At 40.6% G+C, this 246,221-nt stretch overlaps 1 protein-coding gene across 9 annotated transcripts; it reads left to right on the plus strand.

Moving 5' to 3' along the window:
• Positions 1 to 96,840: 96,840 nt before the first annotated feature.
• Positions 96,841 to 235,160, plus strand: SSBP2 (single stranded DNA binding protein 2). Of its 9 annotated transcripts, none has more exons than XM_056847809.1 (18): positions 96,841 to 96,978; positions 137,884 to 137,956; positions 140,427 to 140,488; positions 145,031 to 145,115; positions 186,758 to 186,847; positions 202,580 to 202,663; positions 205,310 to 205,369; positions 207,520 to 207,586; positions 208,246 to 208,316; positions 211,696 to 211,787; positions 215,033 to 215,081; positions 215,507 to 215,542; positions 221,214 to 221,268; positions 224,605 to 224,675; positions 225,339 to 225,417; positions 227,777 to 227,805; positions 229,869 to 229,967; positions 234,438 to 235,160. In XM_056847809.1, the coding sequence occupies exons 1-18, from the start codon at positions 96,920 to 96,922 to the stop codon at positions 234,465 to 234,467; spliced, it is 1,191 nt and encodes a 396-aa protein (XP_056703787.1). In that variant the 5' UTR covers positions 96,841 to 96,919; the 3' UTR covers positions 234,468 to 235,160. The 9 variants fall into 9 exon arrangements, with proteins under 9 accessions (XP_056703787.1, XP_056703788.1, XP_056703789.1 ...); XM_056847810.1 differs by having other exon boundaries at positions 211,720 to 211,787; XM_056847811.1 differs by lacking the exon at positions 202,580 to 202,663.
• Positions 235,161 to 246,221: the final 11,061 nt, after the last annotated feature.

Below are 246,221 nucleotides of genomic sequence, written 5' to 3' on the forward strand. Positions count from 1 at the left end.
TAATAGAAAAATAACATTTTTCTAATATGCTAGAATTAATTTAATTAAAATCTTACACACCCCACAGCAGAAGGGGGATGACACGGAGCTCAGTAATGTCATGTGATAATTTTTGTTTTCCTGCATGTTACAGGGGAAAGTGGACGAAGAGATACAAAACTGATGTTTGATACAGCAACCCTAGATTTCCATTAACATCTAGTTCTGGCTGAAGAGTGTCATGTAAAATTTGTAGCTATGGACTACAAAACTATACATACTGTTCATTAAATGATGTTATTACGCTGTGGGAGCAATTCAACAATACCCTATTTTCAAAATAAATAATTTCATTATACAAATAAAAGGTTAAAAGCTGTTTAGAGCAGAATTAAAGGGTAGAACAACTGCAATGCCTAAAAGGAATGGCAATACTGATTTTTAAAAACCCTGTTCTCAGAGGCAAAACTTTGCTGTTAGTTGGCCAGAATTTTACCTCATTGGCCGGCTGCCAAATTTGAGGATCCAAAGTCAAAAACATCTTTTCCAGCCAAGGGGTATAGTTTAAGATTCATACCTATGAGCTAGAAAACTACATTCCATTCATAAAATGATTTTATTGTGCAGTGGGACCAATTCAACAAGGATGCAAAGCCAGAAAACATTCCTTGTTCTTGTTGTTAGTGTTACATAATGGTGCCATAAGCCCTAACCACATGGGCAAAATATATATTATCAGAGCAGTAAGGAAGCAACTACTGAGAATTCAACAAGCATTCCATGCCAGGTAATGTATAAACCAGTTGTAAGATGTCGTATGAGGTATGGCGTGGAAATGCTACGTATGTTAGCATGGCTGTATTTTATTTCTTTATTATGTTTTGAAATGTATTTAACCCCCACTTCCATTACAGAAGCACATCCTCATGACAGATTATATCAAATTTAAAACAACAAAAGCAAATGCGTTAAAAAAACAATTTCTCCATCTATCAGCATCTTTTTAAAGCATGTTAAGATTGTACGAAAGACAATCTGTAATTGAGCTCAACAATATAAACAGCAAAAGCCTTCCTAATGTGAGCATTTCTTTAGCAACCAATGGAAAACCAACAGTGGTGGGTCTAGGCAGATTGCTCTTGGGAGAGATTTCCATAGCCGCACTCTACTATAACGAAAGCCTGATGTACCATAGCCAACCACTGTACTTCAGGGGGTGGGTCACATAGGCAAGGATCTCTAATGGAAACTTCAATGCCCAGGAAGATCTATATGACAGAAGATAATTTCTTTAATGACTATTTAGCACTTTAAAAGCTGTAACCATCACTTTGAATTGAGCCCAAAGATAAAACGGACATCACTGTAGCATTAAATGTAATGCTTCTGACCCTATCAATGCTCTGTCAGACTTATTTTGGACCAGCTGGAGTTTCAGAACACTCTTCAAAGCAACCTCACGTACAGCACATTATAATAGTCTAGGTATCACTAGAACATGAGTAACCATGGCCAGATTCCTCCTGTCTAGGAAGGGAACCAACCAAACCTAAAGGTGCTCCTAACTATGGCCACCACTGACCATATGGAAGCAGCAGCAGATCTAGAAGTACCCTCAAGCCACAATCCTGTGTCTGTAAAGGGATTACAGCTCACACCAATGACAAAACAGCACCTATTCCCAGGTCAGTCGTGTACTCAATCTAAACAACATCTTGTCTGGATTGTTTCAATTTGCAGTTTATCACTAACACTAAATGCCGGTTCTGAACTTTCATGCCTCCCTAGGATCAGCTAGAAATAAGAAAGTGAGAGAGCTGTGTGACAAATGCATACTGATAACAAAAAAGTCCAAATCTGAACAATCTTCCCAATGGCTTCATGTTAATATAGGGGACAAGATGGAACCCTGCAACACCTACAAGCCAAAGCTATGGGGCAGAGCAATGGTTTTCAGCAGCAGCAGCTGACACATTTGCCAGGAGGAAAAGGAGTCACTCCACAACAGTGCCACCTAGCCCAATCCAGCTTGGTGATCTAGAAAGATCACACCACAATCTCCTCCAGGTTGGGAGCTCTGTTTTCTCTTACAAAGCCATTTATTACACACAAACCCCAACACACACACCCAAATGTCCAATCCATGCTAGTGGCTCTAATCTCTCTAGTGTTGAGAGTGCGATCCCGAAGTGTTTAACAGGAAATAGCTCTAGTGAAAAGAGTGGTCTCAGGCCAGTTTAAAAAAGAAAACTGGGAAATTGTGTACTATGTTACTCACTTCTCCAACTTAAGAACTACTGTTTGAAGAAGTAGTAGAAAAGGGCAAGAGTCCAGTAGCACCTTAAAGACTAACAAAAATATTTTCTGGCAGGATGTGAGCTTTTGTGAGCCACAGCTCACTTCTTCAGATACAGCTAGAATGTGAATCCATCCGTCGTTAAGTAGAGGAGAGTGAATTCAGACAAGCATCAATATGTAAATGTTAACAGTATGTAAATGTGAATAGCAGGCGTGATGGGATTAGGCAGGCCTAGAAGGAGCATGAAAGACTTGTGCTCCATGAGCTCCCCAGGCACCACTCTCACTGGCAATGGGAGATCAGTCCAGAGATCCCTCAACAGTACAGGGCCTCTGGGGCAATCACCCATTCCCCATGGGTGAAGCACTTGAGATAGAATAGCATGGCTCTGTCATTAGGGTTGCCAGGTCCCCCCTTAGCTCCAGTGGGAGGTTTTTGGGGCAGATCATGGGAAGGGATCACGTGCATGCGGCCAGACGTGATTGCGTCACTTGCAGTTTATACCCAGAAGCGCCACATTGCAGTGGGCCTTTTACAACTCAAACTGGGAGGTCCAGTATGGTGACAAGATGGTGGTGGGCCTAGAGGGAACCAATCCCTGCTGATGCCAAAAAGTACAGAGCTATCACTAGGGTTGCCAATCTCCAGGTACTAGCTGGCGATCTCCTGCTATTACAACTGATCTCCAGCCGACAGAGATCAGTTCACCTGGAGAAAATGGCCGGTTTGGCAATTGGACTCTATGGCATTGAAGTACCTCCCCTCCTCAAATCCCACCCTCCTCAGGCTCTGTCCCAAAAATTTCCAGGTATTTCCCAGTCCGGAGCTGGCAACCCTAGCTGTCGCTCTCAAACGTTTATAGAAATCTGAGAGGCAGCAATGAGCCATCCTGCAGCTGTGGGCCCTCAGCAATTGCCCAAAGATACTTTTAATACTGGGAGAGGCAGTATGAATGAACCCCTGACACCATTTACCAGGTACACTTGCCCAAACTGTGTGTGAGTCGCCATGTGAGTGCCACAGGTATGACTGTGATCTGAGTTGTTGTATCCACACTAAGTGGCTTTCAAACAGTGTGCCCTTCCTTGTATGGGGAAGTACATAGCAACCTTTTTAATGGTTACATGGGAGCCATATCATTTGAACTAAGGCTAAGCCTTTTAGAAGCACAATAGGCAGAGTGAAGGCAAGTTCAGGGAAACTTGATTTTCTTAGGGTTCTTTGAGAGGGTATGCTTCCTCATTAAGTGAAAACACAGCCATGTTCTCATTATGTTGTCTAGAAAGTTAATGTATATTAAATTAATTTTCCAGTAACTGACTTTTAAGTGTAACCAGGGGTAGTCTTAGTGATTCTGGAACCCCAGGAAAAAGTCCACCACTACCCCCCGTTGGGGCCACACAAGGGGTGGTTCTCACCCTGTGCATTGTGGGTGGGATCTGCCACCGCCAGAAGCCAGCTGCCCAAGCCCCAGATGGTAGGATCCTGATCTTCTTCCCCCACCCCTTCCTTTGGTGGGTGGAGCCATAGATAATCAGGGCCCCTAGGCAGCTGCTCCTGTTGCCCGTTGGCAAAGGCCGTCCCTGGTGTAACTTATTTAAATGGCCAACTTCCAAAAGAAATGCTGAAAAAGTTGAAAACGTGTTAAGGTGACAGAGCAAACTCCAGTCTTTTGCTACTAATTTACAGCATAACTTCACTAAGGAAGGTCTTACACAGACATTGCTCTGTAATAAAAATGATACTATCATTTGCAACAATAATGCATTATCCAGAAATACCATACATTTACTTTAACCTTGAGAAGCAGGGTGAATGTAATGGCTGCATTGCCCCGACTGCTAGGGTCATAATGTTGCATGCTCACAGTTATTGTGTTCAGTCTATCATTTGAAGTACAGCATATCTTTCATACTACAAAAATGTGATCTATTCTAGTACATTACTGCTAGGCCCTAGATATTTGTCTGCAGAGGTTAGCTTGCAGAGATTTGCTTCTTTTTACTTTTGCAGATCTTCTGCCTATGTTCCCAAGATAAGATATTACAGGAATGTGACAGGGATAAAATACAGAAGTTCAAACAGGTATTTTATGGAAATGCCACCGATATTTTTAGCATTTGAATTAGTTGTCAGAAGTGTCTGATATGGCAGAAATTAGTACAATAAGTGATTATTATTACTAAGCAATTAACTGGATGGTGGGATCTTATAGCTTTCGTCATAAGTTAAACACGGTCTTTCTCTATACTTGCTGCTATATAATTAAAAACAATATACTTTCTTTTCAGCTCAGTTTGCCCTGGTATGTGAAATCACTTTAACTACCTCACCAAAAATAGCCCAACTTCGGGAATAACTGCATAAGCTTTTGTATAACCTGTGAATTAGTGCTTTTAAAAGACTCATCACATCCATTCAATAGTTAAGGCTAAAGATAGACCGAGTTCTGAAATCTTTTCCATTGTCTGGAAATTAAGTCTTCATAAAAGTCTCAATGCCTACTCCAATAAAACATTGGTGCAATAAAAATATTCATGTCATTTCCTTGGGGAGCAAAGATGAATCTGTTTATTTATTAGATCACTGCAAACTCTGGAACATATTTAGTGAGGAATATTACTTTGTTATGTTTATGAAGGAAAATGCATTTCCTCAATCTGAACATAATAATTAATCAAAAAGATAGCTCAGTTAATTTATTTGTCAAAGATTTAACATGTAGAATTGTAGACACATTTTAAATGGTGGCGTCCCCTATAGAGAATACTCAATACTGATGGCACCATTTAAAACAGCTCCACATCTCTGGATTCAAGCAATGTGTTTTAACAACCAGATCTGCAACCCAGATGAGCCACTTTAATCCCACTGAAGCTGATTAAGGCCTCTCCACATGATCAGGTGTTTTTGCACAATAAATGCACATTTGTTGTGCACCATCTGCATATATTCCCACAGGCAGTGCTTCTGCTTGGGGAACATTGTATTTGATGAGTGTTCAAGCTGCATAATTTGGTAGCTGGGAGAATGTGATTTTCCCCCAAAGTAGTTCTATTGTGGGTTTTTATGGTGGATATACTTGAGGAAGTGTTAAAGACACTGTTTGGAATATTGCTGTTGTAAGATTAGTGACCAGTAACTCAAAACTACCCACCCTGTTAATAAAAAGTTATAGAGTTTCTAAACATGGATTTGGAGCTTTGATATGGGTTGTACTTGTTTGTCGCATCTAGAAAATCCAACTCAATGTGCAGGCTTGCACAGGCATAATGGAGTTGCTACTCGATATTTTGCAATGATACATGAATGGTTTCCAATTGACCAAAAAAACAAATCAGTGGGTTATAGATCAAATCAAGCCTGAACTGACCCTAGAAGCTAAAATGACTAAATTGAGGCCATCGTATTTTGGTCACATTATGAGAAGACACTGGAAAAGACAGTCATGCTAGGAAAAGTTGAGGGCAGCAGGAAAAGAGGAAGACCCAACAAGAGATGGATTGGCAAAGATAGGACATTTTGGAGGACATTGATTCATAGGGTCACCATGAATCGGAAACGACTTGATGGCACTTAACACACACACGAGTACACGTCTAGGGTTGGTTCCTAAGTGGCCATTCTGCCAGCGTAACAGCAGCTACACCCGAGGAACAGCATTTCTATTGGTGGAAGACAGCGTGGCAATTTCCAACAATTTTTCTGCTCAGTGCAAACACTTGCTTTGCCCTATAATATTCCTGAATGTCCCATGATTCCCAGGAGCAGCATTTTGGGCAGTTCAATGGGCTGCAGTAAGAATGGAGAGGTTGGAGCTGCAGCATATTTCTTCAACAGTTTGAGCATCTTTTATTCTTAATGCCAATTACAGATGTACAAATCAATGCATCAGACGCTGTTGCATTCAATGGTCTTGCCCCATGTTTTAGATGGGCCATCCACCTTCCTTATTCTATAAAGCACAGCATGTACATTCACTCAACTGAAAGTTCAGTCCTTGTCTTATTCTTTAAAATATTTACATTTTAAAACTGTTCTGAGGAAAGAGGAATAAATGATCTCATGACACAGGGAGTCAGCTAATCAGTATTATCCACATTCCACTTCAGGAGCAAACATGAAGAATGGGTTTTGCTAGAATTCTGACCTTATTATTATTATTTTCCTGCTTCCCCATGCCATCATGGTGTATTCATGCACCAAGCTAGGTTACCCAGCTAATCTCCAATATTTCTCGAACCTCCTTTGCTTCAAAGTTTTGGGAAAGATCACAGCAAAGCCACATAGCAGCCATTTTTCCCATAGTAAGAGCCCTGTGGCGCAGAGTGGTAAGCAGAGTGGTAAACTGCAGTACTGCAGTCCAAACTCTGCTCATGACCTGAGTTCGATCCCAATGGAAGTTGGTTTCAGGTAGCCGGCTCAAGGTTGACTCAGCCTTCCATCCTTCCGAGGTCGGTAAAATTAGTGCCCAGCCTGCTGGGGGTAAAGGGAAGATGACTGGGGAAGGCAATGGCAAACCACCCTGGAAACAAAGTCTGCCTAGGAAACGTCAGGATGTGACGTCACCCCATGGGTCAGGAATGATCCGGTGCTTGCACAGGGGACCTTTACCTTTTTTAACCATTGCAGCTCCATACTGTAGCTTTTTTCAATCAGCAATCTAATAGCGTTATATCAATATACCATTACACCACAATATGTATCAGGTTATCTGGGAAAGCAGAGAATCTAATACATATTTTAAAATAATGGTATAATGATGTAACAGTATTAAATCGCCAATGGGGAAAAAAACTGTCAGGGAAACCTGCTGTATGGAAGCCGCAGCAGCGACTGGGAAACTGTACCTCTGTGGAAAAACCATAGTGCACTCTAACAGGTGTCTTACCACTCAGATTATGTACATTTGGACACACCTTTAAATCAGGCTGTCCTCTTTCGCCAGTGGCCTCACCATTTTGTGATCCTTATGTAATAATTTTAGAGCTTTAAAGAAATGTTTAGAGAATTCCTGTCTTTCTCCTGCATGACTCCTGTGTAGCAGTGCACATCTAGCCAGATTGGTGTTTTTTTTTGGGGGGGGGGGGTTAAGAACACAAACACAGCATGCCTATCTCTGCAGCAAGGTTATGTACAAGAATATCATACCATATATAAAATGCATTTTTGGCATGCTTTCAGTTAACCTACAGAAATGCACTTAGTCACACTGAAGTCATCTTACTTATATCAATAGTATTGGCTTGGCTTAAGTCCAAGGATTTGTGCTTAACTGCATTGCTGCCCAATGATTTTCCAAGCAATAAATTATGTATATTGCTCAGTCAAGAGAAATCATCTTCATTTAATATCTTCCTAACATCAGCTACACTGGGATACTTTTTCTTCATCTGAAATGAAGCTATGTCTGTAACTGGTAAGGACTGGAGAAGGGGATATGCTTTAGTTTGGCCTCTCTTGTTGATCTCTGTGTAGGTTTCAGTGCTGCTGCAAATGCAGAGGTAACAGAGCATCTATGTGGCAGTTTCCCCTGCCCTTTCCTTGTCTGAGGCAGCTGCCATTCCTCCCTGCCACTGAAGAGCTTTTTCTGGACTTTTTAAAAATCTGCAATTAGTAGATTGCCACAGTGCAATAACATTACGACTATCTATTGCCACAATTTACTCGTTCCTGTGAATTCCCAACTTTTATTTTTTTAAAAAGTCTAACTCTTTTTGTTGCAGAAATATAAACAGTGCGTCTTTCCCCTTATATCTCCTTGACAAAAAGGGCTAGAGCCTTACTTTTTAATTAATAAAGCTCAAAGCAGTATATAATTTATTGTAACTCTATGATAGGTTCATAGATAATTACTTGTTGAAAGAGCTTTATGGCTAAATGAATTCACAGATTCTTGCTCCAACTTCACAGATACCAAATTCAACCAGTTTCTTGGCCCTCAAAGAAGCCACAGTAGAGCATAGAGCTGGGAAAGCTTCATTCTTCTCCTCTGACTAACTATTTCTTGAGGCATCACTTGGGGGCAGACCCTTGTTAATACTGTATATCAGCTTTGTGATTTGGCTCCCAGCTATCTAACCATTGCTTGCCTTGTGCTTTGGATCCCAGTTAATGTAAGCATGAAAACCACAGCTTGTCCAAGCAAACGTCTTAACACAATTCAGTCACATCATCACAAACTTATTTTCTTCTTTTTTAGATTTTGATTTGATGTACTCACATTTAAAGTCTGGTTCCCAACAGGTTTCTAGGACCTTTACAAATACTTCCTGAAAGGTTCTATTCCTGGTGGATGGAAAGGTGCCATTAGGACTGAAATGCTTTGGAATCATAGAATCATAAAGTTGGAAGGGACCACCAGGGCCATCAAGTCCAACCCCCTGCACAATGCAGGAAATTCACAACTACCTCCCCCCATCTTAAAGCACTTCAAAACCTAACAACTGTAAATTATCAGAATTGGTCTAACAGTTTTCATAGGAAAATACATTTTTAATATCAAGCACTTTCCTCACTTAGTGAAATACATGTGGTTCAGAACCTGCATATCCACAATTTTTACAATTTTTTTTCATCTCATTTTAGTTGTATGTAGATTTGAGCTACATTTTAAAAACAACAACAACTTGGGCCTATCAGAGTTCCAGAGGAGCATATTTTCCCATTAGCAGTTCTGCTAGACATGTAAAAACATATTACAAATTACAGAAGAGCTACAAATTTGGTAATCTCAGATTAGAACAGGCGGCAGCAGAATACCCACTGATTTGTCTACAAAACTGGTCTCACATGGTTATCAGCAGGAATGTAGTAAGGAAATACAGGACAATAGATTTTATAATACAAATATATTGGTCTCTTTTTCCCCATAGGCCACAGCTGAATAATACTTTCAGGAAGAGTAAGCATTCTCACTGGTACAACAGTTCTTCAGTTTTCTTGAGGAGACTGCATATCTCTGCATGTCTGGAGTGAAAGGGGTAAAGGGCTATGAATAGAGTCAAAAAATCCATACAGAGATTAGCTATAACTCATCTCTGAAACTGATGGCCAAACGGATCCTATCAACTTTACCCAGTTACCAATATTGTCTCCACTCTCTGGTGGGTTATTGTTTCTTTTGTGTACTCCATAATCCAGAAGGATATAATTTGATTTTTAGACCTCTCTATTCTAAAGATTCAAGTAAAGTAACATTTTAAATTATACCTTAGACAGGCCTCTTTCTGTATATTCCCCATCATTTATCAAGATCATCTATGAAGGTCAGGTCTGTTCACTTTGGAACATTATAGCTACTGGATGCTAAACAGCATCCAGTAAATGGAAATAGCACTGATATTACAGATAAGATTGCACTGTTAACAAGGGAATCGACATCCGTTGAAGTCAGTGGGTTTAGAAGGATGTAACTCTGTAGGATTACACTGTAAACTTGCCAGTTCCCAACCCTTACAAGCATCTAAAAATGCAAGCAAGGCCACCTGCTCAGTCAGGCTAAAGATAAGTCTGTGGCCAAGATCCAGACTGGTTTGTATCTGTGTGCAAAACAGCTGAGGGAGAATTGTGGCTTTCCTGTTTCCAGTGGCAAATTCTCATGCCTTGCATTGTGATGTTCCAGAAAACTTTTCAGAGGATGTCACAGCTACTGATCACACTATAGGTTTAACTGACCCTTTCACCCTCCTGCTCTTTCAATTAAATTAATGCCCCCTCATATCTGAGGTCTTTTATGAATGGCTGTTTCCCTCACCATCGTCCATTTTAAGTCATGACAACAGAGGAATGGTTTCTCCCGGGGATATAGCGAAAGGGGGCGGGTTCAAAGCGCATGTGGCCAAAGCACGCGCATGGGGACCTCACCAATTTGCTACATTCTCGGGAGAAAGCGGCCATGCATTAATGGCGGGTGACTGTGCTGGTGCATAGCTTTTTTACAGAAAAGTGTGGGACGAGCGAGCATCAAGCCCCAGGTAAAATTCCCATGCATAAACTACCTTTATGTTCCTTATACTGTGCAATGATCATGAGTGTTTTATTCTTAGAAGAGAGTAAGTATTTATTAACAAATCTTGTTTCTCGAGTCTTGATATAAATTAAATGTCAATACAATACCAATTGAACCTATGGTGTGATGTATTCTCCTGATAGGTTACTAGTTTCATGAGTAATCTAAAATTAATCTAAACACAAGGGTATGCTAATTGTCAACTGTGACAGGGGCTGCCACCAGAAGAGGACGTTGAAAAGTTCCTGTGTGCATATATGCGTATGCAACTGCAGTCAATTTGCTGTTTTATGCTCATGCATTATTTTGGATGTAATTTTGGATTGGCAGTAATTATGTGTATTTAATCTGTTGTTGATTGCCACTGAATTTTATATTTTAATTTTATATTTTAATTGTAAGCTGCTTTGAATTTTAAGATAAAGTAGAATTTTAAAAAATAACACTATATTTATATGACAACCGTATTTTTGACAGGCAGCCATCAAACAACCCCTTGTTATCCATTAAATGCTTGCATAGATAAAAACAGCTCACAATGCATCCAGAGAAGGGTTGCCAACCTCCGGGTACTACCACAAGAAAAGAAGGCTCAGTGCTGTAAGGATAATTGGAGCAACCCAAAACAGCACTATAACACTATAAAGCAAATAAGTGAATTTTATAAAGTGCAAAGTGAATAAATATATACAGCATATACAAAGGGAGTACAAACAGATACAAAATTTACAATAACAATCCAATAAGTATGACTTATCAAGAGGATGCCAAGGATCCTGATTCAACAGGTAAGTTCAAATAATCAACCAATTAAGGTATCATTTGATATTAGAATTTTTTGAATCATTCAAATTCTTTTTAGGTTGCAGTTATTGGAACAAAGCCACAGGAAAAAGATGTCAGACGTGTTGTCTAGATCGGGACCACGTTTCGCATATGGCTTCTTCTGTGACCTGTATCTGTGTATCAAAAATGCATGTATTCAACTAATAAATCAACATTTATAATAGACATTAAAACATTATTTAATCAATAATAAAAAGACTATGCAAGCATAAATATTCTTACCAATAATAGATATAAGTATAAGTGCCTTAGTAGGTGTTGTCTCATAGGGACCGCAAAGATTTGTATCCAGGTCTCCAAAAGGACAGAATAGTCAAGGAAAGATAAGGATGGTATTTAAAAGTAAAAAGGATTTGGCTCTTAAATGATCGCAGCTGTAGCAGACAGGCTCAGAAAAAACTCAGAAAAAAGGGTTCTTAAAGTGATGCTGTCCTAAAAAACAGGAATAATCTAATTCATTGTTTAGACCATTGGGAGACAATGTTCCCATAAGGAAAATAAGTTTAGTCTCCATTTGGTGCAGTGTTTTTTTGGATATTTTGCGAGTCATAGGGTCGACCACGGAATTGCCATAAAACACAAAAGGAGAAATCCCTATCTCCATGTCCTTTTTCCAAAAAATGGGCAGTGAGCGGGGCTTCTAAATTTCTGGAGCGAATTCTAGAAGAATGTTCAGAGATCCTGATCCTCACGGGACGTATGGTGCTGCCAATGTATTTTAAACCACATTTACATTCCACGCAATAAACAACATTTTTTGAAGCACAATTAAAGAAATTTTTCCAGAAATTTAGTTGAATACATGCATTTTTGATACACAGATACAGGTCACCGAAGAAGCCATATGCGAAACGTGGTCCCGATCTAGACAACACGTCTGACATCTTTTTCCTGTGGCTTTGTTCCAATAACTGCAACCTAAAAAGAATTTGAATGATTCAAAAAATTCTAATATCAAATGATACCTTAATTGGTTGATTACTTGAACTTACCTGTTGAATCAGGATCCTTGGCATCCTCTTGATAAGTCATACTTATTGGATTGTTATTGTAAATTTTGTATCTGTTTGTACTCCCTTTGTATATGCTGTATATATTTATTCACTTTGCACTTTATAAAATTCACTTATTTGCTTTATAGTGTTATAGTGCTGTTTTGGGTTGCTCCAACCTCCGGGTACTAGCAGGAGATCTCCTGCTATTACAACTGATCTCCAGCTGATAGAGATCAGTTCACCTGGAGAAAATGGCCACTTTGGCAATTGGACTCTATGGCATTGAAGTCCCTCCCCTAACCATACCCTCCTCAGGCTCCGCTCCAAAAACCTCCTACTGGTGGCAAAGAGGAGCCTGGCAATCTTAATCCAGAGGGATATCCAAACTCAGGCTTTTGTAGAAGCAAGCACCAGCGATTGGGCGGGAGCATTATCAAGAATTGCCCTCTATATACCTTTATACTTCAGTCCTGACGCATGCAGAGTACCACCAAGAGGTAACCTACCTGACCTTTGAGACTGCTCAGTGGGATAAAGGAAGTGGATGATCTCTATGATACATAATGTCCAAACCATTTCAAGATTTGTAGGTTAAGTATGAGACAAACTATCAGTGCCATCCAAAGAACACTTTGCTGACAGTAGGCCCCACTGAATAGACTTGAGTATAACTGCTGAGTAGATCTGCTTAGGATTGCTTTCTATTGAAAGAAGGGCCAGTTAAGCTGGAGGAAGGCTCCTTAGGCTGAAGCAAGGCTACTTGGAGGATGGTTAGATCCTCCCCAATGGGACATTCCCAGGAAAGAGTTCTTACGTTTGCACTATAATGTAGTATATATACTATATTTACACCAACTGTTAAATGTATTCAATACATCAGCAGAGAGATCAGACATGGAAATACGTTAACTGAACAGGACAAAATAAAGCAAAGGTGTGTCATGAGCCATGTCAACTCCAACACGTCTCGAGACCTGGCAACAGCAAGACGGCAGTCTCCAACGTCAACAGCCCCCCCACCAGCATGAATTACCTTGCCCTGGCACCGGGAAGGCATGAGAGGTGTCCGTAGGCGGCTGCAGCTCTGATGCTGAAGAGGAAGGGAGGTAGTGACAACAAATGGGCACAGAAGAGCACAAGGATGGCATTAAGTGCCTTAAGTCGGCTGTGACCTGCCAGCACTTTCAGCCACTACCAGTAAAAACAATGGCTCCATTAATTGGCTAACACAAGTTGGTTATGTCTGATCGCTCATTACTCGAGTTCTTCCAAAATTGAGGCCAGATGCAACTCTAGGAACAGTCTTAGAACATTTACAAAGAATAAGGCAGATACGTGGGTTGTGTACTGAGGAGCTCATATAGCGGTGGTATGGTTTCTGCCAAAAAGATATAAAGAAAGGTGGGGGGAATATAAAAATTATTCATATAAAAATAACAAAATTTAAATAAGAAAAAAAGGTGGGGGGAAGCTAGGAGTTTAAGATTAAAAGGCAGACAAAACCGCTGGTGGAAGTGAAGAAGACATGGTAAGAAGAGATGCAGAAAGCTCATGTGAAGGAACCCAGAGCTGAGACCCAACATGCGATGAAAGGAAGCCACTGTCCTCCGTTTGCAATACCTGAGCAGGCAGTCAATGATAGGACATTTTGGAGGGCATTGATTCATTGGGTCGCCATGACTCGGAAGCGATTTGACAGCACTTAACACACACCCACACTTTTGTCTAGAGAAATTCTTGTATTTTTGCCCATTTATAACCTGCTGCCTAAACCTATTTATAAATCTATGCATAAATCTATGTTTGTTATAGCATATATTTCTATGTACGTATTATTACAACTATTTAGGGGAAATATTTCAGTTTAGAATATTTCAGATTAATGAAGAATTAATTTAAATCAATATCGTAATACTAGAATTTATCTTAGCTTCCTTCTCTTGTGAAAGTTTTAGATAAAAACTAGAAAAAATCTGCATATCTGTATGCTTAGAAAATTGCTGGTATATGTGTTGGAGCAATTGCATTTTTATTTATGTGTCTAGTAATCAAAATTATGGGAAGGAGTGGAGCTTTAGCTCAATAATTCATTAATCATTTTTAAAATATACATATGTAGTCAGTTCTCAATATGGCAGGGCACAAGTAGACAAACTAACGAGACATCTCAGTGGTAAGTTGCTTTATATATTATATGTAAATAAATAAAACTGAAATGGTTTTGTTATTCATCTCAGCTACCTAACATTTCATTCTTCATTTCAGTTTTGAAAAGGAATATTGTAGTACAAGAGTAAAAAAGCATATCTGACAGATAAGAATTACCAGAACTCAGCCACAGTAAAAATTTTAACGATCACTTTCCTTTTCATAGGGGTATTGCCAATACAAACATATCCCCTTTCTAAGTATGATTGCTGAGGTCTCATTGATTTCAATGGAACTTACTTCCAAGTAAACATACTGAGTATTACTGTTGTCCTATTCAAACTTACTTGTGTTTACTTTAAAATCAGTCTCAATCTATTTAATGATGCTAACTCCTAAGTAAGTGTACAAAGAGTTGTAGCCAGACAGCCCAAACATTAATGACTACATAATTTGGCTTCAATCGACTATATATATAGCAGCAACATTGTAAATCTATCTCCTGAGAATTTTGAGCAACTTCTACTCTTCTACTCTTGTTTCTGAAAAGAGACTTCAAGCCTTAATGGTTAAGAGGAAGATTAGGAACATTGAGAGGAACTGTTGCTATGGAGGTTGTTTTATTGCCCCCTTGCTTTTATGGTCCCTGACCAGCAGTAACCTCAAAAACCTAAATCTTTTCTGCTTGCCAGAAGTTCCACATCTGGCATGAGAGGGACTGAAGATCATGCTGCTGTGAATAACCTGCTTTCCCCTCCCTGTTTAAATTTTTTGTTACATCTAGCCTGATGAAGAGTTTTGGGGAACTCGAAGCTTGCAATGTGTCATTGGCTTGGTCCTAAGAAAGGTATTACACAGATTGATTTCTTGCCTTTCTGGGATTTTACTTTTGGACCAACATGGCTACTAACAGCAGCAGTTCATAGGCACCCGTGCTAAAAGAAGGAGCCTGTCCCATTTGTCAAGGCCAGGGGTGGGGAACCTTTTTTCCACCAAGGGCCATTTGGATATTTATAACATAATTTGTGGTCCATACAAAATTATCAACTTAAAAATTAGCCAACCAAGTCCCAAGCAGGCAGCTGCCCCAGATGACCCCCCCACGCGTGGGCAGGCAGGCATCCAACTAGTGGCACACTCTCCCACCTGGTGGCACAGGATGATCTGTTGCAACAGCCAGGCATAGCCATCCAGCTGCACACTGGAGTTGCTCCTGCTCCACATGGTCGGGGCCGGATTCTAAAGCCAGCTCCTGCTACCTCCGCCTGCAGGGATGAAATGAGGACACACTGGCTAAGAATCCCCCCCCCCCCCGCGCGCGCATGCATTCTGGCCCTGCCTCCTTTAACCCCTCTATTGTCACCACTTCCGCCCCCAGCCCTCTTGTAGTACAGAGGGAATACGTTTCTCCATGGCCTGGGTGGGAAAGGGTTAACACAGTTTCTTGTGCGATCCTAGCAGCTCCATAGCTAACGACTCTTCTGCAAAGGGGGGGGGGAAGGTTCCTTTTCTCAGCAAAACAAAGTCACATCTGCCTTGAATAGAGGCTATTCCTGTCTGCGGGAGGGGGCAGATCACCAGTCTTAGATCCTTCTGAGCTAGAGATCTGCCAGGACCCACGAAGGGCCAGACCAAATTATTTCACTGGCCTTAAACAGCCCCCAGGCCTGACGTTCCCCACCCCTGGTCAACGCTACCATGCCTCTAACAACTGCACTGCAGGCAGACATGCAGAACGTGCAGCCCTCCCCTGCAGAAATGTGGAAAGCACTACCCACTTCTCATGCAGCCAATGACTTTGCTACTCCTGTGGGGGCCATGACAACCACAGCTGACAACCTGAACTCACTTCCGCAGCTGCACTACAACCAGCCAATTGTGTTGACCGGCCTGCTTCACTACAGGCTGCCAGAACAGAGACTGGTACATAGCCAATGGCAGGTAAGTTAAAGCCACACAACTGCCACCCCCACATAAAGTGAAGCTATATGTGAGATTTACTGAATGGGAGAGAGGCCACCACTGTCAGCATCATGTGGCATCTTGAACACCCAAGCTGAGGGGAAAGGATAGGGTTATATTGGCACTGAATAGGTAGCAGCATACTGTGATATGAACCTCACCACACCCATCCCATGCACATAAAGAAGATGTCAGTGGTCCCCCTGCAATATCAACAAAGCACCAGCAATAATGCAGGAACCCAGCAAAAACTGGACAGCGAAGACAACTAGGTTAGGAAGAAAGGTATAACTGCTCTAGATCACAGGGTTCTCTTCCCCGGCCCTGAGAATGGGCACTGTAACATCCACAAACCAGAAAATTTGCTCATCTCATTCTAATGTTTTATTCTATTCTCCAAAATGTTTTCCAATCCTCTCCCAGTTTCCCCAGTAATTAATAAAAGAGCAAGAACTAGGGATGAATCTGTGGTGAAACCTCCTCCCTGTTCAGCAGCAACACATTAATTAAAATCTAGCACATTCTTTTATTGATTTGCCTTTTAACCAGTTGAATATCCAACTACTTGCAGCAAACTCTGGACTGATCCAAACAGCAACAATTTGTGATCAGGCGTTATATCCCCTATTTGTGGCTGAGGATGCTCATGATGTGCTGAAAGACTTACCCCAAGCTCAAGCTATCAATTTGCTTACACCAAACAACTTCTAGATTGTTGTACAGTGGCACAAAAATCTATGTGTCTGGGGGCGACACCGCCACCCCTGCACTTACCCCAGGAGACTGCAAGCTCCATCAAAGGCACGCTGTGCCAGCAAGCCCCACAGCTGGGGAAGGAACCTGGCAGGTTGCAGCAGGGCCTGGGTTGAGTCTACTCAGGAGTTGGCCAGCTTGAAGGAGCCCAGCCAACTCTCAGCAGCCCTAACCTTAGAGGTGGTTGGGCAGGCAGGGCAGCCAGCTATTTAAAGAAGTCCAGGGGGAAGGGCCAGTGAACTCGCCACTCCAAGGCAAGCATCCATTGGCCCAGGGGTTTGTCACTCCCCAGGGCTCTGTTGGAGAGGGAGGATTGGCTGAGCCCAGGGTTTGCCCTCCCTTGGGGCAGCATTTAAAGGCCGTGCCCAGACCCATTCTGAGGCAGCAGAGACTTAGTGAAGGGCTGAGCACTCTGGGGAAATTGGGTGAAGAGGAACCCTGTCCCTTTGCTCTATTCTGAGGTTCTGTCCTGGGACACTAGCCCAACTAAAGGCAACCCTGGAGATGGAGGGTGAAACAGCCCTAGATTTAGACCCTATGGCAGCAGAATCTAGGGTTGCCAACTGCCAGGTAGTAGCAGATCTCCTGCTAATTCAACTGATCTCCAGCCGATAGAGATCAGATCACCTGGAGAAAAATGGCAGCTTTGGCAATTGAACTCTATGGAACTGAAGTCCCTCCCCTCCCAAAACCCTGCCCTCCTCAGGCTCCGCCCCAAAAATCTCCCGACAGTGGCAAAGGGGCAACCCTAGCAGAATCTGACACTATATTTTGTGCTTGTAGCTAACAAGATGATGTTTGCAATTTCTTTAAAAAAGTTCTGGTTAAGTTTATTTGTTCAATCCATAGGCCATAACAAAATTGCAGATAAATAGAAAGGTAAAATCAAGAGAAGAACAAATAAGACTACATGTAATGAACAGAAAGAACAATTTGTAAACCTCACAAGAACAACTCTCCTTGCAGAGATTGCAAAGATCATAAATTAGATAACATCACATTAACCCAAGTAGCAGCCAACCACATGAGCATCAACAACATTCAGCCATGTTTTAGCCAATGCTCGGGCAAAAGTAGCTACATTTGCATGTTACTCAATTGCTTAACTTGCAAGCAGGGCACCTATTTTTTGCAGGTGTGGTCATACCTGTGACGATCGTGTCCTGCTTGAATACCTACTCTCATTTTAGAAGGTCAAAAACACAGGATGGAAGAAAGCAAGGCCAGTTTCCACATTGTCTAAATAATGACACTATTAATTCCACGTCCAGATTAGATCCTTCAAGAGAGGTGAGAACTGGATTGTCTTCCTGCAATCACTATTTTGAATTAGCCTGAACAGTAAGTAGATTGCCCTACTGGGCTTCCTTGACTGATGTCCGGGAATGGACTCCAACGCTGTGGTCTGTGCCGCAGCAGAAGAGTCCATCCCAGCCTTCAAAGCCGACAGCCCAGGCGTGGAGGCCTTCCTGCCTTCTTCTACCAGCCCCTACCAGGAACCCCCAGCCCCACTTACCGGCAAGAGCAGGAGCCCACAGTCCAGGAGGGTACCAGTCCTGCCCACTTGCTGCCTCAATGGAAGGTGCAGCAGCAGAACTCTCCTTCTCAAGGCCAGCAGCCTTGCAAACGCACTGGGAGGAGAAGCTGATGAAGGCCAGCTCCCAGGTGAAGGGAGCGAGGGAAGGCCAGCAGAGTTGGGGAAGACAGCTCATGAGTAGCCCTGGAAGGACAGGGAGAGACAGACCAAGGCTGAGACAACCATGGGTTAACAGAGGCACAGGGGGAAAGGAAAGCACCTGGGAGAAAGGGGTGGGGGCTGGGATTGAAGGGGGAGAGAGGGATAAAAGACAGCAGAACGAGCCATGCCAGGGAGGAGAGTGGACTGAAGCCTGACCCAGAGAGAGCGAGAGGCAGATGTCCTGGGCTGTAAGACTGGGGAAATATTGTCTCCAAGGTCTGCCCCCATTCTGAGGCTGGCTCGAGCCAGGGATTCTAAGACTGTCCAGACAGGAAAAGGAGAGAAGGATCGCAAGGGTAACGCCCAGACTTACAACTGGGTTTTCAAAAGACCTCTTGTTGTATATCTAGAGTGATCAGACCTATGGTTTATCCAGTCCAGCTTCCTGTTTTTTCCAATGGCCAACCAGAGCCATAAACAAGGATACAGAGTGCAAAGACTATCAGCTGCTGTTTTTCACCTGGTGGTATTCATGGTCATCCTATTCAACCATCATAACTTACAACCACTGGCAAATGAACATGTCTGATCCCTTTTTTTGAGAGGGTGGGTGGGCTCTGATCCAATTTTAAAGCCATCCAAACTGGTGGTCATCACATCCTACAGCAATAAGTTCCACAGGTTAATCACATGTTGTGTGTGTGAAGGGCTTTCTTTCAACTGTCCTAAATCTATTGCTCATCAATTTAATTTGGTGGCCCTGAGTTCTAGTATTTTGGGACAAAGGGGAAAGGATCTCACTATACACTTTCACTGTACAATGCATAATTTTATAAATCACTACCATGTTCCCTTTTAGTTATTTTTTTTTCTAAACTGGAAAACCCTAAACTTCTGAGCATTTCCTTCTAGGGGAAGTATTCTTGATCTTGGTTTCTCTTTTCTATAACTCTTCCAACTTTTGAGACACAGTAACTAGAACAGAATACAGTATTTAAATGCATACAAACCATAGATTGCAACAGAATGCAAAGATATTGCAATACACCATTTTAGTTTCAGTGCCTTATTTAAAAACCCCTACTGTAGATTTTCTGTTTCTTCTTTATCACACACTGAGGAGATATTTTCATTGAACTATCTACACCCACCTCAAGAACTCAGTTGCTTGCAATTCAGGTTGCATCAGTGAATACATAGGATTTTTTGCCCCAGTGTAGATCACTTAATACTTGTTTGGTTTCATCTACCTTCCTGTTGCCCACCACCTAGGCTCATGAGAACCTCTCTGAGATCTTCATGATCTGCAATGGTTTTTACACTATCCTGAATAATTTTGGCAAACTTGGCCACTCTTTTATGAATTAAATAGCATTGACCCTAATATACGAAGGGATACTGCTTCCTTCCCTCCATTAGAAATATGTCTATTTACATCTACCCTCTGCTTCTTGTTTAACCAATTACTAGCACATGAGAAGACCTGTCCATTTATCCCATGACTGAGAACCCCATGGTGCATCATTACAACTGGACTCAGGGAGATGATATGGGTTTTCCAGTGATAACTCTCTGTGTCCTTATTGTACAACACTTGACCCCTGTCAAGTGTTCCCAGTGGTGTAGAAGAATAACATGGTAACCTTATCAAAAGCTGCTGAAAGAATTAACGAGGCTTTTTCTCCTGCATCCATCAGCCATAATCTCAGCCAGAAAAGGCTAAAAAGTGGGCTAAATTGGCTTGGATTAGTTTTATCCAAAAGAAAGCTATGAGGTCATATAACACTGGGCAACTGATGGGGAGACTGTACACGTGAAGCTACCTTATACTGAATTAGACTATCAGTCCATCCAGGTCCGTTTTGTCTACTGAGACTGGCAGCAGCTCTCCAGGGTCTTAGGCAGAGGTCTTTAACATCACCTACTACCTGATTCCTTCAACTGGAGATGCTGGGAAATGAACCTGGGACTTTCTGCATACCAAGCAGATGCTCTACCACTGAGCCACAGTTCCTCCCTTAGACTGTAGAATATTGGGAGACAGCAAGAAGCAATATAACACCATAACAATCTATGGTTCCAGAGAAACCATATGACTGAGTCATTTGCAAAGGTCTCTGGCATTATCCCACTGTATTTGTTTATATAACATATTTTCAGTAGTTTGTTTTCAGATATAAATTTAGTTCAATAATTTAAAAGGTAAAGATGGCTATAATTTCCATCAGTAAGATACTGGCTTGGACTTTTTTGGAGAGTGAAGTTATATTCCTGGAGGTTCTTAATACATTTCTAAAGATGTTGTTCTGAAAAGTTCAAAATCAGAAGGCCTTTTTTTTATTCTACAGAGGACATGAAAGAGTTTGTTTTTAAAACAGAGACAGACTTGCTTGCTCTCATAGGGTCTTCAAAATTTGAGACTCTCTATCACTGACTTCTAAAGTCTCACCTTTGCAGCATTAAGATCTAGATCTCACATCAAGAAAGTAGAACCCCAGATATCAACATGACTTTGTTGAGTTTTAAATCTAGACAATAGTGTGCTAGACTGGTTTATAAACACTTTTGTTTTGTTGTAATTAATATTCAACATATTCACTTATCAAAAGATACCCGAGGCTGATAACAATCTCTGCAGGCCCACTTACAATGGGGGAAAAACTGTAGTGAATCTGTGGAAGAAATGGCCAAGTAAAAGTTAACCCAGGGTAAAAGGCAGGCTGTTAACTTATACCAGTTGCTATGGGAACTAGAGAACTCAGAGAGGGAGAGGTCAACTGGGAGGGAGCCCTTAGAGAGAGAGAGAGAGAGAGAGAGAGAGAATGAATGGAAAGTCGTAGCTCAAAATGGTATAGAAATATCCCTGAAACCTGCAGAGGCTCACTAAGAAAGCTGGAAGGCGCTGCCAGAAACACAAGGGGATGCTCTGCCTGAGTGCAAGGAAATCTCAGCCTTCTGATGCTTTCAGACTAAACATAGACAAGAAGATTCAGAAGCTAACCAGAAAATGGTGCCATTGAAGGTTCCACCAGAGTTCAGCAATTATAGATGGACTGAGAGGCATGCTACCAGCTGAGCCCAGTAGATGCAACAGTAACAGTCAAAGCTGTGAACCAGCTGTATGTGCATTCTGAGGAAATGCATATGGACATATGAAGCTGCCTTATACTGAATCAGACCCTTGGTCCATCAAAGAAATGGTAAAAGAGTGACACTGTAGAACCTATTCTCTCATTTGTGTGTTGGTTCAGTTCTTTTTGTTAGTCAGTATCTATAACTTAAGACTTGCTAATATACATAATTTATTTGCTCTTTAGATCAAAATCCATACCGTGGAAGCTTGATCCACCACCAGGGAAGTATTAGAAATGAAGTACTAGAATTCATCAATAGCAACCATGTAAAGCAATGTAACAAAGAGTCTTGTGGAACCTTGGAAACTATCACAATTTTTGTAGCGTAAGCTTCCATGAGCCACAGCCAACTTTGTCCGATAGAACTTCAACCAGCATCTTAGATAATAGGCTCTGGCTCATGAAAGCTTTTGTGTGTGTGTAAAGTGCAATCAAGTCGCAGCTGAGTTATGGCGACCCCATAGGGTTTTCAAGGCAAGAGATGTTCAGAAGTGGTTTGCCATTGCCAGCCTCCGCGTCACACCCCTGATATTCCTTGGAGGTCTCTTATCCAAATACCATGAAAACTTAAGGTAAAGGTAAAGGTCCCCTGTGCAAGCACCGGGTCATTCCTGAACCATGGGGTGATGTCACATCCCAACATTTTCTAGGCAGACTTAGTCTGCGGGGTGGTTTGCCAGTGCCTTCCCCAGTCATCTTCCCTTTACCCCCAGCAAGCTGGGTACTCATTTTACTGACCTCGGAAGGATGGAAGGCTGAGTCAACCTTGAGCCGGCTACCTGAAACGACTTTCGTCAGGAGCGAACTCAGGTCATGAGCAGAGCTTTGGACTGCAGTACTGCAGCTTACCACTCTGCGCCTCAGGGCTCCTCCATGAAAACTTACACTTCAATAACAGTGCAGTGCTATACAGATTTGCTGTAGTCTAATTCCATTAAAGTCAATAAGCTTAGACTGGAGTAACTTTCCTTATGCCCCCACTGCATGTTTGTTTAGGTGCTCCAAGGCTCTTTGCTATTTTGGCTACAGCAGACACATAGTGCCTTTTATCACCTGCAGCTGATTTGCCAGCTATGGTGAACTACTAGGCTTGCCAACTTCTGGTTGGGAAATTCCTGGAGATTTTGGGCTACAGCTTTGGGAGGGTGAGGGCTGGAGAGGAGAAGGGCCTCCATGGGGTATAATGCCATAGAGTCCAACCGTCGAAGCAGTCATTTTATCCAGAGGAATTGATCTCTGTAGTCTGGTGTCACGACTGGCCGCCCTCTCCTGAGCTCCAGTCGTGTTGTAACGTAACCGAGTCAGGTCAAATAACTCAAACCACCTCTTAAATGAAAAGGTTTATTAAGAGTTTAAAAGAAAATAATTAAAATGCGAGTACAGTAATCTTAAAGACACACTGGCAAAGAAAATAACAAAGTCTTGCTGGTTATACTTACAACTCTACTAATTAGCTGAAGTTCTTTACTCTTAAGCTAAGCTGGTTCAGGCCTTAGTTTCTTGCATTGCGGCATTGCTGTATCTGAGCAGAGTAATGTGCCAAAGCAGTTCAGGTGGTGATGATAGATAGTAGTTAGTATAGCATAAGCATGGCTAAACTTATGGCAATCTGAATCCCAGTCAGATGACCCCTGACTTCCAATCAGGAACAGTGATTCTCCGAAACCTCTAGATGGTTCTGGCCGGTTCAAGCTGGATTGGGTTCAGGAGTGAAGAGTGAAGTCATTCCCCCCTCCCAATTTCTCACAGATGAAAACTGTCTCCCAATTAGGCTGGTATGCTGGTTCGGCCTTGCACAGCCTTATCTGCTTGGCAACAGGCTGCAGGTGCACCTTGTTTCTCATGGTCTCTGCTAGGCCTCTACAATTATAACAACGGTTTTCTAAGCATTCAAAATGGAAAATAGTGATGCTAAGCAAAAGTTGACACTAAATGGCTTTTCCTGCCTTCACATCTGGAGCTTAGTTGTAATTCCAGATCTCCAGGAATGGTGGCAAACTAACCAGTACCTCAAAAGGTATGATTTGGCCATAGTGATCCATGCTCTGATTACATTCAGGTTAGATTACTGTAATGCACTCTGCATTAAAAATCCCTGTTCAAAATGCAGCAGCCAGGCTGTTGTCAGGGCAGGATACAGGGACTGTTATCATTCAAGTGGTGAAAGATCTGCACAGGTTGCCCATTTGTTTCCAAGCACAATTCAAAGTACTGGTTCTTACCTTTAAACCCCTAAATTGAAGGAGCTGGGTATGTTTAGCCTGAAGAGGAGATGACTGAGAGGGGATATGATAACCATTTTCAAGTACTTTAAGGGCTGTCATATGGAGGAGGGTGCCGAGAGGGTGCCCCAGAAGGTCGGACTAGAACCAACGGGTTAAAATTAAATCAGAAGAGTTTCCATCTAGACATTAGGAAGACATTTTCTAACAGTTAGAATGGTTCCTCAGTGGAACAGGCTTCCTTGGGAGGTGGTAAGTGCTCCTTCCCTGGAGGTTTTTAAGCAGAGGCCAGATGGCCATCTGTCAGCAATGCTGATTCTATGACCTTAGGCAGATGATGAGAGGGAGGGCATCTTGGTCATCTTCTGGGCATGGAGTAGGGGTCCATGTGAAATTCCTGCATTGTGCAGGGGGTTGGACTAGATGACCCTGGTGGTGCCTTCCAACTCTATGATTCTATGATTCTATAAATGGCTTGGGGGCAGAGTACTCGAAGGACCACCCTCCACCAATATTGTCTGGTCTGCCGGCTAAGACCCTTCTCACAGACCCTGCTCTATGTACCCCTGCCTTTGGAGGTGAGGCGAGTGGCGACCAGAAATTGGGATCTTTCAGATGTGGTGCCTCTCCTGTGGAATGCCCGTCCCCTTGAGCCCACCTAGACCCTACGCTGCTTTCTTTTAGGCACGAGGCCAAAATGATTCTGATTGGCAGACTTTTAATTAAAGAGCTTTTTAAAAACATCATTTTATAATCCTTTAATATGATAAATGTTTAAGGCCCATTTTAAGCTGTTACATGTTTTATATTGTTTAATGCTCTGAGTATATTGAATGCTGGGTTTTAATAACTTCTGTTTTTTTCCATAATCCACCTGGGGCAGATTTCCTGGAGAAGCAGCACAGAAATGTTCTAAATAAATAATAAAATAACAATCCTGAACAGGTCTACTCAGAATCCCACCCTGCTCACGCCAAGGAAAGTACGTTTAGGATTGTACTGTAACACAGCTAATCCTGTGCAACAAAACAACTTTAATTTTCTTTTTGCTATAACAGTGGAAAAGAATTTATGGGTGCTGTCCAAAAACCATTGTATTTATGAAGAAATTAAACAAAAATGGGTCAAGCATACATCTCTGATTCATCCTCTGAGTCATTGGTATGGTGTAAAAAGATCACTGAATGAAGATCAAAATTTTAGAAAAGGAGAAGAATACAGAGCATTTAATAATTGAAATAAGCAGCTATCCAGGGAGCAACCCTAAGCAGGTCTACTCAGAAGTCAGTCCAATTTTATTAAATGGGGCTTACTCTCAGGAAAGGGTTTTTAGGACTGTAGCCCCAGATTGGTAGACAGTTTTCCCCACTGATGGTATGAAAAACAAATCTACAAAGGCAGCAAATACCCATCTTGCCTGGCACGTTTTATGTATTATACAAGCAAGTACACAGCAGTTTTCTATGGCTGAATGAACAGCTCTCAGTCCAGCCTGCTCTTAGCAAAGATATCATTGGCAACTAACCAGCTCTCAAGCTTACAAAGTAAATACTTAATATTTCTTAAAGGCATGGGTCTACTAAGGGGAGGGGGAAGCCAATGATAAGAAGAGTCATCTTTGCAATCAGACCTTTTCTAGGTTTCTTATAAGAAACTATTTTAAAACAATGCAGAAAACCCTACTTAAAAAAACTGAGCCTTTTATCATCATTGAAGTCCCCATCTGCTAAACCAAATCTATTGATTTAAAATAGTCTTTTTTAAAAAAAAAAAAAAACCATACCTTTCTGCCATATATGGCTTTTAAGGTAGCTTACGAAATCTACCAGAACAAATTAGCAGCCTGCATAAACTGCTGGGCAGATGCTATTTTAATGTCCTCAACATAGTCTTCCTTCTACTTCTACTCTGGCTGTTCTTCCTGCTTTGGACTGTGGCACCCATGAGACAAAAACTCCTCCCTCCCTCAGAAACAGTCTGAGTTTACACAGGATCCATAGTATAGTGTGTAGTGGTTAAGAGCAGCCGACTCTAAACTGGAGAACCTGGTTTGATTCCCCACTCATCCACATGAAGCCTGCTGGGTGACCTTGAGCTAGTCAAAGTTCTCTCTGGACACACTCAGCCCCACCTACCTCACAAAGTGTCTTTTGTGGGGAGAGGCAGGGGATTATAACCGGTTTGAGACTCCTTAAAAATGTAGAGAAAATCGGGGTATAAAAACCAACTCTTCTTCTTTTGGATTGTTTTGGCATGATCTATGCTTGTAACATTCCCATTGGCTGCCAGAAATGTCCTTTTATTAAACTTATGTATAAAAGAATGTTGGGTGAGGGGAACATTAGATCTTATCAAATTTCATGTACTGAACCGGTCTAATACCCCTTCAAAAAGCACAACTATATGACGGCTGTATTACCTCAGGAAAAGTCACCCTGTAATTATGGATCTAATTCCAGAAGTAAACAGTGTGCCCTTCCGATGGCAGAACAACCACCAGCCACAAGGGAGTCTAGAAAGATCCTGAAATGATATGCTGGGAATGATGTCATCTGGCTTCCCCACACAACACCCTGAATACAAACATTAATGGTCATCTTGAAGAAGCAGTGAAAGAAAACTCAGAAAAACATGGCTTTTCTGTTGTATTTGACAACAGGCAAACATCACTGCTAAACCTGGAGGGTCAGCAGAACAGCTAGAGAGACCTTTCTGTAGGGCAGGGCAAAGCCTTGCAGTCATTTTCTCTCAACTATTCATGTAATTTTTCAATAATATATAGAGAGGACGGTATTTTTTTTAAATAACTGTCTCAAAATAGGGCAGTGCTGCAACAAACCTTTGACAAAGGGAGGTTTGGATCTGAGCTGTCCCCACTTTCCCTCAGGGGAAGAGCTCAGAACAACACCAAGTTTCTATGGGACCCAGGCCACACTCTCTATGGATACATCCTGTCTACCAAAATCTGTGATTTTTAATTTCAGTTCTTATTTTATTGTTGTTCATTTATGTAAATATCTGGAAATAAGACAGGATAAAAATATAATAAGTATTTATTTTTAAAATGCATATGTGGTCTCTCCAGAGATCTGATTGAGACAGCTATTCTTGCTCTTCTGGGATTTTACTTGCCATATATGAATTGTCCCCCAAAATAGTGACAACATTTTCCTAGCAAGTTACTATGGCAAGCCCTGCTAACGTTGAAAGAAGTTAAATTGCCTCAGCATTCTTTGACATGTTTCTTTCCTATCCTAACCTGCATACACTTCCATTCCAGACATGAATTTGGGGAAGGTTTATAATTAGCTCTAGTTCGAGCATGTTCAACATTTTCTCATTATGTTGGAGAGGTACATTATCCACCTCCTTTTCCATATTTGCATTTGGCTCCTAAATTTCCAAATTCAGAGTACTGTGTGTTGCAGATGGCTACATGCCCATTGCTGTGATTATACCACCAAATGGGGCTAGAGGTAAAACACCTTTTGCCACTTTTAACCAGGGAAGAACTGGGCAGAGGGAACACCCTTTATCTTCCTACTCTAGTAACAGACCTGTATTTTAGGAAGTTCTTCACAGCACCAATGGCCAGTTGAGCAAAGTAAATGAAACTCTCCCTCCTGCTGCCGCATCTGACAGTGATTAGTAGAGATTATGTGTTAGTTCAAAAGTCCCTCAAACCACCAATCTGCTACCTGTAATAATGAAGCTGAGTCTATCCCCTGACATTTGTTGGGTACACAGTCTGGATGCTGTATCCCTCTCCCTCCCTGAGAGCGTGGTGTGGTGGTGAAGAGTGGTGGTTTGGAGTGGTGGACTCTGATCTGGAGAACCGGGTTTGATTCCCCACTCCTACACACGAAGCCAGCTAGGTGACCTTGGGCTAGTCGCAGCTCTCTTAGAGCTCTCTCAGCCCCACCTGCCTCACAGGGTGTCTGTTGTGGGGAGGGGAAAGGAAGGTGATTGTAAGCCGGTTTGAGTCTCCCTTAAGTGATAGAGAAAGTTGGCATATAAAAACCAACTCTTCTTCTTCTATTAGACCCATTAACAATAGTATAACTCACTGTGTCTGCTCCAGCAAATATTCTTGTCATAAGAGTTATTCCCACCTAATATCCATAGTGCCATTTCAGTTGGGGGAGGGGGACTATGAAACAACTTAATATTTTTCCTAAAAATATGTGACATATTAGCCTCATACATTAACATATTTTGTTTCTAAAAAAAAGACACAGTGCTTAGGAATGTCATGATAGTCATATAAATTACGGTTCCAAATGTACCAAATCTTTTTATTTCTTACACAGTGCTTAAAACCAAGCCGAACATATACTCAAACATGCATTACAATACACACTTCCCTTGTTCTTTTGACTGATGGAACAACTTCAACTGTAATGTTTAATGATGGATCAAAACGACCAGGCTATATATTGTCCCCACCAGCACCGCCTCCCGCCAGCGTTCACCTGGTGCGAGTCCCTGCACCAGCATCCCAGGAGGCGTTCTTGGGGGCCGAGCTGCCTTTAGGCAGCTTCCTAGCTCACCCCGGGAATGACCCTCCCGTGACAGCGGGGCCATGACACCTTTTTAGGTGGCCTAGCCCTGCTTTCCCCTATGGGGATTTTGGGGCATTATTTTGCTTTTTTCCCCTCCTACAACATTTCTTTCCCTCTGCTGCAGAAACACTCCCCCTTAGGAATGTGCTACCCATCTGGTTCCTTCTCCACCATTCAACCACTGATGCCTTCTTTTGGCCCCTAAATTGGTGGCCAGTGATGCTGGGCCGCTATATTGTCCTAGTATGGGTGTATATAATACATATGCTAGTGTAAGGCGCTGATAGTGCAATCTTAAATAGAGTTAAGGTAAAGGTAGTCCCCTGTGCAAGCACCGGGTCATTACTGACCCATGGGGTGACGTCACAACCCGACATTTACTAGGCAGACTTTGTTTACGGGATGGTTTGCCATTGCCTTCCCCAGTCGTCTACACTTTACCCCCAGCAAACTGGGTACTCGTTTTACTGACCTCAGAAGGCTGGAAGGCTGAGTCAACCTTTAGCCAGCTACCTGAGTTATACCCTTCTAAATCCATAGCTTAGAATGGTGTAACTCTGCTTAAGATTGCACAGGTGGCCACTAAAAACATGAAGTCTTCAAACAAACTTAGACAAAGGACTAGGGTTTTCCAATTCATTGTTCTGATGGAATAGCTCAGTCTTTGTTACAGACTCCTAATCAATTTTACTAAGAAAGATAAAGATAGGTTTTTGCTCACATTTTGGTAAGAATATTGTCATAATACATTAAAGGTTGATTTGTACTAAGTACAGCAAAGTACTGTAAGTACAGCAAAGAAATCCTGCATCTTTCTGGCCCACTTTAAATGGCTGTGCTCATTTTTTCTCTAAGATATCCCTTTCCACACAACACGCCTCCTTCAATATATAAAAATAAGCATTTTTTATATTCCTCCTTTTTCTTTACTATCTTCCTGCTATGAAAAGGGAAACAGGCCAAGATGATCTTATAGCATTGTTAGGTACCGACAGATATTTGTAAGTTACAACACTGATAAAGCTATCACCCTGGAAAGTGTAAAATGAGTTTGACATAAAGCACAGATATTGCTTGAGCTTCTACCTGTGTGTACCTTTTCCCTTCCCTCCCTCCAACCCATCAAAAGCAAAGAAAAAAATATTTGCAATGCAAATGAGTATACTAGATAAGTAGGTTTTACATTTGCGAGAGCTACAAAAATGCCCAGAGGCTGCAATCCTGTGCAAGCTTAACAAGAGCCAGTTTGTCCAGCTCATTGGTGGGCATGTCATAGATAGCTTTTTCTCACAAGCTCTTCACTGTCCTAATGAATCCATTCTTGGATCCTAAGCATATTATCTTAATACAGTGTTTCCCACCCTTTCTCCCTATAAACTTCACTAATGCTCAGAAGCAAGTTCCACTGAAGTGAATGGTGTGACACTCTTTAACATTTGCATTACAAACTTGATTGAATGACACAAGAGACCTATTAAATCTCCTGTGTGAAAATGCCCTTGATACATTTAAGGGCATTTTCACACAGGAGATTTAACAGGCCTCTTATGTCACTCAATCAAGTTTGCAATGCAAATGTTAAAGAGTGTCACACCATTCATTTCAGTGGAACTTGCTTCCAAGCATTAGTGAAGTTTATAGGGAGTAAGCGTGGGAATCGCTGTACTAGGATGATACTCATACAGTCCAGTGATATCCATGTATTTTGCACATTTTTTCATAGAGCTAAATCCCACTATAGAACTTACTCCCAGAGAACTCTGCATAAGATTGCAGCCCTTCGACATTTTAAAAAATGTGGTTGAAAACAGCTCTCGCTTTGATTAGATTTACAACACAAACTACTTGGCCAGAATGTTCATCTACATTACAAACCATCAGGAGTTGAGTGACACCTTAAAGACTGGCACATTTTTATTCCAGCATTAGCTTTTGTGGAGGACAGAGCCCACATCATCATTGCATCTGAACTCCTTCTGCTACAACAGACTACCCCTCTGAAATTAGGTGCCTTATGAATGTCTCTTCCTTAACACAGAATATAAATAGTGCATGAGAAAAGATTAAAAGTTATTTAAGCCTCATGTGTGAAAATGCCCTAACAGTATTCTTTGTACCTCAAGAAGGCTTTGAGTCCGGTTGCAAAGTTAATCTTACAAACACTAATGAATGCTGTAGCCACCTACTACAGAAGAGTGAGCTTACTGTAGTAAGCTTACTATAGAGTTACTATAAGATCTCCATGGTAATTTTCCACCTGTCTATGCACAGCGGTTCATCTCCTACTCCTAGGGTTGCCAACCTCTGGGTGGGGCCAGGACATCTCCTGCTATTACAACTGCTCTCCAGACAATAAAGATCAGTTCCCCTGAAGAAAATGGCTGCTTCGGAGGATGGACAATATGGCAGGTTACCCTGTTAAGGTCTCTCCCCTCCCCAAATGCTGCCATCTCAAAGCTCTTCCCCCCCCCCAAATCTCCAGGAATTTCCCAATCTGGAGCTGGCAGCCCTACCAACTCCTGTCCTCCTTCACAAGGGTGAGCAGCATATATCCATTCAGGTAGCCGGCTCAAGGTTGACTCAGCCTTCCATCCTTCCGAGGTCAGTGAAATGAGTACCCAGCTTGCTGGGGGTAAAGGGAAGATGACTGGGGAAGACAATGGCAAAACCACCCCATAAAACAAAGTCTGCCTAGGAAACGTCGGGATGTGACATCACCCCATGGGTCAGGAATGACCCGGTGCTTGCACAGGGGACCTTTACCTTTTTACTGCTAGTGTAGGAGCCTCGTGGCGCAGAGTGGTATGCTGCAATACTGCAGTCCAAGCTCTTATCACGACCTGAGTTCGATCTCAACGGAAGTCGGTTTCATTTAGCCGGCTTATGGTTGACTCAGCCTTCTATCCTTCCAAGGTCAATAAAATGAGTGCAATATGCAAATATATTTAAATTTATTGATGATTCTATTGAAATCTAATCAATTGACTGCTCTACTGTGGATTAACTATAATGTCACTAGTCACGCATGTTAAGATAAACACATACTAAGAAAAATTCTCAAGGACTTTTTAGGGTTGGGGAAATATGTCTAATAGGATTGCCAACTTCCAGGTGGTGGCTGGAAATCTCCTGGGATTACAACTGATCTCAAGGCAATAGAGATCAGTTCACCTGGAGAAAATAGTCACTTTGGAAGATGGATTCTATGGCATTTTACCCCATTGAATTCCCCTCCCCAAGCCCCCTCCTCAGGCTCCACCCCCAAAATCTCCAGGTATTTCCCAACCCAGAGCTGGCAACTTTAGTGCCTAACAACTAGACAATCAAGCCCAAAGTACCCTATAGGGCTGAAAACGTCAAAATCACTACAAAGAAACATTTCCTAATAGATTATACAGCGTTGTACTTCTGGATTACTTGGAGGGACCTTTTTATTTTGCTTTTTTGCTTCTCAACAACCAGTTGGCCAGTTTTAAAGCCAGGTTTGTGTTTTGCCAAGGCCGTAGCAACCCGGTGGATAGGACCTTGCACTGTTACTTTTAAGGAGAAGAAAGGGTTAACCTTTCACTGATCTTCAGAAGCTTTGGGAAACTCCAAGAGCATTAAGGCTATTTTTTTTAAAAAAAAATCTAAAAATCATGTAGCTACAATGTGAACAAGACCTGTTTGGATTAAGACAGTACTTGGTCGACGTTCTGCTGCTTTGTAGCTAATCAAGGTGCCAAAGTGACTGATTCTTCCCACTAACTAGAAATTCTCCCTTTGCAAAGTTTTTCTTTTCTTTTCTCTGGTTCACTCCAGAAGCATAAGGAGAGAACGCCGTTGCCCTCCCCCTCTGTATGCAGTGACTGGCAAAGGCAAAGGAGGTCCCGCCACTTCCTCAACATTTTTGCCCTTGCCTCTGCTATTTGCATATAACCTTTGTTCGCAGTTTATCAGTGCAATCCCACGCAAGAGTCACTCCAGTTTAAACCCAGGCCATTTATGCAGGGGAGGTTTTGCCTTGGATTTGCCGCTCTCTAGATGCCCATTTCCCACATCCAGATTCTCAGAACTCTGCATGGGGGGGTGGGGGGCTGATTGTTGAGTTTGGAGAACGTAGATGGGGGAGATGCGCATCTAGAGAACAGCAAATGCAAGGCACAACCCTCCCGTGCATAAATGGTGCGTTGAGACTGGAGTAACTCTGCATTAGGATCGCACGATTAGGCGCCTTGAGATTTGCCACGCACACTCCCTTTCCCCACAATTTTTTTTTAAAAAACACCCCATTTAAAAAAAAAAAAAAGTTGACACGATCTGTCTGTCTCTTGTTCCTCCTCTGCATGAGGCCGAGCTATTGTTCCAGTCCTGACCCCTGACCATGTTGGGGGGGGGGGGTGCGCGCACAAACCGGCATCACACGCTTGCTTGTGCGGGGGTGCAGATGCGCGCGCGCGCCCTACTGCCGGGGTGGTGGTGGTGGTGGGGAGGTGCAGTGGGGGGGGGGGGCGTTGGCGACCTGTTGCCGCCGCCGCGCCGCCTCGCGCCAGCCAACAACCATCGCTCGCGGGAGGTGAAGGCACCGCGCGCGCCGGAGAAGTTGGATGTTGACAAACTTCTTGCGGCAGCGAGCCTGTGTCAGCACAACTTCCAGGAGAATGAGAGAGCTGCTCTGGCGGAGGGCGGAGGGAGGCGGCCGCGGGGACGGAACAGCAAATGCTATTCAGCCCGAGCAGTTTCAAGCCGCCCATGCTGGGGAATTACTGTAGTCTAGCTACGGCTCTTAGCACTGGCGCTGGCTCGGTGTGTGTGTGTGTGTGCGCGAGCGAGCGAGCTAGCTAGCTAGCTAGCGCGTGCGTCGGGAGAGGAGAGGGGAGGAGAGGAGAGGGAGGCTGCAGGCGAGGGAACCGAGCAGGGAGCTTGCAAGTTACTTCGCTCCAGCTCGGTGCGCGGCAGACGGTTGTGTGTTGCGCGCGGGGAGGGACGGGGGGGTCGGGCCGGGGGAGAGGGAAGGGGCCCGGAGTCGCCCCCTCCAAGCCTCCCGGTCTCTCCCGCACCCACAAACGCCCCTCTTTTGTCCCCCCCCCCCGAACACGACTCTCTCAAAAATGTGCGCTCGGGCAGACTGACAGCCGGGGTCAAGAAACAGCTGTTGGAGTTAATGTTTCTTCCTCCTACTTCGTCTGATGGCGGGTGCCCTGCCAAGAGAAAGTGAGCGGGGGGGGGGGGAGAGAGAAAAGAGTGGGCGCTGCTGCTGGTGCCTGCCTGCCTGCCTGCCTGCCTGCGACAGGCGGTTTGTTGTAGCGGGTAGATGGGGGGGGTCTTGATGGCACAGACGCAGAGGGCACGCGGGACGCGCCAGCTGTGCCACAAGCGAGCGAGTCCACGTTCTCGCCCGGCTCTGGTCGCCTCCCCCCCCCGCCCCCCATCACTGTTACCAAAGGAATAGCAGCCGTGTGCAGACGTCCCGGTGTTTTCTGTACAGGGGCTACCCCGAATAGCTAGGCGCAAGTGCTGCCTCTTTTAAAAACTTCTGCCCGGTTCCTTCACACCTCCCTTCAGTCCTCAGCCAGGGAGGAAAAGGTTGCCCTCAACTTGGATGCCAAGAATAGAAAGTTGGAGCTTGAGTCCCATGCTGCTCCCGATGGTTCTTACGTCCAGGTCATTGGATTGCAGCCATGGGGAGAGAGATCCTGGTGATTTTTGGAACAAGAAATTCGTCCAGAAATTATTTTGGGATAACAAATTTGCCCGCCCGTACCTGCTCTCAAGCCACGTTCATAAGTTCTTCCCAAACTGCGAGTTTGGCCACCGTTCCTCACGCTGCCCCCTATAGGCCCAGTCGTGTGCCACAAGAACACAATTCGAAATCCTGATCATTTACCCATCAAGTAAAAGCAGCCAGAACCATAATGAGGCATCTCAGTGACTGACACATTTATCCTGACATCCCTTTCGTGAGTCAGAGCCCACTTCATTAGAAACATGTCGCGGTACCCTCACTTGGCAGAAAGATAAAGGTATGTGGGTAAAAACTCATTAAAAGGGTCAGGAGAGGGGGAGTTATTACAGAAGAAGGTCAGAAGGTCAAGCAATCTAAAAAAGAAGAGTTGGTTTTTTGACCCCACTTTTCTCTACTTTTAAGGAGTCTCAAACCGGCTTACCATCTCCTTCCCTTCCTCTCCTCACAACAGAGACCTTGTGAGGTAGGTGGGGCTGAGAGAATTCAGAGAGAGCTGTGACTAGCGCAAGGTCACACAGCCTGGCTTCATGTGTAGGGGTGGGGAAACCAGATTAGAGTCCGCCACTCTTAACCACTACACCATGCTGGCTCTCACCGAGGGGGCATCATGTAGGTCCTATAACTTACTCTTCTAACTGCTTTTTCTTTTCACTCATACTCTGCAGCATACCTGATTGGCTTTATTTTATTCCCTTTATATCCTTCTTGTTATTCAAGAATATCTAGCCCATTTGAATCCCACCCTTCCTTCAAGGAAGTCACAGTGGCAAAGGGTGGTTCTCCCTTCCCCAGTATATCCTCACAGCCGTCCTGTGAGGTAGATTAGGCTGAAAGAGAGTGACCAGCCCAGGGTCACCAACAAATTTCATCCCACCCTCCTTCTGTGTGTATGGCCACAGCCCGTTTTGTCAGATGCACAAAGTGTTATCCCAGCTGACAACTGATTTAGATATATCTTCCCGCTCAGGTGACATTTCATGGATCTGACAAAGTAGGCTGTAGATCACAAAAAAACTTCTGCCACAATAAACCTGTTAGTCCTTCAGGTGCCGTGAGACTCTTTGTTGTTTTGGCTGCAGCAAACTATCACAGCTACCCCTCTGGAATCCTTCAAGTCAAGCTATTGCTCTTCTATAGATAGCTTTCCTCCCAGTGGTGTCTCATACTCCAGGCAAGAATAAACCCTGTACACAGCTCCAACTAGCATACAGTGAAGAAGGACAAATATTGGATAATTTTGAGGAGGTTTTCTTAGGGTAGAGCAAGAAAATGTTTGAAATAAAAGACAGTTGCAAGTCTGTATCGGTAAGAAGTCAGAGTGAGATTCTCAAAACTACACAATAAAATGGCACTGTTGTTTTATTGCCACCAGGATATGAAACAAGGTGGGTCAGCTAATATATTTTACTGGAGCAATTAATAATTTGATTTGATATGTGTTGCTTTCTAATAATAAAGGAATAAAATGCCAAGTTACTCTTTTTTTATTAACTTGTCCCCTAGACCCTAGCTTGGTAGTTCTCAGGTTTCTTAGATCTTAGTCCTAAACTTTTACTTGGAAGCTCTGCTGATTTAGGCCAGTTCAACAAGTGAAGTGATTTTTCTTTTTGTTTCCCTTACCTGCTGTTTGAATGTAATACCTTGAATAGTTGTTTTTTGAAATCAATGAGATTTATACAAGCTGAGCTTTGGGTGGATCATGCCTTTGATTACTGGCTAAATTTTACATTGGATTTTACATTTCGTTCTCCTCTGGCTTTTGGATTTAATGTCATGCAGACAAACAGTGCAACACTCACATCAGAGAAGGGATGAAACATTACCATAGCCATGGAGCGAGAAGAACCAAGAAGCCCTTACGGTGCTGGTAGAGCTCTTGGCTCAAACCTGGGCTGCAGTGATAATGACAACAGGCAAGTCCATACCAGTTCTCATAATCATCTCAGCCCAGGTTGGACTTGAGGAGCCTCTCAGGTGCTACCAACCCTGCTGGGTCCTCTTGGCTCAGCTTGTTCCTGGCTCACAATTGCCCTCTGGGGCAGCAGCCAACCGGGAACTTTCCTTGTAAGTTAAAGGGCCAGTCCGTTCACACAAGTTGCGGGTGCATGAAAACCTTCTTACATGGAAATTTGTTTCCGTGCAATTGTGTACATGACTTCTGGCCTTAGCCTGAGAATCCATGGAGACATGTCACTTCCAGTTCCAGACCCAGAAATTAACATTCTCATGTCCCCGTGTGTTACATGGTTTCAAAGAAAAAAAGAAGAATGTTATGGATCTTACCATTTGAGCATTTTATTTATTTCATATTATTCTTTAAAAAAAAAAAAACTTTATCCTCCTTTCCACCTGCTAGTTAAATCTCAGTAATCATTCCGTTTTGCTCCAGTCTGAACTCTAGGAGTTTTTTATGGACTCAAACAACCAAAGAGTTGTGCTCAGAATACCACATGCATATTAGGCAATGCTACATGAATACATAGCATAGTTAATGTATTCTTATTGCAACAGGTGAGAGGGTTGCTGGTCTTTTATTAATTAAATTTGCAAATTATGGCATGGAGGAGGGCTGGGACAGAGGCTTGTATCATTAGAATATAGGAATTATTGTACCCTCTTGATAACTGTACCCCTAAGGATGCAGGAAGCAAAACAGCCAGGATAATCTTTCTTTAGAAAACCTATCTCAGTCACTCTGACCTTTGCTCACATGTTCTCAAACTTTACCTGCAACCATAAAGAATAGAAACTTGATCTTTTTTTAGATTGTCATAGATTTTTCTGAGATTGTGTGTACTTTAGGCACAGACATTTAAAAAAACCAAATTCTGATATTATTCCTAGCTTGAATTCTAAGATTATTAGCATTAAACACCAGCATTGCTGTACCTTGATCCAATACAATAACAGATTGTACTCTATAAACAGGCATGTAACATGCCATTTAAAAAATATATAATTCTTTATATTTCCAATTTCCCTGTTAAGATATCTTTAATTATTCCCTGTTAAGATATGTTTAACTATTTCCCCCTTTCAATAAAAGATGGAGTGGTATGGAGTCAACGTTATTGGGTTTGAATGTGGGAAACCCTTACGTTGTTCTGCAGCTCGTGGCTAAACTATACATTATGCTGGCAGTGATTGGAACTCTTTAATCATTAAAAAAAACATTTGGGGGATTGAGACCATATTGCTGGGGGAAATGATGGTCAACACACCTCGCCATGCCATTTCTTCAGTAAAAATCAGGTTCTCCAGAGGTAAAATTAGCTCCAGTAGGAAATAAATACAGGGTTCTTATAATGCCTATTTCTCCCTTTCTGGAGCAGCTCAAAGGAGAAGGCAATTTCTATCAGGAAAATATTATGCTAAAAGATTCCTTCTTCCCCTAAGGCTGAAGCGTCAATCCAAGTTGCCCCCCCCCCCCAGCTGTTTGTTTAAAGTGTAAAAAGTACATTTAGAGATCTGATCACAGATCTCTCACATAACATGCAGTTTAACTCCCACTTGATGTTCTTGAAAAGGTCATTGTCTCTCAACCTAATCAATCTCATAGGAATGTTGTGATGCTAAAACAAGCTATGAATTCTTTGGAGGAAAGGCAGGTAATAAATAACTAAACAATAAATTTCCATTCTAGCACAGAGGCACAATCCAGATACAGCAATGATGTGCAGAGAATACTCAGGCGCCCAAGAGAGTTCTCGTTTCCCCTACTGTGACCTGTGTGTGTGTTCACATGAATGTATGTAGACAGCACCATGGACTTTAAGGGCTGATAGAAGTTTTGTACCCTGTTACCTTGAAAGCACTTGATCTATTCCATCTTTTGGTGCAGTGCTCCAGAACTTGAGTTCCTTTTATTGAAGTAAGGAGGAGGGCTGGGTGAAGATAAGGGAGGCATACACAAAGTTCCGATCCCCCACCCGACAGCCCCTAGCTTTGTCTGCACACACCCCATGTGCACATGAATGCAGGAAGATGGGAAACAAGTATATAAACAAGTATATATATGAATCAGTCTTGCACATGTGTTGTGCCTGCGGTAGACTCGAATTATGGCACTGTATGTTTAAAACTCACGTACTGGCCTCAACCAACAAGCACCCAGCAGTTTCCTATTGTTTTTGGTCTGACGGCTAAATGAGACAGAGAATCCAAAAGTAAATGGTGTGCCTCCAATTCACGGCACACTTTAACCTGGACGATCAGTAATCACATACCTCCTCTTGTAGGGGCTCATCTGTTAAAGATATTTAGCATTCTTTGAGCTCCTTTATGGTACAATTTAGTCAGTTAGGGCTGTCACTAACTCATTGTTCCATATCAGTGTTTATGATTTGTACCATAATATTTAGTCATACATTATTGTCATTATACTACCTACAGTACTCAGGCGAATGAAAACCAACATTATGTTGAACAGAACCTTGATGTAGTCCAAGCTAAGGAATCACACACACCCTCCTCATTCATAGGATGCATATATTCAGGGCTATAAGCTTCTCCCTAGCTCAGTATACGATACTTCTTCCCTACAGCAGCTTCATACATTTGAGTTTGTTTCTGTTTGTAACATACACAGCATACATAAAAAGTATATATCAGAGGAAAGGTCTAAGACTGGGGAGGATACCACAGGAATTCTTATATTTAAATATCTTTATTTTTAACTTGGGGGGAGAGAGAGAGAGACTTCATCAATAGGGTTGCCAACCTCCAGGTGGTTGCTGGAGATCTGTTATTTCAGCTGATCTCCAGGTGACGAAGATCAGTTCACCTGGAGAAAATGGCCACTTGAGAAGGTGGACTGTATGGCGTTATACCCCACTGAAGCCCCTCCCCTCCCCAAATCCCACCCTCCTCAGTTTCCACCCCCAAAATCTCCAGATATTTCCCAACCTGGAGCTGGCAACCCTGTTCATCAATCTTATCAACATCAAGGGTGACTTGCAAACTGAGCTTGGTTGGTCCCCACTGCTTCATAATTTACACCTTTTCACTTAACGCCTTCTTTTCCTTAGTGGAACATAATCCTTAGGTTATGATCCTCAGATTGGCCCATTCTTATTTTCTGACGTTTTCTTAACTCTGCCTCTCATGTCTAATTACTTTTCATTCTTTCTTTTTACAAAGAGTAGATAATGCCTTCATTGGTTGCTGATATATAATCAAAATTAATATGTGTGCTTTTTAGAGAATATAACCTTCCTAGAGCGTTATGCATTTTATTTCTGTTCATTGAACTTTCCTCTCCAGTTAACCTAGTTCTGCCTTCATGCTTATTAAGTTCCTGACTTTGAAAGTACTCCACCTGGTAGCTATACTACATCTACAGATACCATTTCTGCATGTTTTTTCTATTAATGCCAACCAAAAATAAAATAATTGAAACTGTTTATTGCCTTTTTATGTATTTTATATACATAATAGATAAATAATGAAAATATATATTTGAATCTTAGCAGACTCTTCCCTTTTTAACCTTGACTTGTACAAAAAAAATTCTGATATTATTCCTAGCCTACATTCTACAATTATGCACATTAAGAACCAGTATTTTGGTACTTGATCCAATATAATAACAGTATTGCCCCGTGGCGCAGAGTGGTAAGCTGTAGTACTGCAGTACAAGTTCTACTCACGACCTGAGTTCGATCCCAACGGAAGTCGGTTTCAGGTACCAGGCTCAAGGCTGACTCAGCCTTCCATCCTTCCGAGGTCGGTAAAATGAGTATCCAGCTTGTGGGGGTAAAGGGAAGATGACTGGGGAAGGCACTGGCAAACCACCCCGTAAACAAAGTTGCCTAGAAAATGTCTGGATGTGATGTCACCCCATGGGTCAAGAATGACCCGGTGCTTGCACAGGGGACCTTTACCTTTACCTTTATTGTGTTTCTTAAGAGGGTTGATATTTGAAAGACCTAGGTTCATATTCTGTTAATCTCAAATTAAGAACTTTTAAGTACTATTTATTTCAGATGGGAAATTAATACTTAAAAGTATAAGTTTGATTGGATCATATCCTTGCTTTTTATTTGTTGGCCTTGGGAAAGGTGCATTGCCAGCTTCAATGCCCCCATGTGAACTTCATAGAGTTTGTACAAATAAATATCCAGGTCTCCATACAGTTTTCTGCCCCCCTCCCCACTCTCTGACCTTCACATACCTCCTCCTCCTCTTGCCATGTCTTTCCTCTCTGCCTCTACTACCACTACTACCACTGCTTGACTTGCTCCTCTACTGCCGCTCATCTGGCTGGCTCACTTGCCTTCCGGGAAGAGCACTTCTTTTGCTGCATGCTTCTTCTGTTCTGCTGCCTTGTTCTCCTGTGCCACCTTTTTCTTTCTTCCCTCACATGCTGACCCAGCAGTGCACATCCTCTACCCTCCCTGCCACTGCCTCCTTCCTTGCCCACTGCCTCAATCATCCCTTCACAACTGCCCATCCTACCATGCAATCTTTTTATCTCATATATTGTTGGTGCACCTGCTCCCCCTTCCCCACAGGCAAGCACACAGAAAGGAGGATTCTCACACCCCCTCCCCCAATCTGCCTCCTAGCCCACCATTTCCCCCCACGTGTCCACCTCTACGTCACTTTGTCTGTCCCCACACTCTTCTGTGGGAAGCAGTGAAAGGGGTGGCAGCAGCTCTGGTCCTCCCTCTCCTATCTGACTCCTATTTGTTTCTCCACCGGGGTGAGGAGGTGGAGGCCACCAGGTTTGCCTAGAAGCATTGTCTGCACAAGTGCAGGTAACTTTTCTCTTGTTTTGGTAAACCTTACTCCATATTTTTAAAGTTTTCATATGTTTATGCAAACCTGGAGGTTCCCTCAAGTTTGTAGGGAAATATCCCTTCTTTCTATATGGCCCCAATCCATGGATTTAAGTATCCACGGATGGGGCCCCATTGAGAGAGATAGTGATGTTAATATTTTAATGATAATCTCCTTTTCTTAAAGCTCAACCTGTTGTTCCTTTCTTATGTCTCATTGTTGCAATTTGTTTCAATTCCATTTTAGAAAAAATAATTATAGTCTGCTAGTCCTGTGATTTTTCAATAGTCTGGTGCTACCCATTCCTCCCATAGGACGATGCTACCCATTATTCCTGGTGTATTTCAGCTGCTGTTTGCTGACTTCAGCTGAGTGTCCTTCTGTTATGTCTTCCGTTGTCAGGTATCAGTTCACCATCACAAGGGTTGGAGACAACTATACACAAGAATGAACAATTTATCAACATAATTCCCAACCAAATAGGAATATGTATTGTTGACTAATATTAGATATTAATTTTATCATCTCTCCTGTTAAAAATGCCTCCTCGCCATTCTATAGAAATCTGCATTTAACTTATGGGCAGTTTTAGAATACCATATGGCCCCGGCTAGCCTGATCTCGTCAGATCTCAGAAGCTAAGCAGGGTCAGCCCTGGTTAGTATCTGGATGGGAGGCCACCAAGGAATACCAGGGTTTCTGTGCAGAGGAAGGCACTGGCAAACCACCTCTGTTAGTCTCTTGCCATGAAAACCCCAAAAGGGGTCGCCATAAGTCGGCTGTGACTTGAAGGCACTACACACACACATACAAAAATTAACAGAGAAATAACTCTATCTTTCAGAAATAATGTGCACCTTAAAGACTAACAAAAGTTTATTCAAGCATAAACCTTTGGGATGAACCCAGTTCTTCAGACACTGTAAGTGGATCTTCATGATGCGGTCTTTTTTTAGATAGGTAGTTTACAGCAAAATCCGATGCAGAGTTACACCCTTTATCAGTCCATTGAGGTCAATAAGCTTAGAAGAGCATAATTCCACTTTGATTGCCCTATATAAAAATAAGCAGCAGGGGCCAGGGGCCATAAAATACAGAACAGTATGGAGTGGAATATAACTACATATCCAATAAGGAAAAATACAGAGATCATTCACTAGTTATGCTAAACTAGTAAATAACATCTGTAATGGGTAGGGAGTCTCTGATTTCAATAAGATGGTCATGGTCATAGGACAACATCTTAATTCCTGGTTCAGGCTGGGAAGGTATTGTGAAACCTCAAAACATATCCCAATTCAGTGATTTCATGCTGGAGCCTCCTTTTTAAATTACTTTCTTGAAGGATGCTAGGTCAAGTCAGAAAAAGGGTGTCTATTGGCCCTGACCTGGATAGCCCAGGCTATCCTGATCTTGTCAGATCTCAGAAGCTAAGCAGGGTCAGCCCTGGTTAGTATTTGGATGGGAGACCACCAAGAAAGTCCAGGGCTGCTATACAGGGGAAGGCACTGGCAAACCACCTCTGTTAGTCTCTTGCCATGAAAACCCCAAAAGGGGTCTCCGTAAGTTGGCTGCGACATGACGGCACTTTACACACACACACAGTATCTACTGAATATATTTATCAGTGATTTATATTGTTCTTTTTAATGTCCATTTTTTAGGAATTTACTTCTTTGTTCTACGTAGAGAGCAGAAGGGCATTAGTACTATGTGATGGCATACATATCATGTGACATAATTCACAGTCACTTGACCCATGACTTTCCTATATAAAATGTTGACATATTGAAGATGTTCTCTGAAGAACTGTCTCTAGTCCATGAAAACTTAGTTTGGAATAAAATTGTGCTGATGTTTAAAGTGCCATAAGAGACCAGTTTATTTTAGTTGCAACAAACTAACATGTCTACCCTTCTGGAATTATAACTGTCGAGAATCTGAAGGCATATGTAATGGTTCCTTTATCTGGGTCAATTACAGCTACTTCACACATTGCATTTCTCCTACGCAGATGTCCAAGGCGTAGCATATTTACGGAAGTCCATACTTAGGGAAGGTTCCTAACAGGGGTACATGAAATAAGATATATGCTGCAGTTTTCACACTAAACTAATTATTTTCATGCATCCAGTGAACATATACAGGAGAGGAGAGGGATTGCACTTGCTTTCCCTACTCCTCACTGTAATGTGTGAATAGTCCTTGTGTTCTCCTAATACATTAAGAAAGCCTAATGTCTGGGGTGGCCAGATGATCTTTCTGATCATCACCATCATTGTCATTTCTGTGTCAGAGCTTCTATAATACCAAGGTGGCTTTTATTAAATGCTCCTTGTTATGTCAAAGTTATAACATGGTGCCTCATTCTGGACATGTATATATTGCATATAAGTTGATATTTTCCCTGAGCTGGTTTGAAAAACATAAGTTCAGGGAAAGAGTTGATTATTGCTTTGCCAGTAAAAGTCATACTGGTTCTGCAATATGATTTAGTGTTGTTGTACTACTGGGTTTCCTCATTGCCACATTTGCAAGCATGTTGCATGATACAAAATATTCCACAGAAAAACTGGGGCATCAAAATCTGTGAGCCTAAGGACCTTGTAAAAGCAACTTCTCTACCATAAAACCAGTTAGAGCAGCATAAACCTATTCACTATTATTTGTTAGTGAATGAAGCCATGCATTGTGTCATTACATTTTTCTGTAAAATTAAGGAACATTTTTCCAGCCACCTTTTCTGATGCTACTACTAGAGGAAAGGCGAGAATGGTAGGCCGTACTAGTAATATACTGTCTCCAATGTATTAATCCTTTCTCCTTTCATATGGTTCCTATCCCCTTGCCTCCTACACAATCTCCTATAAGCAAAACGGCAAAATCCAGTCCTGGAAATTCTTTTGGTTTTTTTAGCTGACTTATGCCAACCCCATAGGGTTTTCAAGGCAAGAGATGTTTAGAGGTAGTTTGCTATTGCCTGCCTCTGCATCACAACCCTGGTATTCCTTGGTGGTCTCCCATCCCAATACTAACCAGGGCTGACCCTGCTTAGCAGCCAAGATCTGATGAGATCAGGCTAGCCTGGGGCTATCCAGATCAAGGCTTCTAGAAATTCTATATAGAGATAAATGGGTTCCTTCCTCCCAACCTTTAATTCTCTGGTTAGAGTGGAATAGAGGAACCTATTATTTTTTGGGGGAGGGAGAGACAAACCATAAAAACACTCAGTTGAGTCTTTTCCTCTTTGTTTTAAAAAAATGCTTCTCTCCTAGACAGCTGTGCTGGAATGAATTCTGTTAGTTTCTAATGTGCCACTAAGCTCCTATTTTATTTATGTTATAGACTAACATGGATACCCATCTAGAATTCTCTCAAATTCCTAATCAAAACCAGTCCTTTACCTGTTGGTATTTTCCAGGGAGTTCTAGCTGTTTCTGGGGTACATTGTGTATATGACACTATGCTCTGTCCCCCACTTCTACATTTTCTTTTAGAGTAGCTAGATTTACAACTGAAATCCCACCGGTAAAAACTGATTTGCTACAGTGCATTCCTGGGGGGGGGGGACCACGGTGGCCGGGATGGCGCAGCTGAGAAGCCCCCTCAGAGGCTTCCTTGCTGTTGTGGAGGGGGGAAAGCCTTTTTTCCAAAATAAAATAAGGGAAAAAGGCTTTTTTCCCCCATGGGGAAAGTGGACTTGCGCCACCTAAAAAGGTGGTGCAGGACCGCCGCCATCCTGGGAGGCATTCCCAGGGTGAAAGGGGTTTGGAAGCTGCCTAACAGCAGCTCCACCCCCCAGAATGCCCCAGGAATGCCTCCTGGGACACCAGTGCGGGGGCTTGTGCTGAGAGAACGCTGGCAGGAGGCCCTGCTGGTGCTTGAGCCTCGCACTGCCACCGTGGTCCAGGGGGGCTGGCGTAAGTGGCACTATGGCAGCATCCATGCCACTTTGCATGGCACAAGTGGCACAGACGCCAGCATAGGGGTCACACTGACTCCTGAGAGCATTTGCCCCTCCCCCTTCAGGAATGCACTGTGAGTTCTTTAACCTCCCTTGAGAGGCAATTTTAGGTTAATCTCTTATGATAAATAGATTGAAATTAAACATTTCCCACCAAAACTGATAATTTTAACACAGGTTATCAGCAGGGTGAAAAAGTCATTCCATCACAATCAATACATTGTATTGTGCTCAAAGAAGGAAATATTTTAATAACCATTTATTTTACATTGGATTTTTAAAATGGGTCACATCTTTCATATTTTGAATCAAAACTAGACTTTGGACAAGCTTAACAGTAAGGATGTGCACCTGGAAAAAAATCATTATTGCTTGGATTTGGATTTTGGAAGCAGGTTTCATACTGACATTCTGAAGTATTTGAATCCTTCCACACCATTTTGAAATTCTGATTCAGGTTTTTATTTGGGAGGGGAATTTTTTTTGTGAGGGTCTGATATTCTCTATGGGGGACTCTTTCTGGAAGGCTGGAGTGTCTGTTTTTCAACCAAATGACCCCGATATTTCAGGGAATCTAGTCCTGCCTATAAAAACATGGGCTAGAATGTAAAATATTTGATAGTCTTTTATATATATTTAATGAGCATGTAAGGAGGGTAAGTCTCCATGTCTTATTTCATCCTTGTACTTTGTATGAGCCTGCACAATCGTTGTGGTCGGCAGTCAAACCCCTCCATTGCAGGAGACAACTGATTTCCATTTTTGTTCAGCAGTCCTTGGGAGGAGGTATGGACCTGTTTCATAAAGGGTGCCAAACCCAAGTCTTATTTTGCAATACTTTGGATGTCAAATTGATTTCCTGGTTTTATGGCTTCTATGCTAATTATTTCATTTTATTGTACTATGATCTTTATTTTTTTATTGTGAGCTGCCTTGAATGTAGAAAACATAGGGATAGAAATGCTTTAAATAAATATATCAACAAACTAATCACGTCATCTTCTTTGAAACAGAACCATGGTCAGTTTTTTGGCTGAATTTACTGTCACCTGTTATTTCCTATGCTTCCTGATCTGTAATAATAGTTCACTATTTATGAAAGAATGAATGAATGGTTTTATTTGCATGTAGCCAAAGGCCATGGTTCAAATGTATATAAACCTTTAGGTTCTCTTCAGCCATGAAATTAATGCCTTTAGTTAAGCTCCACCATACCTTGTACCATAAGAAAGAGAGGCGAGAACATATTGATAACACTGAAGTGGAGAACTTTACTTTTAGATCTTCTGTTGGCACTGATTCTGAGGAAGTAGCTTGCTGATGCCTTCACTCGGTTCCAAGGCACCCTACAGCTACCCTTTGCCTTCAGGCAATGTAAACATTCATTGTTTACCATTGCTCTCTTCTATTTGGCCATATGCTGATATTTTGTTGTGCTGTTTACCGCACAACACCTTCGCATTCCTGGTTTACCCTGCAAGGCCTACAGGTTCCTATGTTCACCATTGCCCAGTTATTTTCATGTCTTAAGACCCTATGCCAGCTAAGTATATCTCACTTCTTTAATACAATTGCATCATAACTGTTGCTGTCTTCTTTCTAGAGGAAGTGGTCTGTGTGGGTTCCAAGGAGACGTACAGAGATAAAGGGCATAACATGTTTATGGTAAAAATTTTCATTGAGTTTTGTTCCATGCACTTACATGTCTTTCATGCATAGAATATGTTTTGTTATAAAGCTTCCAGCATTTGCAAAGACAGTGTGGTGCTCTGGGCATCAAAACTTGATGCATGTATTTCATCTGTCCCTATTTGTCTTGTATACTAGTACATTGCTGTCCCTACTTTCCCCTCTATTTTTTGTGATTAGTTTGTTGATATATTTATTTAAAGCATTTCTATTCCTACATTTTCTACATTCAAGGCAGCTCACAATAACTGCTAGAGTTGTCATTTTTTAAGGAGTTAAGCCTAATCCTCCTGGCCCTAGCAGTCAAATTTCTTAGCTTGTGATGTGCATTTTGGCCCAGTGCACATGCATGTATGTTCATGCACATAAACCCTAAGGCCCTATGCAATGCACACTGTACCATTTCACACACTGCAGATTTTGAATCGTATTTTGAACTGTTGATAATAAATTGAAAGACATATCTTTAACCAGAAAGACCAATACCTTCTGGATTTTTAAAAACAATGTATCACGGGAGAGAAAATGAATACAGCATATAGTGGACAAAGTTGAACCTTCAACGATATGTTGTGGATTAGGGTAGAAATGGTTCCTGAAATGTCCCTGTTTTCATTGGTGAAATGCTAGAGGGTATGTCAATGTTTTGTAAATGATGGCCCTTATCTTCTTGAGCCTGAGCCTTATACTGCTTTGATCCATGTAGGATCTTTTATTTGATCTCGCCACAGAATATTTAGCCACATTCCAAGAATTTGTTTCCCTGCTCTACATGGTTTTACCAGATCTGTTCATATGCATGCATAAAGCTGAGTACATTTCATCTTCCCCTTTTATTACCACATGGTTCTGATTTCATGCAGAAATGTATGGGTTTTTTTTTTTACTTCCTTTCCAAATTTAATCATCCAGCAGCAAGATTACTTTAATGTTCCATCTAAATATGCCTCTTTAAACAATCGTATGAAGTGTGAAAAGCCTTTGAGCATTTTGGTGAAAGACCTGATGAGCAGGCAATGGAAAACCTGTGCTGAGAGAGCATGAAAAAAGAGAGTACATTTCCTTCCTGCATTGGAGAGAAAAGGAGACATGATATAACCAAACTACAGAAAATGAAGATGTATCCAAAAAAGAGATTAATATTTTTCAGTAGGATAGGCTCATGCGGCAAATGCCCATTAACCCACAGGGTAGCATAATAAAAACAGTCACAAAATGTATTTATGCTTTGAGCAAGAGAACAAAGTATGAACAGGCAGGAGAAAGGGGTAGAATTATATTTATTTACCATGTTTTTTGCTGCCTGTCCCCTGACTTCTCAGAGCAGTTTATATTTAATTCACAGACAGTATCTACAGACAGCTTTTGGGGCCACACCTGGTTAACTTCAGCAGTAGAATCACATTACATGCCTTCAGACCATTATCTGGTCCAGAAGATGACAATGGGGTGCATTCAGATCTCACAACCAATCACAATTTGTTTATAATGTGAATAATCTTGAAACCATTGGGCTTGCCTGCTCCTTTGACCCCCCACCACCACCACCACACCTCTTCTTGCTTGCTTTACTGAAACTGAAGACTGCCTAATTTAGGAAATATTTGATCTAACCACATTTTGTTATGACATCCACATTCAAGCACTTTAACAAATTAGGACTTGCCCACAAACTGGGATTTGAAACCAGAATTAAACTATGGTTTAGAATCATGGTTTGTGGGCAAAACATAAACCCCAATTTGTTAAAGCTTAACTGGAATGTTACAAGAAAGTGGGATTAGATCAAAGAGTTCCCAAACTGCCAAGGAGAGAAAATGTGCGAGTCTCAGTAGTGTGTTTGTAACATCTGAAAGTAGACACTTAGGTATGTTGAGAGTTTATTAATCCCTCCTCCCCACACTATTCATTTGAAAAGGCAGAGCTGTTGAGAGGGTGGCTACTTTGGATGTGGTAGATATGATTGACATAGCTCAAATCTTCATCCCTCTTAGGTTTTGCTTATGAAAGTTTGCACCAATGCTGAGTATACGGTGGCTTTCTTAGCCCTCTGGTTCAGTTGTGCTAGGCACCATGGATGGGCATGTCATTTTTCGACAGGCCCAAACTTGATCATATGGTCTCCTGCTGCACATCAGAGGATATCGCAGTCTGAGAACGAGTACAGCATCATGTATAAAGTTTGACTTGGAAGTCCACCCCATGTCTTTGTGACAGCTTGCAGATGTTAGTATTGGTTACTTGTTTTATGTTCAGCATGGATCCACTCTAATGCAGTACAGGCACTTGCTCATACCCCTGGCATGATTACTATAATGTTGGCTATCAGGACATGGGTGGAATTTTGTGGCCAGAAGGTAGAACTGATCCAGGGTGAAAACTCAACTGAAGAGTTTTTAAATGAATAAAGGCAGAGAGTTTCTGGAAGTCAACAGAGAGAAAGAATCAATCACAGTCAAGGATAGGTCAGATTGTGACCATTGTGTGGGTCAGCAAGCAGAAGCAGATATCAAAAACATCATTCAGCCACAGACAAGGTTAAGAAAACAGGAGGGTCTTCCAAGTGGGCTGTAGGGTATAGAGAGAGCAAGGGCCAAGAGAGAGTGACTGCAGGACCAGATAAAACAGGCGGAAGCACAGAAGAACTTTGTTCTAGCCCTCATAAATTCTTTAAATTAGCAAACTATGTAGTTTCTGATACTTATGTATCTTTTTTCCTTTGTAAAGTATTTCTGTCCATGGTTTTGAAAAGAAAAATTTATATTTGGGTCTTTATAAGGGAAACAGAATTAACGTCAGTGCTATGTGAGATTAATGCTGCCTATGGAAGAAAGAGGTTTACAATTAAATCATGAGTTTGTTGCTGTGCAGTTCTAAGACATTAGCTTTGCTTACAAGACAATAGGTTTATATTCCATATTCCATAGATTCTCATTATACATCTTCTGTCAGCAAAATTAAATTAGACAATCTCACTACTTGCATCATCTCAGTATTAATATTATTTAGAATACAAAATGTTCCTTTACTTTATGCTTGGGCTCATTATCACAAATCATTTCGCTCTTGAAGGATAATATTACAGTTTATGGATGATAACATTACTTTGGGTTTTAATATTTTCTAATAAAAACCTACTGTTTTAGTGCCTCATAGGGTATTTTTTTTTTATTTATAACCAAATACTGCATGCGTTTTAAGAACTAAAAGTAAGCTGTATGGAAGTGAATGTGGTCAGTTGAGGCAAAACTCAGTTATATCAATGGCTTCCAAAGGAACTCAGAAAAGCATTTTTTAAAATCATTTTTAAGACATCTATTATGTTTTGGCAACCATTATTATCTGAATTAAGTGTTTTTAGATGTTTGAAAGGAAGTTAAGAAAGACAAAAATAGTGTCAGAAAATAGTATGTGTCTCCTTGGTAACATAACGTATCAGCCTTGCCACACAAAATGGCAGCCAGTGTTGACAGCCGTTTTCCAATATTTATCTATTACTTGGATCAGATTGGGTCCAGCTGATTTTATAGGGAACTCTGGTATCTTTAATAGCTCTACATTGCAAGGGGAAATTTAATCGTGAAGCTTTGCCTACCACCACAGCGCTGTGACTGGAAGAGCTTTGGTATTGAAACTCCTTTTTCTCCCTCTCTCATAATACTAGAACGCAAGGTCATCTGTTGAAGCTGGAGGGTGAGAGATTCAAAACAGATAAAAGGAAGTATTTTTTCACACAACGCATAGTTAAATTGTGGAACTCCCTGCCCCGGGATGTGGTGATGGCTGCCAACTTGGAAAGCTTTAAGAGGGGAGTGGACATATTCATGGAGGAAAGGGGTATTCATGGCTATTAGTTAAAATGGATACTAGTCATGCTGCATACCTGTTCTCTCCAGGATCAGAGGAGCAGGCCTTTTTATATTAGGTGCTGTGGAACACAGGCAAGATGGTGCTGCTGCAGTCGTCTTGTTTGTGAGCTTCCTAGAGGCACCTGGCTGGCCATTGCGTGAACAGACTGCTGGACTTGATGGGCCTTGGTATGATCCAGCAGGGCCTTTCTTATGTTCTTGCCTACACATTTCCATTATATTTCTTGAGTTGTGGTTTTAAAGTACACATAAAGAAACAAACCTGATGATATTGTAAAGTTGGACTGGTCAAATGTGATTGTGAGATAAACACACTAGAAAATATCCTCAGTGCTACACAAATCACTGGACTCATTCTCATATTGAGCTGTCTGTTAGGACAATTTCATGCATATTTCATCTGGAGGGGGGGCTTTTTTGCACATGCATTTAAAAAATAATGGTGGAATTAATGTCACAGGCCATCCTGAGACGATTACACAGCTGGATGATGCTTCAGAGAAACACCATTTTAATCATTGTTCACTATACAAGTGAATAACTTGGCCAGAATCAAGTTCTGATGAGAATTGCAAAGAAGAATGAAATCTCCCTTTGAAATTTAAAATTTAAAGCTGGAATGTTCACTAAATCACATGGAAAGTTTTATTCATGAACAAGATACTGCTAAGTGCACATCTGTTGCTAAAAGGCAGTTGTATGACAAGCACCAAGTTTGTTTTCTAAAAAAAAAAATACTGTTACTTACAGGCATAGGGATGAATACAATCAGCTTTTTGGCTGGTAAAAAAAGGAATGAGTGGGCCCCTTTGACCACTCAAAAGACTACACCAGAGATCATGGCTCCTGCATGGACAAAAGCCACAGGGGGCAGCAACTTTAGCAAGGAGAACATTTCCAAGGCAAGTGAGAAGCAGAGATGGTCTCCATTGCCTTCCTCTGCAAAGTCTTCCTTGGTGGTCTCCCATCCAAGTACTGACCCTGCTTTGCATCCAAGATTTCACAAGTTCAGGCTATACAATACCATTCCACATCCACAATTTGATAGACAGCTAGTATTAAGTTGTTTTGTTTGGTCAAAGCCAGCATGGTGTAGTGGTTAAGAGTGGTGGTTTGGAGCGGTGGACTCTAATCTGAGAACCGGGTTTGATTCCCCACTCCTCCACATGAGCTGTGAAAGCTAATCTGGTGAACCGGGTTGGTTCCCCCACTCCTACACAGAAGGCTAGTTGGGTGGCCTTGGGCAAGTCACAGCTCTCTCAGCCTCACCTACCTCACAGGGTGTCTGTTGTGGGGAGGGGAAGGTGATTGTAAACCAGTGTGATTCTCCCTTAAGTGGTAGGAAAAGTCTGCATATAAAAACCAACTCTTCTTCTTCTATTAGACCCATTAACAATAGTATAATGGTTATATGTGGCGTTGGAAGGGCTTCCTGACCTACTGCAATAGATTTCTTGCTAGTGCATTTGTTCTAATGGAGGAATATATTCTGGTATCCTGTTCTTCTCCTACACATTTATTTGGAGGTATGTTCCAGTGCTTGTAGCCTTTCTGAAAGAGATGAGACTTTGCGTACATTTCGGGGGGGGGGGGTGAAACCAGCCAAACTTGGCAGGCAAAGCTGAAACCAGAGGATAGATTTTTTTTTAGCTCACTTTCCCCTCTCATATAAGCAGACACACATTCCCAAGTATCTCGTAAAATCTGTTACAGTTCTACACATGCATGTACAAGTGCAGGGCTGTTTTTACAAGATATACAGAAATTCTTACTCACCCACATATCTTTGTGGTGACAGAATCAAGTCACCACTTCAGATCTACTCATAGTTACTTGCTATCAGAACTGAAAATGAAAAGATGTTTCCAAGTCCATGCGTTAGCTATTTCATAAAAGGCCCAGCATGCAAATTTGTAGGAGTTATTGATACTAGTTCGCTTCTCCTTAAACCCCATAAAGCTCCATTGCAACTCCCATCTTACAGATCAGAACAGAGACCAAGAGAGAAAAGATTGTCTAACATAACCCAAAGTGCAATCCTAAGAAGAGTTACAGTGGAGTCCACTGAGTCCACTGAAATCAATGAGTGTATTTTATTTTTATTTTATTTAGATATCTATACCTCACTTTTCATCTCAATGGGGACCCAAAGCAGTTTACATCTTCCTTCACTCCTCCATTTTATCCTATGCAGTAGGTTAATCTAGGGTTCCCAATACTAGGTTGGGAAATTCCTGGAGAGTTTGGGGGTGGAGCTTGGCGAGGGTAGGAGGGACCTCAGCAGGGTATGTTATACAGTCCTCTGTCCAAAAGTTCATTTTCTCCAGGGGAACTAATCTCTTTAGTCTGGAGATCAGTGGTAATTCTGGGAGCCTCCAGGCACCACCAGAAGGTTGGCAACCATAGATTAGTATGAGAGAGAAAGTGACTGGCCCAAAGTCACCAGCAAGCTTCTGTGGTAGAGTGGGGGTTCAAACCTGGGTCCCTCAGACCCTAGTTTGAGCAGAATGGTGTAACTCTGCTTAAGTCTGCACTCTAACAGCACAATCCTAATGGGGGGGAGGGGATAGGAGCTGGCCTGACCTCTGTGCCGACGTTAGTGCCACTTGTGCCAGCTAAAGTGGCACCAACACTGGTGCGGGGCCACTTACGCCAGCTCCAGGAAGCCATGCAGCAGCACAAGCCTCAGGTGCCGGCGCAGCTTTGCCAGCAGCATTTCCCCAGTGCAAGGGCTCGTGCAGGCATCAAAGGGGGCGTTCGTTGGACTTGCTTTCTGATTACGCTCTCTGCCTCAGGCCCTTGTGTCAGCTCGCATCCCGGACAGAGGAGCTGATTGCATTTTTGTAAATCTTAGTCCTAGCATTTTAGTGAGAACAATTCTGAGTGAAGGTTATTGATAGGGCTGTCGATTCGGTTCATCCCGAACCGAAAAACAGCCGAATTTCTCCCGATTCGGCGGTTTTTAGTTTGGATGGAACCGAACTCAAAAAAGGCGGGAAAACGGGGAGCCGAATTCAGCAAGTTCGGGGTGTTCGGCGAATAAATTCAGCAAATTTGGGGTTCGGCGCAGCAGCATAACCGTCAGTTAGTAAGCAGCATTCTCCCGAGGCCAATCGGTGGCCAAGCAGGGGCTTCTTCTGGCCAATCAGTCGCGATTGAGCACGTGAGCCCAGGTGCTGCGTGGCCCGGGGAGAGAAAGAGAGAGTATCTGTTTGTGTGAGAAAGAAATCCCCGTGGGGGGGCTGCGTGTGCACATTCGCTCCTTTCCGTGGCTGCAGGGGGCGCATTTTTGGGGGTAGAACCCCCAAACTTTCAGCGTAGCTTCAAAGGACCCTTCTTGCAAGAACCCCCAAGTTTTGTAAAGATGGGATCGGGGGGGCTGAAATATGGGCCCCAAAAGGGGTCCCCCCCCTTCATGTGCATTTTTATTCCATTTACAGCACACATTCGAGCCATTCCATGGCTGCAGGGGGTGCATTTTTGGGGGTACAGCCCCCAAACTTTCAGTGTAGCTTCAGAGGAGCCTTCTTGCAAGAACCCCCACGTTTTGTAAAGATGGGATCAGGGCCCCCCCAAATATGTTCCCCTTTTCCCTATTGGGATGAATGGGATCAGCCGATCCTGTGTGCATCTCGAGAGCGGCAAATCCAACGCAAAACCTCCCGTGCTTAAATGGAATTGTATTGGATTACCCAGTCCTCCCAGTCCCTCCTGATGGAACAGAAGACATCCACAGTAAGACCCCTTTGGGGGCTTTAATCTATAATTTTTTCCCATGTGTATGTGGGGGGGGGAAAGCAGAGTCTGTGTGGGGGGGCAGTTTCTGTGTGGGGGGGTGGAAGCCAAAGGAGGCTTTCGCCCGTTCTGCCGAGGGGTGTGTGACTGCTCACCTCTGTGGGAGTGTGTGTACTGCTTTTAAAGTTTTAAAGTTTAAAGTTGAGTCTGTGTGGCGGCTAGCGAGTCTCTCTCTGCTCGACACCCAGGCCGCGTCTCCTCCTTGGTGTTTTTCCCTGTTTTTGCCCCTAGCCTGGGGTTGAGTGCAACGGGGCGGCTTGCGTGAGATCCCCTGTGTCTTGGATTTTTTCCCCGTTTGGGGGGTGCACCACGGCGCCGTATTGGTTGGAGACATGGGTGGTGGTGCTGGTGAGACTTGCTTGAGTTTGGTGGGGTCGTTTGCATAAGGGGGGAGCGTCCATCCACCATGAGAAGAAGGAGCAGGGCAGAAAATACAAACTCTGGGTTTGTTTGTTTTTTGCACTGTCTGTTTTGCTGCTCGCTCAAAAATGTTTTTGCAAAATCTGACTTTCACAATACATTTGCACGGTCCAAGTCACCTGCTCCTATTTTTCCTTTTTGCTGAGTTAATTAATAGCATGCAATGCACAGCTTGCGTGTTGCTTTGCCGCTCTCTAGATGCATCAGATTGGCTGATCCCATTCATCCCAATAGGGAAAAGGGGGGACCCCATATTTCAGGGGGCCCTGATCCCATCTTTACAAAACTTGGGGGTTCTTGCGAGAAGGCTCCTCTGAAGCTATGCTGAAAGTTTGGGGGCTGTACCCCCAAAAATGCGCCCCCTGCAGCCACGGAATGGCTGGAATGTAGTTTTTATGGCCTTATTCGGCCGAATTTTCCCCCGAACTGAAATCTCGCGCTGAATTCCACGGATCCGAAGCAGGGGAGTTCGGACTTCGGCATTTCCTGAATTAAAACAGGCCGAATTTTGCCGAATCCGAATTTTACCGATTTTTTTTTCAACAGCCCTAGTTATTAATAATGGTCGAAAACAGTTATTTCTCAGAGTCTGGGGTCAGACCTCCCGCCCCAGACCATGGCGAGGGAGCCATCCAGGGAGGACCACAGAAGCCTCACCTGATGCTGCAGAAGAAGCTTCCTAGTTCACCATGACGCCCACAGGCGCCGGGCAGGCCAAGGGACAGCAGGAGAGGCACGAGGCAACAAGGGTGGCAGAGGAGCAGCAGAACCCACAACAGGCGATGGCCTGTTTCTCATCTGTGGTGGGAGCCAAGAAGGCTTCTTTGGCGCAGTGACCTCCTTAGGCCAACAGGGGCCAGAGGAGAAGCCTTATAAGGCTTCCCAGTGGCAAGGGGGAGAGGAAATGGGATCTCAGGCAGGCAGCTGCCCATTGGGCCAAGGACCCACCACTCCCATAGGCCCATCCCTCAGGATAAAGGGAGTGGGTGAGGCCAGAGTTGTCCCACCCCGAGGCAGCCCTTTAAAAGGTGCACCCTGGGAGAGCCAGGGAGGAAGGGCTAGACCTTACCTAACACAACTAGGGAGATGTTACTGGCAAGAGCAGGAGAGGGAGAAGACTAGAGGGTGCTGTAAAAAACAACAACACACCCTCCTCACTCTCTTCTGAGGTTCTCACCCCAGGGCAATCCCTACTAAATAAACCCTGGAGGAGGAGACAGCCCAGATTTCAGCCAGAGACTGGAGTCTGACATGCAGGTATCCAGGTGATGAACTGTGTACAAAAGATAACACATGCCTATGCACCCCCACTGTGCAAAAAGGTCCCGTCAAATAGCAGTTGTATTTCATTTACTCTGTTGATATAAAGCAGAGAACCCTTGACATCCCACAGAAAGTAGTTTGTACTTCCGAGAAGAACCCAGTGCAATATATCTCGCCTTCAAGGTGAGGGACAGGTCATTTTACTATGCATATTTATACATTAATATGCAGAAAAGTGTCTTGGAGGGTATTTCTAGATATCTTAATTCTGCTGATACAAAGATAGAGGGAAATTACAGGTATCAGTTTGGAATGTAGACTGCTGATAAACAACTTCCATTTTGTAGTGGCTGGTCACATCTGCAGTCTTTTGGGATGCAAAAGTACTGGAAGGATTATTGCACAATTTAAAGATACTTCAGTTACCCCAAGTTTTATTTTTAAACTAAATTAATAGATTTTTTTCTGGAGAATTGCATTGCTTATATTAAACTTTTTTAGCTAAACGTCTGAATTCAGTCACGGAAGCAGAAAGAAAGAATCAAACATGCAGCACTTGTCAGAAAACTTTTTAGTTTGACCTTATATGAAGGCAGGCTGCTATAAAACTATGGACAAGTGGATTGTGCTTGATTAATACCAGAATATATATTGAAACTCCACAAATGTCCTACTTTAATCTGATCTGTGAGTAACACTAAATTGTCATGTAATATTTGAATTATGCAAAGTATACATTACTGTGCATAGAATAATAAATGCATAAATCCTTTGTTTTTCATCCTGGTGAATAAATACTATCATATTAGGAAAAAATAAACGTAGCAGGGAGTATTATAATCAGAGCATTTTAAGCTTCCATCCTGTGATGTATATGCATCTTCAGTTTCTGAGCCAATGTGAAAATATTCTGTTGAATTTGATATATTGTTATTGTTTATCAAGATTTGTTGAAAAATCCCGTGGAAACAATTGGTTTGTATTTAGTTTTTATATTAGGTGTTAAGCATGCTTGATTTAAAAGTGTACACAAGCATGAAAAAAAGGGATTTTTTATTATTTATGCCCCTCATATTACAGCTGAGCAGTCACACAGCTAGAGTTAAGGTTATAAGAAGTATTTTTGAAATCCTTGCAGAATATCCATCAGGTCACTGTAGTAATAATTATGCATGTATGCAGTTAATGTTCCCTGACTGCTTCTGATCCTCTTTGTCTGTTCCCTTTCTGTGCTCTCCTGTTGAGATCTTACAGTCTGAATCTAACTGGTCAGAACTCAAAAACCCAGCAAATTATATGCATTGCCTATGGAACAGAAGGTTTCCCTATCCCCATACAACAAAAAAGAAAGAGTAGCACAAGAGACATTTCTTGTGTAATTGAATATATATTCTTCATGTTAGAAATGTCGGAAAGAGCTTTGGTTATATTCCCTATCGTTGTCCAGGAATGATTTTCTGTTACATCAGGCAGAACATTCTCCTGAGAATTTAATTTTAAGTGGGGGCTGAGATGAAATGTATATCCATGTAAATGAGACAATGAAGACTTTCTTTTCTATTACAGCCACATGATTTTGTCAATATTTACAGGGGGAAACAGAACACCAAGAAAAAAAATAAAACAAATATTTTCTTGAATGTAGGAATTCATTGTATACAATGAAAGACTAGTCTGTTCAAGATGTAGATGCTAATTTGGATGCTAATTAACATTAAGGACATGTTGTGGGTTTGCTGAATGCACCTGACCTTAACCTGGACCTGAAATTCATATTAATGTGTGTAAATCTAAAATGTTGTGCTGCAGAAAACTCCCATTTCTGTCTTTTTGACGTGCTTCCTTGATAGTATTTGACTTCTATATGACAGGTTTTAGAGCTGCTTGCAACTGCATTGAACCAACAATTCACGTCATATCAAGAAACCCTGGGCTGTAAAGTATCAAAACTGAGGTAGGGGGAACCTGTCAAAGGACTAAGACCTCATGCTGAAATTTTCCTAGCGGAAAGTACAGGATTTCTAGCAATATTAAAATAATTCTTTCAGAGACAACAAAACACTTTGAAGGGTTTTCCGGCATAATCAGAGTTAATTAAAAATAATATAAAATTCTCGTTGCAGTCTGCTATATATTATATAGCTAGGCACCAATTACCACATATTATTTATTTATTTGTTTATTTTAAAGGTGCCTACTCCCACCTTTCTACCATTTAGATTTTTAAGAGGAGAGTGGACATGTTCATGGAGGAGAGGGCTATCCCTGGCTACTAGTCGAAATGAATACTAGTCATGATTGTCAAAGAGCTCCCCAACCTGTCTCCACCAGTTGGAGGCTGCTTTGGTTTGGTCAAAGGTTTTTCAAAAGACAAAACCTTGAACTCCAGGCTTTCGCCCCAAGACCAAGGAGTAGCTGCCACCAGTCCTTTCAAAAGATTGAGCTCCAGGGGGAAGATAAGGGCAATCCTCTCCCAACTCACTCCAAAATTGAGTGCAACGCTTACCCTGCAAGGTAGAGGCCTGCCAGGGAAAGATTACACTCCCAAAATGTCTTAGGTTTTTGGTAGGTGGTTTTACACTCACACAAGGCACTTAGAATTTAGGCTTGGAATCCCAAAATCACAGACACAAGCCATTTAAAGGCTAACAATTTATTTATAAGATTCAAGCTGGTTTACAGGAAAGAAAAGTCATGAAGTGTTAAGCAAGAAAACAATAAACTATTTAGCATAACTAGCTAATACATTCAAAAGCCTTTTTGGTTCAAAAGGATTGGCAAAGGTTTCTTGCATCAGGTTTATAGTTACCAACTTCCAAAGATGCTTCCAGCATTCAAGAGTTTCAAAAGGTTGTCCAAAGGTTTCTCCAAGCAGGTCAGCTTGACCAGAGTTTCCCCGTAGGGCCAAAATCAAATGGGTTGTGATGCAGCCAGCACAGCTCTCCTGCTGTACCCCAAAGCATGCATAGTTTTCTCAAGGGTTGGTTTGTCCTTATATTCGTTTTCTCAGTGGCATGAGCTCATAGAGGCCAATTGAGAAAACGCAAGCACTTAGCTGTTAATTAATCGCTTGGTCAGAATTGCTGACTCACTCAGATGTGTTCAGGTGAGGAAGCCTGCAGAACTACCTGCACCTGGACATTGTCATGATGGCTGACCGATTGGTTTCTAGGGCAATGCACGGCCTTGCATTCCAGAAAGGGGAAAGGTTAACTAGCACCAGCTGGGGCTTACTCCCTCCACAGAAGCAGTTTTCCAAAGGAAACTTATTTTTCTGGTCTAAAATCCCAATAACAGAAAATTCATAGGCCTCCCAGGCCTGAACCAAAAAATCATGCAATCCAAGAAATTGAGAGGCCTCAACTTCTTGACAATGATGCATACCTATTCTCTCCAGGATCAGAAGAGCATACCTGTTATATTAGGTGCTTTGGAACACAGGCAGGATAATGCTGCTGCAGTTGTCTTATTTGTGAGCTTCCTAGAGGCACCTGGTTGGCCACTATGTGAATAGACTTCTGGACTTGATGGGCCTTGGTCTGATCCAGCATGGCTTTCTTATGTTCATATGTTCTTAAGGTGGGTTAAAATAAGGTGGTGTTTCCCCCCAATTTCAGTAAGTATAGCCTTTCCGTGCTTGCACACACGCACACACAAACATTTGTTCTACTCCATGCCATTGGGAATATGCACCAGAGCACAAACATAGCCTCCGGGAGCAGGGCTGATGACAATATATCGTAGGTGGGTAGATCAGGGCAGTTCCTGTGACATATCAGCTTGTTATCTATGCAGGGAGGGACCGGGATACCCAGACAGGCCTTCAGGGCAAAGTGGTCTGACCAGGGCACTCTATCACTAGAGACCAGATCCACATCCACCCCCATGGCAAAGATCAAGTCCAGTGTGTGGCCCGCTTCATGTGAGGGACCTGAAACAAACTGCAAGAGTCCCAGTGTTTCCATGGAAGACAGTAGCTCCACAGCCTACAAGGAGGCAGCCACATTGGCATGGACGTTAAAGTCCCCCAGAACTATCAACCTGGGAAGTCCAAGGCCCACCCCGATATCACATCGAGCAGGCTCAGCAGGGTATCTGCTGGTGTGCTAGGCAGCCAGTACACCAGCCAGATAGCCAAACTCTCATCAGCATCCCACACCAGAACAACACAGTCAATGCGTGAGATCGTTGTGACAGGGAGTGCGCTGAAAGAGAAAGGCTCCTAAAAAGCACCACCACCCCAGCCCTTTGTCTGAGACTGATGGAGGACCGAAAAACCTGGGTGGGGGAGCTCTTTCAAGGTGACTGTCTCACCCTCCCTCACCCAGGTCTATGTTATGCATGCCAGGTACACTTCATATGTTGCAGAATAGTCTTCTTATTAATGGACCTGGCATTGCACTGCATCAGTGTCAGAGAAGGGTTTTTAATCGTAGCTCCACCACCACTGTATCTTGGGATGGGATGAAGATTGGAAGAGGAGCTGCTATCAAGAATGATAAGGAGAGAGAGCCATAGCCACAAGCTTGGCCTGATTGAGCAAGTCACGTGGGACAGCCTTAAGCTGAATCACACCACTGGTCCATCAAGATCAGTACTTCCTTCTCTGACTGGCAGCAGCTTTCCAGGGTCTCAGGTAGAGGTCTTTCATATCTCCTACCATGTAATCTTTTTAACTGGAGATGCCAAGGATTTCAAGCAGATCTTCTGCCATTACAACACTGAGCCACAGCCCACCCATAGCTGCTATTTACTAACATCTAGTGGGGAACAGAAAGACTGCAGTAATAGTTGCAGCAGCCAAGTCAGTAGGAGGCTCAGGGAAAGGACAGTAACTGAACATTTCAGACTTTGGAACAAGGACAAAAGTTCTGTCCTTTAATCAACTGTTCCCCATCAAGCACTGAGGAAGGCTCTCTCTCCAGTGCAGGCAAGGGTTCTCTTCTCTCCAAAAGAAAAAAAAACTTCGAAATTCCCATCACTTGGAAGATTTCTGCAAGTTCCTTCTATGCCATTAATTGTTTCCAGTTGTTTGAATCTTCCTTTCTTACAGATTTGAACTGTAGTCTATTTTGGGAGCCAATCTGGCTGCAAAGTGGAGCATAATTCATTAATAATATTATTTCCTGCCCATTTTCCTCCACATCGTGCACAAAGAGAATAAATAAGGATATATAGTTAAATCAGTTTCAGGAGGGGAAAAAATCCCATATTTAGCTAACAATGGCAGATTAATACAACTAGATCTTATCTATTCTACTCTGACACAACAATTTTCCAGTCATCCCATAGAAAATCTCTGTGTGCATCCTAGTCTGAATGGTTCAGTATGTGTTTATTTCAGAGGCCAACCTATGTGCAGACGTTTTGGTTTCCAAATATGTTCAAACATGCAGTGGCCCACTCTCTGAGCCAGTCTCAAACCATTCACAAGATTACAATGCATTTGGCTATCTGAGTCATCTTACTGAGGAAAAAAAAACCTACAGTATAAAACAGCCATAAAAGCTCCACTTTAAATTTCTGTGCCATCTGCCAAACTCTGCTGTTACTGCAGTCACAATAATTTCTGTGGTACTGGCACAAAAGCAGGTCTCCATGGATTGTATCCTTTGTTTTTGACATGAACATGCTTAAATTGCAAATAATTTCTTCTTACGGATGGTACCCTTATCACTGTCTTGCCCAGTATATGCCTTCCTATCTGTTACTTGCTGAACATTTTAGTATCTGCAAGTCTGTAAGTTACTGCCCAGCGCCAAGTTTACACTCTAAGTAGCACACGCAGGATGAAAGGGATGGATGAAAATGCAGCAAAGACAGGAAAGGAAAGCTTGATTTGTACCACCAAAGAGCCAAACAAATTATTTTATGAGTTGGAGTAGCTCACTGAATAGTGTTTTGGACTTTGATCCAGGAAGCTTGGCTGCAAATTTGTGTCCTGCTTTGACCTTGGACAAATCTTATCTTCAATGTGGAAATAGTAGTGACCAACATTTCAGAGTTGTTAAAATAAGAGCTGCCTTTCCGAAATATGGTCTGTCATCCACAATGCTGTCACTTACAAAAATGGGCCTTCATTTGATGCCTGATTAACAGGGATGGCAACTATTCAATGTTAGTGCTATTTACAACCATAGAATCCTTTGTTAGAGACCATAATGGTTCTTATGTACATTTCTCTTTGTGAATGAAATGGAAACTCACTGAAGTTACTTTCTGACCATATACCTTTTTTGTAAACTGAGTATGGAGTACTGACAAATGTATGATGGGCGACTCTTGGAATGGATGCTAGAGATAGTCATAATTTGCCAGTTCACAGCGGTAGTAGAACAGTGAAGACAAAGGAAAAGACTGAATCTTTGTTTGTAGCCACTGTAAAGATTCATCTTGTTGTTGAGGATATATATCCTTGAATGGCCAAGATCAAAAGGGGCACACGATACAGCCATTGCAACCCATAATAGTAGGCTATTAATAGATTATGACGAACTCAGCAAGCCCATACAGCTGGGGGTTTGGGCGCTGCAAGCCCAGGATTTTATAGCTTCTTTGTTTGCCTTGGGACTCACCCAAATCGTGACTAGCCCAACACATGAAAAAGGCAACACCATGGACCTAACCTTTTGCACTGAATATTTGAGGGAAGGTTTCATTTCAGGGCTGGTGATTTGCCCTGAACCATGGTCTGACCACTATCTACTGAAAACCAAGGTTGATATGGCTCCAACATCCCACAGAAGAGGGGCCCTGATTAAAATGGTCCACCCATGGAGGCTCGTGAATCCTACTGGATTCCAGAATACTCTAAGGGAATTTAGGATTCCAAACACATGCTCTGTTGAGGTTGCAGTAGAAGCATGGACTTGAAACTATTGAAGCTCCTTGAAACTATTGACAAGGTTGCCCCTCAACAACCTCTTCCTCCCTTGGGACGAAAGTCAGCCCTCTGGTTTACCTGAAACGGGTTGGGAAACATCCAGAATGGTGCTGGGGGAGAATTCGTACTGAATCTAAGAGATCATGTTGTAGAGTTCACTATAAGACTTATAAAGCGGTTGTGACCACAGCTACTATTGCATCAGCTAGTTCTCTACCATCCTAATTGTTTAAAGTAACATGGCATCTACTGACTCCGAAAACTGAGCCTTCATTGGATCAGGACCAGACAATAAGTTGTAATACTTTTGCAAAGTTTTTTGCTGATAAAATATCTAGAATACACACTAGTTTAGACAACTCCACTGGCTGCCGATCAGTTACTGGGCTCAGTTTAAACTTTAAAGTATTGGCTATTACATATGAAGCCTTGGACCCTCATATCTGTGAGACTGTCTCCCTGTACACTCTGCCAGACAGCTTTGCTCATTGGAGCACGGTCTTCTGCAGGTGCCAACCTGCAAATGAGCAAAATCAACAACTGTTTGTAGACGTGCCTTCTCTGTTGTGGCCCCCACCTTGTGGAACAGCCTGCCTGAGGAGGTCAGAAAGACTCCCACTCTCCTAACTTTTCACAAAATATGCAAAATTGAATTAGTCAGGAGGGTTTTGCTATGCAGGCAATAGGGTAGCACTGTAGAAAAGGCATCACAAAGTTACTTGGATAAATTATTGGGGACTGTTGTCTGTATGACAGTGTATAGTTTGCTGAGGGTTGGGTCCTATTTGTAATTTTGCATCATTTAACGTGTCATGTTAACACTCATGCCTTGTTTCAGTTCTGTTTTTAGACTTCTAGTAGGTTCTGCAATGCAAATCCAACCCAAATTAATTGTTTATTGAATATTCCATCTTGTTGATTGTATTGACTCACTCTGCGATCTGCCTTGAGTCCAAGTGAGAAAGGCGGACTATAAGTAATAAGAATGTAAACAAGTTGGCTCTTACCAGCAGAGGGGGGGAAATAGTAGGTTTTGGTTCTTGTAGGTTATCCGGGCTGTGTAACCGTGGTCTTGGAATTTTCTTTCCTGACGTTTCGCCAGCAACTGTGGCAGGCATCTTCAGAGTAGTAACACTGAAGGACAGTGTCTCTCAGTGTCAAGGGTGTAGAAAGAGTAATATATAGTCAGAAAGGGGTTGGGTTTGAGCTGAGTATTGTCCTGCAAAAGTATTGTCCTGTAAGTATCAAGATAATGTGCTAATGAGGGTATGGTATGTTAATATGGAACCATTGTATCCTGAAGTGATCTGTTAATGTGTGTAATCCAAAACTAATCTGTATGGCTATTGTTGAATGTTGTCTTTGTCTGGAGGTGTTTCAGGGCAGGAAGCCAAGCCTTATTCATTCTTAAACTCTCCTCTTTTCTGTTAAAGTTGTGCTGATGTTTGTGAATTTCAATGGCTTCTCTGTGCAATCTGACAAAATAGTTGGTAGAACTGTCCAGTCTTTCAGTGTCTTGGAATAAGACCCTGTGTCCTGTTTGTGTCAGTCCATGTTCAGCCACTGCTGATTTCTCAGGTTGGCCAAGTCTGCAGTATCTTTCATGTTCTTTTATCCTTGTTTGTATGCTGCGTTTTGTGGTCCCGATGTAAACTTCTCCACAGCTGCAAGGTATACGATATACTCCTGCAGAGGTGAGGGGGTCTCTTTTGTCTTTTGCTGATCGTAGCATTTGTTGTATTTTCTTGGTGGGTTTAAACACTGTTTGTAGGTTATGTTTTTTCAAAAACATCCTATCAAAAACATTCTCCATCCTATCAGTGACTTTTGAAAAAACATAACCTACAAACAGTGTTTAAACCCACCAAGAAAATACAACAAATGCTACGATCAGCAAAAGACAAAAGAGACCCCCTCACCTCTGCAGGAGTATATCGTATACCTTGCAGCTGTGGAGAAGTTTACATCGGGACCACAAAACGCAGCATACAAACAAGGATAAAAGAACATGAAAGATACTGCAGACTTGGCCAACCTGAGAAATCAGCAGTGGCTGAACATGGACTGACACAAACAGGACACAGGGTCTTATTCCAAGACACTGAAAGACTGGACAGTTCTACCAACTATTTTGTCAGATTGCACAGAGAAGCCATTGAAATTCACAAACATCAGCACAACTTTAACAGAAAAGAGGAGAGTTTAAGAATGAATAAGGCTTGGCTTCCTGCCCTGAAACACCTCCAGACAAAGACAACATTCAACAATAGCCATACAGATTAGTTTTGGATTACACACATTAACAGATCACTTCAGGATACAATGGTTCCATATTAACATACCATACCCTCATTAGCACATTATCTTGATACTTACAGGACAATACTTTTGCAGGACAATACTCAGCTCAAACCCAACCCCTTTCTGACTATATATTACTCTTTCTACACCCTTGACACTGAGAGACACTGTCCTTCAGTGTTACTACTCTGAAGATGCCTGCCACAGTTGCTGGCGAAACGTCAGGAAAGAAAATTCCAAGACCACGGTTACACAGCCCGGATAACCTACAAGAACCAATGAACTCTGACCGTGAAAGCCTTCGACAATAGTAGGTTTTGTTTTTAAGATCCATTTAAAAGCACCCTTCTTATTCATGCAAATACTTTAAAGAATCTCTTTTGAAAAAGTATTTCTGTTACTTAGACAGTAGGAAAGCTGTTTATATTCTGCATCACCCTCAGATAACCCAAACTGCCAGAGTCCAAAATGATGTCACCCTTTTTGGAATTGTCACTGCCTGCAGCACGCTCAGAAGTGCCAAGTACTATAAAGAATATTGGGTAACTCTCTTTTCCTTGTTTGTGCTAGCAAGATTGTCACTGAAAACAAGAGTTTTTTGGGGGAGAGAGTCTCTTAATTTTAAAACAGGTATAAGACTGTGTTAGAAGAACAACAGAACACTCATCAGCAGAGTTATATCCTTGTAAGCCCATTGATTTTAATGGGTTTTGAAAGATGTAACTTAGTGAAGGATTGCATCATTAAATGTATTTAAAAGGGTGTAGCTCCCCTCAACCTTGAGCCGGCTACCTGAAACCAACTCCTTTTGGGATTGAACTCGGGTCGTGAGCAGCCTTCCATCCTTCCAAGGTCGGTAAAATGAGTACCCAGTTTGCTGGGGGTAAAGGGAAGATGAATGGGGAAGGCACTGGCAAACCACCTCGTAAACAAAAGCCATTTATGCATGGGTAGTTTTGCCTTGGATTTGCCGCTCTGTAGATGCACATTTCCCCCATCTGAATTCTCAAAAGTCTGTATGGGGGCTTATTTTTGATTTCTGAAAACTTGGATGGGAAAAATGTGCATCTACAGAGTGGTGAATCCAAGGCAAAACCTCCCATGCATAAATGGCCAAAGTCTGCCTAATAAACGTCAGGATGTGATGTCACCCCATGGGTCAGGAATGACCCGGTGCTTGCACAGGGGACCTTTACCTTTATCTAACTCTCCTCAGGATTTCATTGCAATTTACCTTTTGCCTATCTGACCCAGGCACTGTGACAGCAATGGTGGTTTGTAGCAGCTAAGGAACAATGTGATGTGGTATCATGGGCACTAACTGGGTTATTGCTTATAGACAACAGTCTACTTCATCAGAAGCATGACATGAACTGGAAAAATGCTAGACAGCTATGTTGTATTGTACTGAGCCCATCTCCTATATATCTGTCTGCATGCTGCTCTCTCCAGCTGCAAGTTGATGTTCTCATAACCAAAAGCAATTTCTATCATCATCCCAAATTTCTATTATGTATTTTAGTGTTGATGAACTGCTAGCATCAGAGAAATATAATTTGAGTAAGAACAGAATTTTACCCACTTACAACTAACGATGGGCAATCACCGTTTTGCACAAATTGGGATTTTATCACAAACTGTGAGCAGCACCCTTAAACAACCATGAAAACATTTGCTTTTTATCAAGCACTGGAGCAGCCCATTCCCGAATTGGGGGGGGGGAGCGGATCTGCGGCCTCCTCAGAGGCTTCCCGGCTGCTGCGGAGGCGGGGGAAGTATTTTAAAAAATAAAATAAAGAAAAAAACCAGCAAGGCTGTGCCACCAAAAAAACTGGCATAGCTCTGCTGCCGCTCAAGGAAGTGTTCCCAGAGCGAAAGGGCTGTGGAAGCTGCCTAAAGGCAGTTCCACTCCCGGGAACATCCCCCATGCCAGCATGGGCTTTCCCTTCTGGGAAATCCCTGCCAGAGTGGCTGCGCTGGTGGCAGGGGCCGGAGGCATCCAGATGCCAGCGTGTTTGCCCCTGCATCAGCATAGGTGCCAACTTCTTCCATGATAAGGTGGCACCTGCTCTGGCGTATGGTCACACCAGCTCCTAAGGAGCTTTGCCCCCCACTTCAGGAATGGGCTTGAAATAGTTCTCAATTGTATTGCAAATGATTTACACACACACACACACACACATTCTCAAATTGTTTGTCCTCACCATACAACACCCCCATTCACCACCTGTTGTCTACCTAACCACTAAAAACGGATAAAAAAGATGTTTTTCTTGGTTATCTTGCTGGGGTGTGAAGGAAAGCTGTGTGGCTTCTCTGCCTTGCATATTTTGCCTGCTTGATTCCCCAAACTGAATTTGTTCACTGAGAATTCTAAAATGGATTGCAGATTCTTTGCATGTTCATACACTGTTGCCTTGGGACTATAGTGAGATCAAGTAAGTTCTGAGCATGCACCAACGTAACGAATGCTGCTGTTTGCTTAAAGCCACTGACTGCATTGGTGCAAAAGCAGCATATAAACACAATTTTAAAAAACTATGCATGGCTGGCCCATCATGACCTGGGGACCACTGTTACCACAGCAATCCTGCAAATCATGAGCTCGTGCCAACTGTAACTACCAGGATGCTCCCATACTGAATGCTGCCTGGTGTAAAATCACTCAAAATACTGCTCATTTTACAATGCAACCAACATCTAAATGAACATACTTGACTTAAGAGAAAATGAGCATGTGCAAGCAGGATGATTTAGCCAAAGTCATCCAACAAGCTTCCATGGCGGAAAGGGGATTTATAGATCTCCCAGATCCTAGTTTGATACTTTCACCTCTACGCCACACAGGCTCTCAACGTAATAAGAGGTTGGGGGCAAAGAATCTCGTTGAAGAGAAGGGGGGCAGAATCAGCTGGCAAGCACTGGGCAGTGCTTGAATATGTGCATTATATATAAATACAAATACAGAATGAGAAACAACTCATTAAGATGCTTGACATAGTTTAAAGGGGAAAGTCACTGTCCATACTAATAAAGATATTGACAAACTTCTTATATTGTTTCAGAGGGTGGCTGTGATGGTCTGCGGTAGAACAGCTACATTCGCATCCAGCAGCACTTCAGAGACCAACACAATTTTGGGAGTATGCGAGAGTCAAAAAGAGTCTTCTCACAGAGGCATTGGGAGGCAAACCTTTTCTTGCCCACAGACAGCCTCCTAACAACTTCTCAACCACAACAATGCCCTTCCTAACATGGACACGGCTTCTAGGACCAGGGCCTGCCAACTCTGTCCCCATATTCACTATGAACCTAACAACACCAGACATACCATCTCAGGCTTATTCACTTGTTCATCTTCCAACATTATATATGCCATCAAATGTCAGCAATGCCCTTCCACTCTTTACATTGGACAAACAGGTCAGTCCCTACTGAAAAGAATAAATTAACATAAAGACAGTAAAAAACCACATCACTCAAAAACCAGTGGGAGAACACTTTAATCTCCCAGGTCATTCCATCACTGACCTAAGAGTAGCACTCCTCAAACAAAGAAGCTTCAAAGGGAGATTACAATGTGAGATTGCTGAACTTGAGTTAAGTCACAAATTCAGAACAATGGACCCTCTGGGGCTAAATTGGAACATAGGATTCTTATCTCACTACAGATGCTAATTTTCTGCCCCAAGCATTTCCTCTCTGCACTAAACAAGATGATTACATTGCAAGTTGTACCTCTGCATCCTGAGTTCCTTCTTTGCAACACCCTTTCCCAGGGGCGGATCTACTATGAAACCAATGAATCTTAAACTTCAGGGCCCCAGAGAGACCCTGAAGCATCTTTTTTTTTAATGAGTGAATTTTTCAGCAAAATCAGTGGGGTTTTTTAAAGTGTTTATTATTAAAATAAGGGTATTTTAGTGATAAAATCATAAGCCAATGGGTTGAAGTACTTAATATTGACCATAGAATATGCTCTAATACCCATTTCATATGGCCTCAAAATGGTTGATATAAAGTTTCTCATACTAAAATTCTCCGATTAAATATACTTCCCCTTAATTTGTCCATCTTGCTGCATAGTGGCCTTCCTCTGTGCTACCAGACTGCTGGCCTTCACAGGTGCTCACCTTCCCTCAGGTCTGACATTTGACCACTAGTTTGTTTGACTGAGTGATAACAGATGAATCTTCTATGCACAGAAGTCTTCAAAGACAAATTCCAGAAAGCTAACACACTTTCATGGGCAAGAACCTGCTTCATCTCCTGGGGGAAGTGTGTATGTAAATTTTCCCAGTAACTTCAAAGTGTCCTGATAATACTAAAGTAGGGAGGGATGAGATGATATGATGGGCAAAGGAACCAGTGGAGAAATGGGACAAAAGACACAGCTGCAGTCTTAACAATTTTCAATGTTCTTCTTCCTTATGTGTCCCTTGCTTTCTCTTTATGGTAATCCTTTTAGACTCTGTAAGCCTATAAGCTGAGTTTGTATATTTTTAACTCAACCATTATCCAGAGCCTACTTTTTTAGGCACTTTATAAATAATAAACATTATGACATGGATTTGAGTCTTGTCTAGACTTCCAGAGGGTAAGGAAGGGGATGATTTTTGTTGCTTTCCTCCCCATATTTTTGTCAGTCTTCTCCCCAGATCTCCTGAGAGGGGTCTATTGTCCCCCAAGAGGTGGTTTTGGGCTGCTATGGGAGGGATCAGCTAAAATTGCCCTCCCAACACATCTGAAGAAATCTAAGCAGGATCCAGCCTTTAAAAAAAATAAGGATAGGCAGGATTTCCAGATAGGGAGTTGGAGTCTTAGGCTGTAGTCTTAAGCACATTTACTAGGCAGTAAGTCCCATTGAACTCAGTAGGGTTTACATTTTAATATACATACTTAGGTTTGCACTGTTAAAGCATCTCATCTTGCTTGTTGCTTGGATCAGTTTGTAAAACCTGTACTAGCTGCAATACCCATTCATTATGAATGCTTCTCATCATTTGTTTTCCTCATTATCAAACACCAGACATTGCATAAATAGCATGAGAGAGAAACTCAAAAGGCAATTTAAGCCTCATGTATAAAATTATCTGTCAGTGTGTGTGGCACCCTGGAAAGATGGTCTAAACCTTCCTTCTAATCTTTTATAAACTAAAGGAACTGAGCAACTTCAACCCAAGCTCATTCCTTCCATTTTCATGTAATATAGTTACCATTCAAAACTCCCTCTGAAGACAGAATACTTCCTGTTTCTAAAGTAGTCATCTACTGCCTTCCACCATAGATGTTTTGTTGGATTAATCTTAAAATGTATTTGAAAAAAAGCTTTGCAGAGTTTAGTTGAGGTTGCTTTCAAGTACATATTGTTGGGTATAACAGCCTATGGATGAAATCTGTAGAATGGTAATCACATTTGAAAAATCTCACCAATGTCATTCAGAACTAAGCACACGTAATATAATACTGAGAACATTTTTCTAGGAGTAAGCCCTATGGAATAGACCCAAGTCAGAGTCTGAGTAGACCTGCTTAGAAAGGCACAGATTTGAATGGATCCCTAGCTCTCTTTGGATTCCATTGTTAATATAAACTATTGCTTAGTGCTGCTTGAATGAGCATTTTAACCAACTGGTGTTGAAATCTCCCCCAGCACTCATCAATTACTGTGTGGTTTTTAGCATCCTTTAGTACTTCTTGGTTTCAAGTAATAGTGAGCAGAATGGCAGCTGTAGATGATTGGGACACTACATCATAAGGGTATAAAGAGTCTACAGAGAGACACTCAGATACAGACAAAATTCTAATGTACTGATTTGCATTGCTTGAGTTTGCCGAGTAAAGGGCTAGATTTGCCTCTTAAACAATCTCACAAAAATAATGGTTTCTTAGGAAATACTTTGCCAAAGGCTTTTTAAATGCAAAAATAATTCTCCACTCATAACTGGATAAAACTTTGACAAAGAGAGGGTTATATAGACAATGTTATATGAAGGATGTTTTTGCTCTGAATGGTTTAACTGAGGCTGTGTCCTTCAGTGGAAGCTAGTTCCATTGGACCTCCAATGAAATTTGTTTCCTGGAGGAAAAGAGAAAGGGGATTCAGAAAGACTAGATTTGAATATGAGAGGGGATTTTTACGCTCATGAGGACAGATCCAGGATTTTATAATAAAAAACTGTAATTTTTTAATCTACTGAGCTCATTGACATTTTATATGACTGCGTTCCTCTTCAATCAAATGGAGTTAGTTTCCCCCCCCCCCCCAGTATGAGGTGAAGTACCGTGTGCTTTACTGGGATTCAGACTTGTCCTAACTTGTCACCAGGCACTAATTCTGTAATTTTATATATTTTTAAAAAACAATCAGGTTAGTCTGACAAGGTTTATTCTTTATAAACCCAATTATATTAATTCATCTATTTCTGCGAACTGGGTCAGCCCAGTGCAAGTCTGATCAAACTTATTGAAACATCTATGCTCAGCTGCAGCTCTTGTGAGAATAAACAACATTTGTGTCACTTGTTTTTATCTAATAGAACAAGACAGGAAGAAATGGTTTCTATTCCAGATTTTAACATTTCCACATTGGGCCTCACAAACGAAAGGACATGCATAAGATTCTTCAGCTATTCATTAAGAGGTAAGCCAAGTTTTTTTCAGTCCCCACAAAAGTCTGGATTTGGTTAAAGTTTGGAAAGACAAAGAAAATGCACATTACGTTGTCTTTAAGTGAATTGTTTCCCTGTATTTAAACGACAGTAATAGAAAAGCATAATTTATAGCCTGAATTAAACTGGCTTTACATAACTTTGACTAAGTCCTTCAGTAATACATTATGGGCATTCTACTCTTCCTCCAAAGACACATCTTGGAAAAGCTGTGGTTATGCCAAGTTAAAAAACTGCTCGCTCTAACTGGTAACATAAAAAAATGAAGAAATGGTGACTTGAAATGGGATGGTGAGATCTCTAGAGGTAGTTGAAAAAGCCAGGGAATACTGGCTTAATGTGGTGGTAAACTGTTTGTGTTTATGCTACACACCAAACACAGCTTTGAGTTGGCTTTTGACACCTATTCACACCTATAGCCTTTTGAGCAATTGCAGTTGGATTGGAAAATCAGCACATAGTTCAGTTTGTGACATCTGTATTCACATGACTGATACATATTCCTTTCTAAAACACCCAAGAGTGGTCATGGGAACAGGCCATCAGAAATCTTACCATCTGATTTCAGACTAGGGTTGCTAGCCAAGGGCAAGCCCTGGGAAACTGGAGAGGACATGACTTATCTGAATGGCATCCATCAATGTCATGATGCCACTTTTGGCTGTGTAACCAAAAGTTATGTCAGCTGTAGCAGTCATCTAAAACTTTATGGTAAACCAAAGAGTTTCAGGTGACTCCTAGAGCATCTTGCGCCATGCTGACATAACTTCCTGTTATGCAGCTGGAACTGATGTTGCAGCATTGATGAATTGAACACCATTTCACTCTCCCCAGTTTTATCCTACTTCCTGATGAAGTAGCAGCAGGGGCTGCAGGTGGCTGCCTGCCTATTTTAGACTGTCATAAAATATATTAATATAATAGTAACAAAGATTACTTGTTTTAAGATAGTGTTTTCCAAGAAATTTACCATCCAATTTCTGTACAGAATATTACCTCTGATCCAGCCATAAGCACACATAGTAGCCTGGTCTGTTCACAAAGAGACTTCTCCAAAAAGCAATAATTGTATCAATTTCCAACAGGGATGGGGACATACTAGAGTTTAGTAGTCTCAAAATCCAAGCCACTTGTGTGCTCCATCAGCTGATATACATGATTATGATTTCATAGCCTTGGGAGATGGGAAAAAAACCTTTAAAATGAGGCAGTTTGAAAATAATTTCAGTAATAAAAATTTCCCAACAGAAGTGATATGGGTGAAAATACTAGGCCCTAAGTGTTACTTAAAAATGTGGGTGTACTATTGCCCACCTGATCAAACCATTAAGGTGATCTTGAGATGAAGAAGATAATAAGGCAGTTGACTAAATCAGATAATGCTGTGATATTGGGTGATTTCAACTACCTCACATTGACTGGGTAAACATGTTCTTGAGTCATGCTGTAGTAATGAGATTCCTAGACATCATAAATGACTGTGCACTGTGACAGCTAGTCACAGAGCCAATGAGAGGGGTAGTGATCTTGGACTTGGTTCTGAGCAGGGCTCAAGCCATGGTGAGAAATGTAGATATTGTTGCACCAGTAGGGAACTGTGACCACAATGCTATTAAGTTCAGCATTCATGTCAAGACTCACTAGAAAAGACAATAACGCTATGAAAAGTTGAAGGCAGCAGAAAAAGAGGAAGACGCAACATGAAATAGATTGATTCTATAAAGGAAGCCATGGCCCACAGTTTGCAAGGCCTGAGCAAGGCTGTTAACGATAGGACGTTTTGGAGGACATTGATTCATAGGGTCGCCATGAGTCAGAAGCGACTTGACAGCACTTGACACACAAAGAAAATACTTTTTTACTCAACAATGTAGAATTTGCTGCCAGAGGAGATAGTGATAGACACAGGTATAGATAGTTTAAGGAGGGGATTGGACAGATTCACAAATGATAAGTCTATCAGTGGCTACCAACCATGATGACTAAAGGGAACCTCTACATTCAGAGGCAGTAAATCTCTGAATCTCAGTGCTAGGAGGCAACATCAAGGGAAGGCCTCTCTGTCTCTATGCCCTGTTGTTGGCACCTCAGAGTAACTGGTTGGCCACTATGAGAGACAGAATGCTGGACTAGATGGACCACTGGTCTGATCCAGCAGGGCTCTTCTTACATTCTTATCCTTGGAGCTACTCTTTGTGCACGTGGCTCCGCATATAGTACATGCAAGAGTGTTTTCATACTCATGTGGTTCCTCGCTAGATCACACCCATTTATCTTAATTTTTAAAATATCAGTAGGCTTGCTTTAATTGTATCATAACTTATTGTTGTGCTTCAAAACACTCCCAATGCCTTGAGCAGAAGATAAGGAAAGAATCAGTAAATAAAATGACATTAATTATTGTTAAGTGCTCAGCACTTGGGAGAAAATTGGGCCAAAGCTATGGAAAGCAGTGGGTTTTTTATGTGAATCTATGGCATAGCAAATAATAGAGAAGAACGGAAATAAAATCTGAGCTTGAAATAATCTAAAAGGCATTAATCTATTGAATATTATAGAATGAAAAGGAGTCACCTTAAAGAAAACCACAGAGAGCTTCTGAACTTTAATGAGATCAGCTCTTTTGCAACATTACGGTTAATGAAGCTATGATATAACTGTTCTATAACTTTTGGGCAAATTCTGATCCTCTGTTAGGAAGATCTGGAGTTAAGCACTGAATTTAACGGAACAGGGTTTGGTTTACAGATGAAACACTTCTCTGTGCAATGCTTCACACCTTTGGCACAGCAGTAAGATAGCTCCACAAGTACAGACAGATTGTATAAAACATCCTGCATCATGCAACCCCAGGGGTATCTCTAAATATAGGAATATCTGGAACGTCATCTGCATTGCACTGCTTGTCCTGGAATTTCCCTAAAGAGGACGAGCCTTTTCATTCGTGCATCATAGCTTGCATACATTCTTCTTCACATGGATTCTGGACTCCAGTGGTGTTGCCACAGTTAGTCTGTTTCAGCTGCAAAAGCAAAAAAATGAGTCTTTTGACACTAAATATTTATTGTGGCACCAAACTTTATGCTGCAATAAATCTCAATCTTGAAAATGCCACAAGGTACCTTTTGGTTTCTGGGGTTATTAAATCAGGGGATTTGAGGCTGGACACAGCTTAGTGAGCTACAATGGACTTCCATGTCACAAAGAGTAATGAGGACGAGTTTCCACTTCTCCCATTGCATGTAAAGCTAAGACTGAAGACTTTACATATTCATACTAATCAATTGCATGGCAGTCCACTCCTGAGGGCTGCCATGGCAGAGGTGGCCGGCCGGTCACTGGTGCAACAGCAGAACTGCTAAGCCATTCCCTAAGGGGATACTACACAGGCTGGGCAAATGCCCCCACCCCCTCCTAGTTAAGGAAATATTTGACCTAATCACAGTTTGTTATGACTTCTGAATTTGGGTGCTGTAACAAATTGCAGTTTGATCCATGCCCACATGCCATGATTCTAAACCAGGATTTACCTGTGGTTTAGAATCCTGGTTTGTCAGAAAGAAATAACCATCAATTTATTACAGCACCCGAATTCAGACAGCACATCAAACTATTGTAAGACTGAAGACTTCTTAAACCAGGGCGTCTTTGATTTTGGCTCTGCAGACAAGGCCGGGAGGGAGAGCATGAACCCAAGAATAAATCAGGCTCCTTCTCTTCATGAGCAAGTGAAAAAATGTCTGAATATAGCCTGTGCTCATATGACTAAGAACTCTCCTTTTGGCACAAAATGGACCATAGGTTTGCAGCAGGGGCGACTGCAATTGGCAGGCAGCAGTATGAAGCCTCTGGGTTGATCAGGCCTTGTCAAAACACTAGGAATTTCTGCATTTGCCTGATCAACAAGGCATCATTTACTGCTTGATGAATTTCAGGCTCAAACTTCTTCAGCATCCAAGTTTGGATTTTGGAATTTGGCACTCCAGGCCAAATTGTAGCTAGGGTTGCCAACCTCCAGGTGATAGCAGGTGATCTCCTGCTATTACAACTGATCTCCAGCCGATAGAGATCAGTTCACCTGGAGAAAATGACCGCTTTGGCAATTGGACTTTGGCAAATGGCATTGAAGTTCCTCCCCCCCAAACCCTGCCCTCTTCAGGCTCCACCCCAAAAATCTCCCACGGGGGGGGGGGGAGAGGGACCTGGCAACCCTAATTGTAGCATTGCCCCATTCAACTGGTTGTCCTGCAAGAGATTTGTGAGACAGTGTAGAATGGGGTTAAACTGTCAGACTAGTATCCTGGAGACATGGATTTCAATCCCAACTCTGCCATGGGAGTTTACTGGGTGACTCTGGACCAGTCACTCCTTCTCAGCCAAACCAACTTCACAAGGCTGTTTTGGATAAAATAGATGAGGGGAGAATAACGTTGTAAGCTGCTTTGGGCCCCAAACTGTCAGTATGTTTTACCTCAGAGCTTCATGGTAGAAGGGTATCCATTGTTTTCTCTACATAGCAGAGAATAATCACTTAGCCCTAGAAAATGAGGGAGATATAGTAGGGATCTGAGAACATTAAGGCAAAGTTCTTATCAGGCTGAAGGGCAAAGGAAGACTTAAGAGAGGCTAAGGAGACCTTGAAGGTATAAGTTGTATGTATTAAAATTATGGGGCTAAAAGTCCACAGAGAAAGGACCACAAAATATAAGCAAAGAAATCAAGTTGATCAAGTATACATCAACTTGATTTCTTTGTTTATCAAGTATAGAAGTCTTCAGGCTTGGTAACAGGAAGGCATGTGTATGTCATGGGCTGTCAAGTTGCTTCTGACTTACGACCTTCAAAACCATCCTTTCTTTAACAGCCTTGCTCAGGTCTTGCAAATTGAAGGCCATGGCTTCCTTGGTGGAGCCAATCCATCACATGTTGGCTCTTCCTCTTTCCCTACTGCCTTCAACTTTTCCTAGCATTACTCTCTTTTCCAGGGAGCTATTGCGTATTAAAATTTGACATAGTCATACTTATCAATTACACCCAGTGAACTTCAAGCCCTCTTTCATCAGGTTAGCAATATATGTATATACAAGGTCACACTATTTTCCTCTATATTAAATAACCAGAATTATAGCTGAGTTTCTTCTCACAATAACTGATTAAAAACCCAACTGTTTTTCCTTTACCACCTTTGCAAGTACAATGAGGAAGACAACTAATTAACTATAAATGATTTGTTTTAAGGTGAATGTTCACCTATGAAGAATTTGCTAAGACTATAAAAGCCTCCCCCCCCATTTCTGCCTTCCTATACAATGAATTTTCATTTTAAGACAGTTTCCCACAATATGTGATTTTCACAATATTTGCATGTTATTATCCATAGTTGGCTTAATTGTACACTACATTCCCCATTCCAAGGAGCAGGCATCTTATTCAGCAAATTAATGTAGAGTTATAACCATATGTGAAAAATACTCTGCATTCCCAGCTTTAATTTTTAAAAAGTTGCTTGCCTCTTCCATTGTGGAGATATACCTTCCCCCTTATGTCTCTGCACATGAAGGGATTAGAGACTTTTATTTTTAAATGAAATCTGGGAATTAGGAGAACATGTTGCACATATTGTTATTATGTTATAATGATGTTCTAGTGCCAATTGTTTAAAAAAATTAAAAGTCCTTGGGCTTGAAAGGCCAGAGAAAATAACTACAAAACCTGTTGAGTGCTGGACTGGCTATCTTATCTCTCTTACATATCGGGAGTCTCCTTTGTCTCTTTCTCTCAATTTCTTTCATGGAATCATGCCCTTATTTTTATTTGTCAGGGAAAATGACTTCCATGTAGGTGAGAAAATCAGAATTTTCTATCCAAGCTCTGCTGGGATCTTTCCTAAGAAAGCCAGTTTGAGATAGGTCAGAGAAAAGCTGGAGAAACCCTGGGACGTACACAAATGGTTCCATATAGATACTTAGGGTTGCCAACCTCCAGGTACTAGATGGAGATCCTCCGCTATTACAACTGATCTCCAGCTGATAGAGATCAGTTCACCTGGAGAAAATGGCCGCTTTGGCAATTGGACTCTATGGTATTGAAGTCCCTCCTCTCCTCAAACCCCACCCTCAGCTCTGCCTCAAAACCTCCCGCTGGTGACGAAGAGGGACCTGGCAACCCTGTAGGTACTGGAAAAGCCATACTGACTCATGCAAAAACACAACAACAGACAAACCAGCTTCCCAACAGCATTGAACTTGGGACGGATAAGCCAGGTTCAAATTGTCAATAACAGTCTGAGGGCAGCTCAGATCTGCAGTTTGTTGGTACATTGATCTCTGGTATGCTGATTAATGTAGGTGATTTGGATTGGGACCAGACAGAAAATATTGCCAACATGAAATGTACCATTCTTTAACTAAGGAACTTCAAAAGGAGACTCCAGTAGGAAGTTTCTAAATTTGAATTTATCATGCATTTTAACCAGGCCATAAACAGAGATGACACTTTCTTTAGCCTCCACAGGTGTTAAATTCCTTTACTCTCTGTGTGTGTGTGTTAAGTGCCGTCAAGTCGCTTCCGACTCATGGCGACCCTATGAATGAAAGTCCTCCAAAATGTCCTATCTTTGACTGTGTAGACCATGTTATTATGAACTACAGCTATTGAGAATGGTCACTGTGCTTATCTCATACTTCTGAGTTTTCCACAAGAATGCCACAATCTCTGTATCTGGGCAACATGGATGGTCACAAATGCCACAATAAATCTATTAGTCTATAAGGTGCCACAAGAGACTGCAGTAAAAGGAATTGTCCAGAAGGTCAATTTTATAATTGTTGTTTGTTGCGCTTTTCATTGTATGTATTACCTTGTTTTTACTGCATTGTGTTCTGATTTTGTAATCCAGTCTTATTGCATGGTTTATTGTAGATCTTACATTGTGTTTATTGCATTGTTTTTGTAACCTGTAATCCGCCTTCAGTATCAACAAGAAAGCCGGACTATAAATAAATGTGTTGCTTTTGTGGCAAAAGATTAACACAATAAGCCCAATGGAATTTGTAGCTACTACTTCAACAAGGAAGGGCTGTTTGTTTTACTTACTGGAAAGTGGATTCTCTTTGCTTTACTTGGAGGTTTGTTTTTTTCTGCCTACATACATAATCATTCTTCCACAAGAGAAATTTGTTTTTGAAATATTGCAACCAGTTTTAGGGAGAAAGCAGCATATATGTTAATGTATTACTTGTTTATTAACAGGTCCTGACAATCACATGAGGCACGATAGACTTTCTGCTACATTTTCCTGCAAACCTGCTCTCAGCAGGTAGCTTACTCAGTCTGAAAATTAATTTCAAGAAACATGACTGACCACTGAGTAATTTTAGCAATAGTTTTTGCTGAACCTTTTGTGGTAAACAATGTTGTTAGCCGAGCAGAAGAGTGACTAGACTTCAAAATGAATAGGCCTACAGGCAAGTACTGAAATACTCCATTGCCCAATAGTATGCTAGAGATTCTTTTATTATGAGCAAAGCACATTAAATTCCGAGGCAGTCTCCACACTACCAACACGAGAAAAACAGAACCCTACATTTAATTCTTCTCTTTAGTTCAGGAAAACCAGAGGCATGCTTCAGAACTCTTTCTCACACAAATATTTTGCAAATTAAAATGATTTAGAAAAGCTGTCACACAGTTAAACAGCGATTTTCAAAATAAAGACTCAAATGCGCAGCAGACGATCCCCAGCAATGCCTGGGTTTGTAGTAGCACTTATGCTGCAGCTGCAGATGAAAATACTTCCCCTTCTCTTCATGACTTGGGGGCCCACATACTCGAAGGACCGCCTCTCCCTCGTGTTTCTGTGCAGAAGCTTTGTTCTTCCCGGCAAGATCTATTGCCAGTGTCCCTTGTGTCTAAGGCACACTCTGCAACAGCCAGGGCTCAGGATTTTTTCAGTGGCTTTTTCAGATGCTTGTATAACAGCCTCCCGGAAGAGGTCAGGGTGGCTTCTACCCTCCTGGCTTTCTGGAGAGGCTGTAAAACAATTATTCAGTCGAGCTTTCAGGGTATTCTGAGTCTGCGCAAAAGGGAATTATCTCTCTAGCTGTGCATAAGATATTTTTAGATGAGTGCTGTAAGGTCATTTTAATGGATTTCATATTTATTCTTTGAATGTGTAACTGTTTTCCCTCTGTATCCAGAATTGTTTTATTTCAGGGTTGTTACCCACCTTAGGTTCTGAGCTCTTTGGTGCAAAATGTATATCTCCTGTCAGGAATAATGAGGGTAAAGAAATGGCAGTGTTTCAGCCCTCTCCTCTATGTCTTGCTGCAAGTTTGCGTTCTGGTAAACAGTCAACACCAGGGATCAAGAGACCAAACAAATACCGTCCCTCTCTTCCATGCACCCCCTTCTCCTCCTCCTCCAGATTCAGCTCTTCTCCGCTTCATCACTCCTCAGCACTTCTAGAAAAAAAATAACAAGTCTCTCCAAGCTCCAGTGTGCTTCACAGGCTGTTTCTTTCCTCCTCCGTACTATAAGTAAATCTTGAGTAAGTTCAGAAATTCTTTGGAGATAGTTATAAAATGAATAAAGCCATGCGATCACAATGAAAAATGGGTAACATATAATAAATATGCAGCCAAGTAATATAGTCACTCTCTGTCGAATAAGTGCTCCTGAGGCCATGACAACTGTCAGGAGCATTGGTGATGGAGACATGGGGGCATAGGCATTGTGTGTGCTGTGACATCATGTCCAGGAAAAAATGGAAGTGTTATGTTGCTCTAGGAATCACTGGAAACTCTATGGTAAGACCACAGACTTTCCAGTGATTTCGAAAACATGACATCACTTCTGGGTTTTCCCTGGAAATGGTGTCATGTGTGTGATGCTGGTAGGTTTTTTCCCCTCCTGCTGCCATTCTGAGCTGTGATGGGAAGCAAAGGTAGCCAGCAGGAGGTCTCCCACCACAGCAGAAGTCCTGGCAACCCTAAAGGTAAAGGTCCCCTGTGCAAGCACAGGGTCATTCCTGACCCATGGGGTGACATCACATCCCGACGTTTACTGGGCAGACTTTGTTTACGGGGTGGTTTGCCAGTGCCTTCCCCAGTCATCTTCCCTTTCATCTTCCCTTTACCCCCAGCAAGCTGGGTCCTCATTTTTCTGACCTCGGAAGGATAGAAGGCTGAGTCAACCTTGAGACGGCTATCTGAAACCAACTTCTGGCAACCCTAGTTGCTATTAAAATTAATTTATCAGTTGTAGCACACAGACACTCACACATCACAGTTCATAATCACCTCCCTTTTCTCAGATCAGAAATGGAGTTCAAAGGACAGACGAAAAGAGTGGGACAGAGACAATTTGTTCACTGCATATCTGGGCATCTCCTGTATGGGTGATATGTACAACCATTCTTCATTCGCCATCAGAAAACAAACTGAACCACATGACTAGTTAGTGGATTTGTTTGTCAGGAGAATTGCACGGGTTCTCCTTTAAGTTACAGGGGTGAAACGACGGTATCTGTCAAGGGAGGGTATCTAAAGTCCAGGGTCTCAATTTATTATTGGGATTATTATTTTTTAAAGGAAGATTTGCATGGAGACCCTGCCCTATAGGAAATAGTTCTCTTCTCCTTTGAAATTATCAGACTGTCCATTACATTTATTTCATGGTATTCATGTCCACTTCCAGTATTAATAGCCTTCCAAACCTTCAGAACAGTGCTAGGCATGGAAACACACATTACTACTGTCCTGCACAAATTATATCTGCTTTCAAATTTTCAACAACATTAAAAGAGAAAAGCCATTTAAAACATATAGGAAAAGACACACATTAAAAAAAACATGTCTGAAAAGGATACATTAGATAAACATCTCTTAAAATGGATTAGTTCTTCCTTTATGACACAGCTAACATCGCCACTCATATTATTGTAATCTTTAATGCAAGCAGTTTAACAGGGCAGCACTTGGAAGTGGTTAACCACAGTTATGCTGAATCAAATCCAGCAGAGCTTTAAAGATCAGCACATGGGCCTATCATGGAGAAAAAACTATATCTGAATAATCAAACCAAGAGGTTGGCATTATTTCCAGTAACAATAATGTAAAATCATATTCTGACTCTCATGGTGGATTTGTCTTTTTAAAGAGAAGGTAAGATCCCAACTAGGAATCCTAACAAGTTTTTTTCCTATAAGATACCTGACTCAAATACAGAAGATCCATAAAACTATTACTCTTTGCAAACCAGTGACTGACATTACTTAATCCAGTTATTGTTCACCACAAATTATTACTTTAACTTGATTCCTATCCACACACTTACTTACAAGTGAACTAACATTACTTACTACTTGACACACAAGATAATATGACAGTCTTCAAGATGAAAACCACATACGTGACATTTCCAGTAGAATGCATGAGTGTCTTTGATTGTATCCACATGGAGATTTAATTCCAAACTGCAACAGATTTTTGGAGCATCTACACAATGTCATTCTCCAGTTCATACCAATTATACCAATTGATTGGTATGCTCTATTCAGTTCTATTCAGCCATTTATGCATGGCTATTTCCTCGCGGTCACCCCTACGGGGCTTTGCCTTGATTATGCATGCATTTTCCAACTGCCAGAAGTCACCCTGCTCTCCCCTCACATTTCCATGCATTTCCCCAGCGTTTTCTGGATTCGTGTTTAGCCAGCATCCAGAAAACCTCGGTAAAACGCACAGAAACGCATGGGGACAGCAAGGCAACCTCTAATGGTCGGAAAATGCATGTATAATCAAGGCAAAGCACCGAAGTAGTTGGCAGTGTGGCCATGAGGGAACAGCCATGCATAAATGACCCTAGTCTCTCTTAATTCCAAACTTTCATCTATTTTTAAAACAAGCCTCTAGCTCTTTTTGTTACAGAGATATATGGGCAAATATTATTTTTTAAGTCTGAAAGGTGAATAGTAAATACAAAGATTCTTTGTGCTGTCTTTTTTTCATCTACAATGTACATATAAATGAAATAGTTACAATATATAGACCATTACATAAAGAGGTACTGCATAAAAAGACATATATTCCTGAATTGGTTCAGTTATTTCAGCACCATGTATTACCATAATATTGGAAAGGCATTGTTAAAGAAAAAGTTTAAAATGAACTTAGCAGTGCAAATTGTAACGTAGACATCTCTTGTAGTGTTGGCTCTGTAGTATAAATGACTCCATGTTGACTAAATTATATATTTATTCTTGGTGTTATGCCATCAGAGGTTGGACCAAGAAAAGAATCCCATTTCGACAATTTGCCAATCCAAAAACTCTGATCCTTAGAGAATTAACAATGCAGTCCTAATTTAGAGTTATACGCCCTGCGTCAGGGTAGAATCACCACTAAATTCTGCTACATCAGTGTAATGTGAACTTATGCCGACACATATATCTGCCCACATTACTCCAGTGTTGCACCAATGGTCCATCCTACCAGTTGAATCCCTGTGCCAGTAGAATGCATGTAACATAAGAAAACCAAAGTGGAGTTGGAGCACTCCTGTTGGAGGGGGTGAACGGCTCCAGATAACTGTTGCCATCCTACCACCATTGCACCCACATCAAAAGATGGAATTTTGATTGACTCAGTAGCAAATCATGGCAGAGCACCAGAATGATGCATAGGGTTGCAGCTCTGGGTTGGGAAATACCTGGAGATTTTGGGGGTGGAGCCTGATGAGGGTGTGGTTTGGAGAGGGGAGGGACTTAAATGCCATAGAGTCCAATTGCCAAAATGGCTATTTTCTCCAGGTGAACTGATCTCTATTGGCTGGAGATCGGTTGTAATAGCAGGAGATCACCAGCCACCACCTGGAGGTCGGCAGCCCTAAGTATGCAAGCAACAGCAAGAAAACACTGATAATCTATTAACAGGGGTGAAAGTATACCAGTACCAAGTACCGGTAAGAAAGTAGTTGTAATTATGGCATCCGGTACTGAAACAGAATAGAACTTTATTAGAACATAAGCAAGGCCTGGTATGGGGCCTGCTACGTAGAGTTGCCAGCTCCTGGTTGGGAATTACCTGGCAATTTTGGGGGTGGATCCTGAGGAGGGCAGAGTTTGGAGAGGGGAGGGACTTCAATACCATAGAGTCCAATGGCCAAAGCGGCCTACTGCTAGGCCACAGCCAGCAACCAACAAAACAAATGAAAAGTGAAACTAAGCTTTTACCTTAAGGGATCATGTTAAAATAACTATAATATATAATAAGGCAAGGCCAACAAATTCACAACTGCCCACGATATAATAGTGGTACCTCCCATCTTCTGCATCAAGACCAAAGAGACACAGTACAAGTAAGAAATTTAAGTTATTTTCCCTGCTACCTATCAAATGTGTGGCACTGGGAAGCATCATTTCCCCCAGTTCTATAAAACTGCAATGGGGAACTTTGATGAAAAGGCAATCTGCACAAACAATGAACCGCAAAGGCTAACAACAGAGATGGAATGGTGGAGCCTCTGAAGTCCACTGCTGAAAATGGGCTGCAAGAACAAGGTAGGTATGTAAAGGAAGGGTGAGCATGTGCCTCACGGTATGGCCTCAGGGCATCTTCAATACACCCCTCCTAAGCAAATCAAGGTTGTTTATGCATGGGTACTTTCACTCACCTTCACCCCCGGTCTGTCTCAGTTGTTCCTTGGAGTTATGCCTGAGTTTTCTGTCCATTAGAGATGACCTCGTGGCCAGCCCTCACAAATCCCGGGACTTCCTGTTCCTCTAATAACCCAAGTCTTCAATCTCCTCTGAGATCAGCCCAGTTGAAATCACCATGCAACTTGGGTTTCTCCCCCACCCCCTGGTTCCTTTTAGAGAGCTCTGTTTTGTTTTTAAAATGCTTTTTAACACAGCACTTGGGTTTCCATGGGGGGGGGGAGACTTTTCTCCCACAGTAAACACTACAGCCAATTACAAAGCAGTGTTTCCAGAGACAGGAACTCGAATGCTTCTTAATTTGAGCTTGGAGACTGCTGGTGCATTGATTTGCAACAGGAAAGTGTGGGTCCAACGAGCAACAAACCTCAGGTAAAACTCCCATGCATAAACGTTTCTCGATGCATGAAGCATTCAGACAAATCCAACTATGGAATGCCTCTCCATTGCCCCTTGCTATGTTGCCTCTAATATAATTAGAATTGCCTGGGACACACAGGGGATGGCTATTGGTGGTGTTACATTGTTTCTACAGGTTTTGTTTTGTATTTTGTTTTGGGGAGTACATAGGGTTGTAACTATGCTGAGCTGGTGTAATGCCCAGTGTAATATCCCTGATACAACAACCAGTGACATAGCAGGACCATTGAATTGGCCTTTGAGTATACAGCAAGGACTGAAATTATCTTGTACTATTATTCACAGGTTATTAAAAATCTCTCACATCAAGCAAGACAAAAAAATGCACAGAGCTACTGTATGCTTGAACATGTTGGTTCAGCATAACTGATGTGGCATACCACTGGGATACTATTTAATTCACCAATATGTGCTAAGTAAATATGAGGATAGCTAGAACCATTTTGCTCATTTCTAATGTTGGATATGGATATATAATAGTAAAATGCTACCTGGGGAAGACAAAAACACCCAGCTTGGTTTTAAAGGTTTTCTAGAGCTGTGTGGTGGTTTTGACCATTTATTTTACCACTTTAAATGCTTCCATTTGTTTCAGAATCTTTTATGCAAACACAGATTAATAGTTGTTTTTTTTTTAATGTAGGCACACAGAAGAGATTATGTATCCCAGTAATGATATGTTACTGGGTACAATCCAAATTCTACAATCTGATACACCTGAACTACCCCAGTCTCATACCAACCTTAAGCAGCTTCATTTGAAAAACCAGGCACATTTGGACCTGTCCCAAAGACTAAACTAACAAAAGGGCTTGCTTATTACATGACTCTTGTGAGGTTATCGAAAGTCATTCTCTTATCTGTGCTGGACAGAAATCAGAAGCTGATCCATATTTATTTCATTCTTTGTGGAGTTTCTCTGTCCCCTTTCTTTCATAATACACCAGTGCTTTTTATGAAACCAGAAATAAAAGGTAACCAAGAAACTATGATCCTCTAATACAATAAACTGTTTTAATACATGATACTAAATGCTGTCGAGCAATCGTTCTGACCCATCACCAGTACTTGGGCTAATGGTTGCAACTGTGCAAAGGTCCTTTGCTAAAGGTGATGATCTACAGGATCTGCTGGCACAGCACAACCTGTATGAAAGAAGTCAAAAGTCAGCAACAAATTAAATAAAAGGAACAAACATCTTCCCACAGCACAAAGCTAACCTAAGGAACTCACTGCTACGGGACTTAAAAATGCTGGTGGTTGTTTGTACGGTCATCATCAGTGGTTAATGTGGCCAAATGTGCATGTGATATTTAGGAATAAGGGTAAAAAGAAATCTATTTTGTATAGAAAATTAGTCTCTTTTGTTGTTGCTTTGGAGAAAAAAAGAAGAGGAACACACTAAAATGAGAAAAGTATCACCTTAACTGGGACTTTCCAGCCCAGTTTCTGGGGATGGCTACAGTCAGTGTAAAGACAGATAATTCATCTAAATTGCTGTTTTAAGTTTAAGTAAGTAAAGGTCCCCTGTGCAAGCACCGGGTCATTCCTGACCCATGGGGTGACGTCACATCCCGATGTTTACTAGGCAGACTTTGTTTATGGGGTGGTTTTCCAGTGCCTTCCCTAGTCATCTTCCCTTTACCCCCAGCAAGCTGGGTACTCATTTTACCGACCTCGGAAAGATGGAAGGCTGAGTCAACCTTGAGCCGGCTACCTGAAACCAACTTTCATTGGGATCAAACTCAGGTTGTGAGCAGAGCTTGGACTGCAGTACTGCAGCTTACCACTCTGTGCCACCGGGCTCTTAAGTTTTAAGTTTAGCCCAGTTTTTTTTTAACTATTTATTTTCACTTTACAAAACAATAATTGTAAATACCCATTTATTCCCCCCTCTTTCACTTCCATTATTCAGCTTGTTCATAGCACTATTGAAAGCACATGCTAGTTATAATATCAGGATAGACTTTTATTTTTTATATATTTGGTTTTCCTGTGTCAGTGGTCAGCTGTTGTTTCAAAGGTGCGATTTACAGGTGTGCACATCCAGAGGATCACAAGTTTCTATAAAGCTATCTTCAATTAAATCAGTGTACTGAAACCATTTGTAAATTAGAACTTCCAGCCCTTCTGTAATTCAGCCCACCAAATGTGAAGCCAAAACTCCCCACGTATGAGCTCAAACTTAGATGGGCTCTTCTTTTATTCCTGTACTTATTTGTTTAAAAATTCTATGCTGCCTTTTGGCCCAACTCAGGGTCCCCAAGGCAGCGAACATTAAAACACGTCAAACATTAAAAACATAGGGTTGTCAAGTCTCTCTTCGCAACTGGCAGGAGGTTTTTGGGGCGGAGCTTGAGGAAGGCAGCAGTTGGGGAGGAGGGTCTTCAATGCCATAGAGTCCAATTGCCAAAGCAGCCTTTTTCTCCAGGTGAACTGATATCTATCGACTGGAGATCAGTTGTAATACCAGGAGATCTCCAGCTAGTACCTGGAGGCTGGCAACCTTACTCTGGCCTCAGATGGCAGGGCACCCGAAGCAGGCCCTCTGAAGATAACTGGAGATACTGGACTGGATCCTTTCTCTTCCACTAAGTGAGGAATGATGGAATGAAGGAAGCTTGCTTGCTTCAGAGGAAATAGTCTTTTGCCTCTGGAGCAAGACTACTATCTTAGCGAAAAGGAATAATAGAATCCAGCACAATGAAATAGTATCAGCAAATTCTGAAGGGTAAAAAAAATCCATTTAGTATTTCAGTTCTTGGCACATACCAATTCAAAATTTATAGTAAAATAAATAATTACTATGTGGTATTGTTGATATTTGGAGCCCCTTCTGTTCTTATGGCCTGATAAGAAAATGTGATAGCATCAAATATGCCCTTATGGCACAAATAATAAGGCAAGCATTTAACTTTGCAAATTAGTGGCTGGACACCCAGTGATTCTTCTGTGCTTACATTCAATTTTACATATATAATTCTTCACAATTAAGGCTTATACACATAGCAAACTCAATAGCATCTTGTTTGTCACTGTGGCTTCTACAAGCTCTCAGAGGGAGGTTCTGATCTGAAGCACTACTTTAGGTGCATTCAAGAACTGTGCATACTCAGTGGCGTTTTTATTCTTAGAAATACAGACCCCCCCCCAATGGCATACCACAAACTTCTTTTTAAGCTTCCCACAGTTTGAAAAAGCAATTTGCTTTGCAGCACGAGGACGCCCCTCCTGTTATCGAATACAAGTCCAACTCCCCTTGAGCACTCCACATTAGTTATGTGTTTCTTTGGATCTGGGCCAATAAGTATATAATGCTACCCAAATTGCAAAAATACGAGGGTAATTCATGCCTACCAGACAAGGTAGTCAGGGAATGTGCTTTCCTTATAAAGACATGCCTTCTTCTGTATTGACGCAGCTTGTAACTACATGGGCTGGATCATCTCAATTTCTCATGGATTCCCTTTGATGCAACCAGCAGCTACTGAATTATTGGCCAGACCTAATATAGCAGTTCTTATTTTCTTGAGTAATTAGATGCTAATGATCAATGTCTTCTCATGGAAAAAAATGTCTCCCTGGTGTGTGTGTGGGTTCATTTTTATGCAGTCTAATCATACAGTCAACTAAGCCATTTCTTTGCATATTACTCAGAATTGATTTTCCAGAGATGAGGGTTTTGTTTTGTAGAAATAGGTTGATTCATAGGAATTTGTATGTGTCTGTCCTTTAGGCTGGAATGGTACAGATATTGGAAAAGCCCCACTGACCCATGTCGTTTAGCAGCAAACAACGTGCAAGGAATTATTTAGTGAAAAATAGAGTAGGGGCTGACAGAAGCCTCTAATAATCATTGTAAAGCTGTGTCATATTGTTCTATGGTTTATTAATATTTCTGACAAATAAAAATACTGTGCTGGACTTGAATTTTCATTTTAGAGTAGTCCTACGTATGCTTACTAAAAAGGCAAATTTCACTGAATTAAATTTAGCTTATTTCCAGGCATATGTGTATGACTGCAATTCTGAACATAGTTGGTGTAAATCCAGTTGACTTCAGCAAAGTAAGATAACCAATGTATAGAATCAGGCAGCAACATGAACCCCATTGAACTAAATGAGTTTTACTTCTGAGAAAATGTTTTTATTATTTTGCTGAAAAGTTCATGGATCTTGCAACTTTTTTGTTCAAGTGGTTACACTAAGTTTTACAGAATAATTGTAGGAAATATATTTTTATGTGTTTCTGTGCTTTATACAGTTTGATCTTCACTTGGCCAGGAAAGGTCAGCCTATAAATCCAATAAATCAAACAAATCAAATCACTGTATACGCTTTCTCCTCTAACAAATAATCACAGGAACAAAAGATCTTAATATACCTTCTCTAGCAGGTATTAGTCTGCATCTGTTGTTCATTTCTTATCTGAGACTCCACTCAATATATGAAGAATCAGGCCACAACTTAAACACACTGAAACTCAGAAAGTTTATTTTCAACTGTGGAACCATGGACTAGTTCTGGCTCATTGAAGTGGAATGGTATGTGAACCTTAACAAGGCTTTTCTGAGTTTTCTTCTGATCGTTTGTATGTCCTTCTCCTTTGGGAAATGAAATTACGGTTTGGGGCTCTAAGTACTGGATGGAATACAGTCAGTAAGGAAAGCTACTATAGAGATAGCAAATCGAAACATATAAAGTAACAGACATTACTCCATTTGATAATGGCAAATTTTGTTATTCAAAGAGCAGTTGAGCTGCCAGACACCTGGATAGTAAAGAAATAAAGAAATAAGCTTCACTTTTTCCTTAGGTGCTTATTAACCAGAGAACCTTTGGGAAAACATGAAGCTACCATATGCTGAGTCAGACCATTGGTATGTCTAGCTCTGCATTGTCTACTCTGACTGGCAGCAGCTCCCTAACCTCTCAGGCAGGGAGAGGTCTTTCCCAGCTTGTGCATTTGTCTTTAGTGGACAAGAGAGGGACTGATCCCAGGATCTTCTGCCTACAAAACATGGACACAGCGATGGCTCTTCCCTCAGTATTGTGCTTCTACACTGATAGTGTTAAGCTTGTGGTCATCAGCAAATCACATCATGGTCTATAAATAGGCATTGGGTGAAGTGGTATTTGCTTTTTTCTGCCCTCAATCTACTGCCAAGCAATTACATTGATACTACCCTATGTAGTATTATGGGAGACATCAAAATTCTCACCAAGTCCTGTATTATTTGCAAAAATCTCAGCAACCGGCAATTACAACTGGATAAACCTCTTTATCAAATGCCCTTCTTAGCTTGTTTCTAAGGGGGGTGGGGAAACCCAACCTCTTAGTATTCCCTTGTAGGAAAGATTCTGAAGTACCCTAATGATTCTGGTTGCTCTTTTTGAATATTTTTTCCCAGCTCTATCATAGCCTTTTAGATAGTGATCAGAACTGCACACAGTATTCTTAAGAGGGCAGCATCATAGAGTTATGTGATATTATTATGCATAGTCTCTTTTCCATCTCTTTACGAATCATTCCTAGCACTGATCCATGTCGCTGTAGCAGTACTGCAGAGATCATGTCTGTTACAATATCTTTTCTGGGTAGTCACAATAAATGTAGACCTCTCAAGTGTATGTGTGAGACTAAATATAAGGACTTCTTCAAGCTCCTGAAGGATTGCTGTTCCACTTCCATGTAGAAATTAATTTGCCATGGCAAATCCATACCATGAGCAATACAACATTCTATCCGCAGTGACAACTCGCAAGTTCCATACACACATATGCATACATGCATTTGGATTGGGAATTATGTATAGATCATAGGGTTGCCAGGTCCCTCTTCACAACCAGTGGGAGGTTTTTGGGGTGGAGCTTGAAGGGGGCAGTATTTGGGAAGGGAAGGGACTGCAATGCCATAGAGTCCAATTGTCAAAGCAGCCATTTTCTCTAGGGGAACTGAGCTCTATTGGCTGGAGATCAGTTGTAATAGCGGGAGATCTCCAGCTAGTACCTGGAGGTTGGCAACCCTAATAGACCAACATGCTTCTCCCTCTTTCCCCCATCACAAACACATAGCAACCCAAACTAACATTCACCCCTTGCTCTTTTTTCATAGAGAACTTTCACTTTTTCCCTTTAGGAATGTGGAGGTGACCACTGGTTGCATTAATAAATCATGCTTCTTGGAGTCAAAAAAGATCATAACCTCTTTTTGTACCCACTTAAATGCTCACAGGCACTCTTTCCATCACCAGTCATACGCTGGTTGGGATAAAGATCTCTGGATCACAAGGAAGTAGGAATTGGGGAGAATTCTAAGCTAGTTGGTTTAAAGACAACCCCTCCACTTTTTAGTGATGGGATTGTCTCTTTAATTTCAATCAATAGCAGCAGGCAAGCTTCTCCAGGTGGAAGTGCTTAATCAGAGGTGCACAGCAGCAGCCTCCAATTTAAAAAAGAGAGAGAGAAACACCCACTTTTTGCAGTGCAGTGGTAGAAGTTTGAAGGAGTTTTGTGCATGCATTTGTTGGAGCAGAAGCCACAGAGATGTGGAAGGGAAAAGAAACTGACTGAGGTCATTAATGACCTCTACCAATCCTTCCTTGTGAATGGAGGAGAAAGTAGCTCCTCAGCAGTAATAGTGTGTTGCTCTTGTACTACCTATGCTAGATAAATTGTGATGAGTGAAGTTTGGGACCAGGGCAAGGCAAGCACAGGGAAACAACAGGTGGGCATGAACATTATCTGGTCTGCAATAACTGAGGGAAACAAGCATCGGGAGATAACTTGTGTAGATTAGGGACTTCTCCCTCTCCTATAATACTAGAACGTGGGGTCATCTGCTGAAGCTGGAGGGTGAGAGATTCAAAACAGATAAAAGGAACTATTTTTTTACACAACACATACAACACATAGTTAAATTGTGGAACTCCCTGCCCCAGGATGTGGTGATGGCTGCCAGCTTGGAGGGCTTTAAGAGGGGCGTGGACATAGGAACGGTGTATTCATGGCTATTAGTTAGAATGGATACTAGTCATGCTGCATACCTATTCTCTCTAGTATCAGATCAGCATGCCTATTATATTGGGTGCAGTGGAACACAGGCAGGATGGTGCTGCTGCACTCGTCTTGTTTGTGGCTTCCTAAAGGCACCTGGTTGGCCACTGTGTGAACAGACTGCTGGACTTGATGGGCTGATCCAGCAGGGCCTTTCTTATGTTCTTATGTTAGGCCTATATGGCTGAATTATTTTGCCCCAATACTTTTTTTTGCTCTGTTTTCTGAGACAGGAGTTAGATTGACAAGGCTGTAATTTCCTCCCTGGATGCCACAACGGTAGTCTCTAAGAGTATACCTCAAAGCCACCCTTTATTTTGCTTTGTGAAAGCTATAATTTTATTGCTCTTGCAAAGTGTCCAGTGTATCCCAAAACCTGATACTGTATCCTTGTGATTTTTACATCTGATTTGATACATTTACTGGGTAACCACAGTGCATCTGTTTATACTGGTTACATCATAAAATTTACATATTTAGCAGGTCCTGATACCTAGGGTTGCCAGGTCCCTCTTCACAACGGGCGGGAGGTTTTTGGTGTGGAACCTGAGGAGGGCGGGGTTTGGGGAATGGAGGGACTTCAATGCCATAGAGTCCCAATTGCCAAAGGTGGCCATTTTCTCCAGGTGGACTGATCTCTATCGGCTGGAGATTAGTTGTAATAGCAGGAGATCTCCTGCTACGACCTGGAGGTTGGCAACCCTACTGATACCACATTGATACAGAACCTCAAATGCTTTGCACAGATGTTCTTCAGTATTAATAATTTTTTGCCTAGATTTCCCAAGCCCACTCTCTAATAAATAAATAATAAACTCTGTAGGGGTGGTCTGGCCTTACTTTTTTATGCTGTACTGTGTTTTAAATGTACTAAAGCAAGAGTGCACAGTTAGGATATCTTTAGGCAGAACTAATCTGTTATGTGATGGGATCAAAGGTGGGAGTGTTAGGACGGCCATTTGGCTGGAGCCTTACATTCACAGAGGGCCTGAAATTTAGGCTTTGGACATTGTCTCCAAATGAAGTTATACATTCAGTCACAGAGATACACTGACACGACTGAAAGAAGAGAATTTTCATCGTGAAGCTTTAAACTTGTGTCCTGTTGCCGGGCTGCACAGCCTGTCCTGCACACTATGAATTAATCTCCTCCTCCATCAGTAGGGTTGCCATCTTCCAGGTGGTGGCTGGAGATCTCCCGCTATTACAACTGATCTCCGGGTGACAGAGATCAGTTCCCCTGGAGAAAATGGCCACTTTGGCCTTTGGACTCTACAGCATTGAAGTCCCTCCCCTCTCCAAACCCTGCCCCCTCAGGCTTCAACCCTAAAATCTCCAGGTATTTCCCAAACTGAAGCTGGCAACCCTATCCATCAGTGAAAGTGAGGCCAGGAGGAGGCTAGGCCAAGAGCCCCCCTACCCCCACCCTGTATTTCCTCATTTTTGATATGCTGGGAAGTGGCCCAGGCCTCTCTTGTCCTCTGAGAGATCCTGTGTGATCCTGAGCATGAACTCTTGCTTGGGAATATTAGAAGGGCCTTACTGGATCATATAAAGATCCACCTTGTCAAGTATTCTTTGTAAGAATCCTAGCAATCAGAAGATACTAGGCAGTGAACTCCCCCCCCCCAAAAAAGGACAGTGATTCAGCAGTGAACCTTCTACTCATCATTTTTAAAGCATCCCTTAAATAAAGCCATTCTGGTTGCATTGTAAATATCACAATGTAGATCCAGGAAGTTCTGTGCTGTGCATGTCGTGTCTGTGTCACACTGGTGCTAGGAAAACCAATGTGTTTAAAAAACTACACAGCCTTGTTGGCAGCAGAGACAGATGTGACATGTATTTGCATAGTGATCTTGCAGAGTCTGCATTAAACACCATAGGGGTCTATGTGCTGGACTGAAGTCTTGCATGTAGCACCAGGATGTTCCAGGTCTTTGATCTTACATATTCATTCAGCAGTAATGGATATGAAATCGGTGGATTTATGTGGTGGATATATGGAGTTGTTGTATCAAAATTACCTGGATCCCTGTGGATCTGTGTCCCAAGATCTATTTTGCCATTACCACAAGACCAAGATGAACGATGCATTCAAGCAGGAGTGGAAGTGGGCAGGTTTTAGGTGGGCCATCCAAACCAGGATCAGTGGGCCTCAATCTTCATGATGATGGGGCTTACTTTGGGGCCTTGAGATCTTTTGGAATTACAACTGATCCCCAGATAACAGAGATCAGTTGCCCTGGAGAAAATGGCTGCTCTGGAGGGTACCCCAGAGATATCCCTCCTTCCCAAATCCTGCTCTTTCCAGGCTCTACCCCCAAATCTCCAGGAATTTTCCCAACCTTGAGTTGACAATCCTAGCTAACTACCATCTGTAATTTGTGGGACATAACATAGCTGGTGGATATGAAAAGTTGTTTGTGTAGGGTTTTGTGTAGGGTTTTGCTAAGGAAGCTAAACCACCAATTGGGCCTGTTAATGCTCATGGTGCTTGCTGGCAGTTAACTATGACTAGACATAAGGGAACCTGTATCTAAGACTATATCTCTCTTCAGTCATTATGTATTACCATGTGTATTGGGAAGATGGTATGTTGTATAATCACAATTTTATCAGAAAGGGGCAGTGTGTGTATTTTCAGAACCCCAATTTTTCCAGCCCATTTTCAATTGTTACACTTTACAACGATCCACAATCCTCCCAATACATACGGGTGTAAGGAGGCCGAAAATGTGTGTTGCTCCTTTGAGAAGAAGAGTTGGTTTTTATATGCCGACTTTCTCTACCATTTAAGGGAGACTCAAACCGGCTTACAATCACCTTCCCTTCTCCTATCCACAACAGACACCCTGTGTGGTAGGTGCAGCTGAGGGAGTGTGACTTGCCCAAGGCCACCCAGCTGGCTTCTTGTGTAGGAGTGGGGAGACAAATCCAGTTCACCAGATTAGCCTCCCCCACTCATGTGGAGGAGTGGGGAATCAAACCCGGTTCTCCAGATCAGACTCCACCGCTCCACACCACCGCTCTTAACCACTACACCACGCTGATACAAAATGGTGATCCTGTGTATTGGCAGAATTGCATGTGCCGCATTCTCACTGTGTGGTGAACTGTCACAACTGAACAGGGCTTCTTATGGCAAGGAGACATGCCTGTTCTCCTGGCTGTGAGGAAACTGGTCTTGAAACAACAGGCAGCAGCCTCTGTGCTTGGAGCCTGAGGTAGCCTTTTCTATTGACTAATGTGGGGATCAGTATGCTTCCGCTGCTGCCTTTTGGGGGATGGAAACTCTCTCTTGCCGTTAATGCACGGGAGGTTTTGCCTTGGATTCGCCACTCTCTAGATGCACATTTCCCCCCATCTGCATTCTTAAAACTCTGCATGGGGGCTTTGTTTTGAGAATTTGGATGGGGAAAAGGGCAAGAGTCCAGTAGCACCTTAAAGACTAACAAAAATATTATCTGGCAGAGTATGAGCTTTCGTGAAACCACAGCCTTCAATTTGCAAGATCTGAGCAAGGCTGTTAAAGATAGGACATTTTGGAGGACTTTCATTCATAGGGTCACCATGAGTCGGAAGCGACTTGACGGCACTTAACATACACATGAGCTTTCTTGAGCCATAGCTCACTTCTTCACATACAGCTAGAATGTGAATCCATCTGTCTTAAAGCAGAGGAGAGTGAATTCAGACAAGCATTAGTATGTCAATGTTAACAGTATGTCAGTGTGAATAGCAGGCGTGGTGGGATTAGGTGTGGTATGCAGAAGAGTCTGTGATGTCCAGGGGAGAGGGTGTGGAGAAATCAGCATTGGTCATGAGCCATGAATGCAAGGTCTTTATTCAGCCCAGGTAAACGCATTGACTTTAGTTGGAATATCAACTGTAATTCAGCAGTTTCGCTCTACTTAAAAGACAGATGGATTCACATGCTAGCTGAATCTGAAGAAGTGAGCTGTGGCTCACGGAAGCTCACACCCTGCCGGAAAATATTCTTGTGAGTCTTGAAGGTGCTCCCGGACCCTTGCCCTCTTCCACTACTGCAGACAGACGAACACGGCGACCCACTGTGAATTATCTTTGATGGGGGAAACGTGCATGTAGAGAGCGGCCAACTGCAAGGCCAAACCCTCCCGTGCACCAATGGCGCCTGTGTGCTTGGACGTGCTCGCGCGTGAGAACGGGGCAGCGACGCCTGCAAGCGGAGAGGCTAGGCTAGCATTGGCGGGCGGGTGGAGGGAGACCGGGGTCGTGCCTGGCCCGAGCAGGCGGGGGACCCGGGCTCTTGCGGGTTCAGGGGGCGGCTGGCAAGAGGGCCAGCCGTGGCGGCGCGGCTGGGGGAGCGTCCCGGCCTCCCCGCGTGGCGTTCCGTTCCGGCCGGCTGCGGAGTCCAGGCCGCAGTTTCCGCCTCTCCTCCGTCTCCGGCAGCGGCGGGGGGCGGCGCGGCCCGCGCTTGGAACAGCCAGTTGTTTAAAATCCTTCTAGAACCGTTTCTAATTCCCCCTTGCGCCGGGGAAGGGGGGGGAGGAGCCGGGGGCCGGTGGGGGGAGGGAGCCGGCGGAGGGGAGGAGGGAGCGAGAGAGCGAGCGAGCGAGAGCGCGAGCGAGCAGCCCGTCCGGGTCCCCGCCTGCCAATCACGGGGCGGGAGGCGTGCCCGGCCGCGCGGCGGGCCAATGGCGCGCGTGTGTGGCGGCGTCTCCATGGCGACGGGGCTGTTCCCGGGGAGGCTGTGATGGGTTGACAGGTGCGTGACAGTCGGAGCTCTCTGCAGGCATGTACGGCAAAGGCAAGAGCAACAGCAGCGTCCCGTCCGACAGCCAGGCCAGGGAGAAGTGAGTACAGCCCGCCGGACCGCGCGGCCCGGCTGGGCGGGGGGGGCGCGCGGACGCCCCGCACAAAGTAACTTTCCCGCTTGTGGCGGGGGGGGGGCTCCACGCACGCGCTCGGGGGAGCGCAGCCCTGGCGCGGGAGGGAGCGGGGACGGGGGGGGGACGCCACAAGTCGGGGTGTAGGGGAGGAGGAGGAGGAGGGTGTGTGCGCGTGTCTGCCTGTGCGCGTGCGTGCGTGTAGTAAAAGTGAGACTCTCCTGCTCAGGCAGCGGCAGGGGGTCGCTGAGCCCCTGGGGCGGGGGGCGGGGGTGCCTGGCGCTCTTCCCGGGGCAGAGGGTGGCCGGGAGCCCCTCACCCACCTGGGAAGGCTGAGGCTCGGTGGGAGAGGAGGAGGAGGAGGAGGGGGGGATGTGGTTGGGGCGGGCTGTGGTGCCTCACGCCGCGGGGAAGCTTGGGGTGGGGGGTAGGGTTGGCGTTTAGGCTCCAGGGACCCTTTGCTTGGGGTGGGGTTTCTCTTCTTCTCCCCCCCCCCTTTCCCCACCAAGGGTCGTAGCGTGGGGTTTGGCTGGTGAGGAGGGGATGGTGTTGGAGTAACTTTGGTAACAAAAGAGGTTGGGCTGTGCTGGTGTGAGGCTTCCGCTGGGGAGAGAGGGAGCAACAGAAGCCTCCTCGCGCCGCCTGTTCAACTCCACGACGCTCAACTTTTCCTTTAAAGCCAGGACCTGCTCTCTTCCTCCTCCTCCTCTTCTCCACCTCCTTGTCTTTCTTTCGCCTCGAGCACTTTCTTTTGGCGCATCCGGGCCTAGGTTGGGAGTAGGAGGCTCTTGTAGTTCATTGCAAAGAGAAAAGGGGCTGCTGATTTCCCCTACTTTAAGTGTGGGAGTACAAAAGAGCAAGAGGCCAGTAGCACCTTAAAGACTCACAAAAATGTTTTCTGGCAGGTATTTTTTATTTTTGTGAGTCTTTAAGGTGCTACTGGACTCTTGCTCTTTTCTACTACTGCAGACAGACTAACACAGCTGCCCACTTTAAATGTGGGGTCTGCGTGAGGCGGGTGGAGGGCTTTGGGGATAGGACATGTTTTGAGTGGGAGGTGGGATCGGTTGTCTGTAGAGGGAGGAACAGCAGTAAAGTTTGGGACTGGTCTAAGAGAAAAATGGCAGATTATTGGCGGGGAGGGGTCAGGGTACTAGTAGAAGCATGCTTGCGTACCTAAGCCTGTAATAATTTTGTTGAATGAAGAGAGATCCTGACCTGGAGAAGAATATATTATTTCGCAGTGCTTTGATTCACCTATTTTGGAAGCACTAAAAACTTTGTTTTTCAAAAGTAGAATAAGTTTGTTGTAAACAAAGTTCATTCCATATTTACCTAGTATGCAAAACAGCGCACCATATTTTAATCCTTTTGTATATGCTGGACTCTTGATGGTAAGAGCTCTTGTTCTCTCCAGTTTGTTTGCAAGGGTGTTTTTAAACCAAAGAACTGGACCAAGTGATTAAGTCAGAAAACGGTGTCAACAAGTTAAAAGAACACAAAAATATGGAGATGTGTTTTTTGAAGTTACGTGTAATCCTAAAGCATTGCTAAATATGGATTTCTGAAGTTGTTTTCGCTTCAAACTGTAAACGCAACTACAGCGTGCCTCATTGACATAGTAGAACACAGGGAAGAGGTGGTTGTGAAGCGGAAAGGTGTTTCTGATAGGATGAGTATTCCTGGGGAAGGTGAAAAGTAAGTAGTAACTGTTTTCTGACTCACTGCACTCACTTCTGTCTCACTGCACTAGTCATCTGCACAGGTTTAGGGCAAGGTGCGTGGGGTCATGGGCTGCTGACCACAAATTTTCTTCTAAGATGTCATTGTGCTTTACGCTTAGAACTTCACTCAGCATGAGAATGAGTATGTTAACCATGCTGATATATTTCCCTCGGGGCAGTTTGCTGTGAACCTTCACCTAAAGGGTTTCCTTGCTGCAGCATTTTGGAGAGCATTACTTCCTGATTCCAAAGACAAAGAAGTAGGCCAGAACCTTAAATCAGTTGTCAGTTGTTTGATTATTGTATGCCTCACCTTATGCAAGGGAAGAGTTCAAGGGAGGAGACAAAAAAGTCAATAGTATGACTAAAATTTAGAACATAAAATAGTGAGCAGTTCATAAACTTCAGTGTGCTGTTGCAGGATAGAATGAGTGTGAATAAATACATAAAATAAAGACCTCTGTTGAATCTTTCTGTAGAAATTGGGTTTGAGTGTTTTTGTTTGTTTTTAGAATGTGTGTTCGTTGCTCTGTGTAGTTTTTCTTTTCCCCATCTTCTTCTGGCTATACAAATATGTTGTAAGTTTGTGTGTAATATAAATAACGTTGTTTTTCACTACCCTCTAAAGTGAAGTTAGGGGAACTGCTAGATGGTGCTATTTGATATGAATACATTCACTTTCCCATTTATTACACCTTTCACCAAGGAGTGTGTATTGCTGTTGTACAGTTTGTGGGATCCTATACAATATTTTAAATAAAACAATAACTCTAAAACATTGGATGTGATCTGGCCACTGTCACCTTTGTGTCAAGTAGGGAGCATTAATGCTGTATACTTCGTGCATATAATGTTTTCAAGTGACGTCTCAGTAGATCGAGGTGATATGATCACTCACATGCCTTCTTTAGTGAAGCTTTAAATTAAGAGTTTTGTTAATTTGTTTTCTTATGGTATTTTCCGCCACAGTACTGTTCTCACCCTGGGGATATGGTTCTATTGAGAGCAGTTGTCGTCATATCAAAATGAGTACAGTTAGAGTTCAGGGAAGCATCCTTCTGCGCTCTTTAGAAACTAGTGATGAACTAAACTTCTCCAAGTATAAGTGGAATTGAAAAAAAATTCATATCTAAAGTACTGTTTTGAAACAAAATATAATTCTTGTTTTGACAGAAGAATTAAGTGTTTACACACAAATAAAGTATTTGCAGTGATACATATGTATAATACAGCACTTCTGAGTATAATCTGGGATCTAGTTATGTTTTCTTAGTCCATTTTCTTAAATGAGGTTACAAGCATGCTCCCTTGTCTCCAGGATTAGAGAGACTATTTTTAAATGATCTTTGTGGAATGCAGTGTGTTTACTTAATCAGATCAAGAAGAAAATATATTTGTGCCTGAAAATACCTCCCAGAGTTTTAATATAACAATTTTGCGAATATAAAGTTGTACCTTATAGTTCTGCTTGAATTTGTGGTCTAAGTCAGTCTGAATGTTGATACAGTAAATCTGTGGATGAGGCTTGTGTACATGCAGAGAATAGAATGTTCTTTGTTGTGGTTTCAGAGTGGAAACATAATGGAGTTGACTTTCTTTTTGCTTTGCTGCCATACCCTGTTTTAGAAAATAAGTATGTTACACTCTAAATTTGGGATCTCTGTGTTGTAAATTCTACATGTATAATTTATCGACACAAGTTGTTTTTCAGGCAAACTTTTTGTATCCTTCCTGATGTAAGACACTGCTAGCTGCAGGGGAAAACATACAAAGAGTTTATGCAGGCACTTAATTCCCTGGCATATACTGTGTGTAGATCTCTTGTCCACACAGAGAATCTCTATTGGGAGAAAAAAGCAAGCATGTGGATATACTAAAGATTGCACTTAATGATCAGAACTACCATTGTTAAGGCATGCTTCTGAATTCAGTTTTAGTTTTCTTACTGCTTTATTAATTACATTTGCTTTTCGTGTGTCCTGACTATCTTTAAGTGAACTTAATTTTAACAGACTTTGTAACCAGCATTCATTACAATTGCTGATGAGTGCATATGAAACAACTTGAGGAAATTTTTGCATATTTCAGCAAACTGCTAGATTTGTGCCTCTGCAGGAGGTCTTTGGATGTGGGTCTATAATTACAAGTCAAATAAATAACACTTCCTAGAGGTACCACAAAAATACTAAAATAAATCTTCAGAATACATTTATAAGAGTGCCCAATAACCGCTATTCTTGAACATATAAATGATCTTTTGTCATGTTGTGGTATTATTATGGTCACATACATACAGGTTGTTCTCCCTGACTTAGAGGCTGCTGTGAAGCATGTTATTTTCTTGCTTCCCCACAGGATGATGGCGCTTCTTGTTTTCTCCCTCTTTCTGCAATCTTTCCCAAACCTGCTTTTGTGATGTTTTGGGGGAAATTGTAGCAAAGCTGGGGTGGCACCCTTAGAGATGGAAAACTCTGGTTCTTCCCAGTACTGCTCATATCACTGCCGTTTTTCCTACCCCAGTCCCCCACCACCATTTGAGTTTTTTTTAAAAAAAGCAATGGAATATTGTTATAGCGTTAGTTTTCTAATTGTTTGTCACATTCTCTGAATTCCAAGTATATTTTTTTTAAAGAATAAGTCTCTAGTCCCTTTCACTGTGGAGGTAATGCCTTTCCTGTATATCTCTGCTAATAGTCTAAAGACTTAAAAATGAAGTCTGGGAATTCAGAGCATTACTGGAATATTGTAATGCTGGATGGCCCAGGCTAGCCTGATCTTGTCAAATCTCAGAAGCTAAGCAGGGTCGGCCCTGGTTAGTATTTGGATGGGAGACCACCAAGGAATACCAGGGTTGCTGGGCAGAGGAAGGCACTGGCAAACCACCTCAGTCTCTTGCCATGAAAATCCCAAAAGGGGTTGCCATAAGTCGGCTGCGACTTGACGGCACTTTACACACACACATAACAATGCTCAGTTGTCGACACCTTTTCAGGGGATTTTTAGGGGGGTATAAATATGGGGGAGCTACTACTGGGGCAGAGAAAATGAGAGGGAACCCTCCATGTGGAAACCCTGTTTCTGCTGTACTGTAGTAGCAGCTACAGCAGTGGGGGTTACCGTACTTGTATTCCCAGCAATGTATTAAGAGTTTGAAAATGTTATAAAAAATACTGTTCGCACTTTCTATGTATTCCCACCGATGTATTAAGAGTTTGAAAACATTATAAAAAATACTGTTCGCACTTTGTTTGGCCCCTTTAGCTGTGAAGACGTCTTCTAACCATTTATAAGCCGTGGTATCCAAAAACCCTTTTAAAGCGATGCTTTTTACAACATTTTCAAACTCTTAATACATTGCTGGGAATACAAAGTCCGGTAACCCCCAGTGTTGGAAAAATGGCATGAGCTGGTTCATGTGTGAAAAACCCCTATATGAGATCAGATCCTGAGAATTTTCTGATAATGAGCTGCTACAGTGAACAGATAAGCCAATTTTTTGGGGGGGAAAGCTCAAATTTTGGAAACACCTGTTAGCTTCTTCTAGTGTAATGGAAGAGACTCCTTTAAAACTTGGCTTTAAAGAAGGGAGATAACAGTAAAGGTAACTCTTTTTGTAAATACTTGAATGTGTTTCTTGCTGTTGCCACTAAACATTTACTTAGTGCCAGCACAAAATGATGTTAGTCCTTGACCAGAGGGCTTAGAGTCTGGATTGTAGCTGTGAGTGAGGGTTTAAGTTTAGAATCTTTTAGAGTTGTTGTTTGGCTCTGAATATTTTCCTCAAAAGAACACATAAATACAATGTTTTAAATAAGAGGGGGAAAGTTTCAGATGTAGAGGTAAACTCAGATTCATTGCTCACTTAAATCAGCACCTCAAAAAGAAGCTTCCTGTATGTAATCTAGGAAGTCACTTTAAGAAGCTCAAGGATTCCTGTACTACAGCCACTGTGCTAAGAGGTGTCTTCTGCGCTGATGTAATCCAACTGCTACCACCAACACTGACAAAACCCCACGAGTATATGTGAGCTGGATACAGCATAGCCCACAAACTAGCTCAAGCAGTTATAAACCCTCTCTACCATAAGTAAGTCAGTGATGCTGTGGCATGTGTCATGCTCACAAGTTGTATAGCTTGGATTCACAGGGACTCAACTTCCTGAGCCAATGCAGGTAGGGTTGGAAGGAAAATTATTGTGCTGTGTTGCATATCAACTGGTTTTAATTGCTTTTTTGGGAGGTGGCAGATATGGGAACTGAAGGAAAAGTGAATGCTAGCAGACTAGCCTCTGTATATGTATGCCCTCAGTGTTTTAATAGCTCACTTTGTAAGGCTTTGTTCAAAATATTTGGAAATGCACCCACAGGAGCTGGTGTAGTGATGACTTCTGGCACCTTAAAGGCTAGTGGCTAGCAAAAAGCAATGTTAGCATTGAAAGTGAGAACAGGATTGACAGGTTAATCTGCTTTAAAGGTTCTAGTAGATACTTGTTCTGAGTAGCTTTTCAGTTCCTTAAGCTTCAGCATGTCCTAGACATTTGTTATACAGCTGCACTAGGTTTGATCTGAAGTAGTGGGCAGTTTATGTCAACCTGTTATAGGTGCCTGTAAATAGTGTTTGAGGCTTGAAAAAGGCCTCTCAAGCTTTCCCCGCATATCTTGCAGAGAGCTCGAGGTACCACGTTAGTAGATTCTTCAGTGAACAAAGTGAAAGGTTGTCTGTTTGGGGACTTTTCCAGAGATGAGGAATCATTGCACTGAAGTTTGTTTCTGCGACCAGCACAACACAACTAAATTCTTATTGATATAGCTTAATTTCTGTTATTTAATCATAATTACTGTTGGTATAGCAATGGTATTTAACGTTTTTACATAACCAAATTCTTGGATGGTCAACTTGTTTTTGTTGTGGTTGTTAAGATAAAAGCTTCAATTACTATTTTTCTTTTAACATAAAATTTTATTGTAGTTTTAGTTTACCTTCCTATACATAAGCACTAAAGCAACCTGCGAAGTCAGAATTAAATGTATATATAATATGTAATCTGTACCATCCTATTTTGTCCATCTTTTTTTGATATTAGTTAGATAACATCATGGAATAGTAGGTTATATATAGTGTTACCTACAGGGGTGAGTGAGAGCCAGCATGGTATAATGGTTAAGGTGTCGGACTAGGATCTGGGAAACCCAGGTTCGAATCCCACTCTGCCATGGAAACTTGCTGGGTGACTTTGGGCCAGTCACACACTCTCAGCCTTGGCCCTGGCAAGTATTTGGACAGGAGACTTCCAAGGAATACCAGGGGCGTGACGTGGAGGCAGGCAATGGCAGACCACCTCTGAATGTCTCTTGCTTAAAAACCCTTCGAGGTCACCATAAGTCAGCTGTGACTTGACAGCAAAAAAAAATATGGGTAAGCTGCCAAATTCTGTGGGGCTCCAGTGAATGCATAGAACCTTTAATTCATATGTGATTTCATAGAGAATGGAAAGACCTCTGCATAAGTGGAGATCTGTGTATATAGTGGAGTCACTTTGGCACACAAGAGTGCCTGGATTAGGATAGCCGTGTTCCCAGGCATAGTCTTGAGGAACTCGATTGCTTTTAAAAAATTGGGATTCTAATGTATTTAAAGAGGGTGGTCCAATTAAGGAATGTCTTCCTTGCCTGGAAATATGTGCTAATATTTTTCTCAATTCTAGTAACATTAAGCAAATCAGTTGTACACTTTTATTTAGAATTGGGCGGTAAAGCCAGAATCCTCATTATGTTTTCAAATAACCTGTAATAAGTAAAGTATATGGCATCTACTGGCTGTAGAGATTAGCAACTAAAAGCTTCTAAAAACAATAAAAATTCTATTTTTATGTTATCCTGTGACAAATTGTGGTTCTTATACTAATGGCAATGTTTCTTGGCCCTTTGTAAAGGCGTCAAGACACTTAGCCACTTACTTATCTCCTTAAGTTCTAATTAATATTGAGTTGTTCTCACAAATGATTGTGTTTCCATTTGCTGTGATTGCACTGTAATTTGATTGTGAAGCCTATGGCAGTTAGAATCTACATTCAATTTAAAAATGGCTTTCTTCAACGTTCTATTCTATGTTAAAAATGTTCACACATGCAGTTGCACGAAAGAGACTCAAAGGTACTTAAAGGTAGTGTGTGAAAACACTGTCTTGAGTCTGCACGAGGGAACTAGTTTTCCTGTTACCTGACATCGCAATAAGAAGCTATTTCAAGTCACTTCAGAGTCAAAACCCAGTATCTATACTCCAGGTATCCAGAAGAAATGCCAGAATCCAGTAATCTCATTATCAGCCTTTTGTTATGAGTTTGGTCTTAGCGCAATAGAAGCTTGTGTCTGGGTACGCGCCTTTAATTATTGGTTCCATCTATTCTTTGAGTCCCCGGAGGATAGCTTGGTAAGCTTAATCCTCAAGGACTCTTGTAAGCCTCCCTGGCTCCAGCATTTTGAACATAAGCTATCATTTGTAAATTTGAAGGTGGAAGACCTTTACTCTTCTTCTGTAGATCAATGTAAAAAAAAAAAACGTGGCCAAATTGATCTGTGCTAGAGATAAGAGTTACACTCATTTTGATGCTTGGAGGACATGTTCTCCACTTGCCCTGGGCCTGTTATCTAAGGGTAATCTTCCTTCCTATATGGATTCTGTGGTTAGTCCAAAGTTATGTAGAATCTTTATGAAATCAAGATTTAATTGCCCTTTTCAATGGTTTTGCTGGGCCCTATGCTAAAGATCCCTTTTTCGGACCAGCTATGTCCCTGCCTTCTTCAGTCAGTGGACTCCTTGGTACATATCCTTTTGCACTGTCCTTACATATACCAACTTAGGCTAAAATGGATTATACCATGTTTTAACAAATAGTCCACATCTTCTTGAGCAACTTTGGAGCAAAAGGTTTAGTTCCTCTTAGAGGACTCTGACCCTCAGCATACTTATTTTGTTGCTTGTTTTTTGGAGGCTGCAGAGAAGAGACGAAGGGAGGTGTTTTTAGAGATGGGTCTTATCTAAGTTTTATGGTTTTATTGTTCCTCTGTCTAAGAACAAGGGGAAAGAAAAAGAAATCCAGTCACCTAACAAAATAGTTACTTGCCGTTCCTTAATTAATTATTAATTATTGGCTAAATCTAGAATAATAATCGGACAAATCTAAATATGTTTTTGTTTTCGTAAATCACTTATCTTTTTTATTCCTGTGGATGGGGGCAGTTCTGTTTGCTGTAAATGGCAGTAATACCTGTTTTCTGTGCAATTGTGAAAGAAAAACCAGGTTCTTCTCTGTATTCTGCCTCTCCACTTTGAAGTCCCCCCCTTGTTTTCACAGCTGTGTTACGCATAAAACCAATTCTGCATAAAAATCCTTTAAACGGTGAATTGGCTCACTATAATGAAATTACTTTGTCTTGCAGCATGAACTACAGGTTGTAGATTTGTTCCTGCTGGTATGCTTATTCTTCAGATTTAAGCTGTGATCCATGAGTCGCTTAAACCAGTTTAAGTGCAAACATCCAGCTTAAGTTGTTTGCTCTGCTCTTATTTCCTTCATAGCATTTGTGGTATTTTCTATGCTAGTGGTGGCAGCCCTCCTCTTCTCTGAAGCTCACCACTTTAATCTTGTTTTCTTCCCTAACATTCACATTTATCATGTCAGCAGGGAGGCAAACCATTACACTTTGTGATTTGGTTCTGGTTCAGCTATAACTAAAGTAGCTTCAGCTTGATTCTGGCTCAGGCCAATAAAGTTCACGGATAAACTTACTAATCTGAACCAACCAATTTTGTTTTAACTCACATGGAAAAACATTAACATGTTTTGGGAAAGGATGCTGAGAGGCAAGCCACTCCTATTGAGTGTTTCCCCATGTGCTGCTGCACATTTAAAAGGAGGCCTGCACCAGAATCATAGGCAGGCTTGTGGGCTGGGGGCCTGACCATTGCACACTAGAAGAAGGTCTGTCACTTCTGGAGAGGGAGAGTGACAGTAGTTAATTACTTGAAAACCAGGAGTTGTACTGACGTAGAATACCTGTTGGACATCACTAACAACAGTGCGTCATGACTATAGTGCTGAAGTGCTGTATGGCTTCTCTGTGGATGCTGGCATGTTGAAAGCGTGGAATGTGGGGGGGTATTAGTGGTGCTGGGAGGATCTTTACCTGGAGCAGGGTGGTTGATGAATGCACTATTAAAGTGCAGATTGGAGCTGGTAGGTTTGGGGTGTACTTTTATCAGAGATAGCCGGAGTTTGGCAAAGATGCTTGCCACCTAGCTAACCTCCATAGCATCCTGAGAGTTGGCGATGCAAGGGCCAGTACTTCTTCCACCTCCACTCTAATACTGTGCAGTACTAGATCAGTGAGGCACACAAGTGCATGCCTCTGCAGAATGTTACAGAAAGGGAAAATTGACTTGGCTTGCATAACAAGCGTGGTTGGAAGAAAATGATGTGGTTTACCATGGAGCTGGGAGATGTCTAGAATGATGCTGGTGGAAAACTCATACAAACTTCATGTCCATAGAGCCTCTCATCTGTAGGACTGCCTATACTCCACCATGACAGTGTGACTCATCTGAGCAGGGCCTTCTGCAGGTTCTACCCTGAAAAATGGGCAAAAGCACAAGTGCATCAAATTTATTTTAGTTGGTAGAAAAGTTCTGACCTATTTCTGTTAGCGCAGATATTTGTGTGCATGGAACTGCATTAGTTTAAAGGTGCAAAGACCTTTAAAAAAAGAAAGAAAAGAAAGCAATATTTATGCCAGGGGTTTCAAACTCAATTGGTACAAGGGCTAGATATGACATAAATGTCACTTGGTTGGGCCAGGTCATGCCTCACCATCCCAGATTTAGAGTTTGGGGTGGGGGGTGGCTACCTTGGCTGGCTCGTGGGCTGGATAAGAGCTCTCAAGAGGCTGGATCTAGCCCACAGGCCTTATGTTTGACACCCCTGACATGCAAATCATTCCCCTCTTAAAGAAAGCATCTGTTCTGGTGATGACTGAGCTTTTTTATTTTTATTTATAGTCCGCCTTTCTCACTGAGATTCAAGGTGGATTACATAGTATGGTCCACCACAGAAACCTGAATGATAATATCTAAGAAACCATACTCCCCATTCTGGCCCTTTCTGGGTTATCAATACCTGTTTAGTAGACAAAGCACCTATTTATGATGTCTGATAAGTAAGAATTAGCAACCTGAAGAATGTTAGGGCTCATCTAATTCCCCATTCTAATAAACTAATCAATTGATTTTAAATGGGATCATAGACAATTCAGAAACTTCTATCTGTACCCAGAATGGTATTAAAAATTAAGAGGGACAGGCACACGGCTCTGCACTTCTGTTTTAAAGAAGAGGGAGAGGTGGTTTCTGCACTTTTAAATTAATGGGGAACACTAAGTGCATTGTAGCATGCAAATAAGGTTTTTTAATTGCATGCTGTGGGCAGAAGAACATATAAAATGCTTGTGATTTGCTAATGTGGAGGCTTGCCATTGTCCATACTTTTATAGCTAAATGGAAAAAAATAGTTCATGTGAACAAAAGGAATGAAAAGTTTTAGTAGTAACAAAACACACGTGCACAGCAGTCTTTACAGGCTCCAGAGATCTGAGCCATAAAAATAACATAAAGCAAATACCTTGGTGACACTTCATAATCTGGAATCAGTAAATTTGATGACTGTTGGGTTGAAGAAAATGTGAAAGCATCCCTTTTAACTATTATTTCTTTTTAGTTGAGGTAAAAAATAGTTCTAGCCTATTTTCTCATTGGTTTCATTCTTCCTGACTGCTAACCTCTAGTCTAGTAGTTTAGCTTTGATTCTGTTTACTGCGAATATAGCTTTTGCTTTAAACTGCCTGTCCGTTTTTAAACTAATTTCCCTCTCTCCATGTATAGATTTGTCAAATATGTACTGCTGATTCTTTGGGAAAGCATTTTAAAAGAAAATGGAACTACTTCTAAAGTAATATCCCATAAGATTATCTTCCTTATAAATTTGATCTTTATTGCAGTGTCCTTCCTTTGAAGCAAGTAGACAATTGTCACCAGCACCCTAATCTGAACAAATTAAATGGAATTAACTCTTCTTGGATATTTTTTTATTTTTCATGTGGGTAGCTGGGTTAATTTGTAGTGGTAGAACAAAATTAGAGTCCACATGCACTGTAAAGACCAACCAATTTTCAGGGTATAAGCTTTCGTGAGTCAAAGTTCCCTTTGTCAGATATTTATCATATAAGCATGACTATGCATGCTGAGGCATGAGTCTAGACCTCCACATACTCCCTTAAAGCACATTAAAAGAAGGGAAATATGGAAACTTTGTTCTTCATTGATTGGTCCTCGTGTGAATTTGCAATCCTCTGTAGTTGATATCTTGCAGAGCCTTATCTTGAGAATCCACATACATTCCTTTCTCCACCATGTGTCATTGAATCAAATGGGTTAAGGTCAGTGCGATGAGGATGAGGTCTTCCAGAGAGTAGAGGGAGTGGTACTTCTCGCTCCTTTGCTTTTATCAGGGTGCATATAACAAAGGGGGATAGGTGTCATTTTCTTTCTGTTCTAATGGCTCGTGGAAGGGTCAGTGGGAAGATTAGAAGCTTGTGCGAGATAGCTACATAACTATTAGTAATGCCACTCTGTGGTGAGGGGTGGGGGTTAGCCGTAGTCATCCCGTATGACACAAATTTCAGGGGTTGTGTTGGCTTATTGCATTCTGCACCCAGTGGGTGGGGAGGATGAGAGAGATACAAATTAACTTAAGTTTCCTGTTGCTTATTGCATCTCAGTAGCAAGTTCCGTCTCATGATTGAAAAGCCACTGCTATACGTAAAGTTTAAACGTGCTTATTTCATTGACTAGAGGTTCTGTGGCTTCAGAATATTAAGTACAAATGCAGCACTGCAATGAAGATTCAGAAGCCATTTTTCATTTATGAGAGGAATGTGTTTAGAAATATTTGTGTAGGCATTATGATGGGATGTGCACTTTGAGCACCCCTGGGGTTTTGTGTGTGTGTGTGTGTGTGCTGGAGCTTGAGCCCCCTGTTGCCACTCTGACCTAGTCTCTGGCACAAAGCTTCTTTACCGTCTTCCAGCCCCAAAGAACTGCTTTAAATAAGGAATGAATTTCAATGAAACAGAATGAACAGTAAGGCCAAAAACGCATGGTCGCTGTAGCCTCCTTCATTCCCTGTTTCAGCCAAGATCGTATTTTTGCGAACGGACGTTACCTTATTGATTGTCAGCTCAGCCCTGTTTTGACGCAAAATGAACCCGGCTTTTCCCATTTCTCTTCTGGCCCAAGTCAAACCGTTCTTCTTGGCTTGTCATTGGTCAATTTGAAACGACCAGTAACCGGGGGGGGGGGCGTGGCAAACTAAACAGGAACTCCACATCTCCCCCATTTTCTGTTTTCATGGATCGATTTGCAGAGTTTCGTCCCTGTTCATTCAAGGTAATGCCTCCAGTTTCCCCCCCAGCTCAGGTTACTTCGATCCTGGCTGAAACGGGGAATAAGGAAGGTTCAGCGACCATGCATTTTAGACGTAAGAGTTTTGAATATACAGTAGTCCAGGGTTTACATTCACTTTTAATGTGTTCACTATTCTTGTCCCCTAGGGAGAGTGTCTCTTACTAAAGTCCTGATTAGTTTTCTAGCAATAAGTTAATGTGTTAAAACTGTGAACATCTACGAAGTTACAAGGCCGCACACAAATATCCTGTTTGGCTTTCTGAATTGCTATTTTTTCCCCCATGTTGATAGCAGTGAGGACCTCAAAATGAGATTGAAGTGTAACATTTCAGTAGAATAAAGACTGGATTTTTATCATCAGTATCTACTAGGAGTCCCCAACTTTTTTGACCCTGCAGGCACCTTTACAATATTGAGAAGGGGTAGTGAGTGCTTTGGTGCTTTCTGGGAGCATTTGGCTCTTAGAAGGCAGAGCCAGATGGAATGCCTCCTGGGAGGAAGGGGGGATGGAATCACACACTGACTAAGGAAAGCCCAGGTGGTAACCAGTCATTCTGGTCCTCCGGTGGAAAATCCTTTCATTTGATTGAGAGCACCCAATAACAAGTTCTTACAATGGCCCTGTCCACTTTCAGAAAAGCTTAGTAGGTATCCTGGAAAGTAAGTAATTTTAAGTGCAATGATGCCCATGGGCACCATGCTGGGGAACCCTGATATATACAATTAGTGTGCATTTTTTCTTGATATGGAAGATTAAAATTTGGCACTTTCATAATGAATATTAAAAGCCCAGCTAGATCAAACTGAGGGTTTATCTTGCCATGTCCTGTTTCTACCTGTGGCCAGCTACATGCTTTCGTAGTTCTTCAGCTGTCGTGTAGCCTGTGTTATGCTCAGTATTTGAATCTGATTCTGATGTGTGAACTGTGTAACGTCAGTTAAACATATTTCAGTGAGTGAGAATGGCTGCTATGCGCTTCCATAAGTCTTTGGAAGAATGGTATGACGCGCCACATGGGAGTATAATGTTTCTATCTTATGGTTCTATCTGTATAATTACAGATTTTATCCAGAGAGTACCTAAATATCTGCTACATGATTTTGGGTTCAGTCAACCAGTTTGGTCCAGTTGCATAAGTTAGTGCAGAAGTGTTTTAATTTATGACTGCTAGATCTTGTGATCTCTCCATAGCTTTTGGTCAGTGGCTTTTTTTCATAGTTGGACCATTATGCAGTAACATCTATGAGACAATAAACAAGATACACTGGGTATTCTTGAAAATCAGCATATAAAGTCATAACTGTCTTGTCAAGTAGCAGTAGTTTGCTTCCTCATAAGTTGGTACATTTCAACACCATTGGCATTGTCTCTTCTTCGTTGGCTGTTTCACTGTGGCTTGTCCCCAGGCTGAGTAAAAAAAAAATGTGTGGATGTGTCTTCTAAAAGGTACAACTACTTCTTATCAAGAAAGACAAAATGGAAGTATGCTTGACTTAGAAACTGTGAGCCCAAACAGGCTTTAGACCTGTGTTTCTCGGCTGCCCCAGGATTGCTCCCCTGCTCCAGCTGCATGTTGAACTGATTGAAACTGACAGTAACAACTTGTCATATATTATGGTGTATATATTATCAGTTAATGTCTAAAGAAGATTTTTTTTTAAATTCCGCTGTACAAATGTAGGGCACCTTATGTAAATACAAACATTGCTTTGGTCCCAATTTTCAAGAAATCTAAGGGAAACAGCAGTAAAATAATGCTGGATCTTTCAACAGTAATTGAACACAAAACTAGAGCTATTGAAGTGTGAACCCGATACTGGTCGGAGCATATCCAGCAGTAAACTACTGGTAAATTGTCAGTGTAAACACGTCTTTAGCTTGATGTGAAAGGCCCTCAATTTCATTATACATCCAGAAATACATAGTTTCAGTTGTCTGCTTCTGTTGTTGCTTATTTAAACAATCTGCAGACACATTGCATATTGTATGGGCTTTGAAATAAAAGGTGTGAAATGAGGATTTTGAGAAAGTGACTTAACTTTCCTGCATCTTCAATTACTGTATATTTGCTGAATCTGTTATTAAGCGACATGTATTGATTTAATTCTCCAGTGTCACCCACCAAAAATAGCAATGGTATATTAGAAAAATTGATACCCCCAAATTTATTTCCTTTATGTTACAACAATGCTAATAAAATATTAAACAATATAAATGTAACGGTTGTAAATCTGATGGCAAATATTCTGTTTGGCACCTGTGGTTTAATTTATAATATGTGATATGAAAAGAAATTGAAGGCCCTTGCTGTATAAACTGCCTTCTCAAATCACACTGTAGACTTTTTGGGATAGAACTGCTGGTAACGTCTGCTGATAATGCTATATCCTGTCCCCATGTGATAGACATAATGTATTATTTTCTTTTAATTTAGCTGGTTAGATAAATTTTCCAGCTCAGGGTGTAGGGCTGCTCAACCCCCCCATCCCCATGAAGCCAAGAAAAAAGTTCATTGCTACAGGAGTTAGCCTTCCTCTTGTATTTACATGCCTTACGTGTATTTCAGTTGGGAGGGGGTGGTTTGTGCACAGCCTCCACCTACTTCTGGACAGTCTCCAGAGATAGTCATAAGAGCCCTTCTGTATCAGACAAGTGCTTTTTTATAGCTGTTGACTGATGCTCTGTATACTAGGACATTTCTTCCCATGTTCCTTTCCAAGCATCTTCATGTGATAGAGGAGGTTGGTTCATGCGAGACAGTTGCATGAAAACCGCCTGCATCCATTGCAGCAGCTGCTACTGAGTGAGAGAGGAAAAGAAGATAGCAATCAGCACACCACCCCAAATCCACCCCACTTCTACATTGCTAGGCATCAGTACAATGAAAAAGCAGCGGTCAAAGAGGTGTATGCATCTGCTACAGAGGTAACTGTGATGCTACTGGTTCAAGGTTCTGAATGCCCAGATTTCAGTCATTGCCCAGTGCCTGGATGATATTGCTGGGAAATTGTGGCTATGGGTGGGCTATATGTTGCAGTATCTGCTCAGCTGTTTGGGGTTGACACAGGTTCTGGGGAAGGACTGGGACTGAGGAAAACTTTCTGAAAAGCCATCCTTCCTTTTAGTGGAAAGTGGTCATTTATTCTTGACTTTCTTAGCGTACCTGATATCTGGAAATTCCAGATTTTAAAAATTCTGGATCTAAAGGGTCATTCTTCTTACTAGAAAAGAAATTGTGCTGTGAGAGTACTCTTGAAACAAGGTTTGTTCTTAATTCAAAATATATTGTGTTAGAATGATATTGTTTGTCTTATTCTTAACCTCAATTATACCTTTTAGAATTGCGGTTTTAAAAAGCTAACTCTTTTTTTTTTAAAGACAAACTTTCTTTCTTGACCTTCAGATACATGAAATCAAGTGACTGTAAGGTTAGAAAAAAAGAACTACATAATTGGGAACCAGAATGACATCTCAGATGGATTGCTAAAACTGATTAAAAACACAACAAAAAGCAGGATGTGCCTACTTTCAGTTGTATTGGTAGTGATAGTACAGTTTATTTTTCCAGTCTTTGCAAAATATTCCCAAAAGAGGCACATAATCTGTAGTTAATTATTTAAAAGTTCTTCAAAATACCTTTTAAGCTTTCAAGCTCTAGCCTTCAGTTTTACACAGGAACCATTGTGTAGCTCACAAAGCTTTCCTTCTTATTAAAGCGGGAAAGAAAACCCAATGTGGGCTTAATCCACAACCTTGCTGTAACACTGGTAGGTACTCCCCTAATTACCTTCTGGTTCTCTTGGACTTTGAAAGCCTTAGGTAAACATCTGGTCCTGAAGTCACACAGCGCTTACTACTTTTGCTGCAGGAAGCTGCAAGCTCATGGCAATCTGTTGTTTTTTTTACTTGTAGTTATTATGGTAGTCCACACTAGTCACATATATACCATTGTGTGGTAGGTCAGTTGTGTTTTGACCACTACTACTACCACCCTCCACTGGTATGCTTGGATCTTGTCGTGGCCTATCTGCCTGCATTGGGGTAGATGTCATGCCATACCAATTCATTCGCTAACATTCAGTGTGTACCCTTTGATGCAGCCTTAATTACATAAAACACAGTGAAAAGGAAACCTATTAAATGTGAAGATCATTCAGCGAAGTGCCAATACAGCTTCAACTTTTAATATACTGAACTTCAAGCACCTAACGAAAAAAAGAAAATACTTAGAGGTACTAAAAAGTACAACATGTGCTTTTTAACAGTTCCCCAAATACAAAGACCAAGAGAAAAAGAACCACAATAAATTATTTGTTTATTGTCCTATTTTTGTACCCAACTTTTCTAAAGATTGGTAGCTTTGTATGAAACTTGCCTTAAAATCAATAGCATTTCAATGTTCCTGATGAAGTAACCAATTAAAAATAATTGTTGCAAAGCTAACAACATGATACTGGTGGGGGAAATTGATTGTGGTACTGGGAGGCTAACCAGAAGAGGACATGGCTAAATAGTAGTTATCACAATCCGTGCTTAGAAAGTGACTGCTTTCCAAAATGTTTGATTGGAGTTTTAATTTTTCACTTTTGTTCCTTTACTTATTTTATCTCAGTAGAAATGAGACACCAGAGGCTTTTTCAAGTTAACAACCAACAAACAGATTTATTAAACACTGTACAAGGGAAGGACTTGGAGAGAAAACTGTACTTAGGGAAGGCATAGAACCAGAGCTAGTTTATAAGTTTTACTACAGAGAAGGCATAGATCTTAGATGGCTTAGTTAGTACAGAATTACAATTCTTAAATTAGGTTCCCAAATTCAGATCACAGAATTTCCTATAGATGTTCCCATTCAGACTCTGCTGCCTAGCTAACAGGGAAGTATGGAGATTATACAATCTCCCCCAGAGAACAAAGAAGTATGGAGATTGTTCCTCAAATCTCTCTTCCACTTCTCTCTATACATCTACCCCACTTTTGTGGCAGTAATCCTTTAACAAAACCCTGTATCTGGGATATCTCCTTCCCAGAGCTTATTCCCTTTCGGTGACCTGAGAAAGGGTCCCTTTCCTCCCAATCTCTGCCTGTCACTCCACAGGAGTTGTTTCACAACCGCTTAGGCAAATTTGAACCCTCAGGTTCCCAGAGTCAAAAACAGCTACTGAACATGCAGGTTACCAAAAACAGACTCTCTCCCTTTTTCAGAAAAGTGAGAGTAAGCTCCTTAGCTCCGCCCACTCCCTGCCAGTTTTTTTCCTGAGCTTCTCTCAAAGATTAACTCTGTCACAGTAGGCTATCACAAACCTGCATTAAGTAACTTTAAAATGAACAAAGGCATCTTTCTAGATAAGTGTGCTCCCCTCCAATTACTTCAAATATACTCTGAGTACTGGGCAGACTTCTAGTAGTTTAAAAGTCCTCCAGATGTTGAATTCACCACCACCATGCTCATTACCCTTGGCTGGTCAGCTTGTATTTACTATTCAGTCTTGTGTGTTAACTGCATCTCCTATTCTTACATCTAAAAAAAATGTTTCAATCTGTCTTAATAGAGAGGTAGGTAAAAATGTTTTAAGTCTTGTTCTTTCTCCCTATGTAGGAGAACTGGCTGTGTGGTGTCTTGTCTTCCAGTAACTTTTGAAATTTGCGTGCTAATCTGCCTCTATCCCAGTAGCAGGACCTGCGAACCAATCATTTAGTTTTCTGGGATGTACATTGAGGCAAGAGAGACCTGTATACACTTCAGACATCAGATGCTGCAAAGGAAAAATTTAATATTGATTAAAACGTAGCTAAGTGTTACTGGGAGCCACAGAGAGGTATCATGAAAGATTTAAAGGGAGACATTCTTTATGGGTGGTCCCTTTGGTCTTCACCATTGAAATGAGCAGTTGCATGTTCACAAGTTATGTTTACATCCTTATGTGGTAAAGTTAAAGGGTTTAAACTTATTTAAATACTTTTGGGATTTTTGTAATTTGTGCACATTTTCAGTAAGTGTTCTTTCTAGAAAGTGTGAACATTCATTATAGACAGACTTTATAACCTGATTGGATGAAAGCTTAATTTTAAACTGAGTTCCTGAAATGTATTTGCAAGTAGCTGAGATGAGTTGCACCTGCTTCTGGAGCAGAAGAGTAGTTTAGGGAAAGGTCATCTTGCCATCCGTAAGAGCCCTAAGGTGAAAGATTTGCAACGAACTAAGGATGTGATTTCAGTTACTACAGTTTGTAGGTCTGTATGCACAAAAGCAACTAATGTTAATTGGCTTTCTCTGTCTTTTTTCCCCCTGCATGGCCACAAAACAACTGCTCTGTGAGAAAGGTTACTGTGAGATACAGTGATGCATCACAATGCTAACTTTGGCAGACACACACACAGATTAGTACTGCCAAACCTGTGCTAGGAGCACAATGAAGAAATCCTGTGTGTTCCTACAGTTACTTCTTTGCATTGACTTTGAATCATGAGTAGTGCTTGTGAGTTCTTTTTCTTTTTATGTTTTCAGTTAGAAAGGTAATACTCATCTATGTGCCTAATAGGGCATTTCAAATAATGCAGACATGTTCCAACAGTGCAGACTTGGACATATAACTGTGATCCTTCTTGCCACTGTAACAAATGTACACATTGGTACACCGTAGCTCTAAATTGAAGTACTTGACTACATGAAGTTGCCTCATACTGAGCCAGACTATTTGGTCTGTCATGATAAGTATTGTCTGCTCTGACTAGCAGTGGCTCTCCAGGGACATGGATAGCAGTCTTTCACATAACTGTGTGTTCCTTTAACTGGAGATGCCAGGGTTTGAACCAGGGATCTTCCACATGAAAATCAGATACTCTGCTCTTCTGTTCTGTACCACTGCATTCCAATGTTGCCTTAATTGCCTGTCATTGTTTGAGTTAGAGAGAGATGGAGGATCATGTTTTTCTTTTTCTCATTAAGCCAATTTTTTTCCCTGGGAAAGAATCAATGTCCTGATTGCTGTTCCTGTAAAGTTGTAAAGCTACCAAATATCAGCAATTATTTTTAATATTCATTTGTTTTCAATGAAGAGTCAAGAAGAGTCTTGAACATAGCTTGAAAAAATTACAAGATAGTTTTGTCCAGTTTTTATATGGCAGGGTCTTCAGATGCATTTTGCCCTGAATCTGTCTATTAAACACATGTGTATTGATAGTATTTGGAGCTGGATATTTAAGGTACATTCAAATCTGGCTACACCTAAAATAAGAAATGCTTGAAGAAGGTATTTTTTCAATTTAATCACTTTTTCCATGCTGATTTAAAAATATATAAACTTACTGCTGTACCCCCGAAATGGTGCTATGAAGACGTGAATTTGGTAGTTAATACTACTTATTCTTGAGATTAGGTGATTTCTAATGCTTAATTGCTTTGGCTGTTTTATTAATATTTTGCAGTACATCTACTTAATTTTCAGTGCACTCAAGTCCATCTTGGAAAGATGGAGTCCTGTTTCTATGTTGACTGCAAGGTTACATTGCATAACACAAACGTTACATTGCATAACACAAACACAAATCTCACAGTTGAAGAGCTTGTGATTGACAGTGATGGAACAGCTTTATTATTGATTGGCTTTCCTGGAAAAGATATAAATTGTAAGCTATTTCCAAAGTCAAAGACCTAATTCACATTTGATTGTTAGATTAGGTACTGGAGTACCATGATTTAGGGCAAACGAAACCTCTGTATAAATATTACTATGCTAAAATGATTTATGAATTCAGCTGTGCTTTGCTGTAAAAATTCTTAAAGTTACTTAGTTTAATACATTTTGACCACAGAAGTACTCTGTGTGCACCATGAAAAAAGACTGATGGGTCATATGATAACCATCTTCAAGTACTTGAAGGGCTGTCATATAGAGCAAAGCTTCTTAAACTGTGGGTCGAGACCCTAGTAACTGAATGTGAGGGTCTCGAAAAATTTGGCAACAGTAACATTTCTTTATGATTTATTATCAGTAAATGTTTAATATGTATACCTATTTTATATGCCTATATACCCTGGGTCATGTAAAAATTTCTTGGGCGAAAAGGGGTTGCAAGTGGAAAAAGTTTAAGAAGCCCTGATATAGAGGATGGTGCCGAGTTGTTTTCTGTTGCCCCAGAAGGTCGGACCAGAACCAACGGGTTGAAATTAAATCAAAAGAATTTCCATCTAAACTTTCTAATGGTTAGATCAGTTCCTCAGTGGAACAGGCTTCCTCGGGAGGTGGTGAGCGCTCCTTCCCTGGAGATTTTTAAGCAGAGGCTAGATGGCCATCTGTCAGCAATGCTGATTCCATGACCTTAATCAGATCATGAGAGGGAGGGCATCTTGGCCGTCTTCTGGGCAAGGAGTAAGGGTCACTGGGGGTGTTGGGGGAGGTATTTGTGAATTCCCTGCATTGTGCAGGGGGTTGGACTAGATGACCCTGGTGGTCCCTTCCAATTCTATGCCCTTCCAATTCTATGATTAGTGTTTGGTGACTGTGAGGTGTGTAATGTGTGAATTAGCCTCAAAGTGTTGGTTTGTGGAAGTTCTTTGTTGTTCTGAAGTGTATTAATAGAAGTAGCTGTGGTCACAAAGGTGTAGGACAGGAAAACCATTATTTAGTGTGTGTATGTTGCATACCCTCAATTGTTCTGAATTTTCTTTAGTATCTGTCTATGTAGGTATTGACCAGGCCAACTTCTGCTTTGCTTATGAGATCTGACAAGATCAGCCCTTGTGACTTTATTTGTTGTATTTCTGGAAGCCCCAGGGAAAGAAATAACTGGAGCAGCAATGAAATTTAACCTTCGTACTATATATCACAACTGAAGTCTTACCAGTAGGCCACCAGAAAAACAGCTACATATGACAATTAGTTTGTAGTTCAGTCTAAAATGGACTTCTAATCTACTACGAAATGAAATTCTTAGCATCTGTCTTTGAATAGAAAATGGTCAATAGCAAGTCGCTTAAATGGGCAGAAGTGTTGATGCTTCTAGCAATAATTTGTGAAATTAAATATATTCAGAAGTGCTTTCCAGTGTAACAGAAATAAAAAGTCAGGTCAAGCCCCCAAGGAGAATACAATTTGAATTTGTGTGGTGGGGAGGTAGTAGAGGGAGAAAGGGTACAAAGAAAAAAAGTACAAATTCAATTTCATATGCTTAGTTCGTAAAGGATAGTTTAATCTGTAAGAGAAGATATAAAGTTAGAACTCTGAGTTTCCAAAAGGAATTTGGTGGTGAAAGTTGTTTGTTCCCTATATACAGGAAAAGGAAAGATGAGAAGTTCTTTAGATGAATGTGTCCCCTATCAATACAGCCTTTCAGAAGCAGCACTTTGTATTCAAGTGTGCATACTCATGTGCATAGGATTAATAGCCTTACGGTGCAATCCTTCTAAATCCATTTGTCAATGTGGTCACAAGGGGGTCAGCTCCATTTAGGATTGCACTGTTAATCAACTAAAGTTCTGTGAACCAACCAGAACTTTAGTTGATTAACTAAACGGTTCACAGCATTTTGTTTCTGCTGTATTGCCAGTATAGGAGATAATACAGAGAAAGTCATCTTTAACAAAGTCTTTTTTTTCTTTTGCTAATTAAAACTGTATATTCATCAGAATCTTGGAAGCACCTTGATCTTAGTTTTGATAACATCCAGATTTACTTGATTACAAGCCAGATGATCTACAAGTAAGGAACATTTTAGATACAATAGTACAAGATCTCTTTATGTTGGAGTAAAATATGTGCTTAAACATACACATCTTTAAGATACAGCTAAATAGAGTAGAGACCCAGACTTATGACAAACAGTGACCATTGAATAAAAAAATGAAACTTGAACAAATGGCTAGGGTTTTCTTTTCATTTATATTATTTTAAATTAATGTTATGGTGGTGGTTAACCCTGTCAAATTTTGCTAAATAAGATGGTAAATAAAATCCATTATAATGGATTTCACTTTTGATGGATTTTCCAGTTGTAAAATGTATTCAGCAGCAGTCAGTGAAACACTATCAATAGACACACCACAAAACCACTAGTGTTATAATCCAAGTACACAGAGAGATTTAGGTGTGCAAGCACATTGATTTTTGTAGGTTTAAGTGACTATACAAAGTTTCACTTAAATGGGGGTAAGGATGCACTTTGCAAATTCCACCTGTAGCCCAGGTGGTTATAAATGAGGGGGTTTTATTTGCAGTGAATGGTTCTGCAATATCTGGAAAATTGCCAAGGTGATGAAATGTGCAAATTGTATAAAGTTTCAGTAGGACAGATAGAGAAGATATTTTTTTAGTTGAATTTTCCCTGTTCATACAGCATGGTTTTCTCCCCTCCCCCCTCTGCCCCCACATGTTTCTGCTCACTCTTTATAGAATGCTTTTGCTTGTTATTACATGTAAGGTTAATTGCAACTGCTTTAAACCTTTGAAAGTGAAAGCTGATAGGATTAACTTACTTTCTGATAGGAGTAACTTGAGTCTTTTGAAAGAATGATTTGAGGCCAAAGTTTAGATGAGATACTAAGAGATCTTGGAATAGATATCCTAAGCATTTTTATTGATAAATAGCACTTGCAGGTCCACACTGGAGGAAAGAGGGGCCTTACATGTAAAGATATAAAATTTCGGGCAATTTTGAAGCCATGGGGGGGGGGATGAAATTTTGGGGGAAATTTAAATATGTGCAATACTTGCTTTCTTATCAAATCTAAACTTCTTTTACTGATTTAACAACATAAAATGCATCATTTAGATCTCAGGACATACGTTTGTACTATTTAGTATTTTTATGGATTTTAAAAGTTTACCTTCATTTTGTACAAGAATTGCAAGTATACTCAATACTTGAGAAAGAGTTGCAAATTACCGCTTTCTAGCACATGTATTTTTAACTTTTGTCATTTGAAAGGTAGAAAAACGTGAAAGATTAAGGTAGAAAACGAATTCTGTAGTAAACAATAAAAAGTGTATTTGGACAGAATATGATAGGTTGCACTACCAGCATGTTTGGGTATTTAGCTAAACTTTATAACAATGAAAACACTGAACTCTTTAATGTATCATTAAACACTTTGTAGCATATTAATTACAGCCAAAATTATGTACATGTAAACAAAAAAATCTTGGAAATGTATATGTCTAGGGTACAAAAAAACTTTTAAGTTCTTCCCAGAGTCCTTAGGCTTTTTCATGCTGTACATTTGGAATTAGATGTTTGTAGAACAAAGTTTTTATCACTAAAAAAAATTTCAAAGCAGTTTTTTCAGTGATTTCCCAAATTTTCCTGTTTTTCAATTGGAAAAATTGAAAGAGGCCTGTTTTTTCAAGCTATTCATTTTGAGTATATACTTTATGAAGTATTTGACTCATTCCAAAAGTGAAAATATAGGACTTTTTTTAGAGCTTCCCCAAATTTCAGTTTTTTTGTCAAAAAAAGCTGGAAAGGTCCTGGGGGGGGGACACACAAACCTCCCCATTTTCCCTCCCCTCTCTCGTTCCTTTGCATCTCTGCTTAAACCTTTCTGTTTACACATTTTCCTGTCCCCAAACAGTCATCTAGAACTGTTTGCCCCACTGAAAAACAAAAAAGCAACTGATGTTGATTTTCCTTCATTGGGGAGAATAGCAGCTCTGGGTTTGGGAAATTGTAGTGGGCAGTGTTACCCTTGAGAGAGAGAATCTCCTAAGGGGAGAGAAAATTTCCCCTCCAGCCTTTCTTTACAAAATAAGGTCCAACAGTGGAAGAGATAACTTTGTAGCAATATCTTTGTTTTAAAGTGCCACAAGACCTTGATGTCTACCCCTCTGAAATGGAACAAACCAAGTGTTAAATTTAGAAGAGTTAAAATATATTTGGTGATTCACTAGATTGCATGCTGATAAAACCTATATGTGTGCAGTCATTTGGAGCATAGTCTTAGAAAAGGTTACACATGTCTGCTAAGAAATGCATGGACAAAAATGGGGAAAGATAGTGGCTCAGTAGCAGAACATATGCTTTATAGACAGAAGATCTGTGGCATCTCCATTTGAATGATATCTGGTGGTAGATGCTGGAAATAGTTTGTCTGAATGCTGGAGACTGCTGCCAGTCAGTAGACAATATTTATCTAGATGGATGAATGGGCTGACAATACCAGGCAACTATATGTGTTCAGTTAGTTTGGAAATGATGGGCAATTTTATATTTCAAAATGCTAAATCATTTTTTTAATAATATGCTTATGGTTATTATCTTGCAATTATTGTTAATTCCCATTTTACAGGAGGAGCTGAGGCTGAAAACAGACTTGCCAAATGTATCCATTGGATTTATAACCCAATCAGGATTTAGACACTGGCCTCTTAGGTTCTGATCAAATAGCCTCTAAAACTCTAGCCTGCTCTTGTTTTCCTCTGTGTGTTCTAGTGAATGAACCAGATTAAACTGAAATATTTTCAATTTAGGCATCAGTCCCCCCACTTCAAGTAAAAGAGCTAAACTTTGGCAGAAGACTCTTGGATTTAATGTGTTTCACCTAAATTGGGTCAGCTAAAACAATAGGTATAAAAGTAAAAATTATTTTTCCTTGGATATAGCATTTACTTGTTTTATATGAACTAAAGTAGCACATCTGAATATCCAAAGCCTGACCTGGATGGCCCAGGCTACCCTGATCTCGTCAGATCTCAGAAGCTAAGCAGGGTCAGCCCTGGTTAGTATTTGGATGGGAGACCACCAAGGAATACCAGGGTTGCTGGGCAAAGGAAGGCACTGGCAAACCACCTCTGTTAGTCTCTTGCCATGAAAACCCCAAAAAGGGGTCGCCATAAGTCGGCTGCAACTTGACGGCACTTTACGCACACACAAAGGTATTTGAACTGGCTAACAAAGTCTGGTATTCAGAGTACAGACTGTGGGATTGGAGGGCTCTGTCTGTGAATCCTATATGATGCCAAATACAGTAAGTTGAGCTGCAGTATACTCACCAGGATCCAAAGTTCTTAGTCCTGGGAGAAAACAGAACAAAAAGGCTAGAACGTAAGTTGCTGGTTCTGGTGGAAAAATTCCTGCTGCCAAAGAGTCTAGTCTGTTCATCTGTAGATAAGGACCGAAATAGAAGAATTCTAATCGTTATGCGCACTCATGTTTTCTCAGTTCAAAATTGCACCCTGCACTTTCAGTAATGGACAGGGGAAAAGACAGGCAAACTGTCCGCCGGTCTTTTTTCCTTTCTATGGCTGAAAATGGCTTGCGGGGTAGATGTTGGCCAGCTTCAGCTGGTGCAACAGTGCTGCACTCTGTGTTAAGCCTTGTAAAAATCATACTTTTCCTATTGTATTTTTTGACACTAAAACCAAACCTAAGTGTAACGTTGTTGGCTCACATTAGTTAGTTGTTCTCCTTGTGTCTCCCCACACACACACTTTCCTCCCTTCGTCTCTTCATGAAATTCAGATCATAAACTGCTAACAAGGCAGCAAACAAAGCTTGGCCTGGTTTATATACGATGCTTTTTCTGTCATGTGCATAACCACACTTCTGTATCCTGAGCATTTTTCCAAGCTTTGATCCAATACCATTGAGTTTCAGTTTTTTAGTTTAAATAGTTACTGGTGGTCTTTTGCTTCATGTTGAGCTCTCAAATAGTTGCTAAAAAATACTGTATAGCATCTGGTGAATGTGATATTTATATATATTTACACTGCATTGTTGGTGGCTCAAGGCGCTTTACAAATGCAGATGTAAATCATTATCTCATATGCTATTATTGATTGATTTTCTGTGCGTGTGCATAGTGAGTGGGTATGGCCTTAAAAGAACAATACTTATTATCTGTAGCATTTATGGGTTTGAGTCCAGACCTCATGTGTGCCCCTAAGATAACTTTCTACAGCTTCTGACTAACTTTAAAATCTAAAGTTCCAGGAGAAAATGGAAAAGAACTGGAGCTGAAATGAATTTGCGTTGGAAACTTCAGACTTCCCCTTTGGGAATGTTGATACCAGATATTCTACAAATAATGATAGAATCATAGAGTTGGAAGGGACCACCAGGGTCATCTAGTCCAACCCCCTGCAAAAAGCAGGAATTTCACAACTACCTCCCCCACACATCCCCAGCGACCCCTACTCCATGCCCCGAAGATGGCCAAGGTGCCCTCCCTCTCGTGAACTGCCTAAGTTCATAGAATCAGCATTGCTGACAGATGGCCATCTAGCCTCCGCTTAAAAACCTCCAGAGAATCTTTATATGTATTTCATCCAATAATATTTGATAGCTGATGGCACAATGATACATTGGAGTAGTTTTCAGATATTCTGCACTCTTGTCTGTTGTGAACTTGGTGTCTACTTGAACACATCCAGTATTTCCCTGTGTTCTTTAAAGCAATAACAATAGTGTCTTTTGTGGAAACGTGTCCACCATTGTTGGTATTTTAGTTGTGTTGTACCTAATAAGCAAAAAGGGCTTGATGTTCCTAGGAAACTGTCTGAACAACGGTATATTTGATTGTCACTTTGGCATGTAGTACTAATTGATTGATGATTTTAAAAAAATTGTGACAGCACTTGACGCATCATGAAATAGTAATAGTATTTGACCATCATGAGATTTCATATTTAAAGCCTTTCAAACTGCAAATAAAATTAAATGCCCACAGGTCTAAATTTTCTAATTTTGTAGTGAAAATGTTCATTCAGAATTTCACAAAGTTGATATGTTTTTGAATGCTAGTTTCAGCTCAAAATCAGTTAACCGTACATGGGTCAGTCTTATTTTCCATTTTATTTTCGGTTACTTATTTTTAGCTTTAAAGATTTCTGGTACACGGTACAAAAATGTTTTTCATGAGAATTACTTCTCTTTTTGAGACTCTCAATATTGTAGATGTATCATGTCTAACAGTGGATAACATTTGCTATGTTAACGAAAATTTATTAATTTGATCTGTATCTCATGTTTTCACCAGAGTTGCCTGTATTCAGCATCACAAGTAAATTCCAGTTTATTATCAATGAGAATTAATCTGATTTATTATTGGCCTTCTGTGGGCCTTAGAGATATGAAGGGTTGGGGAAAATGGTTTTTTTTTATATTTTCCTGAGAAGTATTAATTTAATTTAAAAAAATGAGAAATTGGGGGAGCGCTGACTTATGACCAAATGCAGTGGCCCTATCTGTTCATATTATGGCGTGGAAATATGGGGGTGGATGGATGCTACCCTCCTTAGTATAGAGAGATTCCAAAACTACTTTCTTAGGCGCATCCTAGCCCTTCCCAAAGGAACCCCAGCAGCCCTGATGAGAGCCGAAACAGGTCTCCCATCTCTCAGGGCCCGTGTGCATCTCGCTATAATAAAATATTGTAAAAAACAAAGGACTATCAGGCTAGACGGGTTTGGTGGCAAAGCTTTTGATTACTTACTGGTAAAAGACCAAGCCCGCCAGAGTCACCTTAATAACATTTACCATCGCTACTCTGTACCTTATGATCTTTTAGATGCTGCTTCAGATAAATCTTTACTGGGTGACTGGGTGTTTAGGATGGATGCCTTAATTGACAAAGTAACAATCCGAGTCTAAATTTTCCCCCTGGTTCCATAACTATAATAAAGACCATCTTAGATCTTCCTATTTGGTTAACCTCACATCTCAGATCCTTAGGGTGGCTTTCACCTCCCTAAGATTTCAGACCATGCCTTCAGCCTTTCTGACAGGGAGGTATAATAAAATCCCAAAGGAACATCGCACATGTATCTGTGGATCTTTATCACCCGAGGACATTTTTCATTATGTGCTGTCATGTCCATTGTATAGTGAGCCTAGAGCCAAATTCTTGGATGGAATTTTGAAGGGAGTAAATTTTTGTTTTGAAATTGATAAAAAAAATTACTCTCTGACTCTGATTCACGTGTCACCTTCAGAATGTCTCAATTTGCCATTGTGGCCAGAAAGATTAAAGCTCTTGAAGCTATAAGAAACATTTTGTATAGGAAAGCAAATGAGTGCAATATTTGTTTTAATAGAGATTCTCTATGAAATAGTTTTTATCCAGGCAATGTATACTGATGCAATTTTATCCCTTTTTAAACTTTTTGTACATATGTAAGGATATTTTGTAATGGCCTATGGCTAAACAAATAAATGAATTCTCTCTCTCACCTATGCATATTTGCTACATGTGGAGAGGCCGCTTACTGGCACACGAGATGCATGTACAAGGTATACATTCTTGTAATTAGGAATATTACTTTTTAATGTGGAGGAGGGAAGGTGGCATGATAGCCCAATCTCATCAGATCTCAGAAGCTAAGCAGGGGTTGGTACTTGGCTGTAGGACCACCAAGGAACACTCTGCTGAGGAAGGCAATGGCAAACCACCTCTGATTCTTACTTGCCTTGAAAGTCCCATGCTTGGATTGCCATAAGTTGATTATGACTTCATGGCATCTCTTTCACACACACTTTCATATATCTGGTCATGGGGAGGAGAACCCTATATTTGTACAACTTCCTGCACTTATTCACAGGTCTGGAAGCTGTCTGGGAGGCTGTGGCGATGTTGGGGCTGGAGGAGCCCCCCCCCCCAGTGATCGCCATTAGCCAGTACCAGGCTGGGTGGCTGCAGCAATATTGGCGGGGCAGGAAAACCCCTCCCCACACCTGTATGGCCTGGCAGAACAGCATTGGAGGGCCGCTGCAGCTGTAAAGCTGAGGAATCAGCCAAGGAAGGCAGGCAGGGTGAGTCCAGGCAGACTTGCCTGCCACAAACAGCCTGGTCAGAGGGAGTAGGGAGGAGGCCTTGCCAGCACACCCAGGGATAGTTGGCCAGGTTGACATAGCCATCAGAGGCCAAGGGGGCAGGATCCAAAGGAGGGGCCTGGAGACAGGTGGAGAGATGGCATGTCAAGAACCTTGAAATACAAAATGTAAGAGAACATGGAATTATATTTACCATTTTCTCTGAGAAAAAAACTGATCTATAGTCAAAAGAAAAGACTGAATTAAAAAAGTATGGTATAGTGCCTCAGTATATGGGGGTTCTATCAAAGAACATAAGAACTGTCTTGTAGAATTACAGCAGACCTTCAGCTCCTATAGCATCCTGTTCCCAACAGCGGCCAGCTACATGTAAATGTGTTATGTCCTAGAATAACATAAGGACTACTATGCAGAATTGTTGTGTTCTCTTGAATAAAGCAGGCATACAAGTGAAACTTGGCTCTCTAAGCATGCGAACAAGAGACTGGGGACAGGGCACCCAACAGCATAGACACTGCTTGATCTTCCAGGCATGTCCTCCACCACCTCCATTGCGGCAAAGAAGTTCTCGTTTCACCCATGGGCCATCTCCTCCCCAGTGTTGTTCCCTTCCACCCCCACTCCCCATTGCAGTTCTGCTGGAAGGAGCAAAAAAAAAAAAAAAAGCAAAAATGAGTTGCTGCCCCACTGCTTTCAGTGTTCCTCCCACCCCAAGTGGAAGGACGTGTGATGCAAGGGACTCTTAAATAATCTCTCATTTTCTGACAGAAGGGACATCTCACAGCTGTGGATCCTGTTCCTTTCTTATTCCATGTTGTTGTGTTGGTGCCAGCAGGGCTAGAAGTGGTACAAAGGATTGTGCTTGGCACTTTCCTTCAGAACTCTCCCCATCAAGAAATGGAAGATTTATCTCTGTGTTCTGATCACAAGTCCCTTGGGGCTGGTTCTCATTTCATGGTAGGGTTGGTGTTTGGCAGCCTTCAGATGTCTCTGTTGATCTATTCGCTCAGTCTGGTTCTAAAACAATTTTGTGCAAGAAGACATTGAGTTGATTGTTTTGTAGACAGTCTTTGTTAATGTTGCAAGGTCTAGTTAAATTAATTGGTGACATATCTGAACTGCTAAGTATGTTCCTTGGATCTAAGTCTAGGATTCACAGAAGTTCTAGAGCAAGTTCATGACTGAGAATTCCTTCTCTTGGAAATTTCTCTGTCTGATCTGGATTATTTCCCTGGATACTCTGTTATTTGTTTTGTTTGAGTTACGATCAAAACAGGGTAATTTTTAATCCTCTTTGGATATGGTACTTTGCTTCTTTGTCTTTGTGTTGTGTGTGTGTGTTTCCAACATGTTGTTAGGTGGTGAGATGAGCCATTTTTCAAGATCAACATTGTGTGCTGTTAGGAAATATATTACCATTGTTTTTTCCCCCTTTGTGCATCCCAAACACTACATTCTAAAGAAAAAATACAATCATTCTGTATCCAGATTATAACAGAAACTGTAATGTCTATTCTAATGAAGACTGGATGATAATAAAGTCTATTTTTGAACAAATGAAATTGGAGTTCTTCCTTGTCTAGCATGTACCTTAACAAGAAGCTTATTCATTTCAGCAGCATCCAATATCTTGGTGAGCCATTCCTGACTAGCACCACTATTTTCATGTTTTACAGAGTGTCCAGAAAATTGTAGACACTGTATGTGAACTTTGCATTGGTTTTATTAATCATTTTCCTAGACTGGTCTTATGTTTGAGCCAGTTTATAATAAAAGATCAATTACAAAGTTAGCATCAAGAAGGAAAAAATACCTGTTGGGTAGTGTCTGTACATACAAATGTGCAGCAGATGGACACACACTTCTGGCATTACCTTTTTCAAGTTTATTTTCATCATGTGTTATGGAATATGGTGATTCTTGCTCCAGGACTTAGCACAGTTTCTTACAGAGAGATGTCTTAAAATAGAAAAGAGGAGTTCCCTTGAATTGCTGGGCTAGAATGTTCTAATTCTAGTGCATTATCCTTTTGCCACCTTTATGTAGGCAGAAGAATGATTCAATTAATCTGAGGATACAGGTTGAGTATCCTTTATCCGAAATGCTTGGGACCAGAAGTGTTCCGTATTTTGGAGTATTTGCATATACATAATGAGATATCAATAAAGGAAGCCACAACCCTCAATTTGCAAGATCTGAGTAAGGCTGTCAAAGATAGGACATTTTGAAGGACTTTAATTCATAGGGTCGCCATGAGTTGGAAGCGACTTGACAGCACTTAACACGCACACACACAATGAGATATCTTGGGGATGGGACCATGAAATTCATTTTTTGTTTTATATATACCTTATACATATAGTTTGAAGGTCATTAATACAATATTTTTAATAATATTTTGCATGTGGAGCATTGTGGGGAACCTGTCGCTGGCATGACTGGCCTGCGCACGTGCAATTTTATTACCCTTTGTGGGCTCTCAAATTTTTTGGGAGCCTTTTAGATATCAGAATTCCAGATAAAGGATTCTCAACCTGTAGTAGTGGCTTTTCTGGACTCTTCACAAGAAGTTAGCATTTATAGGAGGTAACAGGTTTGAGGGAATGGTCAGTATTGTCTAATATCCTTGTTCTGTAAACATGACAGTCAGTGAATCAACAGATCTTAGTTTAGTATCTGCCTTTTTGTCTGTATTAAAAATATGGTATACCTTTTTCTCTGTGCATGCGATAAATAGTAAGACTATCCCACACTTCCGACGTAGCTGGATGATTATTTGTAGCTAGAGACATTAATTGGGGAAGTAGAACTTCTTAGCTAGGAGTTGTCTTTTATTTGTTTCCCCTGCTTTCCTATGAGTATTTTGGTCTCATAATACCATGTATTGTTTATTTATTTTAAAATAGTAAAAGAACTCTTTTGTGAGGTATTTTTATTATTTTAAATTTATGTATTGTATGTCTGAGGGTACCTTTTTTGCCAAGAAACTGTACTGTAATATCTCTGAAATTATGTTTGTGTATTGAATGATGGAGAAACGATTAAACTGAAACTTAAACAATTTTTCCATGATTTAAAGGGACATATGTAAAGAACATGTAGATAAATTAAATTACAAACAATAAGGGCTTGTTTTCATCTCCCATTTAGCTATCTGCATTGGTAAACACAGAACCAGGAAGCAGAAAAAATATTTAGCAATGCATGAAGGACTGTAGGTAGAACTAACTTTTGTTAATTTGTATGTGCTGTTTTATGCAATATTCAAGACTTGCCCATCAAGCCGTTCCTGTAAAATTAAAGAGAAATAATATGTAAATTGGTTATATGGTTTTGTCTCTTAATTCAGTGGTTGCCTTTAACAACAAAGAACAGTAGCAGCAGGTGAAAATCTTATTACCATATAGTTACCAAAGCCTTGTCTTCTTCCTCAGAATGCTTTTCAGTTTCTTGCAGTGATAACCTTCTGCCTCAGCCATCTGTTAAAAGGATGAAAACACTTTTAGATATTTCCGGTATACATGATGAAAATAAATGATTATAGCTATTCATATAAGATTTTGCAGCTCTTTCATGTGTACTTGAACTTGAAGGAATTTTTTCTTCCATTTTACTAATGTTACATGAATAATTATTTGCCTGTTCTCTTGTTCTACTAATTAAATTAGAGGAATGAGAGAAGAATTTTAAACCTTGTATTTCTTGATCAAATAACATCTAAAGGATACTCAGAGCAAGTAAGTTTGCTTGGAAGTTTACACTTCTTTCTTGGAAAATAGATGCAGAAATACTTAGGTTCCAACTAAACATAGCATGTAAACACATACAATATTACTTCAGCAGCCTGTCCAACGGCATTTGTGGGTAGGGAAATGGCAGGGGAGGAGTGTTTAGTTCTTTTTCTGCCACTGTTTCCCTGGTCCACATCACTTTTCAAGTGAATTTTTTTTCTGGCTTGGTTCTAAATGTATGACACACTTAGAAACCTTGGGGGGGAAATCCACTTTGGGAGTTGATATGAAGTTGATATGAAGTGGGAATTTTTGACAAAACTGAAATACATACAATGCTTACTTTCCTGTCAGACCTATACTGACAGGAAATAGTGTTAGCAGCATAAAACTCATCATTTATAACTTAGCATATAGAAATGTTTCCCCACTTCACATCAATTACATATTTATGGAATTTAGAAGCATAAATGCCCCACTTTTCTACAAACAAAATTGCAAATAGATCCAGTACTTGAGAGACAGCTGTGAACTGCTGTACCTTATCCTGCCATAGCACATGTATCTTAATATTTGCCATCTGTAAAGTAGATAAAAAGTTGAAAATGGAGAACAAATTTTGTAGTAAGCCAAAGAGAGTGTGATGCTCAGACAGTAACAGTGTCCTATAGTCACAATAGGGCTAGCAATATATTTGGATGTCAAGTTAAATATTAGAAAAGGGCAAGAGTCCAGTAGCATCTTAAAGACTAACAAAAATATTTTCTGGACTCTTGCCCTTTCCTCAAAGCTCTAGGACAATCTACAAGTAATGGGATCAACGATCTCGTGTGTATATGATGGTACAGTTTCCATCTGAATAACACATGTTCTGAGGTTTTGAGTGCATCTTGTTTACAAATGCATTTGCGTACCTCCAGTGGGAATTTGTTATATTTCCCATCTAAGAACGTAGAAGGCAGGGCATTGTATCGGAGAAGCATAAAGGATCTGTGATACTCAGGATTTGTGACGCCAGACAAATATGGCATAACATTCCTGTTGAGCAGGTCCATTCTGAAAAGGGGATCCGAGATCTTATTTAGATCATGTTGTCTTTCTACTTCTAGCACTCTAGTATTAAAGTGCTCCTTTGCTTTCTCATAGCCCATCAACAAAAGAAACTCACATGAAAGCCCATAATATCCCAGCTGTTTCTTAAGTGCTATTTGCCAAGGCGCTACATATGAATCTGTTAGTATCAGAGTTATTAGTCCTTTTTTTTGAAAAGGCAATTTTAACCGAAACATAAATGTGACATCCCAAAGCCTGGACTGACCTTTAACCATCCCAGATTCAATTCTTAGTGCACCATTCAAGATATTATTTGGTGCCTGAAAGATTTTCCATAGGAACTTAGATTGAACCTTCTCTAGACTGGATGTGTTACCAATAACGCTCAATGGTGCTCCATAGGTTTTTTGGGCAAGGGTTTTGGCCTTAAAGATCTTAATTGTGGCAGGAATGAACCGCCCTCCTTTGATGTATTATCAAACACTTTACAGCATATTAATTTTTGCAGGGGGAAAATCACTATTAAACATTTCCTTGAAAACATGTAGTATATGTCTACACTTCACATAGGAGTTTTCATCTAATGCTGTAGATTCTTAATATAAAATTCTTCATAGCTCATTTTGAATGAGTAAAACCTTAGAACGACAAGAAAATCTTTCATAAGATTTTTTCAGTACTCCCCACAATTTCCCAGTTTTTCCCTTAGAAAAATTGAAACAAAGTCTCCAAAAAGGGAAAACTGTTTTCTGAATTCTTTTGGGCCCTTCTCATCTCCGTATGTACTCAGATTTCATCACCCCCCTTCTTCCAATGTTGTGTGCAAACTCACATTGTCTTAATTGCTTCCACATTCCCTTATTTTATAGCTTTGCAATATCTTTAATTGCCTAACTTATTTTCTTGGTGTGCCTGGTGTAATTCCCCTGTATGTTGATGCTTTTTAGTGAGTTTCTAGGGCGGGAGCCCTGTTGCAGAAATTGCGATGACTCTTTCCCTTCCCCACTCTGCTCAAGTTTCTCTATTTCATGTATATATAGGTGCACTCAGGGCTGAGCTCACCAAACTATATCCATAGGCTTATAAAGCCTGCATGCGTCTTTATGAAGTATGAGTCCACATGCCCAAGTTCTGGATCCTTACATTGTTTTGTTACCAGTCCCTGATCTATTTAATTTTTCTTTCTTTCTCAACATTGGCATTTAACTTCTGGTGGTCTGCAGAGGTCTGTGGTAGTTTACTGTCACAGTGGCAGTAGAAAAGAGCAAGAGTCCAGTAGCACCTTAAAGACTGACATAATTTCTGGCAGGGTATGAGCTTTCATGAGTCACAGCTCACTTCTTCAGGTACAGCTAGAATGTGGATCCATCTTTCATTAAGTAGAGAAGAGTGAATTAGGACACCCAATGGCAATAGCACGTAAATGTCAAAAGCAAGAATATGACATTAGCGGGCGTGATTGGATTAGGTGTGATATACTGAGGGGCAGTAGGTGTGGTGAAATCAGCATTAGTAATGAGGCAGGAATCCCAGATCCAACTTTTCAAGAAGTTTCTCAAGGGGAACAGGCAATTGAAGTGTGTGTCTCCCTTCTGCGCCTTTATACCTCTTCCTTCATCAAGGTTCTCCAAGACAATAGATGGTAAATGGAAGCAGAACAGTGTAGACTGAGAAATGCCTAGTGCAGTGTTCAATAAATATGCCACAGCTACGTATATATTTTTAAGGGAAGAAATTGTTGAAAGACAGCATTGTTTCCAAATGGGCAGATATTTTGCTGTTATACTCTCAGAAAAACTACGTACACTAGCATGGCAATCCCAAAATTAACTGTGCTACTTCAGATTAAGTAAAACAGTTTAAAATCACTTCATTTGATCTTTAACTTCATTTGTTAAAGATCAGGGTGCTCATCATGCTTGCCTGATATTTAGTAACTAAGGGAGAACTTCTGTGTTGCCGCTAATAGTAACTACTGGTTCTGAATAAATGTAGGTCATTCTTGTGCCATTCCCTGGAGTCCTGCCCAGGCAAATAGCTGTCATCTTCTTTTTATTTCTTTCACATTGTGTGTGCTTTCTCTCCTTTACACTAATGTTGCGTAGGCATGAGAAGATACACTCCCCTTTCTCGGAACACCTTTGGGGCTAGGAGGGAGGACGATAGGGAGAGGTAGAGAAGCAGAACGGCAAGAGGAAAAAGGTCATCTTCTCCCTTTTGTATACCCTTTCAATATTCTGAGTGGTTTCTGAAATCATGGAGGCCATCTTCTACTACACAAAGTATCCTGGAATTCACACTTGAGAAGTGTTTGCTGATGAGGACTTGATCTGGCAAAAGAACTGTCTCTGACAGGCAAAGACAGCCAAGCTATTGGAACAAATAGAATTATATGCACTGACAAAAAAATGTAGTGACATCAACTGATTGTATGAATAAACCAAAAATGGACCAAGAGACATAGCTTCATTTAGAAGTGGTGATTGTAGTTCTTGACAAGTGGTAATCAGGCTTTTGTAAGAATCTTAGAGATAAATAATGTGTATTCATTTAGTAGCCAATAATTGGATAATTCCCTTAACACCTCAATTAATTAATCAACTTATTTCTACAGGGTTCATAATTTGAAAAAACTACTTTTATAATGAGCAAAGTCACTTGAACCGATCTTTGGATACACAAAATCAACATTGCCCATTTTCCTAAGAAATAATTGCCACATAAAATTGACTAAATAAAAATAATCTAATGATGTCTTTACCATATCAAAAGAGTTTATGATGCATTCCTTGTTTGTTTCTACTGTTGCAAAGTAGAGATTCAGTGCCTATTCAGTGCTCATTATTCCTTGCTCTGGAAAAGGCCTCTATTATTTTCCTCTCAGCCTTGTCATGGTTTTGAGGACCACTGAAAGTATCTCATGGACTGTTATGTGGGTCTGCTAACTGATACGTTCTGACATTAAATTCTCTGAAGCTTTCATATCTCTGCCTGAGACCCTGGAGAGCTGCTGCCAGTCTGAGTAGACAATACTGACTTTGATGGACCAAGGGTCTAATTCAGTATAAGGCAGCTTCATGTGTTCATGTGTTCATATCTTCAGTATTTGCTGGCCCCCCTTTGGTAGCAATTTTGTTGTTGCCTTTTAATTTTCTGATTTAGTACATTTTTATCCCACTCATTCTCCAAGAATCACACATTAGTCTCTCCTCTTTCATTTTCCTTCACAATAACCCTGTCAGGTAGGTTAAGCAGAGTGTGTGACTGACCCGAGGTCACCCAGCGAGCTCATTGTGTAGGGGGGATTTGAACGTGGGTATCGACCATCCTTATCAAGTGCTTTAACCGCTATACCAAGTTGTACCACACTACACAGAACTGAAGTTTTCTGTGCCATGTCATTGCCAGAGCATTTTTGTTGCCTTTTCCACTCTGGACTTGAGCACAGTGGCCATATTCTTTACTAGACCCAGTTTCTAATTTGGGCTTGGCAGCAGCAAGCCTGTATCCTTTTTCTGCATCTACAACCGAAGATGTTTATGTTACTCTTTCTAGCTTATGCTTAATGGTTCTAACCAAACATCATCTGTGGAGTTTCTTATCTCCTCATGCTATAAAACCAGACCTGGAAAATATTTTTTTTATATTTTCTTATGGTATTCTCAAGTACTTGAGTACCAGACCTCAAAGCTAGAAGTTTGTTCTGTCTAGAAAACTGTGCAAACTTATTTCAGTGTGAGAACAAAATGAAAAGCTGAAGTAGGCAGGAAGGGGAAAACGCACCAACTTAGCAAGATTCCAGTAGTTGCGTAGCAAGAATAACTAGTTCTATGCCTTGAACAATTGAATCAACCAGCTGCTCTCTTGCTACTAGATGGAAAGTCTGCAGTTTCATAAATGAAATTAATTGACTGGAAAGCGTCAAAGGTGGGATGATTGAAAGAACATGCCTATCAGACTTGACTTAAGAAAATGCTCATTTGTACAGAGAACTCACTGCCGAAATGCTTAAGGTGAAAAAGATACTGATGTGCGTTGCTATCTCTGGTGAACTTGTATAGCATTGCAAGATTTTAGTTATCCATATATTTGTGTCTGACGAAGGGAGATTTGACTCTCAAAAGCTTTTACCCCCAAAATCTTATTGTTCTGTAAGGTGCTTCTGTACTAGGGTTGTGCAAAAAAGAAGAAAAAAAAAGAAAATTGAGTTTATTGGGTCTTTTTTTTTTTTTTTTTGGATAAACCCAAAATAAGCCGAATACCCATACCGGTAAATATGGGTATTTGGCTTATTTCCAGGTTTACCCAAAAAGTTTGGGCCCATTTATGGGGATTTTTTGAAGCTCCTGTGGAGGGCATTTTTTGAGGTATAGCCCCCAAATTCACAGTGTAGCTTCAAGGGACTCTCCTTGTACGACCCCCAAAGTTTGGTGAGGATTGGGTCAGGGGGTCTGATTTTATGGGGTCCAGAATGGGTCACCCCCTTTCATAGAGAAACATTAAGAATTAATTATTCGGCTTATTCAGGAATTGCCTATTTGGCTCGGCTAATTCCTGCGGTTTCCCCCCTGGTAAACTCGAATGCTGAAATTAGCCGAAACGGCAATTTTCTGGTTTATTTTTGGCTCGGTTTTACCGATATGCACAAGCCTTTCTGGACTCAAATCTAGCTTATTCATATATGTTGCTTAATTTCTTATAAAAACCTCCCTTTAAAAATTGCTTACTAAACAGAAGTTAAAATAGACATACTAAATCAGGTCACACTGTACTTACGACTACCACATAATTTTTCTGGAAATCCCACATTACTATCTGTAGAAGAAGAAGAAAAGTTGGTTTTTATATGCCAACTTTCTCTACCACTTAAGGAAGAATCAAACCAGCTTATAATCACCTTCCCTTCACCTCCCCACAACAAGACACCCTGTGAGGTAGGTGCGGCTGAGAGAGCTCTAAGAGAGCTGTGACTAACCCAAGGTCACCCAGCTAGCTTCATGTGCAGGAGTGGGGAAACCAACCCGGTTCACCAGATTAGCGTCTGCCACTCATATGTAGGAGTGGGTAATCAAACCCGATACTCCAGGTATTAGCTGGAAATCTCCAGCCGATAGAGATCAGTTCACCTGGAGAAAATGACTGCTTTGGTAATTGGACTCTACAGCATTGAAGTCCCTCCCCTCCCCAAACCTCGCCCTTCTCAGGCTCTTCCCCAAAAATCTCCAGGTATTTCCCAACCCGGAGCTGGCAACCCTATGTACAAGGTCAGAGTGAAGATTTCTACTTAAGGCTTTCTTTTAATTTTTTAATAATTACTGTTAGTAGTAGTAGTATTCTTTTTATCCTGTCCACCTTTTTCATTATGGTGCAACCATTATTTTAGCAATGAGACAATTTTGTCTAGAAGTGGTCTCAGTCAGGGCCTCTCAGAAGTCAAGAGAGGATGTTAATTCATAGTGTGCGCTATAGGCAGTGTGGCATGGTAATGGCACACAAGTTTAAAGTTGTGTGTTGAACATTTTCTTCTTACAGTCCTGTCAGTGTATCTCTGCAACTGTACATATAACTTCATTTGGCGATAATGTGAGGCTCCTGATCCCCTCTTATGATAGGCCTTTGGTCTCATCACAACTAGTGCAGCGTTTAGTTGTTCTGAATGACTTTGGCTAGCTCCTGTGATGAACAGAAATTTGGAACTAAGAGAATAAAGAATTCAGAAGGTTTCTTGTTTAGTGACTTTGTTGAGAAATGCTCAGTGCTTCTATAATTATAGCTATGTTGTATTGTTTACTGTAAGCATAGCTTTGTGTGGATAAATATAGATTGATAGAAGCTGAACAGTTATGAGCTAACTGGGTCTGTGCCCAAGATAATAAAATATTGACACTGATTTTTGCATAATAGCATTCTTAGCTTTGCCTGTGATTTCCCCCAACAAACAACTGGAAGATGTTGGTAAAGTAGATGAAACTGTGTTTCCTCTTCTAGTACATTTCCTTTCTTTGATAATACATACCTCGGGCTATGAATTTTGGACTGTGAACTTTGCAAGTCAATTTTTCTCTCTTCTTTTTTTTATTTCCAGGTTAGCACTGTATGTATATGAATATCTGCTCCATGTAGGAGCGCAGAAATCCGCTCAGACGTTCTTATCAGAGGTATGTTTCCTATCACCTTTATCTCTTCAACAACATCTTCAGATAAAGAGCACTACACCTGATAGAAGAGATTCAAACCAGCCTTGTAAACTATAGTTTAGCAATTGTCAATCACAGTTTACATGAGCTTACCTCTCGACCCTGAACGTACATTCTTTCACCTGTCAGGATTTGCCTTTCCTAGGGTGGAGAAAGTATGTGATGCTGCAGGAGTTATGGTTTCAGCATTTCTGCAGCTGAAAGAAAGCAACTGTGCAGTATGGTTGCTTGTCTGTGTGGTCTACTTGGTACGAGGGCCTTGCTTGATCACCTGGAAACAACATTTCCTTACTACCAGCAGCTAACTGTTTACAAGCCTGGTTGAAGCAAAACTGAAAGAATTCTAGTATTTGGTAATCATGTTAAATTAGATATTTTTTTCTGAATCCAAAGTAACATGGCTTTTGAAGAATTAATAACAAATAGCTATGCCAAAAATGTGGCAATCCTATTGTGCAGAATTCTCTGATTTTTCAGTATCATTGAATATGTTCCCTGGATAGCAACCCTAATTCCTAACATTAACATCCCTGAAGGCAAATCCAATAGTTACCCAGTTCTTTAAGGGAATAGGTCTGTCTATGTAATGCTGTGAGTATTCCCCCTTACAACTTTTATTACAAGAAATCACATATTGTTTAATGTCAACAAGTCTCTTCCACTTCCAATGTTAAATCACTTTTAATTTAGAGTAGCATAAATTAAGGTGAACGTATCCAAATATCATTATTGTGGAAGTGACAGGATAAAAGCCATTTATCAGTGCTGATTTCAACTAGTAAATGTCAACTTCACTTGTCAGTGGATTTTACTGCCAGAAGCACTGAACTTCTCATCTTTTTTCTCAAGGCTCCCTCTTCTCATATACTCTCCATTTCAATTGGTTGTGACACCATCCATCCTATAGAATGGGCACGAAGCCATTCTCTTGTACCTTCCCCTCCCCGCCCCAGTCCCTGCTCATGATCCTCAGTCCTTTAGCTATACCACTCTTGCACATCCAAGAGTCTCCTACTCTGTCCTTTCTGCCATGTTTCCCTTTTATTTTTGGACTTCCTTCCCAGAATGCATGTGTGATGTCACTTCTCTTACATCCTCCATCTCTTGAAATTTTAGCTTTTGTGTGAAGCCTCTGGCATACTCTTTCATTGCTCTTCCCTGATTAAACTAAGCCTAAATACGTGTTACTAGAATAAACCATATTCCCCCCCAAGTTTGTTCGTTCTTTCACTATCGTCCTTTACCTTTGTTGTGTTTCTTATGCCTAATTTTAGTTTGTAAGTTCCTTGGGGATGATCTTGTTTTTATGCACTTTGTAAAGTGCTGGCCACATTTGTGATGTGATACAAATGAAAATAACAAAAATTCTGTTGGCTTTTGAAAGAGAGAGCCACTTCTAAGTTTCATTAACTGTTGCTTTAGTGCAGGGGTGGGGAACCTTTTTTTCGCCAAGGGCCATTTGGATATTTATAACATCGTTCGTGGGCCATACAAAATTATCAACTTAAAAATTAGTTTCTTGGGCGGTCCTAGCAGCTCCATAGCAAACAACTCTTCTGCAAGGGTGGAAAATGTTTCTTTTCTCAGCAAAACAAACTCACATCTGCCTTGAACAGAGGCTATTCCTGTCCGCGGGAGGGGGTGGATCACCAGTCTTAGATCCTTCTGAGTTAGAGATCTGCCAGGACCCACGAAGGGCCAGACCAAATGATTTCACGGGCCTTAAACGGCCCCCGGGCCTGATGTTCCCCACCCCTGCTTTAGTGAAAGGGATGTTTTTTGTGTGCGGACAAAACAGTAGTGTAATCTTTACCAGTGACTTAGATGACTTATTTGGATGGTGGGAGGTGGAATTTAATCTGCAGTTCAAGGTTGATTGGCATGGAGACAGTAGAGAGAGATTTTGGGCTTCTTTCTGAATACTAGAACTCAGTGTTGTCCAATGAAGTTGGTCAGCAGTAAGAAAAGAAATGGGAGTACTGTTTCACACAATACATAATTAACTTGTGGAAATCACTATTATAAGCATGGTAATAGCCATTAGCTTATATGGTGTCTAAAAGAGTGTAGACAAATTAATGGAGAATAGGTTGGTCCAAAGCTACCAGATATCATGACTATGTGGAACTTCTTAAGTCCATTTATACCCCTCTGTTTCAGATGCTGAGGCCACATGGGGAAAGGCTGTTACTTTCAGGATCTGCTTATAAGGTTCCCAGAAGCATGTGGCTGGTCATGGTTGATAGTGGCCTGCTTGACTAAATGAGCTCCTCTTATATTCTTAGGATTGAGTTTTACAATCCTAATAAGCAATAGCTGCAAGAGAGACAGAGAATAATCAAATGGATAGTATGGGGAGATGGGTGGGAGTGTGCTTTTTTAATGTACTTTTTCTAAATGAAAAAAGTTTAAACACTGTTTATGGTTTTAGATAAGATGGGAAAAGAACATCACATTGGGCGAACCCCCAGGATTCTTACATTCTTGGTGGTGGTAAGTATTTGCTTTCTGTTTTCATTAAAGTATTAAGAGTCACGAACATCAGATTAACTTTGTGCTGAAATAACTGAAATATATACAGTGTCCATTGGGAAAGTTTTTTAGATGTAGAGAACATTTCAAGGAGAACGAAACAGCCAGTTGTCTAGTAAAGAAAACATGCAGAATAGTTACTTGCTTTTCAATTAATCTCGTTTGGATTCTCTTTAAGAAAAAACACAGTGGGTAGCCGTGTTAGTCTGTTTGCAGTAGTCAAAAAGGGCAAGAGTCCAGTAGCACCTTAAAGACTAACAAAAATATTTTCTGGTAGGGTATGAGCTTTCTGAAGAAGTGAGCTGTGGCTCACGAAAGCTCATACCCTACCAGAAAATATTTTTGTTAGTCTTTAAGGTGCTACTGGACTCTTGCCCTTTTTGACTTCTTTAAGAAAAAAGGTCTTCAAAGTATGGTGTATTTCTCCTCTTTCTTAGAAAGATATATACAAAAGATAGTTTCATTTGGCGACTAGCTGTTTACTTGGCGACTAGCTGTTTACAACAGGTCGTATGGAAAGGACTACTAATATATTATCAGGTTTGATATTTATTTAGGTAATTTGTATGCTGCCTTTCAACTCATTCTGAGCCCCAATAGGGATGACAAACTTTTTTTAAAAATCAAACATTAAATATCAGAACATCCTAAAACTACCGATGGAACAAGAACAAGAACAAGGTACCATCCAATAGTCAAATAATCTTACAGAGCAGAAATGTCTTGCGTTTTCTCCAGAGGGCCTGCAGCAATGACGCCAGTCTGAACTCCTGGGGGGTGGGGAGTTCCACAGTTGGGGGTAGCAAAAAGGCTCTCCCATGGACCAGTCTTGTTTCAAATAATGCATACTCTGGCAGTAAGGCCTCATCTATTGGTCTCATTGCCCAGATAGGTTGATACAGGAGAAGGCAGCCTCTCATCTACTAAGCTTTAGGGATTTAAAGATCAATTCCAACAACCTTGAACTGAGACCAGATGTAAACCAGAAGCCAGTGTCGCTGTAGAGGATCTTGTGTTATATGTTCACTTTGTCAGGATCCAGAAGGGACGTAGTTGCTATACTTTGTGCTAGCTGAAGTTTCTGTACAATCTTGCAGGGCAGGTCCGTGTAGAGGGTGTTGCAGTAATGTAATCTCTGTGTTACCAAGTCATGCAGCTAGGATTGCCAAGTGGTGGCGGGCAAACCCCTGCCAATCCACCTGGCTGCCCGCTGACCAGCTGAAGGTCGGCAGGCAATGTGTGAATGCGCACTGCGCAACAGGCCTTTTACCACTCAAACTCACAGTTTGAGTGGTACAAGGGCCCCTTGCGACGTGGCACTTCCAGGTGTAAACTGCAAGTGACGTGATCATGTTGGCATGGCCGCAATCTTTGCTTCACCTCTGTCTCACCTCTGCCCCAAAAACCTCCCGCTGGAGGAGAAGGGGGGACAGCTCAATTACTGTTATTAGTGACTAAATCTATAGGATTTATACCTCACTAAAAGGTATGGCTCCTTGTTAAAATTAGTCACCACAAAGCAATGAGGCAATCTGATTGAATCACTTAGACTCTTTTTATTGCTAACTTCAGAAATATCAAAAGTAAAAAGCATACCACTATAAACATTGTATGAAAAATCCTAACAAAATATTACAGAATATAAGCACAATATTACAATGTCTAAGCAGATCTGTTCAGTAAAAATTACAGTAAAAATACAAGTTTCACATACCTCTGGATGGGCCATGCTGGGGAAAATTCTTTAGACAGACAGACAGCATTGCACTGCTAAAAAACTCCCAACTGCTGACCAATTTCTAACCCCTTATATACTCTTTTTAAACTGAGTGGTCATGGGAATTGAAAGCTGTTCCCAAGGATCAAACACCTTATTCTTATATATTAAAAATATGAATCAGACAAAATTTCTTCTCAATAAGCATTCGTTCTATCTTCCCATTCATTGTACCAACAGTTACAGCTGCAAAGTTGCATAGTCAAATGATAACACTATGTAAGTTCACAAAATCTAGGATCTCATCTTTAGACAGTTTCTCACTAACTTCAAAGATCAACTCAGATAGCGATATGAATGGCTAATTATACCATATCTTGGGAAGTACTTTGATTCTCACAAAGGATGTGAGAAAGATGCTTGTATACATTTCTATTACCCCCATAGACAGCAATTTTGAAAGGCCAAAAAGCATTTCTGTCGTTATCTCTTTGTTTTGCTAAGTGTTGGCTGGCTTTGGCCGGCTGCCTGGATCTGCTTAGAGTTCATGGTATCTGCTTTACTTCCAGTTCACGGCTAAACCAAAACTATTTATACTTGCCATGCTCCAGCCGGGAGACTTTAATACGGTTAATTGCCATAATCTGCAATGCATGTAATATATTCTTAACCCAATATTTGCCTAATACCATTACACCTACATGCAGCCTATGGGCTATGTCACCTTGTTTGATGGCATAACTTTGCACCAGAAAAAGGGGATGTTCCTGGGCCAAAAGGGCACAAGGAATAGACTAACTTTGTATCCACCCTCTGAACAGACCCCTTTTATGCCATTGCAGAGCCCTAGCTCAGCTGTGCCACGTATACTCTGGCATGCAAAAGTGGCACAGCTGCACCTACACACAGAAGCTTCACAGCTAATCTAGGGCTCTGCGCTGGCGTAAATGGCCCTTATGAGGTATAGGGGTCAGTCTGCTCCCTATGGCCATTAGCCCCCGCTTTTAGGATTGCGCTGTTAGTTTACTCACATACATCCTTCCTAGTAATATTGTTGTACTTACTTTAATAATATTGCCCATACAGCCAATTCGTCTCTGGACAATGGTAATATTGTTGTTTCACATGAAACAAAAAACAAATCAGGTAGCTTATTTTAAGAGCTGTTCAGATGCTCAAGTTTCTAACCCACAAAGGGTGCATATATGCCCAGTAGTGTCTATGCTAACTTCAATGGAGGGGCAGATTTTGTGCACCCATCCCTTTGAAGCTTTTACCGCTGTTGAAATGAATGAGAGAGGTTTGCACACAACTGCAAAGTGTGCATTGGAGAATCTCTGATTAGATATGCAGATATGATCACTGGGGAGCATGCAAAAATCCTAATCCTACATTAAAATTAATTTAAAATTATGAAGAAGATCTAGAAGACTCTCTGAAATACAGGACCAGGATTGGATCTGAACATGAGTGTTCATTTTCCATGGCCCGGCTTCAGTGTGAGGCCCATAGAAATAAATATGTAATTCATTATCTAGTATGCCATATCTATGCTGCTTGACCATAAGAAAAATATAAACACTTTAAAGACTCAGAGAAATTATCAACAGGTGAATGAAGAATACATTATATTAAATACATATAACCCTGTGTTAGCTTCATTTACATAGTCCTCTGCATGTTAAAAAGAGACTTTGATTCAAAATTATAATTGGTTTACTTTAATCTTTTTTGTTAATTAATGGATATTTATCAGCTCTGTTCCACCAATTCCCTCCTCCTTGCTTCTTATGAAAGACTGGCAGGGGAGATCTGGTGCTACAACTTGGAGGTTTAACTGTTCGTGAGATTTGTAAAACACTCCAGACACTTTCTGTTTAGATAAACTGTCCCTCTAAGCTGTGTTCAGCCACTATGTATTGGGCGTTTGCTTTTATTAATAATGGGGTTGAAGGCTACTAACCGTGCATTCCTGAAGGGAGGGGAGCTCCAAAGGATAGTGTGACCCCACGTCAGCATCCGTGCCACTTTACCACTGCACAAAGTGGCATGGACACTGGTGTGGGGGCAAACATGCCAGCGCTGGGGAGCCATGGAGCTGTGCCGACCTCTGCCACTGGCGCTGCCACTCTGGCATGGAAATCCCGGAAGGGAAAGCCCACACCAGTATGTAGGGGGGGCGTTCCCTGGGGCAGAGCTGAGGTTAGTCAGCTTCCAGACCCCTTTCGCCCCAGGAACACCCCTTCTCGCTGTGGCATTGCTACTTCAGCTATTTTGCTCCCTGGAGGAGTTACACAAATTTGTTTATTTTCTTCCCTTTAATATTGTTATTTTGAGGCTGGGAAGCCTCTGAGGAAGTGGTGTGGCTGTGCCGCTCCAGGCCACTGCCTAACTGACCCTCCCCCTTCAGGAATGGGCTGTAAAATGGATCATGGTGGCTTGATTCTTTTCAGAATTGAATATTCTTCAGCAGCTTTTGGGTTGTCTGTGGTGGTGGTTTAAAGCAAAGAAAATATGGGTATTCGTCATACAGTGAACGCATGTAATCAAGGCCTGCATGTAGCCTTTAGTATGTGCAGAGGTAGGGTTAGCTTTCACTGTTCCAATATTTGCACACTGCCAGCTGTGATACTCAGCAATTCTGATGCCAAAATACTGTTTAGAAGGATAGCGAGGTGAGTGCTGTGGTGACCGTAAGATATAATGGGGTAGTTTGAGTACTGTGGGTTTCTTGTATTTAGAGTACATGTAAAGTGCAAGTTACAATGTCCTTTTTTCGCTTTTAGTGTTTTTTGGGATCTCTACTGTGCAGCTCCGGAAAGACGTGAAACGTGTGAACACTCAAGTGAAGCTAAAGCCTTTCATGACTACGTAAGTTATTGGTACTTTCAACATTCCATAGTTAACAGGAGAAGGGAAACGAACATTAACCTTGTATGCATTGCAAGAATGTCCCTCTAAGCTGTGTTCAGCCACTATGTTCAGCCACTTTTAGCAGACTGGTAAGGGTGCATCCTTAAGAGAGAGAAGATGGTAGCAGTCCTGTAGATAAGGTCAAAAGTTGTTATGCCTTCATAAACTTGAATATATATGGCAATAATAAAAAAGAGGAGGAAGAAAGATACGTTGGCAAAAAGTGACGTATAGGGAAGAGTAGAGTTATATAAGCCTATAAATGATCCATCAATACTGCCTAGTGTATCTAATAGGAAAAATAGTTTTGGATTAAAAAAACACCCTAAAGTTAAGAAACCTAAGGAAAAGCTCCTGCAGATATTCTGGTAGCCTGCTTATGTAAGTGTTATGAAAAGGATTTGGCACAATTAGTTAGGCGCCTCTTGAGTGCAAACTCTTTTGTAACAGGTGGAAGCTGGCAAGACCACACTTGCACAGCTTCCATTAGCTTCAGCAAGATTTTTCTGCATGAAGTTGTTCATGAGTTGTCCTCTGGCTGTAGCACGAGGTTGTTGGGAGATGACAGCTAGTGTGCTTTGATAGTTGTGATTGCAAGCATGTACTTGTAGGGCCTGGATTCACCCTTGAAATCTACTTTGGTAGCAAAGTCATGGTTTCCTTCAGAAAGAGAGTTTCAGTGGAAGTTGTAAACAAACAAACACGGATTTGATATGATTTCAGTGTTTATACTACTTGAGCAAAATATGTAATCATTAGTGTACAACTTAAAGGCCATTATAGAACTACTTTTTCCCATACCATCCTTCTCCTGCCTCTTTTCATCTCCTGCTTCCTGCAGGGAGGAATTTAATTAGCTCTGGACAAAATAATTTTTGGTTGCTCAACATGTCTTTGCCAAGTAAGTCACAGGTTTCTATGACCTGAATTTCCCAACTATTATTGGTTTCTTCAGAACATGATTAATTTATTATTTATTAGCAAAATTTGTATGCCGCCTTTCTGCCCTTACAAAGGTTGCCAAGGCGGCTAACAATTTAAAACATACATGATATTATAAAACCATTAAAATCAACCCCTCTCCCATACATATATCAGTAAACCAGTTTTTAAATTCAGAGTTAAAATACATATGAAACAGTTAACCTATGCAATTTTTGTACATATTTTATGTGGATTCTGATAGTAATGGATGCTTACTATGAGCAGCAGTATTTGTGCTTTTTATTTTAAAATGCGAAGAACCAAAAAACCCTCTAAATTTAAGTCTGTTGTGTTTATTCCAGCACTTAAAGAACTTGTCAGTTTTTGTACTATGCTGTATGCCACTCCATGCAATGTATTCAGTGTTCCATTTGTGACTCCTGTCCTTATCTTGGGTTGATTGCCTATGAAATTCTGCAAGTAATACTCAATCTAGCCAAAGTTCAGCATGTTTATGTTGTTTTAAGTAGTCTTGATTCAAAGCAAGTTCTAAGTGTGTGAATGATTGTAGTAGGATCAGAGCCACAAGTGTACTGTTGAGTGATATACTTCAGTTGTAGTAGTCCACTAACATGTTGGGTATGAGGAATAAGCAGTCGGCTTTACATTCTGACTTCTGTTGAAACAATAGTGTTGTCCTGCAAATGTGTTGTATCTTCAGAGAGAGAGAGAAACACATAAAAGGGCTCTCTCTGTGGCAGGATGAAATCACAGAGGGCAAAAAAACTGAAAAATGCAGATCCTCTAACTCTTTATTTGGCTGTTAAGGACCCTATGTTTGGAGATGGGTGTTCTTCAGAGGCAGAATAACATCTAGGGAAAGCTATCATAGCTTTCATATCAAATTTTTATGTACTTCCATTTTCCAGCTAAGAGTATCTTGCTACAAATGAATGGATGATCTGTCCATGCTGTAACTCACCACGCAGGGAGGGAGAGTGGCCCTGACTACACACGATCACTGAGACATCTGCATGGTGCAAATGCGTGGAGGAAGTGCTTGTACATAACCCCTTCCTTGTGTTTAGCAGCTTTGCTTTCCAAACCTTACTGATCAAAGGAAGGGGGGCTGTATTAGCATTTCTTCCGCATGTTCACCTCATGCAGTTGTGTGGGAGTGGGGTGAGGCCAGTGTGCTTGTATCCATTCTCTCCCCCTGCACAGTAAGTTAATGCACAAATGGGTTGGTTCACAGGGTTCCTGAGCCAAACCATTGGTCTATCAAGGTCAGTTTTGCCTTCTCTGGCTGGCAGTGATTTCCCAGGGTCTCTGGCAGAGGACTCTCACATCACCTATTATCTCATCCTTTTAAATGGGATGATTGCACCTGGAGATTGCACCTGAAACATTCTGCATGCAAAGCAGATGTTTACCACTATATCATAGCCCCATTCCGTATCTTAGAGCTTTGTAGCTTTGGCAGGTTATTTATTTAAACATTTATACCCCGCCTTTTCTCCTGGCTCAGGGAGGCTGTTCCTTTAATGAGGGCCCCCAAATTTGTTTTCAACCTTCCCCACATAGTGGGACACCTTTAGAAGAGAAGACTGGAGATCTAAAATGTTTGGGTATGTTCATAAATGTGAAGGTTGAGGAGATATTTTGGGATGAAGGAATGAAGAGACAAACAGATTCAGTTCTACAGCAGTATCAAAATTGGGGCCAAGCTAGATAAGGTGGTGGGAGATCTGTGACTGAATCTTCTGAGTGCTTTAATTGGTAAATAGAAGCTGTGTGGGCTCCAATTCAGATTAGTACCATTTTCTCAAGAGACCGACTGGACTTGCTGTTTGCCCTGTTGATGCTAATGCACAAATTGCCCTTTTTTCTGTGCTGTGCTTAACTATTCCCCAGTAGCTATTTACCAATTAAAAATGCTTGAGATATCACTGATATCCCAGCATCTTGTCAGATTTGGTCCTCAGCCCTGCAAAAGCCATCACAGCCAGATCCAACCTGATCCGCTTAAAGCTATATCCTCACTCTGCTGGATTGGGGAATCATTTTCAATCCCATGCCAGAAAAAAACATGAGTTCCTTGTATATTCTGAGGAACTTTATTATCCATTAACCTAGGTGATTATATAAAAATCTAGAAGCGAGGGAGGGGGGCAGGGCGGCATCTGTCCAACTTGCTTTAGATAACATCATGGCTGTAGTGGTAACGGTAAATATGAAGTCCATGCACAAAAAGGCTGGTCTTGTAAACTGTATCCATAGTGATTAGTATATACTGGAAACATAATTGTGTTTACATTATTCAGTGCTGTACCAGTTTTTATGCCCCAGCATCTCCAGGAAATGTGAGGTATCTGTCGTCATGCTGTATTTGACTCTGCTGTGGTGGTGTTTGACAGTCAACAAAGGAGAGGTTCACTGTGCGATACAGCTGAACGAGGAAACACAGTTGCTATCCTTACAATTGTAGGTGCTAGGCCCAGGTACCAATGCCATTTGAACTATACCATTGGAGGAGTGATTCATGTGACTGTGTATAGCTAATCCTAACATATGTGATACATTGATGGGGAATTAACATAAGCTGCTAGTTAAAACAGTTCCCATGAATGTTTTTAGCAGTACACATTTTGGACGATTAGACTAGATGTCTGTGATTTAAAAAGAAAATTCCAGCACTACAGATATGCGTGGATTTTTTTTAATGAGAAGTTTTGATCGTTAATAAACATTAATTTTGTTATTGTTGCCAAGGCTAAAGCAGTGGGTAAATCTGTAGCAAATTTGAAATATTACATACAAAAGGAGTCAATGACAGTTTATTATTCAGTATTTTTCTCCCAGCTGATGAAAATCTTAGCCCATACGTGAATTTCTGTTCAAGATATAACAATTCCATATTTTTTAAAAATTAAGTTTGGCCAACACAACAAAATTAATGTAAGGGTTGAAACTTGAATTAAACGTCTGGTGATTATATTTATCAGTGACGTTACGTGAAAGAGAAAACAGATTAAATTGCTATTGGGAAAACTATTAAATGTTATCATGAAATACAAGTTAATAAGGATGCTATCCAGCCACAGCTAAGCATTTAAGTGGGATTGATTTTTAGTGTGGAAGAATTAAGGATGTGTGTAACTTTTTTCTATTGATATCTTTCTGGATTGAAGGTGTATATTGTTGGCTGGACTGTGCCTAGTTAATAATAAGGAAAAGCATTACTTATTTTTTCTCTCTGGATGTTCTCTTGTTGATGTTTTTCCCACAAGGCAGGAACTACTACTACTACTACAACAGAGTCCCACAAGACTTGAAAGGAGATCCTATCCTTTTATCTTGCTTCCTGTGTTCCCCATCAGCCCCTTTGCCTCTCTTCCCCCCCCCTTTACTCCTCCTCCCTGCTGCCAACTTTTCCTGGGTTGATACAGAGGCTGTGCCCCTCTCACCCTTCTCACTGCCACCTCCTTTCTTCCCTGCCAGGCTTGCAAACCCACTTGCTTGCCGCTCCATTGCCTCCACCTGAGTGGCTCACATGCCATCTCCACTACATCTTTCCTTTCCTGGTCACCTGTACTGAGGACCTTGTAGGAGAGAGAAGAGAGCTGCCATTGCTGCCGCCTCCTCCTCCTGGTCTCCACCTCTGCCACTTTCATCTCTACCTCTCCCAGGAATGGGAGGAAGGAGAAAACTGCAGTAGAGGTGCTGCTCTATCCTCCTCCTGGAAATATCAGTGTGTTAGGTTAAAGCTGAAGCCAGTAGATACATGAAAACACGATTTGTCCTTTTGCAAATTGTCTTTAATACTAGAAAAATATTAAACACCCCCCCCATATGAATTAAACCTGAACCATTTCTGTGTGCTATATCCTTTCTCTCTATGTGGATTTTCCCTTATAATCACTACTTACTTATTTGCTACCTATTTTTAAAATGCAAGGTTTCCAAACTCACTGGAAATCTAGTTTCTGGAAAGCTGCGCGTCAGCGGAATCCTAGTGAAATCAACAAGACTTTGAATGACCATGTTAAAATTGTTTTGTGTACCTTTAAAAGAATCGTAAATCTGATAGACTCTTTTCTTCTGTAAGATATCCATTCACAGTAATATGGTGTTAGAACTAGAGCTGTAAAATGTTTGGAAATTTTGAACCCTTGGAATCCTCCCCCTTGAGAAATAACGGGATTTGGGGGGGGGGATTAAAATATATGCAATATTTATTTTCCTATAAAACCTAAACTTTGTTTACTGATTTAACAACATGAAATGCATTATTTGTAACTTAGTCAGAATATAAAATTGTCCTATTTACCATATTTACGGAATTTGAAAGTATAACTGTTCTCCATTTTGTATAAGGTAAATTGCAAGAATACCCAGTATTTGAGAAAGAGTTGCAAACTGCTGCACTGCATGTGACCATAGCACATGTATCTTTAATTTTGCCATCTGAGAAGTAGGAAAAAATAAATGTTGAAAGTTGAAATCAAATTATATTGCAAACAAAAGATTATTTGGACAGAAACTCTCTGATAGTCACAAATAAGTAGGACTGTCAGAATGTTTGGATATTAAGCTAAAATTTATAACATTGAAAACACTAAACTCTTTCATAATGTAGTATCACTAAACACATTATAGCACCTTAATTGTTGCAAAGATTACTTTTAAACAAAAAAAGTATTGAAAATACTGTATGCCTACAATATGAGGCTTTTTCTGTGTTACCCCTTATTGCTCAATTTTTCCATTGGAAAATGTTTCCGTTGGAAAAATTGCGGTATATTTTGAATGTGAATAGCCTTGCCTTAAGCATTTTATTCATTCTAAAGTAGAAAATATTTCATAATAAGAGTTTCATTTCAGTGGTGCCCATATTTTCCAATTCAGACAAATTGGAAAAGGCACACATTTTTCTGGGTTTTCTTCTCAGCCCTCACATCTCTAGTTAGGACCTTACAGTTCAATTAGACAACATTATATTTTCTCCTCTTGGCTTAATTTATATATCTCTTTATAAAAGTGTTTGTAGTTTTGCTTTTGTTGCTAAGTTTTGAATGTCTAAATCTATTCTAAAAGTAGCTCAGGAACAATGAGAATTATTTTGGAATTCTGAGGCATTAGCTTTACCTTGTTTTATATTTTGTAGGAAGTCATTCAGCTTGTACAGATCATGTCACTAGTGTTAAATACATTAAGCTTAATTTTTAAACTTGTTTTGGGTGTTTCAGTTTTAGAGGTGTTTCATTGTCTGCAATTTTATTGTTTCCTGGTATGATTTAGAGAGAATGTGTGTTACTTATTTAACCCTTAGGTTTTATCTACCTGGAAGATATTTTTGCTACTAGCCCTGTATTCTGTAATTCAACATGACTTCTAGTCTTTCGTTGACAGCAGCTGTCATTCTGATAATTTTCTTTTGTCTAGAATTAAATCCCATGTCTGCTAGTGTGGTTATTTATTGTTGTTTTGTTTCTGATAAAGTAGTACAAGAAAGTGGCAATTACCTATAGCTGCTTCCTTCTGAGTTTATCAATAGCTGATGGTGATGTGTGTTAACTGCTGTCAAGTCGCTTCTAACTTATGGTGACCCTATGAATTAATGTCCTCCCAAATACTCTATCATTAACAGGCCTTGTAAACCAAGGGCTGTGGCTTGCTTGCTTGAGTCAACCCATCTCATGTTGTATCTTCCTCAACTTTTCCTAGCGTTATTGTCTTTTCCAGTGACTCTTGTCTTCTCAGAATGTGACTGAAGTACGATAGCTTCAGTTTGATCATTTTAGTTTTGTAGGGAGAGTTGGGGCTTGATTTGATCTAGAACCCACTTATTTGTCTTTTTGGCAGCCCATGGAATCGGTAAAACTCTCTTCCAACACCACATTTCAAACGAATCAACTTTCTTCCTGTCAGCTTTCTTCATTGTCCAATTTTCACACCCATACATAGTATTAGGGAATACTATGGCATGAATTAACTTGATCTTGGTTGCCAGTGACATATCCTCACCCTTAAAAATCTTTCCTAGCTCTTTCATGTCTGCCCTTCCCAGTCTCAAGTCTCCTTCTGATTTCTTAGTTGCAGTCTCCCTTTTGATGACAATTGACCCAAGGAATAAAAAACCTTTAACCATTTAAATTTCTTCATTGTCAACCTTAAAGTTGAGTAATTCCTCAGTAGTGATTACTTCTGTCTTCTTGATGTTCAGCTGTTATCCTGTTTAGGTATTTCTGCTTTAACCTTCATCAGTTCACTTCTTCAGATTATGGTGTCTTGGAGCATATACAGAGTGTCCTTACTTTTGAAATGGGTAGCCACCTCTAGTTGGTTCTTAAGGATTAAGTAGCAGTCATCTTAGAGGATGGAATTCATTTAGTCAGGTCTGAGCTCTCATACCATCTTATTTTAGCAATTAAGATCTGCAGTGAGATTTTAAAATAACTATTTGTGATGCAGTTGTATTGAGAGGGGCCTAGGGAGGGTTCTAGGGAGGGCCCTAGAACAGTAGTATCGTCTACTCTAAATGGAAGTGGCTTTCTAATGTCTCGGGCAGAGAAATGTCTTTTGGAGACCAGTTAGTAGACAGTCTTTAACTGGAGGTACCAGGAGTTGAGAACATAGTTTTCTGAATGCAAAGCATGTGAGCCATGCCCATAGCTCTTCTTGGGCCTATGGGGCTGAGTTCTTGAGAAGGTAACATGATAAAGAATGTCTCTATAGATGCCCAGAGGATTTCTTAACCACACTGACCTGTCCCTGTTCACTTATTGCTAAGGTGAAGAACTGCGCTCCATTATTTCCCTTGTTTCAAGCACTGCCTACAATTCCTGCACCAGGATTTTGAACAGCCCACTCCACGCTGTACCAACATCCTGTTTTTCTCTTTACCTCCATCCAGCATACAAGGAGGGAGTTAATAGGGCCAGTCCTTTTGTCTCTTTTGTATCTCCTCTGAGAGGCGTCTCTTCTCTCCCTGGATTCAACAGTCTTCAGTTGCAGGCAAAGTGAAGCAGCTGCCAGGAAATTAAGAACGATCCGTCAGGAGCACTGTTACTGGGCTTCGAATTTGTAGTGAAGTTGACTTACACTCCTGGGCTAGCATGGTGGTAGGGAGAGCCTTGTCCCAGTGACATTGGAAGGAGTGGGTGGTGTTGCAGGGGTAAGTTCAAGGTTTTCTCTGCCTATGATCATTACTAGAAGTGTACACAAGCACAGAGATCATACTTCAAGAGGAAACCCACTAATGGTAAGGCCAATGGATTTAAGCCTGCACAGATAGCTGAGGCCTAGTTGTTGTCTCTTGTATACCATGGTAAATGCAAAGATAGATGTGCATATATGCACAAAAGAAAAAAGGAAATCAGGTCAATCAGAAAGCAGTGAGTCAGAAAATTGTGGCTGTCCCCAGGTGAATCAAGACTGTTGGAGCATACACAGTGAACCTTCTTGGTTTTAAAACTGAGTTAATTTGAATTTGATGTCATTTAAAAAAACAACAACACTTTTACTCCTTTCTGAAGAGTTACTTATAGTTAATAGTGTTCTGTTTGTCACGGGATCCCAGAACTAAGCAACATATAATGAAACTGAAAAGTGTAAAATACAGAATGCTTATTTGGCAATGTGAAATTAAATTTGTCAGCCACTGGAACTTACTGAATTTGTTGACATGGATCAAGTTTAATGTTTTCTATGGGTTGTAATTACCAATGCATGTAGGCAACTAATTTTCAACCGTTAAATATGAGCTTTAATTATTTTTAAGTCTAATTTTCTTGGTTCTCTTTACCCATGAGTAAATTTTTTAAAATAAGAAAACATGTGGTACAATTGGTTACTGTAAGGAAAACAAACTTCCATTGGTGGTGGTGGTGGTGCTTATGACACCATGCAGATGAGGGACAGCAATCTCTGTTCAGAAAACAGCTTCCACTTCTGAGAATGGCATCCACTTCTGTTTCAATTTTTAATCCTGACCTGCCAGGCATTCAGATTCGTTGCCTGTAACTGTACTAGAATCAACATATTATTGCATGTGTTTGGTGAACCATGGAATTAGTTCAGCATTCATTTCCAGTTACTTGGTTTCTAAATGTACTCTTTTGGGACCTAAACAGTGTAGTGTTGTCAATATTCTTTGTTCTAGATGCTCAGCAGTTTTCCATTTAATATTGTTCCAAGGTGTTTTTTTTTTATTGCACCCAACTGACTTTATATCTTCCTGAAGGAAGAGAAAGAGTTCCCATATTACTATCAAACAGTGAAGGACATGTTCCCTTCATATAGCCATCACAAATATAGCCTTTGGGTTTAATAAACATGAGCTGTTGTGGTTTTGTTGTTTTTTGGATGGTTTGGTACAGTTCGGTTAAATAACACTACTCAAAATAAGCCCACCTTCATTGGCTTTCAGGAAGATGAGGCTGCCTCGTGATACTTTCACAGCTGAATTATCCACATTTAGAGTACATTTGTCTAACAAGTGCAGTTGCTATATGGTAAGAATCTTTTTACCTCAAGCATAAAGCCAAACCATGGTTAGGGAAACTTAATTATGGTTTGACATCGTGTCAAACCAGAACAAGCAGCTCTCACTGGTGCTTCTCTAAATATGTGCTCTGAGGAGGACATGCTTCTTTCCTACTACATTCTGGTCCCTTTAATCAAAGGCTGCTGTAACTGTCATAGAGGACTGGGAAATTAAATTGGAGGAAGGAAGGAAGGCTCTGAATACTAATGCCTAGCAGAGGTTGCCAGGGGTGGGGAGAGGGAGAGTGCCTAAAAGCCCCTGTGGTGTCATCGTAACCACCGACTTCCATGTTCCGCTGCCTACATGCCTCCCCTGCTCACCTGTGAGCCCATTTCTGCCCTCTTGCATGCCTACTGACATTTCTGGCTGCATGCACCACCCAGTGCTGCTGGGGAAGTGTGTGTTGGCTGTGTACAGTAGTGATGATGAGTAGGACTGACACATCTTTCTCTCAGTGGGAGAAGGACGCATGAGGGAATGAGCAGACGGGGTGGATGGTGGGCAAAGGGTGAGAATCGGCAGTCAGGAGGGTTGCACCACTGTTACATGGGGAATGGTCTCCAGTCACACACACCCCATGCCGTTTTCGGGACACCAAATGGCCCTGGGGACTGTCGTATGTCTCATTGGCGTTCAGTGCACATGTAGTCCCTTATTGGTGGCAAATAATGCCCCATGTGTGTTTCAGGTAGGCAGAAGGGCATGAGGGGGAGGCTGAGGCTGGCCCCAATCCATATCAGACCCCTGTGGTGCTTTAGAAGAGTTCCCATGGAGAAAACAGTTGCCATATGTCTGCAAGTCCCTGTGGTGATCCTGTGCTAAATGCAGTGGGCTTTGTTGCTGTTGTTGAAAAAGAAATAAAATGCAGAATTCATATATAAAGTTGCGTTGTTTTCCACCAATTCTCCCCCCCATCCCCTTAGGACTTAGGAGAGCCCCCCCCCCCCAAGCGGCCGGTACTCAGTACTGGTGAGTACTGCCACAAAAAAGCCCTGCATAAATGTAATGTGCAGTTTGAGCCTCAGTTTCCCCACCACCACCTTTGAATAACAAATGCCAAGATTTGAAAGGCTCAGCAATAGTTTTATGATTACCTTGTAAACCCCAAAGTTGGCCACCTAGATCTCAGAGGGTAGTTTCACAAATCCTCGGTGGGCATTCATTTCTTAAGGCTAGAGGTTTTATTTCTATTATTTGGGGGGAGCTTTACCTGACCCATTTTTTTAGATTTCAGATTTTTCTGCAAACCTAGGGGCATTTCTACAGATGAAAAACTAGTGTGTCAGAAGGTTGCATTCTCTCAGACATCTAGTTCTCTGTGTAAAATATTATTATTATTTTTAATTGGAGGAACATTCAGTCCTATGAGCAGCCACGGGCAGTCAGAAATTTTGCTATGAAGACACAGGTGAGAATTCTGCCGTAGTGACCAGGCCAAAGCTACCCTGTTCACTTCATACTCACAGGACTTTAAGCCTGGGATTATAACATAAAATTCATTGTACTGATGAGGTTTTAACTTGTCTTTTAAAGGTGTTCTGGTTTTCTTCAATAAATATGGTGACTCTTATGCTGAAAGTTTACAAAATGGTTTACAATTAGTCCTGATCCACAAAATTTTCATGAAATTATGCATACTTTCTGAACAAGTGGTAAGGTAGTGGTAATCACCTGTTAGAGAAGAAGGGGCCTAGGACCTGAATTCACTCTTCTCCACACACCCCATAAATGATGGGCACTGTCAAAGTTGTGCTGATCATCTGCCACATCTTTATAGGTTCATATGGGACATCTGCCACATCTTTATAGGGAGGTTCATATAGGAGTGGATAATCCCTATGAAAACAATGATGCATGTGGGCCAAGGGTTGCAATTGGAAGGCAGCATTGGTAGAAATCTCCATCCCTTTGATAGAGCAGGGGTTCATGTGAAGATGTAGTAACAGTTTAAGCCAATTCTGTTTTTTGCTGCAGTCTCCCTCCTGCACCATAGCCGCATCCCCAAATACTGAACAGCCTTCCGGAGTGGCTTTTTTGGGAGATGCGGGAGCTAAATAATGGGTGTGAAATCAGATGAATTTAGGCCATCTGGATTTATAAGTGGCTGAAATTATTTGAATCACAACATATCTTTTCATTGACAAATAGCAAGAGAAATCTGTTTTAAACTCACTACTATAGGCTAATTATTATAATGTATGATCATGAAATTATCTATAAAGGTTTTTGGTATTTTAAATCACTGGGATCTAGTCAAGAAATGTTACTGGAAGAAGGGCTAGAATAACCTTAAAGGTTAGAGAAAGGAGCAGAGTCTTTTGAAGATGGGAATTCTATATGCCTCTGGTCACTTGAATTATATATTTATCTGTATCGTCTCATTCCCACCCAGTCTCCTCCAACCTTAATTATACCTAGTGATCTGCTACATGATGTGTCAAGTCTCTATGCCTGGGGTTTTGAAACCTTGTCATGTGATAGTGAGAACCTCCTGCAGTCCAGAAGCAAATAATCTAGCCTTCATAAGTTTTAATTAAAGAGAAAAGTGGAAGAACCCTTTCTCATTCCTAGGCACAGGGCCAGGAAAACAATGGAAAATGGATGAGCAAGCTGTAAGGGAGGCTTTTTAAGAGAAGACTATCCCAAAAGAAAAACAGAGCTGCTCATAAAAACTAAAAAGGTAATTCCTGAACTGATTGTGCCTCCTTAGTGGCTTCTCCTATCAGGGCTGGATAAATTTCCTATATGTGGGGTTGACCTGGATTACTCTTGTCAGACGGAAAAGCTTTGAATCATAAAATCTGCATCATCCATTGATGACATAGCACTTTCTTATTCTTTCTGACTTAAAAGAGGCTTTTTCTTTATCAAATGAAATAGGGTGAAAAATATAATTTGCATTAAATCGTGTATAGCGTATCATGGGTGTAGATTTGTTTCTGCATCGTCATTTTCTCTAAAATTGAGTCTGGGAATTCCATAACATAATTCCTGTTTTTCAGTGGTCATTATTGGTAACTTACTATATTAACTCTGCTATTCATTGAATAAAGAATCTGCTTTTTAAAATCTGCTGTGCATTACTGCGACATTAACCATACATTTACATGCTAACTTGCATTGTGCTAAATTGTTTTATTATATAAACGATAGTGAAATGCAGCTAAACATTTACACTAGTACTGTCACCAAAACATATTCATGAAGAAATTATCACTATATCTTATTTCAAAGTGCTGGCCACTGTGTGAATAGTGACATCTGCTCAGTGGAGCCAGACGAGAAGGTCTGTATCTGGGGGAGTTCAACTGTGCAGAAAAATGCAATTCAGCTGCTAATTCCCCCCCCCTCATTTTTCTGTGGTTTTCATATGCATCTGGGACATATCACAAACCAGTAATATTTCAAAGAGAAAAAGAAATATAGTCTGAAGTCTTGTAAAACTTCTAACACCATTGTTGGTTGCTTTACCTCCCACTGTGTCACAGGGCCTTGCTTCAGAAAACAGTGTCTTTAACCAATGTTCAGTAATCAGATGAGATACCTGATGCTTGGCCAAGGTCATTGTACCCTGTGAACGGGCCATGCTGTGCAGCAAGCATTGCACACCTCTGCATTCAGTCACCACAGCTACCAAAAATGCCCTCTGAAGTATTGTGAAGCCATCTTGCAAGACATTGGGTGCTATCTTGAGTTGCTGTAGCAACCTGGCCAGATGCTGAGGTCTCCTCTAAACTCAAGCCAGGGGGAAATGAGAGCAGCTATAATCAGAGGCAGAGGAGCACTAGTGGAGGAGGAGGAGAAGGGAATTGAAAGAGGATTCGCCACTCAGCTGATCATCATCCACTTCCTACTCTAAGTGCAGAGGGCTGTGATGTTAGATTGTTATAGGAAAGCTACATAGGAGTCCAATGGCACCTGAAAAGGTTAAAAGTTTATTTCATCTTGAGCTTTCGTGACTCAGAGCTCACTTCCTCACATGCATAGAAGCATACATCCATTAGGCATAGTTTAATACCCAGCAGAAAGCCTTTATTTAGTTTATCTAAGAAAAGGAGTTCTGGCTGACAAAAGCTTATGCTGAAATAAATTTGTTGGTTTTTAAGTTCCTACTGGAATCTATGTTTGGAGTTTAGAGAGACATGTATGCTATGTTCAAGGCAAGAGGGGCAGAAGAGAACTTTAAGGCGCCTTGCTCTACAGCTTACATTTCTTTTTTGAAGGAAGAGGAGTCCTGATGCTATGAAACAGGGTTTCTATGGTGGATCTTCAGTTACTACTATTAATTATATTCCCAGTGTGTTGTGGCAGAATTCTTCCAAAGCTCTTTTGACCTCAGTTTTTTAAACTCTGGGGCTTTTCTTTACACAGAGCCTGAAAAAGTAAGTTTTACATCCAAGTTAAATCTCAAATTATTCAGCTCTTTAACCCTGTTCCTATTTTTTCATTGTTGCTTAAAAAGCAATATAGCTTCCTTGGGGTATCTGGTTGGCTAATGGATACAGAGTACTGAACTAGATGGATCTTGGTCAATTATAGTATTGTATAAATAATGATTCAGCAAGTCAATTCTTAAGTGTTCTCAAATAACTGCACTTCATCCATTGTCCCAATTTGGCCAGCGTATACTCTGAAACAAATGCATTCCTAAAGATCTCTCAGGTATAAACTAAATGTGCTGGAGGGCCGTCAGTGTCTTTTAATGATCAGCCTGTTGTTCGTGCAAAACAACAATGAATAGAAATAGTATATATTTTCACAAAGCTATAATACGAGTTTGATTCTCCACTTCTCCACATGAGCAGTGGAATGTAATCTGGAGAACCGGGTTTGATTCCCCACTCCTCCCAATGAAGCTTTCTGGGTGACCTTGGGCCAGTCACAGCTCTCTCAGAACTCTCTCAGCCCCACCTACCTCACAAGGGTGCCTGTTGAAGGGATGGGAAGGAAAGGCGATTGTAAGCCACTTTGAGACTCCGTATGTTAGAGAAAAGCAGGGTATAAAAACAAACTCTTCTTAAGTTGATGATAGGGTTGCCAACCACCAGGTTGTAGCTGGAGATCTCCCGCTATTACAACTAATCTCCAGCCGATAGAGATCCGTTCCCCTGGAGAAAATGGCCACTTTGGCATTGAAGTCCCTCCCTTCCCCAAACCCCGCCCTCCTCAGGCTCCGCCCTAAAAAATTCCCGCTGGTGGTGAAGAGGGACCTGCCAACCCCAGTTGCTGAATGTCTATGAGCTGTGGCTCATTGCTTATGTATGATTAATTATTATAGTAATAGCCAGGAATGACTTATCAAGATAACATATATCCTCCCTGTCCACTTTTTCAGGCTTCCTGTATGTTTGATTTTGTTGTCTTATACTATACTTACATTCTTATAATGAAATCAGTAGGTTTTCAATATTTGGATGTTTCAGCTCCCTTGTAAGACCCTGATCATGTGAATGGATTCAATTCAAGTGTCAGATGCTTGAAAGAGAGTTTTGCCTGATGATGTGATGAACATGGGCCTCAGAGAAATGAATAATGTAAGATATGGATCATATCTTAATACACTTAATATCTTAATATCCATGTAAGATATTGATAATATCTTGGATAATGAATAGTTTATGACTGTTGCTTTGGGATGGGGAAAAGGGGATGGTAGTGTTGCTTTGGAATTGTTAGTGGCCTTAATATTACTTAATGTGAGGTAAAATTCAAGAACCCAGTTCTTAAGAAAGTGGTTCTGTGAGGCCTCTGAATTGTAAGAGTATCCAAAAATTAAGTTATGTTAAATCAAAATCTGGGGCTAGTTGCTTGTATTTTTGCTTTGGTGACACATATGCCTGGAACATTTGGCTACACAGGCTCCGTTTTGAAGCTTTGCCGTTTTCATTCATGTCTTAGTTGAGAGGTGTTTTATTTTTGCTGATTCATTAGAACACGAAACAGTGATTTAGTGGTACATAAATGTGCTGTTTATGCTTTATGAAGCCATTGAAATGCAGTAAAGGAGATGTCCTTGAAAAATTATAACCTTTCCATTTCTTCTCCTACTCACCTCTTCTCTGAAAACTTTCTGTTAAAAATAACGTGAATAGATTATGTACATGGACCAAAGAAATTGTCGCATAAGGGTATAGAAAGCACACTTTGTCATCCCAGTTGGTATTTTTATGATGTATACAGATGTTGCTATTAATTTACTGCTCCTGGTATTGTTCTTTAACTAATATTTTTCTTTAATATTTTTCCTGCAAACGTAGCAGTCAATTCAGCTTTTCAGAGCATTGAATTACAGCTTCTGCTGGTCCAGTTGGACAGACTTGGCTATTGCTATGGGTCCAGTCCTTGGTGTTGGATATAGGGATTAACCAATGATTCTCACACAGTGGAAACTTTAGAAAACATAGCTGTACTTGAGGGCTATGTAGCGTTCTGCTTCAGGGGTCACAAATACAGTTGCCAGTGGTGGTGATAAATTTAATTTTGATGACCAGCAATGAAGCTCCTTGTGTAATAAGGTTTTGTTTTTTCAAAAAGCTGCTGGCAGTATAACAGCCCGTTCCTGAGAGCCACAGCAGCTGGGGGTGGTGTGGCCATGGTGCCTCTAATGAGGTTTTGCGGCCACCACAGAGGGCAAAAGGGTTTTTTTTATTGTTAAAAACCCGAAAACAAGGGGGGGGAGGCCCCACTGCAAACAGTAATGCTGTGCCACCAAAAATTGTTGCAGCAAGCCGTTGCATTAGGGGGCAGTCCCAGCACGAAAGGGGTTAGGAAGCTGCCTAACGACAGCTCCACGGACCGGGAATGCCTCCAGGGACGCCAGCATGGCGAGAGACCACGCTTACATCCAAGGGTCGCACTACCCCCGCAGTCCAGGTGGGCCCGCTGTAAGTGGCCCCATGCCGGCTTCCGTGCCAGTTTGTATAGCACAAGTGGCATGGATGCTGGTGTAGGGGTCACACTGCCTCCTAAGGAGTCCACCCCCCCAGGAATGCACTGTAAGGATCCAAAAGGTATATCTAGTGAAAGTAGTCTCCATAAAAACGTAGTCTTGATAGACTCGCATGATCCAGTTAGCACTAGCATTAGAGGCTGCTCACTTGTATATCTTCACAAAATGACCAACCGTTGCCTTCTTTTCTCCAGCTCCAGCATATTTTGGTGGTGCATGAGACCTTTTTCTTGCAGCAAATATAGTCTACCATAGTTCATACTGAAGTCCTATCCATGTTTAACTTGGAGGAAATCGTCCTTCCTCTTTCACTTCAGCCCGCATCCTCATGACTATTTGTCCATAGTGGGTCCCAGGACCTCAGGAATTGGGGGTGGTGGTGGAAGGGACTCCTGGAGACAAAAGATGATGGCAAATATCTGCTTTCACCAGCACCTTCCATTGATGGAACACTTGGATCAAAGCAGCAAGGTAAAACAAAAGCCACAGTAGGCTGGGGAGACTGTAACCAATTTCAAATCAAAAAGAGAGTAGGACTGCTAATATATCACCTGCCCATATTTTTCCTAATAACCCCATGTTTTTCAGAAATACGAACACTCAATATTAATATTTAACACCTCTAGAGAAAGAGATTTTAAAACTATTTTGAATTATATCAGCTGCACTGAAGCAATAATTCCCCCAATTTTTCTCATTCTGATTGTCTGGATCCTGATTCTGAGGCAGTTACACTTTTTCAAATTCACTTTGCCCCATAATTTTATGAGTCTCTCATTTATTTGTACTTAAAGCTCAGGTTTCTGCTATAATAAGACAATTGGATGATTTCTGTTCTCCAGTTAAATCCTTTTGTGTAGATAAAAATGTATGTGACTTGTGTCTATCCACCAAAAGTTAAAAGATGCTATAGTTCTTCCATTTTTTAAAAAAACAACACTACCCATAAGTATACAAAATATTCTCCCTCTAAAGGAGACATCCTCCCAATTGACTAATGTGTGTTTTTTGTTTGTAAATCTGCATATTTTTGCTCCTGTACAATAGTTAGCTGATTCAGGACACTTTATTAATAATAAGAAATAAAACCAATGTTACAGCATGCCTTTTTCAAGAGCATGCTGGTTGTGCAGTTGCTGTACAAGATAGAGAGAACCCAAAATCAGGAGTCAGTAGTCTGTTCTGTGTGAGCATCCTCATTTCAAGAGTTAGCATGTCAAAAGCTACCTGGGTGATAAATCCATACGTTCAGCTGGAAAGCAATGTGATTAGAAAGCATAAGGGAAAGGAAATAAATGAGGGGTTAGAGAGCATATAGGCAGTGACAGGAAATAACTTCCTATATAGATTGTGCAATTAGCTAATCAGGTTTTTAATGTTTAGAGGACAAACAGTAAGGAAATAAATTTTTCACATCAGCAATGTTTGGAACTCCAGATTCTTTCAATTAATAAAAAAATTGTGAAAGGGTACAACTTTATCCATATCTGTATTATTTTAGGCTGCTAATTAACAAGACAGTGTTACAGTGCTGTACATGGTATATAATGGTAGCTGTGTTGCTTGAGACATATATCACCTTAGCTGCTGACCACTTGAGAAGGCTGTAAGGAGCATGTTATAATGGATTAACTAACCTAATATGCCATCACTAGCAGCTATTTTTCATATTTTTAATCAAATAGTAGCAATATCTTTTTTGATTCCTTATGTTCTCTCGTTATACTAATGTACTTTCCCTTTATTCAGGAAGTGTCTAATGGCATTTGAGGGAGGGAAAACTCATTAGCTTCCTTCCTGACTAATGTAATTTTTATTTCCTGTTGTAACCATGGCCTCTGCCAAAACTAACAATGAGAACTGAAAGCATTATCATGTGCGAAACATTTCTTGTTTGGTCGAAAATGCAGTTCATGAAATGCATTGTTATCACCCAACCAATAAAAATTCTACATAATGATATACTTACATTTTTCAGCTTTATGTACTTTTGCTTGTGTATTTTTTTTGGGAGTGGGGGAGGAATTGTTCACAGCATATGCAATTCAGTATATGTAATTTATGTCTACCTGTATTTCCATCAATAAGCAAGATATGTTCAAAGCTGGCTTTTTATATTTTCTTTAGCTGACCTCTGAAACAGACTACTTCTTAGGCTGTCAGCCAAGATAAAAAAAACTATTCCAGTCAATGGGCCAAGGTGGCTTTAGCTTCCTTGACTGACAAAAGAATGGTTTCAGTCAATATCTTAAGAGATCTCTTGACTATCTCTGAAATCAAATTCAACTTTGTCAGGTAAGTAAAAAACTCGTTCAGGTATTGACTATTTTCCTGATACTAACGTTGACTGGAGAACTGAGTTAATCATAGTAACATCAGAAAAATACATTTTTAAAATTGCTTTTAGTCAAGGCTTAAATTGTATTTGGAATTCGTATTATGTTGAAGGGATGTACAAGTCAGATTCTAACTCAGGCTTGACTACATATCTGTCTTCTACATTGTTATAATAAATGATTCAATTTGGAAAATTAACCATGCTCTGTAATAGTCTGACATTCAAATCTGACTATTGTTTTGGCATATCTGTCTGGTTTAGAGTTCAGGAATGTCAGAAGGAGGTAGTGGAGTAATGAGAGTGATTCAGCAAGTATGTAAGTGGCAGAGATTTTTAACTATCAGCCACATTATGCATAGAATTGCTGTCCCATGGCTAATGGGCTTGGGGGTGATGGAAACCCTGAATTAACATTTCTTAAACTGATGTAAATAACATTAACACATATTTAGGAAAATAACATTGTTTATTGGAATAACATGGCCACAACTAAATGATTGGCTAACAGTGCGACGCAAAGGTGAAGCATGGGAGGCTGGCTTGGGACATCAGCCGGCCCAGTGCGAACTGATGTGAGCATATGCCCCAGCGAGCCCGCTGGGAGCAGCAGAGGATGACGGTGTAGGGAAGATACCAGGGCTTGTGCCACTTGATATTCCCCCGTCACTTGGGTAGAGGCAAACCTTGCTGCCCCGATACGGTAACTCAACACCCATGCCTCCCCCAAAACCCCTTATTGGGGTCCCCAGGTGGGAGAAGGGGCACACAGGCCGCTTCCCCCTGGCAAAACCAATCCAGGCCCCATGCGCAACCCACCATAGCTGTGACAAAGATAACTTGACAGTTGAATAACAGGGAGGGAGGGCGGGACAAAGCCAAAGACGGACTGAGCAGCGTTTGGGGCGAGCTCCGATTTTATGCAGAGCAGGAGGACCTGAGTGGTAACTCCTTCTCCTGCTCTGCAACTGCCGCCCCTCCCAGGAGCCCCACCATTAAACTGATTGGCTCGTTTGAGCCTTTTGACTACCTCCTGATTGGCCAGGAGCCGAACTGCTCCCGGGACCAATCAGAAGGAGGGGAGAAGGAGCTCCTTTTGCTTGGAAGAGCCGCGGAGTCGGCTCTGCTACCCCTAGCCCCCGCTCAGGACACAAAATCTGGCTCTGGGTAAGTGCCCAGAACCAATGGCTTGCTTCCATCTGTGTTTCTAAAAAGCTGATAAACCACTTGCTAACTTGGAGATTGGGGATTGGTTTGGTTTGATTCTGTATATGCTCTTGTTTGCTTGTTGTGTGTGTTTGCACTTGGACTGCATATGCTAGGGGCAAACCTTTTGCTTGTGTATATTGGTCTGTAGGCAGATATTGTTGCAAAACGAGAGAAGTGGAGACAAGTGGACTCCCTACTCTCCCCCAGCAAACCAGGAGGATCTTCCACTGACCAGAGAGAGGGAGATGATTCGCTTGTGTGTTGCTGTCATGAAGGATGAATCGGAAACCTCTCAAATATTTTTAATGTAGCTTAACAGCACTTGTGAATGAGGGCCCAATTAAGAAATAGGGATAGGGGGAAATGTTTCTAAATGGGTTGCATTGAGGTGAAATGTGAGAAGGGGGGGCAGGATTTTAATTCCCTTGCTTTTGTGTTATTTTCTTCCTGAAAATTTGACATGGAGGATTGCTTGGGTGAGGGGCATATTCCCTGAGAATTATATTCCACTTGGATGGTGTAAAAACACAGCTGAAAATCTATTTCCTGTTGAAACCAATGGGGGGAAAGCAGTGCAATAAAATGGCCTCCCTGAATGACTGTAAGGAATTATGGGACTGATAAGTGATTAAAAAAAATTAAGACTTAAAAAAAGAGGAAATTTTTAAGCTAGGTTTTTGAAAATGTAACAAATGTGGAAAGCAGTGAGATAAACTGAAGGAATAGGGCTTTGGTTTTACTTCCATCAGGCTCTCCAGATGCAGATTTTACTCAGTAAGGATTGAATTGTTCTAAAACAGCCTGAAAGTTCCAAAATATTGTTCAGTGTCTGCTTAGGATTTGGCTTGATTAAATTACCAAACTTTCTTTGTGTTCATAAATTATTTTATTAAATTCCTTCAAATCAAAGTGTACAATAAAATAAAACAGCATGACTAATCTTAATATGAGCAGCTGCTGCTATTTTATTTGCCGCTGATTTATGAGTATACCAAATAATTAATGGTTCAGAGATAGCATATCCCTGTTCTTATTCTGAAATTAATGGTCTTCAACTTCAGGATGAGTTTTATTTATTTATTTTCTTCTTTTATATCCTGCCTTTCTTCCCAGTGGGGACCAAAAGCAGTTTACATAATTCTCCTCCCTATTTTATCCTCACAAGAACCCTGCGAAGTAGGATAGGGTGACAGTATGTGAGTTTCCACGACAGAGTGGGGATTCCAACCTGGGTCTCCCAGATCCTAGCCAAATCACTGCACTAAAAAATGCATTCACTTTTTTCTAAAAGTTTAAGACTCATGCCAACTGCAATACACTAGTTAGGTAAACCTGTACAAATCTAGAGGGGTTGTGTTCAAAATAAATATTTAAATAAAAAAAATAAAATAATGAAGAGACTTGGTTGTGTTTGTTATGCCATTTGAAAAAAAATCAATTTAATTGGTAAAATTAGAGAAGATAATTGTCTTAGACAACTGATCTGATTGACTGCAATATTTTAAATTCACAGCCTAGTTTCTGCTTAATAGTAGAGAACATAATTTAAAGCTATACACACTGTAAATCAAGTAGATCAGAAAAATCTGCTCACTTTTATTACATTTACACTTGTTCAGAATCAAAATTAGACTCATGGCATTTTAGGTTCATTGGAGGGGGATGTTATTGGTTAGCAGTGTAAACAAATTCTTGCTGGTGCTGAAAGTTTTGGAGAGTTACAAAATCTCATTAATGGGGTTGTTTATGCACCACTGCATAGAATGCTATACATTTAACTCAAGCCATTTACGTTTCTAGTTGGTTAAAAGGGTAAGCTACAGTGCAGTCAAATGATTTCAATGGATTTAGAAGGGTGTAACTCTGTTTAGGATTGGGCTTCAGTTCATTCAAAATTTATATAAATAAATACCTTGTATAGAATATGATCAACAAACATGATCTGACTCTTGCCATGTCCCCTCTTGTTTCAAACAGTATTCTTCATCTGGGAATGGGAAAATCCTTTGGGATTTTCTGATTTTTTTAAAAAAAGAAAACAGCTCAAGTCCCTAATGATTAGAGATTGTAGACAGTCAAAGTATGTTTAATAGAGAGGAGAGGCAGCCACAACATGTACAACTTGCAAGTGGAGATGAAGTGAAAGACCCTGGGGTGCTGCTGCCAGTCTGAGCAGACAAACCTGACTTCAGACCACGAGTCTGATTCAGTATAAGGCAGCTTCATGTATTCAGGTGTCAAACAAGACTTCATTAGTTCATAAAAATACAAAATGCAAATTAGTAAAGATCCCCAGTCCTTGGTGATTATGCTGTGATGTTTGGGCGATGTCTTCCTGTGAGGTTCTGTAACTTTAGAAGTTTGTATGCCCCCATACCTTATTTCTTATGTTCTGGTGCCGCATTCTGGCATCACCCCTCTTTTATAGGCTACTCTTTTGATTTAAATTTATCTGTTAATCTTATTTTAATTCCTTTGACTTTTATAGAGAGAGAGAGAGCTGATTTCGTATCGAAATAAAAACTGACTGACGGACATGGTGCAGCTCTAGTCAAACGATTCTTACTTCATTTTGAGTTGCTTTACGTATGCAAACACCACTTAGTATGTTGCATTACTGCAGCAATACTTGTGCTCAGTCATATGCACTGTCATCTTTGCACAATGGACCATAGGGTTGCACTGCAAAGACCATGCTGTTAAGCAAGTACACTTTAAATCAACATACATTTTAATTAAAAAAGTGAACCACATACTATGGAGTATATAAAATTAACTCTTTGCTTGCGTAAATAATAGACAGTACTGTGCAGAGAAGTTTTCTATTATATTTTCATCTGCTGTGCATGTTCATATATCTTCCAAATCTTAACAAATCTCAGCAATGTTTATATAGTCCAATTCTAGCCTTCTTTGTCTCATATGTATTTGCATGTTTTTCTACCGTTATGGCTGTGAAGAAAAAGGGGCTAATTGTTTTATTGATTTACTTCCCAAATTGTTCTGGGTTACATAGCTATACAGTGGTTTCATTGGTTCTCCATTTGGAGTAACAGTGTTTTCCAGCTAATAAAAACTGTCTGCAAGGACTTGTGGGTGAGAGGAAATCCCAGTCTCTTTTTCCTGGTCCTGTACTCTGTGGAGCTTCTTGGGGCTGAAAGCACAATGTGCACACTGTTATTCCTAAACCTCTGCCAGTCACCTGGAAGGTGTGGTCTTTGTGGGCAAGGTAATCAATGGAATTTTAGGGCTCAAACTATGTCCCATATAGTTTCAACCACATGCTCTCAACTCTAATCTAGAGGCAGTTTTCTGAGTGCTTTCTGCCCCAAGCCTTCGTCAGTCATGAGCAGGGTAGTTTCTGTCATCAGTGCACAAGCCAACTGTGGTGGCTTGGTGCTGAAAACATCCCCTGCACTTTCAGCCCCAAGCCACTACCAAAGACCCCACAATCCAAGCAACATCTGGAGCCATTTTGGACTGGACCATTGAGGGATTTTTTCTTTTAATGTTTGTGCATAGACAGTCATCAGTGTTTTGATTTGGGGCCTTTTTAACCCTTGAATTGTGTGTTCAAAAGTTTTTGTTTGTTTGCTTGCATGCATGCAAACATGTTGGAAAAACCCGGTTTTCAGAAAGATATGCCTTGGCCTGGGTGGCCCCTCCTTGAGAATTTTTTGATCCACGCAGGAGGCTGTCTGTCATTGTAGAATATTATTCCAGTATACTTACAGAATATGGGACGTGACTTTGGAATCATACTTGAAATAATGGTGCTACATGCATAAAATTGAAACAATTGATTTTCGAGTTTGCAGTGACTGTTTAAAAAATGTACAAATGTTGATGCATAAAAGCCAGAAGTTCTAATTACAGGAGCATGCATAGTGTTACAATTCTTGTACAATAATTAATTCTCTAAGGAGAATTAATCCCTGCAGATGATAACTCTTGGGCCATAGAATAGAGGAAATGACATGTTTGCTTGCAAGTTAAGCAAGTAAACTTGAATTTCTCTGATATCTCTCCATGTATTTGTAAGGCATTGTGTTTTTTTTTGGGGGGGGGGGATATTCTTCCAATGTTTGTTCCAGATTCTTTTCAGTTGGTATCAAGAGAGTGGCATGACAAGCCACAAACATCTGAACTGAATTCTTTTAATGTTATACTGTACTAGTTCACAGAATGTCTAAACCTTTCCACTTTTTTCTACCACATGTGGAAATCACATGCGTTAATATTTTCACACTACCAACAAGAGTTATATATTTCTCCATTATATTTACTTAATTTACAAGAGTGAGCTACCTTTTATTTTTAAAATTATATTTCTTAGATTAGTTGTAATAAGGAAATTTAAGTGTAGAGAAACAATTTCCCATGTTTTCTGTGATTTGCATTCCCAATTTTTCCTCCAGTAATTATTCACTCTTTCATGTCTTCTTCCCAGGATTGAACGAGACCTTTCAAGCAGAGTAGGTTCATTATTCAAAATCTCACTTGACATTAACTTCCTGTTCATTTGATCTTCTTAAATTGATTTACAAATTGTCTCAGGTGGAAGGAATGAAGTAGAAGGGGTATTACCTATGCATGTGTTTTAAACAATATTAAAGAATTATTTAAAGAACATCCCTATCCAATAGCTTCCACGAAATTTACAAGTGACTCAATGGAAAGTTGCTAAAATTATAGTCAGCATCACCTGCAGAGCAGTGTAATGTCTTGAGATCCTGCTGTGAGTAGATAAGCACTTACACATATATCTATGTGTGTGTTGCTGATTTTTCCTTCTCCCTTGTCCCCTACCCAAATTGACAGTTTAGGAGACAGAAAATAGTCCACTCATTTGTTCTTTCCTTTGCATCGGTATCTTTGGACCCACTTACACATGCTGTAGGTGGTTGTTTCATTTCTTTCCAGGGTTGCTGTGCTGCAATGTCCTTTACATCTCAAATCTGATGCATGGGATAATTATCTCACAAAATGTAGGGCTATGTAGACCACATATGCGATGCAATTTGAAGATATGCGGCAAAGTAGATCCAGCTACTTCCAACAGAGCATCCTGCTATTTTGCTGCTGTGTATACTTCCCCTTTATCCTTGTAGTTTTTACACTGACCACTTACAAGTAAGGAGGTTATTTATTTTACTGCGTCTGGATCATAAGTTAGCTGCAAAGCTTTGAAATCTTCTCCCCCCCATCCAAGCTCTGATCTCTCTTAAGTCATCATTTTGGTCCCCGGTTTATAGTGAGCTAGACAAAATTATTCAAGGATGCTGAACAACTAATGAGAACGTCTTTGCTAATTAAAGACAGTGATTTGCACACAAAAATTAAGAGGTGGTTAAATACCATGGACCTGCTATAAACTTTTTTGGATTACCATCATATTTCAAATGATATGATCAGCTGATGCTGTGGCATCATAAGTATGTAACATGAGCCTAATTGTCAGTACAGTGTGATCATGCTTCTAGTGACTTCACAGTTCTGTAAATAGTGGCACACCCTTTATTATATATGTGCATAAATCAAATGTTGGAATTAGATTGTTTAATGTAGTGCTAGTTGTTAATAGGAAAATTCCTTGTAGACGTTCTCAGGTGCTTAGAGTATAAGTAAAGATGGCCATTAGGAAGTGTCAGTCGCATTTTGCAATGCAGTCTTGAATTCAGTGGTTCTATCTTGGCTTTCAGTGCATAATACACAGTCGAGAAGTTTTTTGAGAACTAAAATGTGTTTTTGGTCTTTACACTGATAAATGAAATGATCCATTTCTTTGGCCAGGTGTCTGGAATTCATTTCCATTTACACTATACAATTATCTGTTTAATTTTTAATTTATTTAAATGTGAAACTAATATTTTTGCCTTAAATGTAATTTCCCCCCAAAATAAGATGCCTAAAATGCCGAGAAGCATTCACTTGATCCCCAGTTATAACTTCAGGAGATTCTTTGCTATTGTGATAGCTGACATTGCATAGTTCGCTGGCGTCATAATATAAAAACATCTGAGACTGCAGAAGTAAAAGAATTCTAAGTATTTCATTGTAATCACCACTTTATGGTCTTGCCAGCCTGGCATCCACCAGAACCAATTTTATTTTCAGTAGTGGCTCCAGCACTGTGGAATGGGCTTACCTCAGCAGAATACTCTCCTTTGAAGTCTTTAAAAAGGTAAAGGTCTCCTGTGGAAGCACAGGGTCACTCCTGACCCATGGGGTGACGTCACATCCCGACATTTACTAGGCAGACTTTGTTTATGGGGTAATTTGCCAGTGCCTTCCCCAGTCATCTTCCCTTTACCCCCAGCAAGCTGGGTACTCATTTTACTGACCTCGGAAGGATGGAAGGCTGAGTCAACCTTGAGCGACCTGAAATCAGCTTCCGTTGGGATCGAACTCAGGTTGTGAGCAGAGCTTGGACTGCAGTACTGCAGCTTACCACTCTGCACCATGGGGCTCTTAGGAGGTACTATAAGGCTTGTTTTATTTTCAAGAACTTTTAATGGGGTTTGAACTACAGGCATTTTCTTGAAGGGTGGCTAATGGGGTTTTTATTGTATTATAGGTTATTGTCATTTAGAATTGTAAGTCTCCTTGAGCCACAAGGGAAATGTCAGAAATAAATCTTTCAATAAAAATACAATAACTTAAAAAGTAGGAAATCTGATTGATAATGGTTGGTTAAGTGCAGTGTGACAGTGGAGTGAATGTGTTCTATGCTGATCAGTTGATAGCTTAGTAAACAAGCAACTTCTGACTAGAAAACACAAGTAAATTTATACAAATATGGTAGCTATGCAGTTCCAACTAGTCACTGGTAGAAGTATTTTGGTTCCTTTTTTACATATGTTAATAGTTTGGTACCTATTAATGTCTATGTTCAGGTTTAAAGCAATAGTTTTATAAACCAACTCTCTTTCCACAATGGTCTCTGCTATCACATGAAACCAAGAACATTGCTAGCAGTCACTAGCAAGTTACCCATGTATAAATAGTTTGTGTGTATTCTGATATCTAAGTCATAAAAGAGGATGGTACAGCTTCTGCAGGCTTGGTTTTTCCCTGCTGCAACATGTGAGTCCTAACTGGTATTGAAGCATTTCAGCTTCAGTTTAAAATATTCTTAAATTCAGAAGTACAGGGAGGCTACCCGCACCCCCAGCCGAAAGCTTATTTATGGATAGTCAGCAAATTACTAAACTCCCTCTTCTAGAGGGAGAATGGGCATGAATTGGTTTATAGGGTATAAAAATTGTTCAAAAAACACATTTTGACATGGCATACAGTGAGTTCTTTTATCAACTGAATTGCCACCCTTCGTCCTTCAAGCTCAGTGCTGGTGGTGGTAAATGATGTGCAAGGCTAAAATTGGAAGTTGCCACCAGGTCTAGATGACAGCTGTCTGTGAGCAAGAACTGAAATGGGGGAGTCCTTTATAGAAGGTTTAAGAACTGGTAGAATATGCTGCTGTTCAACTCACAAGGGAACCTGGCCACTGGCTTCATAGGGTTGCCAGGTGCCTCTTTGCAACCAGTAGAAGGTTTTGGGGTGGAGCCTGAGGAGAGTGGGGCTTGGGGAGGGACATCAATGCCATCGAGTCCAATGGCCAAAATGGCCATTTTTCCAGGTGAACTGATCTCCATCAGCTGGAAATCAGTTGTAATAGGAGATCTCCAGCTAGTACCTGGAGGTTGGCAACCCTATGGCTTCAATAGGAGACGATTGTATGTTAGTTAACCTACAGTCCCCTACTTTTGAAGTCAATGGCAATGTTGACTTGTGAGTTAACAGTTACAACACCGAAGTGTAACTTGGAAGCAAAGTGTACCTTGGAAGAAAATCGTTACTGTAAATATGGTTGCCTTTAGATGGAAACAATCTTGGTCTCCAGAGAACTTGAAAGTGTAGGGTGAGGTTAAGTGTTACTTTGGGGGAGAACATATTTCTTTGAATTATTATTGCCACTCATCGTTAAGTAATAACATTAAGTGTCCTCAGCAACTACATTTCAGTAGCATGAACATGACAACTTTAATACTCTCAGGCGGTGATCCTAAATTCACTTACCTTTAAAATAAGTTCCATTGTACATGGTTTGTAGTAGAATGACAAATTTGGTTGTGTGAATTAGACCTGTGGGATCTATTTCAATAAAAGTGGAATACTCCACTTCTACTCATTACATAGTACAGAGTAATAGCGTCCTTATGCCACACTGATCCTATGAATCAATTTTAGCTGCCACCACAGCTCTGTTAACTGAAGCTGCATTTGGTACTGAGAACTGGACAAAGAGGTTTTAAGAAATCCTTTGCTACAGGAGAAGAATATGGAAACCCCTGTTGAGAATAGTACTGTCACAGCATCCCAGTGGTTGCCAGCATACTAGCAATTGGGCCGATGTTGGGTTCTTAACAGTGGTATAAAATATACCCTTACAGAATTTCAAGAGTGGTGTCAGAACATTGTAATCTTTCCTGCAGATGGTATGCAAATTCAGTTTACTATGGTAGTATCTTCATTCTAGGAAATTCTTAATTCTTGCTAGAGGATATACTTACCTTGTATTTCGGCTACTCTTGTTTATATGGTAAGAGTTTTTATTAGTGTGTGTCATGTACCACGGTTAAAAAGGCATTTTTCTGTAAGCATTTTTTCATAAAAAAATTCCTATTTGCAATAATCTTAAACACCTGTGGTATTTATAGTTTAATACTGGTGCCTGAGGAATGAATTATACTGAAGTAAAATTACTGCTGAAGATGAAATGGCAAGTTATGCTGCATCTAAATCATGCCGTTGGTTCCCTTATTTTATTTATGATATTTTGAATTTTCATGTTGATAAAGCTATATATCAAGATTTTTCATTGGCTGACGTGTCTTTAATATTTGTACGCAAGTTCTCAATGAGCCTCTAAAAGACCAGATTGATTGATTGCATTTGACATGAATGGTTGGTATAAAAATGTACAAGGAGAAATAGATTATAATTCTTATTACTGTGGCCATTCTATTAAGGGAGTATGGATCCTGTTGGCATAGGTCCCTAGTCCTCAGTAAGGTATTTACCTTTTCAGTCCTGCTTCACAACCCCCAATAAAAACAAGAACCCTTTTTTCTGCTGGCCATTACCAGAAGCTTATAGAGAGATCCCAGCTTAGTCCTTCTGGAAACTGAACCATCTGTTTCTTTAAAATAGTCTCCTTTGCATTACACTTTTCCTCGCTTTATATGGGGGAGGGGCAAACTCACCACAACAAGATACTGATTTAGTGGTAAGGAAATATTTAACTTGATTTGTTATTAAAAATACACCGAAAAACTTAGTTGACCAAGAATGTCTAATTACTCCTAAGCAGGGCATAAATAAAAGTGGAATATACATGCTATCAAATACTTGCTACCGTTCTTTTTGTTGTAGGTTGGTCTAGTTCTCTTGAAGACATGTTTCTCTACAGCTGGATAAGGAGCCAGAAAATAATGTTTATTTACTCACATTGTTTATAGCAGGGGTGTCAAACATATGGCCCGCAAGCCAGGTCTGGTCCCTTGAGAGCTGTTATCCAGCCCACAAGCCAGCTGAAGCAGCCACCCCACCCCCCACTCCTGATTTGGGCTGGCAAAGCATGGCTTGGCCCGACCAAGGGACATTTATGTCATATCCGGCCCTTGTAACAAATGAGTTCGACATCCCTGACTTATAGTCTGCCTTTCTCACTGAGACTCAAGGCAGATTACACAGTCTAAGTCAATACAATCAATAGGATGGGACACCCAGTAAACAATGTAATAGGATTTAGATTGCAGAAATCTGAAATGGAGATGAAACAAAGCATAAGCATTAACATGACAAGTTAAACAATACAGCAATTACGTAGTTGCATTATGTAGACAGTACACACTATACATAGTCCCTATTACTTTACCAGAGTCTTTCTGAACCATTTTATTACAGCAGCCCTATTACCTGTGTAAAAAAGCCCTCCTGAATACTTCAGTCCTGCATAATTTGCAGAAAGCCAGGAGCGTCAAAACCTTCCTGAGATTATCACGCAGGCCATTCCATAAGGTGGGGGCCACATCGGAGAATATGCATGTATAGGGAGTTGTTGATTTTACCCTTTTGCAGGGTGTCACCTGCAGAATGCCCTGCTCAGATGAATGAAACTCTTATGGCAGAGCATAGAGTGAGAGGCTGTCTTGCAGATAGAAGGGACCAAGGCCATGAACAGGTTTGTTCATGATAGTCAAAACCTTTAACTTAACCCAGTTACTGATAGGCAGCCAATGGAGTGACTGCAGAATAGGAGGTAATATACATGCTTCCCATAGATCCTGATAATAACTGGATCCAGGAGACAAATCGGCCAAGTAGGGGGCCATATTCCAAGCTAGACTGAGTTGGAAGAAAGCATTTTTGCGGCTGCATTAACGTGCTTTGCCAGCAGTAATTTTGGATCCAGTATAGCCCTTACATTCTTAACCAAGTCAGCAAGGGTCAGCTGAACCCCATCAAAAGAAGGAAGCATGGTGGCCTTGAAGATCTCTTCCTTCGCATTACACTTTTCCTTGCTTTATATGGGGGAGGGGCAAAGGAAATATTTAACTTGATTTGTTATTAAAAATACACCGAAAAACTTAGTTGACCAAGGATGTCTAATTATCTCGTTTCAATTTGTTCACTCTTAGCCATTTGACCACAGCTGACAGGCAGTGATTCAGGACCTTTACTGAATCACTAGGAAATTTGGATAAGGAGATTGACAGCTGGGTGACCTCAGGATATTGATGACAGCCAACCCTAAAACTATGAATGATTTGTCCTAAGGGCTTTACATAGGGGCTTAATGGTGTGTACGATAGGATTGCACCCTGTGGAACCCCATAGTTTAGGTTCCTAACTGATAACTGGTCTGCAACAGCAAACCTTTGAGTCTGGTCCGTGAGGAATGATTTGGACCACTCTGATGCACATCCCTTGATACTTCCCCACCCCAAATCTCTGAAGCTGCTCCCCTGGAATTTTTCACATTCTCCTAAACAGCAGACTCCTTCTCTACTTTAAGTGCTCTCAAACCTTTCTACCTGGTAGAAAATTTGTACCACTTGGATCCACCTGCTATTCTTGGAATTCCTTACTAGAAGATAGCCTTGGCCAGCAGGAACAGTTTGCTGTGTTCAGATTGTAATACCTTCCCAGATTTTGCTAGGGAAATGTGGAACATTGCTTGCCCTTCAGCCTTCAGTCCTACTTCTGATTGACTCCAGCAAATATCACAAGATCTGGACACCCTGCTGATACAGGGGAAGTCCAGGTAGTGTAGGAAATGGGAAAGCCTGTTTCTGCTGTCCAGTGCTGTTGGGTTCTGCCTTGTATCTACCCCAATTATTTATGTTAACCTTCTTGAAATCCATGCCCTGAATAGATATGAGATATGGAGGGTTTTTTAAAAAAAAAAATTGGCTGCAGTCTGAAAGGCAAAAACAACTATATTACCTTTCCTGAGGTTAATTCTAAAAGTCAGTTTTCAGAAGCTGAACTTGACATATCTGAAAACAAGGCTAGAGGGAACCCCAAGCCCAAGATGAAAGCCAAGACATTCTGACAGTAAATACAAACAAAACAAAATGTGTGGCAATATGTTTGTTGAATTTAAAACCTCCTTTTTTCTTTCATTTGGTTACTGATTCTGAACTGTACAAAATTCCCATTAGAACGCCACATTTTGTGTAGAATTGTTATCATGTCATCCTTCTCCATTGCCGACCTCTGCGTAAATATTTGAAAGCATTACTTGGAAATCAGACCATTTCTTGTCCACCTCTGAAGAAGCCCTTCTGAAGAAGAATGCTTCTTGGAGTTGGCATGCTTTGAAGCTATAGCAGGGCTGTCTCCAGCTCATGTTGTAGAGCTAGATTATTCTTTTCTGACAAACTGAGACAATGGCTGTTACCGCACTAGGTATTCCCAGTGATGTATCAAGAGTTTGAAAATGTTATAAAAAACATCGCTTTAAAAGGGTTTTTGGATACCACGGCTTATAAATGGTTAGAAGACGTCTTCACAGCTAAAGGGGTCAAACAAAGTGCGAACAGTATTTTTTATAACGTTTTCCAACTCTTAATACATCGGTGGGAATACATAGAAAGTGCGAATAGTATTTTTTATAACATTTTCAAACTCTTAATACATTGCTGGGAATACAAGTGCAGTAACCCATTGTATAGACTTCATTACATGCCTTTCTCAGCCGTTGGTGACAGAAGTACAGAAACTTTCTCCAAAAATCATGGACGCAGCATATGCTAGCTCAGTCCAAAGCAATACCGCCCTGTAGAACATACCGGGTTAGAGGTTCTCTTAGAAAAAAGCAAAGATTCATTGTTGAAGTTGTAAATAGTATTTTTAATATCCAGAAGGCTGGAAAATATTATCAACTACAAAAGCAAAAGCTCCCCCCTAAGTGCCCAATATTGGGCGGATTTTTTTTGAGGACTGAAAAAAATCTGATGGGGAATCTGGGGCATGCTGAAGAAATAATGTTTTTTTCTGTTGGAATGAGTGAAATGCTTTTAAAGACAATCTTCTGCTCAAAATGTGTAGTATGAAAATATGTCAGTCTACAGCATTAGATAATAATTCCTATGTATACTGTAGACAGAACATATTTTCAATATTTTTGTTTAAATGCAAATAATTTTGATGTTAATGTGCTATCATGTGTTTAATGATAATACATTCTTAAAGAGTTCAGTGTTTTCAATGTTTAATATCCAGATATACTGGTAGTTGTAGCTATAGTGTCTAAATGAGAATGTTTCTTTTCAGAAAAAATGGCAAATGGCAAAAAATGTTCTAAGGTAGCACAGAGTACAGTAGTTTGCAACTCTCTCTCTCGAGTACTGCTTATATTTGAAAATTTTAAAATAGAAAACCAACTGTACTAATATTCATTCTTTGGAAGAAGTTTTCTATAGAACAATACCACCTTCCTAATTTAGCATATGCTTCTACTTCTAGTACTTAATTATGTTAAAAAGATGGAGGATTATGCCTAATCCCAGAGGAGTCAATTAATACATTCTCCAGAAGACGTTTTGAATGGGTCCACTCTTTTTCACTTTTCTTACCATCTCTTGGTTTGCATCCATAGACCATCAGATGCAGATTTCCACGTTACAGTACAATAAAGTTTATTGTTTCTGGCTGAAGGCCATTATAATCTGTCATATAGAATTTAGTCATAAATAATAATATTAAAACGGTCTGACCAAAAAATGGTAGTCATTAAATGCATTAAATGCCCTGATTAAATACAGCTTTAGCCTGAATTTTTTGGGCTGATAAGGCAAAGAGTGACACTATAGCAGACAACTGGATTGGCGTCTGAGAGGAGAAAGAGCAGCTTCTCAGAATCTGAAAAGAGATTTAGGTCATTTAGAAGCGCTGTAAGAATGTTAGTTCTGGGCTCTGTATAAAGAGGACAGATTAAAATATATAATGCATTAGGTTCTCTGGAATTGCGGTTCCACATATGCATAGAGAAGAGGCCCATGGTGTTTGGGAGTAACGCCCAGCTAGGAAAGCCATTGGCATGGTTTGAAACCGGATTGAGGGGAAAGCTATTGTGCAAGGGGATACTGACCAGATATGAAGCTCTGACATGATCCCTTTTAAATTGTTTAAACCACGGGGAGAATTTGTACTGGGAGATCATATTTCCACATTGGTAATAGGCTTTCAGTGCCTGCTCGGCCTTAGGACCTCCACAATTGTAGCTTTCATGTTTGAGTACAGTCCAATATCTTTCTGTGAATGTTGTTTTGACTATTTTATGGTTTTATTATGTAACTATCCCATAGCAGGCTCAATCTTTAAAAAGAAGAAGATGGTGATATGAATTAGCACTAATCTTTTCTATATTCTGTGTTGCAGTAGTAATTAGCAGATCTGTTTTTTATGCTTTTATTCTTCAGCCGAAAACATGATTATCATTTCTGAAATTTTTAAAAGTAGATAACTAATTCTACTGAAGAGCTAATGTTTAATTTTTCTACAGTGAGAGAAACACATCATAGCTGAAACAAACTATGCTTGTATAATGTAAAACTGGTCATTGTACTATTCATTTGTTTTGATAAAAAGTTCTACTTCTGTAATGAAAGGTACTCAGCGCAAATTAAAGGTTAACTCTGTGTGCTTTTGTTGGGGAATATGGGAGTTGTAACTTGTATAAATTTGTTTTTAATTGAAGCTAGTAATTGCAAGATTCCTGTTGCTAGTCTATGAATACCTAGTTTACCTCTGTTGCTTTAGCACTGTAGTCCTACCAATATTGTCCACCCTCTTGAAAATATTTTTAGTGATGTACTGTCCACATCCATTGGAGGTTAATTGATACTTTAACACACTGTTGGTGAACAATATTGCTTAATGTGCCTCAACAACTGCTATTTTCATCTGTTGAGTTTTAGTTCATGGTGTGGATTTAATTCAGTTGAAGATTTTTTTAGATGATTTATTGGATTTTATATTGTTTTATATAAAATTTAAGTAAAGCTTTTTAGTTTTAAGATGATTTGTAATATAAAAATGAATAAGCATACTTTTGATTTTATTTTGAACACAAAACAAATGCATACAGATAGCACTGGAGTATTCATTTAGTTCAGCGCAATAGCACTTGGAACTCTTTCTGTACCTAAAAGGAATATTGCTCTGCTGTTATATATTTTGCTTTATAGGTATCGTTGGCTTCTTAAGAAATGCTTTTTTAAAAGGGGAGAAAGTTTTATATGCAGTATCCACTTAAAATTGATAGTGAAAAAGTCTAGTGATCAAGGCAGTTATGCTTCTAGCCACTTCTGTAGACTGCAGTTGGCTTAAAAATGCACAAGAAACTTGGATTTCTCAGGAATGAATTAAAATACTCTAGACCTTTGCTATTCCACTCTTTTTTAAAAATTATATTTATTTTTTAAAAATTATATTTATTCAATAAAATTAACAACAGCAAAAACAGAAACAAAACATATAGAAAAACATATAGCAGTCTTCATAATTTAAAATACAATATATATATGTGTGTGTGTAAACTTAAGAAAACACACCCTGAATTTCTATATTACAGCTTCACGGTTTAGTCCTCTATAAAACAGCTAGACTGTCATCGCAGAAAGTTGTCCTTTCCCACCCTTGATTATAAGATTTTCCATTTTATTTACAGTTCGTAACAATAGCTCGTCTAGGTTCATTGTATCACTATTTTTCTGATATGTTGTTAACTTAATACATATATTTCTTTTACTTTAACCAACCATTCCTCTATCTTTGGAGTCGTTTTTTGTTTCCAATGCCTGGCAAAAGTCATTCTAGCAGCAGTTATCATGTGTAACCCCATACATCGTTTATCTTTAGTTAGGTTAGGGGCTAAATTTAACAAAAGTATCTCAGGTTTACATGGGATATCAATCTCCATTCCAACAGACAGATATTTCACTATTTCAGTTGCTATTCAACTCTTGTATCAACTGGCAAATACCCTCCCCACTTACACTGATGTGGTCACTGTGGCAGATATGGGAGTCCCTTAGGGTGTAAGGTTCCTAAGCATTGTGGGTCTTGTAGATTAAAATCAACGCTTCTTCGTCCATAATCAAATCATGGATTATAGTAACTTTAATAACATTAATTGACTTAATTACATTTGTTAATTAAAGTAATTAAGCTTGCATTAAACTGTGCAAAGCAAATAATTGATTCTCTGCTAGCCGGTAGACTTCCTGAAGCCATTAGAACTGGAACTATATATAGTTTCACTTACTCTTGTTCCAAGTTCCTGTGTAGGTTTTTATATTAATGTTTTCTTGATATTTACTCCCTCATAAAGTAAGTAATGATTACGGCTAAAGAATGCTACTGTCCCTCTGCTTTATTCGATCATGCCTCTTCAGGATCATTTAAAACTTAGAAAACAACAATGACCGCGGGGTGGGTGGGAGCTTCATTCCCTGTTTATGTTCATGATGATCAGAATCTGGCTTGTGCCAGAGAGTTGCACTAAAAAAAACACATCCTTGGGAGCTGTAATCATGGACTACCCAATGTTTTGTCTCATTTGGCCCTAACACATCTCTGTCCAGTCAGCCAGTTGCATGATACAAATTGTTCATCTTCTCTAACCTTCATTTCCACAACAAACCATAGGCCAGCCACCCCATAGTTTGAATTTATCTTCATCTAACACCCCTAGATTGTGTTTACTTCAATACAATGTTATCTTCTTCCATGATGCAGTTCAAAAAGCTTGTTCTCAAGGGACGTTTGCATTAAAGCTGAGGCTGTCCCTAAGGATAGTTATGAGCTCAGCAAAGTTCTGTCTTCAAATATTAAAAACAATAATTGTGCAATAAAGTCACAATTGATTCTATATGCATATGTTCCTTGAAACACATAAACTAATTTCAAGTAGACATGTTCAGGAATGCTACCCATGGTATGGGACTATGAACCCCCTCAGTAGAATGATTTCAGTGTGTTTATAAAACTATGACACACATATAAGCAAAACAGCAAGGTCCTACTGAGAGTACAATCAAAGTTTCATTTTAATAAATGTTCAGATTTTGATAATTTTGCTCAGATTATAAACTATGAAATCTGTTAGTGGTCTCCAATTATAATTAGTCCATAATTATATATTGTTTATTTGTAAGGCACACTCAGGACATATTTTCTCACTGAAGAGTAGTTTTTTAAATTTCTTGGTAGTTTGTTTGACTTCCATGTGATCTCTTTTATTTTACCATTGCACAAGTGTCTTCATTATTTCCTTAAAAGATCTCTCCTATGTCAGACTAATTTGTGTGGCAGATGGAATTCAGACTATTGTGACGTGGCTGTGAGGAAGTAAACTTTCAGAATATTGTGTTTTACAATAAGAAACTTTTTAAAAGTATGCCGAGCAAAATTGCTCAACTTCATCTTATGTATTAATTCTCCTTTTTTTTTTTTTTTTTTTTAGCTGGCTGTGTGGTTGGGGCAGTCAGCTGTTTTCTTGAGGTTGTAGTTTAGATGTTACATTTCTATCAGATCACAAGGATAAAATGGAAACATCATTTATTGCTTTGGGAAGCCATGATCTCATATACTGTAAGGTAGAAGACCATAGAAAATTGTGACTAGCTCCAGAAAGAAATAATGGAGAATATAGGTTCAGTATATTCACGTAAGGGGCCCCATGATGCAGAGTGGTAAGCTGCAGTACTGCAGTCCAAGCTCTGCTCACGACCTGAGTTCGATCCCAACAGAAGTTGGTTTCAGGTAGCCGGCTCAAGGTTGACTCAGCCTTCCATCCTTCCAAGGTCGGTAAAATGAGTACCCAGCTTGCTGGGGGTAAAGGGAAGATGACTGGGGAAGGCACTGGCAAACCACCCCGTAAACAAAGTCTGCCTAGTAAACGTCAGGAATGACCCGGTGCTTGCACAGGGGACCTTTACCTTTACCTATATTCACGTAACATTAATTGTTGACTAGTACAATCCATTGGATCTTTTCTAGAATCTGCTATAATGCATTGTGCCTCATGTTTATAACAAACTCAAGATGAAGACCTAGCATCCAGTTCTGCCTATTGTTTGTATTGTCAGATCTTGCTACTATAAGGCTTGCTCAAACTATTCTGTTGCGCTGAGAAGGCTGCCTCCTGTGCCTATACAGCGAGGAGCATGGCAGTGGTGGAGCAATGCATGGTGGGCTTATCCTTGCCACCAGTGGATGGGCTGTGGAGACCAGACTAGCAAGGACTAGAAGAGCCTCTTCACTGCTCCTGAAAGGTAGCCCTAGTCTTGAGTGGCAGAGATGGGAGAAGGTTCCATTCCCCCCCTCCCCAGTCCATGTCACATTCACTTGGGTCTAGGGCAAGCTTTGCATTTTTTTAAAAGGCTTTGCTTTTTTAAAAAGTCTCAGTATCTAGCCTGGTCTCAGCACTTCTTGTCTCTTCCTCCTTCCCTCTTCTCCAGCTATAAACGGATAAAAGTTTAGGTATCTTTTGGAAAGTGCCACCTTTCACCTAACAATCAGAATGGGGCGGTGCTTTGCAAATATATGAGTCTGTCTTCAGTTAGAGCCAGGGCCAAGAAGAGGAGGGGACAAGAATAGCTGTCTAGAGCAGCCAGGCTAAGAGAAAGCCATTTTAAAAATCCTGTGTGTTTTGGCTACTGAAGGCAGGTGCTCATGTTCTTTCTACTTCTCTCCACCTGTAATCAGAGTGGCTGGGCTATCTTCAGAATGTTGAACCCCATCCTGGGTTTTTATAGGCAGATTAGCAAATTTGTTTTATGATAGAGACCCATTCTGACTTCCAGTGGAGGAAAGGAGGATGACTGGACTGCAAGCAAGAGACTGAGAGAATAGCCAAGAAGCTGGGGGCCAAAGAGGTGAAAGGTGAAAGGTGCCACCCCCTTGATCATGGAACCCCTAAGTGGCTGCATCTGCTGCTTGGGCCATGAACTGGTACTAGCTACTTTATACAATCTCAGGCCACTTTAGATTTTGAGTTGGTATAATGTAATGACTAAATATTTACTGGTTTTCTTCATGCTGAATATTAGTTGGAGAAGTCTTACAGAATCTAAGCTCACCGTGTTTCCCCTCATCCCCTTTCTTGTTTACCTTTGGGGAAATAAAAGCATCACCTTATGCCAGCCTAATCAAATTTAGATCTCTGATATTCTCAGAATTACATGGCACACTTCCTTAAGCTAGTTATTGTGCCAAAAGCTTGAAAATGTAATTTACAGGTGTTCTTCTATCTACTAGGTGCAAAAGTGATATCCAGTGGCCGGTTAATTAGAATAAGTAGTATTCCATAGAGCAGATATTAGCAATACATTAATAAAATGAAAGTAAATATTGTGCTGTGTGTTCATAGGCTTGTTGTGTCATAAGTCTTTGCTTTATAAAATACGATGCTGAGAGGAAGACTTTGCAAATTAAGCATAACTCGTTTCTTAAAACAATGTTGGATTCCCTTTTTTTTTTTTTTTGGGCAACAGTTATCTGCTTCTGATTTTTCAGTCTGTATCCTTACTTATCTTGACAGTATTCAAAAGTAGCTAATTTTATCTTCTGTTGTATTTAATTTTTTGAAACAAAGAAACATTATTGGTTCTTGTAGGTTATCCGGGCTGTGTAACCGTGGTCTTGGTATTTTCTTTCCTGACGTTTCGCCCGCAGCTGTGGCAGGCATCTTCAGAGGAGTAACACTGAAGGACTCTGGAGAGACACTGTCCTTCAGTGTTACTCCTCTGAAGATGCCTGCCACAGCTGCGGGCGAAACGTCAGGAAAGAAAATACCAAGACCACGGTTACACAGCCCGGATAACCTACTTGAACCAATGAACTCTGACCGTGAAAGCCTTCGACAATATAAAGAAATACTAGTTTAACATTTTGTTCTAAGACAGAGAGTGTAGCAGAATCGTGAACCCAGTCCATTAATCTGTAAGCAAATCATGACAGATTTCAATGATTTAAAAAAACATGATTAGATTCTGTTTAAACAAAAAGAAATAAAAACAATCCATGCATTAGGTACAAAATTATAAACCATATCTCTGACATAACTTCAGTTTTAAAATGTAGTTAAATCCATTTATATTGAATTTTAAACATATTTCTTTAATTTTAGAAAATGCTTCAACAATTTTAGAAAAAGTTTTAACATTCGCAGCAGCCCCCGTGAGGTCAACTACTGTTACTCCCATTTTTAGATGGAGAATGGAGGCAGACAAGTTAGGTCTTGCCCAGAGTCAATCCATGTAGGAAGTGGTATTTGCGCCATGCTCTCTCTACCTGCAATTTTCTGTTAAGTGAACCATACTGCCTATTTGTCTGTTTATTTTGTATTATCAATGTGTGTGGCAGATCACAGAATTTAAGACCGGTCCCTCTATCTGTCATGACTCTATAATTGAAAATTTGACCTAAGGTAGAAGAAAATAAAGGGAAGAGAGCGATGTGGATGGAGTTAAATTGAGAAAAATGTGTTTTCATTCTTGTTATATGCACTTAGGTTTATATTCAGTAGGGAAGGGGGCTAAGGGATTATGCAGAAGCTTCACAGAAGAATTTGAAAAGCCATTTGAAAGAAGTGGTAGAGGTGGTATCACACAGGTTGTTTAGGGAGGACGTTCGGTACAAAAGGGACAACAAGAGATAATCAGTAGACTTGTTCTGGAGAGGAAGAGTCTTTCAGACAATTGAGAGTCGCCTGCTGGAGGAGTGAAGGATTTGGGGCAAGGATATTTGGGATATGTGAGCAGACAGAAGGGTGGGGCAAGACCATGGCGAACTTTAAAAGTAAAAATGCAGAGTTTGTGCTGTATTTATTAGCAGGCACACATCAAGCTGATACTGAATCTGATACTGAATCAGACCATTGGCCCATCAAGGTCTGTATTGTTTACTCAGACTGGCAGCAGCTCTCTGGGGTCTCAGATAGAGGTCTTTCACATCACCTCCTGCCTGGTCCTTTTAACTGGAGATGCCAGCAATTGAATCTGGGACCTTCTACATTCAAAGCAGAGGCTGATCCACTGAGGCACCGCTCTTCCCCTTCCACGAAGCCTGGGCAGAATTTTAACAAGGGCATTGCATCATTAACAGAGGTCAATGGGAACAGAAGGTGTTTCCAGTCTGAAATCTTGGTCATTTCTTTTTAATTTTATTTCACAGTTGAGTTGTTGCCAGCACTATACTAAAAGAACAAGTATTTTAAGTGATCTATTTGTTTGTTTTTTGGGGAAAGACAGAAGGGGAGGGTTCTGTCGTTCTTACAGCTCCAGTGCTTGCTTCCCTGATAAGTTGTTTCTTATGGTTAAAGGACCTGCTGGAGCAACATGGGTCGTGGCGTGGGGGGCGGGGGACTGCTACAAAAAGAGGCAATTGGTGAAAGGTTGAGACTCTCTTCCCCTTTGTAGGAGCAGAATTCCTTCCACTCACATTAGGGCACCCTTTGGATCCAAGCCAATATCCCAAATATTTCTGGATCATGTTCTTATTTTGGATGTTTTGCCTGGCAAATACTAAGGCAGGGGAGTCAAACTCAATTGTTGCGAGGGCCAGATAAGACATGTCACTTAGTCGGGCCATGCCTCCCCAGCCCAGATTGAGAGTGGGGGGTGCCTGCCTTGGCTGGCTTGCGGGCCGGATAAGAGCTCTCAAGGGGCCGGATCCAGCCCTCGGGCCTTATGTTTGACACCCCTGTACTAAGGTTTGCTGTTTAGACAAACCCAATTTTAGGCTGAGCTTTAGTAGGCCCATACCCAGCCACATGAATGAACTGGTCTTCAGTTAGCTAAATGAATATTGGGGATTCTTCCTTGCTATCTGCCTTTCGTGTGCAACTAGAAGGCCATTTATTCAAGCAACTTAAAGTAACAATTTTGCTTGTGTGTTTTTGAAAATGAGCAGTATTTATGTAAAACTGAGGAAATTTTTTGAAAAATGTCTTGTAGAGGGTATTACGTTCTGCCTTTCCACACTGTGTGGGAGGCAGGATCTTGGTTTTCTGCCGATTGTGCAATGACACAGGTTTATTTTTCCTTTGTTCTTTTCAGAGCGCTGCAGCAGCTCCCAGTCCAGTGCTAGGAAACATTCCCCCAGGAGATGGCATGCCAGTAGGTCCTGTACCACCGGGTTTTTTTCAGGTATTCAGAAAAATTATGATTATAGGAATTTTAGGACTTAGAAATGGGTTCTAGCATTATTTGGTGCTGCTGCAAGAGCTGTTTCAGCTTATACCATGTATAAATGCATAGTATTTAAATATGAAATCTGGGGTGGTGGAAGGGAATTGGGATAGGGCATCTCTGGTGAGTAAGGCAAAAGTTTATGCTGTTTTTAGGTGAGGAGTTGAAATTGTGAAGCAGTGCAAAATTAACCTACTGTGATGAATTGTTAGATGTACAATAACTTCAGTGTACCAGTGAGGTGCGGTTTCTGTACTAACGTAAAGAACTAATGCTTGCTTTACCCTTCCCATTAGTATTCTTTTACCAGGAATGGTATAATTTTGGTACCTTGGGGGTCAGCATTTCTTGTGGGAGACTAGCATTCTGAACTCCAAAAGCTTGAGCTGGCAATATGTATTAAAAGGAGAACATGATTCTGGGTATAGGTCCCTTCTTCATCGTTGTGATGGTTTGTTGTCACCGGTGTTAATGCAGTCCTAGAAACTGGCTTAATCCTATGTAGCTCAAGGACTGGCTACCTGCACTTGTGTGAACGGAAGTAGAAAACTGCTGTGTCTAATTAAATCTGTTAAATGAGAAAAACCATGATCCACAAATGGTCATGAAAGGGAGCTTCTTGTTCCTCAGAGACTGAGAAAAAGGCCAAGTAAATGGGAATGTGTGTAGGGTTCATTGCTTGTTCCTGAATAAAGGAATGGAGCACAGTTAGAAGTTATATTTGTATGTGTGAATGAAAGAGAAAACAGATGCAAAGCTAGAAGCAAGAAGCAATTTGCCTGGAGGGAAGGTATTTCATTGAGTAATGTTCTGTATGGATAGAAGAAAAAAGGATTTGCCATGTTACAGGATAAATGCGTATTGGTGGTTGATTTTTTTGAGCAGAGATGGAGAGGTTGTAGAACTATCCAGAACTTGGAATGTGTTGTTCCCAGGGTGGGTACAAATTGCTTTTTTAAAAAGGCATAGTAGATTTTTAATTCAAAGTTTAGATTTTAAAATCTAACTTGTATTTTACATTTTTTTCAAAATTTCATTAAATACTGTATGCTTAAAAATAAAATCTGGTTTAGTACAAACTGATAAGTCTAAACTAATCTCTCAGAAGCTTTTATCAATGGTGTTGAGTTGAAGGCTGGTTTTCTTTGGAAGACTCAATGGGTAGCAAATACCTAATTTTTGATGTTAAGAATATAAACAAGTCATGTATATATTATCGTGAGATTCCTTTTCGATCTAGTGGCAAGTAGATCACCTCTGGCATGAGATCTGTTACTTTATTCCTTCAAATCAGTTATCTGTCTATCTGTCTATCTGTCTGTCTGTCTGTCTATCTATCTATCTATCGGATTTTTATCCTGTCCCTCTCTGACCAAAGTTGGGCTCAGTGTGGCTTAAAACCAATATAACAATCTTGGATGGCCCAGGCTAGCCTGATCTCGTCAGATCTCAGAAGCTAAGCAGGGTCAGCCCTGGTTAGTATTTGGATGGGAGACCACCAAGGAATACCAGGATTGCTGGGCAGAGGAAGGCACTGGCAAACCACCTCTGTTAGTACCTTGCCATGAAAACCCCAAAAAGGGTCGCCATAAGTCGGCTGCAACTTGAAGGCACTTCACACACACAATACATATAGATTACTTTTTAAAATGTCCAGTACAAAATCCAGAAATTTCACATTATTGGATCCAGAGGCATCAATAAAGCATATATAAAACCCTCAGTCAGGAGAGGAAGGTGGGTGGGCAGATGGAATAGGCTTAACTGTACAGTAAGCAGGAACAGGGAGGCCAGTTTTGATGAAAACCACTGCTGCCCTCAACCATAGGCCTGGCAGAACATCTCCGTCTTGCAGGCCCTGCGGAACTGAGCTAAGTCCGGCAGGGCCCTTGTCTCATTCGACAGAGAGCTTGCTCTGATGTATGCTCAAGTTACCAATATATGAATATCTGACTGGACCAATCAAAAATCATGGATATTCACTTCTCATGGGGAAATACTGGTTTGTCCAGTGACTCCCAGCCATAGCTTCTACTGAGTTTTGGACACATATTCCTTATCTTATGCATGGCTGCTTAGGAACACATTCACTGGAATTTATTTCTAAATAAGTGAGCGTAGGATGGAAGCCTTAGACTTCCAACCAATGATCTGGTTCAGTGTCCTTTCATGTGTATAGTCAGACAAAAAAATTACCTCTTCTACTAGCTACATGGGCTGTATGACCAATTTTGTTTTGTTTTGTTTCTTGATTGTATAAAGACAATTTCAAACAAAAACATTTTAATTGTTATAGCAACCAAGTTAGTATGTGCAGTTGTTAAGTAAATGAATTTCACAGTGGCATTTTAAAATTTAAATTAGTGATTTGTGGTCATTTTTTTCTTGGAAATTTACATCATTCAAATCAATCTACACTGGTTATTCTATGTCCAAATTGTGCTATACATTGTTAATTCAACAAATACATTCGTTGGTGAGCAATATCAATCTTCATGTGTACTTCAGTAAATAGTTATTGTCAATTTGATTAATGTACACTTAAACTATAGACAAAGAAAACACTTTCCTGTTTACTTCTATTTTCCCCTGTCCTATTCCTTTCATTGATGTAATAGTAAACTTTGGTCCTACAATCCATAGTTAAAATGTGAAAGTGGCATTTTACCATCAGTACAGTAAAGCAGGATATAAACAATTTAATTACCAAGCACAGCATAATAAGGAAAGCTGGTTATTTTGTGAGGGAATAGCAGTTTGTTTTAGTAATCTAGATGCATGCCTATTAATACTAACATTGTAACTCTAGTACAGCAGTTCCCAAACTGTGCTCCATGGAGCACTTGGTGCTCCTTGAAACATCTAGTGCTCTGTGAAGAGATTGGGGAGGAAATACTACTGTCATTCAGTTTAGTATTTAGGTGCTAGGTGAAAATTAGTACTCCGTGATGAATTTCTCTTCTGAAAAGTGCTCCATGACTCAAAAAGTTTGGGAACCGCTGCTCTAGTATATTTAGTGTATCTTCTCAGCTGTGTAGGATTGCTTTGGTACTCTGTGGTTGTTAACCCTTGTTCGGGAATTAGCCCAGTTTGATCCATCAAATGTTACTTTAAGAGTGTAGAAAAATGGTGTAATATTAGACTTATTATGTAGTCCTTCATGCAGAGGACTACACAAATGATGTCCAGTTTATGCTATGCTTACTCATAAAGAGGGAGGTTGTATGAACTGGAACCTTGCTCATCATGCTTCTGTGCGAATGGGGCTTACTTACATGGTTCTGTTGAACGACTGTGCACCTGATAGTCTGCTGAGCGAAAGAGTCAGCTGAATTGTCTGAACTGGGCTTGGTTCTTGTGTCTGCTTAGCTGATGCACAATATTGTCGTTTCCTCATTGGATGGGATGTTTGTAGTAGAATTCTTCTAAGGTTATAGTCATACTTTATAAGACCTCAAAATGGCAATTAAAATTGGAAGAGGAGCTTGTGATCAGTTGTATTTTATTCATTGTCGTTTCTGACTTCAGGCAGGCTAAAATCCTGTCCCCACTACCACCCACTATAAAATGCAAACTGCTTGACATCAGGTCTGACATTCTTTCTAGTATCAACCTACCTACAAGTTAATATTCGCAGTTCCTGAAATGTCCTGAGTCTAGTGGGGCTGTTGTCACTGTGCAACATACACAGCTTTATCATATAAATATATTGTCTTCTATTTCCCTCAATATATTGATCTTTGTTCCAGGTAGGACATTAAGCTGTGCACTCATTCTATTTGGGGAAAGTGTACCACATACTAAACAAAAAGTAGTAGTCACTGGATAATGATAACACGGGCTGAGACTGTCAGTATAATTGCACCAAAAGGAGAAACAATGAATAGAGTACCCATATAAACCATATAAACAAGAGCAAGGCATTAACTGCCAGAAGGAAGAAAAATTATTCGCTCTGGTCAGAAGCATTTCTGTGGCCTTTTTATCGTTATTAATTTAGAGATTAACTAGAAAGTTCAGAAAGCAGTTGAATTAAAGTATATTTAATTATTTCATAAGACAAAGTGGTATCATGTGTAAAAATGAAATGTTTGCATTCACCATTCCTGACAATCTAGCATAGCGATAGTGGTATCTTCCAGAGAACAATAGGGCTGCTTAGAAGATCATAGAGAAAACTAGTAACAGTGGACAAATTTTTGTGAAGAATGATTGGATGTGTTCTAGATAGCATTCTCAGTTAACTTGGGTCAACAGCAGGCACAAACACAACTGCACAAACTGTGTGCCTTGGTGTCTCATAACATGAGACATGAAACGTGAGTTGGGGTCCCCCAATCCGACTTGCGACATCTGATTGGGACTTACCTTCAAAATAGTGTGTGTGGGGGGCAGGGATCAGCTGCAAAGCACAGAATAAGGGGCTCCAGCCTTCCCTCCTGCACTGCTTTCAACAGCAAAAAATGGTTGCAGGAGGCCATTTGTCCAGTTCTGGAAACCCATTTAATGTCACATGTAATGATTAAACTTTCAGTATGTGGCAGAAACCTCTGCACTGGGTTTTCATGACATATATTCAGGTATTTAACAGACCTCTCTGTTCCATGTGGATTCTCTGGTTGCATCTTGATTTTTCCTCATACAAGGGTTGGATCCAACAATTCTCTTCCTTTCAGAGCCTTGCTGTAGTGGGTAAAACTTCTCACCTGCAGGACCCCAGCCTGTGCTCCTGTATAAGAAAAATAGCTGGTTAGCATGTGAAATCCTGCTTTCTATCACTTGTACAAGTGCAAGCATATTCATATGCGTAACTGTACAATTTAGCTTTGGGATCATGAAATCCAGCTAAATCAGTGCCTGCCAAATATTTTTAGATTACAAATAAGACAATGGCACATAAGATAGGCAATGTGTCATCTTCAGTGGGCAAATAGACTGAGGGCATTCACATGGGCATTCACATACTCCTATGACGATTTTCAGTTTTCTATGTTCTCTCATGCCCACTACTTTCCTGAGATGGAAGAAAATCCAGAGCAGCTTTATGGGGTACATTATTTTCTTTTCTTTTTAAAAAAAAGGTACAGCTCATGGTGTATTTATAATTTTGTTTATGAATATACATGTAGAGCAGATAAGCAAACAGGTATACACACTTCCATGGAGATAGATCACGATGGGTAGCCATGTTTGTCTGTACCAGTGGAAAAGAGGAAGAGTCCAATAGCACCTTAAAGACTAACAAAATTTCTAGCAGGGTAGAACCACAGCTCACTGAAGCTCATACTCTGCTCACGAAAGCTCATAGCCTGCCAGATATTTTGTTAGTCTTTAAGGTGCTACTGGACTTGTCCTCTTTTCTACTGGTACACACACTGTCAGAGTGGTAGTTTTAAAGCAGCAACCACACCTACCTATCTTCTTACAAAAGAGGAGATCACTGTTACAGGTTCCCAGGGCTGTTTCTTGCCAATCAGCATATCCTTCCATTTTGCATGTAGCACAGTGGAGGAATCCGGTTTAAAAGTTATGTCTGGTTACCTGTGACATACAAATGCAGGTACATAGCTTAACAGGAGCTCATTTTCTCCCACACTCAAGAATTCAACCATGGTTTGTGGGAAGAGAAGCTATCTCCAATTAAACTGCACTCTTGCATTTATACAGTAATACATAACTGGAGTTAGTTGTAAATCAGGATTCCTTCATTGCACTGTTTTGTGATATATGAGGGAGGAGAGATACATGTAAGTCCAGCAAAAAGCTGGTTTGTGCACGTGCAGGCTTAATGCTGGCTTGATGTGATGTCCAAATGCAGCCAGAGACTTCTTTTCTCTGTGTGCACGATCCCTGCCACCTTAAAGGAGAGGGGCTGCAGTTTAGAAGTACCGTCTCGTGTTGCAATTGTAAAAGGCAGGAAACCAGATGAAGAAAAAGCTGTAGTGATGAACTTGAATGATTCACATGAGAACTGATATGTCTGGAGCCATCACTTTCAGAAGTGCCGAGCTTGCAAAAGTATATCTGGTAATAGTTCTGGATGTTCAATATATCGATCAGTAAGAATCATGAACTGGTGTCGGAAAAAAATATAATTTTGGTATTGGGGGCTATGTTTCTGGATCTGAATCACTGTCCCTGTCAGTATAATGTTTTACAGATTGAATCCTAGACAAAAGTCTTACAACTGATTTATATGTGTTTGTTTTTTTAAGTAGGAACCAAAGGTAATAAATAGCCATTTGCTGCAGGGGAGGGCCTCTGCCGTGTGCACCACATGGGTGTGTGGATAATGAATGCTGATTCCAAGAGCTGTTCTGTTTGGGTCAGTGGATAGAATAAACATTACTCCCCATAGCAGGGAAGATCAAACCAGAGAGCTTTTCAGCAGCAGCAAGGGTAGATAAGTAATATGAATCTGTCCTAATGGTGATCATAATGGTGTTGGCACAGTTGCTGTCTTCCCCCATGGTCCTGCAGTTGGTACGTTCCTTTTATTTGTAATCTTTGATTGTGTGTGTAGGGTGGGCGAGAACATGGTTCACCCAGAAAGGGCAAGTTTGCTGTTGAATCTGCTTACTTCAATACCATTTTGCATTCCATTTCAAATGTTATGTTTACATTAGAAAAGAAACAAATGGAGAATAGGATAGAATATGTACAAGGGAGAATTAAGGCTGAGTCAAACTACTTAACCATTTTTAAGTCCGTCAGATTTCAAAAATTGTGCCCTGTGTTAGGTCTGAGCGCTCCATCTTGAAATAGTCATTGATAGTAATTTGGAATTGGTTATGTGTTACCTGGCAGTGAAATTCTTTGACATACCACACTGCATAATCTAATGCACACGTTTTCTAATTTGTTGCTGTCAGTGATGTCATTACACTGGGTATTAGCATGTCATGATATTTTCAGTGAGGAACTTATCGGCTGCACAGCAGTCTCAAAGAACTCACTTACAGGAACCTGTAACACTGTGATGCGATGGAGAGCATCACAAAATGCTGTATTCTGTATCACATTTGGCAGTATGAGAATAGTTACATTTAAATGAAACTGAAACATGAGAAAATCAAAACAGGAGGAAAAACCCTTCCATGTAATACCCAAGTGTTGTGTATACCTTCCTAAATTTGAGGGTTATATTTCAGCCATATTAGATCTGGGAGAAGTGATATCCTTATAGTGCTAAACAATATCTGCATCCAGGGCATTAAACTCAATCTGTTACAAGCAATTGAATTCTCCGACGAATGACATTGAATCTTTACTCTTTTCATTTGCAATTTGTTTTAATTGTAGAACTTGAGACTTAAACTCTTGTCCCATCTTCATTTTGTGTAAGACAGCCATAGGACAAGATCCAGTGTTTCTTCTCTGTCTCACCTGTACCTGTACTTAAGTGGGAAACATAGGGATGATGTGAATTTCCACCCACAGCCCATTGACTGGCATGGGATGCCACAGAGGGATCCCTCACCGACCTTGGCAATCAGACTTTTTGGGGCATGGGAGATTGTAGCTGGAACCAAGGGGAACCAAGAATACCCTCTGGACAAGCTAAAGATCAGTGTTTTGGATCTGGCCCTTTGTATTTTTTTCATCCAAAAGCAGTCATGCAGAGAATATAATTCAGTTGATAATTTACTCAAAGGATGCACCAGTACTGTTAACTCTTAAAGCTCTGAGAGGAACAGATCTTTCTCACACATTCACTTTAATTTTGTGGAAATTACAAGTTAGTGGCTAAACTGCTTAGTGACCAGAAAACATTGATCTGCTTATGTGCAGCTAGAAAATATAGGAAATGTGTGAACTGTTACAGTAATCGTTTTTGATGCATTCTTATGAGCTGTCTTCTTCCCAAATATGAATTGTATATTTGATCATCACAGCTAGTAACAGCCAGTGGTGTTCATAGAACGGTAGATACTGATAAGGAAGGAAGTGTTGACAGCAAGTTTGAAAGTCGTATTTTATATGTTGTTCTTATGTAAAGGCTAATGAAAAGAAACTAGGTAAGATTGTCATGCCATCTAGTGGCTGTTGGATTCTCTGCACTTGCCTTTAAGAGTAACACAGGCTTATTGTGTTGGAGCAGAGTGGCTATTATAGTGTAAGGTCTTATTATCACCATTATATACTTTATGTAGTATATTAAGTACAGTAAACTGGGTTACAATAATGCAGTTGCCACTTCATTATTCCTGATAAGGGTTGCTGTGATTACTAAACAGAAAACTTAGGGTGAAGGTTAAAAGATAATTGTCGAAGGCTTTCATGGTCAGAGTTCATTGGTTCTTGTTAAAAGATAAGTTCAGCCATTTATATTTAAAAAATAGTCATATGTTTTTGTAATGTTCTATAAAATAAACTTTCTCTTGGCCTACTAAGTACCTAAAAGAGTCACCTGAATCATCTTAATTTACCATGTCCTGAGGATGTCAGTAGTCCATTCAACTTGTTTACAGTATAGGTATGTTTGTATAGTCGTAGAACCCTGATCTCTCAGATTGAGTAAGGTTTATGTTCCTCTCCCCTCCCCAGCAATTACACCCACCCAAACATTCTTATTAACCCCTAGTCCCCACTTTATTCAGGCTTATGCAGGACAACTTGTGGAAATACAGAGAGCGTAATCAGCAAGTAGTGAGGTTCCCAATCTAAATTTTGCTGACAAAATATAGCATCCTGACATGAAGCACAACTGTGACTAAACAATATTAATCAGTTTCCAAATTTTATTTTTGTTCTGGTTTGTTGTATTTGTTATGGTTTGTTGAATTATTGTCTGCAAACAGGTGTGCAAATTATATGGTGGAAAGATATTGACATGCTGATAGAGGACGGCTAGCACTTTATGGATAAAATCTTTTCTTTATCATCTGCAAAAACATCTTGTGTTTCCTGTTACTCTTCAGAGTAAATCCTTGATTATTCAGTTTGATTTCGCTTCTCTTTATTGAAACAGAATGGCTCAGTACTGGGAAGGCAGGGTGGTGTAGTGGATAGAGTGTCAGGCTACCAATGGGGAGGATGAGATTCAACTTTCCACTCTCATGAAGTTGGCTGTCACATTTTCTAAGCCTAACTTGCTTCACAAGGTTGTTGTGAGCATCGAATACATGGAAGAACTGTGGACACAGTTATGTGTTACTTGCTGAAAGGGTGGGGATAGACATTTAATAAATACTCACATTACTTGCATTTTGTTATAGAGGAGGGGAAGGAGTCGTTTTGAGCCATCCATGGCAAAACAATAGAAAGAGTTTCAAAAAATTCTATTAAACACATGAAGCTGCCTTACACTGAATCAGACCCTTGGTCCATCAAAGTCAGTATTGTCTTCTCAGACCAGCAGTGGCTCTCCAGGGTCTCAGGTACAGGTCTTTCACATCACCTACTTGCCTAGTCCCTTTAAGTAGAGATGCCGGGGATAGGACCTTCTGCATGCCAAGCAGTTGCTCTACCACTGAGCCATGGCCCCTCCCCAATTCTTTCCCTTGCTGACAGAAAGATTCTAGGGGGGAAAGGCAGCAAGCAATAGTTTTCTTTCAAGCCATGTATGGGTTGGAAGTGAGTACAGACCTGAAGGAAAAAAGCTTGGAAAGTATTTTGGGGGAAAGTACCTATGAATAGAGGGTTCTTGCTGTACAAAAGAGTTATTTACTATTTATGGGTTGGATCCAGCCATCTTTTCCACTGCTGAAAAAAGGAGAGGGATCCCTTTTGACCTCTAGAAAGGCTATGCAGGGGGTCATGGGACCCGCATGGACAAAAGCAGTGTGGGATGGTGGTTGTACTAAGGATGGGAACTGGATGAGGTTGAAGGGGAAATCCAGCAGGATCAAACCCTGTGTAGTGAATAGTGACAGAATTGAAGTATTCTTAAGAGCTGCAGCGTAAAGGATTCCCCCCTCCTGTTCAACAAAGCCAGCCTAGAGAAAATGCCATCTAATTTTATATTCTTGAGTCAGCCATGGTTCAGCACTTTGCCGAAGCTACTGTCTCCTTCAGGCTTTGTTTTCCCAGAACAAGACCTAGACAATTGCTAGCTGTAACAGATTCAAAAGATTACAAACTTGTACTTGTTCATGTAAATGTTATATCCTGCTCACTTCCAAAGGCATAATGTCGTTAAAAGCCAAAATTCAAAGGAGGTATTTATGCTCCCCAGTTTTCCCATGCAGTTGTTACAAGGTTAAAACAGACTTGCATGGCATCTGGAGCTAAAACCATTTACTTGTTTCGGAGTGAAAGCTCCTGCTGGAAAATTTTCAAAGAAAGCTACGGCTACTCATGTGGCTCTCTTACAGCATGAATGACTACTGCATATCACGAGGTGGCGAACCTATGGCACAAGTGCCAGAGGGGGCACTCAGAGCCCTCTCTGTAGGCATGCGCGGCCTGGCCAACTTCCCCGAGGCTGCAGTAAGTGGGTGATCCTGAGGTAACACGGCGACGTCGCCTTGCTTTCCCGCCGTCGCAGGGATTCCTCCCCTGGTATGATTGCCAAAGATAGGACTTTTTGGAGGACTTTGATTCATAGGCACTTAACACACACACACGATTGCCAACCTCCAGTTGGGGCCTGGGAATCTCCCGGAATTACAACCGACTGCCACTCTACACAGATCAGTTCCCCTGGAGAAAATGGCAGCAGGAGGGTGGACTCTATGGCATTATACCCCGCTGAAATCCCTCCCCAAACTCCGCTGTCCCCCAGATCTCCAGGAATTTCCCGGCCTGGAGTTAGCAACCGTATCCCCATGGCATACTCCTTACAAGCACAGTGTGTTTTTCCCAGGAGAAAACTGTTCCAACAGACACACAGGGCATTTGTGTGTCACTCACCCGAGCAAGGCCTGCTGCAGGCCCACCCTGCAAAAGGGCAAAATCAACAACTGCTAGGGTTGGCACTTTGCAATAAATAAGTGGGTTTTGGGTTGCAGTTTGGGCACTTGGTCTCTAAAAGCTTCTCCATCACTGGCATATCATGATGGTGTTTTTCTTGCCAGCCTTAATTCTGAGCACTTCATTGCAACTCTACAAATGTGAATGGAATTCACACATGGATGTCTACCTGTTGGCAGAAAACATGAAACAAACGAACAAACAAGTTAATGCAGAAATTGACTTGTTGCAGAATACTGTATTGTAAGCAAGAGTGTATGCGCCAATGAAGCACCTTAAAAGACTCCTTTTAAATGTGTCTTCTAAAGGTTTTGCTGCCCACACAGTCTGGGAATATACTAGTCCAAGCAGTGTGGGTTTCCATGTACCATCTATACCAAAATTGGGGATTAGTAGTCTACACCACTGCTACTAAGTCTGGATCTTTGAGCAGTAGGGTATCAAACAAGTCTCTTGCTTGCCACAGGGAGGGCTGGTGATTTGCTACTGTGTATGTGTTACCTGTGGGCTCTTATGACATCTCCTGAAGGCCTGTATTATGTTCAGGAGGGATTTGTGAGTTGCTCTTTATCCTCAGAAGAAATTCTGTATTGCCTTGGCAATTCACCTACCCTACCTCTACATGCTGGTAGACCCAAGTAGTGTGGTGAGATTGCAGATAGACATATATTACTTGCATTGTCAGTTTTATAGTGTGAGAGAGAGCCATGTGGTACTTATCTCTCATGGTCTGCTACTTTAGAATGCACGTGGGGGTGGTCACATATTTGAAAGTGCTCCACTATGAAATTGCCTTTCATAGAAACTAATATATTAGGGACGGGAATGGCCCTAATATATTAGATCTTCGCTCCAGCATGTTAGATTTCCGTAGCCTTGTGGCGCAGAATTACTCTAGCTAGTAAATGCACTGGGAGAATTAAACTACTCTAAATGTTTCACTTGGCTCGAAGGAAGGGGACTAGAGGGGGTTAAGTCTATAGCTGGAGCAGCAGTGAAATTTTAAAACATCCTAGCTGATTATGAAGAGCAAGACTTGAAAAACATTTTATAAATATGTAGCAATTATTTTAAGTGATTGCAGCTCTATGCATATTTGTGCTGTGAAAATATATTTAAGCATTTTCTGGTGGGAACATTTATTTCCATGAGCAGCTTAAAAAGTTGACTTTTTGCCTTCTACTATAAAACACTGAAAAGACAGTTTGGAGAATCTACTCTTGTAGTCGAAAGAGTATTGTTTGTACGAATCTGACATGTGCCACCACAAACCTGAATCTCTCCTTGTGTTGGTAACATTTTGCCATACCCCTAGGTCCATGAGAGTATCTCCATCAGCAGCTACTGTCACTGTAGTATTAAGACATTTTTAGTCATATTTTAATCCTAATGGGAACCAAATTAATTTAGCTCCTCAAATAACAAACTGTACCTGCACACATGTACAGCTAGCCATAAATGCATGACTTACCTTCTATATGCCTTACAAAGTCAACCTGTCATCAACCTGTAATAAGACTGTCTCCACTATTGAGTCATGTTGGAAAATGAGGACAGTACAGATCTGTTTGATTTTTTAAAGCCAAGTTATCAAGGGCTGCTGCTGTCCTACCACTCACCTCCCCGCCCCCAGCTCACAACCTGCCCTTCACTTAAGTATAAATGGGGATGCATACAAGCATAAGACCTCCCATGTGCATGACTTTGATTTAAAGTCTATGTTGTTTGTAATTTATAAGAACATCCACACCTAACTATAACAAGATTCCAGCAGGGCCAGTCTCTATATGGGTAAGTGTAGGTACATGGGAAATTATGCAGAATTCACAGGGCAGGCATAATTGAGACCCAGCGTGGTGTAGTGGTTAAGAGTGGTGGTTTGGAGCGGTGGACTCTGATTTGGAGAACCAGGTTTGATTCCCCACTCCTTCACATGAGTGGCGGAGGCTAATCTGGTGAACTGGATTTGTTTCCTCACTCCTACACATGAAGCCAACTGGGTGACCTTGGGCAAGACTAAAAATTTAAACTGTGACAATGGTGCTAAAGACTGCTCAGGTAGTGGAGATAGGCAAGCTGGCCATCTCTCACCCATGGCAAGCAGCCCTCTATCCGCATGATCAATATACTTCATCTTGTGTTATATCTATCAGGTGGATCTACGCATATTGAACTTTGCAAATATTAATTAAAGTGCACATACTAGGGTGACACAATTTAGATTCCCCCACCCCCACCCCGCCACAAATACACTCTTTCAAGGCAAGACGATTTAAAGCCTAGCATGTTGTGGCTTGTTAAAAAGTGCATTGAGTCACTCTGTGTTCTTCCAAAACTGTACTAAACATGCTCAACTAACACAAATGTGAAAGGTGAAAGCTAAAACATCAGTAATTAAAGTTCTGCAGTTGTTTTGAATTAACGTTTAGGAAACAGGAGAATACTTTCCCTTATTTTCACTGAGTGGAATCCTTCAGTTTTTGTTGCTTTTCCCAGCAGCTCTCTGTGATCTGCTCGTGCAAAACAGGACACAGCACAGAGGGCTACGATGAGAAAGGACAGGACATTCCACGAGTAGAGTGTTTTGTGCTAGTGAAAGATGTGCTGTATCCATGCTGCTTAGCTCTCTTTGTCTACAAGAGTCCTGTATATTCAGAAATGGCTTTTCGTGGATCCAGAGGTTGCTATGGGAATGGGAAGTTCCACTTCCATGGGTGGAAGGAACTCACAGGGTTGGACCCCACAATGCGTTAGCAGAAGGTACTTATGACTACAGAGATTTCTGGTATTCATCTCCCTTCAGCAGTTCTTTATGACCCCAAGAAACTTAATTCCCCGGGTTGCAAAACCTGTATGGACAGCCACACGGTTTGGGATGTTGCAGTGGGTAGGGGAAAGAGGGCAAAATTGCCCTTTTTGTCTCTTCTGTCAGTGCTTCTGGCAGCACAGCTGAAGAAGAAAGTAATAATTTCACTCCACTCTCCTACCACTGCAGCCTCCTGAGCCATGTGGCTATTACTCTATGCAGGTCCCACAACCTAGGGAATCTGCAGTTCTTGTATCTCTGGATCTTGGGTTTCCAACCCCTGGCATGTAGGATTCGATCTGTTAATGTTATGCTACAGCAAAATTACAGGTTATATATACAAGTTATATGTAGGCTTGCAACCTCTTTTGGAAACCTGTTTTCAGAGTGGGAACAAAGTAGAAGTGTGTGTTTAAACCTTTCGTTGCCAGCCATTTCCTTATTCCAAAATGGTGCCCAAGCTCTTGGGTGGGGGTGGCATGAGGAGGAATTTCAGCCCCTTCCAGAATTTCAGAATGCATTTTCATGGCAACCTCTTGTTATCATGTGGTGCTGAACAAGAGATTAAAAATTGATAACCATGGCTAATGGGAAAATACAAATGTGGATTACCAGAATATTTTTAATCCCTAATATAACTCTCTTGGCATCTATATATTTGAATCATTAACCTACTTTTTCATATCTGTTCATCAATGCTGGTGTGATACGCTCGTCCATTGTCATTCCACTTCATTAGCCCATTCTATTACAGACAAGGTACAAATTAGTTTTTCATTTGTTATGGTACTATGTCTGGTGGCTTCCGCCCCACTTCACTGCTCACAATTTCCAGAATCCTGTTGCTTTAGGCTGTTTGCTTGTCTTATAGCATTTATAACCCTGCTGTTTTTATTTATTTTACTAAGTAAAAGGTGTGTTAATGTTCTTGGGGATTGCATGCATGCCTGCCCAAACTGCTGTGCTGCTTGTACCAAAGCATAACCAGAAAATCATTAAAAGAATTATTTAAAATTTTCTGCAGAACATGTGGTCAAATGTTTGTGCTGCTGTATCCAGAAACAATGCTAGTATGACATGTTTATGATGATACTGCATAGATTTTGGTTCTCTCCATGATATACTTGATCAAAAATTCAAAATGTGATAAAGCAAATCTTCTTTGGTGTTCATGGTAATAGAAACAATGCATAAGAGCATCATAAAGATTATACTATTCCATTTCTGTTATGCTTAATTTGTGGAGGGGAATTGGAATAACAAAGTCAAAATGAAGCCAATGCTTTAGATGTATTATTACAATGTGAAAACAGGAATGGATTTTGATTTATTGGGTGAATTATGATGCTGATTCTCATTCAGTTCATGAATTTGTTTTAGTTAAGGTTGAGAGTAACTTCCAGAGAACCAAACAAAGCAAATATTGACTTACTACAAATTTATTTTCCCCTACTTACTACAAATTTATTTTCCCCTTTACTAACGTTTTAACATATTTCACACTATATATGGCTGTAATTTTTTTAATACATACAAGACATAAAAGACATAAGTAGATTTGAGGGTCATTGTTCCTTTTCTCCAGATCCTAAATATTTGTACCCAGCATCACTGTAACGCTTCTGCAATCAGGTATTTCAAAATGTTTCATGTTGTCTCAATGTTGCATGATGTGTCCTAATTACTGGTCATAGGACCATGTTTGCACAAGACCACATATGGAGTTAAGAGTATTTATTGGTTATGTGGTCTACTAAGTGGGTTTTGGCCATCATATTTGGAACTGACTTTGTAAAGTTCTCAAATTGATGCTGGTATGTTGAACTGAAGAGAGCAGTGTGCTGACCCTCAAAGGAACTGATCTCTCAAGTTCCACGTAATGGTCCATCCAGGAAAATGTTGGAATGAAATAGGGAAAATAGCCTAGAACAAATGTTTCTAATCTTTCCCCCAATTTTATTAATCCATAGGGGCCTGCAGGTTCACAGCCTTCACCCCATGCACAGCCCCCCACTCAAAACCCCAGCAATCCCACGATGGGACCTCATGGTCAGGTAGGAAGGTATACAAAAGAACCCATCTGAAACACCTTACTTGCAACTGCCATTACAATGATAGTTTTCTCATTTCAAATTTGCCATTTAACTTTCCTTCTCCACCCAAAGTGGTTCATATTTCAGACCAGATGCTCTGTAGTATTCATCTTCAGTACTTTCTTCCAGTAATACATTGAATCACATTTCCCTGCTGTGTCCCCCTTTCGCCATATTCTCACTTATTTACTTAATAAATGACGTGGTTTGTTCATTTCACTATTTTTGTGATTAATTACTTTCCCAACACCTTTGTACTTTGTTAATGGCAATTTTGGCATATAGCATGGGCAAGCTATTTTGCCATTACTGTTTTCCCATTCATTTTGGTGTTGCATACAATTTTATTCTGTCTGGTTTTGTCATATTTCTGAATGTAGCATAGTTCGTGTGTTTTTGACTAAAGATTCATTGATTTTTTAAAATCATTATTTCAGAAGTATAATTACATTTGTGGCAATGAAATACTCACGGCCCATCTATGTATTGTTTGTTAAGCTTGCCAAAACATTTGATGCTATAATGCTAGTAAACTGTTAAGAACCACTCCATACATTTCAGAAAATTAATCCTTGTGGCACCGTTTACTTTCCTGTAGGCCTAGAATATGGCTCTGTCCAGTTCTTGAGAGCATACCGATTATCGTTCTTTTGTAGCTACTGATTCAGAGGGAGAAGAGTAGAATTTATAGTGTGGAGCCATTGTGAATAAAGCAAAGGGGTCCAAACCGTGCCTTTTCTTCCTTTGCTGAGTGCTTTTGGAGATAAAAATGGTAGGGAACAAATGGCTTGGGGGCCATCAATCTGTACCTGTCATTTGACATATTAAATTTGGCTTTGTCACAAGTTCAACAATTCCCAATTCCTTGTTCTCTAGGTACTGTTGCAATTGCAAGTTCCATTCTATCCCGTAGTGCTGAAATACAATTATTTTTGTCTGCTGTAAGGTTATGTATTAAAACAACTGTAATGTCCCCACATTGGTGTAAACTGCATGTCTTCTTGCTTGAATTTGTGGGCTCAGAAATTGGCAACTGTCCAGGGTTCAATGCGGGCGGGGGGAGCACTCGCTGAAAGCAGTGTTTTCTCACATTACTTGTGGGTTCCCCTCTGTCCCTCCCTCCTTCAGCTTGAGCCACTGCTTCCTGATAACCAATTTAGTCTGAAGGCACTGTGCTGCTATAAGACTTTAGCTATAGCTAATCCTGAGATATTAATAGAATAAAAGGAAGGCCTTGGTTGTATTCAGCTTGTAGTAAACTGGTGACAGGTCCCTGCCGGTGTGGCGGGTATGTGTGGATTGGCTTTGGCTTGCTCAAGGTGGAATGCTAGGCTGGTTTTGAAAATGTTTACCATTTTTCCATACATCAAGTGAGCAATTTAAAGACCTCAGGCTGGCATAGTGGTTTGAATTCTGAAGGTTTCAAAAAATGCTATATGTAACTAGGCCGATAAATTATGCGGTGTCAATAAAGCTAACATAGAAGTTGGGGGACTGCAATGATCTGTCTGGGACTGAATTTGAATATGAGTTAGACAACCCTTGCTAATGTGATATACGTTATACATTTTTTTGCACAGTCTATGTAACAGTTCTTAAATTGTGGCTATATGATGGTCTATAGATGTGCACAGTCATCACACACTTGTACATAAAATCAATGACTTTTGGCAGAATAGTGTACTAAATATTATTGCCATAATGATGTGAGACCCTGGAGCTGGTGGAACATGACACAACCCACAATGTTAGATTCACTGTTTTTTAAGTATAGGAAATCTCCTTGCATGGGTTAAGAAGTTGCTGTTAGGATTGAAAACAGAGCTGTGCCTGATTTTTGTGAGTTTAATTTTTATACTGAAGTTTGCACATTTGATGGACAGAATTTTGTTGAGCACCTAACCAGATTGCATGAAATAAAAGTATTTTTATGCTTTCATGAGTTGTGGAGTAAAGGAATTGTGCATTCCCTGTGGTAATCTGACCAGTGCCAGTAAAGGATGTGACCTGGTTTAGCTGAAATTTAGACAGAATCCTTTCTACAATCGCTGATTTAGCTCTATAACTGTGGGGAAGCCTTACAGATAATAAAGAGACTCTGTCTAAACTTTAGTGATAATTACAGTTTATTCCTACTAGCTCAGGTTCAAAAATTTCTTTCCCTTATTTGATCACAAACAGGTCTAATTTTAGCTATAAGGAATGTCTCTATCACCAGATTATAACCATTAGGCAATGTATCCCTATCAGTCAGCAAGGAATGAGAATAACATTTGATTTACATTTTTGATATAGTCTTAAGTCCGTGCTTCGCAACCTAGGGGATGGGGGACCCCAAGGAGCCGCTGCATTTTTTGCGAAGTGTCTACGAATCCATATGTGCACTAAGCATTACCATTTTGATCTTTTTGTCTTTATGTATTTTTTCAATCAACAGATAATAGTAGAACAGCTACTGTTGTGTGGGGGGTCTGCAAAGTTTTTTGATTTTAAAAAGGGGGTCTTCGTACTCAAAGGTTGGGAACCACTAGTTTAAATAAAGGGTGGTATCAAATCAGTTTTAAATGAGTGCATTTCTGTTATTAATGCAGCTGTTTCATTTTTTAGCCATTCATGTCTCCCCGGTACCCAGGAGGCCCCAGGCCACCTTTAAGGATACCCAATCAGGTAACAACCCTTTTACTAATGAAGCACAAGTGGAAAAAAGTACTTTCAACTAGAAAAGCAACATTCTGCAAGCTTACCTTCGACAGGATTTATGCAACTATTTGATGTAATGCAGTCAAACTTTATTGAATTGGAGATTTGCTTCAAATTTATTTTAAGCAGTGCCATATATACTAGGTCAAGAGGATTTGATCTTGTTTATTAGTTTGTAACAGAGGTAAACAGCACTGTACCACTTGAGAAAGTAAGCGACTTACGTGACATGGGTCTTCCTCACCAATTACATACTGAGGACTTAAATAACGCCACTCAAAAGCTGCTAAGCTTTTAAGGAACACAAACACACACACCCAGGAACTTTATTCACTGTATGGATATCATAGAATGTTCCTTACCTCATTTTGCTTAGCCATTAAGCCGGTTTATAAAGCAATTCTCAGGGAGAATTGCATGGTTGTTTTTTTTTTTTAACTAAACCTATCCCAGGGGCACTCTGGCAGCGCAAGCTCAACAGGACTAATGTCAAACCAGAGAATCTATGGAGTGGAAACTGAACGGGGCACTCTTACTAGCCCAGCAAGCTCAACAGGACTGTCAAACCAGAGAATCAGAGCAGAACAAATCCCAGCAAGGGATGGGGGGGGGGTGTTGCAAGCCCAACAGAACAAATGGCAATGTACACAATACCTAGCGGAACCCAGTGCCATTGTGGCAGTGCCAGCTCAACAGAACCAAAGGGAAACCATAGCAGAACAAAGCTGAGCAGTGTAAAAACATAATGCAGCTCTTGCAAAAGAAATGTAGATGTTAATGCATGGCTAAATTGTAGAACTCCCTACCCCAGGATGTGGTGATGATGGCTGCCAACTTGGAACGTTTTAAGAGGGGAGTGGACATGTTCATGGAGGAGAGGGCTATTCATGGCTACTAGTAAAAATGGATACTTGTCATGATGTATACCTATTATCCCCAGGATCAGAGGAGCATGCCTATTATATTAGGTGCTTTGGAACACAGGCAGGACAATGCTGCTGCAGTCATCTTGTTTGGGGGCTTCCTAGAGGCACCTAGTTGGCCACTGTGTGAACAGACTGCTGGACTTGATGGACCTTGGTCTGATCCAGCATGACGTTTCTTATGTTCTTATGGGGGCGGGGGGAAGCCTCTTGAAATTGTCAAAGAAACCTGACAGAAGCAGCCTGGCAAGCTCATAGAACTTCCCCAAGATGCAAAACAAAAGGAAGAAAAGAAGGGGGGAAGGAAAAAACAATCCCTGGGAGCCTGCGAACGCTGACTCCCAATCTTCCCGGTAAATCCCGAATATTTCCAGGATTTTTTGGCACCATTTTTTCAGTTTGCTGAAAAATTCCAGAGATATTTAGGAGACCCCAAATATACCCAAAAAATACCAATAAGGTATTTTTCAGGTATATTTTTGGCTCGAGTATATCCCAAACCACACTCCCTATTAGGGAGACAGACATCTGCTGTGAGGTAGAGGAGTTCTTGAACACTTCTCAAGGGAAGCTCTGTGTAGAGCACATTGCAGTAATATAATCTAGTTGTAACAAAAGCAGGCACCACAGTGGCCTGATCTTTCTGCCCAGTGAAGGCTACAGCTGCTAACCAGTCAAAGCTGGTGAAAGGCCCTCCTGGCCACAGCAGCCACCTACTTAACCGGCAGTATGATGGAATTCAAGAGCACCCCCAAACTACGGACCTGTTCCTTCAAGGGGAGTGCAACACCATCCCGCCAGACAACTACCTCCAATCAGATGTAATGCCATTGACAACTACTCTTTGAGTGTGGTTCTGCAACCAGTTCCCTATCCACCTAACTACTCTGGAGTGCAGTCTGCAGTCCTCCAGATGACTTCACCCAGCAGTTTCACGTAGATGTTAAAGAGCATATGGGATAAGATGGAACCTTGCAGGGCCCCATAGCCCAAAGGGCAAGGGGCTGAGCAGCAGTCCTGTAGCACCGCCTTAAATATGATGTAACGTACCTTAAATTTTAAGTTGATAAACCTGTGGATTCAAGTAGGCCTAGGGTTCTGCCCATGTGTATTGAGTTGTAAAAGTAAAATAAAATTGGATATTCAAAAAGGATACAATTTATATTTGTTTTCTAATGATGTTTTTCTTTATAGGCACTTGCAGGTGTCCCAGGAAGTCAGCCATTATTGCCTAGTGGAATGGATCCAACACGGCAACAAGGTTCTTACATACATATTACATATAATATGTCTGTTTGTTTGTTTGTTTCATGTGTTCTCCTTTGTCACTATTATCAGTAGTTGGAGTGAGGGGCAACAAACTGGCACTATTGAAGGAAACCAGTTGGAATATTTCGCTTATTCTGTGACAGCAAGTGGATGCCTCATGGACAGGATAGACAAAAACATTCTGCTTACTGTGCTGCTACTGAGTTTAGCTGCTCTGTCTAAGTCTTTAGATAATTTTGTGTTGCTATGTTAATTTTGCATCATGGCATATGCTCATTGTTCTGGATCCTGTCGCTTGTATCCTAACACTCCACTCAGCAAAATGTAAAGCCTTCCTCCTGCCTAAGGAGCCTTACTCCAACAGAAGTGGCTCTTCTGCTAAAAGGTTTCAAACTTATTGAGCAGAGTGGTAGGATAAGAGCTTGGAGTGGAGGGAGTTGGAGGAGATGGAACTGGTGAAGACTTTAGGCAGGATCTAACCCAATAAAGCTATCATTCTGAAGAGAAAAGCATTTTTGTCACTGTTTGGTTCATGCATGTTTTGTAGAAGGTGCCATTTCAAAAAGGGCATGAGAAGAAAAATGCAATGTCTAAGGTGGTGCCTTCTACATAAATGGCAAACCCTAATATGTATGTTTCATTTTTTTTTAGGACATCCAAATATGGGCGGGCCAATGCAAAGAATGACTCCTCCTAGAGGAATGGTTCCACTAGGACCTCAGGTACATTGCTTGTGGATTGCGGTTCTCATGGCCATGTTGCTGTAATTCTCTTTCTTCCTACTGGAATTCTACTACAGACATACTATAATTTCATACAGTTAGATTCGAGTCCAGTAGCACCTGAGAGACCAACATGTTTTTTTGGGTATGAGCTTTCAAGAGTCAAATCTCCCTTCATCAGACACAAGTATGAATATTGATCTGAGTTTTTATATACCAGTCAGAAGATGGGATGTAGTGTTGCCAGTTCTGAGTTGGGAAATTCCTGGAGATTTTGGTGTGGAGCCTGGGGAAGGCAGGATTTGGGGGAGGGACCTCAACAGCATAGAGTCCACCTTTCAAAGCAGCCATTTTTTCCAGGGGAACTGATATTTGTAACTTAGAGGCCAGTTGTAATTCCAGGAAACTGGCAACCCTAGTGGGATGGGTATTGTTAAGAAGGAAGTTAAGATGCAAAGTACAATTCATAATGTAACCAGCTTGATTAAAGCAGAGGAGAAATGCTTGAGGGCAAAATTGCATATATAGTGAGATAAGAATCCTATGTCCCTATTCAGCCCTGAGAGGTCCATTGTTCTGAACTTGCAAATAATCTCAAACTCAGCAATCTCACACTGTTATCTCCCCTTGAAGCTTCTTTGTTTGAGGACTGCCACTCTTAGGTCAGCTTGGCTGTAGACAATAGATTGTTTGGTATGTTTAGGATGGTGACTGGAGGTCATCAATAAATCTCAGGTACAAGAGGGGTGTTAATAGATGGGAGCTGAGGAAGTGCTGCACCAGGTTAGCTATGAAAATGTTGGCATATTGCAGTGCCGTGCGGGTGCCTATGGCTGTGCTATTGATCTGAAGGAATAAATCTTTATCAAATCGAAAGTAGCTGTGAATGAGGACAAACTAGCAGAGCTTGGTAGCAAGGTTGGTTGTGGTTCTGTCAGAGATATTGTTCCTAATAGCTTGTAGTCCATCTTTGTGGGGGATGTTGGTGTATAGAGATTCAACATCCATGGTGGCCAGAATAGTGTTTCCTGGAAGATTGGAAACAGATGGTACTTTTTTTAGGATGTCTGTGGTGTCTTGCACATAACTCAGGGCTTTGATAACATGGGGTCTGAGAACAGGGTCCATGTATCCAGACATCCCTACAGTGCCTGTGCCTGAGACAACATCCTGGGTTGCCAGGCTTGTGTAGTTTGGGAAGATGATAAAATATTCCTGGTTAGGTTCGTGTGGTGTGTCCATATAGATCTATTCCTGCATGTGTGTAATTCTTGTTGAGTTCTTTTTGATATTCCTGAGTGCGGTCTGAGGATAGTCATTTGTAGAAAGTGGTATTGGAGAGTTGTCTTTCGGCTTCCTGAATGTAGTCTGATTTGTCCACAATGACAACTGTTCCTCCTTTGTCAGCTTCTTTAATAATGATGTCTGGATTGTTTCTGAGTCTGTTTATTACATTTATTTTGACCTGGGTGAGGTTGATTTTGAACAGAATTGCAGCCAGTTTCTGTGACATCGCCTCTGTATCTACCCCTTCATTGTTTGATCATGTCAAGGTCCATATGGTCCAAACCTTTGTTCCCAACAGCAGCCAGTAAATTGCCTTTGGAAGCTCACAAAATGAGCCAGAAGCTTCTCATCTTTTCTTTCCCTCCGTTTCTGGAATTCAGAAGTATTTTATAACATGCATAGAGATTACATTTAATTATCAGTGCTGTGGTAACTGACCAGAAGCAAGATTCTCAGCAGATTAACCTGTGGGTTCATTTGTCCTGGCCCCCAACTTACTTCAAATGAAGTACAAGGCTCTGTTGGCTGCAGAAAAAAACAACAGCCCATCAGACAAAGGCAGCTGCCCGTTTTGCCTTCCTGCTCCCTCTCACTGCAGCTGACCCACCCACCCTCTTGGAGGCATCAGGTCGCTATATAGGGCCGCGCATGAATTTTGGGGGGTTCTTGGAGAAAGACTGTGCCAGGAGCCCCTTTTTCTCTTGCACTGTGGTTTCTGTGGGATGGGTTTTTCCCATTAAATAGGCCTGGTTTTTTAACTGGTTAGGCCATTTTCAATTAATCTGTCCATACATGTTATTTTGTATCATTCTACTACAAATCTTTCTCAGAATTGCCTTTTTTATATAGCATATTGGATATCTATTTCTTTTTTTGGGGGGGGAACACTGAGTATTTACTTGGACTTGTGAAAATAGTTGATAATATTCAAATTTTCTTTCAGAAAGTAAAACTGATTTGATTAAGCTGTTCAGGAGAAGAAAATAGAAGAATGTAAATTGTTAGAATTCTAATAGAAGAAAAAAATCATGCATAAAGGAACACTGGACTTACAGTAAAGGTTCTTTCTACTCTGGGGAAGGGAGTGATTCCCACCAACCAGTCAGGAGGCAGGTCAACTCAAACTTCCTGTCTCTGGCAGTGGGTTAACCCAGATCCTCAGTTTGGGTACTCCCCAAGCTATAACTAAACACACTTGAATAAATCATCTTAGTGACAGCCAAAATAATACAACTAACAGTAAAGGTTCAACATGAGAAAAAACATAGCATAGAGTCAATTAGAGAGGAAAATTTGTAGAAGGTAAAAGATTCCGCTAGACTGAAAATATTCTTTCCCCCCCCCATAAAGGGGGTTTAAGATGCCCTCCTTCCCTCAAAGAAAGAACCTTTCTCATTCTGAAAGGGAGGGCATCCTATCATGAGGTGGTTGTGTGAAAGATCAAGTCTGTGAAGCTCTTAAAAGCACAATGCAGCAAATTCTTTTTCCTTGAAAGGCCAGGTTGAAAAACATTCCACCATTGATGAGTTTTTTGTGGAACACTTCATAAGAGCTATTTCAACAAACATTTTGGCTTTGTATGGAACATGGCATTGGATTATTTATAGGTACTCCAGTACAATTTCATATACTTTAAATAATTTTAGTACTCGCTATATATTAAGGGAGCATAGAAGTAATCGTTGGTTATAGATGGAAAATAACCACAGCACTCTACTGCTGAAATTACTAAAATGCTAATTTATTAAGACAGACTTCTAAATGATTTATCTGAAACTGTCAGTATGGAATCCCATCAAATATTTTTAGAATCTTGAGTGATCTTCCATGAGATGACTATTAAATGATCTTTACGAATTAAATATGGTTACTGCAGCTCCGTTGTTAGGATAATAAGACTGTTAGTAAATGCTAAATAGATTCATTCTTCAGAGACAGTGAAGGAATAATTGTTTTGAAAAAGTCAAGCAACTCACATTCTGAAAATGAATGGCAATGCCCTATCCAATCAGCAGATGTGTAGGGAAGTCATTAACCTGCTGTCCTTTCTTTCCCCCCTCCTCTTTGGTTTTGTTTTTTTGTTTTGTGGTAGTCTGACCCTTGGTTATCATTGCAGAACTATGGAGGTGCAATGAGGCCCCCACTGAATGCTTTAGGTGGCCCCGGAATGCCTGGAATGAACATGTAAGCAAAACAATGTACTACTATTACACTAATAATAAGATAATCTTTCTGTTTTAAATTAAGGCTAATGGCAGTAATGTATGTAGAATGTTATTTGATGAACTGCTTAACATTAGCAATTTTGACAATTAGCAATTTTGCTCTTTATCTGGTATAAGATTTTATACTCCAAGTTCCAAAAAATTGTTAATGATAAATTAAGATTCCCTGCTGGAAAACTGCATTGGAATTCAATTTAATAATGTTTTTTTTCTGTTGTGATGTACTGTTTTGGCAGTAGAGATAGCTCTGTCTTTAAAATACTTGTTCACGTGTCTGAATTTTCTTTCCTCACTAGTTTTATGGTGGTGTAAGATAGTTTTAATAATTAGTAAAATAACTGTATCTTTTTAGTTTTAATAATTAGTAAATAATTAGTTTTAATAATTAGTAAAATAACTGTATCTTTGAAACCTATAGTACTATTAGTATATTTTATTTGTTTTTTGACTTTCTAGATGGTATGTCACTTGTTTTTAAATTTTGAAAGACAGGCTATTTGAATCTTATCCACTATATGTAAATGTGTAGCATTTAGAGGATGTAAAGTTATATGGATGAGGGACTTTTTGAAATACACCATCTTCCATGATTAGTGCTAAGTTTAGATGAGCCAGCCTACATCACATGGGTAAACAGAGGTCCACCTCTGCACCTGCACAACTCTATGCAATATGTCTCCTTCCCATGGCAGAAGCCATTGTCTAGATTCTGTGATGACTATTTTCTCATTTGGTATTAAATCCATATTGGGAGAAATATAGGATAAAAGTGTTTACATTAATTAAATCCTCTGGGAGCAAGACACATTGGTGCAAGATGCAGGCAATCAGGATCTTGTTCATAACACAGTTTCCAGGAGAAAATATGGAAAGATCTGAAATACGGACCACTTCTGGTCCCAGTCTGGATAAGGGATACTCAACCTGTATTAGCATTATGAAAAAAAACGGGGAAAGCTGGAGGAGTAGAGTATGGTGGCCACCTAGCATTTAATTTTTATTCTGGCATAAGCTTAATGGGGATGTGGAATGGTATAGTATAGCCCAAACTTGTCAGATCTCAGAAGCTTAGCAGGGTTGATACTTGGGTGGAAGAACACCAAGGAAGACTTTGCAGAGTAGGGAAATGGCAAATCACCCCTGCTGAATCACTTGCCTTGAAAACCCTATGGGGTCGCTATAAGTCAGCTGCGACTTGACAGCACTTTACACACACACAAGAGCTTCATGTACTACTTTATCAGACAGTATATGAAGTCAGTGGGCTTAGAAGGATGCCAGTTTCTTTAGGAGTATAAGCAGTTTGTGTTGGAAACAGACACTCATGCCCCTATACCATCAGTTAAGAAACAGTACAGAAGCGCAGAAGAAAAACTGCCCCCAAAATCTGTCTTTTCTCCAGGGCAGCTGAGGTTCTAAGGGATTGTGGAGTTGTGAGCAGATCACACTTTTATATGGAATAACCATAGCTGTTAAAAGGTTCTATGTCTCAGAGAAGAGACTGAATCTACAACTGCAGGCCAGCATTCAGTAGCACCCCCTGTTACAAACCTGTTCCTTCAAGGAGAGTGTAACCCTCTTGCAAACAGGCTGACTCTTCAATCCTTGAGCAGCTTTGTCATTGACCAACAGCACATCAGTCTAGTCTAGACTTAATTTCTGTTTTGTTGGCCTCATCCATCCTAGTACCTTCTCAGGCATTTGTTCAGGACTTCCACAGACCCACCCACCTTCAGCTGTCAGGAAGCTGTCATATACAGAGCTAGGTAGCATCTCACTGAAAGTCCCCAGATGATCTCTCACAGCAGTTTCATGTATATGTCCAACAGTAATGGAAACAAGTTGGACTTCTTAGATAACCTACAGTATAAATACCATAGGGCTGAGCAGCAGTTCCCCAGAATCACCTTCTGATATCAGCCAGCCAAGAAAGAGCCAAACCATTGAAGCATGATGCCTCCGCCAATCCCAATCCAGCTTCTTTGGAAGGATGCCCTCAAGAGGTCCAGGAGAATCAACAGAAATGAACATACCCTCTCACTTCCAGCAAAGATAGACAGGGCAACTAAGGCCATTTCTGTCCTTAACCTAGGTCTGAATCCAGATTACGGCATATCTAGATAATCAGTCTTTTCCAAGACTTCCTGAAACTGCTTGAGCCCCTTGCCCAAATGGAATCTTGGCCATGAGGCAGTAATTATTTAGTTCATTCAGATCCAGGAATGTCTGGTGTTCCCAGGAATGTTTTAACCCACACCAGCAGAGCTGAAGCTGCTTTGCTTATCCCATTTCTGTCCTTGTTTCTGCAGCAAATTTACTTTTGTCTATTGTTTTTTCTTGCATCTGTTACTGTTGAATCTCTCATTATTTAAATCACAAGGATTTTTCTTTTCTGGGAGAATGGGTTTCACTCTCAGAGATGCTTGTGATTAAAAAAAAGAAGTTAAAGGCCAGGTCCTTCCCTTTCTTAGCTGTGGTAGTACTTCCACAGTTCTTCATGTTTCTTTTGAAAGGTTTATCATAGAGCCAGGTATCTCTATCTGGGAACCCACACAAATAAGCTAAAGAAGAAAGCAGTTGAATTATTCCTAATATACATCTGTAAAAACTTATTTACCTTACTGGTTCTCGTAGGTTATCCGGGCTGTGTAACCGTGGTCTTGGTACGGTTACACAGCCCAGATAACCCACGAGAACCAATGAACTCTGACCGTGAAAGCCTTCGACAATATTATTTACCTTACCTTACCTAGCACTTTCACTTCATCAGCCCACTAAGCTAAAATGAAGATATTTGAATTAGAGGAAGCATACATCAATGAAATATCAAATAATTTTGTGGCATGTTGGAGATTAACAGCGCAAAGGTATTCTATAGTTTTTCCAGTCTAAGATTTTTCAGTGGGTTTAGACTGGAGAAAGTCTGTGTATTATTACACTATAATAAATGTTCTGCAGCATGAGCTTTAGAGACACTTTTAATATTTCTAGCTAGATTGAACTGTACTGGGCTAATAATGTACTCCACCAATTTAATGTTTCAATAGCCTTTAAAAAAATTTCCTTGTTTTTAATAACAAGGCTGAGAATGGACAGGTGTGAATTGACACAAGAGAAAACTAACATGCTTATTTAGCTAGCATATTTAGTCAAAACACAAAGATAATTTAAAATTAAATTATCATGTGATCTTTTATATTTTAGGGGTCCAGGAGGTGGTAGACCTTGGCCAAACCCCACAAATGCTAATTCTGTGAGTAAATATTAAAATTCTGTTACAGTTATGCCTTTTTAAAATGTATGTAAATAAAGGAAAACAGCATTTGAGTGGTTAATCAACTTAATCAGTATGAAAGAGGACTACATTGGATTTTTCCTTGTGTGAAAAGTAGTTTTCTTTGACTAGGATAATCCCTTATTCTTTGATTATCATATGCATAATTCAGTGTTATAAACTGGTGTTTTAGTAACCATAATTGCTGACGTGAACAAATATCATTTAAGAAAACCTGAAGGTTAATATTTTATTAGATTTAGCCAGCTGAAATAAGGGTACAGTTAAATGTACTATTCCTTTCTCTTTAGAAGATGATTTTTTAGAATTGTAGGCAATGGTATCTTAAATAAGTTTTGACCAGATCCTTCTTTGTTGGCTTATTGTTTTCTTTTGTCTTTTAGATACCATACTCTTCTGCATCACCAGGGAATTATGTAGTGAGTATACTTCTCTGTGTGTGGTGGGTGAATGTGCGTTTTTATTCATTAGTATAGATGTTACAATTTATTTAGGTTAAGAAATGGATGTCCAGATGTTACAGAAAAGCCCATGTGTATTGGTTGAGAAGTGAACGTCTGATCTGTTTTGTGTCATTGTGTCTGCAATCTATCTGTAGCACATATGTTGAGGTTCATTAGTAGAACAGTTAACAGTCTGGCCAAAATTGCCCTGAATGCTGTGTTTTACTTTAGCATATGTTCTCTAACTGGTACAATGCATAGATAGGCTTCAGTAATAAAGAAGTAAAGTCAGCTGTTTCAAAGGACAGAATAATTGAAAGCAGTAATTTGGAAATTGCATTTTGAAGGGCCCCAAAATCATCCAAAACTAGCATTACAAATGCAGTTTGTATTTTACTACGTTGTTGTTTAATTACCTGAAAACTGTTCAGCACACTTTGCCCCTTGCGTTGTTTTAGTTAAACACCACTTGTTTGCCTCACTTAAATTGAGTGGGCCTCAAAAATTCTGATCTCTTCATATGGAATTCCCATGACAATCAAAGGAAGATCGGTTAAAGGTGGAAATAAATTATTTTTTTGGAAAACCTGTGACTGTAAAAACTTTACAAGTGATTTCAGTATGATAATGCATTCACAGAAACCCTGGACACATGCAGATGCCTAATCCAATCTGAGATGTACATTTGACATTCTGCTCCAAAAATATACTTTATCCAGTCAGTGTGTGGTTGTGAAGTACTTGGGAAGGCAAATTAGAGCCTTCCCCCAACACTGAATGTAGTTCCAGAATTGCAGGAAAGGAGCATAATTTCCCCATTATCTATTTATTTGGGAATGTTAAGTCTGCTTTTCTCTACCGAATGCAGACTAAAAATAGTTTATAAAAAACCAGAAAACCATCAATACCACAAATAATTAAATTTGGGTTACTTAACCAGTCTACCTGTTATCAAAAGACTAATCCATCGGGGGAGCTGAGCAACTGGTAACAGTTGTGCCCTTGATGGCCGGCCTTCCCCAATGAGGCAGGCCATACTTCCCCTCCCCCATCCCAAACAAGGAATTATACTTGAGAAAAGAAAATGATGTTTCTTCACTTATTCCTTAAGGTTTGAAAGCATTATTTGGTTTGAGAGAGAGATTTAGAAAAGCAGGCTTGGCATTGTTTCTTGCTGTGCTTTAATCAGTGGGCAGGAAGAGCAGAAAACAATAAGAGACACAAGTAACTAAAGTTGGAGAAATGACTGCAGTTCTCCATCTTACCTCTGTCAAACAAGACAGGACTTTAGATACTATCATGTATTCACTCTTACTTAAAATATTGATTTTATTGTGGAAAATGTTAAACACTGCCTATTTAATTAACATTTAAATAAAAACAATGTTCTGTCAGTTTTGGTGTCACTTCTAGATTTTACTGTAGCTGCAAATGTGGTATGAAAACAGTTATGCTGACTGCTGAGTAATGAGGTGGCCGGGGCTAAAATAATTAGAAATATTTAATTAAAAACAATAGCATTTGATTTGAATAAATTCTGTGAATATTAAATGAGTTGGAAATCAATCTAATCTTTAATGTAATGCATTAGCTGTAGTTGTACATATGTATTCAGACTTACAACCTTGATGATACAGCATTTACCAATATTAATCCTCATTCATTTAATTTTTTATTTTTTTAGATTAAAATTTTTATTAACTTTTTGAAATAAAGAAAATACAGAAGAAAAAATAGAAAGAAAAAAGATTTTAGACAAGTTAAAACAAGTTAACAGAAAAAACAAAAAATAATATAGAATTAAAAATAAAAGTCCCCTTCCCTCCCTCGTGATTATGTGCCCACCCCCCACCCCCATTGTGACTTCCAGAGAAGTACCCTTAACTTTATATCATCCACTATATATTTAGTTTCCCTTAACTACGGTGTTTTATTTACAACTCTTTCACAATCTTCATAAAATCAGTTTTTGTTGTGTTAGCCCAGTGTACAAAGGCCTTATGCCAGTCTTTTTTTAATTCTTCTACATCATTTCCATGTAGACTATTAGTTAATTTGGCCATTTGTACAAAATATAATACTTTGTCTTTCCAATCCTTTAAAAAAAGACAAGTTTCTCCCTTCCAGGTTTTAGCTAATGTTAGTCTTGCAGCCGCAAAACTATAATGACAGATCGCCTTATCTGCTTTCTCCATTTCTTGTGGTAAAAGGCCTAATAGGCAGTATTCTGTTTTCCGTTTTATGTTACCGTAAATCAAATTGTTAGTTTCTCTTAACACCTTTTTCCAAAAAAATTTAAATTGCAGGTCCACCAGGCGTGGAAAAATGTGCCTTTTTGTTCTTTGCATCTCCAACATTTATCTGATATGGATTTATCCATTTTGGCCAATATCTCTGGAGTTATATACCATCTATAAAACATCTTATACATATTTTCTCTTATACTACTAGCAATTGTAAATTTATATTCTTTTTTCTAAAGTCTTTCCCAGTCTTCCAGATGAATATTATGTCCTATATCTACTGCCCATGCTATTCTAACCTTTTTGACTCTTTCTTGTTCTAGATTATATTCTAATATCAGTTGATACAGTTTGGAAATCATACATTTATTTTCCTATTCTAATATTGCCTCCAAAGTTGACTTCTTATCTATAAACCCTACCCTTTGATCTTTTTGAAATATATCATTTAATTGGAAATATTTAAACCAGTCTAAAATACCTAATTCTTCCTTACTTTTTAATTTCCATTGACCATTTTAATACTTTATATATTCCCTATAAGTCTTACAATGAGAATCCATATTTGGATCTCTTCTTGAAAAAGCCTCCAGGGGTCTAAGCCATCCTGGAGTTTTGGATTCAAAATCTCTCTTATATCACTTCCAAACTTGTAATAAACTCGCTTTTAAAATGTGATGATTAAAATCTTTATTCACCCTATCTTTATCATACCATAAATACATGTGCCAACCGAATCTCATATTATGTCCTTCTACATCTAATAATCTAGGATTTTCTAATAAAATCCATTGTTTTAACCAGACAAAACAAGTCGCTTCATAATACCATCTTAAATAAGGGAGCGCCAAACCTTCTCTATCTTTGGCATCTATAAGATTTTTATAAGAGATTCTATGTCTATTATTACCCCAGATGAAATTCACCAACACCTTTTTCCACTGTTGGAAAATCTTCGTTTCTTTCAAAATTGGCAAATTTGTTGAGATTGGAACACTGGACTTACTGTGAAGTTCCTACTATTTGAGGAAGAGGCTATTTAAGGCTATGCTTGTGTATTCCTTCTCCCAAGATCCCAGGAGGCAGGAAGTAGGTTGCTCTTTCGATCTCTGAGTGGGTCAGAGTACCCACCTACTCTCCAATGATTGCAAGATGTGCCCAATAAGAAAAAATGCTAGAACATTTAACTATGATATGTGAACCATAACAAGAGAAGATAAAAAGCCAGGAACGTAAATACAGGGGGAGAAATATACATTAACCCGCAACTAAGAACATGGCCACGAAAGAATGAAGGAATCAATGTCCTCCTGTTCCTCAAATAGAAGTAAACTTCATGATAAGTCCAGTGTTCTGTTCTCATTTGAAAAACAGAAAGACACCCTGCTATGCTTGGATGTCACAAAGCTTGCTAGAAAACAGCAAGTAAACAGCAGCTATCTGCCAACCAGGCCAAATTAGGCCATCTACTGAAGGACCTACTACCCAAAAGCTGCATCAGTCACACCACTGCTTTAATGATATTCATGACAGATGCATTAGAGTTGAAACCCATGGAAATGGAGGCACTTCTTATTAAATGAGCAGTTATTCCCTCAGGGGACTGTAGACATGAGATGTGTACTCCATGGCAACACATTCCTTCAGTCACTTGGTGAGCATTGCCTTGTACTTTCTTGCTCCTGATTATATGGTGATATGCCATGAAGAAGAAGTCTTATTTTCTAGTGGGAACTGTTCAGGTCACATAGATACATAATGCTGAGCATGAGTCCAGAGTATGCCACTTCTTTTCTTTGGCACGTGCAGGCTTCAAGCAAAAAAGAAAGATAGATCTCCTGAGATCTATAAAAGAATGAAGTCACCTTGAGCATAAAGGAGGGGGTAAAGAACGCTAAATCTTTGTGGAAGATATATAACCCCTCTGCTATGGAAAGGGCTCCCAGGTCCAATACGCATCTTGCCAGCATCACTGGTACAGTAAATTGGATTTTAAGAGTAAGGTGTTAACTTTCAGTTAAAAGCTCTTTTATCTCGTTGAAAAGAAACAACATCCGATTTGAAAGGAACCAGAAACAACCCAAATACTATTCAACTACTTTATTGCAGCTATGCAGCAATGAAGAGTTTAAGTAAACAAGGTTCATTCCTTCATTTCAACTTCTTATTACAGATTCCTCAACTCAGGAGGCTAAATTCTTCATTAGTTGCCCAGCTATGAGGGCTAGCACCTATACTTAAAAAAAACTAAACACCCAAATTCTAAAAGATTAATTCTCCACCAGTTCCTCAACCAAGAAAACTAGCATAAATAAATAAATAAATTTGAACCCATCTTACCTCAATGCTAACTATTCCCAATACAAGATTACAATATTTTCACCAGTTTTCAAGGGCAATGCAGCAGTAGAATGAGTTGGCCACTTTTCATTTAATTGGAGCAGACAGGTTAGGAAGTTTTACACCAGCATTCTATAGACTCCCTCAGAAGAGACGGTAGGTAGAAGATAATCTGAAAGAGAACAAAGACAATGAAAAAGAGGCCACAGGTCTTCTCTGGAGCCCTGCTCCTACTTTTTATACCCTTGTCAAGGTATCCTCCCCCTCATACTATGGATTGATTTGACAAATGTCAGAACAATCAAAAACAATTATTCTGGCCAAATTTGTTATTTCTGGATCTTTACCAGCTTGAAGTCAAGTTTTCCAAGTACGTAAGGTCACTTAGCTGAAGTTCTGTCACAGGGAATCATGGGGTACCCATCTGAACCCAGGACTTAGACACAGTTCATGGCATCAGACATTGCACCATTAGGGGGAAACCTTCAAGTTCCACGTGAATTCTCCTAATCCAGCTTTGTGTTGAACAGTAGGTCATGTTGAGCAGCCCAAATAGCCCAGACTAGCCTGATCTTGTCAGAGTTCAGAAGCGAAGCAGGGTCAGTCCTTGGATGGGAAGATCACCAAGGAAGATTGAGGCTATTATGCAGAGGAAGACAAATGGCAAACCACCTCTGCTCATTTATTGCCTTGAAAACCCTATGAGTGTAGAACTTCATGGAGGTTGCCATGAGTCATTTGCAACTGGATCAATGCATTGGTTTACTACCTTATCTTTTATTTCTCTGTATCTGATACAGCAAGAGGCTGTAGCCCTTTCAATCAATACAGGGAATCTAGGTTTGGGGAAATTATACTGTATTGAGTTCCTCCAGTTCACAGAAGGCTGCTAAAACTTTGGAGACACAGGAAACATTTAATGCAATTCCTTATCTACTACTACTACTTGGTTGTATAAAAATGAAATGTCTCTTGTCTTTTAGTAAGAAAAGCCATATGCTTGGCTGGGATTATCTTTTTTTTTTTTTCATTTCTGTTAATTTAATGGCTTTGACTTTTTTTAGGGCCCACCAGGAGGTGGAGGACCACCAGGAACGCCCATCATGCCTAGTCCAGCAGGTATCTAATGTAATCAGAAAATATGAAGACAGCTAAAATAACTATTTAATATTTTTTAATTTAAAATAAAAAAATTGGCAAAAACTATATGCAGTTGGTACTTTTTTAGATTGGCATATACATATCCAGGACCTACTAGCATCTATTAAAGATGTTCCTCCAGTTGAGCAGATTTCAAATATATATTTTGGACCTTTCCCATTATCCAACATTTTTGGCAACAAATTCTATATATTACTTAATGAGCTTACAAGGAACAAGGTGCTGTTAGAATACAGCTATGTTGCTCTGTTGTCCGAAAGAAAGTGTTTAACCACAGATAGTAATAGTTAGTTTACAAGCAGGGACCTGCAGAATTGTGGGGAGGGATTTCCCCCAAAGCCCAGTTTTGTCACAGTGGCGGTACTCACCCCAGCCTATCCTCAGTTTTGCCACTGCAATGGCAGAGGTGAAAACAGAGGTGGCTCCCTGCCATCCTGCCTGACCTTAGCTTCACCACAGCTGTGACTCCCTGTCCCCTCATTGCTACCCCAGACCCAGCACAGGTCCCTGCTCCCTCATAGAATCATACCATTGGAAGGGATCACCAGGGTCATCTAGTCCAACCCCCTGCACAATGCAGGAAATTCACAACTACCTCCCTCCCACACCCCCAGTGACCCCTACTCCATGCCCAGAAGATGGCCAAGATGTCGTCCCTCTCATGATCTGCCTAAGGTCATAGAATCACCTGTCACAACCATAGCTCCTGGAGTCTGCTACTAATGACAGAGGAGGAGGTAGTTGTTTTGGGAGGGATTTAAACCCCCAATGTATTTTTGTAATGTTTTCAGATTTTCCTGCAAACCTGGGGGGGGGGTTCTCCCAAGTTTATATATGTGTTTTCTATCACTGTGGCCCAAATCTGTGGATTTAGGTATCTGCAGAAGGGGGCACACTTTATTCCCTTTCCTGCCAGCCCCCATGGCCTCTCCCCTTTTCCTGGTTCTTTTTATCCTTCCCACCCAACAGCCAACCTACATTTTTCTACCCTTCTGTCTTCAGCTTCCCCTCTCCCCACCTAGGAAAACTATGGCCCAGTTCTGTGGTGGTGGCCACTGGGCCAGGCCCATTTGCATGGTAGGAAACCCTCAAGGAGTTATGGAGGCACCTCACTTTCCCTTGTATCTCCCTCTCCACACTATTTTCTCTTCTTCCTCTTGACAACCCAATAATCCTCTCCCCTTTCCCTGCCTCAACCTACCTTTAATATGCCTCCCATCTTCAGCTATATTTATTATTTATTTTCTTCATTCATACCCCACCTTTCTTCACAGTGGTGACCAAAGCAGCTTACATTATTATCCTCTGCTTTTTATCCTCACAACAACCCTGTGAAGTAGATTTGGCTGAAAGTGTGTGACTGGTCCAAAATTACTCAGTGAGCTTCCACATAAAGATGAAGATTCAGTCTAGGTCTCCCAGACCCTACTCTGAAACTCTAACACACTATGCCACACCGGCTTTTATAGGGTGGCTGCTGCTGAACAGAAGCAAGCAGCCAAGCCTAGTTCAGTCATGCAAGTCAGGTGGTATCACATCACCCAGAGGTTGCATCCAAACCCAGGGTTGCTAATCTCCAGGTGGGACCTGGAGATCTCCCAGAATTATAACTGAACTCCAGACAACAGAAAATAACTGCTTTGGAGGATGGACTGTATAGCAATATATTCAACTGAGGACTCTCCCCTCCCCAAACCATGCCCTCCTCAGACTCCACCTCAAAATCTCCCAAGAATTTCCCAACCGGGAGTTGGCAACCCTAGGAATCAGTCCTGGACCCAATGAGTCTTCCCTCGAAGGCCAAAATAGGCCTGAAAGGACCCTGCCCTCTCTCCCTGCCTTTTTACTCACAGAAACCCAGCCTGGAACCACTGTGATTGCCTAGTAATGGCCACTGAAGGAATCTGTTGCATAAGGCTACAGGTGGTCTTGTAAGTTTTTTGGGGGGTTAACCCCCCCCCCCAGCATTTATTTATTTTTAGATATCACATTTTTCTGCAAACCTGGGGCGTTGTTCAGATTTGTAGAAAGATCTGTCTTGGCCATTCACAGATTAAGTCACCAGATTTAAGTATCCCCAGATTTGGCTGACTTGCTATTAGTATATAGATGATGGTTAACAGCAACACAACAATGTATAACTTAGAAACATAAATGGGATTAGACCATATGTGTGTGTATACACACACACACTCACACGTGTTCTGCAATAACTGAAATATTCACTTATGTAAACAAATATTTAAAATGTAATAAAATAACTCAAATGAATGATTAGATTTTATATTATCTGGTTTTTGCAAGCTAATATTTTGAAAGTTTTACAAACAAAAATACCCTTCAAGCAACCAGATTGGACTTTTACCCTCATTTGTCCAGGCTTTGTAAGAAATTAGTCAGGAAAGAAATAGAATTTTATTGTAACAGTGAGCTCAGAACAGTAACCTTGGATTTCAATGCCATTGACTAAATCATATGATATCAAGGCTTTAAAAGATAACAGTGATATAGGAGGATATAGACATGTGGAAGCACATGCTCTTATTCAAGCTAATAACCGATCTCAAAGAATATGTGACCTGATTCAAAATTGTATCTGGGTTTTGATGAGATACAGCCAATTTATGTTTGCTCCTCTTTCATTCCTCCATTTTGAAAGCAAAGACTGTTTTTCCACACTGTAATTACTACTTGGACAAATGTTAGCAAAGTGCTTAATCATGACCCTTTAGTAGAGGTAGTCTAGCAGATATGAGTATCCTTCAACTTGAGCGATTGGGATTGAAGTCCATTTTCAGTAGTAGGCTCACCTGGTTATCTTGGGCAAGCCACTCACCTTTCTCATACAGACTTTAATTAATAATCTTCCGAGATCACTGTGAAGACAAACACCTTATATTGCTTTCTAGAACAGGAAAACTTCTACTGGAGCCTACATGGTACCTCCTCTGTTCTTCCCCTTTTCAGAAAGTTTCCAACAAACAAATTCTGTGGCTCACAACCATAGTCTAGTCAAGGACTTGCAAAGGAAATGTCTTATAGTTGCTTTATTGGATGTTAGCAACATGTGTTAGTACCACCTGAAATGAGTTTTTCCATTGTATGGGTTGGATCCATTGGAGTGTTTTTGCAGATGAAAAGATTGTATGGAAATCCTTTTATCTACAGAAATGGTTCTTAGGATCCATGACCATTATTGGCACTGTCCGGGTGTGTCTTGAATTGACACTTCAGTGTATTCACTAATTTATTTATTTTTTACTGCCTGATCTTTCAAAAATATTTTTATTTCAGATTCAACCAACTCGGGAGACAACATGTACACGCTAATGAACGCAGTACCACCTGGACCGAACAGACCTAATGTAAATATTACCTTAGAATGTATGTGAGTGAACGTGCATGTTTTGTGTATGTATGTATGCATCCATGCACAATCAATGTTCTTTTTTAAAAAAAACAAGGTGCCAGTACTTATATATAAGATTGTACTGATTTTCACCAATTCTTCCCTCAGGATTTGGGAGATCCCCTCCCTCAAATGTGCCAGTATTCAGTACCAGTGACTGCCGCCACCACAAAAAAAAAAAACCCTATTCATAACACATATCACACAGCTGATACTCAAATCCTAAAGTATGGTACATGAGAAGGGGACATAGAGAGGTTTCAAAATAGAAAACCTTTCTTTTGTAAGCCTCCCTTCTCCTCTTCCTTAATGTGGAACACATTAATTACATAAGAAGTGAGTGAATTCTAATTCAGTGTTTGTTCTGGCTGCAATAAGCCACTGTTCTTAGGTACTTATTTCCTCAACAATGCTCCCTATGTGAGAATTGGCTGTTTAGGCCGTTTCCTAGCCGTCTGAATTTTTTACTATTTAGCTGTGATATCGGCAAGTAAATATACACAGATAGTTCATTGTATTATGATTTCTGATCTGGTCTGTAATGCAGCTTATATTATATTTCTCAGTGTGAATTACTTATTAGGCTGTTTGTAGTGTCATACATTTTTTCTCTTTCCAGTTTCCAATGGGACCAGGGTCCGATGGGCCAATGGGTGGACTGGGTGGAATGGATTCACATCATATGAATGGGTCACTAGGTAAGGATAATACATCTTAGTTTTTTAGCCTGCAGTAGGGAACTTGTTTGACCCAGAAGACCTCATCTGGAATTTCTGCCATCATCTATGTATGCATACATAACATACATCATCTAATAGCAGTCCGCCATATCTGAGGATACTTAAATCCAGTGACTGGAGCTGTGAACGTGCAAGACAGATCTTTCTAAAAACCTGAAAAAGGGGTTCAGGTTTGCAGAAAAATGAGAAATCTAAAAAATAAATACATTGGGTTTTTTTTTAAAAAAAAAAAAACCTGAAAATGATAAAGGGAGCACCTGTAGTTTCAAGCAACGGATTCCCTCAGTGGCTGTTGCTAGGCAACCACAGCATTCCAAAGATTTATTCCGTCAGTCAAATCAAGGGGGAGGGGACAGAGCTCATTCCTGGCCTGTTTTGGCCTTTGAGGGATGGCACCTTGGGGCCAGGCCTGTCTAGAGTTGCCACTTCCTGGTTGGGAAATTCCTGGAGATTTTGTAGTGGAGTCTGAGGAGGGCAAGGTTTGGGGAGGGGAGAGGCCTCAGATGAATATAATGCCACACAATCCACTCTCCAAGGCAGTTATTTTCTTCAGGGGAACAGATCTCTATTGGCTGGAGTTCAGTTTTAATTCCGGGAGATCTCCAGGTCCCACCTGGAGATTTGCAACCCTAGGCCTGGAAACAACCTCTGGGTGTCTTGATACCACCTGACTTACATGACTCAACTAGGCCTGGCTACTTGCTACTATTCAACAGCAGCCACCCTATGAAAGCCAGTGTGGTATAGCCATTAGAGGTTCAGAGTAGGGTCTGGGAAACCCAGGTTGGAATCCCCATCTTGCTGTGGAAGCTCACTGGGTGATTTTGGACCAGTCACATACTTTCAGCCTAACCTACCATGCAAGTGGGCCTGGCCCAGTAGCTGGCACCACACAGTTGGGCTACTGTTGCCAGGGGGAGGGAAAGCCGAAGAAAGTGGGGCAGATAAAGGTAGGTTGGCTGTTGGGTGGCAAGGAGATAGTTGCCGACTCCACGTTAGGAAATACTTGGAGATTTTGGGGGTATTGCCTGGGGACAATGGGGTTTGAGGAGGGGAGGGATCTTAGAAGGGTATAATGGCATAGACTCCACCCTCCTAAGCAGCCATTTCCTCCATGGGAACTAGGATTGCCAACTTCCAGGTGGGGGCTGGAGATCACCTAGTATTACAGCTGCTGTCCAGATGGCAGAGATCCTTCCTCTGAAGAAAATGGCTGCTTTGGAGGGTAGACTCTGGCATTATTCCATGCAGAGGTCGCTTCCCTGCCCAAACCTCACCTTTCCAAGGCTCCACCCCCAAATCTCCCAGAATTTTCCAACCTGGAGCAGGCAACCCTAAGGGGGAATGGATCTCTGTAGTTGGGAGATCTGTTGTGATTCCAGGAGATCTTCAGCCTCCACTTGGAGGTTGGCAACCCTAGAAGGAGAGAAGGAAGCAGTTAAGAGGAGAGGCTAAGGGGGCTTTCAGGAACGAACAAATAGTTGGGGGGGGGATGATATGCCTCCTGCAGGTCCTTGTGCATCCCCACTTGCATTTTTGAATTTTGCTGTCCAACTAAAGAATTAGACATTGAAAATGAAATTCTCCGACTGTTAGGAACGCCTGAAGGGACTGCACTCAAGTGTCATGAACAACCTTCGAGTGGTCCATGAGGAGAATGAGATACGAAATCCTTAGGTGCTCACATGCTCTCCTTTACCTCCTCCCCTTGTGAACAGAGCTAAGACTTCCTGAGTTGAAATATACCAAATATTTTGTTTTAACATTAACATTGGGCATGAATTACAGGTTTTTTGCCTTGCCTACAAATTGAGATCCTAAAGCACATTTTAATCATAGTTTATAATCCTGGTCTGTAGGCTAGGTATCCACAATTAATTGAAGTGCTGGATTTGACCATCACAGCAAACATCACATCTTTCAAATTTGGACGTCTTCATTCTCAGCTATATCGATGAGCAGAGGAGGGGTTGTTTGACCCTGTAGAATTTCTGGCTCATTTTTATGACGTTTGAACATGATGTCTGAACATAGCCACATACTTATCTCTACTTTGTCCTCTTGCCTGTATAATAAACTGCACTTGCTTTAGAAGTTATAACAGAACTTCAGGAAAGAGGCCTGTATTTTAAGGTGAGAGCTCTCTGACGAAAAGGAGCTTCATAATTGCCAGGAATTTCAGAAGCATTTGTCCTAGTAGAAACTAAATCATTATTTCCCTTTGCTTTTGGATCAAAACTAGGCCAACCATAGGCTGAAAATTACGGTTCCATCAAATGAAAATAAAAACTTAACTGTGTTGTGGTTTTAATTTAAGGCTCTGGAGACATGGACAGTATCTCCAAAGTAAGTATGCTTTTAATTTTTAGCACAGTTTCTTTTAGTCAAGTGTAATACAGAGGTATTGAAGAGCCCTGTGGTGCAGAGTGGAAAGCTGCAGTACTGCAGTCCAAGCTCTGTTCACGACCTGAGTTCAATCCCAACGGAAGTTGGTTTCAGGTAGCTGGCTCAAGGTTGACTCAGCCTTTCATCCTTCCGAGGTTGGTAAAATGAATACCCAGCTTGCTGGGGGTAAAGGGAAGATGACTGAGGAAGGCACTGGCAAACCACCCCGCAAACAAAGTCTGCCTAGTAAACATCAGGATGTGACCCCATGGGTCAGTAATGACCCGGTGCTTGCACAGGGGACCTTTACCTTTAATACAGAGGTTAAATATTTGAGAAGTGTAGTCTAGATAAATAGTTGTTGTTGGACTATCGGCATTTTCAAGAGACTGTACAAGCAGACTTATCATTTTTTGAGGTAAAACCAAATCATAAGGATCTATTGAAGGGATTTGTTTACATATTAAAATAAAAAAAATGGTCCCTAATGTCCAGTCCTGTTTAAGATTGATATATCATAGCCCAGTTGGTTAAACTAACTTAGTACAATGTTGAAGAGACAAACCTAGGCCACAGTTCACACACTAGGATTTGTCACATCTATTAGGATTTTTGTCTTCCTGAAACTATAAACGTCTACAGTACCACCACTAGTGTGCCAACTCAGAAAATATCTTTGAAATAGTCTGAGTTCAGAAGCGCTTAGTTCGGAGAGAGTCCTATGTGAGCAAGGCATGGTAAAGCTGTATTGCTTCCATTACAAGTTCTTCCCTGCTGTCCACTAGCCTGGAATTGTTGAGAGAGAGTGCAAATTGCTTTCAGGGCTTGTCTTGCAGGTGGGTGGTGACCACTCTGTCTGTTCTGTAGCCCTTCATGCAAATTGTTGCTGCCACTGTCATGATGGCAGAGGGAGAAAGGTTGCTGCCCTACATAGTGTGCATGTGTCATGCACGTAGAATCATAGAATCATAGAGTTGGAAGAGACCACCAGGGCCATCAAGTCCAACCCCCTGCACAATGCAGGAAATTCACAACTACCTCCCCCCTCCACACCCCTAGTGACCAGAAGATGGCCAAGATGACCTCCCTCTCATCATCTGCCTAAGGTCATAGAATCAGCATTGCTGACAGATGGCCATCTAACTTCTTCTTAAAAACCTCCAGGGAAGGAGAGCTTACCACCTCCCGAGGAAGCCTGTTCCACTGAGGAACCGCTCTAACTGTTAGAAAATTCTTCCTAATGTCTAGACGGAAACTCTTTTGATTTAATTTCAACCCGTTGGTTCTGGTCCAACCTTCTTGAGCAACAGAAAACAACTCGGCACCCTCCTCTATATGACAGCCCTTCAAGTACTTGAACATGGATAGGCCCTCATTCCACAAATATGACCCTCGTGATAAGTCTAATATGCTGATAAGCTTCATCCTCCCAGCCTATCATTCTTCCCATTCGACCCCTACTGACCTTATCCATGATAGATACTATCCATAATTTAACAAGGAATTTAAATAAATTTCAAATCCTAGTTAAGAGGTTAGTGTCAGTTCAGTGCTGATGCTTAGTACTTAGCCATGGTTAAACTCTTATTAGGTTATCCCCTTTCTGCCTTCACATCTTGGTAAAGGACGTATGAGTTCAGTCCTCATTCCCATCTATAACAAAGCGTTGTCAGGGCTGGCAGGAACTATCAGAAGGCCTTGAATTAAGTGTATACACATATGCTCATACGCATATGCTCATGTTATATGCAGGATCCCAACCTCACACACACCCCATTAATTACATTTCCTGTACACAAGGGAGAGATACCAGAAAATATTCTACATTTGGGAGTCTATTTCTGCATTAGGATCACCCTCACCATTTATGGCAAGATAGTGTGATGTTCAGATGCTGATGGGATATATACATTCGTCCATAGATTTTTTTGTTTGTTTTACATTTGTACTTGAAAAACTGTTCTGAAGCATTTATAAATGAGTTTAAGCATACCAACTTGTATTTTCTGTTGTTTTTCTAACAGAACTCACCCAGTAATATGAGCATGAGCAATCAGCCCGGGACCCCTCGTGATGATGGTGAAATGGGTGGAAACTTCCTAAATCCTTTTCAGAGTGAAAGCGTGAGTACTTCCTTTTGATTTTTGGCCATTGCTTAGTTAAATTTGACTGATACTAAATTTCAGGATTTAAAATTTCACGTCTAAGCCTGCAACCATTTACATGTACATAACCAAGGTTATTCCCCATGTATCTGAAAGGTTTAGGCCTTGGGCCACAAAAGGTAAAGAAACAAAATTATACTTTTCTGTATTTGCACAGTCCATATGGCATTTCTTATTGCTAGTAATCAAAACATTACGAACTGTCCTGTTAATGTGGCACTGATATGGGCTTCATGGTATTTTTCATATCTGTCATCACATTTCATTTTGTCATCGCTGAAATTCTCAGCTGACATCAAGGGAGCTAGCCATTTATCAAAGCCCGTTCTGTTTGTCCAAGGCAGATCCAAACCAGTCACACTTAGAGACAAGACACTGACACTACTTTTTAAATAGGACATCGACAAGAGGTTGCTCAGGATTGGAGTATAAGCTGGAAAGTGGAACAGGATGCCGAACACTTTCTATGACTCAACTTCATCCCCATCCAGTTTTTGGCCCAACTGTGCCATATTAGTATGCTACCTTCTGGTACTGTATCTGTTTTTGTGCTGGTCTTTGACCAGAATAAATAAATCATTCATTCATTCATGCTAGTATGCTTATGATTAACTAGGTTATTTGTGTTTGCGTATGTTCTTTTCAACCACTAAAACTCGATTAGAAACGTGGGCATCCTGTGTATTTGAAACTAGAGTACGGCTACTGTCTTGGGAGAATCGAGAGAGTGTCTACAGGGACACTTCAAAATGCCAGTTATTTACTTAAAACAACAACTCTACCAGATTTTATGCCATCAAAAAGTCACTAATTATTGAGTTTTGTTTTTTGTTCTTACATCTAGGTGACCAGGCTTTAATTAATACCTTTTTACTGGTCTGCTTTTGAGTCTGAAAATTATTTAAAATTCAGTTTAAGCTGCTTATTTTATGTTTTTACATTCTGGCTGGGTTTTTAATGCTCAGTTTAATTAATTTTTATTAGTTTTGTTATCCTGTTTTATTTTGTAAGCCGCCTGGGGCAGGTTTCCTGGAGGGGAAGCAGAGAAATGCACTACAATAATAGACAATTATTTAGACAGCTTAGGTTGTCAGTAGCCCTACTGTCCATGTCAAAGTCTTCTGTAAAATGTTCAGCAGGTTGTTTGTAATGGAACAGATATTTGAACCCTTCCAGTTAGATGTCCACAACATAATAAAATAATTAGTGGAAGTATCTCACAATAAATGTGAATTACATGTGAAACACTGTATTTCATCTTCTGTTTACAGATCATTTGTGCAGCCTAGAGTTTTGGCCCATTTAATATATGTAATACACCAATTAGTTTTTGCTCAGCCTGCTATCAAATACTTTGCAAGAATCAGTCATATTTCTATCGAGGTGATGTTTCTGGAGCAAAGCATTACCCTGCTCCCTTTTCCTTTGCTTATCAGGTTGGTAGTTTCCTACAGGTATTGGTGCATCCAGTTTGAACTTTATACATAACTGATTGGAAATAAATGGATGTGTATTTATAATATTCTTTAAAAATAGTGACAAATGCACCCATGGGAAAAATAACATTATTTAGGTTAGTGACAACCCCAAGCAAATGGGAGTTCAAAACCTCCTCCTCCTCCTCTGCCAGCTGGGCCAGAGCTGGAGTTTGAGGAGGGGCGCTGGGTTGAGGAGCTATGCAAAGATGGCAGATGGTGGTAAAGAGGTTGGCGGCAAGGGGTTTGGTGCAGTACATCTCCCACAGCAGATAGAGGGCAGTAAGGCACTGCAGGGGGCTGGGCAAGAGGTTGGGCTGCTGAAGGAACAGCACTAGGACAGAGCCAACACATGCACTCACCTCTTTCTATTCTCCTCTGGTTGTTCCATGGCATGCTGAACTGTTCCTGCCTACTCTCCAATCTCCCCCTCCTTTCAGCTGCAACTGTGAAGTTACCAGTTGCCAGATGGCTCCCTCCCCCCATTATCATCACAAAGAGGGAGAGCAGAGATGAGAATGTGAGAAGCTGGTGAGAAGAGAAAGAGAAGGATGTAAAAGGCAGGAACTGCCATTACTGAGGGCTGGCCTGCGACCCACCTTCAGAGGCTTCGCAACCCATTTTTGGGTCCCAACCCACAGGCTGGGAAACACTGGCCTGGATGATCTGATATCCAGCATCTCATTGCAGCAAGTGAAGGAACTGTCAAGCAATAAAAATTCCTTTATTACTGTTGGACAGTTCTGCACAAACTTATGTACATATATTTAATTAAAGTATAATTGTCAGTAGGCCTGAAAACACCATCCTCCCATGAAAGTGCAATGTGTTGTTGTCACATTTTTAAACAAATTATTCTAAATAATTATGCATTAGATGTGCTACCAGTGTCCTTTGGTATTGGTGTTATAAGGTGGACATCTGCAAGGAATTGTGAGTACTATTGGTAGGCAAAGGAGGAAGAGACAGGAGATTATTGCCCCATAATCATTGCCCCAATAGAAATATGTCTGATTCTTGCATGGTGCCACATGGTAGACTTTTAAAAAGGTGTACATATTACAGTTGATAGGCTTCCTTAATATCTTTATACCTAAGAAAAATCTGAAAGTTTCTTTCACCTGCATACACATTTTAATCTATCTCTTCCAGTCATTTTGTCAACTCATATGAAGAAACAAAATGTGAAAATCACAGCCTTAAACTCTTTAAATGATATGGAGTAAATATCATTCTGAAAATCTGCAGAAAGTATTCCAGAAAGCTTGTAGTCCAAGGTCAGGAGGGCTGGTGAAAACTGTACAGTGAAATGAAGATTATTATGGGTCACTATAAACAAATATACCCTCTAGTGTTCATTTAGAAATAAGCATGGTGCTGAAAGGAACAGATTCATGGGAGGATTTTAAATGATGCTTCGAAACAAGATGGTGCTTGATACTTTATTTCTAAATCCCTATTTAATTCTACAGAATACAGTTTTCCACTCACACGGACTGACCAACTGATATAAAACCTTGCTGTTTGTCTTGAATCAGGAAACATTAAGTTCTGATTCAAACCAAACAGGAAAGTTTAACGAAACAAGATTTTCTTTTAAACTTCTGTACAACCAGTGATCATAACTGGTATGGACTGATAAACAGTTTATCCAAGTCTACTGCTGTGTAACTCATACTTACCTCACAATTTGTCATAACCTGGAATGCTTCATAAAAATTGGACTGGGAAAAAAATTATTGTAAAAGTGAGAAAAGTTGTTCACTATTTTGTTACATAATAAAATATTTTCTTACTTTTATGAAATGTCTGATACTACTGGCTACTGATTTCCCATTTGGCGAACTTCGGGGATTTTCTTGCTATTAGGTAGCTAGCTACAAATTGAATGAGGGAATGGGAGTGTTTTTCTAAATTTAGATTTTTTAAAAATTGTATCATTCTGTTGGGTCTTCAAGTTTTCAATCACTGCAAACCTCACCCTGTCTTTAAGATGGGACAGGATAAAGATCCAGTTAAATGTTTAAAAGGCCTTTTCTGAAGTGCACTATCAAAAATTTACTGAACTATTGATATGCTATTTATAAGATTCCTTAGTATCTTTTAATGTCGCATCGAGTACTGCAATTAATGATTTAGGATGTCCACTTCAGCCAGAAGTTCTGTCTTAAACTCAGGACAAGGTTTGACAATGTATGTCATTTATCAATTAAACTAAATAATTTTACTTATTAATTCATTTAGCAGCATAATTATGGGTGGTATTCTTTATTGTTAAAAATAATTACTCTGCTCCAAATTACATCTAATGGGCTAGCCTTTGTGATGAAATAACAGAATTAAACTTCAAGCACATTTTGTGGAATAAAGCCAAATTCCTAAGACTTTTTAAGTTGGTGCCATAAAAGAAGCACAAAAAATAAGGCGCAGAAGAGCTGCGTTTTTCTATCAGATTCATGCTTTAGCAGATTGCCAGTTCCCATCATTGCCCAAAGGGTCAACCTGAATGAGATGGGAGATGCATGGTTTTTCTATTAAAGTGTTTTCCCCATATTGGGCAAATGTCGTGGAGGGCTTATGTGCCAGAGCACAGTGGCCCCACACCCTCCCACACCCACTTTGAAGAAAAACTGGAAACATCTAATTTGGTCCTCAGGGAAAGATCAAACGTCTGGTTAACTTGGGAATAACCAGACATTTGATCACTTATTAAGAGAGGAATCATCCCAGACAGTTGTCACCGGTTTGTAATCCCCCCCCCCCCGTATTTCTTGTCAGCACAGTTTGCATAATGAACGTCTGCTTACATGCCATCTGAAATTATACTAGGTGAGAGAAATGTACATTCCTTAAGGTAGAGGTGGAGGTACACAAATGCATGTCACGTGAAACTGTGATTAGGATCACAAGAAGTGAACGAGCCGCTGCTAAAATGTGGATTCCTGTTTTTCAGTATTCCCCCAGCATGACAATGAGTGTGTGATCCATTACCAAGTCTCTTCGTGAAGGCTGCACTGAGTTGGCCCTCTCCAGAGAGCTACTAAAGAAGAAAAATTACTCATCCCTGTGTACAGTTTGGCAGAAACTATCTCAGCCACAATTGGACCCACCATTCTTTTCCTAACCATCTTTCCAGTTTTGTGAAGACCGTGGGGTCCTGATCTGGTTTCAGCAACTATAATAAGTGGCATATCAGAGCTGCCCAAGACCAAACTGCAAACAGTTATCTGTGTATGTATATGTAGGGATAGATGTATGTATGTGTGTGTGTTAAAGAGACATAGATATGCGCACATACATATATAGGCCTGCAGGACATTGTAAAATATTATCACATGACATCTTAAGTAGAAGTAAGAGATAGGGACTTTTATTCCATCTTTTTTCACGTTTACATTTTAACTATTAAAAAGAACTGTTTCCCTCTCCCCATCTGAACTGTTTTGTGCTGTGTATATCACTGCTTTTGTAAGTTATTTTTTTTAAAGATCTCAGATAAGTTCTGTTTTTTGTCAATGTCTGCCATCATGGATAGGAATAAAACTGCTTATAAGAGGGCTCTCATAAAGTTGTGTTTGATACCGGTAGCCATGCACATTGCAAACCACACTGTCTCAAGAAAAAGAAAAAAATGCATTAGTTTTATTGAGCAAGTAAAACTTGTCCCTTTGCCTTTTTTAAAAACAAAAAAACAAGAGCATTGGAGGGATTCTTGTGCTGTTCTCTTGGAAGCCTGATACTGTGATCCTAAACATACCTGCATGGCGGTAAGGTCCATTCATATCAGCCAGATTTACTGCCAGCTTAATATGTTGAGGATCGGACTGAAAATCCTTCAATGTTTGTTTTCGAGGGAAGTCTGAGTTAAGTTTCAGCTTCTTGATCTATGCAGATCAAATACAGCATTACTGTGTTGGACTCTGGCTTGATTGCTGTAGCATCCAGCAATAAAAGTGGCAGTTTTTATTTTTCTGTCTTGCAGAATAAAATAAAATAAAAACTATTTAGTATGATCTTCCATAGGTGTAGTAATTAATAAAATGCTATTTCACTGTTGAGGCACAGTTTTTTGTAACAACGCGCCAGAGTGTCTCTCTGGCCTGCTACCAATAACTCTCTGTGATCTGTAGCTAGTTAAAGGCCCATCAGCTTTTTAATATACCCGGAGGAGGGATGGAGAGTCCTTATTGCCCCCGTCCCGCTCACTCATTGAACAACTTCTCCCTCCACCCACATTTCCACCTCCCTGCATTATTTCCAGTTATTAGTAATTACATCAGAATTCATTACATGTTACTATAGCCTCACACATTATTGGGATTATATTGTTTATGTAATTCTTTAACAGATACTAGGGCTAAGCTGCTTCTGGCATTGCATTTCTTGTGGCCCAAAATGATGGAATTATTTAAGTATACTAAACGTGAGGAAAGAGTGTGAAAGCACTTTCTTCACAAGTATGTGTGGAAAGTAGTATTCCCACCCAACTTCTAAATTTGTATTTTTATTTTCTTATATTTCCCTACCCACAAAATCTTTTCTTTATCTGTTCCTCTCTTAACCGTTGGTGTTGGTACATATATAAACTGAATTGTTGCCTTATAAGATTGGTGTACACTTGAGGTCATTGGGAAAATTAGTTGCAGTCTCTCCAGTGCGCTTCTGGCAGAAATCTGTTGAAAGAATGTTGTATAAAAGGAGCAGTGCTCAATGGTGGCCATCTTTTCTTCCCCCGCCCAACTAACTTTATAAGAAAAGGGAAGCTCTCTATTTCAATAGTGTTGGAGAAACTGAACTTTTCCTGAAGAGATTTAAATGCATGCATGACTATTTTATACCAAGCTAACCTTACAGAGCAGAGTTAAGAAGTGGGACGTTTACGTCTTTGCAGACTGGGGCCTATGACTATTCGAAAGGAAATGAGAGAGATCTAAATTGCTCTCTTTTTTATGCACGTACAGAATTGTTTCTCTTCTGTCATTAAGTACACAGTTTCTTTTGATGAGCCCTGTAGGCTGGGTTTAACCATAATACCAAACAAGTTTCCTATGAACCAAGAACTATGTAATTAATGGACATGGAGGAGGAGGAAGAGAAGGGCGGACAGGAGCCTAAGGATTCCTTGGGCTAATTGATGTAGCTGTAAACCATGGTTTGCCATTACAACTGAACCTGGACATAGAGAAATAGCTATACATAATGCGTACGCATAATGTGTAAAAACAGCGCTACCTATAAATTGTGTAGAGTTTCTAAAAAAATGTACTAGAGGCCAGCAATAGAGGAAAAAATAAAAATAGGAGATGGTTTTCCAAGCACCTATTTCCTTCTAGTGCACTACACATTCGTGTGTACTGTATATTTTGTAGTCATATACAAGCCTTAATGCAAAGGGTTCCGCCCCCCGCCTCAAAAAGAGAGATGTACTAGACCAAATTAGGATGTAATAATTCCCTTTCAGTGGCATGTTGATGGAATGATTCTGGCAGAGGGCTACATGTGAAACCATTTAGACAAGAGCAACGTCACATGGATTTTAAAAAGAGAGGTACTGGATCATAATGGTACATTTCTTCTGGAAATATTTCTGGTGGAAATCACACAAATAAGCAATTCTACCACTATATAGTTTCTGGACATCTCTGGCCCTTAGTTATGCATAATAATAAGCTAGCATAGTCAACAGTGTTGATTTTCTAATCTAGAACATAATTTATGCAACTCTTTAAAGTTAAATGCCTGAAGCACAGGGGCACCTTGGGAGGCCAAAAAGGACCCAGAAGAGCCCCTTCCCGACACCAGGGTGCGGGGGGAGGGAGGAAGAGTAGATATGTGCCCACCTTCCACAACTGAGCCTTGGCCTTGCAAAAGGGCAGTGGTGGCTCACTCTTGCCCTAAACAGGGCCGGGGTGATCCGGTGGTCCCTTTCCCCTTGTGAGATGGGCAGGACCAGTCCACCTTAATGGCAAACCCAGAGACAGAACAGCAGAAGCGATGGAGTGAACATTTTTGTGTGGGTACCTTATAAACTGCTGAAAAGTACTTTAAAACTTATATGTAGGTTAGAGTGAGGATAATATGAAGTCTGTGTTCTCATTTCACTTTTAAATTATTTTAGTGTAATGTATGTAGTACCTACCGCTTTCCTTCAGCTAGGACTTGCCAAATAATGTGCCTCAACCACAAGCTAGAGATACTTCTGTGTAAGCATCAAACATATGCTAGCTCCTTCAAACGTTTCTTTCTATCATAGTTGCCAAATTTATATTTGAAAGCCTGTAAATTTTGGCTTAACTCATCCTGGGGTCATCAGTTGAACCTATGGATGCCACTGTTTTCATGTCATGAACAACAGTCTCTAGAATCTCTGTATTAAAAACTTCAAAAGCCATGAGAATATGTATGTAGTGAGGTTATGGAATGAGGTGGTATATTTGATAAGGGACCAGTTATTAAGTTGTACATTTCATTTTCTCCTTTTGTTTGGCATCACAAATTTTAGCCAATACTGCACTGAGTTTTTTTTTTCTCATCATCAAAATCAAGTATTATAAACGTGTTTCCAATTACTGCTTTTAAAAGAAATGCCCAACTGTCATTTTGGAGGATTTGGCATGCAGCATTTAAGAATTAAATACAACTAAGGTAGGTTATCAAGATTTAATCCATTTAAAGCTTTTATACAACTTCAGCATCTATTAATCTAGTCTGGTTGGAATTTTAAGAGTAATGTTTTTAATACATGAGTATCTGAGTTTTCTTTTGAACAAGCTCAAATTTGGGGCAAAAATTAAGATCTAATGAAACAGGGTCCCTATTTAATATCAAATAACTGGATCTGAGCATAAATATATTCAATTTCCAATGTTATAGATGTTGTCACATTAAGAGTTTTACAGTTTGCTGTGATGGCACTAAGATCACTTGCTTCTCTGATGTACATGTGGAGGTCTGCGTAAGCAGAGGCTACCCCATTCTGTCTACCTTGGGAGAATGCTGTCATGCAGGTTGCAAATGGATGTTTCCTGAAGAGATTTGGTAAGGTGTGCTCACATGGAACTCACATGTAGCCATTGGAGCCCTTCCTTTCTCACTGGAGTGGGTTTGACTGGGAGACTTAATCTTCCGTCCTAAGAATATGTTCAGATTTTAAGACAGCATGTGTTGTTAATGCATGAATTCTGTTAACATCACTTGGGGAAACTCGATCATAGACAAGAGCTTGTAGCATATTGGTACTCTGTCTTCAGCTTGCTTTTTTAAGCCATGCAGAAACAGTTGTATGCCTTAATGTAACTAACTATTGGGAAGACATTTGGCGTTTTTTCTGTTCCATACAACCCCAAACTGTATTTCTGTTCTATACTACCCAAATATTTGTTAACGTACCTTAAGTATGTAATCATATATCCTAAAACTAGTTAACATCTTAGCAACTTACCTAAATTTCTTTTGTAATTTTACATGTAAAATATGCAAGGAAGCCGTTCTCTTATAAATAGGAGAATTTGCCATAGTTATGTATATCTTATTTAGAATACACCATTTTACCAAATGCAAATTTTGTTTTCCAACATGACATTTATTTCCTGCCCACGTTTCTTTTTGAGGAAGGGACAGATATAAATGTTTTTTTCTTGCAAAGTTAAATTCACAGATCAGATCCTTAATCCCTCCATGGTTTTATTTTAATTGTGCTTAGCTATGTAGCTTTCAAAAATTCTGACCTAAAATCTAATACATATGCCAATCGTCACAAATACTGTAATTTCTTATGTTACTAAATTAGGAAGATGTCTTTATATATTTGGAGTGGGATCCAAAGGGCCAAACCTAGTGTTCTACACATGCGCTTACGTATTTCTCCCTCTCCCCAGCTGTTTCTGAGTGCACCCTTTGAAACTGTATGAATGACGCAGTCATTTGGCAACATGGAAGGTACATAGATGCTGGTAAATGATATATGCATCTACTGGGTTACACTAAGCCAGGGGTCTCCAACTTTTTAAAGCCTGTGGGCATCTTTGGAATTCTGACACAAAATGGCTGTCAAAAGAGGCAGAGCCAAGAGCACAAAATGTCAGGGAGTGAGCTCATGCATAACTCTAATAATAACTCTTCAGCGTTTCAGGCAGAAGCTCTGTCTCACAGAATGCCTTTTAAAATGAACATATTGTTTAAAATATTTTATTCAAAACACACAGCTTACCCTCAGTCACATAGTGAAGATACTCGGGCTGTGGAGGCAGCTGCTGTTGAAGCAACTTTTTAAAAAATCTGCATGGCCATTCAGATCTCCAGAGACCAATCAGCTGCCCTACTGGGCAAGAGCTCCATCTGGCCCCGCCTAGTTTCTAAAAACACTTGGTGGGCATCATGTTAGGGGCCCCTGAACTAACCTGTTTCATACAGAGGAAAATGTCCTAAATTTATACAATAATTTGCAGGAGAAATTCCTTTTAGATATATATAAACCAAAAAAGTGAATAGCAATTTCAGTTTCCCACTGGTAAGAATTTGTTCTGTAGCTGTTTTGCTACCCAAAAGGAAATAGAGGAAAACAGTAATTCTGCATTTTTTTCAATGTTCAGTAATCATTTCTACAAGAGAAATTATTTTTTATTTGGTAACGCACGGCATTTTCCATACTAACACCACAAATAGCAGTTAAGTGTTTTTAGAACTATTTTGTACAAACATGCCATAGTTAAAATACTGCTGGGAAATCTATGTATGCTATAATTAGAAAAATAGTAATTTATTGCTGTAGTAACTGCAGCTTGCTCATGTAAAAAGTTATCAAAAGGATCCCAGTGAGTCCACAGAAATAGGCTTCCCCCAAATGGGGGAGGAGCGCATGTTCCAATGTTTTGAATCCAGAAGGTTCTAGCCCTATTGACATGTTACAGTGAAAATACATAACATCTTGCAAATATGTGTGTATATCTGTAATAAGCCAATGCACATTCCAGAGGCCAGTACTTGAATAAATATGCAATTTCAATCACACATTCAGCAGTACATGCATTGAATGTAATATGAGAATTATTCAGTGCATGCATAAAGAAAATGAAGTGAACACTATACACAGATTGCTTCAAGGGGTAGCCATGGTGGTCTGCAGCAGAACAGCTAGAATCGAGCCCCGCAGCAGCTTAGAGACCAACAAGATTTTCAGGGTATCAGCTTTCGGGAGTCAAAGCTCACTTTGTCCAGATATCTAATGAAGGGAGCTTTGACTCTTGAAAGCTTATACCCTGAAAACCTTGTTGGTCTCTAAGCTGCTACTGGACTCAATTCTAGCTATACATAGATTGTACAGGCATTCGCTGCAACTTGTGAACATGGGCTTCTATGTTCAATAGAACATAGTTCTCAGTAATAGGCACTGGAAAAAGGCTATTCTCAATATTCATAATAAATACAGAAAGGACTGTGATTCAATGGCAAAAAATACATTCTATATACAAAAACTCTCACATTCAGTGCTTGATACCTCCAGATGAAGGATAGCATGTAGCAGTTACTGGAACAGACCTTTCTTTTCTTCAGTTTCTGGAGATCTGCTGCTAGCTGGGGGAGACAATACTGAGCTAGCAGGGTCAATGCACTGACGTAGTATAAGCTGTGTGGGAATCTTCAAGTGTGTGGGAATTACAGTAGTTTTATTTTGAATTCTGCTTCCTTCTCACCTAACAAATATCGCTGTTTCCCAAGCAAGAACTTGAAGGGTTTTTTTTAATGGTGCTAGGCACCAGAAGTAGCGAAGCACTGAGTTAAACCTCGAATTTTACACACACAAACACCTTACCTATATGCCATGTGAGTACTTTTCTTCAAAACATTCTTTTCCATTAAGAACATGAAGCCTGTTGAATCAGAACATCTGATGAAGGGAGCTTTGACTCTTGAGCACTGATACCCCAAAAATCTCGTTGATCTCAAAAGTGATGATGGACTGTAATCTAGCTGCTTATTCAACATGGTGAAGTTCTCTCGTTTACAATGTATACACCTTTCTGCATATCTTAACTCACCACTGCAATTCCCAGCATTCAAAACACCCTTATTTTATACCTGGGGAAAATGCAATACTTTACAGATTTCCCCAACGTAGTGCCCACCGAACTTTTCAGAAAATGGGTGGGATCATTGTAAGGCAAGGCTTGTTATTGGGTACCCTCATTCCGTGGCTGCAATGGCAGCCATAGACACTAAAGGATCACAAGAACTGGTAAGCACCTGGGCTTCAGGTTTCATTCCCCCTTTAGGCTTTCCTTCTTTTATCCCCCCTTTCTTCCTTACTCAAGCCCCGCCCCCCCCCAGTTTCCATAATATCATTTTACCCTTTTCTGTGATTCTCTTGTAAAGTGAGGTGGGGGTACTGAGGCAGCCATTTTGGGTTTGGCTCCATCTCCTACAGAAGCCATTTTGGTGTGGCACTCTCCACACCTCAAAATTTCAAAGGTGCCCGCTGGCTCAAAACGTTTGGGGATGCCTGCCCTAGATAGTATGTTGCGTGCTGTTGTAAAAGGAGAGTAATGGAAGAGTTGGTCAGCTAAGCAGTTCTCTTCTTGTTTTCTAATTCCTGTACTATTTTGTGAACCATAACATTATAGGTTTTTGTTTTTTTGTTTTAAAAGTTCTGCAGCAGCTGAATAAATCCCCAATTCTTCCACTGGAGTGCAAAATTAGCAAGACCTTTAGAAATATAATGAATTATACTGTTACCTCCAGTGCAAATTATCCTTTTCACCCCCATCCAAAGTACGGCAAAATATGCTAATTGTAACAAGGATGCAAGTATGACATATAACATCAAAAAAAATGTGAGGCACTACCTGGGCAAATAAAACCCACCTTTTTACTGGTACACTAAATACAGCTCTATGCTTCCACGTGGCAAATATTTGCTATGTGTGTTTTATTGTTAGACTGCTGTTTCTCACAGCAACATGTAAGGAATATACACACACGTTTAAATTCCCATGTCAGTCCTATCAGTATGTAGACAAGGGTTTAAAGAGAATGTACGTCATCTTCACAGAGTTGCTGCAAACCCCACTTGCATAAAGTATAGAGTTTATCTTTCTATACAGAATCCTCATTTGATATCATGATTTCGAATTTACCTATGAGTGCCATACATGTGTGATTTAGTGGTTAGTTTATGTTCTTATAATGCATTAAGAAATTTACATCAGGACCATAGGCAGTTGGTACAGAATGCATAAAAGGTATTAAGTTATTTCTTAAAGTTCTTTTCCTTTAACAGTGGAGACTTCTTCCATCAGAAGAGAAGTGTTCCACCAGTAGAAGGCATCTTTGTTAGAGCTAAACTCCATTAGAGGAACTCTGAATTCAGCTCCCACTGATCCTATTCATGAATAAAGTCCTAACTGTAGTTATAATTTCACCATCCTGCTGGGGTTTCATCTTGTACAGTGCAAAGGTCAATTGGGAGATCAGAGTACTTAGCAACTTACTAAACTACATTTGCTCAATTAAGCAGCAGGCTATAACTGTTGTTTGGCACAACAAGGAGGGTGACGGAAAATTACAGCATCTAGCAATAAAACTGTTTTCAGGAATAATGCAGAAAGTGAACATTGTCAATAGGCAAGCCAGTTCAGAGGAAACAAAAATCAACAAGTTAATCATCTAAATTCATGCAACCAATGATCACAAGCCTCACATGTCTTATAGGCCTTTCTGTGAAAACGCCATACTGTACGCTGTGTGCTTAAACTAGGAACTCTTTTGTATGTTTCTGATTTTAGAAGACCCTGATCTTGCCAGGGGTGTAACCCACATCCTGAAATAGGTTTCTGTGTGAGAGTTTCTATGAGCGCAACAGGCTACAATAGAGAATCCTCCTGTATTAGTAGAATAGGTGCCAATCCAGGATCTTGGCTTTTGGAGTCCCATCTACTGCCCAGTGTCAGTCAGCAGGGGAAGAGTGGATGTACACCTCTATGGAGTTAGGAGGGAGGATATAATGAAAATGCTTAAAATTTTTGCAGAAATCCAAACACTCATATAACTATAGTTTATTTTTAAAATTGAAAATGAAATGTTTCCAAAAAGCTATTCATAAAATTAACTCAAATTTTATTATGTGCTAGTATGTTTAGTGAGAGATTAGAAATCAGAACCAGAATATAGCCTTAAAGAATTATATAAACCACAAAGATTTCTTCTCTGCAGGCTTTAATTCAATACTCTTCATTTCAGAAAAGAAGGGTTCTTTACCAGTTTTTTTTTTTATTTTTAAAGGGACAATTGGTTTATGAAATGATGACAGTTTATCTAACCTATTTCTTATGTTGAAATATTCCCGTGAAAATAATTGTGGCATCTGCTTTTTATAGTGCCTAATGTTAAGAGGAAATCATTTGTTCTTTTTTGTCTTGAACATTTTTTTTCTTTTGAGAAGCACCTGATGGGTTACGTCTGTTTCGGTTGTCTAGTGCATCACTAAACTATTGTCCAACTGTTAACATTTGCACAAGTTGTTCTATGTAGAAAATGTATTTTTTTTCTTTTGTTACTGGCATTATAAACATCCATAACTATGGATATGCTGTAAATTATTGTAGGTTTTTGTGTGAGAAACCTTTGCCACATATTACTACTGTCAATTCTTGTTTCGAAACAAGAGTTGTTTTTGATTGTATAGCCATATGTATTATATTCATAGTACATGTTTGGTCATCAAAAGTTACTGTTTCTGTATGGTTAAACACATGTTAAGCACTCCTAGTGTTTCTGGAAGTTATTTCATATAACTGATGCAGTAATCATTAGCAACAAACAGATTCCAATGTAATATTAAATATACCAACCCAGTCCATTTAACTTGAAATAGCTTGCAAATCGTAACAGGCAAAATGCATTATAACTTACTTAAATTGTTTTATTTATTTTTTTGGTATGTGCATCTGGAGGAAAAGAAGAGTGGCACACCTATACTGAGATTTGTAACGTGAAAAATCCATTTGGCAATCAATCTAGCAAATTTTCCTTGTGGCTTCTTTGCAGCCGTACCTACGTGATTTAAAGATAATTTCAAATGAAGCATAAAAAAAATCAATGTTGAAGCAGAAAGCATTACCATAAATTGTCAATTTCTATAAAGTGAATGAAGTAAAAAATGTTACAAACGTGCATTTTCCAAAAGCCTAGTTCCATAGTACTGGGAGAAAGTAGAAAGGAATACTTCATTTCTCCCAAATACAACACAGAATGCAAACATACAAAACTTAGTCTCTAAAATCCATCAGTGTTTGGTGGAAGATCGCTCTGGAATTGGGTTCTGTATCATACCTCATTCTCTCCAGCTTCTTAATAAAAAGTCACCAAGAGAAGCCTCTTGAGAAATTTCAGAAACACAGCAATCTGCTGACATCCAAAATACAGCAGCTCTATAAAGACTGCTTATGATCATCCAGCTGCTGTTCCTAACTTCCTGTGGGATTCAGCTTTTGATTAAAAAGTAAAATTTCAGTGAGTTAAAGGGCAGGTATATCATGGTGCTTCCATATTTGCTTTCAAATTATCAGCAACACCCTTGGTCCAACAGTCCTAAAGCAGTTTGACACATTTGCCGAAGGGAAGCCACTATGCTCCCCTGGTACCCCAGATATCTAAGCACAAATGGATTCCTATGATGTACACTAACAGAGCCACCAGAACCCTTTGTGGTCAGTTACCACATGTACTGGATGACTATTGTGTTTAAACAGTTGTTAGTTATGTTAAACAAGCAGCTTTTTAGTATTGTTGGTCTATTTACTGGTTATGTGTCTCAGATCCTTGTTAATCAGAGCTGGTACCTAAATACCACAATTATACCATCCTATTGTGTGGAATTTTCATCCTGATTTTAAAACACTTTTAACTTGGAAGTAACTCTACTTCCAGTCTTAGATTCTACACCATGGCTTAGTACTCTGAAAACATTTCCATGCAGAAGAGCTCTATAAAACAATTTATATCCCTTATCTGAGATTAGTGTTTTTCTAGGTCAATAATACCCTGAAGCACAATTTTGAATGTTGATCTAGTAGCCCTTAAAGCAAGTTTGGAGAGCAGAAATGCTAATCTACCAACACATAAGTAAGAGTGACTGTGGTTAAGGAAAATATGTCTACAGAGGGATGAGACAGCAGCACTGATAGAGTTGTCAACCTCCAGGTGGTGGCTGGAGATCTCCCGTTATCACAACTGAACTCCAGGCGATAGAAATCAGTTCCCCTGGAGAAAATGGCTGCTTTGTCAATTGGACTCTATGGCATTGAAGTCCCTCCCCTCTCCAAACCCCGCCCTCCTCAGAGTCCTCCCCAAAAATCTCCAGGTATATCCTAACCAGGACCTGCCAACCCTATGCACTGATCATCTTACTTTCTTCATTTTGGTTATATCTTGAGAACTGCACCATCATTATGTGCAATTATTGCTGCTGTTGCCACTAACAAAACTCCTTTTCATCCATCTTCCACTCAGCAACAGCAAGGCTCCTTAACTATATGCTTGAGCCAGCACTCATGTAGAGAAAACGGCCATGTCACCAGGGTAATACGAGAAGTTCAGACCTTGCATAAGTTCATTGGTGACTTATATGAGTCAGGGGGTTCTGGTATTACCCCAGCGGAATGGAAAGGAACAGCACTGCAGGCGTACTGGGAACACCAGGCCCAATGAAAAGCAAATGAATGAAAATTTTCAGTCCTATACA

This window comes from Euleptes europaea, chromosome 4, assembly GCF_029931775.1.
Source record: "Euleptes europaea isolate rEulEur1 chromosome 4, rEulEur1.hap1, whole genome shotgun sequence".
NCBI lineage: Eukaryota > Metazoa > Chordata > Lepidosauria > Squamata > Sphaerodactylidae > Euleptes > Euleptes europaea.

Excerpts from the sequence above, each read along its gene's own strand:
- SSBP2 (XM_056847809.1), top strand. The coding sequence starts at position 96,920 with ATGTACGGCAAAGGCAAGAGCAACAGCAGCGTCCCGTCCGACAGCCAG. Across the intron at positions 145,116-186,757 it reads CTAAAGCCTTTCATGACTAC|AGCGCTGCAGCAGCTCCCAG; the intron begins GTAAGTTATTGG and ends TGTTCTTTTCAG. Across the intron at positions 207,587-208,245 it reads GGATCCAACACGGCAACAAG|GACATCCAAATATGGGCGGG; the intron begins GTTCTTACATAC and ends ATTTTTTTTTAG.